At 41.1% G+C, this 285,041-nt stretch overlaps 1 protein-coding gene and 1 long non-coding RNA gene across 4 annotated transcripts; one reads left to right on the plus strand and one right to left on the minus strand.

Moving 5' to 3' along the window:
• Positions 1-1,304: 1,304 nt before the first annotated feature.
• LOC126176920 (uncharacterized) lies at positions 1,305-134,732 on the plus strand. 3 transcript variants are annotated; one of them, XR_007535707.1, is made up of 4 exons: positions 1,305-1,635; positions 124,727-124,836; positions 125,520-125,805; positions 131,968-134,732. It is a non-coding gene; the product is annotated as an uncharacterized LOC126176920 (long non-coding RNA). The 3 variants fall into 3 exon arrangements; XR_007535706.1 differs by lacking the exon at positions 124,727-124,836; XR_007535708.1 differs by lacking the exon at positions 124,727-124,836 and having other exon boundaries at positions 133,344-134,732.
• An 8,782-nt stretch (positions 134,733-143,514) lies between these two features.
• LOC126176895 (eukaryotic translation elongation factor 1 epsilon-1) lies at positions 143,515-181,884 on the minus strand. Its single transcript, XM_049924095.1, has 4 exons — positions 181,704-181,884; positions 179,875-180,084; positions 165,892-165,987; positions 143,515-143,717 (listed from the first exon to the last, which is right to left on the minus strand). The coding sequence occupies exons 1-4, from the start codon at positions 181,797-181,799 to the stop codon at positions 143,586-143,588; spliced, it is 534 nt and encodes a 177-aa protein (XP_049780052.1). The 5' UTR covers positions 181,800-181,884; the 3' UTR covers positions 143,515-143,585.
• Positions 181,885-285,041: the final 103,157 nt, after the last annotated feature.

Here is a 285,041-nt window from a genome sequence, read left to right on the forward strand (position 1 = left end):
AACTATTTGCCTTTTTCCAAAACCATTTCTAGCTATTGCCAGTCTAGATTTTCTATCTCCTGTCCCTTGCCCACCGTCTGTTATTTATTGTCTAAAATAGCAAAACTTATTTACTACTTTTACTGTCTCATTTATGAACCTAATTTCCTCAGCGTCCCTGACTTAATTCGACTACATTCTCATTTTTGTCGACGTTCATTTTATAACCTATTTACAAGACATTATCAATTCCGTTGAACTGATTTTCGGAGTCATTTGCCGTCTCTGATAGAATTACATCGTCATCGTCATCGCCAAACGTTAATATTTTTCTTCTAACTGAATTTCAAATTTCACTTTGGTTACCTATTCATCTTCCTCAATGTACAGCTTGAATAACATGGAAGGTAGCATACAACCGTGTCTCACTTTCGTCTCAACTATTCAACCCCCCCCCCCCGCCCCCCCCGCCCCCCCCCCCTTCGTAGCAGCAGATAACTTTTGCTCTCGGCATTTTATCCCCACTTTTTTTAGAAATTCAAAAAATATGTTCCAGTCAGCATTATAAAACTCAGGAAAGAGAATCGATGAAGGGGAGATGAGAACGTAAAACATGCTTACAAAAATCAAACAACATACTGTCAGTAGTTGTAGGTTACGAACAAAATTTAGCAAATTCTTCTACATGCATGTTGGTGAACAAAGCACATGAACTGAAACATCACGAGTGAGAATACTGAATAACAGCGATGAATACATGACTACTTTGGATATGTTTCATACGTACCACAATCATCTACAGATCGAAAAAAGTACCATATCACAAACAAGAACAGTCGTCAGCACGGTTTGAGGTAATCCCTGTAGGCACTACAAATACAAACCGAGCCGGGTAGTGCAGTGCTTAGCACACTGGACTCGCATTCGGGAGGACGACGGTTCAAACACGCGTCCGGCCATCCTGATTTAGGTTTCCTTGGTTTCCCTAAAACGCTTCAGGCAAATGCTGGGATGGTTCCTATGAAAGGGCACGGCCAATTTCCTTCCCCATTCTTCCCCAAGCCGATGGGACCGGTGACCTCGCTATTTGGTCCCCTTCCACAAATCAACCTGTAAAATTTTGATTAAGAAGATAGAGCACTATTTTGTTTTCTGAGAAAATTTAGAAGAGATGGTATGATTTTCACACCACCATATTTCAAAGAGTTAAACTACCTGGTGCTCTGTTAGCCTCGGATGACTCAATAGAATGACACTGTTTCGACAGAAAATTGCGTCAGCCGTGCGTTTACGCACAGACAGAAGTGGCAGTCACCTCTCACAGTTAGTCCGTCTACCATAAGGATACGACGTGCAAGTGAGTTGTGCATCCAGTGGCAATAACAAAGCTCGGGACGAGTGTTCTAAGCAGTTACGTATTGCGTGTGACGCTTAGCTTGGCAGAAGTTACTGACGCGTACAACTCAAGTTAATGTGTAAACGTCGAGCGGTATAACCTTTAACAGCTGCATCAACTATTTATATTTCCTCAGGTGTTCAGTGAAAATCAGTTGTTTTACAACGGAAAATGAGACGTCGTTACAAGTGTTACACACGCCTCTATGCATAATCGCCGATTAGTTTTCGACGAAGTGGGTCTTTTCCTTCGTGCAAAACGTGAGTACTCAGTGCTACTTAAAAAGTGACCTCGTTCGTGTTGGAACCTTTTAGGGATAACAATATTATGTCCGTATTGTCACTTTCGTATGAATTCAATTTTGACGTAGTCAGATTTTACTCAAGTAAATTTTACTTTCGATGTATTTGTAAGAATAAGATATATTTTCGTGGTTATTTGGAACAGACCAAGAATTACGAGTATCTTTATTTTGGCACAGTATTCTGCTACGACGAATGTTCTCAAACAAGTAGTTACGTTAATGTGGCGAAAATTTTCTCTAGTGTTTTCCTTAGTTCTGGTCGATTTGTTCCACTTCTAGAATTGTATTGCGTAAAATTCCAACTTAAACAACTTGTCTTTATTTCATTGTAGATCTATTTGTACATGCATGTGGCGCTTCTGAATCCTCAACGTCTCCGCTTCCTCCTTTCGTATTAGAGGAAGTCTGAGTTCTTAGTTAATGCATCACTTCTTCAATAATATTGGTACCACTGAGAATTCTTCAAATTTTTCAAAGGTCTCTTCGTCGAACCATTTCTACGAATTACTCTTATTTCATTAAATACCTTCATTTTTCCGTATCTTCTTCGGTAGTAATGAACAATATCACATGATTATTTCATAAAGTCAAAACGTAAAAGATGGGTAAAGTTACTATCTACGACGTCATACACATCTACATCACTACTCTGTAATTCACATCCAAGTGCATGACAGAATGTTCACGGAACCATTTTTAGGCTATTTCTCGATCATTCCACTCTCTAACAGCACGTGGGAAAAATGAACAGCTCAGTCTTCCTGTGCGAGCTCTGAATTCACTTATTTTATTATGACCGTCTCTAATGACCTCGTTGTCGACGGGGCATTAAACACAAATCTTCAGTCCTTCCTTTTTATTACGATAGTCATTTCTCCCTATATAGATGGGAGACGACAAAATATTTTCGGGCGGGAGAAAGTTGGTGACTGAAATTTTGTGTAAAGGTCTCGGTGCAACGGACGAACGGCTTTGTTTTAATGACTGCCATCGCATCTCATCCGTCATATCCGTGACACTCACTCCCCTGTATCGTGATAATACAAAACAAGCTGCCCTTCTTTGAACTTTTTCGACGTCCTCCGTTAATTCTATCTGGTAAGGATCTCATACCGCACAGCAGTACTCTAGCAAAGGACAAGCAGATGTAGTCTTGCCATTCTCTTTAGCGCATTCTTTTGCTTCTTGTAAGTATTCTGCCAATAAAACACAGTCTTTGCTTCGTTTTTCCCACAACATTTTCTATGTGATGGTACCAATTTAAGTTGTTCGTAACTGTAATCCCTTTAAATTTGTGTTATTTATCGTTTCACCGAAATTTAACGGGTGCTTTATAGAACTCGTGTGGAGAACCTCACACTTTTTATCCCTCTTGGCCAATTATCACTTTTCACGCCATACGTATATCTTGTCTGAATCATTATATAATTCACATTGATCTTCTGATGAGTTTACTAGACGGTGAATGACAGCACCATGCGCAAACGATGTAAGATGGCTGCTCAGGTGGTCTCTTAAATCATTTATATAGACCAGGGACAGAAGAGGGGCTACAACGCTTCATTGGGGAACGCCAGATATCACTTCTGTTTTATTCAGTGATTTTCCGTCACTTTCTGTTTGACAGGAAACCACGAATTCAGTCGCATAACTGAGACGAAAACCCCATAGGCATGCAAACTGATTAGAAAATTCCTGTGAGGAACGATGTCAGAAGCGTTCTGGAAATCAAGAAATATGGAATCAACATGAGATCCCCTGTCGATACCGCTCATTACTTTGTGCGAATAAAATGCTAGTTGTGATTCACAAGAATGATCTTTTCTGAATCCGTGTGACTATGTGTCAACAGAACGTTCTCTTTGAAATATTTCATAATGTTCGAACACAGTATATATACCAAAATCTTACTGCAAATTTAAGTAAGTGGTACAGGTCTGCAATTCAGCCTATTAGGTCCGTTTCCTTTTTTGAGTATTGATGTGACCTCTGCAGTTTTCCAGTCCTTAGGTAGGCATCTTTCGCCGAGCGAGTGGTTGTATAAGATTGTTAAATATGGAACTCCTACACTATTAAGGAGACCCAAATTGGTTCGGGTCGGAAGATTTACCTTTATTAAGTGACTGGAAGATTTGCTATTATTAAGTGCCTTAAATTGCTTCGCTACACCGGGGGTATAGCTCTACTTCAAAGTTAGTCATGCTGGCAGTTGTTCTTGACTTGCATTTTAAAACATTTACTACGTCTTCTTTGATGTGGAAATTTCGGAAAACCTTGGTTAGTAACTACGCTTTAGTAGCGCTGTAATCGCAACATTATTAAATATACGTTGCTCGCGAATTCCGAAAATTCTTCTACTTACTTTGCACCGAAGCAACGTTGCTGCGAAATTCATAGATACTTGATGATGATTTGCACCAAGGCAAAGATTGCCAGCTTCCCTTCAACATAAACCAACGCACTGTTACGCGCGAAAAGAGACGAAAGGATCCGTGCAGTTTGATTATGCAAATGGACAATCAACTGCTGTTATCAGTCGCAACTTTCAAGTAACTAGAGGTGTGTGTCCTGGGCTTTTCAATGTGAAGCGAAAACATAATTACATTCACGAGGAAGACTAGCGCCAGATTCACATTTAGTGGTGGTAAGGAAGTGTAATTCAACTTCGTTCGGTCAACATTTTAATACTGTTCGAAGGTCTGGGACCGTTACAAAGGTAAATTAACGAAGAAAATTAAGTTAATGAAAAAATTCAAAGAAGACCTTCGAGCTTCGTCACGTATTCCTTCAGTAAGCGTGATTGTAACCAGGGGTGCTCGACCAACACCAGTGGGAGCCGCTACAAGAAAGACGTGGCGGATTGCACTTACGTAAAAGAGTCACGGAACATATCACTTCCTCCAACTTAAATCCAGCGTAGTCACCCAGACAATTTAAAGTAACCAGGCTCATACAGGTGGTCAATAACCTTTCTTTCTGCATACTGTATTTGAAATGAATTGGAGGAAACGGTACTGGTGATACAGTACGTACCCTTCACCACACACAGCGCTGTGGCTTGACGAGTACGTGTGCAGATGTAGTTATGGAGGCTGTTGCCCCAACTAGTTGTTCTTAGCACCACAGTCTTTTACTAATCATCCTCCTATCGGAGGCCGCGCGGGGTAGCCGGCGGCCTTCGGCGTCTTGTCACGGTTCGTGCGGATTCCCCCGTCGGAGGTTCGAGTCCTCCTTCGGGCATGGATGTGTGTGTTGTCCTTAGCATAAGTTAGTTTAAGTTAGATTAAGTAGTGTGTAAGCTTAGAGACCGATGATCTCAGCAGTTTGACCCCATAAGACCTTACCACAAATTTTCAATCGGATGTGTTACGCTGTGGCTAGTTCCGACCTTTGAACTGACATGCCCAACCAGTTATAAGGAACTAATAGTTTCAAATTGGCTCCGAATCACGGTCCGATTTGTTATTTTTACATCTTCAAATCATTGTCAGAGTCGAAAGACGTGATACATTAGATTAAAAAAATCCGACGTTTGGATGAGGATATAGCCTAGAACGACTGGGCTTTTAGCATGCCACTTACTCTCTTACACATTTACATACCAAGCCACACTGAAGACTATACACTAATTTTAAGTATTCCACATTGGTTGTTATCTTTCCCTCAAATACTCCTCTTTTCTCCCTTGATTCTGACCTTCGAACGCCTATTATTTTAATCTTTCTGTCTTTCAGCGTCTTTAGTTTTAACACTTTGATTCTGAAAGCATTTCTTTCTGCTGATATTTCTTTAATATCATTTATTGCTGGGCTTCTTTGTAACTTCTAGAAGCCAGTTTGTCGTTAGTTTCTTTTCCCCGCAGCAATTTATGGCCACTTTTGTTAGCTTGCAGTCAACCTATCTAACATTCATTTATATGAATTTACACCAAATAATTCAAAAAAATGCTTCGTTTGGTATTGAAACTGTCACAAAAGTTCAAAATTTTTGGCGTCATTACATGAGTCTCCAATTGACCATGAAACAGACAAGATTCTATCTGTCGAACAAATGAGACGTGTCGCTCGGGAGCTGGCAAGGGACTTTTCTTTTTTCTTTTCGTAACTAACGCTTTTGGGGAAACCTGACTGTTAAGTGTGTTAAAAGGAACGGTCGAGTGTGTGACTAATGGAAGTGTGTGCAGTGTAGTGTTGTTGTCTTGTTCATGTTCTTGCTGATAATGAGAAAGCCCGGGGATGATATCAGGTGGTTGCGCATAACCTACTTCTCTATAGTAACGACAAAGGGTCAGCCAAACGTAACGCCTCTACCTGACAAAGGGGTCGCCATCAACAATGTCACATGCCCTCACTCCTCTAGACGCTACGGAGAGGTTTGGAATTTATTCCAGAACACGGGTGCAAAATCTGGTAGTCGGGAATTTTACGCCGCCGCCATGACCACCTCACCGCTCTTGCAGACCGAATACTGCCGATGAAAGCAATTTTAGGATATTCAGCCCATTTATCAATCGTGTGATTATAGCCACAATATGTTTCGGGACAACGTTATTCCATTTTCAGACGCTTAGAACTTTTAATGCCATTAGGCCTCGTCACAGCGTAAAAACAAGCTGCACAGGTGCGTTGTCAACTCAGCCATAACACATGAAACATCACAAACCAGTGCATCCACAGTTCCCGAGGTGCAGTCGCAACTGTGACGAGGCCTAATGACATAAAAAGTTTTAAGCACTTGAAAATGGGATAACGTTGTCTCGAAACAGTTTGTGGCTTGTAACTTCCCAAGAAAAATTGCTATTGAAAATATTTTAAATGTCAATGGACATAGAGCCAAGTGTAACCTCCCCGTAATTATTTTTAAATGATATGAATTCAATAAAAAAATGAAATCCCAGTGACAATGAAAACACAAATAGACCGAAATGTCTATCTTTAGGCCCTGATTAAACTCAAATTCTTACCTCAATAAAACTGCATCTGCTCTTATTTTTCGCCATAGTTTGGAGGAAATGCATCGCAAATATATATATATATATATATATATATATATATATATATATATATATATATATATATATATATATAATTTAAGGGAAACTTTTCTTTAAGGAAATGCAAGGGACATATTATTTCAAAAAAGGATTCTTTGTTAAAAATGGTTGCTTTAAAAACAAAATTATTATTGGGGCGATTCTTGAACAAATTAATTACACTTAAGATCCATTACAATACATTATTAGCTGAGCGCAAAGCTGCTTCATTACCTTATTTAACAATATACCTCGTCCTGAATCTTGACCAGAATGCCATGTCGACGCCCGCCGACTCGTCACACACAACTGCTAACTCGCAACTGTACCTACCGACTCGCTACATACAACTGCACTGTACTGTCGCGCGCTATTACTCTCTCGCAACTGAGCTGACTACATGGTCTCTGGTCAAAGATTGTCATGGCTCACCATCGCTGCGTACGCGTTTCAGGCTATAATCACACAACTGACAACTGAGCTGCAAATCCTCAATATTTGGTGGATGACGGTTGTGTGATGGCTTCACACCAGTTACACTGCCGCTGAAAATCAATTCCGTCTGGAACCGCGCTGCCGCTACGGTCTCAAGTTCGAATCCCGACTCAGGCACGGATGTGTGTGTTGTCCTTAGGTTAGTTAGGTTTAAGTAGTTCTAAGTTCTAGGGGACTGATGACCTCAGATGTTAAGTCACATAGTGCTCAGAGCCATTTGAACCATTTGAAAATCAGTTACACCACTGCGATTCGAACAGGATTGAGAGCCACATTAAAAGGGTGCGTTCGTGGCCTCGACTGTAGCGCGCAATTTCTGCCTGAGAACGACAAGATTACAGCAGGTCGACGTGTAACTACCACTGACACAAATGGGAAGACGTCGTAAATTATATGCAAGAACACAGCTTTGTGCGTAAGAAACCAGCCTGTAGTGCGAATGTGTGCGTCACGACATTGCAAAAACATCACAATCATAAACTTTGAGTGACTGCCTCCACTTATGGAAAGAAGGTGCAAAAAAGTACACGTCGTTGTTCTTGAAATATAACCCAGCGCACGTCGCGTGATACTGACAACTTATTAAATTTATTTATGAGATGGACAGAATCTTCTCCATCATAAATGTTGATGGGAAGAGAAGTTTTGTAGAGTTGTCGGTTATTAACAAGGAGAGCTTTTGCATGAGACAGTGTGGCCATAACAATGTATATTTATACGATGAGACTCTCACCACGCCGGCCGAAGTGGCCGTGCGGTTCTAGGCGCTGCAGTCTGGAACCGCGAGACCGCTACGGTCGCAGGTTCGAATCCTGCCTCGGGCATGCATGTGTGTGACGTCCTTAGGTTAGTTAGGTTTAACTAGTTCTCTAAGTTCTAGGGGACTAATGACCTCAGAAGTTGAGTCCCATAGTGCTCAGAGCCATTTGAACCATTTGAACTCTCACCATCTGTTTTAGTTGCTGGCGAATCTTTCGGGTTGTACGCTCGTGCTCCACGAACTATCGTTCCTAACATTTCGTCCAGAGCTGCGTTGGAGACATTTTTGGAAGACAAAGTTACACTTCTTCCGAAAGTCCAGCCAGGACGACGTATTCCGCCGGACTAAGGTGCAGGGGCAGTGTCGTAACGCTCGTGCGTGAGTAGAGGTGTTCATGACGAAATCGCTAACGCGCACGTGTGCTGTGACGTTCGACTCGGAGCTGCCTGTATCCAACCTTGGTGCTGTTCAGCATGAGAATTTGGCAGGAAGGGTGTAATCACCAGACTTTGTGCCAGTGTCCTGGGTTAAATTCCACACGTCGTTACAGTGACCCGTGACGCGGTTGACAGTGATCCGTCCGTCGGATGGGTACTTTAAGGCTCGTTTCACACTGGGACACGTGTGACGGTCACCGGTGACGATCACTGATAGAGATACATTCGTTTGAATTGGAGCGTTCACACCGGGACACTGCACTGAGTGACCGAGTCACGGTGACCCAGAAGTGACTCACCGTCGCCACATGTGACGGACACCGACACGGTGTTCGCTGCGGTCACCGCCGGACATGCATTAGCTTGTATTGGAGTGTTCACACTGGGACACCGATCACAGACACGGCATTGCACAGTTGCCAACAGACAGGCAGCCGTTGCTGAGCCCAGTGGTTCTCCACGCAGTGCAGCCATGAGTTTAGAGTTCATCAACACACAAGATTTTATAAGTGAAGTGGGAAGTCGTCCCGTTATTTGGGACATGAAAAGCGATGACTACAGTAACAAAGTCATGAAAATGAAAGCGTGGCAAGAAATTATTACGAAGTTTGTGCCTGATTTCGATGAAAAGAGCATAGATGAAAGAAACAAAATTGGTAAGTTCTATATTCTTTTTTCACTTTAATATCGTATTTTTTGGACCACAAGAATAGCGAAATATATTTTCTACCCCTGTACGAGGCTAGGAGGTTAATAACCTACAAGGAGAATGCTATCCCTCACCCCTTTTCTTTTGCATTACCAATAGCAAGTGTACTGTTATGCAGTCTCAATGCGAGAAGAATGGACAAAATGGATGAGCGCAGAAACCATGTACACACCCCTACAGGGCGAATGAAAGTAAAATAAAATAAATACTTTTATTTCAACATTTTCATAACAAAATTAAGGGTACGTCTTTTCGTAGTCTAATAAGGCGCTCCGCCTTATGGTCCGAAAAATACAGTTAAAATATTATTCAAAACAACAATAATTTACGCATATGTTGCTACTGTAATAATGAATTTTATTTATTTACCATAATACTATTGACTTACAAGTTTTTGACACCCGAATGAGAACAGTGCTCGTGCTTGGGTTCTGTTCAATTAGGTACACATAACTGTAATACAAAAAAGTGCATTGTAATTATAATTTTAATTGCAAGTTTTAATCAGTTCAGTGAACGCAACAGTATGGCTTGTTACAGTTAACATGGTAATAATTGAACACTGCACATTTCAAATACAATTCCAATGAACGTTTTGTCTTCATTCTCCTCCTCCTCGTCCTCCTCATTACAAGTACTAACAACAGTTCGTCCTCGCTCGAGTCCATTTCACCAACTAATCAGTTGGCAACAGCAGCAGTGTGGGACACCAGTGGCCCAGGAGTGTTCGCCACAGTCACCGGTGACCGTCACAAGTGTCCCAGTGTGAAACATCTACATCTACATCTATACTCCGCGAGCCACCTTACGGGGTGTGGCGGAGGGTACTTATTGTACCACTATCTGATCCCCCCTTCCCTGTTCCATTCACGAATTGTGCGTGGGAAGAACGACTGCTTGTAAGTCTCCGTATTTGCTCTAATTTCTCGGATCTTTTCGTTGTGATCATTACGCGAGATATATGTGGGCGGTAGTAATATGTTGCCCATCTCTTCCCGGAATGTGCTCTCTCGTAATTTCGATAATAAACCTCTCCGTATTGCGTAACGCCTTTCTTGAAGTGTCCGCCACTGGAGCTTGTTCAGCATCTCCGTAACGCTCTCGCGCTGACTAAATGTCCCCATGACGAATCGCGCTGCTTTTCGCTGGATCATGTCTATCTCTTCTATTAATCCAACCTGGTAAGGGTCCCATACTGATGAGCAATACTCAAGAATCGGACGAACAAGCGTTTTGTAAGCTACTTCTTTCGTCGATGAGTCACATTTTCTTAGAATTCTTCCTATGAATCTCAACCTGGCGCCTGCTTTTCCCACTATTTGTTTTATGTGATCATTCCACTTCAGATCGCTCCGGATAGTAACTCCTAAGTATTTTACGGTCGTTACCGCTTCCAATGATTTACCACCTATGGCATAATCGTACTGGAATGGATTTCTGCCCCTATGTATGCGCATTATATTACATTTATCTACGTTTAGGGAAAGCTGCCAGCTGTCGCACCATGCATTAATCCTCTGCAGGTCTTCCTGGAGTACGTACGAGTCTTCTGATGTTGCTACTTTCTTGTAGACAACCGTGTCATCTGCAAATAGCCTCACGGAGCTACCGATGTTGTCAACTAAGTCATTTATGTATATTGTAAACAATAAAGGTCCTATCACGCTTCCTTGCGGTACTCCCGAAATTACCTCTACATCTGCAGATTTTGAACCGTTAAGAATGACATGTTGAGTTCTTTCTTCTAGGAAATCCTGAATCCAATCACAAACCTGGTCCGATATTCCGTAAGCTCGTATTTTTTTCATTAAACGTAAGTGCGGAACCGTATCAAATGCCTTCCTGAAGTCCAGGAATACGGCATCAATCTGCTCGCCAGTGTCTACGGCACTGTGAATTTCTTGGGCAAATAGGGCGAGCTGAGTTTCACATGATCTCTGTTTGCGGAATCCATGTTGGTTATGATGAAGGAGATTTGTATTATCTAAGAACGTCATAATACGAGAACACAAAACATGTTCCATTATTCTACAACAGATTGACGTAAGCGAAATAGGCCTATAATTATTCGCATCTGATTTATGACCCTTCTTGAAAATGGGAACGACCTGCGCTTTCTTCCAGTCGCTAGGTACTTTACGTTCTTCCAGCGATCTACGATAAATTGCTGATAGAAAGGGGGCAAGTTCTTTAGCATAATCACTGTAGAATCTTAAGGGTATCTCGTCTGGTCCGGATGCTTTTCCGCTACTAAGTGATAGCAGTTGTTTTTCAATTCCGATATCGTTTATTTCAATATTTTCCATTTTGGCGTCCGTGCGACGGCTGAAGTCAGGGACCGTGTTACGATTTTCCGCAGTGAAACAGTTTCGGAACACTGAATTCAGTATTTCTGCCTTTCTTCGGTCGTCCTCTGTTTCGGTGCCATCGTGGTCAACGAGTGACTGAATAGGGGATTTAGATCCGCTTACCGATTTTACATATGACCAAAACTTTTTAGCTCGACGTTCAGCTCGTGCTGTTCGTGAGGGCTGGGAAATGCGCCGCCACCGTTTCCACCCGCTTCCTCCCCTTCACCCCCACCAACACGGTAGCTGCACAACGCTCTATAAGCACTCATCACAACCATCCGCACTAGAAAGATGTGTGGGAGGCAACATAATGGAGGAACGGAATGACAGTGCTCAGGCCGTCAATTCTGGATTGCTGCATCGTTTCCTGAGTATGGGTTTGATTTGGACATGTGTGTGTATTCCTGCTTTAATTAGTACTGTAGGAAGTATGTCCCGATGGGTTTCGAATCTTGAGCGTTCCAGTGATTGGGATCTGAAACTTTCTGTGGGTGAGACTCGCAGTACGGTGATGGAAATATTTTCCCCCTGTTGTAACCACAGGAACAAGCCAAGTCCAATTGCAGTACCTTGAGAATAGCACGTATAGGAAGAAGTTAAAAGTTGTAGCGTGGGACGCCAGGCGTGGCCGAAGGGCCAGCCGAGGCGGCACTCAAACCGCTGGGCAGCTGGGTGCTCGATAAGAAAGCAAACAGCCAGCAGATACAAACGAAGGTCTGTGTAGGGACTCGTGATAAGCAATCAATTAAGAAGAGCAACAGTAAGCATTCCTGGCTAGAGAGAGAGGTCTGGGAGTGGAGAGAGAAAGAAAGAGGGCCCTTGGTGGGGACCGCGCTACGTCATGAGGAGCCAATGAAGGGCTCAGGACGCAGTGCGTGACCATATAGGGAGAGGCGCCTCTACCCCTCCACTCAGCCTCTGAAGAACAATAGCAACAACAATGTTTTAACGATACCAAATAAGGGCAAGTTGCCTTCGACGCTACGTCATGCCAAGCGCTGGCGGGGTCGAAGGGGAAACGCTAACAAAACCCGAGAGCACGCCGCTCTGAGGGTCTTGTCGGGTCTTGTCTGGAGAGGTCGGAGAGTTAGAGAGTGATAGCAGCAGCCGACTTGGGCTGGGGAACGGGCTGTAGGCAGGCAGCCGGAGATAGTCGCTGGAGTGCGTCAGGGCGTAGCCGCGGGACTCTAACGTAGGGTGTTGGGAAACGTTGCAGAACTTCTAGTAGGCAGTCGGAACGGTGGAGTCAGTCACCGTCTCTGTGTTAGACTTGGCCTTCCTGTGAGTGCAATCACCGCGCAGTTAGGGTGAGCTGTATTCATTCAGAATAAACTGCAATTTGTTAAAGTTATCAAGACTTTAATTCTACCCGCTTCCTAGCCTTGTGTCTTTACACCAGGGATTTCTACATCTTAGCCAGATCAAAAAGTCTCCCTCTCACTAGGTCAACCGGCTAAAATCCCATCCACGAACAGTGTCGCTCAATCCCTCGCAATACCCACGCTTGGGACGCGACACCCCTGTACAGATGAGACAGGTTACAACCGTGTCCGAAGCTGGCGCGAGTGAATACTCAAATAAAGCGGGAATGTTTGTTTTTGGAAAGATTTTTATTTACTTGTCCAGACACAGCTCTGGAAGTTCTGGCGTTAGGAACTTGCTTATTAATAATAGTGATGCTGTAACTGTTGGTTGGTAATATTTACTGACAAATGCAACCTAACGCTGGATTGCATATTTACGACTATCCTCTGTGGCCGTTTTTTAGTACAAGTTTAAAAGAGAGAGAGAGAGATTATTAATTGATCACCGATGCGTCGGTTCTCGATTGTGGTCAGGAGACGTACGGATTGATTACGCGAATAATTGACTTTTGACCCGGATTGCCTTCACGCAATCATAATCTTCGATGAAAATACCTAGGGGACCTATTTGAATATAAAAATGGAAATGAAAGCCAATTAGTGGAATTAACAGATCGGAGGTTGAACACATTAGTAGTCTCCCAAATACAATCCAGACACCGCGATAAAGAGCGAACCTGTAACGAAGCTCATATTCAATTTGAACATCGTTTTTGGTTAGTGAAAGAAAAGAATAAGAAGAAAATTACTGCATCGTAAAATATTAATATATTTTGAACAAATTGGCTTTAAACGTCTAAACATTGACAAATACACAATAAATGCATGACTTATATGTGATATTTATTTTGTGGATGGCGCAGTCCAATAATCACTGCTTTCAGAATGAGATTTTCACTCTGCAGCGGAGTGTGCGCTGATGTGAAACTTCCTGGCAGATTAAAACTGGGTGCCGGAACGAGACTTGAACTCGTGACCTCTGCCTTTCACGGGCAAGTGCTCTACCAACTGAGCTACCCTAGCACGACTCACGGCCCGTCCTCTCAGCTTTACTCCTGCCAGTAGAGCACTTGCCCGCGAAAGCAAAGGTCCCGAGTTCGAGTCTCGGTCCGGCACACAGTTTTAATCTGCCAGGGAGTTTCAATCGCTGCTTTGTCAGTCCGTTCCTTCTTAAAATTAAATGTCCTTGCGTGTGCGTAAGTACATTGTATCCCCACCCGAGTTACCGAACTGTTCGTTTGTCGTTTCACATAGTTTTTACACAAAATAAAAATACAACTTGTAGCAAAGCTATGTAGTACGTCTTAACATGTCGGCGACCAAAAGTACAAAGGATAATGAAGTCTCTAGAATATTTCTTAACAACAGACAGATTGTTCTTTCTTCTGTTTCGCTGTTTCTTGCTATCAAGCGCTGCGGCAATGATTTTAAATATCTGCGTCCAGCGGGTCATAGTGTTTGTTTAGAGTATTTAAACGCTGGACGCGCATTTTGATATAGGTGCACATTAAAAAAATATTTCATCTCTTTACTCTCGCGCTGTGATGCTTAGCATCTTTACGAACTACAGCTCATTGGCTGTCCTTTCCTTTAATGACAAATATCTCACATGCAAAGTAGCTGAAATCCAGTAATATTATAACCTCCATGTTTGGGATAACGTTAGCTCTCTCAGCGATGCGCGTTTAATCTCATCTATGCTTGTAACAAGACGGCTCTTTAACGTGTTCTTTATTTTTGTAAACATGGGGTTATGTATCACGAATACTGAGACTGCGACTTCATTTCCGTCTTCGCGACACTAAACGTTTCCACTGGAACGACTAAGCCGTCTCATCGAAGGCAATAATGGAGGAATGCAGAGGCAATGCTCAGGACGACCGTGAGGGATTCCTGCATCGTTTCCTGAGGGTGGGTATGATTTGGACATGTATATGTGTACCTGCTTTGGTTAATGCGGTAGAAAGTATGTGCTGCTGGACTTCGAATCTTGAGCATTCTCATGACTAGCTGTTCTACATCTACATCTATATAGATACTGTGCAAAATCATATTTAAGTGCCTGGCAGAGGGTTCATCGAACCACCTTCACAATTCTCTATTATTCCAAACTTGTATAGCGCGCGGAAAGAACGAACACCTATATCTGTCCGTACGAGCTCTGATTTCACTTATTTCATCGTGGTGATCGTGTCACCCTACATCTACATCTACATCTACATTTATACTCCGCAAGCCACCCAACGGTGTGTGGCGGAGGGCACTTTACGTGCCACTGTCATTACCTCCCTTTCCTGTTCCAGTCGCGTATGGTTCGCGGGAAGAACGACTGTCTGAAAGCCTCTGTGTGCGCTCTAATCTCTCTAATGTTACATTCGTGATCTCCTCGGGAGGTATAAGTAGGGGGAAGCAATATATTCGATACCTCATCCAGAAACGCACCCTCTCGAAACCTGGCGAGCAAGCTACACCGCGATGCAGAGCGCCTCTCTTGCAGAGTCTGCCACTTGAGTTTGTTAAACATCTCCGTAACGCTATCGCGGTTACCAAATAACCCTGTGACGAAACGCGCCGCTCTTCTTTGGATATTCTCTATCTCCTCCCTCAACCCGATCTGGTGCGGATCCCACACTGATGAGCAATACTCAAGTATAGGTCGAACGAGTGTTTTGTAAGCCACCTCCTTTGTTGATGGACTACATTTTCTAAGGACTCTCCCAATGAATCTCAACCTGGTACCCGCCTTACCAACAATTAATTTTATATGATCATTCCACTTCAAATCGTTCCGCACGCATACTCCCAGATATTTTACAGAAGTAACTGCTACCAGTGTTTGTTCCGCTATCGTATAATCATACAATAAAGGACCCTTCTTTCTATGTATTCTCAATACATTACATTTGTCTATGTTAAGGGTCAGTTGCCACTCCCTGCACCAAGTGCCTATCCGCTGCAGATCTTCCTGCATTTCGCTACAATTTTCTAATGCTGCAACTTCTCTGTATACTACAGCATCATCCGCGAAAAGCCGCATGGAACTTCCGACACTATCTACTAGGTCATTTATATATATATATTGTGAAAAGCAATGGTCCCATAACACTCCCCTGTGGCACGCCAGAGGTTACTTTAACGTCTGTAGACGTCTCTCCGTTGAGAACAACATGCTGTGTTCTGTTTGCTAAAAACTCTTCAATCCAGCCACACAGCTGGTCTGATATTCCGTAGGCTCTTACTTTGTTTATCAGGCGACAGTGCGGAACTGTATCGAACGCCTTCCGGAAGTAGGTCGGCGCCAACAAAATGTTTTCGCATTCGGAAGAGAAAGTTGGTGATTGGAATTTCATGAGAAAGTTCCATCGCAACAAAAACGCCTTTCTTTTAATGATGTCCGCCCCAAATTCTATATCATTTCTGTGACACTCTCTCCAATATTTCGCGATTTGAACTTTTTCGATGTACTCCGCCAGTCCTATCTGGTAAGGATCCCACACCGCGCAGCAGTATTCTAAAAGAGGACGGACAAGCGTAGTGTATGCAGTCTCCTTAGTAGGTCTGTTACATTTTCTAAGTGTCCTACCAATAAAACGCAGCATTTGATTAGCCTTCTCACAACATTTTCTACGTGTTCCTTCCAATTTAAGTTGTTCGTAATTTTAATACCTAGGTATTTAGTTGAATTTACGGCTTTTAGATTAGACTGATTTATCGTGTAACGGAAGTTTAACGAGTTCCTTTTAGCACTTATGTAGATGACCTCACACTTTTCATTATTTAGGGTTAACTGCCACTTTCCGCACCGATCAGATAATTTTTCTGAATCGTTTTGCAGTTTGTTTTGATCTTCTGATGACTTCATTAGTCGATAAACGACAGCTTCATCTGCAAACAACCGAAGACAGCTGCTCTGATTGTATCCCAAACCATTTATATAAATAACGAACAGCAGAGGGTCTATCACACTACCTTGGGGAACGCCAGAAATTTCTTCTGTTTTACTCGATGACTTTCCATCAATTACTACGAACTGTGGCCTCTCTCACAGGAAATCACAAATATAGTCACATAACTGAGACGATATTCCATAAGCACACAGTTTCACTACGAGCCGCTTGTGTGGCACAGTATCAAAAGCCTGCCCAAAATCCAGAAATACGGAATCAGTCTGAAATCCCTTGTCAATAGCACTCAACAATTAATGCGAATAAAGAGCTAGTTGAGTTTCACAAGAACGATGTTTCCTAAATCCATGAGGACTGTGTGTCAATATACCGTTTTCTTCGAGATAACTCATAATGTTCGAACACAAAATATGTTCTAAAATTCTGCTGCATATCGACGTTAAAGATATGGGCCTGTAATTTATTGGATTACTCCTACTACCTTTCTTGAATATTGGTGTGACTTGTGCAACTTTCCAGTCTTTGGGTACGGATCTTTCGTCAAGCGAACGGTTGTGTATTATTAATAAGTACCTAATTGGTATACAGTCTGGACCAGAAGACTTGCTTTTATTAAGTGATTTGTTGCTTCGCTACTCCGAGGATATTTACTTCTACGTTACTCATGTCGGCAGCTGTTCTTGATTCGTATTCTGAAATATTTTCTTCGTCGTCTTTTGTGAAGGCACTTGGGAAGGCTGTGTTTAGTAACTCTGCTTTGGCAGCACTGTCTTCGATAGTATCTCCATTACTATCGAGCAGAGAAGGCATTGATTGTTTCTTGCCGCTAACATACTTCACATACGACCAGAGCCTCTTTGGACTTTCTGCCAAGTTTCGAGACAAAATTTCATTGTGGAAACTGTAATAAGCATCTCGCATTGAAGTCTGCGTTAAATTTCGAGCTTCTGTAAATGATCGCCAGTCTTGGGGATTTTGCGTCTTTTTAAATTTGACATGTTTGTTTTGTTGTTTCTGCAACAGTTTTCTGGCCCGTTTTGTGTACCAAAGAGGATCAGCTTCGTCGTTTGTATAAGTCGTTGGTATAAGTTTCTCAATTGCTGCTGATACTATTTCTTTGAATTCAAGCCACATCTGGTCTAAACTTATTAATTTGGAAGGAGTGGAGATTGTCTCTCAGGTAGGCGTCAAGTGAATTTTTATCTGCTTTTTAGAATAGGTATATTTTTCGTTTATTTTTGGAGGATCTGGGGGTTACAATGTTCAATCTCGTTACGACAACCTTGTGTTCACTAATCCCTGTATCCATTTTGATGCTCATTATTAACTCAGGATTATTTGTTGCTAAGAGGTCAAGTGTGTTTTCACAACCGTTTACTACTCGCGTGGGCTCATGAGCTAATGCTCGAAATAATTTTCAGAGAATGCGTTTAGCACAATTTCGGATGATGTTTTATGCGTACCTCCGGAATTAAACATGTATTTTCGCCAAAATATCGAGGGTAAATTAAAGTCACCACCAACTATAATCGTATAAGTCGTGCATGTGTTTGAAATCAAACTCAAGTTTTCTTTGAACCTTTCAGCAACTGTATCATCTGAACTGGGAGGTCGGTAAAAGTATCCAATTATTATTTTATTCCGGTTGCCAACAATGACTTCTGCCCATACTAACTCACTGGAACTACCTACTTCAATTTCGTGTCAAGATAAACTACTACTAACAGCAACAAACACGCCACCTGTTGTTTCATCGCCTGTTATGACACGATATATTAGAGCTGCATCTTCGCTGGCTTCATCTAGCAACTTCTGAGCAATTTGCATTCATCGCTGTTTTTGTTCGAAAATCAACAATTTTGCAAAAATTTTGCTGACACACGTCACATATCCAAAACACCAGAAAAAAATTGTATGGCATGAGCCAATGATATGCCAATATCATCAGTGTCGTCTCTGACTGTGATTCGATGATGGTTCATAACCATTTCTTCCACTTCTTCCACGATTTTATACGTTGATGATGTCGCGGGTGCTTTCGCCATCTTCAACGTCTCCACTGCCTTCTTCGAAACGCTTATACCACTCGTAGTCCCTTATTTTACTCACAGGAGACTCACCAACACCAGTAGTTAACATTTCTAAAACTTTGCTGCATTTTATTCCGTTCTTACAGTAAAATTTAATACAAATTCTGTGATTTATTTTTATACAAAATAAGTAACCGCAGATACTACCAAAACATGTGTATTTTTTGACACCGGACGTCTAAATATCCGGTATGGCTAACCCTGTGTAGATACTTAACTAACTTTCTCACCAATATAACAAAGAAAAAATGCGCGTATCGGACTAACACAACATGCGATATAGCAAATACTCCCATTACCTTTAGACACACCTCGTACGTCACCATTGCGCAAGCAACCTTACGGTGTGTGGCGGAAGGCACTTCTGACCCCTCTATCTTTTCTTCCTTCTTATATAGCGCTCAACAATCTGGCCTGAGAGAATCTTGTAGTGTAGAGACATGAGGCTGATCTTTCGCATAGCCTCACCCTTTCGGCAGTTAGGAGAATACGAGGGTCATTCAGTAAACAACGCATCAAGTTTCTCAGAGGCGTAAATATCAGTAGCGAAACGTCTCTTTAGGTGCTCCATATTTGATATTTCTGCTGCACATGTGCGAAATATCGAACAATTCCGAAAGATGGCTGTGCCGTGGTACAAAATCAAGGAAATCGTTAGAAGGAACGTGCTATAATTGAATTCTTAGTTGCGAAAGAAGAAAACGTTGTGAACATTCACAGATGATCGTGGTAAGGATACAGTTAATTGAACTATTGCTGAGCGATGGATGAAGTTAGGTACAGCACCAGGAAGTGTAGAAACTGAGCTACTTGATCGATCATTTTCGGACGTCCTGTGACAGTCCCCGGTCACAAAATGGTGAATCGTGCCATTATTCGCGCAGATGGGGGCATCACAACTCGACAATCGGCGCTAAGCTGTCGGTGAGCACACAAGGTTCAAAGAAAAACCGCTTCATCTCAAGTGCTGGAGCAGTTTCAGGTCAGTGGAGGGGCCTTTCTGCCACGCGTTGTTACAAATGACGAAACCTGGGCACTTTGAACCAGAAACAAAAAGGTAGTCAGTAGAGCGGTACCGCCCACAATCACCAAAACAGGTGAAAATTAAGGCAGGTCTTTCTGCTGGTAAAGTCATGGTGACAGTCTTTTGAGATAGTGATGGTGCCATTCTCATAGATGTGCTGCCAAAACACTCATTAGTTTAAAGACGTACGTGAAGACTCTGTACAAACTCAAGAGCCACTTCTGACGTGTTCGGTCTGCAAAGAATCCAACAGATATCATGCTCCAAGACGACAATGCGCGTCCACGCATGTATCTCAGAACGTGGGGACACGCTGCCAGAATAGAATGGATATCACTGCCTCATCCACCATTCAGCCCAGACCTGGCGCCCTCAGACTTCCAGCGGTTTCGCCGACTTCAGGTTTCTCCCCGTTGTAATGCACCTCTTTCTCCGGGGGACAAATATTAATTATTATCAATAGTAGCATATTAAGCTACAAATTATCATTTTAAACCTGTATAGTCTCCCTGGTGTGCCTAGTTGACCACAAGTCCCCGTCAAGCTGTTCATTCTAACAACAGAGTACATACAGGATTGAAGACATGGAGAAAGAAAGGTATCGTCACAGTTTGAATTTAGAGTAATATAACTTTCTTACCTTTATTGGTCGTTGTTGCACGCTCGTGGTCCAGTGATGAATCTCGCCATCCGCTGTTTGTTAAATCAATTTGAGGTCTAGGGTGTGTATTCTGCTGCGTAAGAGCTGACACATATTTCAACTTCCAACTTTTATTTTATAAATGCTGATCGTGACGATATTCAATAATTTTGAATGCAACAGCTTTTCCAGTACATCATTTCGTTCCCTCTTTCCTTGACCTTCTCAAAGCAAGAGTATTACAAGACGTCTCAACACCAACTGCCTATTGTCTCTACACCCGCCAACCACCGGCTCCTGTTCACAGAGCTTACAAACTGTGCAGTACTGCCAACCTTGGTTGTATATCGATATTTTACACATCGCACATATACATATATGAAAAACATAGTATGAAAAATGAAAAGTGTTTATAATATAGTTATGTGGCAATATATCTTATGATTGTCCTCATATTAACAGTTTTGTAACAAAATAATAATATGTTTATGTAGTTAAAGTTCACTTGCTCCTTTAAGTTCATTGACGGCACCGCACACCTGGCCAGCCGGTGGTATCGGTAGTTTCAGTAGTCCGTTACATTACACCGTGGAGCACGTGAAGATGATTAGAGTGTTATTAATGCAGTGAAAACGTGGCTATGAGCAAGGACAAGTGCTTTTACCATGAGAGGATAGATACTTTTACATGCCACTGGCATATGGCCATAGAACACGATGGAACTTATGGGGAAGAATGGTACAACTAAAAGAAATGTTGATTGATATTGGCCCCAAACGTCCTGAGAAGAAAACTGTGTGTCATTGTTTACTGAAATGCAGACGGCAGAGCCACGAGCGGGCAGGTCTCTTGCCGGATGCGACATAAGGGCGGACCGCGCAGGAGGTCGCGTGTGCTGCGGGCAGCCTACCGCGGGCCGGCAGGGGCACACAGACCGCCACGCCCTGGCCCCGGGCAGGCGTGTGTGTGTGTGTGTGTGTGTGTGGGCGGACGCCGGCACGCACCGGTTGGCATTGCAAAGTGGCGCGTCACGCGCCAGCCACGCACCGGCCCAAAATAGTCCGCCCACCGACACGCCGGGTTCTAAGTGGCCAGCCCTTTGTTCCGGATTTTGTTACCGTAGCACCAAACAGAGCTTTGTCATTCGCTAGAACCATCGCATTGCACAGAATAAAACACTACTAGTCAACTTAATGGGAAATTGTTGGTGATTTGCATTTTGTTTACGACCTTCCACTAAGGAAGGGATTCTATTTGTGTTTATCTGCTCTGCATAGTAACTAACAGTTCTTGATAAAACTTTACGTAGTTTTCGTGTTAGATTTCTTAGTGTTTTCTTGATCGTTTAGAACAGAAAGCGCCCTAAAACCGTCTTTTGTTTGTTTCGCGGCCGTTAGCCACTAGTCACTTGAATCAGCAGTTGTCTTGTGACAGCCAGAGCGAGAGCACCAGCAGCAGCGAGTACTGTTTGCATAAAGCGTTTTTGTACTTATTTGCTGCGCTTAGCTTTTAAATAGTTTTTCTGGGAAAACCTAGCGTAGTTTTCGCGTCTCGTATTTCAGTGAGTGTTTCTTGATTATCAGAGTAGCTCATCAGAAGATTATCTTGGGAATATGTCACCGTATAGGGTAGGGTAAACATAGTCATGTGTAGGGACTGTGGTTGTTGTGAGCGGACGCAAGGAGAATTGGCCACTCTTCGGGGGCAGGTGGAGGCTTTGTCTGTTAGGCTCATCGAGCTCGAGGCGCAGGCGTCGGCTCGTAGTGGCGTTGGGGCAACTGTGGTGAGACCTATGCATACTTCGGTGGCCTTGGAATCACATGGAATCCCTGATGTCGCTGCGTCTTCCGGCAGTGAGCATCTTACCGGTCAGCCATCACTCCAGGGTGAATGGCGGACAGTGGTGGGCTCGCGCGTGCCTGGCCGAAAGGCGAAGGTGGGATCTGGCCGCGTGGCGGCTGCCTTACCCCTTTCCAACAGGTACGGGGTGCTTCCTAGTGGTGATGACATCGTTTCCGAGCCACCACAGGATGCCTCGCCTGTTGGGCCAGTGGCCGATTCTCCGGCAAGGTCCCGACAGTCACAGAGGGCGGGCCTATTAGTTATAGGGAGCTCCAACGTTAGGCGGGTTATGGAGCCCCTCAGGAAAATAGCGGGTAGGTCGGGGAAGAATGCCAGTGTGCACTCGGTGTGCTTGCCGGGGGGTCTCGTCCGTAATGTGGAGGAGGCCCTTCCGGCAGCTATTGAACGCACTGGGTGTGACCGGCTGCAGATAGTAGCACATGTCGGAACGAATGACGCCTGCCGCTTGGGTTCTGAGGCCATCCTTGGTTCCTTCCGGCGGCTGGCTGATTTGGTGAAGACAACCAGCATCGCACGCGGAGTGCAAGCTGAGCTTAATATCTGCAGCATAGTGCCCAGAGTCGATCGCGGTCCTCTGGTTTGGAGCCGTGTGGAGGGTCTAAACCAGAGGCTCAGACGACTCTGCGACTATAATGGTTGCAAATTCATCGACCTCCGTTATTGGGTGGAGAACTGTAGGGCCCCCCTAGACAGGTCAGGCGTGCACTACACACCGGAAGCAGCTACTAGGGTAGCAGAGTACGTGTGGCGTGCACACGGGGGTTTTTTAGGTTAGAGGGACCCCCCCCTTGGGCGAAACGATAAAATACCTGACGGCTTACCAGAGAGGACATTATCATCGTTGATAAAGAACGTCCATCCTCAGAGACCAAAAACAGGAAAAGTTAACGTAATATTGGTAAACTGCAGGAGTATCCAGGGCAAGGTTCCTGAATTAGTATCTCTTATTGAAGGAAATAGTGCGCATATAGTATTAGGAACGGAAAGTTGGTTAAAACCGGAAGTGAACAGTAACGAAATCCTAGACACAGAATGGAATATATACCGCAAGGATAGGATAAACGCCAATGGTGGAGGAGTATTTATAGCAGTAAAGAATTCAATAATATCCAGTGAAGTTATTAGCGAATGCGAATGTGAAATAATCTGGGTTAAGCTAAGTATCAAAGGTGGGTCAGATATGATAGTCTGATGCATCTATAGACCACCTGCATCAGCAACCGTAGTAGTTGAGCGCCTCAGAGAGAACCTGCAGAACGTCGTGATGAAGTTTCGTGATCATACTATTGTAATAGGGGGAGACTTCAATCTACCAGGTATTGAATGGGATAGTCACACAATCAGAACTGGAGCCAGGGAGAGAAACTCTTGTGACATTATCCTGACTGCCTTGTCCGAGAATTACTTCGAGCAGATAGTTAGAGAACCAACTCGTGAAGCTAACGTTTTAGACCTCATAGCAACAAATAGACCGGATCTTTTCGACTCCGTGAATGTAGAAGAGGGTATCAGTGATCATAAGTCAGTGGTTGCATCAATGACTACAAGTGTAATAAGAAATGCCAAGAAAGGAAGGAAAAAATATTTGCTTAACAAGAGTGATAGGGCACAAATCGCAGAATATCTGAGTGACCACCATCAAACGTTCATTTCTGAGGAAGAGGATGTGGAACAAAAATGGAAAAAATTCAGAAACATCGTCCAGTACGCCTTAGATAAGTTCGTACCGACTAAGGTCCAAAGCGAGGGGAAAGATCCACCGTGGTATAACAATCATGTACGAAAGGTACTACGGAAACAAAGAAAGCTTCATCATAGGTTTAAGAGTAGTCGAATCATAGCTGATAAGGAAAAGCTGAACGAAGCGAAAAAGAGCGTAAAGAGAGCAATGAGACAAGCATTCAACGAATTCGAACATAAAACATTGGCAAACAATCTAAACAAGAACCCTAAAAAGTTTTGGTCATATGTAAAATCGGTAAGCGGATCTAAATCCCCTATTCAGTCACTCGTTGACCACGATGGCACCGAAACAGAGGACGACCGAAGAAAGGCAGAAATACTGAATTCAGTGTTCCGAAACTGTTTCACTGCGGAAAATCGTAACACGGTCCCTGACTTCAGCCGTCGCACGGACGCCAAAATGGAAAATATTGAAATAAACGATATCGGAATTGAAAAACAACTGCTATCACTTAGTAGCGGAAAAGCATCCGGACCAGACGAGATACCCTTAAGATTCTACAGTGATTATGCTAAAGAACTTGCCCCCTTTCTATCAGCAATTTATCGTAGATCGCTGGAAGAACGTAAAGTACCTAGCGACTGGAAGAAAGCGCAGGTCGTTCCCATTTTCAAGAAGGGTCATAAATCAGATGCGAATAATTATAGGCCTATTTCGCTTACGTCAATCTGTTGTAGAATAATGGAACATGTTTTGTGTTCTCGTATTATGACGTTCTTAGATAATACAAATCTCCTTCATCATAACCAACATGGATTCCGCAAACAGAGATCATGTGAAACTCAGCTCGCCCTATTTGCCCAAGAAATTCACAGTGCCGTAGACACTGGCGAGCAGATTGATGCCGTATTCCTGGACTTCAGGAAGGCATTTGATACGGTTCCGCACTTACGTTTAGTGAAAAAAAATACGAGCTTACGGAATATCGGACCAGGTTTGTGATTGGATTCAGGATTTCCTAGAAGAAAGAACACAACATGTCATTCTTAACGGTTCAAAATCTGCAGATGTAGAGGTAATTTCGGGAGTACCGCAAGGAAGCGTGATAGGACCTTTATTGTTTACAATATACATAAATGACTTAGTTGACAACATCGGTAGCTCCGTGAGGCTATTTGCAGATGACACGGTTGTCTACAAGAAAGTAGCAACATCAGAAGACTCGTACGTACCCCAGGAAGACCTGCAGAGGATTAATGCATGGTGCGACAGCTGGCAGCTTTCCCTAAACGTAGATAAATGTAATATAATGCGCATACATAGGGGCAGAAATCCATTCCAGTACGATTATGCCATAGGTGGTAAATCATTGGAAGCGGTAACGACCGTAAAATACTTAGGAGTTACTATCCGGAGCGATCTGAAGTGGAATGATCACATAAAACAAATAGTGGGAAAAGCAGGCGCCAGGTTGAGATTCATAGGAAGAATTCTAAGAAAATGTGACTCATCGACGAAAGAAGTAGCTTACAAAACGCTTGTTCGTCCGATTCTTGAGTATTGCTCATCAGTATGGGACCCTTACCAGGTTGGATTAATAGAAGAGATAGACATGATCCAGCGAAAAGCAGCGCGATTCGTCATGGGGACATTTAGTCAGCGCGAGAGCGTTACGGAGATGCTGAACAAGCTCCAGTGGCGGACACTTCAAGAAAGGCGTTACGCAATACGGAGAGGTTTATTTTCGAAATTACGAGAGAGCACATTCCGGGAAGAGATGGGCAACATATTACTACCGCCCACATATATCTCGCGTAATGATCACAACGAAAAGATCCGAGAAATAAGAACAAATACGGAGACTTACAAGCAGTCGTTCTTCCCACGCACAATTCGTGAATGGAACAGGGAAGGGGGGATCAGATAGTGGTACAATAAGTACCCTCCGCCACACACCGTAAGGTGGCTCGCGGAGTATAGATGTAGATGTAGATTTAGAATGTGAGAAGCTATTCTTGTGAAACAAGGCTTGTTGTCTAACGAATGTTATCGACACTCAGACACAGAAGAACTCAAGGGCATTCCGTGTTGCTATATTTTTGTTCCTAGAAAAGGGTTTCTAATAAAATTGCTAGCCTAAGGACAATCGCCTAAGTTATGGTACTGGTTTCGTGATTTCACGTCAGATAGAAGACAGTATGTAGCAACTGGAGTGAACTCACATAGCAGCTGAGATATATCTGGCGATCCCAGGGAAGTATGACGGGCTACTTGCTTTAACTTGTGAGATAAAGTTACGCAGGGAACATGTAACCATTATAATATCTATGATTTTTTCCTTCACATGGAGCCACAGCCATATAAGACTTACAGAAATGTGATCAAAAGTATCCGGACACGTGGCTGAAAATGACTTACAAGTTTGTGGCGCCCTTCATCAGTAATGCTGGAATTCAGTATGGTGTTGGCCCACCCTTAGCCTTGATGACAGCTTCCACTCTCGCCGGCATACATTCAATCAGGTGCTGGAAGGTTTCTTGGGGAATGGTAGTCCATTCTTTACGGAGTGCTGCACTGAGGAGAGATATCGATGTCGGTCGGTGAGGCCTGGCACGAAGTCGGCGTTCCAAAACATCCCAAAGGTGTTCTATAGGTTTCAGCTCAGGACTCTCTGCAGGCCAGTCCATTACAAGGATGTTATTGTCGTGGAACCACTACGCTACAGGCCGTGCATCATGAACAGGTGCTTGATGGTGTCGAAAGATTCAGTCGCCATCCCTGAATTGCTCTTCGACAGTGGGAAGCAAGAAGCTGCTTAGAACATCAATGTAGGCCTGTGCTGTGACAGTGCCACGCAAAACAACAAGGGGTGCAAGACCCCTCAATGAAAAACACGACTACCTCATAACACCACCGCCTCCGAATTTTATTGTTGGCACTACACACGCTGGCAGATGACGTTCACCGGGCATTCGCCATACCCACACCCTGCCATCGGATCGCTACATTGTTTACAGTGATTCTTCACTCCACACAACGTTTTTCCACTGTTCAATCATCCAATGTTTACGCTTCTTACCGGCGTGATGTGTGGCTTACGAGCAGCCACTCGACCGTGAAAGCCAAGTTTTTCACGTCCCGCCTAACTGTCATAGTACTTGCAGTGGATCCTGGTGCAGTTCGGAATTCTACATCTACATCTACATCCATACTCCGAAAGCCACCTGACGGTGTGTGGCGGAGGGTACCTTCAGTACCTCTATCGGTTCTCCCTTCTATTCCAGTCTCGTATTGTTCGTGGAAAGAAGGATTGTCGGTATGCCTCTGTGTGGGCTCTAATCTCTCTGATTTTATCCTCATGGTCTCTTCGCGAGATATACGTAGGAGGGAGCAATATACTGCTTGACTCTTCGGTGAAGGTATGTTCTCGAAACTTCAATAAAAGCCCGTACCGAGCTACTGACCGTCTCTCCTGCAGAGTCTTCCACTGGAGTTTATCTATCATCTCCGTAACGCTTTCGCGATTACTAAATGATCCTGTAACGAAGCGCGCTGCTCTCCGTTGGATCTTCTCTATCTCTTCTATCAACCCTATCTGGTGCGGATCCCACACTGCTGAGCAGTATTCAAGCAGTGGGCGAACAAGCGTACTGTAACCTACTTCCTTTGTTTTCCGATTGCATTTCCTTAGGATTCTTCCAATGAATCTCAGTCTGGCATCTGCTTTACCGACGATCAACATTATATGATCATTCCATTTTAAATCACTCCTAATGCGTACTCCCAGATAATTTATGGTATTAACTGCTTCCAGTTGCTGACCTGCTATTTTGTAGCTAAATGATAAAGGATCTATCTTTCTGTATATTCGCAGCACATTACACTTGTCTACATTGTGATTCAATTGCCATTCCCTGCACCATGCGTCAATTCGCTGCAGATCCTCCTGCATTTCAGTACAATTTTCCATTGTTACAACCTCTTGGTACACCACAGCATCATCTGCAAAAAGCCTCAGTGAACTTCCGATGTCATCCACCAGGTCATTTATGTATATTGTGAATAGCAACGGTCCTATGACACTCCCCTGCGGCACACCTGAAATCACTCTTACTTCGGAAGACTTCTCTCCATTGAGAATAACATGCTGCGTCCTGTTATCTAGGAACTCCTCAATCCAATCACACAATTGGTCTGATAGTCCATATGCTCTTACTTTATTCATTAAACGACTGTGGGGAACTGTATCGAACGCCTTGCGGAAGTCAAGGAACACGGCATCTACCTGTGAACCCGTGTCTATGGCCCTCAGAGTCTCGTGGACGAATAGCGCGAGCTGGGTTTCACATGACCATCTTTTTCGAAACCCATGCTGATTCCTACAGAGTAGATTTCTAGTCTCCAGAAAAGTCATTATACTCGAACACAATGCGTGTTCCAAAATTCTGCAACTGATCGACGTTAGAGATATAGGTCTATAGTTCTGCACATCTGTTCGACGTCCCTTCTTGAAAACGGGGATGACCTGTGCCCTTTTCCAATCCTTTGGAACGCTACGCTCTCCTAGAGACCTACGGTACACCGCTGCAAGAAGGGGGGCAAGTTCCTTCGATGGTCTGTGTGATGGTCTGGATAGATGTCTACCTATTACACGACTGTCGGCGGTCTTTGTCAGTCAACAGACGAGGTCGACCTGTACGCTTTTATGGTGTACGTGTCCCTTCAGGACTCCACTATCACATCGGAAATCGTGGACCTAGGGATGTTTAGGAGTGTGAAAATCTCGCGTACGGACGTATGAGACAAGTGACACCCGATCACCTGACCACGTTCGAAGTCCGTGAGTTCCGCAGAGCGCCCCATTCTGCTCCCTCACGATGTCTAGTTCTACTGAGGTCACTGATAGGAGTACCTGGCAGTAGGTGGCAGCACAATGCACCTAATATGCAAAACGTATGTTTTTGGGGATGTCCGGATACTTTTGATCACATAGTGTACATGTACAGTACAATTGCAGAAATGATCAACAACTTACGTTATGCTGTAGAGAAGCAACGTCAAATGATAAAAACAGTAGAAGTTAAGTAGATTTAAAGAAGCATGGCACCCAATGGCGTCATCAGAAAAATGAGCTTATATTTATAAAAATTGTACAGTCCGATACTTTAAAACTGTTGACATGATTTAGCTTGAAACGGTTATCTGGTGTATTTCAAAATTACATTGCATTTTTTTCAGATAAAATGCTAAACAATAACGCAACAAAGTCAAGTGAGTTTTAAAAAATTCACGCCCAATAACGTCATGAGAAATTAGGCGTGTCGTAATTTTATAAAAACGTGCAATCCGAAAATCTGTTAACTTGGTTTGGCTTAAAATAGTTAATTCTGACTTGTCTCAGAATTACAATGCATGTTTTTAAAAATAAAAGCTGAAAGCAATTATTTGGATTTAATAAAAGTATAAAATAGTTACAATGGATTAGGTGTCCAATTTGAGAGTAAAGGTATGATATCTAAAGAGTAAAATGACTACCACGGGGAACTATTGAGGGCCCTTGTATAGTTTGGACGCATCAACGATTGCTTACAGCTGCAGGAGGGAATGAATAGGGAGAGGGGGATGAGAGGTATAGACAGGAAGAGAGGGAGCTGGAGGATATGTTAAGAGAGGGAGGAGAAGGAGGAGCTGGACAGATAGAGAGAGAGAGGGTGTAAGACGAGATGGACAGAAAGAGGGGAGAAACGAGGATATAAACTGAGAGGTGGGAGGAGGAGATGGACGGATAAGGAGGAAAGGTGATTATGAGCAGAGAGGGGTAAATAGGAGATGGATGAAGAGATGTGCACATTACACTGATAAGATGAGACATTAGGACCACTGCCCACCATGACATTCGATGACGCCTGGTGGCGTTGCGGGCACATGACGCGATAACAAAAGTATGTAAGCGGTGCAGGCACGGACCTGGTATCACCCTAACGAAGATATTGGTTGCAAATGTGGAAATCCAGTGAGATAAGCGACTTTGACAAAGGGCAGATTACTATTACGCAGAGTCTGTGAACGACTATGTTGAAAACAGCGAAGCTGGTCCAATGTCCAAGTGCTACTGTCGTAAGCTTCCACAGAAAGAGGTAGAAGGACAGTGAAACTACCACTAGGAGCTACATGGTTGGACGTCCACGCCTCCTTATAGAATTTGCGGTGTGGAGGCTTGTCTACTCTGTAAAGTAGGATAGATGGCGATCTGTGGCATGCGCAATGCTGGTGCACGTACAAGTGTTTCGGAGCACACTGTCCATTGTACATTGTTGAAAATGGAGCTCCGAACCCTTATGTGTTCATACACTCCTGGAAATGGAAAAAAGAACGCATTGACACCGGTGTGTCAGACCCACCATACTTGCTCCGGACACTGCGAGAGGGCTGTACAAGCAATGATCACACGCACGGCACAGCGGACACACCAGGAACCGCGGTGTTGGCCGTCGAATGGCGCTAGCTGCGCAGCATTTGTGCACCGCCGCCGTCAGTGTCAGCCAGTTTGCCGTGGCATACGGAGCTCCATCGCAGTCTTTAACACTGGTAGCATGCCGCGACAGCGTGGACGTGAACCGTATGTGCAGTTGACGGACTTTGAGCGAGGGCGTATAGTGGGCATGCGGGAGGCCGGGTGGACGTACCGCCGAATTGCTCAACACGTGGGGCGTGAGGTCTCCACAGTACATCGATGTTGTCGCCAGTGGTCGGCGGAAGGTGCACGTGCCCGTCGACCTGGGACCGGACCGCAGCGACGCACGGATGCACGCCAAGACCGTAGGATCCTACGCAGTGCCGTAGGGGACCGCACCGCCACTTCCCAGCAAATTAGGGACACTGTTGCTCCTGGGGTATCGGCGAGGACCATTCGCAACCGTCTCCATGAAGCTGGGCTACGGTCCCCGCACACCGTTAGGCCGTCTTCCGCTCACGCCCCAACATCGTGCAGCCCGCCTCCAGTGGTGTCGCGACAGGCGTGAATGGAGGGACGAATGGAGACGTGTCGTCTTCAGCGATGAGAGTCGCTTCTGCCTTGGTGCCAATGATGGTCGTATGCGTGTTTGGCGCCGTGCAGGTGAGCGCCACAATCAGGACTGCATACGACCGAGGCACACAGGGCCAACACCCGGCATCATGGTGTGGGGAGCGATCTCCTACACTGGCCGTACACCACTGGTGATCGTCGAGGGGACACTGAATAGTGCACGGTACATCCAAACCGTCATCGAACCCACCGTTCTACCATTCCTAGACCGGCAAGGGAACTTGCTGTTCCAACAGGACAATGCACGTCCGCATGTATCCCGTGCCACCCAACGTGCTCTAGAAGGTGTAAGTCAACTACCCTGGCCAGCAAGATCTCCGGATCTGTCCCCCATTGAGCATGTTTGGGACTGGATGAAGCGTCGTCTCACGCGGTCTGCACGTCCAGCACGAACGCTGGTCCAACTGAGGCGCCAGGTGGAAATGGCATGGCAAGCCGTTCCACAGGACTACATCCAGCATCTCTACGATCGTCTCCATGGGAGAATAGCAGCCTGCATTGCTGCGAAAGATGGATATACACTGTACTAGTGCCGACATTGTGCATGCTCTGTTGCCTGTGTCTATGTGCCTGTGGTTCTGTCAGTGTGATCATGTGATGTATCCGACCCCAGGAATGTGTCAATAAAGTTTCCCCTTCCTGGGACAATGAATTCACGGTGTTCTTATTTCAATTTCCAGGAGTGTATGTTGACCCAACTACATCGTCAAGTACGATTTCAGTAGGCACGAGACCATGGGGATTCGACCGTCGATCAGTGCAAACGTGTCGGCTCTTGAGGTGAACCACATTTTTGCTACAGTAGGTCGATGGTCGTCTCCACAAACGCCGTCATCGAGATGAACGGCGCCTCGAAACATGTAGCGCTCTTGGATGCAGGCTGGCGGAGTAGCATTATGCTATGGAAGACACTCTCCTGCGCTTGCATTGAACCTGTGGTAGTAATCGAAGACACCCTGACAGCTGCGAATCTTCATGATTGATGTCTTCCCCGACGGCGATGTCATCTTTCAGCAGTATAACTGTCCATCTTTCGGAGCCAGGAATGTGCTACAGTGGTCTGAGGAGCAACTCACGATGATGTCTCGGCGACCAAGTGCGCCTGATGTAAATCCTACGGAATCCATCTGGGTCGCTATTGGGAACCATCACCGCGTACGCAAATCAGCGGCCCGGTATTTACACGAATTATATGACCTGTGCGAAGGTATCTAATGCCACATACCTCCATAAAACTACCAACAAACTTTCGGATCCCTGAGATGCAGAATCAATGCTGTATTTCGTTCCAAAGACGGGCAAACAAGCTATTAAGCAAGTGGTCATGATGTTTTCGCTCATTAGTGTGTACGTGACATACACGTATGCAGGCGAAACCGCAGGGAAAAGGCTAGTCTTAAAATACGGAAAGCTCAGAATATGTATGCATACTGGGACCTTCTTCGAGGCCCCTCGAGTGAAGTGGACCAAATTTGGCACACAAACGTCTTGTCCTGAGACGACCAACATAGGGAAGTGGGGGAGGGGGGTCTATAATAGTTAAGGAGATACTGACATGAATCTTTTTAAACCCATGCCATATAAGCTGTCCTGCGCGACAGGTGCGTTGTATAGTATCACCCTGCACTATCCCACCAGCGTCTGGGACGTCTCCAGAAACTTCTTTGGCCTGAAATCTATATGACTCGAGTACTGTTGTAATCGGTGATGAGGCCCACTTCGAACGGGGCCCGATGAATAGTGAAGATGTCTCTGGAGACGCCCCAAAAAGTGGTGGGAGACGAGCCCTCCTGTTATCTGCCTACAGCCTGGCGACGAGGAGTGAAGGTCTTTGGTGCCATTTCTTTCCATGCCCCGTTTTGTTTCCCTTCACGTCGAACCATCTTGGGCTTATACTTCAGCGAGATAATGCTCCCCACACATGGCGAGAGGTTCTGGTGCTTGTCTTCTTGCTTGCCAAACAGTAAATCGGACACCACGGTGGCATGATCTCTTCCCAGTTGAGAAACTTTGGAGCATTATGGGCAACCATCTCCGGATTTTGACGGTCTAACGCGCCAGCCGGACAGAGTTTGGCACGGTATCCCTCAGGAGGGCGTCCAACAACTATACCAATCAATGCCAACTACTGCTTGCAGAAGTGCCGGAGGTGGACCAATGCGTTATTGACTTGCTCAATTTGTAAAGCTCTTTCTCTTAAATAAATCATTCAGTTTTACTGAAATTATAATCGTTTGTTTCTATCTACATGTATATCACATCTACCGATTTCCATCGCATTCGGATTATTCCTTCGAAGTCGATTCTTTTGTCATAGAATGTATATCCCGAATTAATACGAGGGCAGTTCAATAAGTAATGCAACACATTTTTTTTCTGAAACAGGGGTTGTTTTATTCAGCATTGAAATACACCAGGTTATTCCCCAATCTTTTAGCTACACAACACTATTTTTCAACGTAATCTCCATTCAATGCTATGGCCTTACGCCACCTTGAAATGAGGGCCTGTATGCCTGCACGGTACCATTCCACTGGTCGATGTCGGAGCCAACGTCGTACTGCATCAATAACTTCTTCATCATCCGCGTAGTGCCTCCCACGGATTGCGTCCTTCATTGGGCCAAACATATGGAAATCCGACGGTGCGAGATCGGGGCTGTAGGGTGCATGAGGAAGAACAGTCCACTGAAGTTTTGTGAGCTCCTCTCAGGTGCGAAGACTTGTGTGAGGACTTGCGTTGTCATGAAGAAGGAGAAGTTCGTTCAGATTTTTGTGTCTACGAACACGCTGAAGTCGTTTCTTCAATTTCTGAAGAGTAGCACAATACACTTCAGAGTTGATCGTTTGACCATGGGGGAGGACATCGAACAGAATAACCCCTTCAGCGTCCCAGAAGACTGTAACCGTGACTTTACCGGCTGAGGGTATGGCTTTAAACTTTTTCTTGGTAGGGGAGTGGGTGTGGCGCCACTCAATTGATTGCCGTTTTGTTTCAGGTTCGAAGTGATGAACCCATGTTTCATCGCCTGTAACAATCTTTCACAAGAAATTGTCACCCTCAGCCACATGACGAGCAAGCAATTCCGCACAGATGGTTCTCCTTTGCTCTTTATGATGTTCGGTTAGACAACGAGGGACCAAGCGGGAACAAACCTTTGAATATCCCAACTGGTGAACAATTGTGACAGCACTACCAACAGAGATGTCAAGTTGAGCACTGAGTTGTTTGATGGTGATCCGTCGATCATCTCGAACGAGTGTGTTCGCACGCTCCGCCGTTGCAGGAGTCACAGCTGTGCACGGCCGGCCCGCACGCGGGAGATCAGACAGTCTTGCTTGACCTTGCGGCGATGATGACACACGCTTTGCCCAACGACTTACCGTCCTTTTGTCCACTGCCAGATCACCGTAGACATTCTGCAAGCGCCTATGAATATCTGAGATGCCCTGGTTTTCCGCCAAAAGAAACTCGATCACTGCCCGTTGTTTGCAACGCACATCCGTTACAGATGCCATTTTAACAGCTCCGTACAGCGTTGCCACCTGTTGGAAGTCAATGAAACTATACGAGACGAAGCGGGAATGTTTGAAAATATTCCACAAGAAATTTCCGGTTTTTTCAACCAAAATTGGCCGAGAAAAAAAATGTGTTGCATTACTTATTGAACTGCCCTCGTAATTACATCGAGGTGTGGTTTTCGCCACGTTGTAGCGAATAGTATGGCGAATTTCCTGACGTTTTCAAGTAATTTTTATCGTTTGTAATCGCAGAATTACGACAGCGTAGCACTCATGATCTGTCTACGCAAATAAAAGTTCTACAAACTTGAAGTGTCGAAAATAAAATACACGAAGGAAACAGACGAGCAACTGACGAAAGAAATGTCACTAAGAGGCGTCTCGGAAGTACGAGAGGGATAGACCAAACGAGCGTTCTGCGAATAGTACATTCCATCGCATTTCGATCTGTTCACATCCCGTTTGACCTACAGCTTCAAGCAAATGGCTTCAAAAATTAGTTAAAGTTCTCCGAATGTTATCTGTGAAAAGTACAAACTGATGCAGCATACCTATGCAAAATTTTGTTTAAGGAAGAAGCGTCGTCTTCAAATCAAGAGCAATCCAGTTTTCGCAATATGCACTAATCGTCAGTTAAACATCCATGCCGATTCAAAGAAGTGGATAAAAACAACGCTCTTCATGTCGTTGGTCCCAGTTTTATTGACGGGAATCTAAATATACTCAAGTATCTCGAGTTCCTAAGAGATGCTGCTGCCCCAGTTATTGGAAGACATCCCACTTAACGTAAGGCTATCAGTGTTGTACCAACATGAAGGATGTCCCTCCCATTCCGGACATGTAGTGACAGACCCTCTTAAGAGAACATTTAGAGAGTATTGGAACGGTCGTTCAGGAAACTTAAGCTTACCAAACATAATACTTCTGTACTTTTATCTGCAGCGGAAATTAAAACAAGACGCCTGTTAGGAAACACCGACTCCCAAAGGCACATGTGTGCTGCTGTTAACTCCAGATGAAATTCAACATTCAGTATTGTTGCTCCAGAATCTCTTTATAGCGTGTAGCACTGCTCAATTTCAATATTTTAAGCACCTGGTATGACAGCAGTGATAATAAACACCTGAGTTACGTGATTGCTTACATTTGATATAATAGGGAGGACATTTGTTTCCAGATTTCTCAGTCGTCTAACCGGTACGTCCCCGATTTCGTGGTAGTCAAACCGTCAGACAATAAAAAAACGCATCTCAAATTGTAACATAAATTACGTTTGTTAAGAATAAACACTAAAGATACAAACAAAATTTACACATATGTACATACGAACATACACGTCAACATGAGGTATATATGTCTTTAGGAACAAAAGCAATGAACTTAATATAATCTCATATATTTCACAGGCTAACTACAATATCGCATAAATAATCCTGAACTTTTAGCCCATTTCTATGTGCTTTGCCTTTGACTTGGCCGTTTTCGACACAGCCTCATTATTTAATAAATAACCGTGCATTTCGGAACAATCAAAATCATAATTTTCCAAGCATAGAAGAATACTTTCAACAGTGTCGACTGAAAGTTTATTCCACTCGTTCGTCCACTGTACTCCATCACGGAAAATATTCTTTCTACGTTACCGCTGCCGCGTGGTATGGAAAAAAGATTCTTGCAGATTCAATGTAAATCTTTATATTTAGCATGGAAATTGTTTCTAGTTTGGGAAATACAACTATCAATTTTTCAGCACCTATGTTCCTCTTCCAATCTGGAGACCGTAATTCACACGTTAGAATGGTTTTTACTGTGCTAATTTACTTAAATAAAAATGTTTCATTTATAGTAACATTATTTGTTTCCAGTGTTCCATCGAATTTTCTACATCTTTCGATACAGTTATTTTTTCCAAAGTCATCTCCGAAAACACCAAGTATTTCTAAATGGACTTGTCCACGGTTACGAATAGTCAATCATTAATTTATAGAATTTTAATACTTTTTCATGAAATAGGTCAGTCTGTTTCTCGGAAATTACTCCATTTTCTTGCTGTTTACTCAACACTGTATTAACCTGAGAAGGTAAAAAATCAATTTTTAACTTTTTCATTGCTGTGTTCTCCGTCGAGATAATAATATTTAAAACGGCTATAACAGACATTTTCCTTCATTAAATTTTTAATACTTGGAAATGAAAAGTGCTGCATCGGCTCTGAAGAAATCAAAGACAGACTTTACTGAGAGGATTTCTGAAAAAATCAAATAGAATTTTGGGTGCTTTTTTCTGACAAAAAAGTTTTAAAGCATCAAATAACTTCATAGTAAGTTCAGTAGCTGGTAACAACGATATCCATCTCGTTTTAGAATATGGAAGCAGAGTTTTACTTTCTGTTTTAACAAATTCAAGGAAATCTTTTAGCCTTTCTGTCCTGACTGTGTATGTAGCAAAATAATTAAATAACTTTTCAATTATTTGATCAATGTCATACAATAGTTGGTGAGCTGCTATTTGTAATGTATTATGTAATGTGTGAGCAGGGCATCCAATTCCTTTAGTATCTGTTTCAGTTTCTAGTTTCAGGTTATTGTATACGTTGTTAGTTCTATGTCTCTCCCGCCCCCAAAATTGACGTTAGCATTGTCGCCTCCAAATCCAGTGCATTTCTTCACGTCAGTTTTTAAATCTTTTAAAACCTGTACACAAAAACTGACCACCATATCTGACGTCTCTTCTCTTAAGCTTCCTAGTATCAATAATTTTATATTTATCCCTATCTTTGTGAAATATTGAATAAAAAATTGATTTTTTTCCATTTTCGTGGTTACTTGTGTCGGTGCTAATGCTATAAAACGAGAAACTTCAAAAGTTCATTATGAATGACATCAACTCAATGGGGTGCAAGAACTTACTTAATCAAACATGCTGTTTTTGTTCTAGCTGAAGCATACAAAGAGGCAGTTCTTGGTTCATTAGATATTTTTGGTATTAACGTATTAAGACAGTCTTTAGAAGCAAAAGATCGATGTTTTTTGATCACATGCCATCCAAAACATACTTCTGCTGCAGCGGTTTTTTTTATTAACTATCGTGATTTACTAAATAATTTGTGGGAGTTTTGTCTGTACTTGAGGATGATACGTTGAATATATGATTCTGCTTTCCAACGCGATCCTTTATATCTGCAATTTCTCCATGATCCGTACTTAAAAATTTATTACAGAGTTTGCAGAACCCTTCATATTCTGTTCTGTCTTCTTTAATAAAGGGGTGTTTCTCGTTATATTTGTCAAAAAATTTGTACTTTCTCTTTGACAATTTGGACAGGAGTAAAAAATTATAAAATACGATATCTAAAAACTTCGTCATTGATTTTTAAAAACTATATATTTTATGTGCAGTAAGACAACTTTTTAAAGGGTTCGCTTTAGAGGGAGGTGACGGGGAAGGGTCAGTTCAGGGGCAAGCAGTTAACAGCATTTCGTGCGTTATGATGATTATCTGACATTGTCAGCTGTATCGGAGGCAATCTTAGAATCTAAACGTGGTTGTTGTTCTTATTACAGAAGTTCATTCACCCAGATTGCATAAAAATACACAATGATTACTAATTTCAGCAAAACTGAATCGTCATCTTCAGATCATTTGTACAGACAAAATTTTTACATGGCCAATCCGTTTCGTCGATTTAATTTCGCTAAAACTAGTGATCCCTGTGTATCTTTATGCGAACCGGGCGAATAAACTTCTGTAATAAGAACAACACCCGTGTTTATTCTGTGCATTGCTGACAACATAAACTTTGGCCGATCATCCGCTACGGTAGAAATGTCACACGAAAATAAAAAGGTTTCGCGACTGCGCACTGTAAGGACGTACACATTCAAATCTAATATTATTTGTAGTAATAAACATTAAAAAATAACTATGACTCAATAAGTAGAAAACCAATGACGTCTTAAACTACATGCCGTGCTATTAGATAGCAAGTGTTGGGAGCAACGAGAGAAGTCACACTATTTATCGATTTCTACCGACACGAACAGAGTGGAACTAAGGCATGATGAGTTCTATAAAGAGACGTCATACTGTAATTGCTAGAATTAGTAAAATTTACTTACATTGGTAGCAAGATGTAGACAGAAGATGTAGAAATATACAATATGATATCTACTACTTTGTCGTCAAACAAAAATGGTTCAAATGGCTCCAAGAACTATGCGACTTAACTTCAGAGGTCATCAGTCGCCTAGAACTAATTAAACCTAACTAACCTAAGGACATCACACAAATCCATGCCCGAGGCAGGATTCGAACCTGCGACCGTAGCGGTCGCTCGGTTCCAGACTGTAGCACCTAGAACCGCACGGACACTCCGGCCGGCTGTCGTCAAACACATTTTAACCATCTGAATATAATAACAATCAGAATCTCTGTGTGTACATTTTCAGACTGAATGTAGAGTGGATGCTACAAGTTTGACAGTCCAAACACGGGTAAGAATCAAAAAGGCGATAAACCTGAACATTTCAACATGCCGAAAGATGTAACCGGGACAACAGAACTTCAAAACCGGGACAATCCCGATTAATCTGGACGCCTGGCAGTCCTACGGCAGGCTTTAGTAACATCTCTTCTCCTGACAGTGGTTGCGGCACCGTTATCTTGATACTATTTCATCAAGACCAATACAGTTATGTCATTGAGGTTCTCTGAGAAGCATCTTCCAAATTTCACAGAAAAAGTATATAGAGCCATCGCAGAAAACGAAGTCAGCATCGTAATTCGGCGAGTAAAAACGATAAAAATTACTTGCGGACGTCAGGAAATTCGTCGTATTGTCCACCACAAATAGGCAAAAACCGCACCTCGATATATTAATTTTATTAATTTTGTATATATCTGGGGTGGCATACTTTAGCTACCTCACCCTTTATAGAGGGGCTACACAAAGACAATGATCGCGAAAACAACATTATAGATATGAATGGGGAAGTAGACAAAGATGAGGTGCGATAAGTAATGTGTTACTGCGAGAAGAATCTGACAGAGCACCGAAAGACGTAAGTCGAAACAAGACCTCTGTAGTAGACGACATTCCCTCAGAAATACTGATAGCCTTGGGAGGGCCAGCCGTGACAAAACAATTCCACCCGTTGTGCAACAAAACAATTCCACCCGTTGTGCAAGATGTGTGAGACAGGAAGAATACCCTCAGACTTCAAAGAAAACGTAATAAATCCAATTTTAAAGAAAGCAGTTGCTGTCAGGTGCGTGACAGGTACGAATATTATCCAAATTCTGTGTTGGACAAAAATGTGGGAATACATCGAAAATTGCATGCTTGAACATAAATGCAGATTCTAACCAAGTCTGCGTGTTGCGTTGTTGTACGAGGTGCATTCAAGTTCTAAGGCCTCCGATTTTTTTTCTCCGGACTGGAAAGAGATAGAAACATGCGCATTGTTTTAAAATGAGGCCGCGTTCATTGTCAATACGTCCCAGAGATGGCAGCACCGTACAGCAGATGGAATTTTACCGCCAGCGGCGAGAATGAGAACTGTTTTAAATACTTAAAATTGCGACGTTTTCCTTACTTGAACAGCGTACAATCATTCGTCTTCTGATTTGCGTGGTGTGAAACCAATTGAAATTCATCGACAGTTGAAGGAGACATGTGGTCATGGAGTTATGGATGTGTCGAAAGTGCGTTCGTGGGTGCGACTGTTTAATGAAGGCGGAACATCGTGTGACAACAAACCGAAACAACCTCGGGCTCGCACAAGCCGGCCTGACGACACGATCGAGAAAGTGGAGAGAATTGTTTTGGGGGATCGCCGAATGACTGTTGAACAGATCGCCTCCAGAGTTGGCATTTCTGTGGGTTCCACCAAAGTGTCATCCAGGTGGGTGCCACGAATGCTGAAGGACGACCACATGGCTGCCCGTGTGGCATGTTGCCGAGCAATGTTGACGTGCAACGATAGCACGAATGGGACTTTCTTTTCGTCGGTTGTGACAATGGATGAGACGTGGATGCCATTTTTCAATCCAGAAACAAAGCGCCAGTCAGCCCAATGGAAGCACACATATTCACCGCCACCAAAAAAATTTCGGGTAACCGCCAGTGCTGAAAAAATGATGGTGTCCATGTTCTGGGACAGCGAGGGCGTAATCCTTACCCATTGCGTTCCAAAGGGCACTACGGTAACAGGTGCATCCTACGAAAATGTTCTGAAGCACAAATTCCTTCCTGCACTGCAACGAAAACGTCCGGGAAGGGCTGCGCGTGTGCTGTTTCACCAAGACAACGCACCCGCACATCGAGCTAACGTTACGCAACAGTTTCTTCGTGATAACAACTCCGAAGTGATTCCTCATGCTCCCTACTCACCTGACCTGGCTCCTAGTGACTTATGGCTTTTTCCAACAATGAAAGACCCTCTCTGTGGCCGCACATTCACCAGCCATGCTGCTATTGCCTCAGCGATTTTCCAGTGGTCAAAACAGACTCCTAAAGAACCCTTCGTCGCTGCCATGGAATCATGGCGTCAACGTTGTGAAAAATGTGTACGTCTGCAGGGCGATTACGTCGAGAAGTAACGCCAGTTTCATCGATTTCGGGTGAGTAATTAATTAGAAAAAAAATCGGAGGCCTTAGATCTTGAATGCACCTCGTATCTGACCAGGAATGGCACCTGTAGAATGGCTCCAAACGTTGCATGTGTAAGTTGCGATCACAAAAGTGTTCTGTGTAGTTGGGAGTGCATTATGGAGGACCTAAGTGAATCCGAATGTGGTCAGAAATGTTTGATGTTTCAAGAGGCGTCGTATCAAAGTTTTATACAACGTACAGGAAAGGCGGGAAAACAACACAAGTTAACTCACAACGCGGACGAATGTGTGTGTTCAGCGATCGTGACGGGCTGCCATTGAGGAGGATTGTCAGGAAAAATAAGAGGACGACAGCTGCAAATGTCCCTTCAGAACTCAACGTCATATTCCCAAACCCTGTTAGCAGCCAAACAACACAAAGGGAGCGCTATGTGCAGGAATTGCTTGGCGAGCTGGAATTTTAAAACCACTCATCAGTGGTAGAAATTCCTCTAACAGGAAAACGTGGTGCCGAAGACATAAAACCCGGCCTATGCAGCAATAGAAGAATATAGTTTGGTCGCATGAGTTTCACACTGTTTCCAATTTCTGGCCGTGTTTACGTCCCAAGAGTGAAGGATGGTGAGAGGCTGGTAATGGTTTGGGCATGCATATCGTGCTATTCCAAACCCCACGAATATTCTGCAAGATCGCATTACTGCGAAGGATTACGTGACCATTGTGGCTGATCATGTCCATTGCGTTGTACAGTGTTTGTTCCCCCACGGTGACTCAGTGCTCCAAGTTGACAGAGTCTCTGTTCACACTTCCCACATCAGCCAGGACTGATTTTGTGGGTACGAGGAGAAATTGTCACATTTCCCGTGACTACCAATATTATAGAGCAGGCTCGTCCAAACTGTGCCCCTGGGGCGCTAGCGCCCGCGGTCGCCGGCGGCCAGCGCCCCGGGCGAATTCGTGTGTTGTCGCAGCGACCAAGCCGTGTCACTTAGCTGGCCGTACGGACCGCCCGACCGCCCGCCGCGCCTCTCGACCTTATACCATTATAAGACACAACCAAGGGTCTGAATATTTTTCTAGCCGTGGGAAACGTGTTAGAGTCAATGGGTTTAAAATGGGAACGCCTGACCAGTGTAACAAAGGATGGAGCCCCTGCGCTACGAGGGATACGCACTGGATTCCTGGGTTACGTCAGGTCAAAAGTGGTTGAAGTCGGCTGTTCCTTATTCGCGGCCGTCCATTGACTGATATACCAGGAGGCACTTTGTGCGAAGATTGTCAACATAAAAAATGTTATGACACAGTTCTTCGAACGGTTAATTATCTTCAATCGCATGAAATCACACATCTCCAATTTAAAGAATTTCTGGCTGATATCGAAGCGGAATACGCGGACATCCCCTACCACACCGAAGTAAGTTGGCTGAGCAGAGGAAAGGTGCTTCATCGGTTTTTCTCCTTGAGGGGTGAAATAAATACCTTTTTGAAATGAAAGGGCGTCCAGAAGAATTACTTCGTGATCCTACGTGGGCGGCGAATTTGGCTTTTTTGAGTGACCTTACTGGTCATTTAAATACTTTGAACATTTCACTCCAAGGCGAAAATCACTCTGTAGCTGATTTAGTGCAGACGATTCAAGCATTTAAAAAAAAAACTTATTTTGTGGGGAAAACAGTCGTGCGAGAAGAATTGTGGACACTTTCCTGCATTAGACAGTGTTAAAGAAGATGTGGATTTTTCAGATTATGTTCAAATCATTTGCGAATTACAAGAACAGTTTGAAAACAGATTTTTGGAGATAAGTGAGCTTCAACCGGCCTTATATATATTTGTTCGCCCGTTTTCCCGTCGGGCAGAGGACGTCTCACAAGTGCTTCAACTAGAGCTGATTGACCTCCAGTGCGATATCTGCTTGAAGAACCGCTTTCTTATGAGTAAAACTTTGGATGACTTTTACAGATGTCTTCCACTAGAGAAATTTTTGCACAAACATGCAGCCAAATTTCTCTCAATGTTTGATTCTGCGTATAAGTGGGAGCGCTTTTTCTCTCTTTTATAGCTTGCTCAAACTAAGAACCGTTCATTACTTGCCGATAAAAATTTGACTAGTTCTTTGAGGTTAGCAGTCTCACGGAATATTGTACCAATCCTAGACAAAAATCGTTTCCTCGAAAAAGAAAAACGTGTAAAATGTTAATTGTCATCTTTAACAATGTTGACTGTAAGAATTAAAGAGCTTTATATCCTTAATTCTATTTTTAATAGGTTTTCAAACTTGCTCAGTTAAAATTATTACGTACAAAACAGCAAACTAAGGATCCAATTTCTAAACTATGAAAAGGGATACAAAAAGCTCTAGCCCGAAGTATAACAAAAAATCCTTACTTGTAACTACTAACAGTAAGAATGAGACACTATATCCCTTACATAAAACTATTTCTAAAATAGAATATTTTGTTTACGTTGGATCTGACCGCGGGACAGTCCAGCGCAGGGCAGTGCTGTGCGGTCTCACTCGCTCTGCAGCTATCTCTCTCTCTCTCTCTCTCTCTCTCTCTCTGTGTCGCTCCTAGGCCGACGCTAGCGACACAGGGACACGGACGGGGCGCTGAACTACACTGCCTTCAGCCCGCGGGGCGCGGGCGCGCCCGCCGGGCGCAAGTCTTGGATGAGCCTGTTATACGAGATGCATTCAAGTTCTAAGGCCTCCGATTTTTTTCTCCGGACTGGAAAGAGATAGAAACATGCGCATTGTTTTAAAATGAGGCCGTGTTCATTGTCAATACGTCCCAGAGATGGCAGCGCCGTACGGCAGATGAAATTTTACCGCCAGCGGCGAGAATGAGAACTGTTTTAAATACTTAAAATGGCGACGTTTTCCTTACTTGAACAGCGTACAATCATTCGTTTTCTGAATTTGCGTGGTGTCAAACCAATTGAAATTCATCGACAGTTGAAGGAGACATGTGGTGATGGAGTTATGGATGTGTCGAAAGTGCGTTCGTGGGTGCGACAGTTTAATGAAGGCAGAACATCGTGTGACAACAAACCGAAACAACCTCGGGCTCGGACAAGCCGGTCTGACGACATGATCGAGAAAGTGGACAGAATTGTTTTGGGGGATCGCCGAATGACTGTTGAACAGATCGCCTCCAGAGTTGGCATTTCTGTGGGTTCTGTGCGCACAATCCTGCATGACGACCTGAAAATGCGAAAAGTGTCATCCAGGTGGGTGCCACGACGGACGACCACACGGCTGTCTGTGTGGCATGTTGCTAAGCGATGTTGACGTGCAACGACAGCATGAATGGAACTTGCTTTTCGTCGGTTGTGACAATGGATGAGACGTGGATGCCATTTTTCAATCCAGAAACAAAGCGCCAGTCAGCTCAATGGAAGCACACAGATTCACCGCCACCAAAAACATTTCGGGTAACCACCAGTGCTGAAAAAATGATGGTGTCCATGTTCTGGGACAGCGAGGGCGTAATCCTTACCCATTGCGTTCCAAAGGGCACTACGGTAACAGGTGCATCCTACGAAAATGTTCTGAAGAACAAATTCCTTCCTGCACTGCAACGAAAACGTCCGGGAAGGGCTGCGCATGTGCTGTTTCACCAAGACAACGCACCCGCACATCGAGCTAATGTTACGCAACAGTTTCTTCGTGATAACAACTTCGAAGTGATTCCTCATGCTCCCTACTCACCTGACCTGGCTCCTAGTGACTTTTGGCTTTTTTCAACAATGAAAGACATTCTCCGTGGCCGCACATGCACCACCCGTGCTGCTATTGCCTCGGCGATTTTCCAGTGGTCAAAACAGACTCCTAAAGAAGCCTTCGCCGCTGCCATGGAATCATGGGGTCAGTGTTGTGAAAAATGTGTACGTCTGCAGGGCGATTACGTCGAGAAGTAACGCCAGTTTCATCGATTTCAGGTGAGTAGTTAATTAGAAAAAAATCGGAGGCCTGAGAACTTGAATGCACCTCGTAGAGTCTTTGTGGTCTGGCGATATAGCCACCACCCATACAGTTGTGTACTGGCTCCAGCCCACTAACAACATGTCGCCTGAGCCTTACACGAAAACAATCCGCAGCAGAACGCAGATACGCCAGGTTGTTTACTGCCGAATACCCAGCAGCCACCAAGGTGTCGTGAGCTTCCAGTCTCGCCGCCAAAGGCTTAACCATCGCTGCACACAGCACTGCCGTGGCGGCACTACCTCGCCATTGCCTTTGGCAGACGGATCGACTTTCCAAGATGACGAAACTGCGTGTCTCTTTTTCAGGTTTGCTCCTACCAGCCTCATCCGAGCCATATTCATCTGTCGTGGGCACATTGAAGCCACCTGCCTTCAGCCAACGCTTCCTGGATGCAGCCCTCTACTTCACAAGGACTCATCCCAGGAACCGCCACCCCGACTCTGGGGCATCTCTTCCCTACACCATCTTCGAGACGGCTACACCATGTCTTCCGCCGGGAGTGGGGGGGGGGGGGGATTGAGGTGGGAGAGGGAGGGACGGGTGGATAATGTATCCCCTGGCGACACAGCTACCATCCATACAGTGCTGCTCCATGAGTTGCCATAGCTCAGGCCCACTAGCGACGCTTCCTGTGATCAGATGAAAACAATCCACAACAACACGGACATGCAAGGTTGTTCACAGCTCAACCTCCAACCGCTGAAAAGGAACTGTGTAGACCAGCCTTCCTGCCAGATGCGTAAGAACCGTCACAAACAGCGCAGCCATCGCGGCGGTGCCTTGCTTCCACGAATCAGGGGACTCCGTTGGTATCAGCTGCCGAGAATTCTTCCGGGTTGTATGGCCGCGGTCCATGGAACTCTTCTATCCCTGACGTTTCGTCCAAAGCTACGTTGGACATCTTTGGAGGTGCTCCTGTTTGTGCTGAGTCTTGGCGACTGACGAGTCGGACGTCGAAGAACGACCTAAACACCTTGGAAAGTGGGCGTGGTGTGGATTTCACGTCATAGCAGAGATAAACCTTGTCGAGGATAAAATATAACTATCGATCATAATACGTCAAAGATAAAAACTTCTCATCGATTCTGTAGCGCCACTGTCCATAATCGCTGAGTTTCATAGCTCCTTCTTTTCTATTAAAATTATCCCCATGTTTATACATTTCGATGGCTTCTCTATATAGCCTGGATAATAGTTCGTCATAGTACATGAAACTTCAGTTTCCGAAAATTTCACTACGTGATCACCCGACTGAAGAGCATGTTCCGCCTGGCCGACTTGTCTGTTTTCCCCAGTCGGCAAAGACTTTTATGTTCCTACAACCGTGTATTCACACTTCTCTTTGTAGTTCCGATCTAGGCTCTACCACATGTACACGGAATCTTGTATACACCACTTGCAGACAGAGGGGGACGTTTATCGTTAACGGATCGAAGTGCTTGGCCTATTTTCTTAGTTGGTCTTAAAATCGGTCGAACTTCATATTTCCTTAAAATCTTGCCGATTTGATCCGTTACTTTTTTTTAATGAAGGATAGAGAAACCGTGTTCTTCCATCGCTGTGTCCTTTCGTTGTCCTTAGGCCTCCTGTTATTCGGTCGCAAAACTTCATTTATTTCCTTACTAGAGTACCCATTCTTCTTAAAAGCCTGCTTTAGATGTTTTAACTCGGCGTCCAGGTATTCCGGCGCACAAATCCTTTTGGCTCTGTCCACTAGACTTTTAATTACACCTCTTTTCTGTCGTGGATGCTAACTGGAATCCTTATGCAAGTATCTGTCGGCATGTGTAACCTTCCGAAAGACTTTATGTTTCAAGCTGCCTTCAGTCTGTCTTATAACGAAGACATCCAAGAAGGATATTGCATTGTCTTTCACCATATCCATGGTAAACTTGATTTTAGGATTTATACTATTTAAACCAGTTCTAACCCAGTTCTAAGCAAAGAAGGGAAAGCAGAAAGGTGGAAGGAGTATATAGAGGGTCTATACAAGGGCGATGTACCTGAGGACAATTTTATGGAAATGGAAGAGGATGTAGATGAAGATGAAGTGGGAGATACGATACTGCGTGAAGAGTTTGACAGAGCACTGAAAGACCTGAGTCGAAACAAGGCCCCCGGAGTAGACAACATTCCATTGGAACTACTGACGGCCTTGGGAGAGCCAGTCCTGACAAAACTCTACCATCTGGTGAGCAAGATGTATGAAACAGGCGAAATACCCTCAGACTTCAACAAGAATATAATAATTCCAATCCCAAAGAAAGCAGGTGTTGACAGATGTGAAAATTAGCGAACAATCAGTTTAATAAGCCACAGCTGCAAAATACTAACACGAATTATTTGCAGACGAATGGAAAAACTAGTAGAAGCCGACCTCGGGGAAGATCAGTTTAGATTCCGTAGAAATATTGGAACACGTGAGGCAATACTGACCTTACGACTTACCTTAGAAGAAAGATTAAGGAAAGGCAAACCTACGGTTCTAGCATTTGTAGACTTAGAGAAAGCTTTTGACAATGTTGACTGGAATACTCTCTTTCAAATTCTAAAGGTGGTAGGGGTAAAATACAGGGAGCGAAAGGCTATTTACAATTTGTGCAAAAACCAGATGGCAGTTATAAGAGTCGAGGGACATGAAAGGGGAGCAGTGGTTGGGAAGGGAGTAAGACAGGGTTGTAGCCTCTCCCCGATGTTATTCAATCTGTATATTGAGCAAGCAGTAAAGGAAACAAAAGAAAAATTCGGTGTAGGTATTAAAATCCATGGAGAAGAAATAAAAACTTTGAGGTTCGCCGATGACATTGTAATTCTGTCAGAGACAGCAAAGGACTTGGAAGAGCAGTTGAATGGAATGGACGGTGTCTTGAAGGGAGGATATAAGATGAACATCAACAAAAGCAAAACGAGGATAATGGAATGTGGTCGAATTAAGTCGGGTGATGCTGAGGGAATTAGATTAGGAAATGAGACACTTAAAGTAGTAAAGGGGTTTTGCTATTTGGGGAGCAAAATAACTGATGATGGTCGAAGTAGAGAGGATATAAAATGTAGACTGGTAATGGTAAGGAAAGCGTTTCTAAAGAAGAGAAATTTGTTAATATCGAGTATAGATTTAACACTCTCTGTACCAGGCCTATTTTATGCACCCGTCCCTAGAAACCGGGCAATTTTACCAATATTAAAAAAATTACTGCATCAAATCTACTGTTTGGATTGTGGCAAATTTGGTACCATCTTGAAGCTGCACATTTCTACTTTAATTCTGAGTGAAAGAAACTACTTTACAATGCACAGCTTTAAGGTACAGTTATAGAAATCACTTAGATGTTTTAAGAATTTAGAAAAAGTCATACGAATAAGGGAATACAATTGTGATTTATTTTTAACCAAAATTGTGGCACTACATTACATGTTTCTGATAGTATACAGTATTACATATAAATTTCACACAGAATCATATTGTTTTTTAGTGTGGAAAATTTTAAAGCAAGGTTCCAGGCAGAGTGCAACGCCACACTGTTCACATTCGTATCGTGTCTCTTTGCGAGAAGCCTTGCCACTCTGTTTCTTGCTCCTGGAACTGCACACGTGACACACACGAGCAGCATACTTCTTAGTAGTTGCAGGTATGTGCTGCAAAAAATGTCTCTTTGTTAGCCGACCTACAGTTCCTTCATTTCTTGGAATGAATTCAAGTGTGTCGTCTTCAACAAGCTGAACTGCAAGCACTGTTATAAAGTCTGTTATTGTAATGTTCTTCCTGTGCACTGCATTGTACAGCCAAAATGCATTTGATACTCCCATAAGCAGCAAATGGAAATATAATTTTCGCCACCATTTCACAGTTCTGTGCTGGAACGGATTGTACTGCAGGCGTTGGTCTCCAATATCCACTCCAATTTTATTGAGGTTGTAATCAAGTACCTGAAGTGGTTTCAATACTACAGACCCATTTCTCTTAGTATGCGTACCAAATGTTGCTTGATGCCTTGTAGACAATGTATACACATCTCTCTTATCTTTCCACTTCATTGCCAATACATTATCTTTACGCCGAAAAGACATTTCGCCCTTTTTCAGCTTAGCAGATACTAAATCTTTAGGCAATCCTTTCCTGGATTTGTTCACAGTACCAACAGCTCCAGTGCCTTTCTCTGCCAGTTGCTGAAATAGCTCTGGACTGGAATAAAATCGATCTAAATACACAGTGTGGCCTTTGTTCAGCAAGCTGCTGTCAGACAACAATCGCAAAATAACCGCAGACGAAGAATTGTCAACAATATGCTTACCAGCATAAACTTCAAAATTTACAACATAGCCACTACTGGCTTCAGCAACAGCATATACTTTCAGTCCATACTTATGAGGCTTATTTTGCATGTAAACACGGAAACTCACACGACCTCGAAATGGGCAAATTCCTTCATCAATTGTCACTTTTTCTGAGGGACGATATGCCTGGATACATCGCTCCTTCAAATTATTATAATATGGCAAAACTTTGTAAAGTGGATGAAATCCATCTTCGCCTGGTTTTTTCTGATTTGAATTGTCAACAAGATGCAAGCATGACAGTATCTGAGTGAAACGCAAACGGCTCATGACATGGGGACAAAAGTTACAACTAAGAACAGGATTAGTGCTCCAATGGTCCGCAATTTTGGGCTTTTTCGAAACACACATGTGGAAAATAATACCCAAGAAACGCCTCATCTCACTTATAGTCACTGGCTTCCACGAACTCAAAACTGAATGGGGCTTCAGATTATTTCCTCTTCTTTTCTTCTGTATTGTCTGTGATGCATACAAATTTGTCTGTCTCTTGAGTTCATTTACGTCACTGTCAGTAAGGAACACTTTACTGCAATCCAGTACAGAACTCGACTCATCAATATCCACTAGTATCTGCCTGGGTGTCGTGTTGACAGGCAGAGGTCGGTAGGTGTCAACTGCAGTCCACTCACTGTCTTTCGGATACGGCACAGCTGCTGGATTTGAAGCAACACCTTCAACATCATTCTCGTCTTCATCTGAAGACAAACTGTCATCAATCTCGTCTTCTAAAAAGAATATCACATTATGTGTAACTACATACATCGTTTACACATGTTCAACAGATATGTGCGTACTGCACAATTACGTGGAAAATTCGGAAATACGTACCTTCAAACACACCATTGCATTCAGAATCGTCTGAATCACTCTCTACATTATCCAGAGTGTCGCTATGATTGATCAAATCCGCAATTTCTGCGTCTGATAAACCGCGCCGAAACATGATGACAAACAACTGAATGATATACAGACTGAGAACGCAAAGATAAGTTTTAACATGAATTACAGCGCTGCCGTGACATCTATGGACGCATTTTGTTAATAAACATCTGAAAAACGTATAGCGCTGGCCAAACCCGTAGAAATAACGTTGCAGTGTTTTGAATGAAATTAAATGTAGCGGCCCGTAAATTTTACGGGCTTGGTGATTTTCGCGCGATCCCAGGCCCGTAAATTTTACGGGCTTGGCGCTTAGAGTGTTAAGTGTCAGGAAGTCATTTCTGAAAGTATTTGTATGGAAGTGAAACATGGACGGTAAATAGTTTGGACAAGAAGAGAATAGAAGCTTTCGAAATGTGGTGCTACAGAAGAATGCTGAAGATTACATGGGTAGATCACATAACTAATGAGGAAATATTGAATAGGATTGGGGAGAAGAGAAGTTTGTGGCACAACTTGACCAGAAGAAGGGATCGGTTGGTAGGACATGTTCTGAGGCATCAAGGGATCACCAATTTAGTATTGGAGGGCAGCGTGGAGGGTAAAAATCGTAGGGGGAGACCAAGAGATGAATATACTAAGCAGATTCAGAAGGATGTAGGTTGCAGTAGGTACTGGGAGATGAAGAAGCTTGCACAGGATAGAGTAGCATGGAGATCTGCATCAAACCAGTCTCGGGACTGAAGACCACAACAACAACAACACTATTTAAATAACAAAAGAATTCCACTAAAGCTTTTTTGCCATCTGACCAAACCACAAATGTATCATCCACTATCGATACCATCGACATGGTTTCTTTTTCGTTTTTCAGAGCTAATTGTTCGAATTTTTCCGTTGGTATCCTTCCACCAGACGAGTATTCAGGTCCCATCCGCCTGCTCTGCAGTGACTTCGCCCTTCAAACTTTACACCAACCGCGCCTAATCGGAGTTCTTTCGCCGAGCGGACTCTATGCTGGCCATGCCTAGTAGTCCATCAATCGGGAGTTCTCCCGCCGAGTACTCGCTATGCTCCATGCCCCACGCTGGCCACGCCTAGTGGTCCATCAGTCGGAAATCCGCTGAAACTCAACGCCTTTCGGGACTTTGTCTCCGATTCATCTGCAAGCTCACCACCACATGTGCCACTATCACCAGGAACTTCGTCCACATATGAACATTCCAGTGCAATGGCAGTGATTATCTGCTAGGAAATTCCAGTGTAACGTAGTGATTATCTCATACTACATTCCATTGCTTCAGTGATTTATTATCAGGCTGAACCGAGACTCACGTTGCAAGCAACTTTCATTGTATTTAGTTTATTAAGTTCAATAAAGTTCCATTATTACTGGCTATCTGGGAAGGTTAATCGTAATGTGTGGTTTCCCTCAGTCACGGATGCTACAATACGGAATGCAGTCGAATTAAATTAGGTGATGTTGAAGGAATTAGATTATAAGATGAGACACTAAAAGTAAACGTAGAGTTTTGTTATTTCGGCGGTAAAATAACTGATGATAGCGAAAGTGGAGAGGATATAAAATGTAGATTGATAATGGCAAGCAAATCGTTTCTGCAAAAGAGTTATTTATTAACATCTAATATAAATTTAAATGTTAGAGATGCTTTTCTGAAGGTGTACCCATGTACAGGAGAGAAAAGTGAACGATGAGAAGTTCAGACAAGAACAGAATTGAAGTTTTTGAAATGTGGTACTAAAGAAGAATGCTGTAGATTAGATTGGTAGATTGAATAACTAATAAGGAATTAGTGAAAAGAACTGGGAAGAAAAGAAATTTGTGGCGTAACTCGACAAAAAGAAGTGTTCGGTTGATAGGAGACTTTCAGAGATATGAAGGAATTGTCAGATTACTATTGAAGCGAAGTGTGGAAGGTAAAAATTGTAGAGCGAGACCAAGAAACGAATGCAGTGTGCAGGTTCAAATGGACGAGTGTTGCAGTAGTTATTCAGAGATGAAGAGGCATGCACAGGAAGGAGTTGCGTAGAGAGTACTTTTTCCATGAATTTTAGATCTGTTATCTGGAAAGCCTAAACAAGTCGTACATGTGTATAACTACTCCTAGACCTGTTGTTGCTACACTATTCTACATTTCCCACAGTGGTATGTGTGTGCCTCGGCAACACTCGAGTCTACGCATACGGGTGGGGGTGTCCATCTTTTTTTTTACATTCTTTTATTTTATTTCTGTTAATTACGTTTATTCGTGCCTATCATTTTCCATAATGCGACTGGCGCGAAATTTCAGTAGACATCATCTTTCAGATGTAGAAAGACGCCTACCAACTTTCGTTTATGTCGCACAACTCCTTCTTGGTGCAGCGATTTCTTTCTGTCAGTGTATATTAAAATACATACATGCGCTCCAATAGTTTTCGCTACCGTCGAAGCTGCAATCGTAATGACTGAAAATAAAACTAACGATCAAAGGCGAAAATGTTGACTTAAAGAAACTGTGTCATTCGAGAAATGTCACATGCAGCTCGAATTTTTGCCACGAGGTGCTCTTCAGCCTCGACATGGCTTTTCGCATGACGCCACATCAAGGAATCAAGGTGTCATTTCAGGTGAGCGAGCAGTTCGCGAAGACCTCATATTCATTCTGTCTTTCAGGAAACGTCTCCCCAAGTGTTCACAAACAAAATGTGCAGATTTAGTTGGCCATCATCATTTTTTTAACCCGATACATCCGTGGAAGGTCACGCCATCTGTAGGGTATTAGTAGTGGTGCCTATCCCCACTTCTCGTCGTTTACGTTTACATATATTGGTCGGAGTTTCTCACCCTACAATGTTAGTTATTACGCACATAATAGCCTAAATCAATATATGACTTCGTGCAGACAACTATTCGTAGTTTCTCGTCTCACTTTTCATTTTTTAAATTTCGACTCAGTAGTTTCTGGACCAGGGTCTCTTATCTCGGATGGTAAGAAACTTCCTGGCAGATTAAAACTGTGTGCCGGACTGAGACTCGAACTCGCAGGAGAGCTTCTGTGAAGTCTGGAAGATAGGAGACGAGGTACTGCCAGAAGTAAAGCTGTGAGGACGGGGCGTGAGTCGTGCTTGGGTAGCTCAGTTGGTAGAGCACTTGCCCGCGAAAGGCAAAGGTCTCGAGTTCGAGTCTCGGTCCGGCACACAGTTTTAATCTGCCAGGAAGTTTCATATCAGCGCACACTCCGCTGCAGAGCGAAAATCTCATTCGGATTGGTAAGTTAGCTCTCTCCATCATTCGTGGAAGTTTGTAGCAGCATCAAGTAAACACTCTACACATAGAACGCAGAAAAAACTGATAACGTCAAAGTAAGATAGCAGACATCGAATCGAGCAAAATTTGGCATCCCAACCATATACCCTTCTTAATGCCAGCACTTTTCAGATGCTTTTCCGCTCTCGTTGTTTCCTCTTGGTCCTTGTATATTTTGTTTATTACCTACTTTTCCGGTAGCTTTATACCCATGTTCATCAGAATCTCAAACATCTTACAATATTTCAGGTTTTCGATAAGAAAGTAATGAAACATGTAGAAATGTCAACCACTTCAACAGCCGAAGGAAAAAAAGTTGCGCTAATGACCGAGTCGCGAGCGCCACAGTTCAAAAAAACAAGAAAAAGCAGGAAACAAGTTCAAAAATAGGCAGTACGTGGATCCCGCTACGTTACGTGATACTCCTGTTGGGCCATATTAAGGAAACCTGTCCGCACAACCTCTGTTCGCGGCAACACCAGTCAATTAACGGAAGATAACGGCTTTCGCTACATTCGACGCAGGAAACGGCCAGAAAGTAAGAGATGTGAAGGATGCGCAGAGGTTTCAGAACACCAAAAGTTGTCCAGTGAACAAAACAACAATATAAATCACCCAGTTCCACGGATTCTTATCTTCGCGGCAGATTACGAAGGATTACATTCGCTAAACGCACGATATATAAGTAAAATTAAACTCACAATAAAGAAACATAAAATCTGAAGTCGCACAAAGTTTGGTATTGGTCTGCTCCTGTTCCTAATCAACATAAATCACATTCCTGTGTTTAAAAGGTGTATTCAAAAACTATAACGTTTTATGACGATGTAAGAATATAAATGGACAGCCCAGACCCAACCATAGCAGGCACATCCGGGAGAAGAGATGGAAGAAGTTAATACAGATTTATAAATAAAAGTAATCTGCAGGTATCAGAAATAGACTTTAATAATTACATGCAGTGTGTTCCAGTTTCGTCAGGACTGCTTGTGCGAAGCTGCAAGCTGTAATGCTATCTCTTGGCGAGCTGCGGCGTTACGATCATTTTAAGTTTCATCAACAGCCATGTAGAAGGTCAAAATGCTAGCACCGCTGCACCAAGCGTGCTGGCTGTGAACCTAACAGCACGTGTCTGACACCCGTCGGAAAATGGTGGTAGAGTAGCGGGATAACATCCAGTTTTTTGAGTCCTCCATCTTTTGTGGGCGAGAATTCGTCGAATTCGACCTGAATACTGGCAGGCAGGTCCCTGGCTGCTCCACCACGACAATGCCCAGCCCACAAAGTGAAGATCATTCGTGAGTTTTTGGACTGAAAAGGGATCACATCCTGAATCACCAACCCTATTCGCCGGATTTGGCCCCAGCCGATTTTTGGTTGTTCGCTAAATTGCCGTTGACAATGAAAGGACACCGTTACGACACAGTTAAATACGTCCAAGGAAATTGTACTGCAGTACTGAATGCAGTTCCAGAAAAGGAATACATTGACTGTTTCAAAACAGTTTTAAAACATCTAAATAAATTATATAAAACTGCAACCAGTCACCTTTTTTGAATAATTATGTTTTATTCCATGAACAGGTTTTCGAACCTTTTCAGGTTCATCTTCAGATGGTTTCTCGAAGTTACATCATTATTTCTAGCATAATACTGGGTGAAGGCTCTATGACAAAAAGATGGAACACGCTTTAATGTGTCACCATGACTATTGCTTATCTGTCGATATGGGTGTAAATTTAGTATTTTACTTACTGCGACAGTATGGGCGGCCTTTTTCGTTAGTGTCCATCTGTCTGCCTCCATTTTGATGTCCAGTTAGTTGTTACATCACTACGCACACTTTCACACAAACCATATTAATTTATCCTTTGACAGCGAGACTTTGCCAGCATCCAGCATGCGCTTTACAAGTGTTGCTTGTAGTAAAGATCTTGACAAAGAGGTATGCCATAGGCCTACTTTGCACAGAGATGTAATTTGTTCTTTTGTACGTGTATTAAAGTCGGTATAAGGGCAAATATTAATCACACTGGCGATAACATGAGAGCACAAAATGGAATAAATAAATAAATTGCTACAAGAACAAACTTCAGGTGATCTGATGTCTTATTTCTATTTGTATATTGACGTATAATACAGGCAGTTTATACGAGGGTTATTTTTTAAGTAAGGGCCGTTCGCGCGTATAGTCCCGTAGTTCGCGCGGACGCCGCAACAAGCCACCGCGCCACTTGCCGGCATCCTTCCCGTTCACACTGATGGAAGTTGCAGCTCTGTAGCTGACGTGTACGCATCGCTGTACTACTTTATAATGTTTACGATTATTGAATCGCCCGCCGCGTGTGAGATACGATCAGTGATACGTTTCTTGACCGCGAGAAGCCTACCAGCTGCAGAAATTCATCGTCAGTTAACAGAAGTTTATGGCTTGAATGCAATGAGTGAAGGTAAAGTGCGTCAATGGGTTAGAGAGTTTAAAAATGGCCGTCAAAACGTCCATGACGAAGAACTCTCAGGCCGGCCCTCTGTGATCACTGATGATTTGGTGGTTGCAGTCGAAACAAAGATTCGTGAGGACAGAAGATTCACAATTTCCACTCTTTCTTTGGAATCTTCACAAGTTTCAAGATCAGTTTTGTACAAAATTGTGTCTGAAAACCTAAACTTTAAGAAACTGTGTTCTCGGTGGGTACCCAGACTCCTCACAGAGGACCACAAAGGGAAGAGATTTGCCACTTCATTGGACTTTTTGATTCGTTACGAGGAAGAAGGGGATGACATGTTGAGTCAAACTGTCACTGGAGGTGAAACATGGGTACCCATATCACTCCCGAAAGCAAGCGACAATCGATGGAATTGCGACACACAACCTCACCCGTCAAGGTCAAAGCCAAACAGACGCTGTCAAAGCGCAAGATTATGGCAACTGTGTTCTGGGACTGGCGCGGTGTTTTGCTAGTGGACTTTATGCCACGAGGAACCACAATCAACTCAGATGCCTACTGTGCAACTCTAAAGAAGCTCCGCAGAGCAATTCAAAACAAAAGGTGCGGCATGCTGACAAAAGGAGTTTTGCTCCTGCACGATAACGCTAGGCCTCACACCTCTCAAAAGACTCGGAATTTGATTGATTCTTTTGGCTGGGAAGTTTTGGACCATGCACCATACAGCCCCGACCTTGCTCCTAGCGATTTTCACCTTTTCCAGTACCTGAAACACCATCTTGGCGGGCAGCGCTTCAATGACGACGATGAAGTGACAGCGGCCGTGAACTCTTGGCTGTCGGAGCAGGCGGCCGAATTCTTTGAAGAGGGAATTAAAAACTTAGTTGTACGGTATGACAAGTGCTTAAATAAAGAAGGCAACTATGTAGAAAAATAGGCAAAAGTGTGTAGAATCAGAAAATAAAAGTTTTTTTTACAAAATTATTTGTGACTTTTTTTTAAATAAAAACGGCCCTTACTTAAAAAACAACCCTCGTAGCAAAAATTTTTCATGACTGGCATTAACATGAATGTCCAGGCATCAATAATACAGAGTTATTGTATTTGCAATGAGTTGCAGCTGTTTGTATGTCTAGGACCTTTATATTTAAATTTAGATTTTTAAATTACTAACAAAGCTTCAAATGAACTGTTGAGTTATTTCTGTTATTACGTTAACGTGATCTCGGATATTAGTAAGAGTAGATTCTGTATATTTTATCTGTAGTGTTTGTAATGGACTAAAGCTGTTTGTATGACTGTACACTACATATTTAAAAACCAAGTTGACATATTTTTGTTCTTACATTAGAGTGATCTGGAATATTGGTAAAGACAGCTTCTGTTTGTTCTCGCTAGAGGTAATATGTATAAAAGTATTGATTTATGTAAACAGTGGAGGGCTTTACCATTTAGAAATATAGTTCAGTTTTTTTCCTATGGTAGGATGTAAGTAGATGGATGGGGGGGGCGTTAAAGATGGGGGGGATGGGGAGGCGATGTAGGGTTGAGTGGTTACTTGTTTTGAACTAGTAGATCTTCAAAGCTCTGATGGAAAAATTTGTTTCTCAGTTCAATTTGGTCATTGAGTAGGTAGTCAGGTGCTGTATTTGTGTAGATAAATACTTCAATTTCTTCAAGAAGGTCAAGTATCATGCCTTTGTTGGCGTAATGGAATATTTGCAGATTTTGTTCTATGTTGTTTGCAGAATGATTGTGTTGGGCAAGATCTAGGCAAAGCCAGAATTATTCAGATTGTTAAGATGGAGTGCATCTACGTGTTCTTTAAATCTTGTAGTGAAGCTTCTACCAGTTTGTCCAGTGTAGAAGCTTGGACATGAGTTGAAAACGAGCTTGTATATACCTAACTTTTGATACTGTTGTATAGTCGTTTTGATGCTGTGTATGATTTTATTTTGTATTTTGTTGTTGGCGAAGAAGCTTATTTTTATGTTGTAAGTCTTGAAGAGGTTGGCAATTTCATGAGAAATTTTCCCTAAGAAAGGCAGACTTATAAATGTGGTCTTCTTGTTTGTGAGTGGTTGTTCAGCAGTTAGTTGTGAAACGGCCCCTTAGAAAAATTAATGAATGATTGTGCTGATAAACCCCATACATTATTTGATTTTGAAACAGCTGAGCAAAACTGAACGTGCACAGACATTTCTCTCTTTACTTATTCAGATCATCAATAAACTGACACACAATATATTTAGCACACCGCAATCTGACTTTCAATAATCCCTACAAAAGAATGACCCTCACAAACAATAACTTTTACCTTTCATGAATCACTTACCTCTCAAAAATCTTCGTTATCGAACTACTGCAATACAGCGAGCGCCAATACTGCCAGCTAAATAAAAGATTCTAACTACTGAAGTCCCTAACTACTGGTAGGCATAGTTAGCAAATGAAAGATTTTGATAGAGAACAAACAATGTACAGGGCTATTACAAATGATTGAAGCGATTTCATAAATTCACTGTAGCTCCATTCATTGACATATGGTCACGACACACTACAGATACGTAGAAAAACTCATAAAGTTTTGTTCGGCTGAAGCCGCACTTCAGGTTTCTGCCGCCAGAGCGCTCGAGAGCGCAGTGAGACAAAATGGGGACAGGAGCCGAGAAAGCGTATGTCGTGCTTGAAATGCACTCACATCAGTCAGTCATAACAGTGCAACGACACTTCAGGACGAAGTTCAACAAAGATCCACCAACTGCTAACTCCATTCGGCGATGGTATGCGCAGTTTAAAGCTTCTGGATACCTCTGTAAGAGGAAATCAACGGGACGGCCTGCAGTGAGGGAGGAAACGGTTGAACGCGTGCGGGCAAGTTTCACGCGTGTATCTGGACATGCTGGAAAATTGGCTCATGCCACAACTGGAGACCGACAGCGCCGACTTCATCTTCCAACGGGATGGTGTTCCACCGCACTTCCATCATGATGTTCGGCATTTCTTAAACAGGAGATTGGAAAACCGATGGATCGGTCGTGGTGGAGATCATGATCACCAATTCACGTCATGGCCTCCACGCTCTCCCGAATTAACCCCATGCGATTTCTTTCTGTGGGGTTATGTGAAAGATTCAGTGTTTAAACCTCCTCTACCAAGAAACGTGCCAGAACTGCGAGCTCGCATCAACGATGCTTTCGAACTCATTGATGGGGACATGCTGCGCCGAGTGTGGGAGGAACTTGATTATCGGCTTGATGTCTGCCGAATCACTAAAATAGCACATATCGAACATTTGTGAATGCCTAAAAAAACTTTTTGAGTTTTTGTATGTGTGTGCAAAGCATTGTGAAAATATCTAAAATAATAAAGTTATTGTAGAGCTGTGAAATCGCTTCAATTATTTGTAATAACCCTGTATTTACCTTAATAATGTTCAAAAGTCATAATATATATATCAGTCAGTTCATGACATCCAGTCTTACTGTCTCTGATGGACACACGTCCACATCATCCGCTCTCAAAACACCACCATCTCACTCCCCACATCCACCACTGCTGGCGGCTCACCTCCAACTGCGTAACGCTACACGCTGTTCATATCCAACTGCCCAACACTACAATAGTTAATATTTACAACAATGCCAACCAGCCACAGACTGCACACAGCACAGCCAGTGATTTTCATACAGAGCGTTACGTGGCGTTACCAATATAAAAACCTGAACAGCCTACTTACTGTTGATTTAATTTTGCAGTATGGATTAGTTTATCTACTATTGCATGGTTGTACCCACTGCTGGAGGCTATTTATTTAATAATTTCTGTTTCTTTTTCTCTTTCACTTTCGTCCATTGGTATTTTAAGAATGTGATTAACCATTGTTCTGAGGAATGCTTTTTCATGTTGGTCTGGATGGCAAGAGGATTTGTGTATGGTAGCATTGGTGGCTGTTAGCTTTCTGAAAATTTGAAATTTATGCTTTTGATTTTTATTTGAGATTGTTAAATCAAGATAGTTAATGCCTTTTGGTGTTGCATGTTCTGCTGTGAATTGAATTATGTTGTGTATTTTATTAAGTTCTTTGGCTAGATTATCTATTTCTTCTGTTGTTCCATTGAACAGAATGAGAGTGTCATCAACATAGCGTTTGTAGTAAATTAGCTTATGTTTTAGTTGAATTTGGGATCTAAGAAAGTTGTTTTCAAGATTATGTCTGCTAGCAAGCCTGCAAGACTACTAGCCATTGCCAATCCATCTTCCTGAATGTAAAACTTGTTGTTCAACAGGAAGTAGTTGTGTGATAACATAAGCTCCATGATATCTATGAGTTCGTAGATTTCAGCTTTACGCACTGTTCCATGTTTGCGTAAGTTATTTCTTATTAAACTAATTGTTTCCCTGACATGTATGTTTGTATGTAGGTTAACTACGTCAAGAGATGAAAATATAGTTGTGGCTGAGATGGGGATATCTTTTATGCTATCGATGAGTTCGTAACTGTTTTTGACAGAGAAGTTATTTTCAAATGCATATGCCTTGCGGATAATATTAAGTTTCTTGGTGATTTTCTATCTTGGACTATTGATGGAGTTCACAAGTTTTAAAACAATCTCAGTGGTTTATTGTTTCAGGAAGAGACTATTTTGAATAACTATCGTGGTTTTGTGAACATAATCTGTGACTTATTTTTCATAGTCACAGTCCTAACGGAACTGGGACACTCTGTCTACAATAAATAAAACAGTATGAGGGTAATTCGTTAAGATCAATGAGTATAACAGGAAAAAATATAGTCATCAATACAGGCTGATCTCGAACTCCACTGACAAAATTTCGGAGGTTGTTCCGGAACATTTGTTGAGTATTTTTGCTCGTTACCCAATAATTGTATGCTTCTTAATTTCCTCACTCCAGTTTTTCTTTGTTTCTGTGATGAACTGGAAATATCTGCACAACAGCGGAGAGGTCGACGGTATGCGCCGTATTGTATGGAAACAAACTTGTTCCATTTGCTAGTGGTACTATCTGTCGACAACGGAAATGCCCATTTTACTCTTAACCGTCAAAGTTGCATTCAGTTCTGCTCGATTATGTCTCCAGTTTGTTTTTCTGGCAGTCTTAGTTGTACAGTAAGTCACTGTAGACTCTGCCGTGATCATGGTGGTCGACATTTTGAACAATACCAGTAAAAAAAGAGTTCTGCATTTGTTTTATTCTGTATTGTATACTGCCAGAAGAGGTCGAACACATTCTGACAAAAGTATACATGTTTCGTCTGAAGATGTTACATTACTCCATGTTTTGTGTTGTACATTTCGGTGATTGCATATTACAGGCTTTCTAATTAACGTGAAGGTATTTTCATGCAAACGCGGGTAACTGGGGTAATAAATCAAATACATCATAATTACAGTATTACTCTATGACAAGCCAACGAAGACCACGGATCCCTCACACCAAATTACTCAGAAAATACGCTTGAACAACCTCCGAAATTTTGCAGTCGGGTGTTTGGGTTCATTCCGTAGATCAGGGCTGGTCAAACAATTTGCTCGCGAGAGGACTCTGCCTCACATGCCTCAGCTGTCTCGCCTGGCTGCGCATCTGCCCCCACAGCCACACAAGGCCCCGTGAGACAGACAGACAGAGAGAGAGAGAGGGAAGGAGGGGGGGAGGGAGGGAGGGAGGGGTTGAGGGGGAAACCGTGAACGTGCTGCATTTTAATGGCAACGCACTCGCGACTTGGTTTCTATTTCGTATTTCTCAACAACATAAATCACAAACAAAACAAAATGTCAGTATTATTTCATTATGTTTGGCGTGCTGAAGACATACAGGGAGATTCAAAAAGAATACCACAACTTTAGGAATTTAAAACTCTGCAACGACAAAAGGCAGAGCTAAGCACTATCTGTCGGCGAATTAAGGGAGCTATAAAGTTTCATTTAGTTGTACATTTGTTCGCTTGAGGCGCTGTTGACTAGGCGTCAGCGTCAGTTGATGCTAAGATGGCGACCGCTCAACAGAAAGCTTTTTGTGTTATTGAGTACGGCAGAAGTGAATCGACGACAGTTGTTCAGCGTGCATTTCGAACGAAGTATGGTGTTAAACCTCCTGATAGGTGGTGTATTAAACGTTGGTATAAACAGTTTACAGAGAATGGGTGTTTGTGCAAAGGGAAAAGTTCTGGAAGGCCGAGAACGAGTGATGAAAATGTAGCACGCATCCAGCAAGCATTTGTTCGCAGCCCAGGAAAATCGACTCGCAGAGCTAGCAGAGAGCTGCAAATTCCACAATCAATCACAGGATGGAGCGCCACCACATTGGCACTTACCTGTCCGTAACTACCTGAACGTCAACTACCCGAGGCGATGGATCGGCCGCCAGGCATCCCGTGACAGAGCACTTCATCACTGGCCTCCAAGAAGCCCTGATCTTACCCCCTGCGATTTTTTCTTATGGGGGTATGTTAAGGATATGGTGTTTCGGCCACCTCTCCCAGCCACCATTGATGATTTGAAACGAGAAATAACAGCAGCTATCCAAACTGTTACGCCTGATATGCTACAGAGAGTGTGGAATGAGTTGGAGTATCGGGTTGATATTGCTCGAGTGTCTGGAGGAGGCCATATTGAACATCTCTGAACTTGTTTTTGAGTGAAAAAAAAACTTTTTAAATACTCTTTGTAATGATGTATAACAGAAGGTTATATTATGTTTCTTTCATTAAATACACATTTTTAAAGTTGTGGTATTCTTTTTGAATCACCCTGTATTATATTTTTTTATCTGGTACAAACTTTCAACTTATGGACAAACGCGAAAATGTCACATATTGTCGCGCTCAGATTGCCCTGTAATCTTACTTACATAGTTTCAAAATCGAGAAAAGCCTTCCACAAACGTATGTTAATCGAAATGCCTTATCATGTTTTCAACCTCATTGTGGAGACATAGAAACTCTTCGCAAGGAAAACAACGTATACCTCATGGCTAGTTTTAACGTAAAACAATTTACCTTTTAAATGGGAATTACACTACGTATCAATCAGTTCCATCTGCATATGCGTAGGGGCGCTTTCAAATGAAATGACAAACGGTCTCGAAAACAGCTCGAAAACGGATGAAACATTGGCATCCTTGTAATTATTTCAAGGTCACAGCGAATTCTTCAAACCTCTCGTTTACGCTAACGCCAGTGAGCTTAGGGAAATGGACGGTGTCTTTTGTCACAATTTGTCCCTTCCTCATTGATATTTTTTGCTTAAACGCATCCTCATAAAATCAGAAATAATTTATTTCTCAGCTTGGAACGTCTTACAGAGGGCAGTGTGCAGTCAAGCCCACTTAAAAAGCGACGTCTACAATCCAATAAGGAAGTTCTAATTTTCGTCCCTCCTCTTCTTTTTCCTTCGCAAATTCAGTAATAGCGGGTTTTAAATCGAAAATTTCTTTCCAGGAATGCCCCTTGACTTAACCAACTTACTATGCGCTGATATATAAAGTCTCCATAATCTTCAGTCAATTGCATCGAAAACTGTTGCAACAGTGGAATAGTGTGTGCGACTTCAGAAAATTTACTAGTCGTGCCATCAATTTCATCACATGCTGCAAATCATGTCTGAAAGTTAGCACCAAGTGCTTCTTCTTAAACAAAACAATTTATCGCGTCTTTCAATCGCTGTAATTTTTCCTCTTTCATCGTTAATGAAATCTTCATTTTGTTTTTTCCTGGTGGCAAGTTCACAGTAGCCGTCGATTATGTAACTGTATATCACGTAATAAATAATGAGAATTGTGATCCTTCAGTTCTGCCACTCTCATTCATTTTTGAACACCTGTGACGGTAGATCGCTAGACTCCTTCTTTTTTGTGCAAAAAAATCCACTGGACCTGTGAACTCCTTTTACACCACAAACAAATAGCGCTGACATCACGATCCTGTCAAACTGAAGAAAGTCGTGCCGACCGAACAATGCTGCACCACAATGCTAAATGAAATGTCGTGCTGTACAGAGTAGTTACGAGGAGTACCGAGCGAAACCGAGACAGAACATCGTGCCCGCCTGCAGTTTGGAGCGCCATGGCCGACCCTGCTTTAGATCAAGTAATCAGAGAACTTTGTTTTACATGTTCTACACTTTGAAGAATCTGCCTTTTTGTTAACTTGTAGACCAGAGGCGGCTGCTCATTTTACACTTTCACTCTCGTTGCCTTACGAAATCATCTCTTGGTATATTACAGCTAACTTAAAGAAAGTACGAGGGTAATCCCAAAAGTAAGGTCTCCTATTTTTTATAAGTGCATAGACCTGTTTATTTCTACAGTGGTTTACATCAGTTTGCAGCTTGAACATTTAGCTATTTTTCGACATAATCACCATTTCTGTCGGTGCATTTTTGTAGACGCTGTAGCAGTTTTTGTATGCCATGTCATACCAGTTCGCCGTCATGCTGTTTAGTAAGTTATGAACCTCTTCTTTCACCTCGTCGTCGGAGCTGAACCGCTGGGACCACAACTAACGCTGAAAGGTACAGTGAGACTCCGAAAAAACTCAAACGGGCAATTCAAAACCGGTGAAGAGGAATGTTGAGCAAGCGCGTACACATTCTCCACGACATCGCTCGCCCACACATCGCTCGGCAAACCGTTGCTCTCCTGCAACAGTTTCAGTGGAACATAATCACCCACCCACCCTATAGTCCTGACTTGGCGCCCAGTGACTATCACCTGTTCCCTAGGTTGAAAGAACATTTGGCCGGAAAGTGATTCAGCACTGACGACGAGGTGAAAGAAGAGGTTCATAACTTTCTGAACAGCATGGCGGCAAGCTGGTATGACATGGGCATACAACAACTGCCACAGCGTCTGCAAAAATGCATCGACAGAAATGTTGATTATGTCGAAAAATAGCGATATGTTTAAGCTGTAAACTGATGTAAACAATTGTAGAAATAAACAGGTCTATGTACTTATAAAAAAATAGGAGACCTTATTTTTGGGATTACCCTCGTATTAAGCGGGCAGTAAGAATACTTTGTAAAGCATATGACCACACATATTGCAGAAGCCTCTTAACCACCACATTCAGTACTTAAATTATGTCTTGCTAATAATAAAAATGGATCACTTGATCTGCGAATTTCACGACCAAAGCACAAAACAGAAAAAAAATACATTTGGGCTTTGAACCCTTGTTTGGAATTCAGGGTGTTGCTCTGTATTACAGTGCGAAGACTTTCGCCTATCCCAGCTGACCGAGGATATAAATCAAGAATCTCTACAAATGAAAAGCAAAATTAAAAACATACCTTATTAGCAACTCCTACAAATTAGCCGATTATCTAGATTCTAGATTCCTGTTACCTACGAGACTAGTAACACTGTTCATTTTAAACAAGCGTCTATTCTTAGAAACCACAGATTATTTTCGTTCTATGATATACAGCACATAGTCTTGTAGACCTTAATCTAACAATGGCAGATAAAATGTAAATATTCAAAACACTGTGGGAGCAGCACTTTTGTTCTGTTAATTTTAGTACCTTAAATTTATCAGTAGCACCCAAAAATAGTTTTACAGCATTTTAACGGTAGTTGATAATCATTGGAATTCTGATACTTGCTTCACTTTGTTAAGGTACGTATGCATTGACTCTTTCCACATGGCTGAAGCCGTTTGCTGACATAATTTATCAGAATACGGTAAACGAATGAATTGAGTGAGTGTTCTTGTTTCATTACATACATCTGTATGGTACATATATCCGTAAATTTGAGTCCTTTCAATACCAAATAAAAGGTGTTCATACTACTCTGTATATGTACCCCATCAGCTCAGAAAGTTTCGATACTGGATTAATTACAAATTGAAAAACGTTAAGACGGTGGTCTCAGTGCTTGACGTGTTCTACATAGTCTCCATGCACTTGAGAACGTTCATACAACAGTTCTTCATTTGCATGTTGTTCACCTCACGTGTTGCATTGACTGACTGTTGGTTGTGTCGTCAAAGCGTTGACTCTTCTTGTTAACTTCTGCACTTTCCGATTTGTGGCAGGTTCGTATTGTTAGCGCCGTGTCCCGTCACACTTTACGTAAAGAATAGTTCGAATTTTGTATTTCAATCAAGTCGCAAGCGGGCGTCCACACATCCTTGTTTTTGTTTGGGAATCAATGTGTGCGGTACAATTTTTTCAAATGAAATGCTCAAGACATTCTCCGAAATATTTAGAAGTTTTCTGTCGTTCTGAAGATCCTGGAGAATGTCTTGAGCATTTTATTTAGAGATGTCTCTCCATTGCGATTTGTGACATAGTAACACTGACGCTTTAAGGCCGCACGTCCGCTATTTAACACAGCCTGCTCACAGCTGACTGGTCGAATGGACACTAGAGATGGGGGATCCGATCTTGAACTAATTGATAGAGTTCAATCTTTCAAAGGAGTGAACAATCAGTGATTCAGAAAAAAAGAACGGTAGCTCCAAACGTTTCCCACGGCAGAGAGAGAGAGAGAGAGAGACGGAGCATATCAGCAGCGCCTCTGCTGGTCAGAGCACAGTGCACGCCACACAACACAGCCAGCGCCGGCCTCTGCCCTGCTTCTACCTTGGCTGCCTGCATTGTGCAGTGCCCCATTGGATTTTGTGTTTCACATATGCCGTGCCGTCTCTGTGCGTCGTCTGCCGTGTGCACTGTGCAGTGTCTGGCGCAGCTTAACTTCGCATCGCACTCTGTCGGCGATCGTTTCAGTCGCACATCCTGCCCTCTGGGCAGTTGATGCGAGCAACAGGACAGAGAGCCACCTAGCAGATAACATAGGAACTACTTGCAAAAACCTGCTCGCAAGGGAACGGACGATTTGTCTCGGAGCGGGTGAGTTCACCGCTCCCCCCCACCCTCGGAACTCGCCCGCTCAACGCTCACCCCACCGTCTCGACTCTAGCCAGAGCGTCGAGCAAAGCGACTCAGGTGTCACTCTGGTCTCTGCGGTCTCAGCTCACGCAGTAATACAGCTCGCGGCTCGACCTGCTCGACTCAGCGCCTCTGCATCGGAGTTCGTCCCCACTGGATATTGTTCTTCGTAGTAATACCACTATGTATATTACATTATTATGTTATGTACACATCAATTGTTTTTATTTTATTTTTATTTGTTTAAACTGATTAGATTAGGTTCCTGATGACTCCTCTTACTATAGGATTTTTATTATGGACACTCGAATTTACGCTTTAATTACGAGCGAACCGATAAACGTATCGCAAAATGTGATACATCAATATTTTCCTTGTTTTATTCTGCGTAAGGCTATATGCAGCACTTTCGTTTTACAGTCAAATTTATATTTTTTTTTCTTATTCTGGTACGGATTTTGCGATTTTAGGCGTCTTCGAAAGGAAACGTTCACTTTAAAAATATATGGCTTGCGATGTATTTGTATGAGGTTAATGAAATTTTAATACATTATAGCCAAATATATTGTTAATGTAAATCTCAAGTTACAACATTTTCCGATCACCCAAAAAACCACGATAGTGCAAAATAAATCAATAATCAAAAACTTTGTCATATCGTGGAAATTTCAATAAACAATACAAAATTCTTACTCATTATCTGTGTTACTTCAAAATAGGATCAAATGAGATCAAAATACAGTTATAGTACTGGAATAAACCAAGTTTAAAGGGCAATGTGCCTTCCATTTATTTTCTATTGTAAATGAGTGGTGAGTCATGAAAAAGAGCTAATTCATTTCAGGGAGTGAACAGTTCTGATCCAATCTCTGAAAAGAACAGTTTTGCCCATCTCTAATGGACACCACCTACTTACATTGTTAGTTCAAGCAGCCAGCATAGTTACTGCACTGGTGCCGCTCATAAGCCAGGAATAAAATCAGCCTCGGAACTGCGTGGATCTGTGGTCTATAAAGGATGTACCCCTGGCACAGTGGGAATTGCATCAGAGGCTGTCATAATTCGCGGTGCCAGCTCCTCATCCACTTTAATAGGTGTTCAGCTAAAACTAATTTTTCAGGCATACCCAGACGAAAAAATCAAAGAGCATCAAGTCGAGGGGATGCGCAGACCATGCCACTGGCCCACCACACCCTATCCACTTCTCGCCAAAGGTATTATCCAAATGATATCGCACCGCATGAGACAACTGTGCAGATACACCATCATGTTGGTACCACATGTGCTGTATGTGCTGTGGCACATAGAGTGGTACATGTTCCAATAACTCTGGCAGTGTGTCCCTTAAGAAGTTCTGTTTGCGTTCAGTCATTGGAGGAGCGTATGTGACCAGATTATCGCCCAGCAAACCAGCCCAAATGTTGACGGAGCTCTTGGTGATCATGAGCAAAGGTAGTATGTTGATTTTTTTTTAATGTACGTTTTTAAGTATGCCTCCTCTATAAAAAAAAGTACAAAGTGTGAGACTTAAACTGAATGGCATACTTCTGCAAAAACCACTGGCAGAAGTCAATGCGACATGGAAAATCTTCTGCGTTAAGGGCTTCAACTTTCTGAAGGCAATCGTCTTCATTCCACACACACATCAGACCGTGGAATGGCTTACATCCATTTCTCAAGCAACACTCTCCGACAGGGCCGGCCAGAAATTCTGCACGCGTGCGGTGCTCTTGCACATGTGCAACTTCCGGGTCACAGCGTGCACGCTGCAGCCGTCAGCGTTCATGTAATGCATGTTTCTATGCACAGATGTCGCTCCTCTGTTACACAAAGTGCGTTATCGACACCTCGTATGTACAGGGTGTTTCAAAAATGACCGGTATATTTGAAACGGCAATAAAAACTAAACGAGCAGCGATAGAAATATACCGTTTGTTGCAATATGCTTGGGACAACAGTACATTTTCAGGCAGACAAACTTTCGAAATTACAGTAGTTACAATTTTCAACAACAGATGGCGCTGTGGTCTGGGAAACTCTATAGTACGATATTTTTCACATATCCACCATGCGTAGCTATAATATGGCGTAGTCTCTGAATGAAATTACCCGAAACCTTTGACAACGTGTCTGGCGGAATGGCTTCACATACAGATGAGATGTACTGCTTCAGCTGTTCAATTGTTTCTGGATTCTGGCGGTACACCTGGTCTTTCAAGTGTCCCCACAGAAAGAAGTCACAGGGGTTCATGTCTGGCGAATAGGGAGGCCAATCCACGCCGCCTCCTGTATGTTTCGGATAGCCCAAAGCAATCACACGATCATCGAAATATTCATTCAGGAAATTAAAGACGTCGGCCGTGCGATGTGGCCGGGCACCATCTTGCATAAACCACGAGGTGTTCGCAGTGTCGTGTAAGGCAGTTTGTACCGCCACAAATTCACGAAGAATGTCCAGATAGCGTGATGCAGTAATCGTTTCGGATCTGAAAAATGGGCCAATGATTCCTTTGGAAGAAATGGCGGCCCAGACCAGTACTTTTTGAGGATGCAGGGACGATGGGACTGCAACATGGGGCTTTTCGGTTCCCCATATGCGCCGGTTCTGTTTATTAACGAAGCCGTCCAGGTAAAAATAAGCTTCGTCAGTAAACCAAATGCTGCCCACATGCATATCGCCGTCATCAATCCTGTGCACTATATCGTTAGCGAATGTTTCTCGTGCAGCAATGGTAGCGGCGCTGAGGGGTTGCCGCGTTTGAATTTTGTACGGATAGAGGTATAAACTCTGGCGCATGAGACGATACGTGGACGTTGGCGTCATTTGGACCGCAGCTGCAACACGGCGAACGGAAACCCGAGGCCGCTGTCGGATCACCTGCTGCACTAACTGCGCGTTGCCCTCTGTGGTTGCCGTACGCGGTCGCCCTACCTTTCCAGCACGTTCATCTGTCACGTTCCCAGTCCATTGAAATTTTTCAAACAGATCCTTTATTGTATCGCTTTTCGGTCCTTTGGTTACATTAAACCTCCGTTGAAAACTTCGTCTTGTTGCAACAACACTGTGTTCTAGGGGGTGGAATTCCAACACCAGAAAAATCCTCTGTTCTAAGGAATAAACCATGTTGTCTACAGCAGACTTGCACGTTGTGAACAGCACACGCTTACAGCAGAAAGACGACGTACAGAATGGCGCACCCACAGACTGCGTTGTCTTCTGTATCTTTCACATCACTTGCAGCGCCATCTGTTGTTGAAAATTGTAACTACTGTAATTTCGAAAGTTTGTCCGCCTGAAAATGTACTGTTGTCCCAAGAACATTGCAACAAACGGTGTATTTCTATCGCTGCTCGTTTAGTTTTTATTGCCGTTTCAGATATACCGGTCATTTTTGAAACACCCTGTATATCACAACCTAGGCTGTATCTGTAAGATCTGTTGCTTCATCGAGCGCAACAGAGAAAGCAACAAAGTATTTAGCCTGATTTATTAGCTGCCTGAGCAGATGGCCACCCACAGCACTGATACATCTTGTCACTGTTTGTTTGGATAGACTGATTTCTTGAAACCTGATAATGTTTGTGGGACACACAAGTTCTGCAGCATCAATCAGACACCCTTTCAGAAACTCCCCTTCGGAAATGGGTTTCCCAGATTGTGCAATTCTTAATGCGGTTTTAAAACTTACTCGCTGTGAAGATTTAGTGTGGTTGTCATTCTGGAAAATGGAAAACAGCACACTGTACAGCGTACAGTAAAACAGACATAAATGTAACACAAGAAACTAAGAGTTCAAGAAGTATCAGTTACTTTGACGTACAGTAAAATCGAGTTGATGTGTCTCATCCATTTTCTGAAGGACATTTAATTTTGCTTGCCGTTCTTCACTGTACACTACACGCGTCTTTGTGATATGTATTGTAATGTCTTTCAATTGAAAACTTACGCTGGACGCCTATTATTCGGCGGGACAGAAAACACCAACGGCTACAAAAAACAATTGCAGTTCCCAGTCATTTTTAAACGACTGAGAACATAGATCTCCCGTCCTTTGCTTTGTCACAGTACTTGCCATTTCTCAATACTTCTCTGTTAAGGTTACGGTCACCAGGGGTAAACGATACTGGATATGTTGCGCTCTTGCTTGTACCACAGGGAAGTGGAGACGCCGCCGTTCATTTAGGACACATGTCTAATAACAGATGTCGCTGTCGCACACGTGCGCACATCTGCAGCACTGCCGCACGTCTGCACACTGTGCAGCGTTTGGCCGGCCCTGCTCTACGAGCTTACTGACGACGTGTTTTGTAGCAATGCAACGCTTTCTCTTCAAACTCTGTTGTATGCACTGTGCGTTGACAACCACATCTGTCCGTACTCCATACATGTATCTGAAAATGAATGCTTCGCGTTTCGATGTAGGCCTTAAATATACGTTCGCCATTACATCACCTAGTCAGTGGACAGTTCATCGCAAGAGCACCCGTCTCTCATAGGAGTGCATGAATCTGGCACTCGACAATTCGAAAACCGATAAACTCAACGGTTTAGCAGCGAGAGCATTTCCATCCGCCCCATAACCCCAGTTCATGTCTGCCCTTTCCTCTAACAAAGGCGCTTCATTTCCGGTTTACTCTGCACAGTAGACTTGGCCACTGTTTCTATGTTTCGATACAGTGTATCGATACCTGGAACTGTTTCAGTGTTTCGGAACGGCTATGGTTCACCGTTTCGAAACAGTAGTGTTTCATTCCGCCCCTGTCTCGGATCTCGAGCCAGACACAGAAACTGTATCGTTGTTTCAAAATAAGACTGTTTCAGTCCACCTGCGCCTGGAACGGACTAATTGTATCGAAACAGTGATGTTTCATTCCGCTCTGTGCCGGACGAGATTCGGGCTCGGCACAGGTACTGAAACACAACATACCACTTCATGAAACACTTTCAAGAGTGTCGAAATCTTTAGACAAGCAATAGGATGAAGCTCTAGACATCCGAAAATAAAGCTTCGTTTCTAGCTGACTGTCCTATTCCGAAATGGCGTAACATCTGCTTTATAAACACTAACCAAACAATAAAACAACGCATACTGTTCGCATTCAAAATAATAAATATGTGAAAATCATTCAGTTAAATTACACTTTTTTTATAACATACGCTTCTCTGTTCATGTACAGTAATCATATTAAGAAACGCAGGTAAGACTTCAACATTTTAAATAAAAAAAGGCGTAGAGTGACAGTTATTAGACATGTATATAAATTTGATGTAGGTATAATTGCAAGCAATCTGTTTGACATATCACTGATAGTGTAATTGTGAACGGGAAGCATCGCAAATTCATAGTAACGGTTCGAAACAGCTTGAAACACAATTTTTTTCTGTTATATTTTGTTATTTATTCGAATTATTTGGCGTTATTTGTGAGTCTATAGTCACTGTGTCTATTATCCACAATGATTCCCTTTGTGTGCATGGAAATTAGCAGGATGGGTATATTAGCCATACTAATGGAATGTGGGAATCCCAGTAGCATATCTGTTGTTTCTGCAGTTTGCTTCCACCTCCAGTTCCGTTCGTGGTAGTTCTTCTGTCTTCAGCTAAGGCTTTCCTCAGCCAATTGAAAAGTATGAAAGTCACATGACACAAAAGCAGCGCATTTGCTGCAGGAAATACGAAACTGCCAAGACGCCTAAGTGATACTTTCATACTTTCTGCGATATGATTAGCGCTCTCGCACCTCATTTGTGTTTATATGGACATACTTATACAGTAGACATTCAAGATGATAAAATGTGTATGTCTATTAGATTACAAAACAAACTGTTTCACTGTTTCGAAACACCGTATCGAAACATTACATTGTACTGTTTCATTTGTTTCGAAACATTTACGTGTTTCAGTTTGCCCATCTCTACTGCACAGTACCAAACGCAACAGCGTCCCCGTTGGTCGACACACTGGCGCACGGTGAACCACACTCTCTAGTGGGCACAGCTGCCGCGATCTGTGTGACATCGTACCCAACAAGCAATTGCACTGCGAGTCCAAACGTGTTCGCGTCACAGCAGATACCGAAAGAAACTCCGCGGTGTTGTCCCATCTGGAAAACCTGCTGTCATTTCGATTCGGATGGCGAGTTGTACGAGTTTACGTACCTTCCTGGCGGAGCGTAACAGTATTAAGTGACACCTGGCGCCAAACGCAGACGTGGGTTGCTGTGTGAAAGTTGGTGCATTGTACTAATCAATATGAGTGGGAAGGTGCCAGATGCTGTAATCACATTATGTAGACCGATCACACTACTGCCATCCTTTTACAAACTTTATAATGCATGATTAAACACAGACTGGATTGATGGGCAGAAAAAAGGAATTTTCTCCCAAACGAGTAATCAAGCTGCAGAGAAGGTCTAGGCACCTCTGATGGCCTTATTACTTTAGTTACTGACATCCAAATTTCACAAAGTGACAACAAGTATTTGCCGGCTGTTTATACGGACCATACCAAAGTCTACGACTTTGTCCTGTTCCAACAATTTGCGAAAATTTTAAAGAATATTGGCGTGACAAGCATATTTATCTGCAATCTATATAGTTTTCTGGGCAACAGAGCATTAATTGCACGTCAAGATAAGGGATACAGAGGGCCCCGATACTAGAGCAAAGGTTTGCCCCAAGGTTCGACCTCACCGCCACTATTACTTAACCTTTACACTGTAGATTTACATTCACATCTGCCAGACAGTGTCGAGATGGTACAATACAAAAACGACCTATGCTTTCACATTACAAGTTTTCACATTACTAAGTATGTCTCTCACTATAGAGAAGTTTCAGCATTGGAAGTTTTTAGACATATCACCAGCCAAATTCATGGCTTATGTTCATATGCGACATATACGGCAAGAAACAAGAACGACTTTATTAAGTCCATTTCACATACTAGTCAAACAAGTGGTCATGTAATTCGGCCTCTGTATCGACCAGAAGCTCACATAGTCCGTCCATATGACACACACTCTGCAAAAAAGTGAAAAGCCGTGAAATCCCTGGACTAGCAGGACAGAGCTGGTTATATTTGCGGAAAGGGGCCAAAAAAGTTGCTGTCATTTATACTCAACATATAAATTTTATTAGTTAAAACACACAATAACATAAGCAAGAATTAAGAACTCTCAAGGTTTTAACGAAAGAGCTCCTTTGATTTGATTTAAATTGGCTGAAAGTCACATACAAAAATCCAGGGCCTAGAGCCTAAGCAAGGAATTGAGGTACAGGAGCTCTTCTGAAAGTTTCACTTCTTAAAAAAAAAAAAATTTATTACTTCAATAAAAATAGTCTGAAGGCCGCACATTAAGCAAGAACAGTGTTATGGCTTAAGGCCAAACCAAAGATTTTCAGTGTTAATTCTAAAATGGCTGAAACCCAGCTGAAGGCCACATATCAACCAAACAATTTAATGGCTTAAAGCCTGGGGAGAAGGGCTTTCAATTTAACAGGCTGAGGGCCTTAGCTTAAAACATTTCATGCAAATTTGGCCGAAGGCCTCATAGTGAAGAATAACAATGTTATGACGTAAGGCAGGGGCGGGCAGGAATCCTGCACGTGTGCGGTGCACTTGTACGCGTGCAGTTAACAGGTGTTCTGCGTGCACACAGGGGCAAGCTGGCCACCCGCTTATCTCCCCTCCCCACCCTACCTTCTGTCCTCTCCTTCCTCTGCAATGCGTTTTGTTTCCTAGCTTGCTTTATTGAATGTAGGAATAAGGTTAGTAGTAGTAGTGCTTGAAAGATGTCGTGTTTTGAAAGAGTACCTATTACCTACGATACGTTTTATTTAATTATCACAGGTGGAATGGAACAAAATTTCTACATACAGACAAACGCAAGCAGTTACTTAAATTTTCATCACTGATGTTTGCTCTTAACAGACACTTACTAATTCAGCAAATGGTTTTCCAGCTCTCGCTATATTAAGCTCGTACCGCTGGGCTATTATTGTTGTCGTCCTGAAAAATTGAAAACGGTGCTCCATAAAATGTTAAATCAGTTACATGAGAGACATGACGAAAGGAAGTCGCAGATCTCTCGTGACCACAGCAACTACGACAGATTCATCTAGTATCGTCAGATCGCTCTTCTTAAGCTCAGTCAATTCCCCCATCCGCTCAGAATCCGACAATAAATTGTACTCGTCCTTGTGAAATTTGTTATGATGGCCTTCAATACTAAACTTCCGCTGACCAGCGGGAATACCGCCACATATTAAACATTTTGAATTTTCACGTTTTTGCACAAAGGAAAAATGATTCTCCCATTACTTTTTAAAAGATAGCAAATCTCCACTTCTCCGTTTCTTGTTTCACTCTGCATTCTCCTGTTCATGAAGTACAACGTTGACTACGTAGTGGTCGCTACGCATCAACGTCCGCAGCTTAGCCTGGTACTACACTGCCGCAACCTGCCGGCTGTCGCCACTGCCCCATTCGACGACTGCACGCGAGCAGCACACGTGCAGCGCTGTGCGCTCATGAGCCGCGTGCAACGTTTGCCCGCCCCTGACGTAAGGCAAGACCAAGATTTCAAATTTTTAGTTTAAGAGGGATTAAAACTCGGCTGAAGGCCCGCTCCAATATCCTTCCGTTGGACAGTGCATTTGTGTCCCCGACAGTCGGCAAGAACTGTCTGTCAGCAGCACCTCACTGGCGCTCCGTCCCTGACGCTGCTCCGTGCTCGACTGCACTCCTGGTCCGTCTCCAACTGACTTCCAGACACACAACGACCCGGAAATACTATCGGTCGCTCCAGAGATGGTACGACAGCGCACTTCTCGATAAGCGCTGCTGCTGCCACTCACGGGCAAGCAAGGCAGAAGTTAGTGACGCCAGTAAATTGAATAAGAAAACGAGGCGGCAGTACTGTAAAAGAAGATGACAAAAAATAAATGGCATGAACACGAGGCGCGCACGGCTCAAGGCTATTGATATTACACGTTCAATTACAGGAGTTCGGTGGGGTCAACCCAAAAGGGCACTCTATATAACACTCCAATACGGTTGTAGATGGACTGCCTTCGCCTTTGCTATGGTTCTGCCCTACAAACGCTTGACGGACGCCAGTACAAAGCGAACAGATGCTCTTCAGTCAACGCCTCTTCTTGTTGGAGATAATGAACCTCCAACGAACTCAGTTCATTGGTTCCAAATACTCGTACATACTCAAATACGCACAATGTGGGCAAGCAACTGCCTTCGCGAGAGCAAAGAAGGAAAATTAGAATTTAAAGTCCCGTCCACAGTGCGGTCATTGGAGACAGTGCATAAGCTTGGATTACGAAAGGATGTGGAAATAAAAGGGCCGTGCCCTTTTCAAAGGAACCGTCCCGGCATTTGTATGGAGCAGTTTACGGAAATCACGGAAAACCTACATCTGAATGCCCAGACGGGGATTTGAACTGCCACCCTCCCGAATGTGAGTCCAGTGTGCTGACCACCGCACCGCCTCGCTCGCTTTTATAATATTTCAACACTGTGTCATCGAATTGCAAAATTCTCGCGCCACCATTGTTTCATTATAGAATACAGGCATACGACAACATATTTAGACATGTTAGGTTCTACGTATGGTGCATCCGTGCGAGATGCACCATACGTGGAACCTAACATGTGCCTGCAGCTGTTAAGGGGCTCCGGAACGCCCTATACTTGCAATGTTAAAATAACGCTTATAAATTACATCTTTCCTCACAAAGTATTTGAGGTAGGAAGTTGAACTTTTTACAGATTATTTATTGGAATATGGGCTACAACTTAACACAGGGATTTTACAAAATTTTAGTTCAGTTATTAAAGATGATTTTTTTTCAATTGTAATGAAAATTCACAACATTGTTTTGCAATTTTTTATTTATATATTCAAAAATATACAGTTTTTTGGAAAAAGGCTGTGTTAAATTATGCAGAAGGTACTGTGTAACATTTACTGAAAGTTTGAAACAAATATGTTTGGAAGATCCTTAGAAAACATGTAATTACTATGAGAAAATAAAAGTTTTGGGAATCGAGCGACAAAGATTGGATTAACTTTTTAGTGCATTCCAGGTCCATAGGATGGATTATCTTCATCCTCTGCAAACTCCTCCTCCAGCTTCCTCTTGTTCCTCCTCCTGTTTACTCTTGCTTGTATTTCTAAGACTCTTTACAGCACTGTCTGCAGCCCGAAGGCGTTCCTTGTCTAAAGCAAGCATCGCTCGTACCATGTTAGAACCTATCTTCATTCCCATATTTCTAAATACCTTGCACCTTACAATTTTGCCATCATTGAAAGTCGCAACAGCATCATACACACCAAAGTGAAGTGCTTCTATTCCAACAAATACAGTCTTGGGGATTCTCGACCATATAACACTATTTACACTTTCATTGGGGTTTTGAGTTTTTCCGTGAATACACTTTTTCAACAGTTTAGGTGCTGCTAAGTCTCTGAAAATATGTTAGCCACAACACATACTTTATCTCACATCACTAAAATGTACCTGATGAACACGGACGTTAATAATAACACCATTTGACAGCAGTTTAACAGCGCCACAGTGGGTCACGCCCATGTAGAACACATTTCAAAAAAAATTTAAAAAGTTGTAGTCTTCGGAATTGAATAAATTATATATCTATTAAAAGGTAATAGTCTGCAGATTCAGAAAACGCAAAAAAGTAAAAATTGAACTTTTCATGATTTTGAGCCTTTCTGGAGCCCCTTAAAGGACTTTTGAAGTGGGCAGGAATGTGCACTCTCTCTCTACACAGATGGATAACGTATTTCGTATGGTGTTGGAAGTGCATATTATGATGAGCAGATACGCCATAGCGGCCAATTCCGCCTCCCTCTGGAAGCGTCGGTACTTGCGAAGCTCTCTTAATACAGATGTGGATACGATGATTATTCCGACAGCTCATACGGAATCAAGTTGCCAATAATATCAAAGTTACTTGGTGCACCAGATTTTACACCGTATAGCTGAACTACAGCATGTAACAAGAAAATCACCATGCTGTGGGTGAAGGAGCGCGATGGTATCACGGGCAATGAAATTGTCGACGCTCTCGCTTAGTTTGCCATCCACCGTGGGACAAACACGTACGAATCTCTTCCTTACACGGACCCCCTGCTAGATGTGCGGCGGCAGATCAGAACCTTGTGGAACAATACGTTGGACCTTTTGTACCAACAAAAGGGGAAGATCCGAAAGAGATGTCGCAGTGGTTAGCACACCTGACTCGCATTCGGGAGGATGACGGTTCAAACGCCGTCCATCGGCACAGGTTCTAACCTTAACACATTTCTTTCCCTCAAGAGCTGCATGGAAACAATCATGTTAACTTCTGTACAGTACTTCTGTACTTAACTAGTACTTCTGTAGGCCATTTTTCAGAGGCGGAACAATGAACGTGCCCAAGTATCGCAGACTCCTAACGATCTTCTTCCACGGTTGCTAGAAGACGTTCCTCTGCAGGCTAGGACCAACCTATGGTACCAACAAGATGGCTCTCCAGCCCATAGAGCACTAAGTACTACAGCATTTCTTCACGAACCGTTTCCAAATCGTTGGGTTGGACGCAGATGACCTGTACCTTGGCAGTCCCGTTCCCCGGATTTGAACCCTGTAGACTTTTTTCTTTGGGGACAGTTGAAAGACGCTGTCTAGGAGATATTAACTACACCGCTCAGACATCTGCGCTGAAATGCTAGCACGCGTGCAGCAGTCGTTCTAAAACCAGACTGGAAGCGCGAACTGCCGCTGCCGGTGCTCATTTTGAACACAACCTGTGATGGTCAATTGTCTCGTTACTGGTCAGAATCCACATAACAGGTGTATACACTTGTGTTGGTCTTTAGTAGGTATCGCACAAGTGTCGGCGTGGGAGCTTTTCAAAATACATCTGGTAAACACTCGCACTAGAATAATGCAACAAATGCCACTGACATTCTAATTTACCCCACTTTTAACCTGTTAAGATCAACAAACACTGTTCCATTTCAAAAAGTGTATGTTTGCCCAAAAAATACACTTTCTAAGTATTATTATAATCTTTTTGTTGGCTTAAAATAAGAGCCCCTGACTACCAATATATTCTGTGAAAACAGTACGTCAATAGCACTTTCAGTTTCCGCAGTATCTGCGGTGCAAGTTTTAGGAGCTCCACTCTGTATATTAATGCCTCCACGCGTCATTAGATAATTACATGTTTACAAACAAAGTAATGTCAGTCATGGGTGTGTGCCTCCACGCGTCATTAGATAAAGGGGGCTCTGAGCACTATGGGACTCAACTGCTGTGGTCATAAGTCCCCTAGAACTGAGAACTACTTAAACCTAACTAACCTAAGGACATCACACACATCCATGCCCGAGGCAGAATTCGAACCTGCGACCGTAGCGGTCGTGCGGTTCCAGACTGTAGCGCCTTTAACCGCTCGGCCACTCCGGCCGGCCGTCATTAGATAATTACATGTTTACAAACAAAGTAATGACAGTCATGGGTGTATGTGTGTGCAGATACGTCATTTAATCTGTAGCTCATCATGTGTCAAATGCAGAAAACAATGGAAATCACTGCATAAAAGACATATAACGAGTATCCACATGACACGTGGTCTGTAATTGAAAAAGTGTCATGACGATCTCTCCATTGGCAAAACATTCCGGAATGGTCCCACATTCGGATCTCCGAGAGGGGACTGTCAAAGAGGGGGGTGACCACGAGAAAAAGACTGGATAACCAACGAAAGGTCACGTTCTACGAGTCGAGGCGTGGAATGTCAGAAGTCTGAACGTGTTAGGGAAGCTACAAAATCTCAAAAGGGAAATGCAAAGGCTCAACCTAGATAGAGTAGGGGTCAGTGAAGTGAAATGGAAAGAAGGCATGGATTTCTGGTCAGATGAGTATAGGCTCAACAGCAGCAGAAAATGGTAAACAGGAGTAGGATTCTTTATGAATAGGAAGGTGGGCAAAAAATGTGTTACTTTAAACAGTTCAGTAATAGGGTTGTTCTCATCAGAATCGACAGGAAACCAAAACCAATAACGATAGTTCAAGTAGATATGCCGACGTCGAAAGCTGAAAATGGAGACATAGAGAAAAAATGCTACACCAAGAAGAAATGCAGATGATAAACGGGTATTCATTGGACAAATACATTATACTAGAACTGACATGTGATTACATTTTCATGCAAATTGGGTGCATAGATCCTGAGAAATCAGTACCCAGAACAACCACCTCTGGCCGTAATAACGGCCTTCGTACGCCTGGACATTGAGTCAAACAGAGCTTGGATGGCGTGTACAGGTACAGCTGCCCATGCAGCTTCAACACGATACCATAGTTCATCAAGAGTAGTGACTGGCATATTGTGACGAGCCAGTTACTCGGCCACCACTGACCAGACGTTTTCAATAGGTGAGAGATCTGGAGAATGTGCTGGCCAGGGCAGCAGTCGAACATTTTCTGTATCCAGAAAGGCCCGTACAGGACCTGCAACATGCGGTCGTGCATTATCTTACTGAAATGTAGGGTATCGCAGGGATCGAATGAAGGATAGAGCCACGGGTCGTAACACATCTGAAATGTAACGTCCACTGTTCAAAGTGCTGTCAATGCGAACAAGAGGTGACCGAGACGTGTAACCAATGGCACCCCATACCATCACACCGGGTGATACGCCAGTATGGCGATGACGAATACACGCTTCCAATGTGCGTTCACCGCGATGTCGCCAAACACGGATGCGACCATCATGATGCTGTAAACAGAACCTGGATTCATCCGAAAAAAATGACGTCTTGCCATTCGTGCAGCCAGGTTCGTCGTTGAGTACACCATCGCAGGCGCTCCTGTCTGTGATGCAGCGTCAAGGGTAACCGCAGAAAAATCAAGACACGTTCATAGGATTTGTTGACATGGAAAAAGTGTTCGAAAGTGTCAAGTGGTGCAAGATCTCCAAAAATCTGAGAAAATAGGGGTAAGCTATAGGGAGAGACGGGTAACGTACAACATGTGCAAGACTCAAGAGGGAATAATATGAGTGGCCGATAAAGAATGAAGTGCTCGTATTAAAACGGTTTAAGACAGGGATATATTCCTTCGCCCCTACTGTTCGATCTATACATCGAAGAAGCAATGTCGGAAATAAAAGAAAGGCTCAGGAGTGGAACTAAAATTCAAAAAATGGTTCAAATGGCTCTGAGCACTTTGGGACTCAACATCTGAGGTATCAGTCCCCTAGAACTTTGAACTACTTAAATCTAACTAACCTAAGGACATCACACACATCCATGCCCGAGGCAGGATTCGAACGTGCGACCGTTGCGGTGGCGCGTTTCCAGACTGAAGCGCCTAGAACCGCTCGGCCACACCGGCCGGCAACTAAAATTCAAGGTGAAAGGGTATCAATTAGATTCGCGGATGATATTGCTATCCTCAGTAAAAGTGAGGAAGAATTACAGAACCTGCTGAATGGAATGAGCAATCTAATGAGTACAGCATATGGACTGAGAATAAATCAAAGAAAGATCAAAGTAATGAGAAGTAGCAGTAATGAGAACAGCCAGAAAGTTAACATCAGGATTGATGGTCACGAAGTAGATGAAGGAACTGTGCTACCTGGGCAGCAAAATAAGCAACGATGAACGGAGTAAGGAGGACATCGAAAGCAGACTAGCACTGGGAAAAAGGGCATTCTTGGCCAAGAGGAATCTACCAGTATCAAATATGTGTCTTAACTTGAGGAAGAAATTTCTGAAAATGTACGTTTGGAGTACAGCAATGTATGGTAGTGAAACAAGGGCCGTGGGGAAACCGGAACAGAAGAGGATCGAAGAATTTGAGATGTGCTGCTACAGACGAATGTTGAAAATTAGATGGACTGATATGGTAAGGAATAAGGAGGTTCTGCGCAGGATCGGAGAGGAGGGGAATACATGAAAAACACTGACAAGAAGAAGGGACAGGATGATAGGACATACGTTAAGACATCAGGGAATAATTTCCATGGCACTAGATGGAGTTGTAGAAGGTCAAAACTGTAGACGGAAACAGAGATTGGGATAGATACAACAAATAACTGAGGACGTAGGTTGCAAGTGCTGTTCTGAAATGAAGAGGTTGGCACAGGAAAGCAATTGTGGCGGATGGCACCAAACCATTCAGAAGACTGATGACTAAAACAAAAAGAAAAACAAAATCATGTGTCAGGTGCTGACCGAATGGATTATGTCCGAAGGCCACAATGGCTGAGAGCCTAACGCTAGTTAGCGCTATGATTTTTTGTAAATAATTTTATTTTGTTATCAGTAATTGACCTTGAATCTGATCACCCTGTTTCAGAAGTCTTGTGAGTCACATTAAGACGGTGCTGGAAGGCTACCCAAAACAACGTCGGGACGGCTTCTCTCCAGCATTCTCCTCCAATAGAGCTGGTGAACCATTCCTAAAGATCCCAAAGCCTGAGTTATATTACACTTTAGCAGATCTTGTCAGTGAGAATCTCAAAATATTAGTTATTAATTGCCAGTGTATTCCCTGCAATGTCTCTCAAAGAAAGCAGTCGCCCCCACAGATTACGAACTGAGAGTTGGTTGAAACCCGAAGTGGAAAGTAGGGAACTTTCGGACAATACTTGGAAAGTATACTGGAAAGATGGATTAGACTCTCCAGGAGGAGGACTGTCTATAGCAACAAGCAGAAGCATTGGATCTTGCGAGGTGAAAATGATTCCGACTGCAAACTAATAAGGCCAAAGGTAACTGGAGTTATGTGTTTATGCCGACCGTCAAATACAGATATACACTCCTGGAAATGGAAAAAAGAACACATTGACACCGGTGTGTCAGACCCACCATACTTGCTCCGGACACTGCGAGAGGGCTGTACAAGCAATGATCACACGCACGGCACAGCGGACACACCAGGAACCGCGGTGTTGGCCGTCGAATGGCGCTAGCTGCGCAGCATTTGTGCACCGCCGCCGTCAGTGTCAGCCAGTTTGCCGTGGCATACAGAGCTCCATCGCAGTCTTTAACACTGGTAGCATGCCGCGACAGCGTGGACGTGAACCGTATGTGCAGTTGACGGACTTTGAGCGAGGGCGTACAGTGGGCATGCGGGAGGCCGGGTGGACCTACCGCCGAATTGCTCAACACGTGGGGCGTGAGGTCTCCACAGTACATCGATGTTGTCGCCAGTGGTCGGCGGAAGGTGCACGTGCCCGTCGACCTGGGACCGGACCGCAGCGACGCACGGATGCACGCCAAGACCGTAGGATCCTACGCAGTGCCGTAGGGGACCGCACCGCCACTTGCCAGCAAATTAGGGACACTGTTGCTCCTGGGGTATCGGCGAGGACCATTCGCAACCGTCTCCATGAAGCTGGGCTACGGTCCCGCACACCGTTAGGCCGTCTTCCGCTGACGCCCCAACATCGTGCAGCCCGCCTCCAGTGGTGTCGCGACAGGCGTGAATGGAGGGACGAATGGAGACGTGTCGTCTTCAGCGATGAGAGTCGCTTCTGCCTTGGTGCCAATGATGGTCGTATGCGTGTTTGGCGCCGTGCAGGTGAGCGCCACAACCAGGACTGCATACGACCGAGGCACACAGGGCCAACACCCGGCATCATGGTGTGGGGAGCGATCTCCTACACTGGCCGTACACCACTGGTGATCGTCGAGGGGACACTGAATAGTGCACGGTACATCCAAACCGTCATCGAACCCATCGTTCTACCATTCCTAGACCGGCAAGGGAACTTGCTGTTCCAACAGGACAATGCACGTCCGCATGTATCCCGTGCCACCCAACGTGCTCTAGAAGGTGTAAGTCAACTACCCTGGCCAGCAAGATCTCCGGATCTGTCCCCCATTGAGCATGTTTGGGACTGGATGAAGCGTCGTCTCACGCGGTCTGCACGTCCAGCACGAACGCTGGTCCAACTGAGGCGCCAAGTGGAAATGGCATGGCAAGCCGTTCCACAGGACTACATCCAGCATCTCTACGATCGTCTCCATGGGAGAATAGCAGCCTGCATTGCTGCGAAAGGTGGATATACACTGTACTAGTGCCGACATTGTGCATGCTCTGTTGCCTGTGTCTATGTGCCTGTGGTTCTGTCAGTGTGATCATGTGATGTATCTGACCCCAGGAATGTGTCAATAAAGTTTCCCCTTCCTGGGACAATGAATTCACGGTGTTCTTATTTCAATTTCCAGGAGTGTAGCTACATCTGTATCTTATGTAGATACTCTGAAATCCACCTTATGGCGTGTGATGGAGGGTACCCCGTACCAATATTTATCATTTCCTTTCCTCGTTCACTCGCAAATAGGACGAGAGAAAAACGACTGTCTGTATGCCTCTGTATCAGTCCTCATTTCTCGCATCTTATATTCGTGCTCCTTATGCGCTATGTATGCTGGCCGCAGTAGAATCGTTTGGCAGTCAGCCTTAATTGGGTTCTCTAAATTTTCTCAATAGTGTTTCTCGAAACGAACGTCACATTCCCTCCATGGATTCCCATTTCAGTTCCCGTAGCATCTACGTAACATTTAAGCGCTGTTCAAACCTATCGGTAACAAATCTAGCAGCCTGCTTCTGAATTGATTTGACGTCTTCCTTTAATCCGACCTGGTACGGATCTCAGACGCTCGAGCATTACTCAAGGACAGATCGCACTAGCATCCTACATGCGGTCTCCTTTACCGATGAACCACACTTTCCCAAAATTCCCCCAATAAACCGCAGTCCACCTTTCACCTTCCATACCTTAATCCCCATATGCTCGTTACATTTCGTATCGGTTTGCAAAGTTACATCCAGATATTTAAACGACTTGACTGTGTCAAGCAGGACATTAGGAATACTTTATCCGAACATTATAGGTTTATTGTTCCTACTCATCCGCATTAACTTACATTTGCCCACATTTAGACCCAGCTGCCATTCATCACACCAACTAGAAATTTAGTCAAAGTTATCTTCTACCCTCCTACTTTCACTCAAGTCGACACTTCACTGTACACCACAGCATCTTCAGCAAACAACAGCATGCTAACTCTAGTACACACTAACTCTAGTACAGTATAAAATGTATATTAAGGAAACTTACTTGGTAACGTTTTATCAGATGTCTTTTTCATAGAAGCATAATACCATTGTATGTCCAGAAATGCACACATTGTACGAGATTATTTCGAACACTGATTGACAATTTAGAGTAACTGAATCAGGTCTATGTATTCGTGTGCTAGCAGCAAGGAACATATATAAAAACATATAAGCAATCTTTACATTGTTGTTGTTGTGGTCGGCAACCGGTGTGGCCGTGCGGTTAAAGGCGCTTCAGTCTGGAACCACGTGACCGCTACGGTCGCAGGTTCGAATCCTGCCTCGGCCATGGATGTGTGTGATGTCCTTAGGTTAGTTAGGTTTAATTAGTTCTAAGTTCTAGGCGACTGATGACCTCAGAAGATAAGTCGCATAGTGCTCAGAGCCATTTGAACCATTTTTTTTGTTGTTGTGGTCTTCAGTCCTAAGACTGGTTTGATGCAGCTCTCCATTCTAATCTATCCTGTGCAAGCTCCTTCATCTCCCAGTACCTACTGCAACCTACATGCTTCTGAATCTGCTTAGCGTATTCATCTCTTGGTCTCCCTTTACGATTTTTACCCTCCACACTGACCTCCAATGCTAAATTTGTGATCCCTTGATGCCTCAGGACATGTCCTATCAACCGATCCATTCTTCTAGTCAAGTTGTGCCACAAACTTCTCTTCTCCCCAATCCTATTCAATACCTCCTCATCAGTTACGTGATCTACCCACCTAATCTTCAACATTCTTCTGTAGCACCACATTTCGAAAGCTTCTATTCTCTTCTTCTCCAAACTATTTATTGTCCATGTTTCACTTCCATACATGGCTACACTCCGTACAAATACTTTCACAAACGACTTACTGACACTTAAATCTATACTCGAAGTTAACAAATTTCTCTTCTTCAGAAACGCTTTCCTTGCCATTGCCAGTCTACATTTTATATCCTCTCTACTTCGACCATCATCAGTTATTTTGCTCCCCAAATAGCAAAACTCCTTTACTACTTTGTGTCTCATTTCCTAATCTAATTCCCTCAGCATCACCCGACTTAATTCGACTACATTCCATTATCCTCGTTTTGCTTTTGTTGATGTTCATCTTATATCCTCCTTTCAAGACACTGTCCATTCCATTCAACTGCTCTTCCAAGTCCTTTGCTGTCTCTGACAGAATTACAATGTCATCGGCGAACCTCAAAGTTTTTATTTCTTCTCCATGGATTTTAATACCTACTCCGAATTTTTAGTATTTTGCAGCTGTGACTTATTAAACTGGTAGTTCGGTAATTTTCACATCTGTCAACATCTGCTTTCTTTGGGATTGGAATTATTATATTCTTCTTGAAGTCTGAGGGTATTTCGCCTGTCTCGTACATCTTGCTCACCAGATGGTAGAGTTTTGTCAGGACTGGCTCTCCCAAGGCCGTCAGTACTTCTAATGGAATGATGTCTACTCCCGGGGCCTTGTTTCGACTCAGGTCTTTCAATGCTCTGTCAAACTCTTCACGCAGTATCGTATCTCCCATTTCATCTTCATATACATCCTCTTCCATTTCCATAATATTGTCCTCAAGTACATCGCCCTTGTATAGACACTCTATATACTCCTTCCACCTTTCTGCTTTCCCCTCTTTGCTTAGAACTGGGTTTCCATCTGAGCTCTTGATATTCATACAAGTGGTTCTCTTTTCTCCAAAGGTCTCTTTAATTTTCCTGTAGGCAGTATCTATCTTACCCTAGTGAGATAAGCCTCCACATCCTTACATTTGTCCTCTAGCCATGCCTGCTTAGTCATTTTGCACTTCCTGTCGATCTCATTTTTGAGACGTTTGTATTTCTTTTTGCCTACTTCATTTACTGCATTTTTATATTTTCTCCTTTCATCAATTAAATTTAATATTTCTTCTGTTACCCAAGGATTTCTACTAGCTCTCGTCTTTTTACCTACTTGATCTTCTGCTCCCTTCACTACTTCGTCCCTCAGAGCTACCCATTCGTCTTCTACTGTATTTCTTTCCCCCATTCCTGTCAATTGTTCCCTTATGCTCTCCCTGAAACTCTCTACAACCTCTGGTTGAGTCAGTTTATCCAGGTCCCATCTCCTTAAATTCCCACCTTTTTGCAATTTCTTCAGTTTTAATCTACAGTTCATAACCAATAGATTGTGGTCAGAGTCCACATCTGCCCCTGGAAATGTCCTACAATTTAACGCCTGGTTCCTAAATCTCTGTCTTACCATTATATAATCTATCTGATACCTTTTAGTATCTCCAGGATTCTTCCATGTATACAACCTTCTTTTATGATTCTTGAACCAAGTGTTAGCTATGATTAAGTTATGCTCTGTGCAAAATTCTAACAGACGGCTTCCTCTTTCATTTCTTAGCCCCAATCCATATTCACCTACTATGTTTCCTTCTCTCCTTTTTCCTACTGTCGAATTCCAGTCACCCATGACTATTAAATTTTCGTCTCCCTTCACTACCTGAATAATTTCTTTTATCTCATCATACATTTCTTCAATTTCTTCGTCATCTGCAGAGCTAGTTGGCATATAAACTTGTACTAATGTAGTAGGCATGGGCTTCGTTTCTATCTTGGCCACTATAATACGTTCACTATGCTGTTTGTAGTAGCTTACCCGCACTCCTATTTTTTTATTCATTATTAAACCTACTCCTGCATTACCCCTATTTGATTTTGTATTTATAACCCTGTATTCACCTGACCAGAGTTCTTGTTCCTCCTGCCACCGAACTTCACTAATTCCCACTATATCTAACTTTAACCTATCCATTTCCCTTTTTAAATTTTCTAACCTACCTGCACGATTAAGGGATCTGACATTCCACTCTCCGATCCGTAGAATGCCAGTTTTCTTTCTCCTAATAACGACGTCCCGGAGATCCGAATGGGGGACTATTTTACCTCCGGAATATTTTACCCAAGAGGAAGCCATCATCATTTAACCATACAGTAAAGCTGCATGCCCTCGGGAAAAATTACGGCTGTAGTTTCCCCTTGCTTTCGGCCGTTCGCAGTACCACAACAGCAAAGCCGTTTTGGTTAATGTTACAAGGCCAGATCAGTCAATCATCCAGACTGTTGCCCCGGCAACTACTGAAAAGGCTGCTGCCCCTCTTCAGGAACCACACGTTTGTCTGGCCTCTCAACAGATACCCCTCCGTTGTGGTTGCACCTACGGTACGGCTATCTGTATCGTTGTGGCACGCAAGCCTCCCCACCAACGGCAAGGTCCATGGTTCACGGGGGGGGGGGGGGGGGGGGGGGGGGGGGGGGGGGGATCCTTTACATACCTTGGTTATATTATTATGCATGCTTTATATATGTTCCTTACTGCCAACACAACAGATAGATAGATGTGATTCGGTTTCTGCACCACAATTTCTAGGCGCTTCAGTCCGGAACCGCGCTGCTGCTACGGTCGTAGGTTCGAATCGTGCCTCGGGCATGGATGTGTGTGATGTCCTTAGGTTAGTTAGGTTTAAGTAGCTCTAAGCCTAGGGGACTGATGACCTCAGATGTTAAGTCCCAAGTGCTTAGAGCCATTTGAACCATTTTTGATAATAGTCTGCTATTTCGGTGATGCACTTGGTGGTCCAGTACACCCACCAAGTGTAGCTATCCTCATCTTTGGATATATACAGGATACTGTTGTACATCCTGTAACACTTTGTCAACTTTTCTCCGCCTTTATTCATTTCGTTATGCTTGATCTTCACTATTTTCAAGCGTTCGTCCTTGATCTAATAACGACGCATATTTTTACAAATATTCTCTATCTTCTTTCGTTCTTCTACGTCTTGATAGTAGAACAATCTCAGAACACCTTCAGATTCGTCTTCCACTATTCGCTGATCAGTTTCAGGTAAACGGGACAATGCATCCGCTATGCAGTTGTCTGTACTTTTACATAACATATATCATGATTAAACTGTTGTAAATAAAGGGACCATCTTGTCAGTCTTTCGTGCAGTAAACGACAATTTTTGAGATAAGTGAGTGCCTTATGCTGTTTGTAAATTAGTACTTTTCGCTCCCACAAGTAATCTTTATATTTCCTAAAATGCCATACGATTGCGAGACCTTCCTTCTCAGGAATCTTATAGTTTCGCTCACTTTTCGTCAGCGTCCGACTTGCGAACGCAACTGTCCGGCGTTCCTTGTTCTGTCCTCCTCCTACCTCCTGGAACAGTTGAACACCTAAACCATAATTTGACGGATTCGTTCCCATGTGAAATGGTAACGAGAGGTCAGGACGGTACAATATATCACTCTGTAACAGCTCGCTTTTCAGTCTCTCAAGTGCAGCCCGACACTCGTTAGTCCACACAAGCGGTGTATTCTTGCATAACAAGTTGCTAAAGTTTGAACACGAAACGCTTGCCCCTGTACAAATTTGCAATAAAATCTAGCTAATCCAGTAAATTTTTTAATTGTTTTCTAGTCTTAGGAGGTGGACAATTGACGATTCCTGAAGTAGTAATCACGCGATGAAGAAAATTCAATTCTTGCTTCACAAACTCAGACTTTTTCAGTTTCACAGTCATTCCACCTTTGCGTAACACATTGAAAACCTCGTCTTAAAGGTCGTAATGTACTTGCCACGGTAGAGAGACAGCTTGAAGGTGGTTCATTGAACCCTCTGCCAGGCACTTTATTGTGAATAGCAGAGTAATCACTTAGATGTAGATGTAGACGTCGCATTCGCCAACAACAAATCGTCCACGTACACTATCAGTTTGTAACATGGAGCCACACCTAGAACTTTATCGAGTGCCCAGATAAAGACAGAGACTGATATGTTCAGTCCAAATGGCACTACCTTATACTTGTATCACCTACCTGCATACAAAAAAGCAGTGTATTTCTTAGATTCTTCCTTGACAGTGATCTGCCAGTAGCTTTACATGAGGTCCAGGCTGGTCAAATATATACATTACGAAATCCTTGCAGTATCTCCTCCATACTTTCTGGGCCATCCTTTTGACGTTGAACAGCGTTATTCAGTCTACATTTACATCTACATGGTTACTCTGCAATTCACACTTAAGTGCCTAGCAGAGGGTTCATCGAACCATTTTCTTACTACTTCTCTATCATTCCACTCTCGAATGGCGCGTGGGAAAAAGGAACACCTAAAGCTTTCCGTACAAGCTCTGATTTCTCTTATGTTATTATGATGATCATTTCTCCCTACGTAGGTGGGTGTCAACAAAATATTTTCGCATTCGGAAGAGAAAGTTGGTGATTGAAATTTCGTAAGTAGATCCCTCCGCAAAGAAAACCGCGTTTGTTTCAGTGACTGCCACCCCAACTCGTGTATCATATCAGTGACACTCTCACCCCTACTGCGCGATAACACGAAACGAGCTGCCCTTCTTTGCACTTTTTCAATGTCCTCCGTCAGTTCTACCTCGTAAGGATCCCATATCGCGCAGCAATATTCCAGTAGAGGACGGACAAGTATAATCTAGTCTGTCTCTTTAGTGGTTTTGTCGCATCTTCTAAATGTTCTGCCAACAAACCGCAGTCTTCGTTTCGCCTCCCCACAATATTATCTATGTGGTCTTTCCAATTTAAGTTGTTTGTAATTGTAATCCCTAGGTATTTAGTTGAATTGACAGCCCTTAGATTTGCGCCATTTATCGTATACCCAAAATTTATCGCATTTCTTTTAGTACCCACGTAGATGACCTCGCACTTTTCTTTTTTTAGTGCTAATTGCTACTTTTCGCACCATACAGCAATTCTTTCTAGATCATTTTGTAATTGGAATTGACTATCTGATGATTTTACTAGACGGTAAATTCAGCGTCATCTGCAAACAATCTAAGGGGGCTGCTCCGATTATCCCCTAGATCATGTATGTAAGTCAGGAACAGTAAAGGGCCTATGACACTACCTTGCGGAACGCCAGATATCACTTCTGTTCTACTCAATGATTTACCGTCCATCACTACGAACTGTGACCTCTCTGGGAGGAAATCACGAATCCAGTCACACAACTGAGACGATACTCCATAGCCGACAGGAGTGGCCGAGCGGTTCTTCGCGCTACAGTCTGGAACCGTGCGACCGCTACGGTCGCAGGTTCGAATCCTGCCTCGGGCATGGATGTGTGTGATGTTCTTAGGTTAGTTAGGTTTAAGTAGTTCTAAGTTCTAGGTGACTGATGACCTCAGAAGTTAAGTTCCATAGTGCTCATAGCCATTTGAACCATTTGAACGATACTCCATATGCACGCAATTTGATTAATAGTCGCTTGTGAGGAATGGTGTCAAAAGCCTTCTGGAAATCTAGGAATATGGAATCGATCTGAGATCCCTTGTCGACAGCACTCATTACTTCATGAGAATAAAGAAGAACGATATTTTCTGAATCGTTGTTATATATCAATAAGCCATTTTCTTCAAGGTGATTCATAATGTTCCAGTACAGCATATGCTCCAAAATCCTACTGCAAATTGAGGCCAGTGATATGGGCCTGTAATTCAATGGGTTACTCCTATTTCCTTTCTTGAATATTGGAGTGACCTGTGCTACTTTCCAGTCTTTAGGAACAGACCTTTCGTCAAGTGAGCGGTTGTATATGATTGCCAAGAAAGGCGCTGTTGTGTACTTGCATCTATCACTGTCCTAACACTACCATCTCTCTTTCCTACTACAATCAAGAGATTGTTATAGAGGTACTTTATAACATTCATTTCCAGCATTCCATCTATTTCTTGCTGTACAGCCTCCAGTAAAAAGCCCTGAATTATCCGGAAACGCTTTTTTATTTCTCATAATTATGTTATACTAGTCTCGTTTTCTGTCCAGGTGTAGCATTTGGTACACCTTCTACAATATTTAGATTCCACATACAGTAGTATTCCACATTTCTGCCAAAAACAATCTCACCAGACCAAGTAACAACGTGAGTAGCTTGGCATTGACTACTCAAACCATCACCTTTTTCTTTAAAACTCTCACTAATTTCGGTCTTATCCTTTGAAATGCACAGTCAATTACTGCGTGGTATTTCATTAATCAGTTTAAGCCAGTTATTATCTCGGTGCTCAAATCTGACACGACGATAGATTCATTTTCAAATTGTTTCCATAGAATTTCGAAACAGACAAATATTTGATGGGATACAGATTTGCTACTCTTTCCAGTAGCACCGATTATTTTAACTCCCCTTATGGGCATTACTGCTACTCCTAGTCTTTCTTTTAATAAATGGAAAATTTTTCCAGACATAGCACCAGTATCAATTAAAACGTGCATTTGTACACCGTTGCTTATCGACGGGCAGTATTATTTGTCTAACCTTATCTGTGTCTAGTTCTTCGTTTCCCCATAACAATTCCTCATCCATATCAACGTCATTCCAGGAAAATCCGTCCGGGTCTGGTACCGACAGCGGTTTATCCGGTGGTTTTCTAATTTTCTTTTCTTGGATATTCTTAATTTCTATCTACCTGTTCTGCGTCTGTTGAAGCCGTTTCAACCGCCAACACGGTTGCCTTTTTATCAATTTCTTCGATTAACGAACCTTGTATTACCAACAATTCGCTGACTGTCAAGTCAGGTACATTTTCTTCGGAAAGATGGCTATCATCTTCCAAATTGCTTGGAGCAATGTACTCTGTTTCTGCTTCTAATTCTTCTGCAGAGCTTACGCAAGCCACACCTCTATCTTCTGAGTGTACGACGTCACTCTTAACCTTGTAGATGTCGTAATCTACTTGGCATTCAGTTAGTTGTGCCCGGTCATCTTCAGCAAACTTGTCTTGCCCCTCTTCAGAAATTTGGCCTCGGTTTTCTTTAGGACCAACGTTGGGGTTGGCTACTTCAATTACTACATCATTTGGACAAGCCTGCCTCTTCGGTACAGAGCTTTCTGTTTTTCCACAAACGCTAATTTCGTGCGGTTGAGAAGCATCAAATATTGTCCGCTATCCCCATTAGTACATCTCCCGTACAATCCTCTACAAGTCTCTGGTCCGTCGTATATCCGACCGAACTGACCTAGCCACAGCTCTTCGCGTTCCGTCTTGCCCTGAGCGATAACGGAAGTTTTATCCAATATCGGCTTTTTTAATTCCGCCGGAGAATCACGCTGTATTGGAGCCTGCGGCATTGTTATTGCTTTAACAGCGACTGCCCCTTCCTTAATGACCGGTACTCTATTTTCATCGTTATTATGAAGAGTGACCGCTTTTTCTACTGCCGCTTCAACTTCAATTATTCTAACCTAACTGCGTTACTGCCTCCGTCTTAATGTACATTCTCCCATCGCTAATTTACCTATTCCGACCTGTCATAGCGACGTTAACTAAGCTTTCTTCTGGGCCGCCAAGATCTTCCCACGCCCGGTGGGCCCCAAACCGGAGCGATTAATCGTTTCCCTGATTAAGTACTGCAAGCCCGTTTCTATCAGCCTGTTGCAATTACTGATTCTGTTCCCACCTGCCACCTCTCCGCTGAGAACCACGAAGCATATTCACCTGCCACTGGCCTCTGTCATTTCTGTTACTGTTGTTCCCACTATGATTGTTATGTTATAGTGGTGTGAGTTGTTACTATCATGGTGGTTGTTACCATTATTGCCATGGTTATTGTTATTATGGTTGTTGCTGTTGTGATAATTGTTACTATTACCACGGCTTTTAACATTTTCGCTGCTATTCCGCCAGTTATCTTCATCTTCTACCTTTTCGAAGAATGCAGTAATTCTTCTGTAACTACTGTCTATGTATCTCTTGGAATCAACTGGAACCTTCTTCCGCAACTCCCAGACAATCTCTGATTCAATTCGTCGATTACGCAGATATTTTAATTTGTGGATCCAATTTTCACAAAATTCTTTCATCGAGATGCGAGAGTGTTTTGACGCCACGATATCGCGCCATTCACTCTACTGCTACTGCTCTGACCAATATTCTTTCAAAAATGCATTCTTAAATTCTTGAAAACTCAAGTTCACAACATCGAGGTTTAAGCCCCAGCGCTTAGCCTCGCCCTCTAGCATGTCGAGCATTAATTTTTATCTTATCAATCCATGATTGAGGCAATGCCCTTTCACAATTTTTAATGAAGTCGGCAGCGTGCAATCCACCCCGCCTTTACGCTTCTCCTTCGATAAGATTTCAGTATTATGTGCGTGGTATGACACATAGCGCAGCTTTTCGTCTAATCTCTCGTCTAGTTTGGTTACTTCTGTAGCTACTTGGCAAGTGGCCATCGCTAACGTTTCCGCTTCCCTCTTTTTCTCATCACACATAGTCAACTGTTTCTTCACTCTCCTATCTAAGTCTGATATTAAAGCTTGCAAATTTGTAAGCTTTTCCAAATTTCTAATCTTATCCCTATTGTCTTTTCGCGCTAATTCTACCTTTTGAATTACTATATTTTCAATAATGGGATCAACAGTCTGATCCAGTTTCTGTTCGATCCTCTCTACTTCCGTCTCAAAACGACTGTTTATGTTTCCTACTTTTGACTCTACCTCTGTCATGTCCTGCTTAAGATTACCGATTTCGTTATTCATTACAATTATTCCTTTCTTGATTGCATCTACTTTCGTGTCAACAACTCAAATATTACTGTTAACAATCTTGATTGTTTTGTCCTGATCATCCATTTTACTTACTTGTGAATCAATTTTACTGTTAATTGATTCGGACTAAGTATTTATTAATTCGAACCAATCATTAATTTTACTGTGATTCTTGAGTTTCTCCCGGCGTATTTGATAATCATAATATCCACGGGTGTACTGCCGGTCTACAGTGTCCAACGGGCGCAATATTTCGGCGATCGTACATGTCGCCATCATCAGGTGAACTGACGGACTGAGCTCCGGTGAACGTGCCGGCACGTTCACAGGAGCTCAGTCCGTCAGTTCATCTGATGATGGCGACATGTACGATCGCCGAAATATTGCGCCAGTTGGACACTGTAGACCGGCAGTACACCCGTGGATATTTTGATTATTAATTTTACTGATCATCATCCTCAACAAATCGTTTATATTTCCAGATATTATTGGTTTTGCCTCTTTCTGTTTCTTCTTAATGGTTTCCGCGTATCCGCCGTCACTGGATTCGGTTTTGATTTTTATTCCGAATTCCGTAGCATCTGCAAATGCCAGGAATTGCATTTTTGTCACTTCCTGTTTTTCAGTGGCAGCGTCTGCGATGCTAGCCGCCGATTCTTCAACAATTGGTTCCGCTTCAGCGTTCCTCTTTGTTCTATCTATTGTTCCCCATTAAGTACAACCAATTTATCAGTTTCATTTATGTTCATCATGTTGCCTGTTTTACTGATCAATGCAAATTTAGAAATTTTGTGGCCTTATTTCCACCACTTACTAAGCCGTATATGATCGATTTCATTCGGAGCAAATGGGTTTAATTCGCTACGAATCTGCACTGTGAGAAACTCGTGCTAAGAACAAAACTAAATCGTGTCCTGCCACTAGCATTGCCATGTGTAACCTCCTCTTCCTAAACGGCCTACGGGATTGCGATATAAACGACACTGTTCGCGTATGCCAAATGAAATTTTACAATGAGTAAGGCTATCGTTACCGAAGAGAAATAATACCAGTTACTAGGAAGCAAGTGTACAACATACCCTGCTGAAGGAAGAATCTATTCTAAACCTAATCTAAATACTGTTAATTTTGAAACGGTGGAATATAGTGCAATCGCTCACGAACCACACAACGGAGGGAGGGGGGGCGAGGGGTGTCACATAATATTTAACGCAAAAGATACTGATTAGCAAAAAGAAAAGGATAATTAAACGGTCGCCAGGCCACTAGGTCAATGAATATCCAGACACCTAAGAAAGGTAGCGGCAAAGAAAATTAATCAAATAATCACTGGCGTGGCAACAGAAGTTTATCACGCTCTTCCACAACACAATGTTCACGAGAAAATAAATGAATCAGAAAGCACTGAGTTTGCAGTTATTTATTCTGAAATACTAAATTTTGAAAGTAAAGTTAAATGAAGTTGTTGGTAAAATGAATGACTGACTGTAACTGAAACTTTGTTACGTAGAAGATAACTTTCAGTAGCCTCAGCGTAACGGAATGGGAAATTTGGAAAAACGCAAGCAATTTAATTTTAATTACTGAAAGACTGAATTGAATTTAGTTTAAACAAATCAGCAACTGATGCACTTTTAACATCAGAACAATAAAATACATACCAAGCAACCAGAAGTGACTCGCTAAGGTAAATACAGTATAAATGAAATTTCGCACTCTTGATTTGCGCTTTATCTTTAGTAATTAGTTTTGCCAGTGAAATTTTACGGTACTGTAGGTGAGTGAAGTTAAAACTCAAAATCGCATGTTAGTTACGCCTCTGTTATGCAGTACAAGAATGAACAGTTACTGAGGCAGCAAAATTTAGACTGAAATTGGTCATTAGCAAACAAACAAGGCTGGCAGTACAAGTGTTCGAATGTGTATGAATTCCTAAGGGACCAAAGTGCTAAGGTCATCGATCCCTAGACTTACACGCTACTTAAACTAACTTATGCTAAGAACAACACACACACACACGCCCGAGGGAGGATCTCCCCTCTGAGCACTATGCGACTTAACTTCTGAGGTCATCAGTCGCCTAGAACTTAGAACTAATTAAACCTAACTAACATAAGGACATCACACACATCCATACCCGAGGCAGGATTCGAACCTGCGACCGTAGCGGTCGCTCGGTTCCAGACTGTAGCGCCTAGAACCGCACGGCCACTACAACCGGCTCCCGAGGGAGGACTCGACCCTCCGGCGGGAGGGAGCGCGCAGTCCTTGACATGGCGCCCTAAACCACGCTGCCACTCAGTTCGGCAAGAATGGCAGTAAACAGTTAAACAATTCTTATATTTTTACGACACTTGGTGATTGCATGCAATGGAAAGGGGATCCTGCTTGGTAATATTGTCTGAGGACAATGACCACGAGGTGCCCTACAAGTTTTAACTATTACGGGTTATTACTCAAGATAAGTTAGTTACTCAAGTTTGTGAAAGAAATTATACTGGGTAATCCCTGCAATATTAGTTATACACTCCTGGAAATTGAAATAAGAACACCGTGAATTCATTGTCCCAGGAAGGGGAAACTTTATTGACACATTCCTGCGGTCAGATACATCACATGATCACACTGACAGAACCACAGGCACATAGACACAGGCAACAGAGCATGCACAATGTCGCTACTAGTACAGTGTATATCCACCTTTCGCAGCAATGCAGGCTGCTATTCTCCCATGGAGACGATCGTAGAGATGCTGGATGTAGTCCTGTGGAACGGCTTGCCATGCCATTTCCACCTGGCGCCTCAGTTGGACCAGCGTTCGTGCTGGACGTGCAGACCGCGTGAGACGACGCTTCATCCAGTCCCAAACATGCTCAATGGGGGACAGATCCGGAGATCTTGCTGGCCAGGGTAGTTGACTTACACCTTCTAGAGCACATTGGGTGGCACGGGATACATGCGGACGTGCATTGTCCTGTTGGAACAGCAAGTTCCCTTGCCGGTCTAGGAATGGTAGAACGATGGGTTCGATGACGGTTTGGATGTACCGTGCACTATTCAGTGTCCCCTCGACGATCACCAGTGGTGTACGGCCAGTGTAGGAGATCGCTCCCCACACCATGATGCCGAGTGTTGGCCCTGTGTGCCTCGGTCGTATGCAGTCCTGATTGTGGCGCTCACCTGCACGGCGCCAAACACGCATACGACCATCATTGGCACCAAGGCAGAAGCGACTCTCATCGCTGAAGACGACACGTCTCCATTCGTCCCTCCATTCACGCCTGTCGCGACACCACTGGAGGCGGGCTGCACGATGTTGGGGCGTGAGCGGAAGACGGCCTAACGGTGTGCGGGACCGTAGCCCAGCTTCATGGAGACGGTTGCGAATGGTCCTCGCCGATACCCCAGGAGCAACAGTGTCCCTAATTTGCTGGGAAGTGGCGGTGCGGTCCCCTACGGCACTGCGTAGGATCCTACGGTCTTGGCGTGCATCCGTGCGTCGCTGCAGTCCGGTCCCAGGTCGACGGGCACGTGCACCTTCCGCCGACCACTGGCGACAACATCGATGTACTGTGGAGACCTCACGCCCCACGTGTTGAGCAATTCGGCGGTACGTCCACCCGGCCTCCCGCATGCCCACTATACGCCCTCGCTCAAAGTCCGTCAGCTGCACATACGGTTCACGTCCACGCTGTCGCGGCATGCTACCAGTGTTAAAGACTGCGATGGAGCTCCGTATGCCACGGCAAACTGGCTGACACTGACGACGGCGGTGCACAAATGCTGCGCAGCTAGCGCCATTCGACGGCCAACACCGCGGTTCCTGGGGTGTCCGCTGTGCCGTGCGTGTGATCATTGCTTGTACAGCCCTCTCGCAGTGTCCGGAGCAAGTATGGTGGGTCTGACACACCGGTGTCAATGTGTTCTTTTTTCCATTTCCTGGAGTGTACATACCAAGCAACCAGAAGTGACTCGCTAAGGTAAATACAGTATAAATGAAATTTCGCACTCTTGATTTGCGCTTTATCAAATTGTTCAAATGGCTCTGAGCACTATGGGACTCAACTGCTGTGGTCATAAGTCCCCTAGAACTTAGAACTACTTAAACCTAACTAACCTAAGGACAGCACACAACACCCAGCAATCACGAGGCACAGAAAATCCCTGACCCCGCCGGGAATCGAACCCGGGAACCCGGCCGTGGGAAGCGAGAACGCTACCGCACGACCACGAGATGTGGGCTGCTGTTTATCTTTAGTAATTAGTTTTGCCAGTGAAATTTTACGGTACTGTAGGTGAGTGAAGGTAAAACTCAAAATCGCATGTTAGTTACGCCTCTGTTATGCAGTACAAGTATGAACAGTTACTGAGGCTGCAAAATTTAGACGGAAATTGGTCATTAGCAAACAAACAAGGCTGGCAGTACAAGTGTTCAAATGTGTATGAATTCCTAAGGGACCAAAGTGCTAAGGTCATCGATCCCTAGACTTACACGCTACTTAAATTAACTTATGCTAAGAACAACACACACACACACGCCCGAGGGAGGATCTCCCCTCTGAGCACTATGCGACTTAACTTCTGAGGTCATCAGTCGCCTAGAACTTAGAACTAATTAAACCTAACTAACATAAGGACATCACACACATCCATGCCCGAGGCAGGATTCGAACCTGCGACCGTAGCGGTCGCTCGGTTCCAGACTGTAGCGCCTAGAACCGCACGGCCACTACAACCGGCTCCCGAGGGAGGACTCGACCCTCCGGCGGGAGGGAGCGCGCAGTCCTTGACATGGCGCCCTAAACCGCGCTGCCACTCCGTTCGGCAAGAATGGCAGTAAACAGTTAAACAATTCTCATATTTTTACGACACTTGGTGATTGCATGGAATGGAAACGGGATCCTGCTTGGTAATATTGTCTGAGGACAATGACCACGAGGTCCCCTACAAGTTTTAACTATTGCGGGTTATTACTCAAGAAAAGTTAGTTACTCAAGTTTGTGAAAGAAATTATACTGGGCAATCCCTGCAATATTAGTTATACTTTGTCAGTTAACAGTCTTATGATGTAGCTGTGCCGATGACGAAAAATGTAGGCGACGACAATGCTGAGGTGCTGCTATTGCTGCTGGTTGCGAATCACAAGTCGTTTCCAGAGCAACGGACAATGATGGGACTGGCAGTGGTTAGAACTGCAGCTTCCTCCGCCTGACCACTCAGACCGCATTCTCAATACCTGAAGGTTAACAAAGTCCCGCCTACACTGGCGCGATCATAACTGCACGCCACGTCTGCGGAAGCGCCCAACAAAAACACTTCCACAGTCTTTCGAGACTCAAGCTGCTCTCTCTGCTCTATGTTCGAAGCGCAACTGATACTCTCCATATACGAAGATAAACAACAACACAACTACTGCCCTTCGTCGTTGCTATCGATACGTTTAAACAGAATTCCCTTGACGATTACCCAGCAATTTACAATATTTACATTAAAATTATAATCAGTTAGACATCAGTACAATATTACATATACACTCCTGGAAATGGAAAAAAGAACACATTGACACCGGTGTGTCAGACCCACCATACTTGCTCCGGACACTGCGAGAGGGCTGTACAAGCAATGATCACACGCACGGCACAGCGGACACACCAGGAACCGCGGTGTTGGCCGTCGAATGGCGCTAGCTGCGCAGCATTTGTGCACCGCCGCCGTCAGTGTCAGCCAGTTTGCCGTGGCATACGGAGCTCCATCGCAGTCTTTAACACTGGTAGCATGCCGCGACAGCGTGGACGTGAACCGTATGTGCAGTTGACGGACTTTGAGCGAGGGCGTATAGTGGGCATGCGGGAGGCCGGGTGGACGTACCGCCGAATTGCTCAACACGTGGGGCGTGAGGTCTCCACAGTACATCGATGTTGTCGCCAGTGGTCGGCGGAAGGTGCACGTGCCCGTCGACCTGGGACCGGACCGCAGCGACGCACGGATGCACGCCAAGACCGTAGGATCCTAAGCGCCGTGCGGGTGAGCGCCACAATCAGGACTGCATACGACCGAGGCACACAGGGCCAACACCCGGCATCATGGTGTGGGGAGCGATCTCCTACACTGGCCGTACACCACTGGTGATCGTCGAGGGGACACTGAATAGTGCACGGTACATCCAAACCGTCATCGAATCCATCGTTCTACCATTCCTAGACCGGCAAGGGAACTTGCTGTTCCAACAGGACAATGCACGTCCGCATGTATCCCGTGCCACCCAACGTGCTCTAGAAGGTGTAAGTCAACTACCCTGGCCAGCAAGATCTCCGGATCTGTCCCCCATTGAGCATGTTTGGGACTGGATGAAGCGTCGTCTCACGCGGTCTGCGGCGCCTGGTGGAAATGGCATGGCAAGCCCTTCCACAGGACTACATCCAGCATCTCTACGATCGTCTCCATGGGAGAATAGCAGCCTGCATTGCTGCGAAAGGTGGATATACACTGTACTAGTGCCGACATTGTGCATGCTCTGTTGCCTGTGTCTATGTGCCTGTGGTTCTGTGAGTGTGATCATGTGATGTATCTGACCCCAGGAATGTGTCAATAAAGTTTCCCCTTCCTGGGACAATGAATTCACGGTGTTCTTATTTCAATTTCCAGGGGTGTATTAGTATGAAATATTGTTCCTGTAATGAGGCTTACAGATTCAGAATTAGCACTATATTACAAGTTATCGAGTTATATTAAACGGAGAAAAATTTTGGATGTGCAGAAGATATTTTATCTGCATTTTCGTTGTTACACTGCGAACCGCCGCAATAAGGGGTTTAATAAAAAAAACTATCCGAAAAATTTAAGGTACCAGAATAACAAACAAAACAGATGCCCTAGATTTAGCATTAAAAAAAGGTCCGCCGCTAGCAAAATAATTGAACACAAAGATGCTAAAACAAGTATTAATGTCTTTCTTCTTAGCGTCACGTAGCGATTTAAAAATTGCACACTGCACAAAGCTGGTGTAGATAAGTAAGCGCACCATCATATAAGTTACTTGACCATTAAGTGGGGCTTAAGCCCCAGGGGTATGCACTGGATATACACCACAGTGGTTAGACCTAGGATTTCCTATGGGGCCATAGTGTGGTGGAGGAAGGTAGAACAGCGGGTTGCTGCTAAAGAGCTTGCTAAGGTGCAGAGATTGGCCTGCTTAGCCATAACGGGCGGAATTAACAGCACACCAACCGCTGGAATGGAAGCCATGCTGGATATGCCTCCACTTCACCTTTGGGTTAAGATGGAGGCAGCAGCTGGGGCATACAGATTTAAAACTGGCCAAAACTGGGTCTCATTCGGATATCCTGAATAACACACTAACATAGTGAGTGAGGTAAATATAGGTATGGCTGGGGAAATGCCCGCTGACTATATAATAACTCCGAACTGCTTCGACAAGCCTTACAACATAATAATTGGAAGTTGGGAGCAGTGGGAGAAAACAGTTCGACACCGTACAGGGGGACATCGTTTGGTTCACCGATGGGTCGAAAACAGATCAAGGCGTTGGGGCAGGGTTGTACGGGGTTCAACCAAGACTGGAGAGCAGCATCTCTCTAGGGAAACTGGCTTCCGTATTCCAAGCCGAAATTACTGCAATCAGGGCATGTGTGGAGGAGAATATGAGTAGGTGCTACAATGGTCGTAGCATCTACATCTATTCAGACAGCCAGACAGCCCTGAAATCATTGGCAGCTCCTGCAAAGAGATCTAAGATAACTGCAGATTGCCACAGGGCTCTGGTGGAGCTAGGGGGATGCAATAGGGTGTACCTAGTGTGGGTCTCTGGCCACTCAGGGATCTGTGGCAATGAACAAGCCGATAGATTGGCTAGGATGGAGAGCAACAACTCCATCATTGGACCGGAACCTGTCTTGACAATCACCAAGGCTATGATCAAATTAGAACTACGGAACTGTATTTGGAAACAGCACGTACGATATTGGACCAAGGTCCATAAACAAAAACATGGGAAGGTAATGATGCCGAAGCCATGTTTTATAATAAGCTCTGTAATCCTGGGATTGAACATAAAAGAGATCAAACTCATGACTGGACTGATGACTGGCCATGGAAAATTCAAAAAACACCTACACACAATGGGTATAATGGAAGGGGACCCTAAATGTAGGATCTGTGATGAGGGTGAAGACGCTGCATCACACCTAATCTTTGAATGCATGGCATTGGAGAGTAAAAGATACAGAATTTTCGGGACAACTAGATCTGAAGAAATTGTGTCTAACAAAAAACTGGTAGAGGGACTCCTTGCACTATTTAAGGGCACTAGTTGGCTTTACTAGGTATACAGGGAGCTATACCGCACAATAAACCTAGTTTCGGTGCGGGCAGTGGTGGGTTAGACCTAAGCTGTTTTAGCTCTCCTGCTAAAATCAATCAATAAAATCAAATTACTTGACCATTGAACTGTAAACATACTGAAAAAAAAATCGCAACGCAGAAAGTAATGAACGTAGAGTAATGAAATTTCGAGAACACACTTGTCTGGCTAACATATTTAAGTGATTAAAGTTGCAAGATCAGAGGATAATGTAAGGGCGAGTTATGCCATTGCAGATGTGAAATGCTGGTACATTAATGTCTGGTGCAACCCCTGGATATTGAGTGCAAGCACTCAGACGTGAATTCATTGTGTTGTTCAGGAGCCCGATGTCAGTTCGTAGGATGGAGTTCCATGCCTGTTGCATTTGGTCGACGAATATGGGGACAGTTAACGCTGTCTGTGGATGACATTGGGGTTGTCTTCCGATGATGAGCCACATGTGCAAAATTGTCTTGTCATCGAGCAAGAACAGCGATATTTGGCGAGCGTTATCCAATTGGAAAACGTTCCTTGGAATCCTGCTCATGACTGATACCACAACTGGTCTAATAACCAGACTGACGTACAAATTTGCAATCAGAGTGTCTGGGATAACCGCGAGAGTGCTCCTGCTGTCATATGAACCATAACTCAAGGTATAGATTCAGTGTGTTGAGCATGCAGAAGTTGATTGCAGGCCATAAACTGGTCCCTCTCTAACCAACACACGGCCATCCGACTGACCCCGAGGCAGAACCAGCATTTATCAGGAGACACAACAGATCTCCACCCTGCCGTCCAATGAACTCTCACTTGACACCACTAAATCGCAAATGATGGTGGTTTCGGGTCAATGGAATGCACGCTACAGGTCGCTGCCATGGAGCTGTCCTTGAAGTAACCGATTTTTTACAATTGGTTGTGTCGCTGTGGTGCCAACTACTGCTCGTACAGCTGCTGCAGATACAGTACATGCCCCACAGCAGCACGCAGAACACGATGGTCTTCCCTCTAGGTAGTGACGTGGCTGTCCAGAGCCCGGTATTTTTGCCACCGTACATTCTCGTGCCCACTGCTGCCAGCAGTCATGTACAGTGGGTACAATCCTGCCAACTCTTTCTGTAATAGCGCAGAAGGAACGTCCAGCTCTCGTACCATATTACATGATCTCGTGCAAAATCAGTGAGTTGTTGATAATGGCGTCTGTGTCGCCTTAAGGGGCTCCGGAACGCCCATTACTTGCAATGTTAAAATAACGCTTATAAATTACATCTTTTTCTTCACAAAGTATTTGAGGTAGGAAGTTGAACTTTTTACAGATTATTTATTTGAATATGGGCTACAACTTAACACAGGGATTTTACAAAATTTTAGTTCAGTTATTAAAGATGATTTTTTTCCAATTGTAATGAAAATTCACAACATTTTTTTTTGCAATTTTTTATTTATATATTCAAAAATATACAGTTTTTTTGGAAAAAGGCTGTGTTAAATTATGCAGAAGGTACTGTGTAACATTTACTGAAAGTTTGAAACAAATACGTTTGGAAGATCCTTAGAAAACATGTAATTAGTATGAGAAAATAAAAGTTTTGGGAATCGAGCGACAAAGATTGGATTAACTTTTTAGTGCATTCCAGGTCCATAGGATGGATTATCTTCATCCTCTGCAAACTCCTCCTCCAGCTTCCTCTTGTTCCTCCTCCTGTTTACTCTTGCTTGTATTTCTAGACTCTTTACAGCCCTGTCTGCAGCCCGAAGGCGTTCCTTGTCTAAAGCAAGCATCGCTCGTACCATGTTAGAACCTATCGTCTTTATTGTTTACAGTAATAACACATACCTTTGGCTTTCCAACATTTCTCCTTTTCTTAAAAGCCTTCAGAGGATTTCTAATAACTTTACTTTTACTCATTATTATACTTCAACAAAACAGAGACTCAAGAAACAGAATTAATTACGAATATTTTCGAGATAACGACAGAGTAAATAAACATGAAACAATCGACAATCACACCAGCGACATATATTGAACCATCACAGGTTAGCCACAACACATACTTTATCTCACATCACTAAAATGTACCTGATGAACACGGACGTTAATAATAACACCATTTGACAGCAGTTTAACAGCGCCACAGTGGGTCACGCCCATGTAGAACACATTTCAAAAAAATTTAAAAATAGTTGTAGTCTTCGAAATTGAATAAATTATATATCTATTAAAAGGCAATAGTCTGCAGATTCAGAAAACGCAAAAAAGTAAAAATTGAACTTTTCATGATTTTGAGCCTTTCTGGAGCCCCTTAAATGCATTCTTGAGTGAAATCAACTGACCACGTCCAATCTCAAAAGTAATTAATGCTCATGACCGTTACAGAGGGTATTTAAAACAAACCTGATTTGCATCCTCATAGTGGCACCACTAGGGCTACTATTATGCGACTGTCACGAAATTATAATAGACAACACCTTTCTGATGTACAAACACGCCCACCAACTTTCGTTTATGTTCCAAAACTTCTTCTTGGTGTAGTGATATTTTTTTCCGTCAGTGTATATTCATTCAGTAATATTACAGGCACCGCATCTGGCGCCTTCCTGCTAGCAACCCGTCTGACATCCGCGCAATGCTTGCCACCCTGCACACAGGTGTCATCGTGGAAAAAGTTCGTTCGGCAACTATCACCGAACTGAGTAAGTAAACAAAATGTAAGTATAACACATGACGTACAAACGGGCGTGATACGGTAAGAGAACAACATCCAAGGGACAACCAGTTACAGAAAGCCACAGATGTGCATGGAGGGAATAGTTTCACAGCGATTATTTTCAAAAAGCTTTGTTGCCCACAGTAGCAAAAATGTAGTGAGAAGAACGCAGTGATTCATCACTGCGATATTTCAATAGAGTAAGCGTCACCGTATAATGCGACTGCCATCATCCGAAAGTGATAATTCGAAAAATAGTTCAAATGACTCTGAGCACTATGGGACTTAACATCTAAGGTCATCAGTCCCCTAGAACTTAGAACTACTTAAACCTAACTAACCCTAGGACATCACACACATCCATGCCCGAGGCAGGATTCGAACCTGCGACCGTAGCGATCGCGCGGCTCCAGACTGTAGCGCCTAGAACCGCAAAGTACGTTGTTTGATCCTCTAGGCAACCAGCCGAGCATTGTGTTTTTTCCGAGTGCCAGTGGTACCAAAGTGAGTGATTATTAATATCATGTGCATCAATTATAACAAATCCAACAACATTTAAACAAAAAAATACACATGTCAGTTATTTATACTATGTAAATATCAAACGGCCAAGACTGCACATGAATTTCGGAAGACTCATTCCAGTGGAGCGTCTCATTCGATGTTTCACGTACAGTCCAGTGGTCGTTAAACTTTTTTGCGCGATATCCTATGCAAACATTGTGGGACGACACGGCAGGCTGTCTATGCACCGGTCTTATTATTAATTGGGAACCTACATAGCCGAGCGGTCGAAGGCGCTGCAGTCATGGACTGTGCGGGTGGTCCCGGCGGAGGTTCGAATCCTCCCTCGGGCATGGGTGTGTGTGTTTGTCCTTAGGATAATTTAGGTTAAGTAGTGTGTAAGCTTAGGGACTGACGACCTTAGCAGTTAAGCCCCATAAGATTTCACACACATTTGAACATTTGGGAACCTACATAAATTAGTATGTTAAGTGTCTCCAATAGACTAGCTATACTAACGGTGCGATAAGTTGTCCACCAGCTGCCGCGTACTGATCGTTAAATGTCGGCACCATCCGGAAAGCTTCGTGTTAGCGTTCTCCGCTTCAGATTACTGCCACTCTCATCGACCCCAAACTTGTGGCATAGGAATTGTTGACTAAGTGTTGTTGTGTTGTCTGTGTGAGCGAATAATTAATTGATTAATAACAGTAATTGGACTTGTATCTAAATTAATAATCAATAAAAATGTAGTGTGACTAGGGCCTCCCGTAGGGTAGGCCGTTCGCCTGGTGCAAGTCTTTCGATTTGACGCCATTTCGGCGACTTGCGCGTCGATGGGGATGAAATGATGATGATGATGACAACACAACACCCAGTCCCTGAGCAGAGAAAATTTCCGACCCAGCCGGTAATCGAACCCAGGCCCTGAGGATTGACATTCTGTCGCGCTGACCATTTTTTTTATCTTATTTTGTTCGTTTTCGTTCGTTGTATCTGTTCCGGGCGGACGTCGAAAGACACCCGTTCCAGTCCGTTGCTGATCCATTAACTCAGTTTTTTTGTTACAGAGGGCAGCTAGCCCTCTGACCGAACACGCTGAGCTACCGTGCTAGCAATCCACTCAGCTACCGGGGACGGACCATAATGCAATGTGACAGACCGTCATAAAAGTTTACGAAATGTTTCTAATGTCATTTTTCTTCTAGTCATTGCATTCTATTACAGTGGCATCAATTTAATGTTCCTTGTTACACATAAGTACCGCATTTGAATACTGTCGTAGCTGTGACGGCACCGGGGTAACGTCTGCTACGACTTTCATTCACAACATGACTCAGTGTCTGAATGTCACCACAGACACACGTACTGCAGTGCAAAAGCCCCGCTCGTGCATGTTGTATCTGCACACTTCTACGTCCGGTATCAGCTAAGTTGTATCCCTACCTCCCTCAGATGATAAAAGCCTGGAACTTTAACAGCTGGGCTGTCAATAAATTGATGGTTCTGGGTTTCCTTGACTTGCCACTCCTGTTTCCATTCAGCGTCGTGGTTGAACCCAGTGGAGAGCGTTTGGACTCATCCCTCATAGGCTGGTCTTCTGGAGTTCAGGCGCTTCCTAGGCAGCGAGAGTAAATCTTCGTAAAGAGGAATTGATTCATTCTTAGAAAATTGCTGACGAAGGTTGTGGAGACCCACTTTTAGAGGAAGATGGACAGATGGTCGATAGTATTGGCAGCAAGCATGTAGGTGTAGATCTAAAGGTTCTCACAGTTGTTTTCCCTTGAACTTCACATGAACGCTGCAGAGCCAAACTGGTGTGCAATATTCTGCTGCAGAGTATACCAACGCAACGAGTGCTCCAAGGAGAACTAATGTCTTTGCTACCCATGTACTACTGGCAACTTCCGCAACAGGTTCACCCCTGTATGTATCTTCTTGCACCCAAACCTCCAGATGTCAGACACTCAGATCGGTACCAAACAGTGTATGTTGATAGATTATCCACCAAAACAGAACATGCATAAGGGTTAACTAAAAGTAAAGCCAGAACTATGGAACACAGGAAAAGCGTATCTGTGAGTGATTGTTTTGCACATCTCGGGTGAGTGATTTGGTAGTGTGTGAGGTCGTCATGCCAAAGGTCCCGTGTTCAAGCCCCACCACTGTTTTAAATGTTTACGGTGAAAGTGTTATATGGGAGAACATTATCCTGACGAGTAAAAGGACTTCTCAGAGTTTGAAGCCATGTTCTTTTTGCAGTCTGCTTTCGCTTCATTAGTTAAAAGTAGCGAACCTATAGGTGATATTTGTACAGCTAGGTGTGGGGTTCTGTCAGACACGTGCGACAGAAAACAGACAACACTCGTGGTGAAGCAGCTAGTGCATTTGTAGTTACACAGAATAAACATAAACAGTCGAAACAGTAGAATAAAGAAACAATTGCATCACATGTGTGGAAGTGTTAATAGTCCTATAGAAAACTTTCACACATAACACAGTAAAAAAAGAATTGCCATCTTAAGCATTCGAACTGAGGACCCTTGGTACGACGATATAACGATCTACCAACTTCCCCACGGAAGCTATACCTATTACGGTACTTACCCATAGTTATGCTTTTCCTGTGCTCCGTAGTTCCGGATTTACTTTTGATTAACATTTACGCCCGTTCTGCTGGACGACAGCACGTAGTATTAACTACATCGGAGTCTTGGTTGATACTCTATCGACATATAACATTTTGTACCGATCCGAGTGCCTACGACCTGGAAGTTTGGGTGTTAGCTGTGTTGGAAAGGAGTTTTTGATAACATCACCGTTCTGTCTAATGTGAAACCTAGAAACTATTTTGGTTTGTCGTTATATTTGACTATGCCAATATGATCAAATTGTGGGGCGATCTTTGCTGATGCTATATGATCAGAGACGTGCAAAAGACATACTTCTGTTTCAGAAATACTAGGTATAAGTCGCAATGTCTGGAAATATTCATAAAGTTTAGTTAGGTTGTTTGCAGGTATTGTTCCCATTCAGGAAGATCTACATTCTCATATGAAACTGCAGGGTCGTCTGCATATTGGAATTTCCAATAGGTCTGTTGTGTAGAGATTGAAAAACACCAGAGCAAGAAAAGAGCCTTGAGGCAACCTATCACTGAGTACACGACGTCTACACTTCTTTCTGATTTTGTGTCCTTTAAACCTCCGCTTGCTCAACATTTTTCTTAAGAGGTTACCTATAGTTTTACATGATACTGCTTTCCTAAATTTCAATATTAGGTACTCGCACCACACAGTGCCATAAGATGCAGAGAGGTCAACAAAAACTACCCCAATCTTGTGCGACGAAAATGTGCAAAAGCGTAACAAAGTTGAAGAGTTCTATGGACTTTTTTCCACAGATGAAATATTTGAATACACGAGTGAACAAAAAAATATTTATACTACACAAACGACAATTATTTCCAAACGTTTGAATCAATGTGTACCAACAAGCGAGGATGAAATTAATGAATGTTGTGGATGGGACTGATGAAATTTTCATCCACACATTTATATTGGTTCCAGAATGTAATGTTTTTTCAAACATTCCCCCACAAGGTAGTAAGTAGAGATGGTTAAGAAATGCTGTTGAGAATGCTGCATTTCATATACATTACAAAAGTCGATGCTTTAGACCGTGTCTCAAAATTTCAGTTCATCATAGACAAACTGAGCAAATATTTAAAAAAAATATTATGATCCTGTCGAAATACTGTGTAGCGAAGAGTCTAATACGATTCCAAGGACGAATTACACACATCAAAAAAAGGTTTTGCATCACGCCAGTTCCCAGAACTCCCGAAGACAGACGTTGGCTGTGGATATTGTGTCATAGACACACTCCCTTTGACTGTTAAGAGATGTCACTAAACCCGCCCAAAGAAGTAAACAACCGCCTATTAGGCGGAGGGGGTCTGATAGCGAGATCAGTTCCAGTCACTTATCCAGAAAGGAGGTACACGGCTCGTGTTGTCTGTAGTTCAACCATGCCTTGACGGTCAATACAGTGGTTCGATCGCGTCCGCATTGTTACTTTGTGCCAGGAAGGGCTCTCAACAAGGGAAGTGTCCAGGCGTCGCGGAGTGAATGGTTCAAATGGCTCTGAGCACTATGGGACTTAGCATCAGAGGTCATCAGTCCCCTAGACTTAGAACTACTAACACCTAACTAACCTAAGGACATCACACACATCCATGCCCGAGGCAGGATTTGAACCTGCGACCATAGCAGCAGCGTGGTTCCGGACTGAAGCACCTAGAACCGCTCGGCCACAGCAGCCGGCCGCGGAGTGAACCAAAACGATGTTGTTCGGATGTGGAGAAGATACAGAGAGACAGGAACTGTCGATGATACGCCTTGCTCAGGCCACCCAAGGCCAACTACTGCAGTGGATGACTGCTACCTACGTATCATGGCTCAGAGGAACCCTGACATAAATGCCACCATGTTGTATAAAGCTTTTCGCGCAGCCACAGGACATCGTGTTACGACTCAAACTGTGCGCAGTAGGCTGCATATTGGGCAAATTCACCCCCGTCGTCCATGACGAGGTCCATCTTTGCAACCGCGACACGATGCAGTGCAGTACATATCGGCACAACAACTGTTTTGGGGTGGCATTATGTGGGGCCGATGTACGCTGCTGGTAGTCATGGACCACTCAGGATTGGCACCGCATTCTCTTCACCGATGACTGGCGCATATGCCTTCAACCAGACAATTGTCGGAAGTGTGTATGGAGACAACTCGGTCACGCTGAACATCTTAGACACACCGTCCAGCGAGTACAGCAAGGTGGAGGTTCCCTGCTGTTTTGGGGTGGCATTATGTGGGGCCGATGTACGCCGCTGGTAGTCATGGAAGGCACCGTAATGGCTGTACGATACGTGAATGCCATCCTCCGACCGATAGTGCAACCATATCGGCAGCATATTGGCGAGGCATTAGCCTTCACGGACGACAATTCGCGCCCCCATCCTGCACATCTTATGAATGACTTCCTTCATTGTGGGTTTGGGACGACATGACATGTAAAAATACTTTTGAATTTACTATATTAGTATGGAATCTAGTTTTCAGGTTTGCTTGACTTTATGGTGTCAGTTGTGATGACATTTCACCTGTAGGGACACGCAGAGAGAGAGAGAGAGAGAGAGAGAGAGAGAGAGAGAGAGAGAGAGAGAGAGAGTGTAACCACCTATTGCACCTATTGGTAATTATTTCCTACAATTAGTTAAAAGCAGGAAGCACAATCTATTCCTCATTTGCCTCACTAGTGGTACAGCAGGAGAATTTATTTGTTTTTGCAGATGATGAAAAGACCAAAAGTATTCTATAAATTGTAGGTGGAGGGGGAGAAACTATTGATGTCAGCTGCATAGAAACTTTATGCAGAATCATGGGCGATGAGTAAAAATGCGTGCTGGACCAGGATTCAAAACTGTGATCTCCTGCTCACTAGGCAGTTGCACCATACAGACACTGTTTACTGCAGTTATGTGGACTGTCACAGCACGCCTGGTGGCAAACCCACATTCCCACCTACCTGCATTTCGACAACTGGCATCTCTTCCACACCTAAAGTGTCTCCCGGACAGCCTGGCCACATGGGGATAATGCATCTGCAGTGACAAGAACTCCCTTGTGACCAGTATGCTGGGTGGCCTCAGCAAGGCCTTCACAGACAGGCAGTATCCACCAGACCTAGTTCACAAACAAATCTCCTGTGCCATTTCCCCTTACACCCCCCAATCTTCCCACCATCCCCAAGAACCAGCTACACAGGGGTGCCCCTTTGTCACACAATATTGGAACAACTGAATGACAACCTCCATCAGGGCTTTGATTACCTATCACTGTGTCCTGAAATGAGGGACATACTAACCAAGATTCTTGCTGCCCCTTCTAAAGTGTGTTTGTCATCCACACAACATTCTAGTAAAACCCTATGTCACTTCCAATCCCAAACCCTTGCCACAGGAATCATATCCCTGTGGAAGACAAAAGGTCCAAGACCTGCCCAGTCCACCCACCAGCACTTCTTATTCCAGTCTTGGCAGAGGCTTATCCTACCTCATCAGAGGCTGGGCCACCTGTGATACCAGCCATGTCATATAACAGCTTTGCTGCAATCATTCCACAGCTTTTTACATCAGTATGACTACCAACCAGTTGTCCACAGGACGAACAGCCATCTGAGACCAAGAGGAACATACACCACCCTGTGTCACAACATTCTGCTGAACACAATGTTTGATTTCAGTGGCTGGTTCATTAGCCAAGTCATCTGGATAATCCCCCCCACCTTCAGCTTTTCTGAACTGCACAGACAGAAATTATTCTTACAACACTTTCTCCTGGAATTATCCTGGCCCCAATGTATGGTAGCCTGCTGTTCCCATCCCCTCTGTCCTATCACCTCCTCCCTATTCTCGACTCCCATCCTTTTTATCTGTCATCCACTGCCAATGCACCCACCTCTCTTTCCCCTTCTCCTCTCCTTTCTTTTTTGCGTCCCGTTCCCCTTCCACTCTCCCTGTCTGATTGCCGCATGGTGCTGCACCTGTTGGCAGTCTAGTCCCTGCACACTCCCCTAGTCAGTGCTCTTCTCTCCCCCCACCACCTCCAGATTGCTGCTTCCATTCTATGTGACAGTTGCATTCTGGTCTAAGCTGCTCGAGTTGCTCTTGTGTGTGTGTGTGTGTGTGTGTGTGTGTGTGTGTGTGTGTGTGAGGTGTGACTGCTTGTGTGAATAAATGTGTGTGCATTTCCTTTTCTGACAAAGGCTTTGGTGGAAAGCTAATGTGTCTGCAGCTCAATATATCATCTTTACTGTGAGTAGCAACCTATATTTTCCTTCTATTGTTGATATTCCAACCCAAAATTTGCTCTGTTCATATACCCATATCCAGGTCGCCTCTCTATAGTTTATAATGTAATCTTTTACTCCAGTTTACTTCCCAATCCATTTGTTCATTTTCCTGTATCTGCTAATAATTCCCAATCACAAGAACTCCATTGACGAAGAGGAACCATCAGTTTTTGAATCGTTTATATATTAGAAATGCCCACATATCATTGTAGTAAGTACCGATAATACACATGGTTATGAACTTCCCTTTTCATCCAGAAGCTTAGTTTCAAAACTATTTAAATTTCCAAAAGCCAAAAAGAAAAGCTCATTAATAATTCCATGACTTCATGGTTAATGTGTCTTATTTTCTTGTCAATATGTTGCCTATTCATTTTGTAGTCTTATTATAATTGAATTTCAGACTTATATTCAAACTTGCTCTATTAAGTTTTCCCATTCGTTGCTGAAGCAGTATAATATCATCAGCAAAAAGGTGGTGGTACAGATACAGTTTTTATAACATCAATTCCTTCATTTTACCAATTTAAGGATCTGAAAACTTTCCAAGGCTGCTGAAGACTCCATGACACTGAGTCTCTTTGTCTGAATCCTCTTTCAATTCTGAATTTCTCACTGTTGTCATGAAGTTTAATGGAAGTTGTGGCACTGGTTTTTATTCTTCATTCTACTACCATGGCCTGTATCAGTGTCTTCTTTCTCAAGTATAGTTTTCATCGAAACTCAGTAAAACACATTTTTCTTTCAAATTCTATGAATTTCAGCCAAATTGATAATAAACTGATACTAATTGCTCTCAGCTATAAATTCATTAAAGGCTTCACGATGTTATTTGGTGAAAATGTTGGTAAAACACAATGTTTGCTGTATGTTTTTCAAAAATTTGCAACCAGATTAAAAAGCAGAACGTGGGTTACTAGATTGACATGGGACAATCTAGTGTCATGTTTTACTAAACTATAAGTGACATCAAAATGATGTGACACTTGAAGTGAACATGAAGCAGAAGATGCTAGTTTCACACTTGGCTTACTTGGAAGCGACATCAAAATGTTAGGTACCATAAAAATTGCGGTGAAGTGATATGATGTGGTGAAGTGAGACAAAATGCAACGTTTGTTATAATGTGTCTCTGTATTAGCAACGTAAAGTAAATGTTGGTAATAATGATATTTCTCTGACCATATAGGTCTGTTCTAAAGCCTGTGACAATCAGTTGTTTTTTCCTGCCAATTCTTCTGGTCAGTTGAATTGTTTACTTTGACAGGTTATGTTGTGCTTTTTTAAGATACTGGAAACTTTACTCAACTAACACATATCCTAAAATTGAATAAAGCTGAATTTCTTCTAAAAGGTAAGAAATGTATCTAAGATCATTAACTTGCTATTGTTATTATATAATTAAAACAGGTTTTCTAAAAAATTAAAATTTTTAAAAAAATTTTCTTGCCCATGGTGAAGTGGTACATATATCACTTCATCCCATTGAACCTAAATTCTATGCAATTCAATTTTTACATTTTTTTTTTTTGGCTATAAAAAGATGCCCAGGTTTTACAAGAGGCCCCCCGGGACAAAATCTTTGAATCAGTACAATGCTCTCCAAACACTCAACTCATCTTGGCCAGCCTCCAGATGTGGCCTTTTTTAAGCCTTTGAAAAGTAAGTGGAGGTCACTCCTCCAAATGTGGAGAAATCAGGGTAACCGAGGCTCTCTGACTAAGATACATTTTCCTCCTATGTTGAAGAAACTCATTGAAGAGCTGAGCGAAAGTTGTGGAGGCAACATTAGGAATGATTTCAGAAAAACTGGCATTGTTCCATTAGATCGCCAGGAAATATTGAATCTGCTGCCTAAAAAACGTGTGGATGCAAATCCTGTTGGGATTGAAGAAAACCTGGATGAATCTGTAAAAAGTCTGCTTCGGGAGCTACGCTATGGGAAAGAAAAACCGAGACCAAGAACCAGGTGGACGGAAAAGCTCCACGTTGAACCATGAAGAATGCTGGAAAAGATGAACCAGAATCAGAAGAAGAACTGGAGACGTCTCATGACAGCAATGACAAAGATGAGGCCCAGAAGAAAGTGAGAAAGAAATTGTGAAGTAGTTGAGCCAACCACAGAAGTTGATTACATGTCCCTCACTGTAGGAAACTTTTTGCTTGTAAAACTAAGACCAAATAACAAAAAAATGATAAGTTATATTGTTCACAAGTCTCAGGTGTGTCAGAAACCAGCAGTGGTAGTAATAAGGTTATAGAAGTAAGTTTTTTAAAACAGTGTAGATGCCATAGAGAGACTTTTGTATGGCCAGAAATCAAGGAGTCAAGTATTGTATACCCTCATGAAGTTATCGCATGTATTCCAAAGCCAGCGACTCTTCGGTATGGTCGCCTTCAGTTCCCAAAAATGTTTTCTAATTTTTTTGTGAATAAATAGTTTTTCAAAGACATACTATGTGTTTCAGTTCACCCCCCAGCACTGTTAGAACATGATACAACAGCCATTTCATATACTGTATCATTTCACCCCCTTACCTGGGGTGAAGTGATAAAGGAGTTTCTTTAAAAAAAATAATAGTTAAGGAAAATAAGAAAATTAAAAAGGATTATATGGACAGATACTCCAAACATGGATCTAATCAGCTACTGGTATAAAGAGATTTTTTTAAAAAAATTGTGTGTGTTAATGTATTTTTAATTTGCAAACTGTATCACCTCACCCCACTTTACGGTACTCAATGTGACTACAAATCTTGATAGCAGTTGACCTAGTGTAAGCAACAAGTGATGCAAGGTTATCCTGTGTGAGTGGACCTTAAGAAATCACAACATATACGGAAAAAGAAGTCAATTATTTGTGACAAACAGGAATATAAATGCCATTGTGGCTTGTTTCACTCATAGTAATTTAGTCTGCAGTTTTAGGTTTCTGCCTAACAACAGCCTCACGTATTTTGAATAAACAGCCTAATACACAACTGGATTTTAAAATTGCTACACCAAGAAGAAATGCAGATGATAAATGGGTATTCATTGGACAAATATATTATACTAGAACTGACATGTGATTACATTTCCACGCAGTTTGGGTGCATAGATCCTGAGAAATCAGTACCCAGAACAACCACCTCTGGCAGTAATAACGGCCTTGATACACCCGGGCATTGAGTCAAACAGAGATTGGATGGCGTGTACAGGTACAGCTGCCCATGCAGCTTCAACACAATACCACAGTTCATCAAGAATAGTGACTGGCGTATTGTGACGAACCAGTTGCTCGGCCACCATTGACCAGACATTTTCAATTGGTGAGAGATCTGGAGCATGTGCTTGCCAGGGCAGCAGTCGAACATTTTCTGTATCCAGAAAGGTCTGTACAGGACCTGCAACATGCAGTCGTGCATTACCCTGCTGAAATGTAGGGTTTCACAGGGATCGAATGAAGGGTAGAGCCACGAGTCGTAACACATCTAAAATGTAATGTCCACTGTTCAAAGTGCCGTCAATGCGAACAAGACGTGACCGAGACGTGTAACCAATGGCACCCCATACCATCATGCCGGATGATACGCCAGTATGGCAATGACGAATACACGCTTCCAATGTGCATTCACAACGATGTCACCAAACACGGATGCAACCATCATGATGCTGTAAACAGAACCTGGATTCATCCGAAAAAATTACGTTTTGCCATTCGAGCACCCAGGTTCGTCGTTGAGTACACCATCGCAGGCGCTCGTGTCTGTGATGCAGGTTCAAGGGTAACTGCAGCCATGGTCTCCGAACTGATAGTCCATGCTGCTCCAAATGTCGTCGAACTGTTCATGCAGATGGTTGTTGTCTTGCAAACGTCCCCATCTGTTGACTCAGGGATCGAGACGTGGCTGCACAATCCGTTACAGCTATGCGGATAAAATGCTTGTCATCTCGACTGCTAGTGATACGAGGCCGTTGGGATCCAGCATGGCGTTCCGTATTAACGCCCTGGACCCACCAATTCCATATTCTGCTGACAGTCTTTGGATCTCAATCAACGCGAGCAGCAATGTCGAGATACAATAAACCACAATCAAGATAGGCTACAATCCAACCTTCATCTAAGTCGGAAATGTGATGGTACGCATTTCTGCTCCTAACACGAGGCATCACAACAACGTTTCACCAGGCAACGCCGGTCAACTGCTGTTTGTGTATGAGAAATCGTTTGGAAACTTTCTTCATGTCAGCACGTTGTAGGTGTCGCCAACGGCACCAGCCTTGTGTGAATGCTCTGAAAAGCTAATCATTTGCATATCACAGCATCTTCTTCCTGTCGGATAAATTTCGCGTCCGTAGCACGTCATCTTCGTGGTGTAGCAATTTTAATGGCCAGTAGTGTATTTGTGACAAGCAAGGATACAAATATCATTCCTGCGAGTTACGTGACCAGCAATTTTATTTATCTCCTAAAGGTTTTTACCACTGATGTGCCAATAACTCACTTTTAATTGTAAGAAACCATTCCAAGAGTAACGAGTTTGTGATGAATCTTCAATGATGCACCGTTGCCTTAAAATGGTGATAAATCTTTAATGTGCCATTTTCTTGAAATGGAATACTGTCAAAACATGGTAGCTATAAAATGAAAACAACTAAATGTGGTGAAATCCAATATAACATTTCCAAAGTTCATTTATCAATGGCTATGAAGTTTCATGGTGGGGCAATCTAAGGTCACACTGGGCTTATCCAGAAGTAACATCAAAATGACGTGGCACTCAGTGTGACAATGAAACCCAATAGCAATCAATAAATGAAGAACTATGGGGACTCCTTATTGGATTTATCATATGTTTTGTCTTTGTTTTATAACTAGCATGTTTTGACAATATGCCATTTCAAGGCAACAATGTTTCAAAGATTTATCACTAGCATATCAGCTGATTGGTTAATGTTCTTGATGTCCATTTAGTGTGTGTGCTTGTCTGTATCTTTGGTCTGTGCGAAAGAAGAAAGCAATAGTGCGTATCTTGTAATTTGCCAATAAAAAAAAATAGTTCAAATGGCTCTGAGCACTATGGGACTTAACATCTGAGGTCATTAGTCCCCTAGAACTTAGAACTATTTAAACCTAACTAACCTAAGGACAGCACACACATCCATGCCCGAGGCAGGATTCCAACCTGCGACCGGAGCAGTTACGCAGTTCCAGACTGAAGCACCTACAACCGCTTGGCCACACCGGCTGGCTTTCCAATAAAGTGAATACATTCAAGCTAAAGAACAATGGGTGCAAATTTTAAAAAAAAACTTTAAAATGTCATAAAATGAAGGATTTCCTTATATGCAAGTGCTTAAGGACAGCTGTACTTTTGTCATGTGGGATGTCAAAATTAGAATATTATTTTAAAAAAAAAAAATGATGAGACTTACCAAACAAAAGCGCTGGCAGGTCGATAGACACACAAACAAACACACACAAAATTCAAGCTTTCGCAACAAACGGTTGCTTTGTCAGGAAAGAGGGAAGGAGAGGGAAAGACGAAAGGATGTGGGTTTTAAGGGAGAGGGTAAGGAATGACTCCTTACCCTCTCCCTTAAAACCCACATCCTTTCGTCTTTCCCTCTCCTTCCCTCTTTCCTGACGAAGCAACCGTTTGTTGCAAAAGCTTGAATTTTGTGTGTATGTTTGTGTTTGTGTGTCTATCGACCTGCCAGCACTTTTGTTTGGTAAGTCTCATCATCTTTCTTTTTAGATATATTTTTCCCACGTGGAATGTTTCCCTCTATTATATTCATATCATTAATTAGAATATTATTTACTACACAAGATGTGTGTGATGTGCATGGAAATGAATCACAAGAAAAATGTGACAGAAAAAAAATGAATTTCATTCAAGGCTGTCAATCAGCAGCTGTGAAGCACATGTTAAGAATAGAAACAATCAACTGTCAATTGCAAAATTTTTTATTAAATCAATTTCTTGACTAGTTTCAAAAAGTTAATTTAATAAAAAAAAACTGTGCATCTTGTCAATAAGGTAAAGACCTGTGTGTTTTGTTGTGAAACTTCCATGGGCATACATGATAAACTTAAAGTAACATACAAAATAGATACCTCTCAAAGAACTCAGCAGTTGCTTCAATAATTTCATAGTTTCAAATTTGACAAAACTAGAGAGGTACCTAGTAGTGTCAGAGATCTACAGAATATAGCATATCAATTGAACCATGTTGTGTGAGATTTTCCACTATCCTCATATGCAAGGTACTGTCTGTTTTGCCAGGTGAATTCAAACTTTTATCTCTAGCGTAGGATTCATCATCAAGTGGTGAGAAGACTGTGGAAAGTCAAGCTGCAGTGCTCATAACAGAAGAGAAACGACTGAAAAATAACTATCAAGAGGAGAGTGTTACCTTTGATGTTCATTTTAACAAAAACAAAAGAATCGATCTGATCTGTAACAACTGTGGTGGACATAGACATTTCCCAAGAGAAAACAAGAAGCCTACGAAGAACACTGTTCTAAATGGAAAAAAATATCACAGGGAAGAGTAGTGATACTTAACACACACAAAACTTCCAGAACGAAGAATGAGACCTTTCAAGCCCTGTCCTCTCTGTAAAAGAACAACCACAAAAGAATAAGAATATTGTTTTAAGAAAAAAGACAACACAAAAATAGCATTTCTCCCATTAGAACATATCAAAAAAGATCCAGTCAATGAAGGAAACAAGAAAGAAGACATCACTCAAGAGCACAAGAAAGATGATGTCACTCAAGAGAACAAGAAAGAAGTCATCAGCGAAGAAAGTAAGAATAAACCAGTGTTCTTATTGCATACGAATGCAATGAAGAAAAAAATTCAGAAGAATTTAATGAGAAGGAAGAAATGGTCATGGTTCCTTATAGTGCATGCGCAGGTCGTGTCTGTAATGAAGTAGACAAGTTAAAATATGTGAGAGGTTATGACAATGTTGTTGAAGTTGCCAAACAAGATGGCTCAATGAAGATAGTGGCAAGAGAAAACTCTGTGGGTGAAAACTGTATTATGAAGGACCTTACCTATGTTTCTAAACTGTACAAAAATCTGATTTCCATGAATGTTATTACTGAAAAAAAATTACACAGTTGTGTTAAATAATCTGTTCAAATTTGTAAAGAAAAATATTCATTCTAAAGTAACCTAAACCCATAAATGTATTGTAAGAAATTAACAAGAAATCAGGAGCAAGGTTATCCAGCCATAAGTTGAAGTTCAAGGACCAATAAAATGTGTAATGGTGTTCCTTATAGTTCATGCTTAGCAGAGAAATTGTGTGAAGCTTGTGTGAGAGTTAAGCTAACAAGAAGGCATTTTTCATCATGAGAGAAAGAGCAACAAGACCACTCCAAATATTGATATGTTGGGGGGGAGGGGGGGGAGGGAGAGAGAGGGAGAGAGAGAGATCTCCCACACTTAATGGATATACAGATACATGACAGTATTAGATGATTTCTCTCATTCATTAAGATATAGGTCAGAGATTGAAAGATTCATAAGGAAATGTGTGTTGGAAAGTGAAAATCAGTTCAATCTCAAAGTATTAAAAATAAGATGTGATGGTGGTGACAAGAACACCAGTCATGGGTTTAAGAATTGTTGTGTAGGAAAAGCAATTGTACTAGACACTTGTGGCTTGAGTATACATTCTGGGTGTTCACAAACTTTTAGATTCAGATAAATTAGAAAGTGTGAAATTAATAGTTTTCACTGTATAGCACTTGTGTTTATCAACAAGTTTATACTACAGCCACTGCCAATAATAATAATAATAATAATAATAATAATAATAATAATATGCATAACTTACCTGACAAAAGAAAGAATTTTTTGTGGAATTTTGTTGTTTTGTACATAATTAAGAATAGTTTAGAGCAATAATGAAATAATATGTAAGCTTTCACAACTCCCCATTTCACATTTTTGTGTAAGTGGGAGTTTTCACGCTTTTTCCAGTTTTTTAACAAATGCACAACATCTGAACAGATGTACTAGTTCACAAAGTTACTTCTGGGCTGAAAATCAGATATTCTTATGCTGCACCCACACAACAACTTGTGCTAAATGTACACTTCCTTGTTAAATGTTTACTTACAGTTACATTTACTCAATTTTGTCATTCTCTCAATGAACGGATCTGTTCTCAGAGGCCCTAGTTCCTTTGCTGCTAACTTTTAATGATAATTTACTTTTCTGTTCCCAGAATGAGATTTTCACACTGCAGCACAGTGTACGCTAATATGAACCTTCCTGCCAGATTAAAACTGTGTGCCAGACTGAGACTTGTACTAGGGGCCTTTGCCTTTTGCAGGCAAGTGCTCTTACCAACTGAACTACCTATGCACTTCCCACGCCCTGTCCTCACAACTTTACTTTTCTGTTGGCATTTAAAATACAATCAACATAGTCTATGTTTATACTGCACATGGATGCCAATCCTTGCACCGTAAATAACCAATTCCAGAAACAAAGTGCCATTTGTGGAAATGATTAAACTCAAGTAGTAATGTCTACCAACATGGTCACTTGAATAGAACACAAATGAGGCACTGAGATCCATAAAGTCTAAAGCACACTGCCATCAATCACACATTTAAAGGAGTATCAGAAAAATCAGTGATACAGTTTTTCGTAATTTTCATATATACAATGTGGGCCTACAGCAGAGGTAAATGTGACTCACCAGAAGATCAACATATTTCTGAAGCATGAATAAATGCTATAATTTCACAATGGATGGTGATGTGCTTTAGGCCCTTATGATTCTGAGTGCTTCTAGCGGATTACTGTACGATAAAATGCATGCTTAATATACCACAACTCATTCAGAAACCCACAAGATAGGTTTACTGTCAGTACAACTTTATCATAACTGATGTCCAATCTAATTTTACTACAGTTCATAATGAGTGAATTAACATATATGAGGAGTGTGCTATCATCTAGCAGGATTTATGCTGAGTGAACAGGGTTAAAAGTTTGCTGCAGTGCACTACCACCCGGTGCCACTCATGTGAACTTCTAGTTGAGTGACAAGGGCTAGCTGTGCACATCATGAACTGTGCACGTAGTTTATAAAATCTGTTTGCATTTGGGCTGTAAGGCAATTACATCACGCGAGTTGCACATGTACAAAAGCTCCTTAAAATGTGCACAACTGAAGATGTGTTTGCGATGCTGATGCCAATTTTCACGGAGTCTAGAGGAGCTGCAGTGCAATATATTTAAGTGCTATATCTTTCAGATTGCAGCATCTATGTTATGTTTAACAACATTCAAAGAAAAGTAACTCTGCAAGTTGTCAAAGATTAGGGTGTTTACATGCTCTTTTCCTCTTATACAGCAGCCATCACTGGTCCTAGAATATAGTATTCCAACTCAATGGGGAAGAAGAGCAACTAAATTTAACAATAACGAACAACGCGCGAGCTATGATCTTTGCAGCAACTAAAGGAAGAGCTATGGGGAAAAGACATGCTTAAAGTTACACGTTAATCAATAGAAGCCCAACTACCATCAACGTGTCACACCTGTTGAAAAGTATTTTGGGAGAAGATCAGAACTGTCAAGACTTCAAACTTTTGGAGTTTTTACAAAAAATCTACACTATTTGAAGAAATTTGAAGACAGAAATAAATCACACATTTTTGGCTGGTTATATTCCATATGTCTACAGATTGCCTGATGCAGAAAGAAGAAGTATTGTATCAGTATATCTTGTATGAGTGACAAAAGAAACTTCAAAGGAAACTCCCGTTAGAAACTCCCGTTACTAGTGAAGAATCAAATGACATTGCCTATAAAGTAAATTCAGGTTTCCTAAAAACAGAAGAACCTGTAGTCAGATCAGCGCATATCTAGAAACATAACTGAAGAAATGTACATAGCTGTACATGTGGGTGATGGAATAATTATAGGAAAAGTGTGGAGAAGATGGGAATCATGTTGAAGAAACTTGAGAAGAACTTTGAAACGTCTGTGGTATAAAATCCAGATATATACCGACGGATACAAATAATTAGGACAGATGATGAATATTTCTGGAATAAGAACTGTATGAGAAGAAAATACTGTAAAAGTTCAGTATAACTGACTGCAAGGCTCCCCTAGCTCCAAAGGAGAAGGCAAGCGAAGAAATCACGAGAATTAACACATCAAATTTCCTTATCACGAAGCCACAGGAAGTCTTCTTTATTTACGATGTAAAACTAGGCAAGATCTTGGATTCACAGTCACTTATGGGAGCCACTTCACTCATGATCCAAAAAAAGGAACCTCTTTCTGTAAGTCCACAATGTTAGTGAACGCGCGCGCCCACACACACACACACACACACACACACACACACACACACACACACACACACTGTAATATCCAGTTGCACTGGCCAGAATTCTCCAGATTCTCAAGTCACTGTAGCACAATTCTGGCCAAGCGACATGGACAGTTGTTCTAATAGCCGATGTCATTGCTGTCAGGCATGGTGAGATGCAGGTGCCCGCAATAATATTCATGTAATAGATGGCTGTCATGGTGCCTTTGATTACTACTATAGGCCCCAGACCCCACAGTAGCCCAGCTGAATACCCCCTCCACAGCACAACAATGCCCTGCTTAGTAAACCATTACAATGTTCACACAAAACAGTGTGTTTCTCGTTAGTATACTAGTCCACATGAACTGCTGACTTCATAGATTCCTACCATGTGCATCTTGTCAACAGCATCTTTCATGGAGGTGAATACACCTCTGGCTTTGTTCATGTTTTGAACAGAGTCATACTCAAGTGACCCTTTGTCATTGACAGAACTGCCAGAGCTATGCCCCCTCTTTGCCTGCACCCTTGGTGGGGTCCCGCCATGCCTTCAGTATGCCCTGGCTTTGATAGACTGACCTAATAACCAATTGGTGGAGAATGTTTCCCACATGTTCACCAATTCCCTGCATGTGTGATAATGGAGGTGCTTTTATTCCAACTGCTCCTTGCCACAATTTTTCTTCTTCTTCTTCTTCTTCTTCTTCTTCTTCTTCTTCTTCTTCTTTTTCCTGAAGCATTGCTGCCTGTGCAGGTCATTCACCACCCTTCTTAGAACTGTTCTTTTCTAAAAGCTATTGTCTCTAAACATATAATGTACTTTACACAGTTAGAACTCTAGATTCCTGCATCATTTGTAACATATGGCTTCATGGTTAATACACACAGTGTACAATTGTTCTGCTTGGGAGGGATGTCAGTAAGCTTATTACACTCTTTCACACCAAGAAAGAGTAATACATCCTTTACGCTCTGTTTTGAAGTACATGATAACCTTTAACAACCTAAGTAAATCAGTTCAATGTTCTTTTCAATTTCCACAGGAAGTTGGATGTGACAGTGCAGTTGGATACAGAGGTGGTGGAAGCAGTGCAGTTCCTCTTCAGGTTGCAGTCAAAACTTTTATAAGAAAATGAGATTCATCAGATGTAATGTAAGTTAGTGAAACTAACAGTAACTGTAAAATATTTTCTGGCTTGAAGCAGGAGCTTATGTAAGGCCTGTCTAGTGAGACAGAAAGATGAAAAAATAGTCCAAATACACAGCATTTCTATCACATTGTCAGCTGTGCTATAATCTCTTACAGTTAAAAAAGATTACCTCCATCGCTGAGATTTTTGAGTGACAATAGAGGGGAGGCTGCTGACCGGAAGTGAGCTAGTTTGATTCCTGGTGGTAGAGTGATATTCCAGTCGAAGATATGGCCAGCAATGAAAGAAGAAATGGTAGTGAATGGTTTCTGATCACCCATCTGTGAGGTGAAGTCCTACATTAACTCTCTCAATCTTTTAGGAAAGTAGGGTGTTAATCACTATTGACAAATCTGTCCTTCAAATGGATACCTAGTTGGCCATTCTTTTGGTTTCACTTGCAAGAGGAGTTTCACCCTCATCCTTCCTTCAGAATAAAAAATGCTCTATACCTACTAATCACAATCCTTTCCAGCTGCACATATTCTTTCGGAAGGATAGGCACCAATATGATCAATAAAGAAAACCTTACCAATTAGCATCCTGAGCAACCCTTTGTGGTCTCCCAGCAAGGAATTACTTTAATTTATGATTTTTACAATTAGAGAAGATATGTTAATCTCTAATTATTATTCTCTCTTTACAGGAGAATGCTGTTACATTATGCAAATTATTTGGTAACCAATATATGAAGCTGGACTGATGAGAATCTTTGTATCAGAGAAGAGCTTGAAATGCCACTGGCTGAAAAAATAAATAAATAAATAAGTCTTCACAGATGAAGAATGAATGAAAAACTCTGTTGCTTCTAACATGCTGTAAGACTGTGGCATATCTTTGGTGCAGGGTCAAAGGGGCTCACGTCAAAACTACAAACTTTTTTTTGAGGAAAGCTACAGCAAAGACCACAATCCACTCTAAAATCCAAATAGGTATGTATTTAAACTAACAGCACATTATTACATAGTAAATATTCCCTATTTTATGGCCCAAATTTCCTTGGGCTCGTAAGTTTATTTTTCCCCTCTTTTCATCCCGTAAACGTAGATATGTGCTGCAGCCCATTCCATAATAATTTTATGACCTTAATGACTGTGACATGAAACAACTTTATTTGCAAATTATTACCACATTCAGACAACATTATATGAGGCACACTAAATATTAAACAAGGAAGTACATACTATGTAAATATTTCTATAACAACACATTATGAATTTTATGAACAAGAACAATATTGTGGATTCAGTTATTCCAGAAATCAGCCTGATGTTATAAATAAATCAAACAGGATATGACAAGAATGCTACTCCTAGTCAATTTCAGTTAGATCTGGATCTTGTGCAATTGTATCACGATCTGCAGGAAGACTTTTATAAAAGTTATGAAACACTGGTGGTGTAAGAGGCAGTAGGTCAAGTAAATCCTCCTCCTTTTCACTGGATACAGACATGAGTGATTTGTATTTCCTTTCCACTTCGTCCACTGATGACCTGCCCCTTCTTCTGAAACTCAACGTCTTGAAAGGTTCGTCACCCAAGGAATTCTTGTAGTTGACCATTCCTTCATTGTTAGTATACTGGAGCCATTGAACAGCATGCCATGAGTAATGTTCTCAATCTGTGTTTTTCTTTCTGGAAATCAAACTAGATTTGAGCAGTCCAGCAAAGTCATAAAACTGATCTTGGTTTAATTAAATAACATTTAATTGTAGTTTTTTGCCAGTGCTCCTTGGCAACTGGTACAAATCATGAGGATAGTAAACTGAAACCTTGCATTTTTTTTCCCCTCTGTTTCTCTATCGTGGAATGGTTGATGTCACGTTCCATGTGCTTCTGTCCAGCAACTAGGCATTTATGATTGATGACCTCGATGTGATGGAAGTCTCTCAAGGCCTTAATGAACATTGCTGCAATATGGGAGTTTTTATTTTGAACCCCACATGTGTAGCCAAATGCATGTATAAGCACGAAGCAATTTCATTTCCTACCCCACCAGCTAAAGCTTCATGCCACATAGTTGGTGGATTGTCCTGTACAATTGTCATGTACTGTCAAATTTAATGTCCACAGCTGACATTTGTAGAAAGCTACAGAAGAACCAAGGCATGGTGTAGGAAGGCATTGCTGCAGGTAAAAGCTGAAATGTTTTTTTAGAATCATCTTGCTTACACATATCATTGTCTTTTGCTTTTGATAAATAAGCAAAGTCAGCTGCCTCTTGATATAGTTTTTGTTCGGCCAAGTAATTTTGTAGATCTGCTGCATTACCGGTTTCTTTTGCAACTTCTATTTTCATATGTAAGACTTCACATTTGTGGCATATATCTACTTCGGGTTTTTTGAAGGAGGGTTTCAAGGCATGAAATTCCCTTTCGTAGATAAATCTGGATACAGGTTTTGCTTTGTTCTCTGTGTATAACTGGTACATAATTTGCAAATTCAGATGAGAAGGGAGATATCTCTTGTCACTGCTCCTTCTGGTGTAACGACTGTCATACGAAGGGAAAGACAATAAATGAGCTCTTACTTCATTCAATTCTTCCTCACTCATCTTACATTTCAGAGTATGTTTTCCATGCCCTTTACTGGGGGGTAGTCCAGTAGCGCTTTGTCTTTTATTTTTAATGGCATGTCTAACAAATTTCTCATGCTCATCCAGTGTGCTGAGGGAACAGTGTTTGCATACAGGTTTCCTTTGACCATTGATTTCAAAACATTATTCATGGGTAATATTCCTGTTTCTAGAACATGTTTCCTTTCTGGTTTCCTGGTTGCCACATGTTTAGTTGTGACACGCTTTGCTATAAATGCAACTCTTTTAACATTGATACCGAGACCCCAGTATTCCGAAAAAATAGTTTTGGGAATATCATTTTCCAGTATGAAAAAACATTTATTTTTGCACTATTTAAGAGGTTTCATCTTTCTAGCACGTACTCCCTTCCCACTAACATTAATGTACGACTGTCCAGTATGTAGAAGAACAGCTCGTTCTTTGCGCAGTGCTCTAACCCAACGATATTGAATAGCCATACCTCCACCATTGCCATTGCTTGTAGAAGGCTGCTCAATTCCATATCTTGAAAGAGATGTCTCCACCATAGGGTTCGCAGGAATATTTTGTGCAATGTATTCTTGCTGCTGATCTGAATCATCAAGAGGGACTTTTAGTTTTTTAGTAACATACTTTTTTTCTCATTATTATTTCATCATCTAGGCAGCTCTGACTTTCTGAACCTGGTACATATATCTTGTCTTGATGACAGTCACAATCATAATCCAAAATATCTGACAGTGAAGATGCTAGTTTGTTCATTGATGGTGTGTCAGGGGTTCCCTCCATTATATACCGTATTTTATTGTGTTCGGATAATGGTGAAGACAATATTAAATTGTTATCACTGCTTTCATCTAAAAGTAAACAATAATATATTTTGTAGAAATTAGCAGTGTTTCGTATTCAGTATCCTCAATTATTGTTTCTGTAGTTTTACAAGAAGTGCAATTTGACACAACATGTAAAATGGAAGCTACTATATCAGTTTAAAGATCCACTTACTTGTGTTAATGCCAGTCTGTTTCTGCAGTGAATGAACCATTTCCTTCCCACGGGTAAACACTATCGAATACATTCAATAATCAGTGAATGTTAAATCTTCCCTCTTTCACAATGCAACAACAATGAACATATTTACAGCACAAACTTCCCAAATAATACAGTATTGCCAAAACGGGGAAAGATTACCGAATACCAAATATAAATTAATAATGTTTTAGATTAGATTAGATTTACTTTCATTCCAATTTATCCATAGTGAGGAGGTCCTCCAGGGTGTAGAACATGTCAGAAAAGCAACAATACATGACAAATATTTACAACTCAAACAAATAAGCTAATGTACCATTCCACAGGTCCCAAGTGGAATGACCATTTTTTAATGAATGCTATATGAAAGAATCATTTTACAAATACTAATGCACTGAATTGAAAATAAAAGAAGTATTTTTATTTATTTATAAGGTAATAAATGTGTAATACAACTACTATAATACTTTTGCACTGAAATGGTGCATAAGTTAGACTCTACTTACTTAAACACACACACACACACACACACACACACACACACACACACACACACACTTATTTACAATGAACACATTACTGCATTACTGTACTAAATTGTGCAGAAGTTATCAGTTGGTTCTACTGAGAAATTCTTCAATTGAGTAGGAGGAGTTGGCCACCAATAAATCCTTTAGGCTTCTCTTAAACTGAATTTCATTGGTTGTTAAGCTTTTTATGGCTGCTGGCAAGTTATTGAAAATGTGTGTTCCTGAATAATGCACACCTTTTTGTACAAGACTAAGTGACTTTAGATCCTTGTGAAGATTATTCTTATTTCTAGTATTGATTCCATGAATTGAGCTGTTAGTTTGAAAAAGTGATATTTTTAATGACAAATTTCATTAAGGAATAAATATAGTTCCCTAAACAGGCTTCTGCAGGATGTTCTTGAGTTCACACCACATATAACTCTTACTGCACGTTTTTGTGCCCGGAAAACTTTAGCTTGGCTTGATGAAATACCCCAAAAAAAAATTCCATATGACATTAGGGAATGAAAGTAAGCATAGTATGCGAGCTTTTTCATTTTTATATCCCCTATGTCTGACAATTCACATTGCAAATAGAGATTTGTTAAGACGCTTCAGAAGTTCTGTGGTGTGCTCCTCCCAGTTGAATTTATTATCAAGCTGTAATCCCAAGAATTTAACACTGTCCACTTCTTCTATCTGCTTGTCATCATATGTTAGGCATGTACTCGTGGGACACCCCTTACAATTTTTGAACTGCATGCAGTGTGTTTTTTCAAAGTTTAGTGACAAATAATTGGCTAGGAACCAGTGATTAATGTCCAAAAATATTTTATTAGCTGATCTACACTTGATTTGCTATTTATTGCAATGTTTGTATCATCGGCAAACAAAACAAACTTGGCTTCTGGTAATGTTACTGATGAAAGGTCACTGATATGCACAAGAAAAAGTAAGGGGGCCTAAAATGGAACCTTGTGTGTTACTAAGGGCATACGTCAACACAAAACTTATTCAGCTTATAATACACTGCTGATACTAAGGGCATAAGTCGACATAAGCCCTTAATTCAAAACAAATGTTAGCAAATATGACTTAAGGCACAGTGCCCATTTGATTTAGTAGGCCTTGTTTTGCACCCTGATGTAAGCCCTTTATACCACACTAAAGCTTGGGTTTTCCTTGTCATTGTCATTTAACAAACCATAATTGACCAAAAAGCGACTTACATCCTTATGACCCTGCACTAAAGATATATATCCTGTAAATGCCTGAATTGTTCAACTCATAATTGGCAAGCTGCAACTAAGTTACAAATATGCATGCAGAGCAACAAGGAAATTACACATGGCCAAATGTTATTAGTAAACAGGAATAGATTGGTGGCTCATCAACTGTTTTCAGTCAGTTAATGTGTCATCATTAAGAGTTTCAAATGCAATAACTACATATCACTTTAAACAGCAATGTATCTGAAGCAGGAGATATTTCTACCATGGCAGGAAACAGCTAACTCTAATGTTCATGGGTCTGGTGAATAAATAAATAAAATACATACACCTAACCTCACCAGACGAACAGGAAGATTATGGTTTAACATCTTGTCAATAGCATTATCACTATAGATGGAGAACAAGCTCAGATTGTAAAAAGATGGGGACAGAAACATGTCACATCATTTTCATATGAACCAAAACATTTGTCTCATATAATTTAAAGAAACCATGAGAAATCTAAATCTTTGTTGCTGGATGGTTGAATGAAGTTCCTCTCAAATAAAAGTTCAATGCCCTAACCATTATGTCACTTCACATCATACACATAATGTCACCTTGATCCTGTGAAAGTTTAATAGGCTTGCAACTTTTGATATAAAATGCTACTTGTTGTGGCATGAAGTGGACTAGCTTGTGAAAGTACTGAAAAAGTATTCTTGACACTTGTTGTTTGGGTGGTTGTATCAAGTTGTTCTATAGGATTTTTTTGCCAACAAATATTCCATTACTTGGTGGCTAGGTGTTTAGTAATACTTAGCCCATGACTCAAACCTGATCTTGGAATAATATTGTTTGATTAGTGGTGATTGGAAAGTAATTTAATATGAAGCAAAACTGTGTCAATAATGGAAAGCTTATAAGTGGGGAGCTGTGTGAAGAGGAAACAACATTTAATGATGCAAATGCTGCAGCAATCAATTAGAAGATGTACAATGTAGTGGACAAAATTGAAAAAGCTAATGAAAGGTTGTGTAAAATGATAAAGCAGAAAGATGATTTAGTAAACAGAGACAGAGTGAACAGTACATGTGTAGTACAAAATAGTAATGGTGAGGTGTTTGAATTAAAAGAAAGTAGAAGGTATGTTAGTACAAAGAGACCATGCAAAAATATATTTGATATATGGGATGAGGAATATATGGGACTGGTTAAATTAGAAACTACTGGTTTGTCTAAAGAGGATGTGAATCTTTAAAGTATAGAACACCCAAATACAGGAATCATTATGTGAGGACAGTAATTTACTTATACAAAAAAAAAGAGTCAAGTAAAGAGACAGATAGTTCTGTCATTGAGAAGATTCCACCTAATGTAGGCTTATATGCTGCTGAAAGTAACAAAATGTGGAAGATAACCCATTTAATGTTACTAAAGAAAGAGTATGACAGCAAACATAAGGAGTTAGCAGATGGACATATTGAAAACATCTGTAAGGTAAATGATGAAAGTTTCATGATGTTGATTCTGTCTCATAATGACTGAGTTCTATTTAACTTTACTGGTATTGGAAATCATTATTATTTTGTTAACTGTTTGAGGATACTGGAAATTATAATGTGGGGTAATTTGTGTACAGCATACAAGGCAGTAGGTTTACATGCAAAGTTGCAAAGAAATGTGTTAAAAGGAAAATGGTTTGTGTGTCAATGCTTTATTTTGTTAAAATTTTGAGGGAAAGATGTATCACAAGTACATGCAAATATCATTTCTTTAATAGAAACAGATGATGCAAAAGGCGACGGTGATTTGAATGAACATTAGCATGTGAGCCCTAAGGGGTTCATGAATCCTTTTCAAGATATTTATCTGGCTATCACAAGGTACTGAACTATTTTCTGTTTTTCATTCTTCTGCATTTCATCTTTCCATGTTACCTTCTTCTGTCATTCTGTTCTCTCTCCGTTCAGTAATAAGTGCACAAGTGCTAAACTTTATTCAGAATAATATCACTATAACATGGAAAATTTATTCACATGTATTACTGGAAAGTGAAAAGTAATCTCAAGTTTTCTTAAATGAAGTTGAAATTTACAGTTTCAAAATAGAAAGTACTGATAGTAACAACATTTAATGTGTTTCATATTCATGTTCTTTCTACTTCAATAGAGAGTAATATGTTTGAATACTGACTGTATTTAAGGAATTATTATGCTTTATTAATGAATTTGGTCATATATGGGAAAAATTATGTTTTATTTAAAAGAATGTGGGTATGCCCTAGATTATTTTATGAAAATTAGAATGTTAAGATTGATGAATTGTCATAGTGTAAACCTATTGTCAGCAAATGGACAGTGATTATTATGGAAAATCTATTCATAAAATTAATATTGTTGTGAATAGAAAACATCAAACTGGAACTTCATATACTTTAAAAACCTTATTTACTGTCTCCATTACATTTTGAAATGGATTTTGATCAGAGGAGGCGAACTGTTTATCGGTTTACAGGTACATAGGTAAATGAAAGTGGATGTTTATGAGACCACACCAGTAATAAAACTTTTACGGGCTGTGTGTCTCAAGCTATATATAAAACGCATATTTGCTAAGGCTTTTCGTTGTGCCTATCTACAACTCATTATCTCCACAACATGGGTATTAATGTTTCAAATGCCTTTGATAAGAAGTTGAAAATTGTGTATGTGTGCTGAACAGTTGTGGACTGAATATGAATGTTTTCAGTTCTGCACATCCATATTCATTTCACAACCGTTCATATTCATTAGGCCGAACAGTACTTATTTACAGCAAGGGGTAAGATAACTTTGAGATGTTCCGACAGCGAACCTGATGGATATAAGAAAAATATAAGAGTTACAATCAATAGTTATGTAAATGAAAAAATGTGTTGGTATAATGAAAATTAATGGAAATGGTTGACAATAAACAATATTAACTGAAATCATGTTGTTGCTGACTATTAACAATTCCTGACTTCTCAAAAGTACTAATGTAGGAATAGAATGGGTATGGGGAAGCATTTTTGCTGAATTTGTTCTGTATGTCTTGTGCAAGCAAACATAAATTACATTTTTCTTTTTGATTTTTTTCTCTGTTCCATTATGTATAATAACAACTGAAAAATTTAAGAAGTGACCAGTGAACCAAGGCAATCAGTGAGAGCTAAACAACAGATTCCTTGTTGCCATAGGTTGCAAATGAGGGCATGGCTGTTTTGAAGTGCTCTGAAATATGGTTTTGTAGTGCAAGTGTCTTTTAGATGAAGTAATTGAAGATAACTGGACGAACATGCATATTACTGAAATCAACTTCCTTTACGCAATTTGGACTAGTTTTTGTGCATATGAAAATCAAAATTAAAAAAAGAAATGTGAAGCTAGTAATTGAGAAGTCATGTTGTACGAGTATATAAGTGTTGCAGAAACGTGTACGTGAAGCTTCCAATTCAAATTTCTTTTTATGTAGAGATAAATGTATTTTTTATGTAAAGGTAAATGTAATTTTTCCTTCTTTATTTTATTTGTATATGCTTCCTGTGTATCTAGTAAGCTGCCATTTTTGGAGTTGAGTGTACAGTTTAGTAAGATTTCTGTTTTAAGTGACCTTACGTGTGTGCAAATTTTGCCTGGAGATAATATCTGGCACTGTGTGAAGATGTCCTGTATTTTATCAGATCATCCTTTATTTTAGCTCAAGTGTTCCCTTGTCCAGACAAAATACACACCAGGGCATATACTGTCCTGTTTCTCATTAACTGTCCCTTATATTTTGAAAGGTGCATTTTCAAGAGAGATGTAGCATAACCAAAAGGAGAATAAACGTGATCATACCCAAAGAATAAAGAAAATACTCCTGTTGATTAAACCAAATTAAACCAGGGATGATTTTTGAAATCCTTTTGTTGGTACTACTTAAAGCTTTCACATGGCAAGCAGTTCATCACTTCCACTTTCTTTGTGCATTGCCTATTGCTTCAGCTCACCACATTTAAAAATGTGGTTTTAATGGATTTAAAGAGTCACATCTAACCTTACTTGATGTTGCATATTGCAAACATTTCATATAAATGCCAAAAAGAAAGTACATATTTACTGACTAAAGCGAAGTTCCCATTTCTGAAATTAGAATAGTAAAGCGATAACTTATTTTGCGCACTGTGTAAAAGTACTTCTTGAGTCCACAATGGGAGTCAATATGATGTTCTGCAATACATTAACGTTAAGAAACACAAGTTAGCAGTTTCAAGCATAGCTTTGTCACAAAGTATGATGTCTTTTTGCACAAAACATGAGAATAGTGTCACTGCAAAAGAAGAAGAAAATCGTCTCACTGCTGAGGGAGCTTCAGTAGCTTTCCATGCAATGTAATGAAACATCATGTGGCAAGGGCCTCCCGGCGGGTAGACCTGATCGCCTGGTTCAAGTATTTTGAGGTGACATCACTCTTCAGCGACTTGCACATCGATGAGGATGAAATGGTGATGATGGAGATGACACAAACACTCAGTCCCTGAGTGGAGAAAATTCAAATGAGAATCAACCCCCCCCCCCCCCCCCACGCAACATGACAAGTCAGCGTGCTGTCCACTCAGCTACGGTGGGGCGGACAATGAAACATAGTCATTCCTTCAGGTCAATACTTGTATAGTCAAGGTGAAGTTTGGAACACACTATTCGAAAAGTGTAGCTGAAGAGGAACCAGTTAAATAAAGTATTTTTTTCAAGTGATCAAGAGTGTGACCCTGGTAAAAATAAAGAGGCAGGTGAAACAGAAAGAGGTAATTGCAAATCGAATATTAGATGACTTCCATTCATCCACTAGAGGGCAGCACCAGGTGATGGACAAGAGCTACTGGATGAGAAATATTGAGAGTGGACTGGGTTATCAAACGAAGAAGAAGAAGAAGAAGAAGAAGAAGAAGAAGAAGAAGCAGGAGTCAAGTCGAAGGAAGGAAGGAAGGAGGTTAGAGTTTAACATATTATGGACAGCGCAGCCATTACAGACTAAAGCAGAGTCGAGTGGAGTGATGGTAAGGAGAAGTGAAACTACATGGATGATGAATTAATGCGCTACTTTTTATGAACTGATAAATAGTAAGGTTTTGGTTTGTATAAATTGAGATGAGGAGTGTGACTTAATTCATTTTCACATCACAGAAATTGTTACTAATTTTGTGGATTTTCAGTAATGACAAATTGTAGAAAGTTTAATTGTTATGTGAAGAAGCTATCTCAGTTTTTGGTGTTATAACAGAAAAAGTTCTGAATATATTGCAACTGCATCTACAGAAAAACGTGTGTAATATTAATTTCAATTTTCTGAATATCCTGGTCCTAGCTTTTTCAACACAGGATATTCAATAACAGAATGCAGTATGACATTAATCAACAAGTACTGCAAGTAAAAGAACACTTATCTTATTAGTAACAATAAGAACATTAAGTACTGAGTTTTGGTACATCCTGTGTTTCACTGTTGTGTTAAATGTGAGAATCTTTAATTTCTGTTATGATTGGTCATGTTACTGGTACCAAGAGTACGGGATCCCATTTTGAGATTTGTAGATTGTCAGTTGGCGAGAGAAATACTAACTTTTGAAGTGGCAGAAGTTGGTGTTTGAGTAGGTACATCAAGTAGGTCTATAGAATTTTCTTTTACCATTAAATATCAAAGTACCTAAAATTCTGGCCTACCATTTCATCACCTCTCATTCCAAATTTTATATTTAACAATGGACTTTATGTATCACACTTGTTCCACACAATGGTAAAACTTTTTATGAAGGGCTTTGTGAAACAGGCACTCTGATCATTATTTTTAAAACCCATGGTATTTTCATGAAATGTTAATGACACATGTACAGGTAGATTTTACAGTAAGGATGGTCGCAGTGGTTTTTACATCTTCTTAATTTGATACTTTGTAACATAATATTTACAATGGAGATGGAAGAATGTGGCTGCATGCCCTTTTTACAAGTCTTGGTGTAACATAAGAGTATCAGATCACAGTACTATCGGGCATGTGGTGCATTTAAAGTACACTGATAATTCATACTCGCATGTGATCAACTAGCATTACTGACAGACAACGACCATTCTCCAGACAATGGTACATGAAGCTCAAAGCATTTCAAACACAGATAACCTGCAAACAGAATAGTAACATCTCCAAACTAAATGTGTGCTATCAGATGAAGAGGGTGCTACCAATACATATAAACTACAAGGAAGAAGATAATGATAAGAGTTTCACGACAACAGCCTGTCAGTAACGAATCGGAAAGTTTCCACTAGAATAAGTAAAGTAATTAGGATACACTAAGTTCAAATAATGTTTTCTCCTTCCAGTCAAAACTTCAGAGGTTTTGAGCTCTAGCAAAGATAACATAGCAACCACACAGACCAAGAATTTATAGGATTCCAGATAAATGCAACAAGTCTTACACAGGACAAAAGAACATATACCCTTCACAAGTGTGTTGTAGATCACCAGTGACATACTAGTCTCCAATCCAACAAATCTGCTTAAGAACATTGCATTTCTATGAGTCATTTGATGTCCCACAATGAAACCTACAACTCTGCAGACACCATGGGTCAAGGTATCTGTAGAAATTTGACTGCCACAAAACATCAAACAGGACAGGTTTCACTTGGATACCACAACACAGAATATATCATCTATGTAATCAGCATTTTTCTGCTAATTAATTAAAGAAGAATCATCAATCCAATATCAAAAATCTGTGTTATCACTACGGAGGGCATAGTTACGTAAAAGCTTATTCCAGTCACAGATACACAGTTACTTGTGAATACACCACGAATGCACCAGCGGCGGGTTAAATGGAGGAATTCACTATGCTTTCGCCTGTTTACACCAAAGAAGACAGATTCAAAATGTCAAGGCACCATGGATAACTGGCAGCTTCATCAAAATTGTGTGGAACAGTGAAACCTACCTAGCTGCCCAACAGTTTGCTCCATCGATTCTGAGCCAATGTTACTGCAGTCTCAGCAAAATGACCCATTCCTCAGTAATAATAAATAATATCGACAGGTCTGACCTCAGCAACCAGAGACAATGGTCGTGTGTGTGTGTGTGTGTGTGTGTGTGTGTGTGTGTGTGTGTGAGCTGCATTAGCACGAATGTGAGTGTATGTTGTCTATTTCAGAAGAAAGTCTTATGTCCGAAAGCTTAACATGTTTAGTGGTCTTTTCGTTGTGCAGGTCTGCGACTCAACATCTATGCTATACGGTGAGAAGCAATCTATCTGTTTCATATACTGTCATTCTTCCAGACTGGATTTTCCATTGTTTAATATTGAGAGAAGGCCCCTTCCCTCTACCACCACACATAGAACCCAATTCTCTCAAAAAAATTCCTGACATCTACTGTTAGATTAGATCAGAGCAATTTTTCATTACAACGATCAATTGACACACACACACACACACACACACACACACACACACACACACACACCTGTACCCAACACCCAAAAATTCTGCAAGGCCTGTATCACATACATTACACCTATGGGTCTGTGGGTTCGTCCTAGCACATTCGAACAAGAGACTGATCTCATTTTTGTTGCTTTCTACTAAGCTGTCTTACCGACTAAGCTAGGGCATTCAACGTATGCTTATAGTAGTGGTATATTTTACTTTATCACAGCACAGATCTGCATGACACAGGCAATGTTCATAAAAGATTATAAATCATTTTAAACAATATTGAGACTCCCCAGAAAACATATACTACACTCCACCATTGATAAGCACCCACCGACATTTTGGAAAGTCAGCGTCCTTGCTCTATTTATGAAGTAGGTTAGATTTTAACCCCCTCGGGTGGCATGGATACCACGATGCCTCTGTGCTTGGAGACGAGTGCTCAATGCGGTGCTCACTATTAAAACAGACGCCGAATGAGCTATATCTTTCCCAAAAAGAACATTCTGAATACTGTACACACTGTCTTCAGTTGCTGGAATTACCAGAGAGGTTTTATGAGGTACTCACGTATAACAAAAACATGTAGTTTCAATGATACACCGCACTAAGGATCTCTCCAAAACATGTTGTTCAGAGTATGGTTTATCATGCCATGGTGGCGACTTTGCTGCATAAAGGTTCTGTTATATTATGAATGGATACAATTTGTGTGTGAGTATGCAAGTATTATTTAATTAAGTAAAAGTAGATTTGCAGTTTCACAGTAGCTCACTTTATTCTAAAAACTGAATATTAATGCAATACTGGCAGTAGGTATATTGAGATAATCAGAGTCTAGTGCTGGAAACTTCACTGCTCTTTGAGCACTTGTCCAGTGGATTTGAGAAACGAAGTAATAAGATTTCTGGTAGCCACATTATTTCAGATTCTGTGTAGCTTTTAATTTTAAAAAATCAACTATATTACAGTGCCTTTTAGGGCACTTGCACGAAGCATACTTCCAAAATTCAATGTAGAATAAATTAAAAATTTCATAGTATTTGGGGTCACGAGTGAATAAATTGGCTTTTAAATTAGTATTTAGGGCATGGAAAATAACATCTTATACATCACACAAAAGCTTTGAAACTGTGCTTTTCAGAATGCAGTATAGACCTAATCATTGGAAAGACGTAATCACCAGATGTCAAATATCAAAGTGTCACTTATAGTTTTACTTGAGCCAGATTGGCATCTTTAATGCGAGTATCTGATTTTTTAACACATCTCCAATCACCTCCAGGTAAGCACAAGAAATCTATTTTGCTGAATTTATTTCAAACTGTGCAGACATATTTCACTTAACTGTCAATGACTGCCATTCAGAAGAGGTGTGAAAGACGAACACAAAGTCTGGAATTTGATACTCTGAACACCTAAAGCACTGTAAACACATACTTGCACCAGATTTGAAAACCACTTCATGGAACAAAATAAGCAGCCTACTGGCATAAAAACGCCAGTAAGCAGCAACAATAACTTGTAGACAGCTAATGTCCACCTACCACAACCCAAAAGATCCACTACAATACACTTCGGTCATAAGATGCACCATCCTCGTCACTTCACAAATTGTTTTTCTAGGTTATAATCTACACCTAAAATTTCCTATAAAGATTTTGCCTACTTGTGGTTTCCAACAAACTGCGATTTCAGTCCATAGATTCTGAGCTATATTCCAATTATATTTTTCATCCTCAGGATGACACAAACTACTCCTTTGACCAAACTTATCAGTTTCCCACAGTCATGTTTAATATTGTGTTGGCCATTATGACTGAAAAAAGAAACCGACTTAAATTTCACTGATTGTTGTCCAAAATCTGTACGTTCTGGTGATGAGATCAGCTACATTGTGGCCGCGCAAGTAGTGGTGTTCTAATTTGACAAAACTGGACGATGCCAGTTGGCAGCGGAGTCCACAAATATCGGCGTTACTCTGACCACAGCCTTACGAATTGTAATTGCTGACAGTAGGTTACTTCTCTGCATATTTCATGTTAAACTCTTTGGCATTGGTAGTGGGAAAGCAATTATGACGTTATTTAAGACGATCGATAACCAGTTATGAAGTTATGAGAAAATTCCAAACTGTAATGTATGTCAATACAATGCAAGACGCCAAATTCAATATGTCTGTTTTATTAAATGAGCAGAAACATTTAATTTCCCAACAAATCAAGAAGAAACCAGCATAACTATCATTAATGAAAACCCTGACAATTCTGTTCACAATATTAAAGCCCACTGGCAACGAAGTACTGATATCTTTGAAAAGAATTCAAATGCTGAACATATAAAATTTTTCACCACATCTGGATCTGATTTGTCAAAGCTACAGACTCCGTCGAGTATTACATAATTTACTGTAAAAAAAAAAGTGAAAAGCTAAAAAAATTAATGTACCACCTAAATCAATTGCTCGTGTCCATTCATCACACACAAAACATGCCACAAAACAAACATGGATTTTCAGCTCTCAGTCAGTGCACATGGTAATTACAAATCTGTTCACGATTGGAGGAAGCACACCTTAAACCAAACACAAATTTGTAAAGGGAATACGTGTTACAAACCCAAGAGTGTTCAAGGCACTGCTGCCTCCTATTGTCAAAGAAAAAGGAAATACGCTACCAGGATATTGCGTGGATTTGATGGGCAGTGGAATATGCTATAGTAGAGGTGGGGAGGATTCTAGATTGGGTGTTTGTAGTTCCCTCATACAATGGTAAATAGTCAACTCCCAGGTGAAGGACAAGGTTCAGTTGATCCCATCTAGGACAATACTGGGCAATGAGTGGAGTGGTCATTGCAGCTGGTTCTTGTGAGTGTGAGGATACAGTGCAGCCAAGGGTATTCTCGTCACTGCAGATGAACCATCCATGATTGGTCAGAGTATATGGCACTGACTTTTTGATGTTGTATTTATCGCTGTCAAAATGCTGGTACTGCTGATAGTGGCATGATATGGACAGAAGTATGGATCGAGCTTGTCAAAGAGGTGGAAGTCAGTGTCCAGGAAGGTGACACATTGGGCAGAGGAGAATCAGGAGAAGCAAACAGGTGAGAGGAGACTGAGGCCTTGTTTACACAGGACTGGGCAATGGAAGCTAAATCATGGGCAAATTCTTAAATTATTATTCAGCTCTATCTTTGAGTATGACCACACTAAATTAAATTGCAACAATGAATATCACTGGAATTTTGACAAGCACCACTTGGTTGTTGCCAAATATGCAGAGGCAATATCAGACTGAAGTTTCAGTTACTCAGAAATACTTTATAAATATATATATCCTACCATATTTAAAGAAGAATGACTGGAAAAGTTACCACCATGCTCAATTTTAATTATCCTGAGACTTCAGACTATTGGCACATTTAAGTCCATGTTTTACAAATGTCTCTGACATGCTCAAAAATGATAGTTCCCCTACGTAAAAGACTTTAATTTCTCTGTACAACAATGGAAACAAACATATGCAACGTAAATATAGTAGATATATTAACTGCTGTCAAAACACATCATCTAAAGTCTCTTTGCCCTGACCAACTGGCAACTGTGATAAAGCAAACTTCAATACCGAATAGAGTCATAGCTGTCACTTTTGTTGACACTGTAGTCTCCATAGTCCTCTGGTGCAACTTGTTCATATCCTCCTAGCACCATTTTTGCTACATTATGACTGCAGTGATGGCTGCAACAACTGTTCTTGTATATTACACTCCACGATGTCATGCATTTATGTTCCTATCACTCAAAGGAAACTTTTAACAATTAACAAACTGCTTTATATTTTTATTTGACTGAATAGAGTGAATGTTACACATACACTTTAAACAACATACATGTAAAGGCTTCCCCCACAGTTACCTATGATCTGTAAGATGGACAGCTGCACAAACATTAGTAACTTGCTTTTTGGAAAATTTTTTGTACTAGACAACACAGATACGTATTAATTCCATTGGCAATGGTAACAAAACTACTGATGCATCTCTTAGCATATGTGAGCAGACAATGATGCTACTCACCATATAGCAGAGATGTTGAGTTGCAGATAGGCACAAAAAAAAAGACTCTCACAGTTAAAGTTATGCTTATGGAATATCGACTCAGTTATTTCACTGGATTTGTGATTTCTTGTCACAGTTCATAGTAATTGACGGAAAGTCATCAAGTAAAACAGAAGTGATTTCTGGCATATTCCAAGGTAGTGTTATAGGCACTTTTGATGTTCATTATCTGTATAAACGATTTGGGAGACAATCTGAGCAGCCACCTTGGGTTGTTTGCAGATGATGCTGTTGTTTATCGACTAATAAAGTCATCAGAAGATCAAAACAAATGGCTAAACGATTTAGAAGAGATATCCGAATGGTACGAAGATTGGCAGGTGACCCTAAGTAACTAAAAGTATGAGGTCATCCACACGAGTGCTAAAAGGAATTTGTTAAGCTTCAGTTACATAATACACCAGTCCAATCTAAAGGCCGTAAATTCAATTAAATACCTAGGTATTACAATTACGAACAATTTCAATTGGAAAGAACACAGAAAATGTTGTGGGGAAGGCTAACCAGAGGCTGCGTTTTATTGGGAGGACACTTAGAAAATGTAACAGACCTACTAAGGAGACTGCCTACACTATGTTTTTCCATCCTCTTTTATAATACTGCTGCACGGTGTGCATCCTTATCAGATAGGACTGACAGAGTACATTGCAATAGTTCAAAGAAGGGCAGCATGTTTTGTATTATCACGAAATATGGGAGAGAGTGTTACTAAAATGAAACAGGATTTGGGCTGAATATCATTAAAAGAAAGGTGTTTTTTGGTTGTGACAAAGTCTTCTCATGAAATTCCAATCACAAACTTTCTCCTCCAAACTCGAAAATATTTTGTTGACACTGACCTTCATAGGGAGAAATGATCACCACAATAAAATAACAGAAATCAAAGCTCAAATGGACAGATACAGGTGTTTGTTCCTTCCACGACCTATATGAGATTGGAATAATAGAGAATTGTGAAGGTGGTTTGATGAACCCTCTACCAGGCACTTAAATGTGTTTTGCAGAGTATCCATGTAGACGTAGATGTAGATCTGTACCACATTGTTCAGATCTCAAAGAAAGTACTGACAAAATGCACTTTTCTTTATCTTTTCACCATGTAAATTGGTTGCAAGTTTTCTTAATGATTCAGTAGTCTTGCTTTTTATGCTGTTCACTTTTTCATCTAGTGTAAATTCTGACCTTTTTAACTTCCTACATTAATAATTTTCTGGTCTTTGATGAATACAATCACAATATATGTTATAAAGGAATAATTTAGTGTATACTGTATAGTTTTTGTACCATCATAAAATTCAAGCACAAGTTTTCCTTGACAAAAATGATTTTCTTTACATCTGGTGAATGAGAGGAAACTAGATACTGTAATATAAAATGAGCAATAGAAAAGTCAAGTGAATTGGTGAGATTGAAGAATTATAAAATGGCGGTCAAATTAAAAACAAGAACAATGATCTGTTGAGGTCCTGTTCACAATGAGGTCATTATACATAGATTAAAATTACTTTGTGATTGACATCTCAGTGAGTCAAGTGGTAGGCGCCAAATTTCATCCAATCACAGTTCTTTCTCGAGCATCACGTGCTCACTGTGTTGCCTGTTTGGTACGTACGTGCAGTGCTTTGTGAAGTAAGGCTAGCTGTATGCGGCAACAATGCCCCCAGCACTGCAATCTGTCAATCACAAAGTAATTTTAATCAGAGAACTGAGAGAAATTACAAACATCCATCAGAATAATATATTTACAGCGATACTGTCACAGTCAGATGCACAACACAATGATTGCTCACATTCTTTACACATACAACAGCCTTCTGCTGAACATGATTAATTTGTTGTTTTGCCTCAACTTCGTGTCTTGCTGCAAATGGTTGTACCATCGTGAAAGATGTACATATTGTTCCTTTTCTTGAAATGTCAAACTGGACTGAAACACAAAAACAGAAAGAGGTATATATGACACTGGTTAACATTGGTCCATGTAATTTAATAACACCTACATTACATCTTAGGCGAAGTCTGTGACTGTCACAAATTGAGTTAAAAAGAAAGACACTGCAGTCAGTCACTACTATACATACATTAAATTCAAGAACAGGAAGTCACTTATGGGACAATTTATAGAAACTCCTAACACAGTCAAACTCAGTCAACTGCATTTTTGCACAGGCCCCCAGTAGCACAATGAAAGGTACAATCAGTGCAAGCTGCAGTTAATGTGCCACAACATTTGCGAACATTTAATTTCATCTACAGATGTCAATAATTTGGCACTAAATAAGATAGAAACAAAACACACTTGTGAAGGGATACAAAAAGTTTCAGAAACACATTCCACTTCTCTCTCTCTCTCTCTCTCTCTCTCTCTCTCTCTCTCTCTCTCTCACACACACACACACACACACACACACACACACCACAATAAAAACCCAAGTTGTTTGATCTACACAAATCACAAAGCTTATTTAGGAAATCCATATCATCAATGACAACAAACAAATAACTGACACTTTCATTCACAGTATTGACTGCAGCAACAGACGAATATATAAAAAAATGTTATGCTGTATTTAGCTGCTTATTTTACATTGCACAGAAAGGAAATAATTATAAAATTCCACACGTCAATATACAGGGTGTTTCAAAAATGACCGGTATATTTGAAACGGCAATAAAAACTAAACGAGCAGCGATAGAAATACACCGTTTGTTGCAATATGCTTGGGACAACAGTACATTTTCAGGCAGACAAACTTTCGAAATTACAGTAGTTACAATTTTCAACAACAGATGCCACTGCGGTCTGGGAAACTCTATAGTACGATATTTTCCACATATCCACCATGCGTAGCAATAATATGGCGTAGTCTCTGAATGAAATTACCCGAAACCTTTGACAACGTGTCTGGCGGAATGGCTTCACATGCAGATGAGATGTACTGCTTCAGCTGTTCAATTGTTTCTGGATTCTGGCGGTACACCTGGTCTTTCAAGTGTCCCCACAGAAAGAAGTCACAGGGGTTCATGTCTGGCGAACAGGGAGGCCAATCCACGCCGCCTCCTGTATGTTTCGGATAGCCCAAAGCAATTACACGATCATCGAAATATTCATTCAGGAAATTAAAGACGTCGGCCGTGCGATGTGGCCGGGCACCATCTTGCATAAACCACGAGGTGTTCGCAGTGTCGTCTAAGACAGTTTGTACCGCCACAAATTCACGAAGAATGTCCAGATAGCGTGATGCAGTAATCGTTTCGGATCTGAAAAATGGGCCAATGATTCCTTTGGAAGAAATGGCGGCCCAGACCAGTACTTTTTGAGGATGCAGGGACGATAGGACTGCAACATGGGGCTTTTCGGTTCCCCATATGCGCCAGTTCTGTTTATTGATGAAGCCGTCCAGGTAAAAATAAGCTTCGTCAGTAAACCAAATGCTGCCCACATGCATATCGCCGTCATCAATCCTGTGCACTATATCATTAGCGAATGTCTCTCGTGAAGCAATGGTAGCGGCGCTGAGGGGTTGCCGCGTTTGAATTTTGTACGGATAGAGGTGTAAACTCTGGCGCATGAGACGATACGTGGACGTTGGCGTCATTTGGACCGCAGCTGCAACACGGCGAACGGAAACCCGAGGCCGCTGTTGGATCACCTGCTGCACTAGCTGCGCGTTGCCCTCTGTGGTTGCCGTACGCGGTCGCCCTACCTTTCCAGCACGTTCATCCGTCATGTTCCCAGTCCGTTGAAATTTTTCAAACAGATCCTTTATAGTATCGCTTTTCGGTCCTTTGGTTACATTAAACCTCCGTTGAAAACTTCGTCTTGTTGCAACAACACTGTGTTCTAGGCGGTGGAATTCCAACACCAGAAAAATCCTCTGTTCTAAGGAATAAACCATGTTGTCTACAGCACACTTGCACGTTGTGAACAGCACACGCTTACAGCAGAAAGACGACGTACAGAATGGCGCACCCACAGACTGCGTTGTCTTCTATATCTTTCACATCACTTGCAGCGCCATCTGTTGTTGAAAATTGTAACTACTGTAATTTCGAAAGTTTGTCCGCCTGAAAATGTACTGTTGTCCCAAGCATATTGCAACAAACGGTGTATTTCTATCGCTGCTCATTTAGTTTTTATTGCCGTTTCAAATATACGTCATTTTTGAAACACCCTGTATATACTGAATATACTCATAGCTCATTGCATTTTGTGCTCTCAAAACAACCATTTGTGAAAAGACATGTATATCTGCCAGCTGAATTTCTAAGGCATGCGATAAAAAAACTTTATCTTCCCTTACAACAGTTGAGTCGACCTATCCTCATAGCAGGTGAGTTCCTCTTAACCTTCACCAACCAATCCCTCTTCCTGAAGGAGGAACATACTAGTTCTGATCATTATATGTAGTATTTTTTATTTCAAGTGTTCCTTATTGGTGGTACTTGGAGTTCTGCCACTGAATGAAGGTACTGGCCAGCCATGCTGTCTCCTTTTAATTTAACAGTTTTCTCAACTGAATTACCCTACTGTCCTTATCTAAACCCTTCAGATAAGGACAGCTAGTGTAGCAGTCATACGTTATTGAAACCCATGCAATGTATGGAACGAATGATTAACACTGTAAATACTAGACTTGGGGATCTCATGTAGTACATTCAAAACATGGAGCACATCCACCTACTTCTGTGTCTGCATCTTGCTACACAAAGTTCGGCCAAAATAAACAAATAAATAAGTACTATGGCACATAAAGACTTAATGTCTTCCAGTGTAGTTCTCGTAGAACTACAATCTGTGCAATATTAAAAATACAGGATGAGCTTCTGAAAGGGGAAACTGAGTTACATTGTATAAGCAGGCTATCAATGTACTTTCTAGGAACTGGATATGGAATAAGTTTAACAACAACTGCAGTCAGAACGTCTGTCATACTACAAAACTTCAGAATATTAGCTGAGTACAGCCTAATCCTTGTTAAGAAACTCCAGCAGCACTGTAATTATTCTTGGAAGTGGTAGCAGCTGTCCTACAAACTTGTGTTGTCTTTTTGTACGATACGGCTCCTGTCTCGGACAATGCAGACACACATAGAGAAGCCTGTTTGAGTGTGTATGTTTTCGTTAGCCAGCTAGCTACAAGGAAGGATATTATCCAAAAGGTTAGTGATGTTTTCAATATTTTTTGTATACCCGTCAACTGCTCAAAGCCTCAAACACTCTTGCCACTGCTTGTATTCCACCCTGAACCATTCCGACTGTATAAGACAAGATATTTACAGAAAATCTGAAAGATGCATTCTGTCACCAATTAGCATGTACAGTCAGTCATACCATTCACAGCACCAAAAAATAAATTTACTGTCCCAGCGAAAAACGAATCCATATACCAGTAAAGATAACCACTATGCATATAGCACAGGCCTTCAGCAGCAGAATATGTGAGAAAACAGACCATTACTCCCAAGCTTGCATGTAATTCTATGCAGCTATTGTTACGTGATATGGTCAAAATCAATTCACCAAATGTTTAGGGACTTTAACTGAGCATCTAAGAAAGACCATTCATAAGATCATGAGTATATGTTTATGTGACAGTGATATAATTATTTAAAATACATGTTAGAACTATTTACTGGGACAAAGTCATTCTTTGAAATCAGTAAACATGAAAGAGTACACACCTATTAAGGTACCACGACAGCAACAGTCCCAATAATGGTTAAAGATAATTATTATAACCCCAGCAATGTCCATACATGCCAGGAAACCTCACTGCTCTGAGAACAGACTAAAGACTTTCATCTCTGTAGTGACCCTGAGACTGTGAACAAGAAAAACTTCTTGTCCTGCACATTTATCTAGTTCAACAGCTGATGAGAGAACCCCTGTAGGGACACCTGTGGCACTCTGCAGCTTTGAAACATCAGTGAGGTGTTCTCGGATAACACACTTGGTAGCAAATGTCCCAATAAGGGCAGCATCTACTCTCAGTCCAACAAGTAGTCAATCACCGTGATTATTTAGATTTTGAACCCATCTTTTAAGAAGAAGATTAAACCTAATGAGAAACCTAAATGACAAATGTAGCTTTTCGGTATGTTTTCCTTGATGTTCAGTGCACTGAACATCATGAAAAAAAAAAGAAAACACACTTAAAATCAATGCATAGTTTCTTCTGGAGAAAATTTACAACAAATGTTACACTTCTAGTCCTTTTAACCAACAAGTCATTGTTACTATAGCTGAGTAGTAGGATAAAGTAGAAAACCATCCACAAATAATGACTACAGAACAGCAGTCAGAATAGGGCAAAAGGGGGACAGGGGGCAAATGGGGGAGAGGGGGGCAAATGGGGGAGAGGGGGGCAAATGGGGGAGAGGGGGGCAAATGGGGGAGAGGGGGGCAAATGGGGGAGAGGGGGGCAAATGGGGGAGAGGAATGGGGAAAGAGAGGGGAGAAGAATAATGCTGACAGTTATGACGGTATTCCAGTTATAATTATGCCTGCCCCTTACAAGATTTTCTCTAAAGCACTACTAAACAGAATCAGAAGTTAATATTGATAAACAGATTGCTGAGACCAGGCTAGTTTAAGATTCAGCTTTCCCGTCAAAAACAAATTTCTCAAACTGAAGATCATTATCAGATAAAAGGAAACTAGGAGGTTAGACTATATTGTTGTGTTAGTTGACTTCAAGCATATGATTCTGGTGACCAAGAATCATTATTGGATGTTCTGATGTTTCATTTGATGATACATCCAGAAATTTAGTTAAACAGACACTCTCCAACACAACAGGAAAGTAAAATTCAAGAACAGTATTTCAGAGCCCTTTCAGATAAAGACTGGAGTTGAACAAGGATATGGTTTTTCTCCACCAAATTTTAACTGCATATGAGAAAATGTGAAGCAAGGATGGAGAAAACTGCTGAACAAAAAAGATGGAAATGAAGACTGCACGTTTGTCGACGGTCTGGCTTTCACAATGACTTGGAAATTTTTGCCAAAATCATTTCAGCAATAACGAAGATCAACCACCTTAAAGATACAGCACACACTGTAGAGAACCAACATTTGAAGCTGACTGCCAAATGACTCCACTGGCGCCAACATACATTGTGCATAAGGACCACGGAGATCAGATACGAGAAATTGCGGCTCATACAAAGGCATACAGACAGTCGTTTTTACCTTGCTCAATTTGCAAGTGGAACAGGAAAGGAAATGGCTAGTGGTTGTACAGGGTACCCTCCACCACGCACCATACAGTGGCTTGTGGAGTATCTATGTAGACGTAGATGCACTGCTACAACAAATATTCTTTGAGAAGATGAAATACATCAGTAATTGGTCAGAATGGATTGTAACTAGGCACCTGAAAGTGTACCTTATATTTTTGGCAAAATTAGCATGTTTTTGTAAATGATCAGATATAAAAATTTAAGAGATTTCCACATGTTGGGCCAGAAGATGAAACTGATCTAAGAAACATAGGAGAACACAGACTGAAGGTCAAATAATAATAAAACAGCATAAATAGTTTTTATTCTCTATTATAAAAGCATCCAGAGAGGATGTTTGCTTTTGCACAAACATCAACAGTTTTCCTGAAATGGTCTCTGCTCATTTTCTTCTTCTGACTAATGGCTTAACAAATTACTGCTTCTGTTGAGAAGCAGCAGTATTTTCTCACCAGTGATTGGAGTGCTACTCTGATTTAAGGAGTTTCTGGACATTAATTTTCTTCTCCCACTCAATTATGTAATTACAAAATCTGAAGAACACTGTTTTCGAAAGCACTGAAAAACAAATTTCAATGGTCTCTTGTGGACACTTACAACTGGGTGACCCATACCGCTACAGGTAGAACCAACAACATACTTGGAGGTAGAACCAAAAATAATTGTCTACTTGCACTTTACAGGAACATACTCAGTGTGGTCAAAACATACCGATTGGCTTCGTTCCCTGGATTCTATAGTGCCAACATCTGAAAGTTCTCTATGATGGCACGGGCATGTTCTTAGAGCAGATGCAACAACAGTGGTGAATACTAGTTTTTGTTTGAGAGTAAATGGTAACTGGCCAGCAGGAAAACCTAGACAGTGACGGCTCGATACCCTGCCACAAAGATGTCAAGATATCAGGGCTGCACCCTGAACAGGCACAAGATTGGATAAAATAGCGACAGAGTCAAAACACTGGACCCTGCCAGCATGAGGGACAGACATTGCAGAAGAAGAAAAGAAAATATTGTAGGCACTATAACACGGCAGTCAGCCACGAGTGTGAACAAATGAGTATTTTGAATGCCTACGGGGTGACAAGCGCTGCAGGGTAAAAAGACCCACGTTCCTCTCACAGGGCAGTCAGCCGACATTTGTGTTGCGTTTCTGTGAAAGTAGAACTGACACATGATCATAGGAATCACTGATCCTTTCTAGTGTTGTGGGAGCCTTAATTCAACCCTGTAGTGGACCAGGACTATTCTGTGACAAAACGAGAAGATTAATCGATCTGTTGATGCTATATAGAGGCAAGTAGGAGGGCCGCTTCATTGTGTATGCCCATACTACATGAATCACAGAGGCTGACAGAGCTGCAGCACGAGCGGAGCACCCGAGACCTGGCTTCTACATGGGCAGAGCATGGCACTGGCGAAAGACCACAGCTAATGCACCTGGCAAGGAAGAAGGTGAACGCCAGGATGGCCTGTTAACATGAACAACATGCTAATAAACAGGTTGTGACTTCAGTTACATGATGATAAGGTTTGTTGTGCGATATGCATGAAAACAAATTGTCAAACAAATTATAATTTTTAATTAAGCTGTAAAATGACAGAAAATTCTGCACATGAACACTATTATTTAACCTCAGTGTGTTAACGTTTTACTAGGGACTATGTTGCAATATTTTACATAAATATTATTCGTTATGTTAGTAAAACATTATGAAATCTGCTTTGAGTCTCATTGTGCCACAACGACAAATAGAATACAGACATGTAACTGACTAGCTTCTGTGATTTCCTTTCTCAACACTCCCACAAAATCTGATTTCTCTTGTTCTTCTTTCTGATAAATTTATTATCTGTGTGATGTAAAAGCACGAGAGCCACACTCACTCATGATTTTCCATTCTGTGCGAACAGTGTGTCCCCGTGCAAACACTTCTGACCTGGAAATGTATTGCCGCAAATATTGTCAGACAACTGTGGCTATTGTCGTACATGTGTCTGCAATTTGTGTTGCCTTAATGTTGCCCCACAACATTATCGGGATAAACTGTTGGCAATATGCTATTTTTACAGCCTGTCTAAATGTACCTTTAGATTAGTTGACTGACAAGGTCAGTTGAAATCCAATACATAAGTATACAGCAAGTTGAAATCAATAACAATTAAAAAGAGAATGTTACTGTTCTGAGCGCACATTTTGCACAATGATAATGAGTATCTCTTAACAAATTCTGGCATTTTTTTACAGTCTAAGTAATCTAAGAGATCTATGATAGATGAGCATTGCTGGAGACAAAATAAATGTCAAGGTTGACTTCCAAAGGACATTAAGAAGCTATAGTTATCATGTCAGGGTTATCTTTTAATAGCAGAAATACGATCATATTGAAACATGGTTTTTGGTGAACAGTTCTCTTACTTAAATTAGTCTTGCTTCACATCACTCACTGCATACATGTATAAATTTGCGGAGGAAGATTAGAATGAACAATGATGGGAATATATCTTCAAGATATTCACTCACAGGGCTACTTAACTTTAAAAAAAAAAGACAAAATAGAAAAAAAGTTCCAACACACAAAGCTTCAAATCTTCCCCATACAGTGGTACTAAAATGCTCAGACGTAAATGTACTGCCAAAGAATGAACATAATAATGCAAGTTAGAAACTAATTCTATCCCAATAGCAGAGAGGTTTTCCAACTGTACAGTGTTCACATATTTCTTCAAAAAACACTTGAAGAGTTGATATCTATGACAATGCAATCAAAATTCACTGAAATTTTCCTGGGATAAAACATTTGTATTCTGACCATAATTACATAACTGAAAAACATGTTTTCGGAAATGTCGTCACTTTATCTGTGGCAAAGGTACTGCAGATGATACACAGTAACATTCTACATCTATATCTATATTCTGCAAGTCACTTTACACACATGTGTAAATTTATTCCCTGACTGTCCAGAAAATTGATTACAGAGGAACAGTGTGATACAAGTTATTGTATTATACTGCACCAGGGCAAATATTGCATTCTCTTTTTTTCTCTTTTAAAAGGTAAAACAGTTTTGTTTTATGATTCTAAAACTCTAACGTTCAATCAATCTAAAGAAACAACTTCCTTCTTCTGTTACCAATCTCTATGAACTACACTATAATAAATTTATACGAACAATACAAAAATTTTTGTTGATATATTATTTCAAAGTGATCACACTGAGCAGGAAATTTCAGATCCCTAGCTATTCAAAATAAATAAGCACCACATCAGCCACTCCTACAATTTATCACAAAATTTGGACTCAAGGGTGTAAATTTCACACAACTCTAATGTCTGAAGCAAAGAAATTTTGACTTTGCCAGCATATAGACAGAAGATTATATTCTGTCTAAAGCTACATACATGGATTTTCGTCACTGAGATTGCCACGTAATCCTGACTTATTTAGTTTCATGATCGAAATAAACCTTTCGCACACGTATGTCGATCCAAACACCTATATAACTTTTGCAGCTTCATTGTGGAGACGGGGAAACTCTTCCCGAGGAAAACCTTCGTAAAATTCCTGGACAGTTTTTACGTAAAAAAATTTGTCCTTTAAACGGGAATTACACTGCAGATCGATCAATTCCATTTGCAAATGCACTGGAGTACTTTCAACTGAAACGGAAAAGGGTCTACAAAATAGTTCAAAAACAGATGTCAGACTGGTAGTGTCCTGAAAATGTTTAGAAAATTGTGCCTGTAGTTCCTCCAACACAGAAACGAATTCGTCAGAAGTTGCGTTCTCTCTGACTTTAGAGAGCGTAGGGCAATGGGCGGTATTCATTTTCATGAGTTGTTCCTTCCACAATGTGAGTTTCTTATTAAATGCATCCACTTTTTTCATCAGATCAGAAATAAGCTGCTACTCACCTTGCAAAGTCTTATTGAGAGCATTCAAGTGTGCAGTCAGATCAACTAAAAAGGCGAGGTCTGCAATCCATTTTGGATCTTCTAATTTTGGCTCTGCCTTTCCTGTTTCCTTCAGGAACTCAACAATAGCGAATCTTAAATTGAAAAATCTTTCGAGGCATGATCCTCAACTTAACCAACGTATTTCCCAGTGGTAAATAACATCTCCGTACTCTTCGTTCAGTTCCATGAGAAACTGTTGAAACTGACGGTGTACTAAGCCATGCGACTTCAAGAAATGTACTATGGTGACTACCAACTTCATCACTTGCTCCAACTTTGCATACTTAGCACAAAGAGCTTCTTGGTGTACAAAACAATGAATTCCGTACAAATCTTCTGTCGATCGTCCTAGTTTTTTACGCAACAATGTTACAAGCCCATTTTGAGCACCTCGCATTGCTGGCGCTCCATCAGTGGTGACTGAAACTAACATTTTCCAATTCAGGCCAACGGCTTCAACTGCCTCTTCAACTGTTTTTAGCAAGTCGGTACCCATCGTTGTGTGTTTCATTGGTACTAAATCCAACAGTTCTTCCGTCACGTGCAAATTTGTGTCGACTCCACCAACATAAATCGCTAGTTGTGCTGTGTCCGAAATGTCGGACGACTCGTCCAAAGCAATCGAGAATGCAATAGACTTGCAGGCACTATCAATTAACTGCCTGTAGACATCCGCTGCCATACCAGCTATGCGGCGAGCTATTGTCTGTCTGGAAAGACTGATTTCACTAAACTTCTTTACTTCCAGTGGTGTCAAGAGTTCCGCCGCCTCAACAATACACTCCTTGATGAAATCACCATCACTGAAAGGCTCATTCGCTCTTGCAATTTTGAGCGCTATTTTGTAGCTTGCTTTTAAAGACAGGTCACTATGTTTGGTTGCAGGCTAAAAAAAGGAAACAAAAACTGAGAGAACTCTAAATTCGAATTCTAACGACAAATATGTACAAATACAAAAATCAGAAACACAAATATTTGGAAGTGGTACTCGCGTTCGGTCCGTCTCGCTGCATAACTCTATGTCTTCTTAATTCCGCCAACTTGTTTGATCTATCAACCCAACTAAATCATTGAGTCCTCTGTGTGTGGTGTTATAATGCCGTTCTATTGCAAATTTGCGGTGGCCGGCGAGTATGCGACTGCATAATAGACACCGAGAATTTTCATCCTTCTCTTCGAAAAAATATTGCAATTCCCATTCAGCTCTGAAGGCTCGTGACGTTGTGTCACTACCCTGTCTCTTTGTGAGCATGTGTTCCATTGCAGCAACCACTGTACAGTACTTATAAACTTTCTACGAATCGCTAACAAATAGCGAGGAATAAACATGGCTGCCACTACGAATCAACTAATGCACCGGATGAAAAGATGTCGCATCGCACAGCTAGTCTAATGTCGCGCCGTGCCGAGCAGTGTCGCGAAAGACCGAGGAAAGCCGAGTAGTGGCGAGGTGGACCGAGTCCTGGACGGCACGCGTGCAGCACATCTGTACACGCGTGCAGTTTGGCACACTGTGGCCGTCCCTGCTCTAGACTGGCCTCCTCCTAACTAAAACACGGCCATCACTGGCACTGAGGCGAAACCAGCTTTCATCAGAAAAAACAACAGACTTCCCTCTGCCCTCCAACGAGCTCTTGCTTGACACCACTAAAGTCATAAATGGTGATGGTTTGGGGATAGTGGAACACATGCCACAGGGTGTCTGGCTCGGAGCTGTCCTGGAAGTAATCAATTTGTAACAGATTGTCATTTCACTGGAGTGTCAAATGCTGCTCAAACTGCTGCTGCAGATACAGTACAATGTGTCAGAGCCCTAATACACTGAACACAATGGTCTTCCCTCTCAGCAGTGGCACGGTAGTGACACATGGCCGTCTGAAGCCTGGTCTTCTTCCAACCATACATTCCTGTGACCACTGCTGCCAGCAATCGTGAACAGTCGCTACATTCCTGCCGAGTCTTTCTGCAATATCGCAGAAGGAACATTCAGCCTCTCATAGCTCTATTACACGACCATGTTCAAACCCAGTGATGTGTTGATAACAACATCTTTTTCACCTTAAATGCAGTCTTGACTAACATCAACTCACCATATCCAATATTAAAGCATGTAATTCATACACATCTGAATTGCATCCTCATAGTGGCGCTATTAATGTCTTTCTTATGTGAAATTTGAATAGACATCACCTTTTAGTTGTAGAAATATGCCTACCAACTTTCATTTGTGTATCACAACTGCCCCTTGTTGTTGCAGTTTTTTTCTGTCTGTGTATTTGAGAAGGAACACTGCCTTCTTTCAAAGTAGCTGGTTTTCTGCTAATGCGCATATGTAAATTAATGAGAAAGTACTTGACATAATAATTATCAGTATGAGTAGGTAGTATAGGTCATAATTTGTTGTATACTTTCCAGAAGTAATTGGCAGTGGCCCCTTCTGTCTATTAATTTAACGTGACTTGTTTTATATCCTGAAAGCTCTCCTTCACAATGATATTATAATTAATTAATTAATATCACCATGTGGCTCAGTGTTCATCTAGTGTCGCTGTGATGAGAACTAACTCTATTCATCCCCCCCCCACCTCTCTCTCTCTCTCTCTCTCTCTCTCTCTATCTATCTATCTAGTCATACGTAAGTCCCTCTGTCTGCACCAGGTTGATCTCACCACATTCCTATCCTGTTACCTTGGGACCTTCACCTCCTGACTGTAAGCCACACACACACATATATATATATATATATATATATATATATATATATATATATATATATATATATATATATATATATATATGGTTATAATAGAAGGAAACATTCCACGAAGGAAAAATATATCTAAAACAATGATGATGTGACTTACCAAATGAAAGTGCTGGCAGGTCGACAGACACACAAACGAACACAAACATACACACAAAATTCAAGCTTTCGCAACAAGCTGTTGCCTCATCAGGAAAGAGGGAAGGAGAGGGAAAGACGAAAGGATGTGGGTTTTAAGGGAGAGGGTAAGGAGTCATTCCAGTCCCGGGAGCGGAAAGACTTACCTTATGGGGAAAAAAGGACGGGTATACACTCGCACACACACACATATCCATCCACACATATACAGACACAAGCAGACATATTTAAAGACCATTTATAATAGAAGGAAACATTCCACGAAGGAAAAATATATCTAAAAACAATGATGATGTGACTTACCAAATGAAAGCTTGTGTCTGTGTATATGAGGATGGATATGTGTGTGTGTGCGAGTGTATACCTGTCCTTTTTTCCCTCCTTTTTTCCCCCTAAGGTAAGTCTTTCCGCTCCCGGGATTGGAATGACTCCTTACCCTCTCCCTTAAAACCCAAATCCTTTTGTCTTTCCCTCTCCTTCCCTCTTTCCTGACGAGGCAACCATTGGTTGCGAAAGCTAGATTTTGTGTGTATGTTTGTGTTTGTCTGTGTGTCTATCGACCTGCCAGCGCTTTTGTTTGGTAAGTCTCATCATCTTTCTTTTTAAATATATTTTTCCCACGTGGAACGTTTCCCTCTCTCTCTCTCTATATATATATATATATATATATATATATATATATATATATATATATATATATATATATAATAGAGGGAAACATTCCACGTGCGAAAATATATTTAAAAAGAAAGATGATGAGACTTACCCAACAAAAGCGCTGGCAGGTCGATAGACACACAAATAAACACAAACATACACACAAAACTCTAGCTTTCGCAACCAATGGTTGCCTCGTCAGGAAAGAGGGAAGGAGAAGGAAAGACAAAAGGATTGGGTTTTTGTCTTTCCTTCTCCTTCCCTCTTTCCTGACGAGGCAACCATTGGTTGCGAAAGCTAGAGTTTTGTGTGTATGTTTGTGTTTATTTGTGTGTCTATCGACCTGCCAGCGCTTTTGTTGGGTAAGTCTCATCATCTTTCTTTTTAAATATATATATATATATATATATATATATATATATAAATATAATAGAGGGAAACATTCCACGTGGGAAAATATATTTAAAAAGAAAGATGATGAGACTTACCCAACAAAAGCGCTGGCAGGTCGATAGACACACAAATAAACACAAACATACACACAAAACTCTAGCTTTCGCAACCAATGGTTGCCTCGTCAGGAAAGAGGGAAGGAGAAGGAAAGACAAAAGGATTGGGTTTTAAGGGAGAGGGTAAGGAGTCATTCCAATCCCGGGAGCGGAAAGACTTACCTTAGGGGGAAAAAAGGACAGGTTTACACTCGCACACACACACACATATCCATCCACACATACACAGACACAAGCAGACATTTGTAAAGGCAAAGAGTTTGGGCAGAGATGTCAGTCGGGACGGAAATACAGAGGCAAAGATGATGTTGAAAGACAGGTGAGGTATGAGCGGCGGCAGATTGAAATTAGCGGAGATTGAGGCCTGGCGGATAGCGAGAAGAGAGGATATGCTGAAGGGCAAGTTCCCATCTCCGGAGTTCTGACAGGTTGGTGTTCGTGGGAAGTATCCAGATAACCCGGACAGTGTAACACTGTGCCAAGATGTGCTGGCCGTGCAACAAGGCATGTTTAGCCACAGGGTGATCCTCATTACCAACAAACACTGTCTGCCTGTGTCCATTCATGCGAATGGACAGTTTGTTGCTGGTCATTCCCACATAGAACGCTTCACAGTGTAGGCAGGTCAGTTGGTAAATCACGTGGGTGCTTTCACACGTGGCTCTGCCTTTGATCGTGTACACCTTCCGGGTTACAGGACTGGAATAGGTGGTGGTGGGAGGGTGCATGGGACAGGTTTTACACCGGGGGCGGTTACAGGGGTAGGAGCCAGAGGGTAGGGAAGGTGGTTTAGGGATTTCATAGGGATGAACTAAGAGGTTACGAAGGTTAGGTGGACGGCGGAAAGACACTCTTGGTGGAGTGGGGAGGATTTCATGAAGGATGGATCTCATTTCAGGGCAGGATTTGAGGAAGTCGTATCCCTGCTGGAGAGCCACATTCAGAATCTGATCCAGTCCCGGAAAGTATCCTGTCACAAGTGGGGCACTTTTGGGGTTCTTCTGTGGAAGGTTCCGGGTTTGAGGAGATGAGGAAGTGGCTCTGGTTATTTGCTTCTGTACCAGGTCGGGAGGGTAGTTACGGGATGCAAAAGCTGTTTTCAGGTTGTTGGTGTAATGGTTCAAGGATTCCGGACTGGAGCAGATTCGTTTGCCACGAAGACCTAGGCTGTAGGGAAGGGACCGTTTGATGTGGAATGGGTGGCAGCTGTCATAATGGAGGTACTGTTGCTTGTTGGTGGGTTTGATGTGGACGGACGTGTGAAGCTGGCCATTGGACAGGTGGAGAACACCTTCAACCCATTACATGCAGTCTCCCATCCTTCATCAAAGACACCAACCACTTTCTCGAACGCCTGGAATCCCTACCCAGTCTGTTCTGACTTCCAGCCTTGCCTCTCAATCCTTCTTAAAAAACCTTAATCCTACTCCCAACATCACCACTGCTGAAGCCCAGGCTATCCGTGATCTGAAGGCTGACCAATCCATCGTCATTCTTCCGGCGAACAAGGGTTCCACGACTGTGGTACTTGATCGTCGGAAGTATGTGGCTGAGGGACTGCGTCAGCTTTCAGACAACACTACTTACAAAGTTTGCCATGGTAATCCCATTCCTGATGTCCAGGCGGAGCTTCAAGGAATCCTCAGAACCTTAGGCCCCCTACAAAACCTTTCACCTGACTCCATCAACCTCCTGACCCCACCAACACCCCGCACCCCCACCTTCTACCTTCTTCCCAAAATTCACAAACCCAATCATCCCGGCCGTCCCATTGTAGCTGGTTACCAAGCCACCACAGAACGCATCTCTGCCTACGTAGATCAACACCTTCAACCCATTACATGCAGTCTCCCATCCTTCATCAAAGACACCAACCACTTTCTCGAACGCCTGGAATCCCTACCCAGTCTGTTCTGACTTCCAGCCTTGCCTCTCAATCCTTCTTAAAAAACCTTAATCCTACTCCCAACATCACCACTGCTGAAGCCCAGGCTATCCGTGATCTGAAGGCTGACCAATCCATCGTCATTCTTCCGGCGGACAAGGGTTCCACGACTGTGGTACTTGATCGTCGGAAGTATGTGGCTGAGGGACTGCGTCAGCTTTCAGACAACACTACTTACAAAGTTTGCCATGGTAATCCCATTCCTGATGTCCAGGCAGAGCTTCAAGGAATCCTCAGAACCTAAGGCCCCCTACAAAACCTTTCACCTGACTCCATCAACCTCCTGACCCCACCAACACCCCGCACCCCCACCTTCTACCTTCTTCCCAAAATTCACAAACCCAATCATCCCGGCCGTCCCATTGTAGCTGGTTACCAAGCCACCACAGAACGCATCTCTGCCTACGTAGATCAACACCTTCAACCCATTACATGCAGTCTCCCATCCTTCATCAAAGACACCAACCACTTTCTCGAACGCCTGGAATCCCTACCCAGTCTGTTACCCCCGGAAACCATCCTTGTAACCATTGATGCCACTTCCTTATACACAAATATTCCGCATGTCCAGGGCCTCGCTGCGATGGAGCACTTCCTTTCACGCCGATCACCTGCCGCCCTACCTAAAACCTCTTTCCTCATTACCTTAGCCAGCTTCATCCTGACCCACAACTTCTTCACTTTTGAAGGCCAGACATACCAACAATTAAAGGGAACAGCCATGGGTACCAGGATGGCCCCCTCGTACGCCAACCTATTCATGGGTCGCTTAGAGGAAGCCTTCTTGGTTACCCAGGCCTGCCAACCCGAAGTTTGGTACAGATTTATTGATGACATTTTCATGATCTGGACTCACAGTGAAGAAGAACTCCAGAATTTCCTCTCCAACCTCAACTCCTTTGGTTCCATCAGATTCACCTGGTCCTACTCTAAATCCCATGCCACTTTCCTTGACGTTGACCTCCACCTGTCCAATGGCCAGCTTCACACGTCCGTCCACATCAAACCCACCAACAAGCAACAGTACCTCCATTATGACAGCTGCCACCCATTCCACATCAAACGGTCCCTTCCCTACAGCCTAGGTCTTCGTGGCAAACGAATCTGCTCCAGTCCGGAATCCTTGAACCATTACACCAACAACCTGAAAACAGCTTTTGCATCCCGTAACTACCCTCCCGACCTGGTACAGAAGCAAATAACCAGAGCCACTTCCTCATCTCCTCAAACCCGGAACCTTCCACAGAAGAACCCCAAAAGTGCCCCACTTGTGACAGGATACTTTCCGGGACTGGATCAGATTCTGAATGTGGCTCTCCAGCAGGGATACGACTTCCTCAAATCCTGCCCTGAAATGAGATCCATCCTTCATGAAATCCTCCCCACTCCACCAAGAGTGTCTTTCCGCCGTCCACCTAACCTTCGTAACCTCTTAGTTCATCCCTATGAAATCCCTAAACCACCTTCCCTACCCTCTGGCTCCTACCCCTGTAACCGCCCCCGGTGTAAAACCTGTCCCATGCACCCTCCCACCACCACCTATTCCAGTCCTGTAACCCGGAAGGTGTACACGATCAAAGGCAGAGCCACGTGTGAAAGCACCCACGTGATTTACCAACTGACCTGCCTACACTGTGAAGCGTTCTATGTGGGAATGACCAGCAACAAACTGTCCATTCGCATGAATGGACACAGGCAGACAGTGTTTGTTGGTAATGAGGATCACCCTGTGGCTAAACATGCCTTGTTGCACGGCCAGCACATCTTGGCACAGTGTTACACTGTCCGGGTTATCTGGATACTTCCCACGAACACCAACCTGTCAGAACTCCGGAGATGGGAACTTGCCCTTCAGCATATCCTCTCTTCTCGCTATCCGCCAGGCCTCAATCTCCGCTAATTTCAATCTGCCGCCGCTCATACCTCACCTGTCTTTCAACATCATCTTTGCCTCTGTATTTCCGTCCCGACTGACATCTCTGCCCAAACTCTTTGCCTTTACAAATGTCTGCTTGTGTCTGTGTATGTGTGGATGGATATGTGTGTGTGTGTGTGCGAGTGTAAACCTGTCCTTTTTTCCCCCTAAGGTAAGTCTTTCCGCTCCCGGGATTGGAATGACTCCTTACCCTCTCCCTTAAAACCCAATCCTTTTGTCTTTCCTTCTCCTTCCCTCTTTCCTGACGAGGCAACCATTGGTTGTGAAAGCTAGAGTTTTGTGTGTATGTTTGTGTTTATTTGTGTGTCTATCGACCTGCCAGCGCTTTTGTTGGGTAAGTCTCATCATCTTTCTTTTTAAATATATTTTCCCACGTGGAATGTTTCCCTCTATTATATTCATATCATTAATTTGAATCCAACAATCACGTTTGTTATTGTTATTGTTATTGTCACTGTTACATTTCGTAGTCTTTTCTGTCATCTTATTTCCTCCTTCTGTTTTTGCCAGCAGTTTTACTTTCTATTCACCTTCTCCTTTTTTACCGTAATCCAGTATAAAATTTTATCCCGCCGATATATATAATACGTAACCCACTTCCAAACCATAACCAAAAATTTTTTTTTTTTTTTCCGCTTTCAACACTACCGCTCCTATAAAATCCACCGTTTCCAGTTCACAAACAGTTCCTTTCAGCTATTAAACAACCTTTTCGGCTAGTTTTAATATCTTTTGCTTTATTTCCATTTCCGTTTTTCTCACATCATCGATCATTTTTAGCCGCTTCCCACAGGTTTTAACGACATTATTTCTTCATCAGACAATTGTTAGCTTCATTTCCATAATCTGCCACCACCAAACCACCCTTTTAATACATCCTCACGTAGTTTTTTCGAAATTTTCCCGTATTTCTCCACCCTTTAACGTGTTTTGGCGGCAACACAACCACCTAACCTTTGTGCACATCATTATCTACCTACACAAGTTCACCACAGGATCAACATAGCCCAGCTCTAACCAACCCTTTTTCGCCATTTTTCACAACAGATCTCCATTTGCTTTCTAGTTTTACCTTTATCTCTCCCCATATATTTTTATATTTATTTTCATTTTCATTTCAGCCTCGTGTTCCACTTTCCACCTTCCAGTACCATGTCACCCTCACAACACCTCCACAATGACCCCATTAAGTTTTATTTACATTCCCTCCGCAAACATGCCTTCGCCCTAGCCAGATTACACTCCCATATTTTATTTTCTCAGGCTTGTCTGACATTTGGCATCACCCCCAAAGGCCTCACACTTAAAGTTCCCATCTCTGGCTGCAACCCTTCTTTCCATCAGTCCCTATACCAGTTCCAAACCGAACAATCCATTGCCCTCACCCACCTAATCCTTCACCTACACATCCACTCAGCCAATCAACACACCCATCAACTCCTGTCCCTAATAAAAGTCCTCAATCTTTCCTCTCCCACATCCACACCGGTTGTTCAGAGCATCCTCCTACAGGCCAACCGCAAATTAGAAAAGCATGCCACCCTCCACCTTAAAAAACTATCCAATCTCCTGGTTTCCCACCTCTGGAAAGGCAACTCACTCACCCTTCACAACCTTTCCAGCAAACCTCAACCTCCTCTCATTGCACACAAACCCAGTCTCTCCCATCTACTCAATCTCCCACTTCCAGCTCCACTCCCTCCAAAACCTCAAAACTCCAATCAACACAATCTGGAACCACAACACCCCAATTCAGTAGTTAACCTCTCCTCCAAACCTCTCTCCCAATCCGAAACCTCTGTCCTATCCAAAGGCCTCACCTTCAGCCCCACTCCCAGATTTAACCAAACAGCCCTTGTCAAAGATTTACTGTCCTACACCCGTACTCTCTGCTGGAAATATCACTTTGCCACGAAGAAAAATGATCCTAATCCTACTCCCAATGATCCAACTCCCCAAGATACTATCCAAATTGAACCATGCCTGGAACAGTTCCGTCCTCCGTCACAGCGGGACCCACCTCCTCTTCCTCAAAATCACCCTCTCCTAACCTTCCAGGAATTTCTGACTTCCAGCCTTGCCTCTCAATCCTTCTTAAAAAACCTTAATCCTACTCCCAACATCACCACTGCTGAAGCCCAGGCTATCCGTGATCTGAAGGCTGACCAATCCATCGTCATTCTTCCGGCGGACAAGGGTTCCACGACTGTGGTACTTGATCGTCGGAAGTATGTGGCTGAGGGACTGCGTCAGCTTTCAGACAACACTACTTACAAAGTTTGCCATGGTAATCCCATTCCTGATGTCCAGGCGGAGCTTCAAGGAATCCTCAGAACCTTAGGCCCCCTACAAAACCTTTCACCTGACTCCATCAACCTCCTGACCCCACCAACACCCCGCACCCCCACCTTCTACCTTCTTCCCAAAATTCACAAACCCAATCATCCCGGCCGTCCCATTGTAGCTGGTTACCAAGCCACCACAGAACGCATCTCTGCCTACGTAGATCAACACCTTCAACCCATTACATGCAGTCTCCCATCCTTCATCAAAGACACCAACCACTTTCTCGAACGCCTGGAATCCCTACCCAGTCTGTTACCCCCGGAAACCATCCTTGTAACCATTGATGCCACTTCCTTATACACAAATATTCCGCATGTCCAGGGCCTCGCTGCGATGGAGCACTTCCTTTCACGCCGATCACCTGCCGCCCTACCTAAAACCTCTTTCCTCATTACCTTAGCCAGCTTCATCCTGACCCACAACTTCTTCACTTTTGAAGGCCAGACATACCAACAATTAAAGGGAACAGCCATGGGTACCAGGATGGCCCCCTCGTACGCCAACCTATTCATGGGTCGCTTAGAGGAAGCCTTCTTGGTTACCCAGGCCTGCCAACCCGAAGTTTGGTACAGATTTATTGATGACATTTTCATGATCTGGACTCACAGTGAAGAAGAACTCCAGAATTTCCTCTCCAACCTCAACTCCTTTGGTTCCATCAGATTCACCTGGTCCTACTCTAAATCCCATGCCACTTTCCTTGACGTTGACCTCCACCTGTCCAATGGCCAGCTTCACACGTCCGTCCACATCAAACCCACCAACAAGCAACAGTACCTCCATTATGACAGCTGCCACCCATTCCACATCAAACGGTCCCTTCCCTACAGCCTAGGTCTTCGTGGCAAACGAATCTGCTCCAGTCCGGAATCCTTGAACCATTACACCAACAACCTGAAAACAGCTTTTGCATCCCGTAACTACCCTCCCGACCTGGTACAGAAGCAAATAACCAGAGCCACTTCCTCATCTCCTCAAACCCGGAACCTTCCACAGAAGAACCCCAAAAGTGCCCCACTTGTGACAGGATACTTTCCGGGACTGGATCAGATTCTGAATGTGGCTCTCCAGCAGGGATACGACTTCCTCAAATCCTGCCCTGAAATGAGATCCATCCTTCATGAAATCCTCCCCACTCCACCAAGAGTGTCTTTCCGCCGTCCACCTAACCTTCGTAACCTCTTAGTTCATCCCTATGAAATCCCTAAACCACCTTCCCTACCCTCTGGCTCCTACCCCTGTAACCGCCCCCGGTGTAAAACCTGTCCCATGCACCCTCCCACCACCACCTATTCCAGTCCTGTAACCCGGAAGGTGTACACGATCAAAGGCAGAGCCACGTGTGAAAGCACCCACGTGATTTACCAACTGACCTGCCTACACTGTGAAGCGTTCTATGTGGGAATGACCAGCAACAAACTGTCCATTCGCATGAATGGACACAGGCAGACAGTGTTTGTTGGTAATGAGGATCACCCTGTGGCTAAACATGCCTTGTTGCACGGCCAGCACATCTTGGCACAGTGTTACACTGTCCGGGTTATCTGGATACTTCCCACGAACACCAACCTGTCAGAACTCCGGAGATGGGAACTTGCCCTTCAGCATATCCTCTCTTCTCGCTATCCGCCAGGCCTCAATCTCCGCTAATTTCAATCTGCCGCCGCTCATACCTCACCTGTCTTTCAACATCATCTTTGCCTCTGTATTTCCGTCCCGACTGACATCTCTGCCCAAACTCTTTGCCTTTACAAATGTCTGCTTGTGTCTGTGTATGTGTGGATGGATATGTGTGTGTGTGTGCGAGTGTAAACCTGTCCTTTTTTCCCCCTAAGGTAAGTCTTTCCGCTCCCGGGATTGGAATGACTCCTTACCCTCTCCCTTAAAACCCAATCCTTTTGTCTTTCCTTCTCCTTCCCTCTTTCCTGACGAGGCAACCATTGGTTGCGAAAGCTAGAGTTTTGTGTGTATGTTTGTGTTTATTTGTGTGTCTATCGACCTGCCAGCGCTTTTGTTGGGTAAGTCTCATCATCTTTCTTTTTAAATATATATATATATATATATATATATATATATATATATGTGTGTGTGTGTGTGTGTGTGTGTGTGGGGGGGGGGGGGGGGGGGGGGGTATTATTAATTCCAAAAACAGGCATTGTCCATTGCTTAAATGTTCAGCTACGTTTTCAATCATATTTTAAGTGCATCTTGACTGCTCAACACATCAACTACATGGTAGAGTGGTTAGCTTTACTCTTTGCTTTATTTGAGGTCCATTATTTCATCATACATCTCTCTCAACACATCATTCTGGATAGTGCAACTATTGACTATAAAATATATCCTACAGATAACATTTTATTTTTGCACAGGTAATTGTTCTAACAGCAGATACAAGAATGAAGTATAAAGATTTCAACTGAAGCAAACATAATATCTGTAATAATTATCAAAAACAAAATGATGTCAGTGTTCACTAGCTTCTTCGGTGTTTCAGAACTAGCATGCAAAGTAACACGACCGTCACCAGTGTGCACGAAACATTTAATCCAAGGACTTTATTCTAATGATGAAATTAAAGTAATTTTTGTTTAGTACTCACCATAACATCATACAACAGATGGTAATACATCTTGTCCACTAAAGTTTGATGATATGAGACAAAAAATGTTTTGTCTGCCAAGAAACTATTCAGTTCCTGAAAAAATATTGACATAAATATGTGTGTACAACATGTACCAGTTGACTAACAAATGTACCACACAATGAAAAGCACAAACAAGACATTTTACAATTATTTTTAATTAGATTATATTTGTCTCTCTCATACTTGTTAGGAATCATATTGGTACAATAATTAATGTGTTCCACTCAAAACTGTACTGAGCTCATCCTATTCCCCTGCTGAAACTGCTGACCCCCACCCTTTCATAAAACTACATGGATTCAGAAAAGTTTATAATTTTTTTCATGGGTTATATAAAAACAAAGCAAACTGAACACTATTACTTAAATCAACTGCACTGATGAAAAAATATTTGCATGCAGCAAATGAAATATATCATTGCAGTTACACTAAAAATTGTATAAACTTTCTAAAAATGTTGAAATTAAAACAAAAACTGTATCTTATTTTTTATGGCAGCTACTATACATTGGGTTTAGTATGACATATAATGAAGAAAAGATTTTAATTGCTCCTCATAAATTACTAATAGTGTACAATTAATAATAAGAAATTAAAAAAAGTGTTACAATTAAGAATTGAGAAAATTTATTTATTATAATTTTACTTGGCATTTCCTTGCTTTGACCAAAGCAAATTCATTGATTATGCACGTGAAGTCAAGTTTGACAGCTGTGTCGTATTCTATCAGTAATATAGCTAAATTCTGCAGTCTTCTTTTACCTACAGTCAACCATACGCAGATTTTTTTATCGTTTTTAACTTGTTGAAACCGAATTCACAAAATGCTGCAGATGAAGATGATGACGACGACAATGATAACAAAGACTTAAAGGTAGTCAGCTACGAGAGTATAGTTTCTCTATACAGCTGAAGTCTGTGAAACAGGGTACAAATAAGTTGTCCAATTGCTAATCTTAATCATTTTCTCATACTGAATATCTTTCAAGTTTCATTTTCATGAGTTTGATTACAAGGAGAAGCAGTACACCCAGCAGTGGTGGTGAAGATTGTTAGATCTGGAAGGAAAGGGGGCAATGTGTGTCATGGTGAAGTTACATGCCCCTCAGGGTGGTGAATTATCCTCCCCTCTATGTTTGCCCACCACTAACACCACACACAATATATGAGGAACATGCATAAAATAGTTTGATATGCCAGTCCAATGACTAAAGACTTTAGATTTTACTACAGTATCTACTCACACACACTCTCTCTCTCTCTCTCTCTCTCTCTCTCTCTCTCTCTCTCTCTCTCAAGAAACCAACAGCTGTTGTCTTCAGCAAGCATTAGAGGTAGATATTTTGTTCATATGTGGGTCCACAGTCTCCAAGAATTTTGTGAAAGAAAACACTACCTGTAATACACTCAATAGTTATCCTTTTTTATTAAAGATAACAACACAGCCTACTACCGACAATGATTTCTTTCACAAAATTTGAGACAGAGGTACATCTAATTTCAGTTTACATCATAGGTCAGTTAGGATGGTGCATTTTTTTTGAGTATATGAAGTACCATCAAAGGTGCTCCATACACACACAATGGGGAGGGGGGGGAGTCCTCTTGTTGCAAGACAGTTTGGTGGTTACCAACATGTAAGACGACAGATAATTTGCAAGGTGCCTAGAGTAAAGTTCGCCACTCTTAGTAGCCTATTCGACCATCCAGAGTTTGTTGTGCATGCAGTAGATTGCCTTTCTGTGTCCCAAGCCCTCAAGATACAGTGTCTGAGATGTGACAAAAAATCAGTGCCTAAGGCTCTCAGTTGCAATGTTTCCATTGTGGTTGCAAGCTTAGCAAGTCTGTTGGCAAGTTCACTGCCTAAGATACCTATGTGGCTCAGTGTACAAAGAAAAGAGAGAGAGATTCCTGCTCCATGGCAGTTGTAGAGCAGGTCATGAATGTTGAAGACCAGCACATTTCATGGAGAGCATTGGTCTACTGCTTGTAGTCTGCTCAAGGAATCACTACATACAACGGAGTTCCATTTGAGAGAGTCTCATATGTTGGAGATCTCATAATATGGCCGTCAGTTCTGCAGTAAATGTACTACACACACTCAGAAGACAGTGTTGCTCATAAACTCCTGCATCAACACAGCCATAACAAACATGGTCACTGACCTAAGAGCCATCTGTACATATGATTTCATTAGCTGGATATTCATGGTATACAGATTTCTGCTGTAATTCCCTTGGTGCCACAGGGCATGCCCACCCTTATTACTGGCCTAGGAACATATCACATGGGAGTGAGATGTGGTTTTTCGCATAGAAGCAAGTGGAGGAAGTTGGGAGTTCTCTACAGAAGTCCTCAAACGGTACCTCACCTGGTTTACAGTTTCAGAGGTGGTTCAAAAGCAGCTGGAGTCTGTCATTTCAGAACAAAATGGGAGTATCAAGCGTGTTCCAGTTGCTGGTTGACAGTGACCACATAGTTGATCAAGAAGAGCGAATGTCATACTCTCAGACAAGCGATACGTGCTTCCACGAGGAAGCCCATATGGAAAGCTCCATTTGACAGTCTTTATCACAGAATACAGGGTCCAATAAACATAGTACAGATTGTGCTGCTGAACAATAAGCACATACATCCCTAATCTGAAGGAGATAAAATCAGTATTTTATAAAATCTTAATAAAACCATTTGATCCATTCTCAAAGAGGCGTTGCTAAGAAAATGGCTGTGTGTTCTGCACTCCTCCATCATATAAATGTTAAATATTTCTTTGTGAAATCAAATAACTAACTTGATGCTACATCATGGGTAGAACACTTTCTTTGCAGCATTTCATTAGCTTAGGCCAATTTCATTAACACTTCAAACCACACCTCTAAGAGCCACAAAAACTCATAATCTATTTCTCTGGGAAGGATCACTACACCTGCTGCTGTTTCAGCAGTCCACTTGTCTCTATTAGTCATTTTAGCGCATTTTGAAAAACTGACATTCAAATCTTAACATACAAGATATAAATCACATGCCACTGACTTACACTGACATCATGCGGCTCATGTGTGCTCTCTTTCAATCTTGTTCACCCACTGCTGCTCAATCAGCAGCAGCAGTTTTGCAACTGGGGTCAGCACAGCTGTTCCAAGCTTCATCATCAGCCAGATGGGTAATGATACATCATTTTAACATATATTCTTTTTAATTTTAGTTTTTATCTTTCCCCTGTACTATCTGAAGGTGGCCTACTACTACAGGTAGAAACCAGTCATACTTTTAATAAATGACTGTGCAATCGAGACTGTTTTTTCTTACTTTACTTACCTGACAGATCACCGTTTCCCAATAATATTATCTAAAATTATAAGTGTTTCGCTTCTATTTTTCACGGCATATAGCAAAACATGTAATGAATGAACAGCAGTAATTTTAGTTTGCAATATAGGCACAGTTTTATTGTTTTTACTCCAAGAGCTCATGTTCAAACATGATTCAAGAATCATTTTGCTTCCTCCAACATATTGATCTTACAATGACTACAGCAGTAAAATTGCAAAATCTGAGCAGTCTTGTCAACTTTCCTTTCAGTATCTCATCCATAAATTGAACAGGTAGGAAACAAATCCTGCCATATGCTCTACGATGGCATGCAAAGTGAAAATATATATGTAATTCAAAACTCTTTGACATAAAGCAACAATGTGTGAATGGTATAAGCATAAAATGACCATGTTACCCACACTGACAGATTCAATAGTGTATCTCCCCCTCCTCGCTCAAAGCTTCCTTCCAGCTGTCCATCGAGAATGTGAAACGAGCAAGTTGGAATCTAATCTGTGTGTTACGTTTTCTGCACCAAAGAATAACTAGAATTTTCTGCTCCTTCAATTCTACTTGTTTATCTCACATAGCTGCATAAACTACAGGTAATCTGTACAGGAATATGTAAAATTTTTATGCAAAATCTCCATTACACCGAGCGAGGTGGCGCAGTGGTAGCACACTGGACTCTCATTCGGGAGGACGACGGTTGAATCCCGCGTCCGGCCATCCTGATTTAGGTTTTCCGTGATTTCCCTAAATCGCTCCAGGCAAATGCTGGGATGGTTCCCTTGAAAGGGCACGGCTGACTTCCTTCCCCATCCTTGCCTAATCCAATGAGACCGATGACGTTGCTGTGGGGTCTCTTCCACCAAACAATCCAATCCAATCTCCATTACACTTATATTTCAGTTGTTTATATTTATATTCCTGATTACAGTGATGCAATTGGTTTTACTAGAAGCTCAAGTAAGTAAAATATGCAGCTAACTGAAGTTAAGAGATCATCATATGATGATAAAACATAGTGAACAAATAAGCAGCAAAGGAGGCATTGTTACCAATCATTCAAAAGCAGACATTCCTGACTTTCCGAGAACATATTTGGAATTATCTGAAATTAATTAACTTATGAAATAACTGATATTAAAAGTTCGGACCCTCAAAATATCAATCGCCTATTTTGCTTTAATTACTGCTAGTTGGTGAACTTCAGCAATATAATTTCATTGCTGTATTTTTTCTGAATCAGACAACACCTCTTGCTAATTAAGTCAGTTGTTAATTAAGATTATGAGTAATTTAGAATCATAAATTATTTACTTCAAGATGGATGCCATACTCATAATTGGGAGATTTCAGAAAAATGCATACTAATGTTATATTTATTGCTGTGAATTACTAATCCGAAACATATTTGGAATTACTGAAGAATGGGATCCAATGCATCAGCTTTGACCAATGATGTCAGAAGTTACCAGAGATGATGTATTGCACAGATTTAATAGCAAAGACAAATGTTCAGAAACAAAGGAACGCAGAACAGAGAAAACAATGGAAAACATATCACGTACATCCATATTTCAAACACCATGTTAAATATAGTGCTTCTCTGAGTCCTAATATCTTATAGCTCAATTGAAGCACAGGGTGGTGGTTGTTGTTGTTGTGGTCTTCAGACCTGAGACTGGTTTGATGCAGCTCTCCATGCTACTCTATCCTGTGCAAGCTGCTTCATCTCCCAGTACCTACTGCAGCCTACATCCTTCTGAATCTGCTTAGTGTATTCATCTCTTGGTCTCCCTCTACGATTTTTACCCTCCACGCTGCCCTCCAATACTAAATTGGTGATCCCTCGATGTCTCATAACATGTCCTACCACCCGATCCCTTCTTCTAGTCAAGTTGTGTCACAAGCTCCTCTTCTCCCCAATCCTATTCAATACCTCCTCATTAGTTATGTGATCTACCCATCTAATCTTCAGCATTCTTCTGTAGCACCACATTTCGAAAGCTTCTATTCTCTTCTTGTCTAAACTATTTATCGTCCACGTATCACTTCCATACATGGCTACACTCCATACAAATACTTTCAGAAACGACTTCCTGACACTTAAATCTACACTCGATGTTAACAAATTTTTCTTCTTCAGAAATGCTTTCCTTGCCATTGCCAGTCTACATTTTATATCCTCTCTACTTCGACCATCATCAGTTATTTTGCTCCCCAAATAGCAAAACTCCTTTACTACTTTAAGTGTCTCATTTCCTAATCTAATTCCCTCAGTATCACCCGACTTAATTCGACTACATTCCATTATCCTAGTTTTGCTTTTGTTGATGTTCATCTTATACCCTCCTTTCAAGACACTGTCCATTCCATTCAACTGCCCTTCCAGGTCCTTTGCTGTCTCTGACAGAATTACAAAGTCATTGGCGAACCTCAAAGTTTTTATTTCTTCTCCATAGATTTTAATACCTACTCCGAATTTGTCTTTTGTTTCCTTTACTGCTGGCTCAATATACAGATTGAATAACATTGGGGAGAGGCTACAACCCTGTCTCACTCCCTTCCCAACCACTGCTTCCCTTTCATGTCCCTCGACTCATATAACTGCCATCTGCTTTCTGTACAAATTGTAAATAGCCTTTCGTTCCCTGTATTTTACCCCTGCCACCTTCAGAATTTGAAAGAGAGTATTCCAATCAACATTGTCAAAAGCTTTCTCTAAGTCTACAAAAGCTAGAAACGTAGTTTGCCTTTCCTTAATCTTTCTTCTAAGATAAGTCGTAGGGTCAGTATTGCCTCATGTGTTCCAACATTTCTACGGAATCCAAACTGATCTTCCCCGAGGTCGGCTTCTATCAGTTTTTCCATTCGTCTGTAAAGAAGCACAGGGTATTTGTGCATAAAATAAAGGGAAAAAAGTGACAGAAGTAACATTAGCATGGAATACCTCAGTTGACATGTACGAGTTGTATCCCAAACTTCAGTTTATCTGTGTAGGTTAACTGTGGTATGAGATACAAATTTAATGTACATTGACTTATTTGCCTTTGCTGTCACTAGTATCCTATTCTTCAGTTGACCTATGCAGGTCAGCTGAAATATGCGATACACATTTTAAAGATGTTGCTTTTTTCGCTCCACTACTACTAGCATCCTATTCTTTAGTTGATACTAGCACTAGCGAAGGTGGAAAAACCGAAATGTTCACTCACACACACACACACACACACACACACACACACACACACACACACACACACACACACGCCCAAGGCCAAAAAAGACCGACATATGTAAAACTTGTATCCCATAATGAGATTTTCACTCTGCTGCGGAGTGTGCGCTGATATGAAACTTCCTGGCAGATTAAAACTGTGTGCCCGACCGAGACTCGAACTCGGGACCTTTGACTTTCGCGGGCAAGTGCTCTATCCCATACTTCAGTTGTCCCACATAGGTAAACTACCGAAGATGAATGAATCGATGTATGTAACACTGGCATCCTGTACCTCAGCTGAACTACATGAAGTTGGAAAAAAGTGACACACATAAAATTTGTATCCCATACTTCAGTTGACCTATAGGGTCAACTGCATGGGAGACAATTTTTTTTCACCTGGAAAATTATCACAGTATTACTAACAATAGCAAAAAATCCAACAACAGTAAAATTTGTATCCCACTCCTCAGTTGAGTTATATACGTGAACAGAAGTATGGGATACACATTTTCCTTATGTCAGTCTTTTCACCTTCGATTGTACTGGCATGGACTGAAAAATATTGTAGTAATACTAATGCTATAGAAGGCGAAAAAACTTACCATACACAAACTCCTCTGAAAAAACCAAAGCTGGCCTTGAGAGATGTCAACAAAAATCGCACGCCCACATGCACCCCCCCCCCCCCCACACACACACAAGAAAGACAACATCACAAAAAACAAATATACATACACACATATAAACCCAGAAAAGAAAATAATAAGAAATATAACCACAGAAAAGACATTGCCAAACATAAGAAAATGAACAATGATGCACCAACCACAAAAACTCCAAATCAATATCTTAACCATCCCGACCAAACCCACTCTTTTTCTTAATTATGACTGACCCCCGACACCACATACCAACATGAAATTAGCTAACAAATTTTGGAGGATACATTTGCCCAAAACGTTTAAGGAAAACAAACTGGCAATATGTATTGGGTACACAGCACCTCCAAGAATATTCATCTAAATGGCTCTGTAGTATTGAAATGCATCATTTCCCCCTCCCTACAACAGATTTTATGAATGACCAATAACCTTCTATACTCTTGGTACAAGCCCCAGTAGTTGAACTTCAGAATTCAATGTCATGATTCACAAGAAGATGCTGAAAATCCCTATTCCCCACATCCCTATATGAAGAAAACCCATCTGGAATAACTGAAGAACCCTTGGCAACATGTCCTTCAATTAATTTCACCAATATTTTTCCGTTCCATTAGGAACCACTTTAAAAACTACATTATCAGACTCTGGGCCTGAAATTCTAGCACCCACAATCCATAATCCCACTGTAGGTTCCCCCTTTTACACTTGGTTTTGCCAAAAGCAGACTCATCAATTTCAAGGATGACACTTGCCACCGCCCCCCCCCCCCCCTCCTCCAGCCCAAACCAAAGGGTATGTTATATATTTCCCACACACTTCCCTACACAACAAAACCAGTCTAGAGTGACACGCTCACCCATGCAACATTCAGGTACACACAACCAAACAGAATACCTCAAATACCAACATATGTAATTTTTATTATATCCCTGAAGACCAGCTTCAATTTCTCAAATCATAAATCATGTTCCTCATTGAATTGAACACCATACTCAATCTTTGGTACACCTCCATGTAAATAAATCATATCTATGAGATGCTGACACACTTACCACACACATATTTTTGCCAAACTCATGACATCTATCATAATCAGCAATAAGGACACATACTTGCAAAAGCCAAATGAAGGAGATAAATCCATTTCTACAAACAAAAATCGAAAAAGTAAAAACTGTCCAGAATGAAAAACATATCTTCTAAACTGTCTCACACTCACTAAGAATGGAAATAAGTACCAAACAAATTGGAATGAACAAATGATTTAAACTAATAGAAGCAACAAGAATCTTACACAATGTCTAGCCCTGTCTTTTGAAAACACATTCATTTATTTCAGTTTACAATGATGATGCTTTGCCACAGAAGATAACCAATTTATTACCTATGGCTCAAAAATAAAGACATTAATATCTACGAGTAAAGTATGACACCACTGGTCAAAGCCAATGGGTTGTATCCCATTCTTCAGTTGACCCTTATGAAATGACTGATATTAAAAGTTTGGACCCTCAACATTTCAATCGGCTGTTTCAGTTTAATGACCACAAGTTTCTAAAACATTAGCAATATAATTTTATTGCTGTATTTTTTTCTGAATCAAACAACATCTCTTATCAATTAATTAAGTAGGTAACTAAGATTATGAATAATTTAGAATCATAAATTGTTTATTTCAAGATGGATGTCATACTCGTAATGGAAGGGGGGGGGGATTTCAGAAAAACACATAATAATAATAATAATAATAATAATAATAATGTTACATGTACTTTTGTGAATTATTAAACTGAAACATTTTTTAAAAACCAAACTTTAGTAAAGTCTTAGAATCCATGCAAAATAGTAAAGTGTAGCCTTTACGTTTTCCAAGGACATGCAACTCTACTTTATGATTTCTGTTGATGACATCCTCTTGGATAAAATATTCCAGAGTTAAATAGTTCCAAATTCGCATCTCTGAGCAGGGACATATTGAAGATAGATTATAGTGCTAATTAGTGAAGTGGGGTGCCACTGAGAAGACGACTTCCAGCTGCATGAGTACAAAGTTATCAACAGAAATTCAGATTGGGTAATGGAGAAGTAGGTCTAATACTGAATGACAAAACAGAGATGTGTGTGAGCTATGATGAACAGCATATTGAACACAATATCACAGCCACAACGTAAACAACATTTGTACAGGTTTATACGCCTACTAACTCTGCAAATGATAAGAGAGATTGAAGAATGTATGAGTAGATAAAATTTTGTTGTTGTTGTGGTCTTCAGTCCTGAGACTGGTTTGATGCAGCTCTCCATGCTAATCTATCCTGTGCAAGCTCCTTCATTTCCCAGTACGTACTGCAACCTACATCCTTCTGAATCTGCTTAGTGTATTCATCTCTTCGTCTCCCTCTACGATTTTTACCCTCCACGCTGCCCTCCAATGCTAAATTTGTGATCCCTTGATGCCTCAGAACATGTCCTACCAACCGATCCCTTCTAGTCAAGTTGTGCCACAAACTTCTCTTCTCCCCAATCCTATTCAATACCTCCTCATTAGTTATGTGATCTACCCATCTAATCTTCACCATTCTTCTGTAGCACCACATTTCGAAAGCTTCTATTCTCTTCTTGTCCAAACTACTTATTGTCCATGTTTCACTTCCATACATGGCTACACTCCATACAAATACTTTCAGAAACGACTTCCTGACACTTAAATCTATATTCGATGTTAACAAATTTCTCTTCTTCAGAAACGCTTTCCTTGCCATTGCCAGTCCACATTTTATATCCTCTCTACTTCGACCATCATCAGTTATTTTGCTCACCAAATAGCAAAACTTCTTTACTACTTTCAGTGTCTCATTTCCTAATCTAATTCCCTCAGCATCACCCGACTTAATTCGACTACATTCCATTATCCTTGTTTTGCTTTTGTTGATGTTCATCTTATATCCTCCTTTCAAGACACTGTCCATTCCATTCAACTGCTCTTCCAAGTCCTTTGCTGTCTCTGACAGAATTACAATGTTATTGGCGAACCTCAAAGTTTTTATTTCTTCTCCATGGATTTTAATACCTACTCTGAATTTTTCTTTTGTTTCCTTTACTGCTTGTTAAATATACAGATTGAATAACATCGGGGAGAGGCTACAACCCTGTCTCACTCCCTCCCCAACCACTGCTTCCCTTTCATGCCCCTCGACTGTTATAACTGCCATCTGCTTTCTGTACAAATTGTAAATAGCCTTTCGTTCCCTGTATTTTACCCCTGCCACCTTTAGAATGTTAAAGAGAGTATTCCAGTTGACATTGTCAAAAGCTTTCTCTAAGTCTGCAAATGCTAGAAACGTAGGATTGCCTTTCCTTATTCTTTCTTCTAAGATAAGTCGTAAGGTCAGTATTGCCTCACGTGTTCCAATATTTCTACGGAATCCAAACTGATCTTCCCCGAGGTCGGCTTCTACCAGTTTTTCCATTTGTCCGTAAATAATTCGTGTTAGTATTTTGCAGCTGTGACTTATTAAACTGATAGTTCGGTAATTTTCACATCTGTCGACACCTGCTTTCTTTGTGATTGGAATTATTATATTCTTCTTGAAGTCTGAGGGTATTTCGCCTGCCTCGTACATCTTGTTCACCAGATGGTAGAGTTTTGTCAGGACTGGCTCTCCCAAGGCCGTTAGTAGTTCCAATGGAATGTTGTCTACTCCCGGGGTCTTGTTTCGACTCAGGTCTTTCAGTGCTCTGTCAAACTCTTCACGCAGTATCGTATCTCCCATTTCATCTTCATCTACATCCTCTTCCATAATATTGTCCTCAAGTACATCACCCTTGTACAGACCCTCTATATACTCCTTCCACCTTTCTCTTCTTTGCTTAGAACTGGGTTTCCATCTGAGCTCTTGATATTCATACAACTGGTTCTCTTTTCTCTTAAGGTCTCTTTAATTTTCCGGTAGGCAGCATCTATCTTACCCCTAGTGAGATTTGCCTCTACATCCTTACATTTGTCCATTTTGCACTTGCTGTCGATCTCATTTTTGAGACGTTTAATTTTTGCCAGCTTCATTTACTGCATTTTTATGTTTTCTCCTTTCATCAATTAAATTCAATATTTCTTCTGTTACCCAAAGATTTCCACTATCCCTCGCCTTTTTACCTACTTCATCCTCTGCTGCCTTCACTATTTCATCCCTCAGAGCTACCCATTCGTCTTCTACTGTATTTCTTTCTCCCATTCCTGTAAATTGTTCCCTTATGCTCTCCCTGAAACTCTGTACAACCTCTGGTTTAGTCAGTTTATCCAGGTCCCATCTCCTTAAACTCCCACCTTTTTGCAATTTCTTCAGTTTTAATCTACAGTTCATAACCAATAGATTGTGGTCAGACTCCACATCTGCCCCTGGAAATGTCCTACAATTTAAAACCTGGTTCCTAAATCTCTGTCTTACCATTATATAATCTATCTGATACCTTTTAGTATCCCCAGGATTCTTCCATGTATACAACCTTCTTTTATGATTCTTGAACCAAGTGTTAGCTATGATTAAGTTATGCTCTGTGCAAAATTCTAACAGACGGCTTCCTCTTTCATTTCTTAGCCCAAATCCATATTCACCTACTATGTTTCCTTCTCTTCCATTTCCTACTATAGAATTCCAGTCACCCATGACAATTAAATTTTCATCTCCCTTAACTATCTGAATAATTTCCTTTATCTCATCATACATTTCATCAATCTCTTCGTCATCTGCGGAGATAGTTGGCATATAAACTTGTATTGCTGTAGTAGGCGTGGGCTTCGTATCTATCTTGGCCACAATAATGCATTCACTATGCTGTTTGTAGTAGCTTACCCGCATTCCTATTTTCCTATTCATTATTAAACCTACTCCTGCATTACCCCTATTTGATTTTGTATTTTTAACCCTGTATTCACCTGACCAGAAGTCTTGTTTCTTCTGCCACCGAACTTCACTAATTCCCACTATATCCTACTTTAACCTATCCATTTCCCTTTTTAAATTTTCTAACCAATCTGCGCAATTAAGGGATCTGACATTCCACGCTCCAATCCGTAGAACGCCAGTTTTCTTTCCCCTGATAACAATGTCCTGTTATGGGAGTCGTCAACTTAAGTGGGCGCGAGTAACGAGTGGATGGGCAAAGTATCTATTAGGAACATTACCTATGTAGATTGTGGACAGTTGGGAATGTGGGTCTCACAGGAAGCGTGCAAGGGATAAGACCCTGCAATCGCGCTATTCATCTGTGTCCTCGGTGGCTCAGATGGATACAGCCTCTCCCATGTAAACAGGAGATCCTGGGTTCGAGTCCCAGTCAGGGCATAAATTTTCAGCTGACCCCATCAAGGTACGTCAACAACACCTATCGGCAGCTGAGGGTTTTCAAGTAATTATCATTTACACTTAATTCTATTTAACTGCTCTTTGAAAGCATGTTTACCTTTACCTCCACCACTCAGGTTGCTGAACATAGTGATTTTCTTGGGCACTGAGTATCGCAAATGAAGTTTTGAATATGAAAACTCTCTGGGTCATGATAGTGGTGCAAAAGCTATTTTGATCAGATTATTAGCTGAATGTCTCTGTTCTGGTAACAATACTGTCATATTTGACAGTCAGTCATGAACTTTAAATACCACTATTATCACTACGTAAACTTGATACTTAATTTTCCAGTCCGGTGTGGAGAGCATTCTGTTTCCTGTGTGCTGGTCCACAGTATCCTTTCTTCCAGGAGTGCTAGCCCAGTAAGGCATGCAGAAGAATTTCCGTGATGTTTAGAAAATATGTGAGTGTTACTAGCAGAATTAGTGCTTTAAGGCCAGGTAGCACACCAGTAATTGCACATGGAAGACAATGTTATAGGTCTGACTCCTAGTCTGATTCACAGTTTCTTTCTGTCAGAAGACTATGCAGTTTCTCTAGATAGCACCATCAATGACTACCAGGCTGTTATCTGTTGCAAAACAAAAGCTGCTTACATGTGTACCTCACCCACATTCCTCTTACAAGATCTCATACTGCCTATATTCATTTCAACCATTACTTCCATTTCCTCTATCATATCTGCATAATTTTGACCTTAGAGGTCTGGCTCCCTCCCAAATCACCACATGGAAACTTGTTTTTGACACACATGGGAATTTTCCAATGCTCGAAGTCACAATAAGTACTGTTAAGTCCTGGCATATGCCAAAATCTATAACAGATGATTTGCAATTTATGTATCAATGTCACAACCAGTTGAAACTGTCCCTTTTGCAGTCACAGACCTGTGCACACCTGTTATTTATGGGAAGTTATTAAATTATGTTAATTATATACAACTACTGTATCTGTAAAAGCATGCTTCACATTCAGTTTGACATCTTATACTGTGTACTGGCAACTATGTTAGTGAAAGACAGTTATCACACATAAAAAAACTTGTCTACAATATCCAAGATAGAAGAATGACAAAATGAGCAAAAGAAACAGTTAGGTCCCAGCAGCACTTTGAAAAATTTCTGACCCTATACAGCATTTTGTCAGCTGACAGTCTCTGGAGTAAATTACACTGCTGCATAGTCAAACAGGGAGTACTAGAAATGGGGAGTGTTTAACATGTTCTAAAGTAAAGAAAAAAAGTAGACAAAAGATATACAATAAAAGGAATCAGCACCCCACAACATAACGTTTTGTAGTATCTACTTCTACATTGCAGAAATTTTACCTTTAGTACACGTTGCTGCACGCCAGGGGAATCCATTAAATTAATGTAGCAAACTGCATATTCAACCCACTGTCTCACACAAGCTTCTTCTTCTGCTGTTTTCCCTAGCAGTGAATTATCTGCTTTCTTAGCTAATGACAATGCAATTGTTCCAAATCCTGTAACTAGTTCATTTGGTAGTCTTCCATTGCTCAGATCCGATGCACTAATCTGAAAAGACCAGCATACCATCCATCATATTACAGAAAAATAGGCTGAGTCATAATTTAATTAAGAGCTATACACAGAAATCTAAAAATGTCAATATTGCTGAAGCTTCCTATTATGATACATCGAAATGCACATTAAAAAAAGGAAGAATAAACTAACTAGGATTGATCACAAAAGACCCAGATTTATGAAAATGAAAGTTACAAAAACACACTCAATTTCAGAAGTTTGTGTTTACCATCCAACTCTGTTCTCAGATCCTTGACAGCATAACATAACCGTCTTACATTTCCTTCATTATCTGCTGAAAGCTCAAATATGACACAGCTCAAGGTGAATTTCAGCTGTGATTTATACTTCTGCACTGAGAAATTCAACCAGTAACAGAATTTCACATTTAGTAGGACTATAATCAACATTTTTGCTGCCATTTTAACTCACTGTCAGACAACACTTCCGAGAAACTATCTATTCATGAATCAGTGCACTATACTGCAGAGGCACAAACTGTTTACTGTAGTCAGCCATTTTCTTATCTGTTGGCCCTTACTTTCAACATGAGTTCATTACGCACTACAGTAAACACAATGTGAAATGAGACCTAAAATATATGAACACTTAAATGAGGCCTTTCCAACTTTCTCGTTGTGATATGGGATACATACACTTTGGAGCATCCAAACAGGTCATGGGTTTATTTCTGCACAGTTAAACTGGGCCCTAAACAATTCCATCCGATATTGTACCTAAAATGCATGTAGAGCTTATTGCATTAAACACAGAAGAAATTCTGTTGTGAAGTTCCCTATTGCATAAGAAGGGATACAAATTTTGCTTATGGAAATTATTACAGAGAGAACTAGAAGAAATAGCCTAAATTTCAATACTGGAAACAAATACTGGGTTTCTTGTATTTGACAGTCAGGCGCAGCAGCACAACAAATCGTAAGCAGCAATGAATAAAGTGCGCTTGCAAATGTTTGTGTTATCATGTTCCTCTTAACAACATTTGGAAGGAAACCTATCTATTTTCGACAGTTAGTATTTCTTGTTTTTATCGACGACACAGACTACTTAGGCATATGTCTGTCTACATTTTACAACATTGCAATCCCATCCAAGCTGTCTTCTCAAGTGAAAGAATTCTAAGAGGCAGAATTCATGTATATCCAGACTCCCCAAGTGCGAGGCAGAGGGTACTTCCCACTTTACCACAGACTGGGGTTTCTTCTCGAATGAAGTACGGGAGCAATAACTGCCTCTGCAAATAACCCAGTCATTTCTCTATTGTTCCTGTGAGAGCTTATCAAGCCATATCTCAAAATCTGCAATTTTGTTTTCTGAGAGTACTTCACAGTTAACTGCCAAGTGATTATTATACAACGTAAAAAACACTTCAATTCCATTAGAAACACTGCATGTGGTTTCAACTCGTGTACGCTAAGTACCCTTCAATACACTCTCTAAACTGCAATACAATGGAAAGCAATTAAAAAAAAACTTATCCCTGTTTGGATTCTACAGCACATTCTGCCAGCTCTTAAGTGAACCTGGGCTGATACTAAGCGACAAATGTGAAAAGTCTTGAAAATACACCTGAGAAAATACAGACAGCATACCGTTAAATTTCCTCCAGCATCCGATTTTAAATTAGGCGTCTCCACGCCAAGGCTTCTGCATAGCTGCCGAAGTCGATTTACATCACACAACACCATTTTCGCACCTTCGTGAACTGTCAACAAACAACAACAGTACACATACTCACACAGGTTTCCGGATCAGAGATTATGATTGCGTTCAAGCAACTTTTTCGCCAGTCATAAAATCAGTAATTAGTACGAATTTCAGTTTTTCTGGTACGACTGTGAAAATAGCGTATCATTAAACAAATAAATATCTATACTGAATATGCAAATTGAAAACTTCATCAATAAAAAACAAAAATAAAACTGTGATCCACACTATCTTTTTTGTTTCATGAGCTATCTTCCGCAGTATCTTAAAAATCTGATATTTGTTAATTGTAGTGAGCGCCAGTTTCGATCAACTCACTTAATATAAGGAATTCTGCTGGGAAAATCTATACGTAGTATCGCCAAGGACCCAATGTATCATCTCAACTGCCTAAAGTCAATGTTGTGCATACATCAAAATCATTTTCTAGATTTATTTCTGATTATCTCATCAAACTTAAAGAATATAAGTGTGAGATAATGTAGAAATCCTTATGAAAGCAGTAAGACATTTATATATATGATACACTTCATCTGTAATGGGCGAAGTTTTACTTGTGAACTCCTGTGATAACTTGCATGTGCAGACACAAGATTATTTTACTTTGATTTCTTCTTTAGAGTTTGAAAGATTTGTAATTTCTGCTGTGTGATAAATTAATGTTATAGTAGCTGTTGTAAGGTCGTTGCAAACGACCTTGCAAAGTGATCTGTTGATTTTCTTAGTCTTTTGTTAAACATTTATTCATAATTTCATCAGTGTCATTCCAACCCATCTTATTGTACTTTAATGTTTGTTAGATTTCATTTTTGTCAACACTTGGTCACAACAATCAAGATTTGTTATTTTGTCTATGATAAATTTATTAAAACTATGTTTCATTCTGACGGTATAGTTATTCTGTAAATACAAGCAGTTCCAGTTTCGTGTAATATATTCACATATTTGACAAAACCCTGACATACGGTCAGGATAGTGAGTATTATATCCAAATGTTTTGTTTTTATGTTATACTTTCTGACTTGTTCTACACCCATGAGAATCATCTCATTTTTGGATCTATGGAACGAATACATAATCTAATCTCATTTTAATTATGGCGATGTGGATATAAGAAACATGCTAGCAGAGCAGGACGACATGAAAAAATACTACATGATGTTTCTTTTTATGGGTATAACCAATGTTCTTGATGCATTTCCGTCCTTAAAACTTTGCAGCAAAATTTAAAATTGTGTGAGCCACCTACACAGGAAGTTTGGGTTGCGCTAGAAACAACACAGTGGTTTGTCTCCCCTGCAGAACTACAGCCAAAATTTGTATTTTGTCACATGTACTATCTGAATTCTGAAACTTACCTCTCAGCTAGTGTGTTGCTCCGCTGTCTCTAAGTTCTTCCTGTTATTCGTTTTCTGGTTGTGTGACGTAAATATGACCCGACATTGATGTTGCAATTTTCAGCTTTTGCTTTTCCTCACATTGAAGTCTGTTTCTTCCTAAGCTATTCACCTAAATACTCAGTACTTGTGTTTAAAGAATCTGGTGTAAGTTCAGTTTCACCTACATATTCTGTAAAATTGGCTGTCACAGCTGAGACCAACTCAGCAAGTGTTGGGTTTTGTAATATTTGTCCTCCAACTTGGTTGAAAAGCAAAGGATACTTATTTAATGCTCACAGGTGTAAGTCCTTAAATTCTTCTGTACTGTTCCATGATCTTTATATGTATTACATGTATGATACAAGTGTAAATTTCGAACCTACCCTCGTGTGATGTATGCAGTATATTTGAGCTACTTAGGTTCATTGCATTACAATGACAAATCCTATATCATTATATAGTGTGTATATGTGAACAAGGAAAAAAATCCCAGATTTTCCCCGGATTTCTCAGTGAAAAATATTCTTTTGCCTGGGTGAAAATACATTTTTTCCGTGTCAAGTGACAGTATACTTTCCCATGGAAATTTAAAACATAGCAGTCATTGAATGGTTATTGTTTTGTACACTGGCGTAGAACTTCCCTGCGCTGCAGGGAAAATAAAAAAAAGGAAAGCTCTTGGATGTGCAGAAACATGTATGCTGCATATTTTCGTAGTACGATACACTGCATACTTTCATATTACGAAAGTATAAATTCGAATTCCACAACCACCAAACACAGCACGTTACTTTCCGAAGCATTGAAATTGCGATGCCGTTTTGTAAGCCAATCACAGCTCATGTCATGTGATCACGCCAGCTAATAACGGCAGATATTCAGAGCATAGGACACGTGATGTAATCAGCAGTTGCCAGAGAGCACCAGAAATAGAAGTTACTGCTTGTGTGCTGTTATGATGGTGAAGGAAACCCATATGTTCGTTCGTATAAAGCATTAAGAGATCATACATTATTTCATAAAATAAACAGGATATCAGAGGTTATTCCAATAGCATCAGGATTTCATAAACTGTACTAAAATCCATAATTCGGCTTGAAGTGCACATTTGTATGTCCAGATTTGCAATGAAGTAGGCCACAATCTGACATTAAGTGTGGTTTTCAGGATGTACATTTTCTTGGAATACCATTACTGTACTACCTCATGTTTGGTACTTTATTATGGCATAATGTCATACGTGCCAGAAGATGAAAAGGTGCACTTGAAATTGAGTGAACAGTTGGAACTAGCCTATATCATGGAATCAAAAGCTTCATTTGAAAGAAATTGACTGCCTCAGCGGAAAAGGTTAATAAGAGACAAATTTCTTTAGCAAACCGACAAAAATAACTTCATTATTCTGTAAGGCGATTAATTTTGACCTGGCAAAATCGTGGAAATAAAATCAGAAAACCTAAACTAATAATGTATTTCAGTCTTCCATAATTATGTGAATGTATTTCAATTCACTTGTCAGTTCCCAGCCACAGAAATCCATTTTGTTTTCATTTAAAGCAGGAAATATAAACGAAGAGGAAACAGCAAAAACACTAAATGTATACATGGGTCGCATGAAGACTAACCCCCTCTACATTCACTACAACTCAGACTGCTCTGCGCGAATCTGGCAGGTTGGGTGCGCCAGAAAAAAATTTCCAGTTAGCATGTGGCTTCAAGTAGACAGAAGTGGGAGAAGTAACTGCTCATATGCCATCGAACTGCGAATGCATATGAGCAACTGCTGAGACGAATCTAATGTAAACGTTGTGATGTCAAACTGCTCGGAAGCAGTTTATTGATACAAAGTATTGCATAGTCTTCGTCCTAAGGCATTTGACACATTTTGCTGTTGGCACACACTTGTGTGTGGACGGTATTTTGTTGTTGTAAATGGCGCATTTCCTTTGCAACTTAAGTTTTACTTTGGTTTTTTCCTTCGTTTATGTTTTATTGCTGCAGTGTTATTGTGCATTAGCAGGATACAGTAATATCCGTTGTTAGAATATCAGTTCTTACCAGTCAAATACGAAAATTTAACTAAAAACTAAAACAATGAAAAATTCTGGAAATTCCAAAAACTTCCCCCATTTTCCCTGGATGAAAAAATTCCCATGTTTTTCCCAGATTTCCCGATTGTCCCAGAGCATATACACCCTGTTATAAGATGAGCCCTGGAGGGATAAATAAATGTTGCAACTATATGGAGGGATTTCTGCATACAGAAAAATAATTTAATGTGGACATATGTACCGTACAGCTGAAACTGTAAAGAGAGCACCAGAAAACAGATGTTACTGCTTGTGTGCAGCTACGATGGTGAAGGAAAACCATATGTTCGTTCGTATAAAGCATTAAGAGATCATACATTATTTCATAAAAGAAACAGGATATCAGAGGATATTCCAATAGCATCAGGATTTCATAAACTGTACTAAAATCCATAATTCGGCTTGAATCATTCTATGGAAGTCACCAGCGGACAACACACTGATATTAAAAAAGGTATCATTGTACCCCCGGCCACTTTGACTGCTGTCTGGCAACAGCCTGAAGTAGGGAGAGAAAGGAAGTAGCTGTAGGAAGTGAGGCCACATTACCTGATAATGTAAAGCTCTACAGTAATTTATTTTCCAGTGACAGAATTCATGCTGCTGCACCTGGATTAGAACCACAATTTAGTACTTTATCTTGAGACATATGAGCAAATTTCATTGTTTCTGAATTTACAAACCTGTAACTTTGCACCAAGTTGTCATGCACCTCTACAAATTTGTGGGTGTGTGCCATCTCTTACCAGGGTCATTGAATGTAGCAAATCAGAGACGTTTAAGTTGAAAATGTTTTCCTTTTGTGTTGTTTACGAAAATGACCCATCAATGTGCGATTGTTCATCCCTCTCCCTCAGAATCAAACAAATAATGCCCCCCCCCCCTCACACACAAACACACACACCCGCATCACCATCACCACAAACTTATTTTAACTAGCTATCAACCTTTGCTCTCATAGAAGCTACCATCCACCTACGAATGATTCAAATAAAAATGTTTTTCACTCTAACAGCTTTTTACGCAGAACAAAACTACCTTTAAAGTTTCCACCTTCTGTTGATCCTCTTTTTTCACTAATTGAATTTGTTACATCACCTTATTCTCGAAGATCGGAGCAACTGCTTCTCCTACACTTTTCTCGATTCTGCTAATTTTGGAATAAAAACGAGTATTTATGCTCGCAATTTCCGTCTGAACACCTATCATTTCCTGTTTAAGATTACCGATTTCGGTATTAATCACAACAATATCTTCTTTGATTTTATCAACTTTTGTGTTAACAACTCCAACATTGTTGTTAACAACATTAATAGCTTTGTTCTGATTGTCTAGCTTCTGTTCAATTTTTTCAGACTGAGCTTCTTGCTTGGCAGACTGAGCTTCTTGCTTGGCAGCCTGAGCTTTAATTTCTGCTGACTGGCTCTTGATTTCATTAATCAAAACATTCAATAAATTCGTTAAATTCCCGGAAACTACCGGTTTTACTTCCGTAGCTGGTTCCTCTATATATGTTTCCCGGTATTCGTCATCACGGGGTACAGATTTAATTTTCGCTTCCGATTCCGAAACATTTTCTAAAGTTTGGAATTCCATTTCTGCTCTTTGTTGCGTTTCGGCGGTCGCGTCTTTCATGCCAACCGCCTGCCCCTGAACAATGGGTTCTGCGGTGCGTGTTTCCCACTGTTCGACCGATTGTTCCGTATCCAAGTCTACCAAAGTTTGGTAATTGTTGCCTTCACTCATTTTAATAATTTTCAATATAAATGCCAAATCTCAAATATAATTAGGATTACTCCCACTACTTATTCTCGCTGACGTAACGGCCTGTTCGTAACCAGTACTTTGTTATGATATTTGCACAATGCAAAATTCATGACCAGAACAACCACAAATTTTAAAATTGTCCTGCCACCAGGTCGCCACATGTAACCTCCTCCTCACTTACTGACCTTAATGACAGTGAAAAATTAAACCATGTGTACCTAATGGAAATTTGGGAAAAGCAATCGTCACTGAAGTTAATCTGTTGGTAAAGAGGGAGGAATGGGTTACATCTAAATGAAAGAAAAAATGCAAATGAAACTGGTGGAAATTAATTTTGAAAAGGGGAAAAGTTAATAAAGAAAGTAAATGTGCGGCCGTTACGTTAACAATTAACTAGCCACGGATTGACATTAGTATTGGTGGGAAAAAGAATAGTTTGCGAGAAATAATGAAGCTAAGAGCCGATGCTCGCATACATCGTCATGACGCTAAAGTGCGTTTTGCTAAGTTTGTAACCAGAGACTTACTACTTGTAAAAGCTCATGAGAAATCAAGCAAGATAGACAATGAAATCTCTAAATTTAAGTTTGTTTATAATGGACCATATAAAGTCATTGGTATATCTCACACAAATGATTATTGCTTAGAGTATCCAAGCTCTGGAAAACTATTAGGTATACGGAACATTGTAGACCTGAAATTGTACCAACCAAGGACTGATTAATACCACAGAATGGCTAATTTGTACAGTATGTAAATATAGAGTGTAAGATTTAAGGATTTGCTAGATTGCCATGCTTTGCCTGACCAAGAAGTCATTAAAGAAGTTGCAATTAATGAGTAATTAATTTTGATTAAATGTTTTAAAAGTAACTAATTATTAATCAATTGAAAAATCCAAGTGCTAGTTTAAGTTTGTAACTGAGTCACAGTAGATTACGAATGTAAATACGATTTTGTAACTAGCTGTAAGATTTCATAAAGATATGATTTACTAGTCATTGCCGATGTACTTAGATGCTGTTATAAGTTTCAGGCTAGTACATGCGAGTGATGATGGACAGTGTTGAGTTATCCACTGTGATAGTGTTAATGGGCTCCTTGAGATTACTCGGGAGTGAGTTTTCCCGAAAGAATACAGTGAAACGGACGTTCTGGAAATGCCGTTACACAGGCGAGTGAGATCAAGCGTGCCGCACAGGCGGACGCAACAATACTAGCGAGGCGGAGCCGCTGTCGGCTCTTGCGCCGCTCTCGGCATTCTTTGTCATTGTGGGTACGGAAGGCAGAGTTGTTTCTCTTCCCGGACAGCTGATGTGAAAGAATTCTGCTGTCAATATTTATGTTTTTTTCGATCTGCTGTATATTATTTTCTTGTTTAGCGTTAAGTGGACTCTCATGGCGAGAATATTAATTATGGAAAGGTTATATAAAAATGTGTATTCTATGTAATTAATTATTAATTTGCATATTTTGATCTACCTGTTTTTATGACCATGCACTCTGATTAATTTTGTAAATAGTATTCCATTTCTTGATACTGTTAGGAATTTTGATGATTTTAGAATAGCTAAACCATTTTCTATGTTTTCTATTAATTTTAATATGTTGTCAACCTGTTTTCTTTTGTGTAAGATGACAGAGTGGAATAAGGTTAGGAGTGTCTCCACTCAATTACTATGGTCTAAAAATTGGTTTATGGTTTATTAGCCTAATGCTAAATTTTCTTGATATTTTGAGCATAGGCATTTCCGTTGCTTTTTTACCTTTTTGGGACATTTTCTGTTTAGGTTACACAAACATCCTCAGTCAATGTGGGTCACGTGTAACGCCGGAAATGCATATCCTCCTATTTCCATCTATTGTACTATAAATGTTTTTCCTCATTTTGTCACCTGAAGATATGTCATTTCTGTCTCTTTATATATTCTAACTGTTTTACTGTTTGTATATATATATATATATATATATTTATGCATTAATGTCGATGTATAATTGGTTTGTTTTGGTAATATTATTTGTATTTTTACGCTGGGTCTTGCATAGGGAAAACTATACTATCGAACGAATACATTGATAGGTCGTGTGTAGAACCAAAGTGTTTAGGGTCCTTGGTAGTGTTAACTCTAGCACGTGAAGCGCAGGCAGAGCATGGTCTGGCTGGACTAGTGCTTACTGCTTACTGCAGCTCAGCTTGGTACGTACTAAATTTTACTATTGTTAATTGTTCAGAATCATTTAATGCAAGTTCAAAGTTAAATCTCTTATTTCTAAATTGCGTAGATTCAAGTAGCTTTTGAAATGTTTGTTGAGGCACCCCAAGACTAAGCGTATTTTACTGAATTTCGATGTGCTTCAAAAACAAAGCTCACTATTAATTTCAGTCTTTTTTTCCAGTTTTATTAATTCTTTTGGTAAATTAAGTCAGAGTGTAGCGAAATTTATTACTTCTGACAAACTTTCAGTTTTCACACAACACGTGTCAACCTTCAGTTGCCAAGCTTCTAGTGCTAATTATATGTGTAATAACCTTTCTTTTTCAGTTACTATAGTAATTGTCCATAGGAATGGCGACCGTTATTTCCCCCAAATCTCAAATATCTAATTATCACTAGTTAATTGTTAACGTAACGGCCGCACATTTACTTCCTTTATTAACTTTACCCATTTTCAAAATTAATTTCCACGAGTTTCATTTGCATTTTTCTTTCATTTAGATGTAACCCTTTCCTCCCTCTTTACCGACAGATTAACTTCGGTGATGATTGCTTTTCCCAAATTTCCATTAGGTGCACGCGGTTTAATTTTTCACTGTAATTGAGGTCGATAAGTGAGGGGGAGTTACACGGTGACGATTTGTTGTCGGCCGCGTGGAGCTCAGAGCAGAGAGAGTCTGGCTGGAGTAGTGCGGTTGAGCAGGTGTGTTGTGTGACGCTCCCCGCGAGTTGCCGCGCTTTCGGGGTTTGGCAGCATGTAATTGCGCTCGACATGCTATGATAGCTTCTGACATGGTGTCGCGGGCGGGAAGCATTAGCTGGCGCACATCAAGAGCCCGTTTAGCATGGTGACCATGTCGAGAAGGAGGCGAGCCAACATCCAGCTTCTGCAACAGCGACGGCCGACAATGAGTGACTGTCGCCACCTCCTCGATCGTGACGTGACGTGTAACCTCCCCCTCACTTATCGAACTTAATGACAGTGAAAAATTAAACTGCGTGTACCTAATGGGAATTTGGGAAAACCAATCGTCACCGAAGTTAAAGAGGGAGGAAAGTGTTACATCTAAATGAAAGGAAAAGTGCAAATGAAATTGGTGGAATTTAATTTTGAGAAAAGGGTAAAATTAATAAAGAAAGTAAATGTGGGGTCATTACATTAACAATTAATTGGCGTTAATTAGATATTTGAGATTTGGGGGAACTTACGGTCGCCAGTCCCATGGACAACTACTATAATAACTGAAGATGAAAGATTAATGCACATATATTTAGCTCTAAAAGCATGGCAAATGAACGTTGACACGTGTTGTGTGAAAACTGAATGTTTGTCAGAAGTAATACATTTTGCTACACTCTAACTTAATTTAGCAAAAGAATTAATAAAACCTGAAAATTGAAAGTTAATTTAGTGACTGAAATTAATAGTGAACTTTGTTTCTGAAGCACTACGAAATTCAACAAAATAAGGTTAGTCTTGGGCTACCTCAAAAATCATTTCAAAAGCTACTTGAATCCACACAATTTAGAAATAAGAGATTTAACTTTGCACTTGAATTAAATGATTCTGAACAATTAACAATAGTAATATTTAGTACGTACCAAGCTGAGCTCTAGTCACAGGTAAGCTAGAATATTGTAACAAAACTCGCACTCTTAATTTGTGCTTGTGTAGTCTGAATATTGTAGCCAGCTATGAATACTTTTACTGAACTTTGAAATTAAAGCAGTGAAAGGAAATGATACTACTTTAATGCTGGCGTCTGAATTTCAACGGCACTCGGGGCCATTTCGGAAAAGGAATTGCCCCTGCTTGGTAACGCAATTGGGACAATGAGCAGCAAAGGTTCATGCTAAGTTGCTGTAATTTTGTGATGCAACAATTTTAAAAGCTGAGGTCTGCCATACAGTTCTAAAACCTGATGTGCTTCCATTCTTCCTTGTTGGTTGATTGAAGGTTTGAAGCCATCGATCGAGGAGGCGGCGACAGTCACTCATTGTCGGCCGTCGCTGTTGCAGAAGCTGGATGTCAGAAACTATCATACTAAGTCGAGCGCAATTACATGCTGCCAAACTCCGAAAGCGCGGCAACTCGCGGGAGCGTCACACAACACACCTGCTCCACTGCCTTCCTCCAGCCAGACTCTCTCTGCTCTGCCTGCACTCCATGCAGCAGAGTTAACAATACCAAAGATCCTAAACACTTTGTTTCTACACACGACCTATCAATGTATTCGTTCGATAGCATAGTTTTCCCTAGGCAAGACCCAGTGTAAAAATACAAATAATATTTACAAAACAAACCAATTATATATCGACATAAATGCATATATATATATACAAACAGTGAAACAATTACAATATATAAAGAGACAGAAATGTAATATCTTCAGGTGACAAAATGAGGAAAAACATTTATAGTACAATAGATGGAAATAGGAGGATATGCATTTCCGGCGTTACACGTGCCCCACATTGTCTGAGGATGTTCGTGTAACCTAAACAGACTCAGAAAATGTGCCAAAAAAGAAACAGCGGAAATGCATATGCTCGAAACATGAACAAAATTTAACATTCGTCTTATTAACCATAAATCAATTTTTAGACCATAATAATTGAGTGGAGACAGTCCTAATCTTATTCCACTCTCTCATCTTGCACAAAATAAAACAGGTTGACAACATATTAAAATTCATAGAAAACATAGAAAATGGTTTACTATTCCAAAATCATTAAAATTCGTAACAGTATCAAGAAATGGAATACTATTTACAAAATTAATCAGAGTACATGGTCATAAAAACAGGTAGATCAAAATACGCAAATTAATAATTAATTACATAGAATACACACGTTTATGTATCCTTTTCATAATTAATTTTCTCGCCATGAGAGTCCACTTAACGCTAAACAAGAAAATAATAATCAGCAGATCGAAAGAAACACAAATATTGACAGCAGAATTCTTTCACATCAGGTGTCCAGGAAGAAAAACAACTCCACCTTCTGTACCCGCAAGTACAAAGAATGCCGAGTGCGGCACAAGAGCCGACAGTGGCTCTGCCACGCCAGTATTGTTGCGCCCGCCTGTGTGGCATGCTTGATCTCACTCGCCTGTGTAACGGCGTTTCCGGAACGTCCGTTTCACTGGATTCTTTCGGAAAAACTCACTCCCAAGTAATCTCATGTCCATTAATACTATCATAGTGGATAACTCAACATTGTCCATCATCACACACACGTACTAGCCTGAAACTTAAAACAGCGTCTAAGTGCATCAGCAATGACTAGTAAAACACACATTCATGAAATCTTACAGCTAGTTACAAAATCATATTTATATTCCTTAATCTACTGTGACTCAGCTGAAATTTTAAACTAGCAGCTTGGATTTTACAACTGGTTATTAATCAGTTACTCTTAAATCATTTAATCAAAATTAATTACTAATTAATGACAACTTCTTTAACGACCTCTAGGTCAGGCAAAAGCATCGCAACCTAGCAAATCGTTAAATATTACACTCTATATTTACATACTGCACAATTTAACCATTCTGTGGTATTAATCAATCCTATGTTGGTACAATTTCAAGTCTACAATGTTCCGTATACCTAATAGTTTTCCAGAGCTTGGATACTCTAAGCAATAATCATTTGTGTGAGGTATACCAATGACTTTATACGGTCCATTATAAAGAAACTTAAATTTAGAGATTTCATTGTCTATCTCGCTCGATTTCTCATGAGCTTTTACAAGTACTAAGTCTCCGATTACAAACTTAGCAAAACGTGCTTTAGCGTCATGGCGACGAATGGGACCATCGGCTTTTAACTTCATTACTTCTCGCAAACGATCTTTTTTCACACCAATACTAATGTCAATCCGTGGAGGGAATTTGATTATCTCTTCCACTAAACTTTTACTTCTGTCATCCAACAGGATTTCCTCTGGAGAAAATCCCGTAGATTCATGTCTCAAGGTGTTCATAATTCTCTCAAATACTGCTTCATATTTGCCCCATGCCCTATGGTTGTGATGGCAATAGGTACGGAAAAGTCGGCCTACCTCGCGCATATACCTCTCAGCGTGATTTCCAGCCGGATAATAAGCTGAAATATGGATCACCTTGACCCCATTACTTTCCATGCCTTCATTCCACAACTTAGAAGTAAATTGTGCCCCATTGTCTGATAGAATCGCCTTGGCCTTACCAATATGAATAAAATAATCGTTCACAAGCTTGCTATAGACCACTTTGGCTGTAGCTTTCCTAATCAGGTATAGTTTGATGAACTTGGAAAAAGCTTCTAGCACTACTAAAATGTAGGCAAAGTTTCCTGATGACTTGGGCAAAGGTCTGTACAAGTCCACGCACAGTAATTCAAAGGTGTCGTTAGGACTTATACTTTGCATAGGACCACGACTCGTACAGTTGGTAAACTTCACCTTCTGACATAAATCGCAAGTTTTCATTCTGTCAGTAACGCGTTTTAACATGTTGTTAAAATGCACTACTTCACTCTGCTTTTCTGTGCATTTCTTTGGTCCACAGTGACCATACGCCAAATGGGGTAATAGTCTATTATTTCCGTGACGTATTTGGTGGGCCAGCATACCCGCCAAATATTACTATCTTCACTCTTACGTATGTACAAGATATGATCATATATCTTGTAAAACTTCCTTAATTTCTCTCCTTCTGGACTCCTTTCGTCATATCGGGTTTTCACCATGTTTAAACAACCATCCTCGTTCTGATGACGACGTAGATTCTTACAGATGTTCACAATTAATTTGCGTCCCTCAACTTCTTTAAAATAGTATAATTTGAGCACTCCTTCTGACTCATCTTTCAATACATCTTGAATAGACTCGGGCAACCGCGACAGCGCATCCGCTACGCAATTGTCGGTCTCTTTTACGTAACAGATGTCATAGTTAAATTGCTGTAAATACAGCGACCACCTAGTCAGTCTTTCGTGAATTAGTTTACAATCCTTCAGACAAGTGAGCGCCATATGGTCCGTATGAATAATCATCTTACGGTCCCATAGGTAACCCTTGAACTTCTTGAATCCCCACACGATGACACTCTTTCTCAGAAATCGTGTAGTTTCGCTCACTTTTTGATAAAGTTCGACTCGCGAACGCTATCGTCCGGTGTTCCTTATCCTCTCCTTTACCAACTTCTTGGAACAGATCTACCCCCACCCCGTAATTCGACGAATCCGTTCCCAGATGGAAGGGTAGCGATAAATCAGGATGAAATAGTATGTTAGATCTTAACAACTCGTCTTTTAATCTCTCGAAAGCGGCCTGACACCCGTCAGTCCACACAAACGGAACATTTTTGCGTAAGAGGTTATTCAAATTTTCATCATTAAACACTTGTCTTTTTACAAACTTACGGTAAAATCCTGTGAGCCCTAGAAGACATTTTAACTGTTTCCTAGACATGGGTGGAGGACAATTCCTTATTGCCTCTTGTTTCTCCGGGTCCTTCGTAATACCAGCTGTGGTAATTACATGCCATAAAAATTTCAGTTCCTGCTTCACAAATTCGCACTTCTTTAGCTTTAGAGTCATTCCGCCACGGCGCAATGCTCTAAAAACTTCATCTAACAGGTCACAATGGTCATGTCAAGTGGCATTGGCCAACAATAGGTCGTCAACATACACACTTAATCTTGAACTCAAAGCCGGTCCTAGCACTTTATCTAGGGCCCTGATGAATACGGACACAGATATATTAAGTCCAAACGGCAGTACTCTACACTGATAACACCTACCCGCAAACAAGAAGGCGGTGTATGGCCTAGATTCTTCCTCGAGTTCTATTTGCCAGTAACTAGCCGTCAGATCGAGGCTAGTCGTGAACTTAAGTCATGAAAACGTTGCAAAATCTCCTCCATACTCTCTGGTCTGTCTGTTTCGCGTTGAACGACCCTATTCAACGTGCTTGCGTCAATCAGAATACGCACACTACCATCCCGTTTTGCTACAATGACCAAACCGTTATTGTATGGACTCGTACTTCTTTCAATCACTCCCCATTCGATCATCTTATCTATCTCCCGTTGCACTGCTTCCTTTTTAATTGTCCCCCGTATTCGTCATCAATGGGTTCAGATTTGATTTTCACTTCCGATTCCGAAACATTTTCTGAAGTTTGGAATTCCATTTCTGCTCTTTGTTGCGTTTCGGCGGTCGCGTCTTTCATGCTAGCCGCCTGCCCCTGAACAATGGGTACCGCTGCGCGTGTTTCCCACTGTTCGACCGATTGTTCCGTATCCAAGTCTACCAAATTTTGGTAATTGTTGCCTGTGAGCCCTTGAAGACTTTTTAACTGTTTCCTAGACTTGGGTGGAGAACAATTCCTTATTGCCTCTAGTTTCTCCGGGTCCTTCGTAATACCAGGTCGCCACGTGTAACCTCCCCCTCACTTATCGACCTTAATGACAGTGAAAAATTAAACCGCGTGTACCTAATGGAAATTTGGGAAAAGCAATCGTCACCGAAGTTAATCTGTCGGTAAAGAGGGAGGAAAGGGTTACCTCTAAATGAAAGGAAAAATGCAAATGATACTGGTGGAAATTAATTTTGAAAAGGTGTAAAGTTAATAAAGAAAGTAAATGTGCGGCCGTTACGTTAACAATTAACTAGCGGTAATCAGATACTTGGTGTCCTGGTGACAGGACACTCTTCAGATTTGAGGTTGTTCTGGACACGAATTTTGTATTGTGCGAATCTCGTAACAAAGTACTGGTTACGAACAGGTCGTTACGTCAGCGAGAGCAAGTAGTGGGAGGAATCCTAATTAGATTTGAGATTTGGCATTTATATTGAAAATTATTAAAATGAGTGAAGGCAACAATTACCAAAATTTAGTAGACTTGGACACGGAACAATCGGTCGAACAGTGGGAAACACGCACCGCAGAACCCATTGTTCAGGGGCAGACGGCTAGCATGAACGACGCGACCGCCGAAACGAAACAAAGAGCAGAAATGGAATTCCAAACTTTAGAAAATGTTTCAGAATCGGAAGCGAAAATTAAATCTGTACCCCTTGATGACCAATACGGGGGAACATATATAGAGGAACCAGCTACGGAAGTAAAACCGGTAGTTTCCGGGAATTTAACTGATTTATTGAATGTTTTAATTAATGAAATCAAGAGTCAATCGGCAGAAATTAAAGCCCAGGCTGCCAAACAAGAAGCTCAGTCTGCCAAGCAAAAAGCTCAGTTTAAAAAAATTGAACGGAAGCTAGACAATCAGAACAAAACTATTAATGCTGTTAACAACAATGTTGGAGTTGTTAACACAAAAGTTGATAAAATCAAAGAAGATATTGTTGTAATTAATACCGAAATCGGTAATCTTAAACAGGAAATGATGGGCGGTCAGGCGGAAATTGCGAGTATAAATACTCGTTTTTATTCCGAAATTAGCAGAATCGAGAAAAGTGTAGGAGAAGCAGTTGCTCCGATCATCGAGAATAAGGTGACGCAACAAATTCAATTGAAAAAAGAGGATCAACAGAAGGTGGAAACTTTAAAGGCTTTAGTATCCGAAGTAGATACTAAAGTGAGGAAGCAGGCTAATACCTGCGAAGAGATAAAGAGGGAAGTGGAAACGTTTGCGACAACCACTTAACCAAGTAATTACGAGAGTTTCGGAATTAGAAAAGAAACTTGACGAAAAACAGAGCTATGTGCCAATCTGTGCACATAGTTCGGAATTGTTGACGAAAGAGGAGCGGTTCGACCCCTTGAAAAAAGGAGGTATACACGCGACGGATTTCATTAAAAACTGTGAAAGAGTTTTACCCAGATCATGGACTAATGAGAGAAAAATTAATGCGGTTATTGACGTGTTGACTGGTGATGCCAAGCGTTGGGGCCTAAACCTCAACATTACGAACCTGGCTTTTGACGAGTTTAAAAATCTGTTTCTGGCTGAATACTGGTCAGAGCAAAAACATCAAAGTGTCTGGCGCGAATTTGTCGTATCGAGGCCTTTCGATGCGAATTCGCGTGGCTCGATGAAGGAGTTTTGTGAGGGCTGGATCCGCAAGTTGGATAATTAGCGTGATCGCCGCACGGAATCCGAAATAGTGTGGGAACTCTACAAGAAGCTTCCAGATTATACAAAACGCTACGTAGGAAGCAATTACAGGACAGTGAATGATTTTCTGGAAAGAGTTGAGGACGAGGACAATTGGCGCAATAATCGCGACAGTGGTAGAGGCCGTGGTAACAACAACGGGTACCACAGCAACCACAACAACGATAACTATGGGAATAATGCATACCGCAATCTTGGCAGCAATAACAATAGTGGTTCGGGCCGTAATGACAATCGGTACAATGCAAATAATAACAGGAATGACGGAAACCAGTATCATACTAGCGTGATACAGGCTTCGCAGAATAGTAATAACGCCAGAGGGTGTGATCAGCCACCTCAGCAGCATCCGGGGAGCGTATCTACTGGGACAAGACAGGGAAACCATTAGCCGCGCCGGTGAGGGGCCGACCGGGCGTGGAGAAATTTTGGCGGCCCAATAACAGTAGAAAACCGAGGTGTCGTCGTTATGAAAATTCCGTATGGAATAATCAACGGCGGGAGAGTGTGCCAGTGTTAGGAGAAAGGAGTGCGCCCACAAATAGTAGATCAGCTGTAGACACGGCAGCAGAAAATACATTCACTGTCAGTGAGAACAATTTAAGTAGTGTTCCGGAAATCGATTATAAAGTGGCAGCTGTAACACCCGCAGCGGAAATGGAGATCGAGTTTAAAAATGATTCGCAATTGTTGAGAGAAGATCAGATGTCGGATAACACGTCCGTCATCGAGCGAGGGGATGCAGAGAGGGATGAGGTCTGGTTAAGGCAGTTCGGTCGCTTATACGACGAACTTAGAGATTATAGGGGCCTGTATGAGAGAAGTGTTTATGGGGAGCGCGGGCAGGATTTGCCGCGTCTCGTCCCGCAGGAAGGTAGTTTTTGTGAAGTGATAGAAAGTTCTGGTCCTAACCGGCAGACTTTACCAGAAATAGTTGGTGTCAATGGGGAGCACGAGTAAGATTCGTCGTGTTTCGTCCCGCAGGAGTTAGATGTTGAAGTAGTAACGGAAAGTTCTGGCCCTAACCGGCAGACCTTACCGAAAGTTGTAGTGGTAGAAGTAGCCGACCCATCAGACGCAAAACTCCAGTTTAAACATTGCGAGAGTATTAAGGAGAAAGATTACGAGAATTTTAGTGATAGCCGGACACGATTGGTAGAAAAGCACGTAGATTACAGCGAGTATGAGGTTAGAGCTGACGTTATACCGTCAGACGGTAGCAGTGTGGGTTGCGCAGATCCAGAGGAAGTAATTGCAGATACTACTGGGCACATTACTCCAGGTAGATTGGCAGATGAGATCAATCTGACCAAAGAGGAATCAACAAAGGTGACAATTAGTGAATTGATAGCAAAGCAACACTCACTAACTGACGAGTTACAGGAAAAGGTTTCGGTATTGGAGGCGAAGCTACAGACTAAGCCTCAGGACAAACGTGTTGGAATTAAAACTGTATGTGAACAGAGGCTGAAAAAGCCGCCTGATAAGCCGGATTTAGGATCAAAGCCGGATGGTTTTTTCTGGAATGACCTGGATGTAGACGAGGATTTACTGTGGGAAAATAAAGAAACAGTCGAGGACAAGTGTAGACAGATAGTAGTGTCTGTTAATATGCACGACCTACAACTAAACGTGTTGATTGACACCGGTGCAGAATTGAGCGCTGTATCTGGGAAAATATTTGAGTTACTGAAAGACAGACCTGGCATCGTAGTTATGCCAGTAACAGGAGTGAAAATTATCGGTGCTACTGGGAAGGCCAGTAAACCGGTCACAAAACAGATTTTTGTCAACTTCGAGACATGTGGGGCACGATTTGAACAAGAGTTTGTCGTCGTGCCAGACTTAACTACGGAAGTAATTATCGGGTTCGATTGGCTATTAAAGTACCGTGCAGTGATTAATTGTGAAAGCAAAACTTTGACATGTACGTCACAAGATAAAACAATAGTAGTTAGTTTTGACTAGGCAGGAGATGGTGTGCATAGGCAATACCAGCCTATTCACATTGTTAACTGGCCGGATGCCATTGACGTAGGTATGAATTTTAACTACTGTAACGTGAGGAATCTCGGCATTGACAATAGTGTAGAAAGTGAATTGGAAACTGTTGTAGATGGTGAGTCAAACGTAACACACGAACAAAGACGAGACCTGTATGAAGTAATAATGAGGAATAAGAGTGTGTTTTCAGTCAAACCGGGGCTTGTAGAAGGATACAAATGCAAGTTGCATGAAATTCCGCACGAACCATTTTTCCTGAGACTGTATGCTATACCGCTGTCCAAAAAGGAAGCAGTGCAACGGGAGATAGATAAAATGATCGAATGGGGAGTGATTGAAAGAAGTACGAGTCCATACAGTAACGGTTTGGTCATTGTAGCAAAACGGGATGGTAGTGTGCGTATTCTGATTGACGCACGCACGTTGAATAGGGTCGTTCAACGCGAAACAGATAGACCAGAGAGTATGGAGGAAATTTTGCAACGTTTTCATGACGTTAAGTTCATGACTAGCCTCGATCTGACGGCTAGTTACTGGCAAATAGAACTCGAGGAAGAATCTAGGCCATACACCGCCTTCTTGTTTGCGGGCAGGTGTTATCAGTGTAGAGTACTGCCGTTTGGACTTAATATATCTGTGTCCGTATTCATCAGGGCCCTAGATAAAGTGCTAGGACCGGCTTTGAGTTCAAGATTAAGTGTATATGTTGACGACCTATTGTTGGCCAATGCCACTTGGCATGACCATTGTGACCTGTTAGATGAAGTTTTTAGAGCATTGCGCCGTGGTGGAATGACTCTAAAGCTAAAGAAGTGCGAATTTGTGAAGCAGGAACTGAAATTTATAGGGCATGTAATTACCACTGCTGGTATTACGAAGGACCCGGAGAAACAAGAGGCAATAAGGAATTGTCCTCCACCCATGTCTAGGAAACAGTTAAAATGTCTTCTAGGGCTCACAGGATTTTACCATAAATTTGTAAAAAGACAAGTGTTTAATGATGAAAATTTGAATAACCTCTTACGCAAAAATGTTCCGTTTGTGTGGACTGACGGGTGTCAGGCCGCTTTCGAGAGATTAAAAGACGAGTTGTTAAGATCTAACATACTATTTCATCCTGACTTATCGCTACCCTTCCATCTGGGAACGGATTCGTCGAATTGCTTAGAGTATCCAAGCTCTGGAAAACTATTAGGTATATGGAACATTGTAGACTTAAAATTGTACCAACCAAGAATTGATTAATACCACAGAATGGGTAACTTGTACAGGATGTAATAGAGTGTAAGATTTAAGGATTTTCTAGGTTTCAATGCTTTTGCCTCACCAAGAGGTCATTAAAAAGTTGTAATTAATAAGTAATTAATTTTGATTAAATGATTTAAGAGTAACTGATTATAAATCAATTGAAAAATCCAAGCTGCTAGTTTGAGTTTTGAGCTGAGTCACAGTAGATTAAGGTATGTAAATATGGTTTTGTAACTAGCTGTAAGATTTCATGAATGTGTGTTTCATTAGTCATTGCCGATGTACTTAGACGCTGTTTTAAGTTTCAGGCTAGTACGTGTGTGTGATGATGGACAGTGTTGAGTTATCCACTGTGATAGTGTTAATGGACTCCTTGAGATTACTTGGGAGTGAGTTTTTCCGAAAGAATTCAATGAAACGGACGTTCTGGAAATACCATTACACAGGCGAGTGAGATCAAGCGTGCCGCACAGGCGGGCGCAACAATACTGGCGAGGCGGAGCCGCTGTCGGCTCTTGTGCCGCTGTCGGCTCTTGTGCGGCTGTCGGCTCTTGTGCTGCTGTTGGCATTCTTTGTACTTGCGGGTACCGAAGGCAGAGTTGGTTTTCTTCCCGGACAGCTGGTGTGAAAGAATTCTGCTGTCAATATTTATGTTTTTTTTTTCAGTCTGCTGTGTATTATTTTCTTGTTTCACGTTAAGTGGTCTCTCATAACAAGAATATTAATTATGAAAAGGTTATATAAAATGTGTATTCTATGTAATTAATTATTAATTTGCGTATTTTGATATACCTGTTTTTTATGACCATGTACTCTGATTAATTTTGTAAACAGAATTCCATTTCTTGATACTGTTAGGAATTTTGATGATTTTAGAATAGCTAAACCATTTTCTATGTTTTCTATGAATTTTAATATGTTGTCAACCTGTTTTCTTTTATGTAAGATGACAGAGTGGAATAAGATTAGGAGTGTCTCAACTCAATTATTATGGTCTAAAAATTAATTTATGGTTAATTAGACAAATGTTAAATTTTGTTCATGTTTTGAGCATATGCATTTCCGCTGTTTCTTTTTTGGGACATTTTCTGACTCTGTTTAGGTTACACGAACATCCTCAGACAATGTAGGGCACATGTAACGCCGGAAATGCATATTCTCCTATTTCCATCTATTGTACTATAAATGTTTTTCCTTTTTTTGTTACCTGAAGATATGACGTTTCTGTGTCTTTGTATATTGTAATTGTTTTACTATTTGTATGTATATATATTTATGCATTTATGTCGATGTATATTTGGTTTGTTTTGTAAATACTATTTGTATTTTTACGCTGGGTCTTGCCTAGAGAAAACTATGCTATCGAACGAATACATCGATAGGTCATGTGGAGAACCAAAGTGTTTAGGATCTTTGGTAGTGTTAACTCTGTCGCGTGAAGCGCGGGCAGAGGGGGAGTCTGGCTGGGGTGGTGCAGTGGAGCAGGTGTGTTGCGTAACGCTCCCGCGAGTTGCCGCGCTTTCGGCGTTGGGCAGCATGTAATTGCGCTCGACTTGGTATGATAGTTTCTGACACGGTGTCGGAGACGGGAAGCATTAGCTGGCGCACATCAAGAGCCCGTTTCGCCTGGTGACCGTGTCGAGAAGAAGGCGCGCCAACATCCAGCTTCTGCAACAGCGACGGCCGACAATGAGTGACTGTCGCCACCTCCTCGATCGACGGCTTCAAACCTTCAATCAACCAACAAGGAAGACTGGAAGCACGTAAAGTTTTAGAACTGTATGGCAGACCTCAGCTTTTCAAACTGTTCCATTTTCGTAACTATAATTACAGCAACTTAGCGTGAACATTTGTTGCTCATTGTCCCAATTGCATTACCCAGCAGGGTCCCTTCCTTTTCCGGAATCAACCCGAGTGTCATTGAAATTCAAACGCCAGCATTAAAGTAATATTATTCCACTTCACTGCCTTAATTTCAAAGTTCAGTTAAAGTATTCATAGCTGGCTACAATATTTAGATTACACAAGCACAAATTATGAATGCGAGTTTTGTTACCATATTTTAGCTTATCTGTGACTACAGCTCAGCTTGGTACGTACTAAATTTTACTATTGTTAATTGTTCAGAATCATTAAATTCAAGTTCAAAGTTAAATCTCTTATTTCTAAATTGTGTAGATTCAAGTAGCCTTTGAGATGATTGTTGAGGTAGCCCAAGACTAACCTTATTTTATTGAATTTCGTAGTGCTTCAGAAACAAAGCAGACTATTAATTTCAGTCACTAAATTAACTGTCAATTTTCCAGTTTTATTAATTCTTTTGCTAAATTAAGTCAGAGTTTAGCGAAATTTATTACTTCTGAGAAACTTTCAGTTTTCTCACTACACATGTCAACCTTCAGTTGCCACACTGCTAGTGCTAATTATAGGTGTAATAACCTATCTTTTTCAGTTACTGTAGTAATTGTCCATAGGACTGGCGACCATAATTTTCCCCACATCTCAAATATCTAATTACCGCTAGTTATTTGTTAACGTAACGGCCGCACATACTTTCTTTGTTAACTTTACTCCTTTTCAAAATTAATTTCCACCAGATTCATTTGCATTTTTCCTTTCATTTAGATGTAACCCTTTCCCCCCTCTTTACCAACTGATTAACTTTGGTGACGATTGCTTTTCCCAAATTTCCATTAGGTATGCGCAGTTTAATTTTTCACTGTCATTAAGGTTGGTAACTGTAACCTCCTCCTCACTTACCAACCTTAATGACAGTGAAAAATTAAACTGCGCGTACCTAATGGAAATTTGGGAAAAGCAATCATCACTGAAGTTAATCTCTCGGTAAAGAGGGAGCAAAGGATTACATCTAAATGAAAGGAAAAATGCAAATGAAACTGGTAGAAATTAATTTTGAAAATTGGTAAAGTTAATAAAGAAAGTAAATGTGCAGCCGTTATGTTAACAATTAACTAGCGGTAATTAGATATTTGAGATTTGGGGAAAATTACGGTCGCCAGTCCTATGGACAACTACTATAATAACTGAAAAAGAAAGGTTATTGCACATATAATTAGCACTAAAAGCGTGGCAACTGAAGGTTGACATGTATAGTGTGAAAACAGAATGTTTGTCAGAAGTAATAAAGCTAAAAGCTGATGCTCGCATATGTCGTCATGACGCTAAAGCGCGTTTTGTTAAGTTTGCAATCGGAGACTTAGTACTTGTAAAAGCTCATGAGAAATCGAGTGAGATAGACAATGAAATCTCCAAATTTAACCCACGTGTAACCTCCCCCTCAGTTACCGACCTTAATGACAGTGAAAAATTAAACCGTGTGTACCTAGTGGGAATTTGGGAAAAGCAATTGTCACCGAAGTTAATCTTTCGGGAAAGAGGGAGGAAAGGGTGACATCTAAATGAAAGGAAAAATGCAAATGAAACTGGTGGAAATTAATTTTGAAAGGGGGTAAAGTTAGTCAATCCTAGGTTGGTACAATTTCAAGTCTACAACGTTCCGTATACCTAATAGTTTTCCAGAGCTTGGATACTCTAAGCAATAAGCATTTGTGTGAGGTATACCAATGACTTTATATGGTCCATTATAAACAAACTTAAATTTGGAGATTTCATTGTCTATCTCGCTCGATTTCTCACGAGCTTTTACAAGTACTTAGTCTCCGATTGCAAACTTAGCAAAACGCGCTTTAGCATCATGACGACATATGCGAGCATCGGCTTTTAGCTTCATTACTTCTCGCAAACGATTTTTTTCACACCAATACTCGGTTTGTCTGAAAACACAGTCCTATTCGTCATTATAACTTCATACAGGCCTCATCTTTGTTCGTGTGTTACGTTTGACACACTGTCTACAATACTTTACAATTCACATTCTACACTATTGTCAATGCCTAGATTCCTCACGTTACAGTAGTTAAAATTCATGCCTACATCAGTGGCATCCGGCCAGTTAACAATGTGTATAGGCTGGTATTGCCTATGCACACCATCTCCTGCCTCGTCAAAACTAACTACTATTGTTTTATCTTGTGACGTACATGACAAAGTTTTGCTTTTGCAATTAATAACTCACGGTACTTTAATAGCCAATCTAACCCGATAATTACTTTCGTAGTTAAGTCTGGCACGACGACATACTCTTGTTCAAATCGTGCCCCACATATCTCGAAGTTGACAAAAATCTGTTTTGTGACCGGTTTACTGGCCTTCCCAGTAGCACCAATAATTTTCACTCCTGTTACTGGCATAACTTCGATGCCAGGTCTGTCTTTCAGTAACTCAAATATTTTCCCAGATACAGCACTCAATTCTGCACCGGTGTCAATCAACACGTAGGCCGTGCATATTAACAGACACTACTATCTGTCTACACTTGTCCTCGACTGTTTCTTTATTTTCCCCCAGTAAATCCTCGTCTATATCCAGGCCATTCCAGAAAAAACCATCACTAGTAACCATTTGCGTCCATGAGGGCTCTTTCTCACAAAAATGTACAAACACATGTCTACATTAGCTTTATAATGTACACTAAGTTTTGTTTGTGCTGTCAGAGGATTCATAATGCAACAGCTCATTTCAATATAAATATGTGACCACGAGGATATCAAGCTGAAGTTTCAGTGTTGACAGATTCTCCATGTAAAGTAACAAGGTAGAGTGTGCTTTCTTCAGTCATCTGCAGATAACTAAATTGGATTATGTACAAATGTGGTTTTTTTTATGTATACTCTCCACTAACCTCGCTCTTTCATTTCTCTCGTGTACTTGTATTCTTGCATTTCTTGTTCCAGTTCTCTTGCCTACAGATGAAATCATTTGCTCTGAAAACATTGATGGGAAGACTGAAGTATCCCCACTGGTGAGTGCATTGCTCTAGATAATGAGGCACCTGCATTCAACACCTGCCAGTTCACAATTTTGATCTTCCATTCATGTTTCAAATAAAAATCTAAGCATGGAAAGTCAACAATATTATGAAAGGGTAAATTGCCACTCTCCATAAAGAACATTGAGTTGCACGCATACACAATGAAGAGTGTCTGCATATAAGCTTTCAGCCAATGCCCTTTTCAGAAAAGAGAAAGGCACACACATTCACACGAGCTAGAACACCTCACACACATGACCGCTACCTCCAGCCAGACTGCAAAAGAAATGCGTTGAACCAGAACAACAATCCAGAGTAGGGCAGGGAAGGGGAAGGAACAGTGCGATATGGGTGAGGGACACACTGTGACTAGAGGTGGCAAGATACGGATGACAGATGCAGCACCGGAGGGAGAAGATAGGGAAAATGTGAGAGCAGCAAGCAGAAAGGCAGAGAAGGAAGAAAGACCAGTGGATGCAATAGCAGGGAACAACACAAAATGAGGGTGAGATGACAAGTCAGAGGGGGCTGGAAACAGTTTGATGGACGATGTGGGGTCAGTAGGTTGGTGTAGGTCAGGGATGGGATGATTTCAGAGCTGTTGTAAGTATGTCTCCTATTTGTGTAGTTTAGAAAAGCTGGTGGTGAATGGGATGATCCAGATGGCCTGGGTTGTGAATTAGCTATTGAAATCAAGTAGTGTACATAAGCTGCGTGTTCTGCCAAAAGATGATCCACTTTGTTCTGGGCCACAGTTTGGGGGTGGACATTTATCTTTGCAGACAGTTGGCTGGCAGTCATACCAATATAAAAAGCTGAACGATGACTGCAGCAGAGCTGTTATATGTAACACCTGCTATCAAAGGAGGCCTTATCTCTTTTATGGGGTAAGAGAAGCCTGTGACCAGACTGGAACAGAAAGTGCAGAGCTAGTGGACTGGGCAGATCCTCCACATAGACCTTGCACAGGGGTGGTGTCTGTCTGTGAAGGTCTTTGTGAAACCTTTAGCATACAGGGCAAGGGATTACCATCTCTGCAGATGTGCTGTTCCCAGGTGGCTCACATGTGTAGCAGTCTTCTTGGTGTGTCTGTCTGCAGCTCATTGTGTCATCTTTACAGTGACTTGCAATCAGTCCTTTTCTTGATATTGTGAAATAAAACTCTTGTTTATAGATTTTGGAATTCCCCGAACACTGAAGAAATGAGACAAAACAGAAGCTGCAACACATAATTAAATGTGTTTTGTCCTTGGTTAATAAAAGCTGGAATACATTATTCATGGCCACAGTAAAATAGTATGTCGCCCAGAGAACACATCATAATCATAAAAATACAGAACAGAATGTACTTTGAGAAAACTGTTTAAATGGTTCAAATGGCTCTGAGCACAATGGGACTTAACTTCTGAGGTCATCAGTCCCCTAGAACTTAGAACTACTTAAACCTAACTAACCTAAAGACATCACACACATCCATGCCCGAGGCAGGATTCGAGCCTGCGACCGAAACGGTCGCGCAGTTCCAGACTGTAGCGCCTAGAACCGCTCGGCCACTTCGTCCGGCGAAAATTGTTTACTTCACTGTGTTAAGGATTCACTTGCCTTACGAATTTGTGCGTGTGGGTGTATGATTATTGTAGCATACATAAAAGAGTATTTCATAACAGTATGCTGTAAGGATATACAACAGCTAGATGCAGAAGGTGACACTAGGTGGCTATAAAAACTGTGCAGATTGTGAATGGAATTTTATGCGGAATCAATACTCACAGACAAACACTTAACCTACTGTACCTCATTAATGTAAGGTCCCCCCTCTCATGCAAAGAATCTTTTAGCTTTGTTTCCTGACAGTTGAATAATCACTGAAAATCAAGTTCACTGTAAAGGCTTAGAGTTCCCAAGTCTCGTGTGAAAATACCGCTGATGACAAATGAAGATGGAAATTATTCTAAGAGTTTTCACATATCTCCACAACACTTCCAATTTTACAAATTGTTTGCTGCATGGGGTCTAATATTTCAATTTTGAAAAGTCTACATTACAACTCACCACATGGATGAGATATTGAGGCAGGCACAACAAAAAGACTGCTACATATGTGAGTACTCAGCCAGAAAGACATAGTCTTCACTTGTGGGAGAGTTTTGATTGCATCAATATGTGTATTTTCTACCTTAGAAGAAGACATTTCGGCAACAAGTACACATCTATAGCAGTATTTTTGTTGTATTTTTCAGCAACTCAACAGCTCATCTACATATCATCAGTCTATCCTTTTCTTAATATCATTGTTATTCAGGGTGTATATGCGGACAAGGAAAAAGAATCCCGGATTTTTCCTGGGTCTCCCGGTTGAAAGTACACTTTCTCCCAGGTGAAAATACACTTTTTCCATATTAAGTGACATTATACTTTCCCTCGGAACTGTAAAACTTATCAATCCAATGAATGTTTAAAGTTTTATACACTGGCGTAGAACTTAATGGCACGTTAGGAAATGAACTGCAGGAAAAAAATGCATTTTGGAAAGATCTTTGATGTGCAGCAACGTATATGCTGCATACTTCCTATTACGAAAGTACACTATGTGACCAAAAGTATCTGGACACCCCCAAAAACATGTGTTTTTTATATTAGGTGCATTGTGCTGCTACCTACTGCCAGGTACTCCATATCAGCGATCTCAGTAGTCATTAGATATCGTTAGAGAGCAGAATAGGGCGCTCTGCAGAACTCACGGACTTCGAACATGGGCATGCGATTGGATGTCACTTGTGTCATATGTCTGTGCTCGAGATTTCCACACTCCTAAACATCCCTAGGTCCACTGTTTCCGATGTGGTAGTGAAGTGGAAACGTGAAGGAACACGTACAGCACAAAGTGTACAGGCCGACCTCATCTGTTGACCCAGAGACTGCCGACAGTTGAAGATGGTTGTAATGTGTAATAGGCAGATATGTATCCAGACCTGCACATAGGAATTCCAAACTGCATCAGGATCCACTGCAAGTACTATGACAGGTAGGCAGGAGGTGAGAAAATTTGGATTTCCTGGTCGAGCATCTGCTCATAAGACACACATCACGCTGGTAAATGCCAAACGACTCCTCGCTTGGTGTAAGGAGCGTAAACACTGGACGATTGAACAGTGGAAAAACGTTGTGTGGAGTGAAGAATCGTGTAGCCGAGCGGTTCTACGCGCTCCAGTCTGGAACCACACGACCACTCCGGTCGCAGGTTAGAATCCTGCCTCGGGCATGGATGTGTGTGATGTCCTTAGGTTAGTTATGTTTAAGTAGTTCTCACTTCTAGGGAACTGATGACCTCAGATGTTAAGTCCTAAAGTGCTCAGAGCCATTTGAACCATTTGAGTGAAGAATCACAATACACAATGTGGCGATCCGATGGCAAGGTGTGGGTATGGCGAATGTCTGGTGAACGTCATCTGCCAGCATATGTAGTGCTAACGGTAAAATTCGGAAGCGGTGGTGTTATGGTGTGGTTGTGTTTTTCATGGAGGGGTCTTGCACCCCTTGTTGTTTTGTGCAGCGCTATCACAGCACAGACCTACACTGATGTTTTAAGCACCTTATTGCTACCCACTGTTGAAGAGTAATTCGGGAATGGCGATTGCATATTTCAACATGATCAAGCACCTGTTCATGATGCACGGCCTGTGGCGGAGTGGATACACGACAATAACATCCCTATAATGGACTAGCCTGCACAGAGTCCTGACCTGAATCCTATTGAACACCTTTGGGATGTTTTGGAACGCCAACTTCGTCTCAGGCCTCACCGAGCGACATCGATACCTCGCCTCAGTGCAGCACTTCGTGAAGAATAGGCTGCCATTACGCAAAAAAACTTCCAGCACCTGATTGAACGTATGTCTGCGAGAGAGGAGGCTGTCATCAAGGCTAAGGGTGGGCCAACACCACATTTAATTCCAGCGTTACCAATGGAGGGAGCCACAAACTTGTAAGTCATTTTCAGTCAGGTGTCTGGATACTTCTGATCACATAGTGTATATTGTCGAATGCCACCAAACACAGAACATTAGTTTCTGAAGTATTGAAATCGAGATTGCGATGCACTATTGAAAACTTTTGCATAAAACATTTATCTTTTTTGGGTGTGTTATTCTTAGATACATCACACAAATGTACCAGGAAATTTTAAACAATTACATAAGTGTCTGGTTTTCTCAGCTCGAAATTCTTCTAAGTGGTTGGCCCTCAAGGTGCTAAGCTTTAAATGAGAATCAAACACTCTGTGGTTTAAGAAGTTCAAAGCGCGTTTGCACACATAGCATAATTCATGTTGCATAAAATGAAGTGTACTTTGAAAGTAACGCTTTTCAAACCACCAATCACAATATTTTCCCGCGACCTGTTAGAATTCTTTCCAGCAGTTGTCAGAGGGCGCCAGAAAACGGCGTTACTGTGCGTGCGCAGCTACGATGATATAGGTAGCCCCTATGTTCGTACATATATAGCGTTAAGAGATCTTACATTACGTCATAGACGAAACAAGACATCAGAGGATACTCCAAGAGCATCGAAACTTCGTAAACCATAGTAAAATGCACATTTGTATGTCCAGATTCACAAACAACTAGGCCCCAATCTGATGTTAAACTTTTCAGTGTGGTTTTTGGGATGCAAATTTTCCTGGAGTACCAGTACTGTTATTATTTCATGTTTAGCTCTTTTTTATGGCATAATGCCATTCGTCTCAGAAGGTAAAAATGTCCACTTGAAATTTCGCAAACAGTTGACACTAGCCAATAGCGTTTCAAATAAATTGACTGCCTCTGCATCAAAGATTAATTAAAGCCATTTTTTTAGGAAATCAACAAAAATAACTTCATTGTTCTGCAAGGAAATTAATGCCTGACAGCCAAAAACCTGAAAATAAAATGAAATCAGAAAACTGAAATTAACATACTTTAACCTTCTGCAGTTATGTGAATGTATTTTAATTCACTTTATAGTTTCTGGTCACAGAAATAGGTTTTGTTTTTATTTGGCCTGAGAGTTGTGACCAAAGAGGAAACAGCAAAATCACCAAACATAAACATGGTTGATGTGAGACTACTCCTCACCTCACTACAACTCAGACTGCTCAGTGCATGTGCAAGTTTGGCAGCTTGGGTGCGACAGCATCTTCCTGCTTGTTACTATTACTGATATAGCTAAGAACTGTAGTTCAAACAGCCAGAAGTGGGAGAAGGTACTACTCATATGTGACACTGTAACAACACTAACGTTATCCTACTGTATATGTAATAAATTTTTTTCTTCTGAATTTCAATAAATTAGTATAATCGATGTTCTGATTTCATTTCTTTTTTGTTTCATGCCATTATGTTGAAGAAGCTATAAACAATTTTCGATGTAAATTTTAATATTTATGTCAAATTTCAAGCAATGTTGTAATCGAAGGGAAGTGTACCTAATGTTGAAACTATTGTAAGATGTGAAAGTTGTATTTGTACACCTGGTCCATACATAGGCAATGTATTAGAATATGTGGAATGTAAAACCTTTGGTGAATACCCTGTCTGTAGGGGAGCGGTAAAAGGTGGAGGCAGGCGAGCATGGGAAAATACACATGGGCGCTGCACGGCATAATGGGCTCAGCAGTAGTGTTAGTCGGAGTTGGGCATCGATCTGAGAAACAAGTGCTGGATCGAGGAGGCTCTCCTGGAAAAAGTAGTTTTGTTGAGCCTCGGATGCGCTGTTTCCGACGTCTATACAGCATGACAATATTTCATAGGCACTAAATGGAAAAGCATTGCGACGCCATGAAGAAGTAAAGTGCCGATATTTCATGAGCCATTGCTGTAATTGCACGTGTGCTTTGTGCCTCGCCGTCTCGCCGCCTGCCGACCACCTCATCGATACGAACAGGTTGAAACTTTCAGTACTGTATTCGTGTGGACCAGTGTCACCTTTGCTACATACTGTTCAATAACAACTTAAATTTTACCAGAACTGTCCTATCAATTAATTATCCTCACAACTAACCTCGACAGGGTCCTTTCCACATGTTGTGCAATCCGAGTATCCTAAGATGAAGATTTAAAGTTTATGTTAATAATAATTACCTGCAGACCTATCAATGTTAAAATGATGTTTAAAGATCTTTGTTGTTAATGAATACTGGACGAATAATATAGGTATGACAAAGTTGGAAGATAATGTTGAAATTGGTTTAGTAATGAAGTTTATTTAAATTGAGCCAAAAATAACGGTAGTTAAATGAGCAGGAAATAAGACAAAAAGAGTGGTAAATCATATTTTGAAAATCTTGAATGCTTAATGCTCTCAATAATCAAACTTTCACTACAGTGATCATTATAGTTTCAGGGTCCCCCCTTTTTTTCTTTTCTATTCATTTGAATTCTGAAGTGCACTGAACTGATTTGACCAGCAAAGTTAAAGTCAATATAAAACCTAAATTTATCAGTGTTTTACCCTTCTTAAAATTGACATTGTATGTGTGTTTCAAAAGTGCTATTTCTAGGGTAACCTATGCCCGATTTCAGTCGGATCAATAGACAAAACGCAGTTTGTAGTAATCATTATAGTGTAATGTTGTGTATTTATAGCTTGTCCAAATTAGTACAGAAAGGGAAAATATTAGTTCAGTAGATTTTTCTGGTTCTAAAATTTACCATATAATGCAGTATTACTATGTGTTGTTATGCTTGTACGTACATCCACTTGTACAAGGAAAAAACTCACTTAATGCCTAATTAGGCTGGTGACCATATTATTAACAATTGGTAGCATCTGCTGTGTGCTCCCTGCCGCCGTTGGATAAGCAGCTGCAGCAGCAAGTCGTATACTCCTAGCTCACTCATTTGTTACATAGTTTAATTCTTAATTTCTTTGCGTGTTTTTGGTACTTGCATTGTTTAATTCATAAATTTCGGGCGTATTATAGTATTTGAGAGTTGTAGCATCGCGTTTTAGTACTCGAATAGTGTTAAATCGCGTAGTCTCCTTCCGCCGCCGAGCAGTGTGTCAGCAGTGCACAAGTGGCAGCATTACTGCATTTACTAGGCAATCTTGTATTTTAATAACCGTTTCAATTTTGTGTCGTTTTGTTTGCGCTCTCTGTAGATTAGTTCAGACGTTCTTTGCACAGCAGTTTTTAGCATGGATAGGGACTGCAACTGCTGTGTTCGGATGCAGGCTGAGTTGGCATCCCTTCGCTCCCAGCTTCAGGCAGTGTTGGCTTTGGTCACACAGCTTGAGGCTGTTGCCAATGGGCATCACTGTGGGGGTCCGGATGGGGGTTTGTCGGGGACGGCCAGCTCGTCCCACGCATCCCCCGATCGGACTACGACTGTGGTTGCCCGGGATACTGCCCACATTGAGGCTGATCCCTCACCTGTGGTAGAGTGGGAGGTCGTCTCAAGGTGTGGCAGGGGGCGAAAGACATTCCGGAGGGCTGAACGGAAGGCCTCTCCAATTTGTCTGACGAACCGGTTTCAGGCTCTGTCTCAGGCTGATACTGATCTTCGGCCTGACATGGCTGCTTGTCCTGTTCCAGAGGTTGCCCCTCAGTCTGCAAGATCCGGGCAGTCGCAGAGGGTGGGCTTACTGGTAGTTGGGAGCTACAACGTCAGGCGCGTAATGGGGCCCCTTAGGGATATGGCAGCAAGGGAGGGGAAGAAAACCAAAGTGCACTCCGTGTGCATACCGGGGGGAGTCATTCCAGATGTGGAAAGGGTCCTTCCGGATGCCATGAAGGGTACAGGGTGCACCCATCTGCAGGTGGTCGCTCATGTCGGCACCAATGATGTGTGTCGCTATGGATCGGAGGAAATCCTCTCTGGCTTCCGGCGGTTATCTGATTTGGTGAAGACTGCCAGTCTCGCTAGTGGGATGAAAGCAGAGCTCACCATCTGCAGCATCGTCGACAGGACTGACTGCGGACCTTTGGTACAGAGCCGAGTGGAGGGTCTGAATCAGAGGCTGAGACGGTTCTGCGACCGTGTGGGCTGCAGATTCCTCGACTTGCGCCATAGGGTGGTGGGGTTTCGGGTTCCGCTGGATAGGTCAGGAGTCCACTACACGCAACAAGCGGCTACACGGGTAGCAGGGGTTGTGTGGCGTGGGCTGGGCGGTTTTTTAGGTTAGATGGCCTCGGGCAAGTGCAGAAAGGGCAACAGCCTCAACGGGTGCGGGGCAAAGTCAGGACATGCGGGGACCAAGCAGCAATCGGTATTGTAATTGTAAACTGTCGAAGCTGCGTTGGTAAAGTACCGGAACTTCAAGCGCTGATAGAAAGCACCGAAGCTGAAATCGTTATAGGTACAGAAAGCTGGCTGAAGCCAGAGATAAATTCTGCCGAAATTTTTACAAAGGCACAGACGGTGTTTAGAAAGGATAGATTGCATGCAACCGGTGGTGGAGTGTTCGTCGCTATTAGTAGTAGTTTATCCTGTAGTGAAGTAGAAGTGGATAGTTCCTGTGAATTATTATGGGTGGAGGTTACACTCAACAACCGAGCTAGGTTAATAATTGGCTCCTTTTACCGACCCCCCGACTCAGCAGCATTAATGGCAGAACAACTGAGAGAAAATTTGGAATACATTTCACATAAATTTTCTCAGCATGTTATGGTCTTAGGTGGAGATTTCAATTTACCAGATATAGACTGGGACACTCAGATGTTTAGGACGGGTGGTAGGGACAGAGCATCGAGTGACATTATACTGAGTGCACTATCCGAAAATTACCTCGAGCAATTAAACAGAGAACCGACTCGTGGAGATAACATCTTGGACCTACTGATAACAAACAGACCCGAACTTTTCGACTCTGTAAGTGCAGAACAGGGAATCAGTGATCATAAGGCCGTTGCAGCATCCCTGAATATGGAAGTTAATAGGAATATAAAAAAAGGGAGGAAGGTTTATCTGTTTAGCAAGAGTAATAGAAGGCAGATTTCAGACTACCTGACAGATCAAAACGAAAATTTCTGTTCCGACACTGACAATGTTGAGTGTTTATGGAAAAACGTTCAAGGCAATCGTAAAATGCGTTTTAGACAGGTACGTGCCGAGTAAAACTGTGAGGGACGGGAAAAACCCACCGTGGTACAACAACAAAGTTAGGAAACTACTGCGAAAGCAAAGAGAGCTTCACTCCAAGTTTAAACGCAGCCAAAAGCTCTCAGACAAACAGAAGCTAAACGTTGTCAAAGTTAGCCTAAGGAGGGCTATGCGTGAAGCGTTCAGTGAATTCGAAAGTAAAATACTACGTACCGACTTGACAGAAAATCCTAGGAAGTTCGGGTCTTACGTTAAAGCAGTAAGTGGCTCGAAACATCATGTCCAGACACTCCGGGATGATGATGGCATTGAAACAGAGGATGACAAGCGTAAAGCTGAAATACTAAACACCTTTTTCCAAAGCTGTTTCACAGAGGAAGACCGCATTGCAGTTCCTTCTCTAAATCCTCGCACCAACGAAAAAATGGCTGACATCGAAATAAGTGTCCAAGGAATAGAAAAGCAACTCGAATCACTCAACAGAGGAAAGTCCACTGGACCTGACGGGATACCAATTCGATTCTACACAGAGTATGCGAAAGAACTTGCCCCCCTTCTAACAGCCGTGTACCGCAAGTCTCTAGAGGAACAGAAGGTTCCAAATGATTGGAAAAGAGCACAGGTAGTCCCAGTCTTCAAGAAGGGTCGTCGAGCAGATGCGCAAAACTATAGACCTATATCTCTGACGTCGATCTGTTGTAGAATTTTAGAACATGTGTTTTGCTCGAGTATCATGTCGTTTTTGGAAACTCAGAATCTACTATGTAGGAATCAACATGGATTCCGGAAACAGCGATCGTGTGAAACCCAACTCGCTTTATTTGTTCATGGGACCCAGAAAATATTAGATACAGGCTCCCAGGTAGATGCTATTTTTCTTGACTTCCGGAAGGCGTTCGATACAGTTCCGCACTGTCGCCTGATAAACAAAGTAAGAGCCTACGGAATATCAGACCAGCTGTGTGGCTGGATTGAAGAGTTTTTAGCAAACAGAACACAGCATGTTGTTATCAACGGAGAGACGTCTACAGACATTAAAGTAACCTCTGGCGTGCCACAGGGGAGTGTTATGGGACCATTGCTTTTCACAATATATATAAATGACCTAGTAGATAGTGTTGGAAGTTCCATGCGGCTTTTCGCGGATGATGCTGTAGTATACAGAGAAGTTGCAGCATTAGAAAATTGTAGCGAAATGCAGGAAGATCTGCAGCGGATAGGCACTTGGTGCAGGGACTGGCAACTGACCCTTAACATAGACAAATGTAATGTATTGAGAATACATAGAAAGAAGGATCCTTTATTGTATGATTATATGATAGCGGAACAAACACTGGTAGCAGTTACTTCTGTAAAATATCTGGGAGTATGCGTGCGGAACGATTTGAAGTGGAATGATCATATAAAATTAATTGTTGGTAAGGCGGGTACCAGGTTGAGATTCATTGGGAGAGTCCTTGGAAAATGTAGTCCATCAACAAAGGAGGTGGCTTACAAAACACTCGTTCGACCTATACTTGAGTATTGCTCATCAGTGTGGGATCCGTACCAGATCGGGTTGACGGAGGAGAGAAGATCCAAAGAAGAGCGGCGCGTTTCGTCACAGGGTTATTTGGTAACCGTGATAGCGTTACGGAGATGTTTAACAAACTCAAGTGGCAGACTCTGCAAGAGAGGCGCTCTGCATCGCGGTGTAGCTTGCTCGCCAGGTTTCGAGAGGGTGCGTTTCTGGATGAGGTATCGAATATATTGCTTCCCCCTACTTATACCTCCCGAGGAGATCACGAATGTAAAATTAGAGAGATTAGAGCGCGCACAGAGGCTTTCAGACAGTCGTTCTTCCCGCGAACCATACGCGACTGGAACAGGAAAGGGAGATAATGACAGTGGCACGTAAAGTGCCCTCCGCCACACACCGTTGGGTGGCTTGCGGAGTATAAATGTAGATGCAGATGTAGATGTATGTTTCTTGCCCGTCCTAACGTGTAGTTGCACTTTAGACTTGCTTGACGTATCATTGTTGTTACTGAGTGGGTGTAAGTCTGATTTTGCCTCCATTCAGGTACACAAGGTCAACATATTTACTAAAATCCTTTCTTATAAGGTGAAGCCCGTCAACTTACCATAGAACAGGCTTTAAAGAGTTAACGTACGCCCGAGCGTAGACGTTACAACACTACTGAACATATGCATAAGCCCACTGGCAACTGCTCAAACGAACCTAATGCAAACAATTGTGATGTCAAGCTCACCAGAGGCACTTCATTGTTATGAAATATCGCATAGTCTTCATTCTAAAGCCTCTAACACATTTTGCTGTTGGTAGGCGCTTGTGTGTCCACTGTGTTTAGTTGTTCTAATTGGTGAATTTCCTTTGCAACATAAGTTTTATTTTTTTTCCCTCTCATTTATGTTTTATTACTGCAGTATTATTTTTCAGTGGCCTAAAGTGAAATTCTTTGTTGGAGTATCAGTTTTTACCAGTCATAACAACAAAAATTTAACTGAAAACTAAATCAATGAACATTTCTGAAATTCTAAAAAATTCCCTGGTTTTTCCTGGTTTTCTCTGGATGAAAAAATTCCTGGATTTTTCCCGGTTGCCCTGGGGCATATACGTCCTGTTATTCCATCCTGAATTTTCTGTTGTTTGATATCAATTTCTAAAGTATTTTCACACTGCTGTGCATGTCTGGCTAACCAGAAAGAATCCTTGTGATCAAATCTTAGCCGTTACGTGAAGAATTACACATTAAGATCTATATACAGCAGAGACACAATGAGATAGCCCTGAAAGTTGTCAACATTGGTACACAACTCAGGCAACCACAGGTACCGTGAAGGATATAGGCAGCACACTACAAAAGTCGGATTTTTGTGATGGGTGAGAGCTGAGACCATACATTATGTAATTTTACTGAGAAGCAATGCAGCACCATTTGTAAGGTGTAAATCACTACATAACATTGCTAGGATGACAGTTTCAATAATAAATACTTATCAACCTCAATAAGCGATAGGCTTTCAATGGTACCACTTCATATTTCCAATTGGTAATTACTTATTGTGTAAAATGATAATGTAGATGTATGGTTTGTGGGGTGGTCGACTGCAATGTCATCAGTGCCCAATTATGTAAAATGGACAAAGAATCAACAAGACACAAATGCTGGAAGAATAAACCTTTATTGACAGTGCTATTCTTATAACTGCTATAGACATCTGAATAAAACAAATGTGAGAATAAGTTGTACGTGACCTACTATCGGATATCTGTAGTTCAAAATAATCAATCAACTGGATTTGGTAGGGTGATGCACTAAACAGTTTATCAATGACGAAGTTTAATGGTTAGGAATGAAACACTCTTGATTATCACCGAGGATTAAAAGTGCTTACTAAAATGAAATATTACACACTGAACACTTCAACAACAACAAAAACCATTTTTCCCACTGCATACAAAATTTGAATCCTTCTCAAAAGGCTTTCCTTTGAAACAAAGAAGATAATTCGGTGTGATTACTCTTGAAGAGAGCCAAGTAATTTAATTGGCGAAACACAGATAATAGTGTGGTTGAAACAAATTACAAAACCTATAAATACAATTATCTAAAACTGAAAACCAGTATTTCTTGGTAAAGATCATACAAAACAACAAAGTATAAGGCAAATGCTAAAAATAAAAAGGAATGTGCTATGTACATTAAATTACTCTCTACATTAGGTGTCAAAATATAATAAATTAGGATAGAGATATGACATCACGTGGATATTATATAAATCAGATCAAAAAACTAGGTGCCAAAAATACAGTGAATTGGGAATAGAATCTGCAAATAGCTTTGATTAAAAAACAAGAAACGAGTTATCACATTAACATTCATTCAGTTACACTGAAAACACACACGCTACAAGCACTAAGCTCTCACAGGGATCAGAGTATATGCATAGTTTTAGTCCCACATATATACATATACAGTGAGAAGAACCCCAAAGATGTAAACTACTGCAGAGAAAAAATATATAATACATAGATGATTTTTTTGGATTGTCACAATAGCCTCAATAAATCTGAAGGACAACATTATTCCACCAGGTTGTATTTCAAATTACATTGAGGAATAGTGCAACTCCTGAAGATGTACTTCAATTTAACAGTATCAGCTCTTCAGTCCAAAGAAAATAAAACATGACAGCGATGATAATAATTTAATAGTGCTAAGCTACTTCCAGTGTGGCTACTCAAACTTGGAAAAAAATTCCCTGAGAATTCCAAGTGTGAGACTGATGATTGTATCAACATCCTGCTGATAAAGTAATGGTAAGAGGGGAAGGGGGGCAGAAAACCACAATAATGGCTTTTCTTCTATCTCAGTTACACTACATACAACCATAAGTAGTAGTTTAAACATAGTTTTTAATCATCGAAAATTTATGTGAAATAATATTCATACAACTAATACACTTTGAAATATTAAGTATTTTAAAATTTGCAATTAATAAAATTAAATTTCAATGCTAAACTAAAATGCAGAATTCTATGGAATTTTATAAAATTCCTGAAATTCCCTGAGATTTGCCCAGTAAAATGTAATTCCCTGAGAATTCCAGGTTTTCCAGAAGAATCACCACCCTATACTTCTTAGCAGTTTTGTGTAATGAAAAGCATTTAAAATGAGTGTTTTAAGTGTGAAATTTATGGAAACTATTACAATTATTGCAAGACTCTGAGGCAGCATATTTCCAAAGTGAACCCACAGCAGCTGAACGAAATCATAACTCATGTTACAAATAACGTATCTTCATATTACTACCAGTGCTGAGTATTGACAAGAATTTTACTTATAAAACAAATTAAAACGCCACCAACAAAACACTCATGGCATAACACGACAGGAAACATTGAACTGTGTGATGTACACATTTGAAGCTGACTCTAAAAATTTTTGGATTGATCATAAGCTGAAAGAGGAAATGGAATGCGCTATACAGCCCAAATTCGTCAAACAGCATGCCACTAAATTTGTTGACGATTGCTCGACTTGTAAGTATGTTTGCCTTTGGTCAGGTCAATTTATCTCCAAAGGTGAAGGGAACTGAAAATGTTTTGAAGCAACAAAATCAATGGGTAGTGTTGTGTAGAGATGAAAGTCCTCTATAAGGAACAAAAGTGCATTGTTAATTTTTGGTTGACTCATGTTGGACATGATCTAGACTTAAGTATCTAAATCTGACACCAAAAGAACTGGAGATCGTTGCTGCTCATGCTGTTGGAGGACTCCTGTTTCCCATTGTTCTTGGCAAAATTTGATCAGCAATGCAGAGTTCAAACTTAGATAGGTTATATCTCACAACAATGCAGGAGTTGCATAACTTTGCAGCTTCTTATAATTTGGCTTCTTGGTCAGTCACACATGAATGATGCAATACCATCAAAGCATAGATACATCAAGTTAAGCAATGTTATAATCCATGTGTACTGCTTCAATAAGCCATAGTAACCTGTATATGGGATTAAGAAGCGAAGATTTCATGTTAGTAATAATTAATAATGCACATGATGAATTATTAGCAAAATACGGAAATGATTATATTTGTGTTGATGGGACTCTCAGTCCAAATGGCTATTATTCTGAATATACCAGGATACTAGTACTGGATGATATGAGGCAAAGATTTCCATACACTTTCCTCATTTCTGACGAAAATGACAGGGATGTGTTGACTATATTTTTCAACTATATGAATTCTCCGGTTGGACAGCTTTGCCTCAAGGTATTCATGTCAGATTTGTCAGAGACCTACAGTATTGTTTGGAACAGGATGATAAAAGTTCCTAAAATGAGATTTCTCTGCGCCTGGCAGGTGGATAGAGCGTGGAGGAACAACACCAAGAGTAAAATTCTGCACAAGGACAACAGAAATGAGGCGTACAAGCTTGTTAAGAAATTAATGCAGGTGAGAGAAGTTGCTATGTTTGAAGAATTGCTGCAAAAAGCACTCCAGAAGCTCTGTAGTGATCCAGATACATCCGAATTTGGTCATTATTTCAAGACTTACTATGAAAAAAATGCGAAATGTTGGGCATATTGTCACAGGATGCAAGCTGCACTCAGCGCAAACATTCACCTGGAGACTATGTACAAGGATCTGAAATACATATATTGTAATGCAAAGCAAGTGAAATGACTGGACAAAGGTATATCTGCATTGATGTTTGTAACAGTGAAGCTGTTTGATACGCTTATTGTGATCGTCAAAAGAACAGTAACTAGTAAAGTAAAAGACATTAAATTACACACAAATCTATTTTAGTAGGCGACTTCATTACTAAGGTACGCAGTGGTTGGGAAGTACCTGCTTCAAGATCATCTTAAGTTTATCTTGTGATAGACAATAATGTCTTCTGTAAGTGTAGATTGGTGTGCAATAAATGTGAAGTATCCATTCGTTGGCATTCTTGTACATGCATTAATTACAGTATTAAACATGAGTAACCACATTCACAAAAGGATTGAAGAGCAGAGGTGATAATCCCTTGTAAAATCATGAATTGTCAGATGCACTTGTTACTGATGCTGGAGATATGTGTGTGATTAATGGGAGGGATGCAGTTTTAGACCAAGTAACTGTAAATGCTAACTTCGATACCCAGGGAGCACTATCAAATGAAAAGAAAAAGATTATTTGAAGGTTGCTGGAATGTTACCTAGCCAAAAAAGGTGATATCATCGATGGCAAAAGTAGATGCTGCTTGAACCCATAGCTGTTCTTTCACAAGCCCAGAAAGGAGACACAAGAGAAAAAATGTGCCACAGAAGAGGCTGTTTTCTAAAAACAAAACAGATCATCATGTAACATCCTACAGCAATGTCTGTAGCTTTGTTCCCAGGTTCTTGTTGTGTCAGATTCAAATGACTTAAGTCTAGATTGTGTTCAACATGAGCCAACACAAATTTAAAAAGACACCTTCCTTCCTTCCTTGTGGAGGACTTGCATCCCTGTGGGGAACTTTCCATTATCTTTGTCACCACCTACCACTTTTAGGTGTCTTATCCCTTCACGTTTGGAGATTCACTGACTTAAATGATGACAAACATACATACACGTTGAGCAGTCATCAAAAATCTTAATGCCACTGTGTTTGAGGAAACTGGATTGTGGAACACATTCGATTTCCTCTTTCCACTTTTAAAGTTTCGCCTTCACTAAGAGAATTCCAGATTTCACGCTATTTGATGAGTGGATTGGAAATGATCAATCCAGCACTTTTTAGATTCAGTTCCAAATGTGCACATCACACACTTCAACCTCTTCTGCTGCTGCATTAGGCCATGGATGTTTCGTTGTGGCGTTTTAATCTTCTTTTACAAGTAAAACTCTTGTCGCTTATGTAGCGCTGGCAGAAACTTGAAAGTTTATTATTTGTAACATGAGGTATGATTTCGTTCAGTTGTTGTGGGTGCACTTTGGAAATATGCTGCCTCAGAGTCTTTAGGTAATTATATTCGTTTCCACAAATTTCACACTTAAATGCACTCATTTTAAATACTTTTAACTGCACAACACTGCTAGTACACAAGCAACCATAGGAAAAAAACGTGGATTTCAAAAAGGAGAGGGAAAAGAAAATTCCGTCACTCCAACCAACACACTAAAAAAGGCGACGAACAAGCGCTCACGCTGTAAAGCACGGCAAACAAGCTAACGCTCACTGTATAAATAACAACAAAAAGAGAGCAATAAATAAATGCTGTCGCAGTAAGACTGGCTAAATAACAGGTGCCCCACACAGTGACGATGACCAAAGACCATGCAATATGCGCTCCACTATGTGGACCAAATACTTTACCCTCGACTGTTCCAGTTAGCATGGGATACGTGTGGCGGAGGGTGTATGGGCGGGACTTGTTCCATGTATGGGGCTGTCGCTAACGTTTCCTGTTCAAGCCTACCTCTTTGTTCACGGAAGCACTTAAGTGACGCCACTGCTGTGGCACTGCAGGTGCATGTGTGAAAAAAGTTCCAACCACGTCATAGCGGAGAAGCGAGGCAACTGTTCACGAATTGAAGCATCTAACCAACATCATTTACACGGAATGACTGGCCCAGTCATTTGAAGGATATGAGAGACAACAAAAGAAAATTGTAAAAACAAAATAAAGGCGTGTTGGATTCACAATGCCTACTGAGTGGTTAAATCTGCCTTAAACTTATTCTTAAATGAATGCAGTTTCCTACTTTTCTTATTACGTCCACATCAAAAGACGTGAAGTTAAGGTTGGTTCACATAACGTCATGTCACGGACAGTATAGCTCAGATTATAGGAGTCTTACTGTAACACTTATATTGACTAGAAGTAGGTTTATATTATGTAACTGTGTATCTGCAATTATGGAGTGTGTATTCTTTGCTATTTAAAGTCATTGATTTGTGTCAGGAAATTTAGAGTTGTGTAACGTATATATGAAAAGAGCAAAATGATTTACTAAAATAATAAATTTTTTATATATGTGTATGTTTATAAGAAAGGCAATGTTTATTGGAAGCTGGTTCATTTTTAGGGGACTTGTATTTGTAATATATATAAAAGACATAGAAAGTCCCTCTGCAACGGAAGTGGCATGGCGCGGTGGTTTTGGCGGTTGACCTGGGCGGCCCCTTGGTGTAAACGGTACATAGTAAGTGTCTAGCCATAGCACGGTATACTTCGACAGTGGTAAGAGAGGCAATTGGAAGCTGCTTTGCAAAGGATTTTTGCAACGGATATGGATCTGGCTATTATACTGTATGATATTTTCAGCTAAAAGGAATGGCTGTATTATGTTGAAAATCCGACTCCAAGACGAAATTTTGTAGAGCATTCTAACATCAAGAGCCGTGAGTACAGTTAGCCACCATGTCACTTGCCACCAAAACTTTGCCACTGCTCTACTAACTTCATGCATCCAGCTATGTATATGGCATGGAGCAGTTAAGTTGTGTGTGTGGTTTTAATAATAATCCATATGTTATAAATCTGTGTCTGGAACCATATTTTCTGTTCTGATCATGAACCTATCCAGGGTCCTCACTTAAGTGTTACTAAAATCGAGTATCCTGTTTTGAATGATCAATTCTGGCATTCAAGAGTTTCAAAGTAATTTTTTGTCAAATGTAAAAAGAGTAGTAAAAGTTCAAGTTATAACCACAAAAGTGAAGTTAGATAGGATTTTGCTAAAGTACTCTTACTTTATTGCTAAGTAGAGTTTTGCAGGAATACAGTGCAAGATTGTGTAAATGTTATTGTCTAAAACACCTGCTTCACAGGTGGTAAAAAGACAAATAAGCTAAGCTCATTTTAAAATTAGTGGTGTTTTGATTTCTGTCAAGAATGGTTCCTTTTTCGACGTTAATTGAGCTGTATTGAATTTTTTGTCTTGTAAAGTAAATGATGAACTACTCCAATTGAAGTGAAGGATTAGCTTTGTGTGATTACTGAAATAATCATTGAGTTTGACTAGTGACAATATACTAGTTTATGGGTGCCCAACATATTCTCCACATATTAGAAAGATAATTGGACTATTAATGCAGCTAAGGAAACCTGATATTGGTAGAGGAGTATAAACAGTGTATTTATGATATTATTTATCTTTATTTGTGTTTTTCCATGTCTGTTAAGGTAGAAGCCCCTCATGTCAAGATTTAGTTCAGTTTTGGTTTAAGTAATCATCTTGAGTGTAGTTGTTACTATGAGCTTGGTGCAAATTTCCTTCCCATAATTATTGCTGAGTGCATTATTGATAAATGCTGCTACACACAGCTCAGAGCGTCCTGTGCGCTATTCAAAAGGGAAATATCAAGGAAAGTAACTTTAATAACCAATGTTCAATTTTCTTAAACATATATTTGCAAATTAATTTGCCTAATTGGAATGGCGACCCTTCATTTTTTTATTCGCATATGCTTTTCTGTTTTCTTTCTCTAATATGCGTGATATCGCTGCAAACTGTACACCATCTGAGTCCAATAAATGTCAATTTCGTACAAATGTGGACTCCAGCATCCACGTACATGAACTATCATGCTGTGTACATGCACTTTGTGCATAAAAAACAGTCGATAACCATCTTGAGGAGATCGCAATTTCCACGAAAAGAACACGTGAGGCAGACATGCGAGTTGAGATCAAGTAACTTGAATTGACTGGACGCACTGTGACATGATGGACAGTGTAAATACACCTCCATACGCTGGTGCCTTGAGGTGATGATGCTGTGACATTATGATACCATGACAGACAGTGTGAATTTGGCTTTACAGTTACCTGTTCAAGAATGGAGCGTTTCTTTCTGACATTTTTGAGCGAAAATGTGACAAAGCCAATTTACATTGGACGTTAACGGACCACCAAGTCACCTCACTGACATGTCAGAGTGTATGTCATCACATCAGTTCACTTAGCCTCTAACGAACTTCAGAAAAGGGTTAAGGGACACCATCTGTAGCAGTATACTGTTGGAACTGAGAAAATAACAATGATAAAGTTTATTAACAACTCAGCATAAACGAAGCCTGAAATAAAATTGGAAAAATAAAAAATATACTATGCAGAGAGAATATGGACAGTGTCTACCAGTTAATAAGTCAGATAATAAAGTGGATGAATTCTATTCAATTCTGTTGAGGTATTTTAATACTTGTTCTCGAATTAAAACAAAAATAATTCTCAGTCAGAGAGAAAAAAATGAATTAAATTAAAGCTACCAGCTAGATTAGTCAAGCTTAGAAAAATGTCAATGACCTCTATAGTGTACAAATCATCTGGCCACTCATTTTCAAAGAAAACTGCTAAATCTTAGGAAATATGTTCACAGTGTAACAATAGCACAGTCTACAAATGGAAGTCATGTCTCCTCGAATTTCATTAACAAATACAACAAAACATGTACAAACATAGAAGAAGAAGCAATAAATGTCAGACATGAAAGTCAAACAAAAAAAAGTCCTTGTAACATTCTTCACAAACTGTAGCCCCATAATTTCAGACAGAGATTAATTCAACACCCCAAAACACTACACAACATATAAGGGCTTTGAATTTGGGGGAGTAAACGAAGAATAGATAATCAAGATAACTATACAGCTAAGAAACACTCAGGACGTTGGAATGGCCTTCCCAGCACAATAATGTAAACAGTGTGCGAATATTGTGGTTAATCGAAAAACATATCTCATCAATTGTAGCATCAAAGAAGGTGTGTTTCCTAATGCACTAAATAGAGCATTTTCAAATCAGCGCATAAATAAAGGATCAAAGCAGAAAGTGTCAGACTACAGATCAAACTACAGTTTAGTCCCTTTTTTACAAAACACAGTCTCCTCCTCACAGAAACCCAACACAAATTTTGAAAAGACAACAACACCACAACAGCTGACACAGAATTTTTGCATCTAGTATATAGCTACCTAGATGGAGGAAGCATGCTGTAGGCATATTTTTAGATCTTATAAAAGTTTTTCACCTCATTACCCATCACTTCTCTTGCAGAAATTGGGGGTATACAGTTTCACACACACATCTATTGAATTCCTATCTACTTACCTACAAAATGTAAACAATGCACAAATATAAATTTTCAAAATGGGCTGAGGAAAATCTACATACAATCTATGACTGAAACCGTAATGTGGGGTGTGGTGCAGGGGTCACAGTTCACTTGTACAAGTGTTTACACTAGAGGGAAGAGAAGAGAACATGAGCATTGTTTATGATCACTATGTTATTGTTTTTTGACACAAATACCCAGCACATTATATAATTAAAAGCCACTAAGCAAAATTTTGACATATTACTTTTCATACACTGTTTTTGTTGACATAAGCTAAACAGCATAATAAACAAGAATCTAGGTGCAAGCATTTGTACATAGGCATTAAATTTATGGGTAAAGTGCACTTAACACTAAATTGCTGTTCCAGCTTTCATTAGCATCAATCGAAAACTTATGTAGAGGACAAGGGGTTACTTTTAGAAAATATGGTGCGAAATTGTGATTTAGTGTGTATCAGTGCGCGATGCGCCAGCCTCACGGCAGACAGATAATGAAGGCTGGTCGGCGCGTTATGCAGGTGACACAGTTTTGCAACGAGCGTCGGTATGTGCGTACATGCGGGGCAGCCATCAACAGCCAGAACGCAACATTAGCAGAATTAAGCAGGCGCTGGCCGCTTGTGGCGCAGTTGCCTTAGCCAACTCATCGAGAACATTCTAATAAACACGGCGCCACGTAACCGGTGGATTCAGCAGCAGTCTGCACTATTTAAGGGCATCGGAGGTGGGCGTCAGCATCGGTTCGACCTATTGGGCGTTCAGTCGCTGTTACGTCGTCGTCAACAGTGACGCTGTCCCCGAGGACCGGCCGGCGAAGATCGTTGCCCGCTGCTGCACCGGCGACTTCCGGCGTCGTCACGAGCCACAGCGTCTGCAGGAGGCGAGCTGGGCCGGGCCTTGTGCTGCTAACCTCCTACTGCCTGCGCAGCCACTGACCGAGCACGGCGTCACATTCCCCGGGCTGCGCGCATCAGCATGTATCCACCACGACAGGAGCGGTGGGGCTGAGCTACCGGAAAATGTATTGGAAGAACCAACAATAAAGAGGAAGATTGCTAGAAACAGCCACCTTCTTCTACCCAGCCACGCCCTACAACCCCAACCACGTCACCCACTCCGGTCATCCTATTACAAGTGGTGTCAGTCGGGCAACCTGCGCATCACACCCTACTGTTACAATTAGTGACAGTGGTGGTCTTATTCCTGGATTTGGAGGAAATTGTGGCTGGTAATCGACGGAGATATGTGGCACCTGAGAAGAGCAACAATGGATCAACGTCTCCTGCAACATGACAAGTAAGTACCAATTTTTCGTTTGGTGGTTTGTCTGAACCTGTAGCATAGTCTGTCTTCCCTTCCTGTTCTTCTTTCTGGGCTTACTGTAGTCTTGATTCGATAGCTGGTAGTGATGGAGCAGTCTGTGTCAGCCGAGGTGGCTATTTAGCAGCTACTAGACTGAGTGTCAGAATTAGAGATAGAGCTTGCTCAGTCTAAAGAAGCGAGCAAGGAACGGTTTCCTGTTAATGCAGTTATTCTTGACACTAACGCTGCGTCTTTGGTCACCCCTTTCTCAGGAAAAGCTGGGGAGGATGTTATGATTTTTTTTAGAACCTTAGCATGGCCACTAAATTGGGAAATTGGGGTGCAGAAACACTTTTGGGTGTGGCTAAGTTGAAAGTAACTGGGGATGCCAGAGCATAGATTACATGTCATGAAGAATTAAGGCATGCTCGGACATTTGAAGTATTCAAAAAAGGGTTGCTGGAAAGGTGTCAGAGGAAAAATACGTCTAGATATTATCGGGAACAATTGAATAGAATGTATCAAAGGAATGGGGAATCAATAGAAGCTTTTGTAGATCGAATTCGAAAAATTAATGTTACACCTATGAGCCAACGGATTCCGGTAGGGTTAATGAAGCCATTTGCAGGAAGCTGAGCAGAGTGTACTAGACGCATTTTTGCGGGGAATACAACCCGAAACCTACCGCAAGATTAGGATGGAATTCCCTAAGACTCTCAATGAGGTAGTCGGAATCTCTGTGGCGTTAGAGGATGTTGAAGCAGTAACAAAGATGCGGGACAGGAAAGCAGTGTTTAATGCAGAAATAAAATGTTTCAGATGTGGTCGGATGGGACACATTATACACGACTGCAAGGAAGTGCAGTGCAGGAAATGCAGACGTTGGGGTCATTGGGAGCCTAATTGCAATGGGTCCTGGCAAGGTGGGCCTCACCCCACTCAGTTAAACGGGCCAGGGGTGGTGTGTCTACTGTGTAATACACCCGGTAAGGATTAATGCTAGTGAAGAATCAGTGGCAGACTTTTTTCTGACTGGCTTGGTGAGGGGCAAACTGTGCAAATTTTAATTGTATACCAGGTCTCAGGTATCTGTGGCGAGTAGAAATGTACTCGGTAAAGTAGAATTAAAACCACCACACTGGGCGTTAAGTGGCGTGGGTGGAGGACAGGTGAAGTCAATCGGATCACCGGTGTTAAACTTCCAAGTGGAAATGAGGAACTTCCAGGTGAAGTAGAAGTTCTTCCAGTAGTTGGCAGCAGCTATGATGCCATACTCGGATTGGATTTCCTGGTTGCGCAACACACAAAAGTTAACCTGCAACAGTGTACAGTAGAACTGGATGGGATACAATTTCACCTAGGTTCTGTGGCCAAAAAACCATTACTGTCGCAAGGAACCGCCCAGACGTCGGGTGGGCCACCTAAACTGCGAACAAGGTCCCGTAGGGTTAACTCGCAGGATACTATACCGATGGGTACAGGGAAAATAATCTGGGCAGATGTTGGAGCTAGCGTGCCGGTAAATTCGTTGTGTGTCGTTGAACCTTGATCTGAGAATGAGCCGCTGGATAAAATGAAGTGTTTTACGCCCCTTAGCGTGTCCTACGTGCGGGAGATAGAAGAAAAAGGTTGTGCCTGTCAGTATTGATAATTTTGGCCTTGAAGAGGTGCAGTTAGTATGGGGTACCGTAATAGCGAATCTGGAGATAAAAGGTGAAGATGAACTGGATAAGGATTTCGCAGCAGATTACACAATGGCGAGAGAGTCTGCCAGCTGGTCCGCACTGAGGGGTAAAGTAGCACAGTTAGAAGGGCAAGACAGAGAAGTCATGGGGAACCTTTTGACGGAATATAAAGAGTTATTTAATTTTCATGTTCCACAGCCCACCACACCGTTAGTTTTGCATTACATCCCCACTGGGAATGAAACACCGGTGTATAAACGTCCATATCGTGTTCCTGTCATGGAGGAATTTATTAATCAACAGCATAGGGATGGGATAATAGAAACCAGTAGTAGTCCATGGTCCGCTTGTGTCGTATAGTGGGTAAAAAATCACCTGACTGGAGCAAGGCATATCGTTTTTGTTGTGATTATCGTCTCCTGAATCAAAAAACTGTATCTAATGCATACCCAATGCCTCATATCACTGAAACTATGGGTAATTTGAGTCACTGTCGGTACTTCGCGACCTTGGATCTTCGAAGCGGGTACCACCAGTTGGAGGTCGCTCCAGAATACCGACCGAAGACATCTTTTTCAACACCTACAGGTCATTTTCAGTATCGGCGAATGCCTTTCGGACTCAAAAATGCTCCGGCAACCTTCCAACAGTTACTAGGTAGCGTGTTACGAGGGCTGAAACCTAAGCAGTGTTTGGTATATTTGGACGACGTAATTGTTTTCTCAAAGGACGTGCAAGAACATGTGCGCCGTTTGTGCAAAGTTTTCGATCGTCTGAAAGCAGTGCGGTTAACTTTTCATATGGAAAAATATCATTTTTTGTTGCAAGAAGTCCGTTATTTAGGTCATATTATAGGACAGGAGGGCGTACGCACAGATCCAAAACTTGTAGAGGAGGTAATGAATTTTCCTACACCTACAAAAGTAAAAGAGTTGCAGTCTTATTTAGGTCTCGCCAATTTTTACAGGAGGTATATTCCAAAATTTGCGGAAATTGCAAGGCCCTTCACACAGTTGTTGAAGAAGGGAGCAAAATTTCACTGGTCAGCAGAATGTGAAGAAGCTTTTCAAAAGTTAAAAAATTTGTTAACATTTGGTCCGGTTTTGGCTTTTCCAGATTTTAGTAAACAGTTTATATTTCCTTGTGACTTTAGCAATTTTGCTTTTGGTATTGTATTATCTCAGGAAACAGATGGGCAGGAACACCTGATAGCATATGATTCCAGACAGGTAAACAGTGCAGAAAAAAGTTACTCATCAACCGAGAAGGAGTTATTGGCATTAATTTTCGTAGTAACCTATTTTTGGTGTTATTTGTATGGATGACCTTTCAAGATGATTACTGACCATGCAGCACTTAAGTGGTTGTTAGGGCTTAAAGACCCAATGAGTAGATTAACTATGTGGGTTTTGCGTCTTAGTCAGTACGATTTTGAAGTGATTCATCGACCAGGTAAATCGCTCGGAAACTCGGATGGTCTGAGTCGTAAAGTATGCGCCATGGAATGCTCAGGAATAAATGAGAATGAATGGGAGGAGGCACAAACCGCCGACACAGATTGTCAACGATTTACCTCGCAGTGACAGTTCGTCATGGAAGATGGGATATTGTACCGTAAAACTAGGAATAGTCCATGCATAGTCATACCAGAAAAATTGCAAAGCGAAATTTTAAGGCAAGCACATGATTCAATGTTTTCTGGTCATTCGAAGAGCAACGGAAAGGAGGGTAGCACAGAGCTATTGGTGGTCAATGCATAGGCAAGATGTCGATCAGTATGTAAAGAATTGCATTCCGTGTGCTCAACGGGCGGAACTGAGTCATCAGAAAATTGTATTGCAACGACTACCGGAAGCGGATAGACCTTTTCAATCACTTGGCTTAGACCCCTTGGGACCGTTTGTGCAAACACCAGCGGGTAATAGCCATGTTTTAACAATAATAGATCATTTTTCGCACTATGTGTCTATGACAGCTATTCCGGACCAGCGAACCAAAACAGTAGCTCACGCCATGTCACATAAATGGATAATGTAATTTGGAACACCTGAAACTATAATTACGGATAAAGGGACAAACTTTATGTCCGATTTGATGAAACAGTTACGCAAGTTGTTGCATGTAAAGAAATTGAGAATGAGCGCGTTACACCCACAGGCTAATGGTTGGACTGAGAGAGTTCATCTTACAATAGCTAAGATGTTAAGTTATTATGTAAATTCGCTACACAACAATTGGGATACCCTATTGGCGTTTGTAACTGCGGCATATAACTCAAAAGTGCATGAAAGTACAGGATTGTCTCCATATGAAGTACTGTTTGGTCGAAAGATGCCACCTCCGTTTGAATTGCTCAAGACCCCACCAGGAAACAATATTTCGGCTGTTAAGGATTTATCCACAAAGTTGAAAACAATCTGGCCGCAGGTGAAAAAAATGAACACTAAAGCGTTAGAGAGACAGGACAAAGTTCACAATAGAAAGGTGACTTTACCCAAATATCATGTAGGACAATGGGTGATGATGACTAATCCATATGTGTCAAAAGGCAAAACGAAAAGATTTGTTTCCCATTATCAAGGTCGTTTCCAGGTGATCGAGATGACATCGCTGGTGAATGTAAAATTACAGCTTCCAACTCGCCCTACTATTATGCATGTGAGCCGAATTAGGCCTTTCAAGGGGAATTTTCAGCAACTTCCTTCATTGTATGCAGTATCTTCTAGTGGAGAAAAAGATGAATCTAAGAAAAAGAATAAGAAATGAGTAGATTGCGGAAGCGATCAGACATGCTATTATGCTCTTAGGCAACGCGTAAAAAGGAAGAGCTAATGTGAGTTGTTTTTCTTTTGTTTCTCAGGAGGTGTGACGTTCTGGTAAGACCAGCAGTTCCAGCGTCATGGGTTGCGTTGAAGAGGGAAGGTGAGCACTATCTCTCAACATAGTTATTCTGTTGTGCTGCTGCATCTTCGCTGAAGGCTTGAAGGTGCGTCCCATATCAAGTGGTGTTTTGTTCTCACGACAAGAGGACGTAATTACACTCCTGGAAATGGAAAAAAGAACACATTGACACCGGTGTGTCAGACCCACCATACTTGCTCCGGACACTGCGAGAGGGCTGTACAAGCAATGATCACACGCACGGCACAGCGGACACACCAGGAACCGCGGTGTTGGCCGTCGAATGGCGCTAGCTGCGCAGCATTTGTGCACCGCCGCCGTCAGTGTCAGCCAGTTTGCCGTGGCATACGGAGCTCCATCGCAGTCTTTAACACTGGTAGCATGCCGCGACAGCGTGGACGTGAACCGTATGTGCAGTTGACGGACTTTGAGCGAGGGCGTATAGTGGGCATGCGGGAGGCCGGGTGGACGTATCGCCGAATTGCTCAACACGTTGGGCGTGATGTCTCCACAGTACATCGATGTTGTCGCCAGTGGTCGGCGGAAGGTGCACGTGCCCGTCGACCTGGGACCGGACCGCAACGACGCACGGATGCACGCCAAGACCGTAGGATCCTACGCAGTGCCGTAGGGGACCGCACCGCCACTTCCCAGCAAATTAGGGACACTGTTGCTCCTGGGGTATCGGCGAGGACCATTCGCAGCCGTCTCCATGAAGCTGGGCTACGGTCCTGCACACCGTTAGGCCGTCTTCCGCTCACGCCCCAACATCGTGCAGCCCGCCTCCAGTGGTGTCGCGACAGGCATGAATGGAGGGACGAATGGAGACGTGTCGTCTTCAGCGATGAGAGTCGCTTCTGCCTTGGTGCCAATGATGGTCGTATGCGTGTTTGGCGCCGTGCAGGTGAGCGCCACAATCAGGACTGCATACGACCGAGGCACACAGGGCCAACACCCGGCATCATGGTGTGGGGAGCGATCTCCTACACTGGCCGTACACCACTGGTGATCGTCGAGGGGACACTGAATAGTGCACGGTACATCAAACCGTCATCGAACCCATCGTTCTACCATTCCTAGACCGGCAAGGGAACTTGCTGTTCCAACAGGACAATGCACGTCCGCATGTATCCCGTGCCACCCAACGTGCTCTAGAAGGTGTAAGTCAACTACCCTGGCCAGCAAGATCTCCGGATCTGTCCCCCATTGAGCATGTTTGGGACTGGATGAAGCGTCGTCTCACGCGGTCTGCACGTCCAGCACGAACGCTGGTCCAACTGAGGCGCCAGTTGGAAATGGCATGGCAAGCCGTTCCACAGGACTACATCCAGCATCTCTACGATCGTCTCCTTGGGAGAATAGCAGCCTGCATTGCTGCGAAAGGTGGATATACACTGTACTAGTGCCGACGTTGTGCATGCTCTGTTGCCTGTGTCTATGTGCCTGTGGTTCTGTCATTGTGATCATGTGATGTATCTGACCCCAGGAATGTGTCAATAAAGTTTCCCCTTCCTGGGACAATGAATTCACGGTGTTCTTATTTCAATTTCCAGGAGTGTATGTCCGGACATCAATGGACCTTAAGGGTGCATTGTAATATTTGGGCGGTTGACGACGAAATCTGTAAATTTGAGGATACATTTAATGAACTTCATTCCATGGTGGCTAATCGGTCAAGGTATAATGACACACAGGGGAATATCAGCTACTATGATCAGCCTTTGCATGCTTACAAGCTCAGTTGCGGCAAACTGCAGGGTTAATCCCCGACGACCGTAGGAAAAGAGGATGGTTAGACGCTGGTGGCCCTATCCTAAAAACTGCTTTTGGGACCTCTGACATGGAAGATATTAAAAGTATTAATGAAACGCTACGGCAGGTACAGGATAATGTGAATAGCAACCAGGGAATGCTAGATCTTCACCCAACTCAATTAGAGAGTTTGGAGGAAGATGTAATTAATAATACGCCGCAATTGCGAGCTTTGGCCGCGACCTAGATGTCCCACATTAAGGCCACAGCCGACACAACCAATCACGACTTAGGTATAATCAAGTACCAGTTGGATAACATCGATTCACAGCTGAAAATCGCTAAGCTGCTCCGTTTTCTTGCTGGTAATATTACAGAAGCACGCATAGAAGCCACGAACTACAAGAGGCTTTGTTGCACACAATGCGAGGCCACCTAACCCCGGTACTGTTTCCTTTGGAACAACTTCGGGAAGGATTATGGAGAGTTCAATCGGAATTGCCCGCATCCCTGGAGCTACTGACGACATTAACAGACGAACACTTATCTCTGTACTACAAAATGGCCACTGTTACCAGTACGCTGATGGGTACCCTGCTGAGAATTCATATCATAATACCATTAACATGTAAGGATTGTAAATTTGAATGTTACGCCTTGCATACTTATCCAGTGAAGTGGGAAATTTTGCAGAAATTCGTACAATTAACCGTACGGGAAACACTGTTAGTGGCACATAACAGACAAGCTCATGCGTTCCTCACTGTACAAGACTTGCTTCATTGTCGAACAGATCCCGTTACCATCTGCCCTGCGAAATTGTTACACACTGTTCCCAAATCAAGTGAGTATTCTCTATTCCGCTCTCAAGAACCAGTCACAGAGTGCCCTAAGGAAATTATAGCAGGCACAGTGCAGTTGTTTCAGCAAGTGGGTCCACATTAGGTATTTTCAGTAATGGAAAACACACTATTTATTCGCGTTTGTTACGAGCAGTGTAAGCAAGGGAGTACGCAAACAATAGAATTACAGGGGCAGGGACTGTTAATTAACGGCACACAGTGTGACATTTCAGGGCCAACTTTCCGTTTACCAGGCATGATTACTGAAGCTACAATCATGAACAAAGCACCCACATTGATCTATGTACCCGACCAACTGGTGCAATTCCTCACAAAAGAAAATCTCACTCTTTTTGAATAGCACATTAGACCCGACTTTGCTCCCCTCTTTGGACTGGATGCTAGCAGCTCAGGATGGACATATAACTATGGAACATCATTTTCGAGTGCATGAGTACCGTAATGAGCATAAGCAACGCTTACTAGTTATTGGATCATCGACCACCGCCACCTGTATTTTTATCTTTGTTGTAGGATTAGTGTACTATTGGCTCAAGAGGAAGGTAGCCCAAATCCCGCCCCTTCCAACCTTTCACCTAAGCGTCCAGACAAAATCACTGAACAGTTGGGAAGCACTGCAGCAGAACACTGAGTAATGTTTATGAACAAAGATTAAACTGGGGATAGAAGTGAATGAACACAGTGTAAATAGTGAATCAATCGCATTTTGTGGTGTTTGTGAAGTGAACTGTAGTTGCTTTGACTTTTTGTTTGAATTCTGGGACGAATTCTTTTCGTACGAGGGAGAAATTGTAGAGGACAAAGGGTTATTTTTAGGAAATATGGTGCGAAATTGTGATTTAGTGTGTTTCAGTGCGCGGTGCGCCAGCCTCACGGCAGACGGCGGACGAAGGCTGGCTGGCGCGTTATGCAGGTGACACAGTTTTGCAACAAGTGTCGGTATGTGTGTACATGCGCGGCAGCCATCAACAGCCAGAACGCAACATTAGCAGAATTACGCAGCCGCAGGCCGCATGTGGCGCGGTTGCGTTAGCCAACTCATCGAGAACATTCTAATAAACACGGCGCTGCGTAAGCGGCGGATTCGGCAGCGGTCTGCACTATTTAAGGGCATCGGAGGTGAGCGTCGGCATCGGTTCGACCTATTGGGCGTTCAGTCGCTGTTACGTCGTCGTCATCAGTGACACTGTCCCCGAGGATCGGCCGGAGGAAGGCGTTGCCCGCTGCTGCACCGGCGACTCGCGGGGTCGTCACGAGCTGCAGCATCTGCAGGGGGCTGGCTAGGCCGGGCCTCGTGCTGCGTCGCGTTCCCCGGGCTGCGCGCATCAGCATGTTTCCAACAAGACACGAGCGGTGGGGCTGAGCTACCGGAAAACGTATTGGAAGAACCAACAATAAAGAGGAAGATTGCTAAAAAACAGCCACCTTCTTCTACCCAGCCACGCCCTACAACCCCGACCACGTCACCCGCTCCAGTCATCCTATTACACTTAGAACATGTATCAGTTGACACTTTTCCTTACTATTTAAAATTAGAACACCAGCATTTACACAATGATTACTAGCAACTGGATTTGTTTACATCATTTCAATGGCTGCTTTAGCTCAATTTCTGTAGTATGATGTAGCACGTCATGAATTTTACATATTAAGAAGATAACATTGGTAAAATGGGAATTGAAATATACATACATGTTACATAGGCTGCTTGATAAAATGTGTCATATAGTTTGTCTGCGACTGAATGCTGAAAACTAGTGCCTCGAATTTTTTATTCAGTCCTCAATATTTGTTGAGATGTTACATCTCATGTATATTACCCAGTCAACTTTCCCTCTCTGCTGACACGAGTTGTAGCTTTCTGCCACTACAGGACTCTGAATTGTAGTACATAACATGATGGTGTGAATTGTGACTATGTCAGTGCATGAGAAATAGCGTAACTGAACTGCAGAACATATGCTTTCAACTGAAACCTGTTAATGGTGATGTTATATCGACATCAGTAATGTGCAACATTGCGTTGTTCATGCTTGTAGTGAAGAATACAGTGGCATTAATTTCAACATGTGTGACAGTGCTCAGAGTGGATGATGACAAATAGCAACCAACGAGACTCACCAGAGAAAATCGGTGCATAACACAGGCACAGCTCTCAGGTAAGTGTAGCGTATCACAGGAGTGTGTACAAGTCATATTTTCAGAACTGCAGTAGAGAAGACTGTGTGCACCATGAGAACCTGGAGTGCTCACCCCTGACAGGAAACTAAGGAGATTGGACACTTGTCAACAATTTGTTTTTCGTTTTGATCGTACGTGTGATGGGTTTCTTAACGACATTGGTGAAAGCTTAGTTCACCATTTTGACACTAAAAATAGGGAGACATCAATGGAGTTCCTTCACAAAGGATCACAGACGTCAGAAAAGTTCGAGATCATATCGTCAGCAGGCAAAGCCACGCTCATAGTGTTCTGGGATGTTGAAAGTGTGGCATTTAGAATTCATGCCTAAAGGCATCACCGTAAACTCTGCAACATATTTCAAGGCCCCCAGAAAACTCATAGCAGGAATCCGAAGAATTTAGCCTCACATGGAGCACCCACTCCCTCAACATGACAATGCCAGAACACACATGAGTGCTGTGACATCTGCAACAATCGGACATCTAGGGTTCACTGTCATCAATCGGCCTCCATATAGTCCCGACTTGGCTCCATCCGACTTTCATCTGTTTCCTGAACTTATAAAACACCTTCGAGAAATCCACTTCAGTGGTGACGAAGTGGTGCAAGTACAGGTGAAGTTGTGACACCATCAACAAAGTCAAACGTTCTATAGCGTCAACAAACTGCTCTCTCATTGGGAAAAAGTCTTCATCGCCAGGGTGACTATATTGAGAAATAAATACATAGACATGTAGAATAAAGATGTATAATTTTAATAAAATTTGTTTTATATAAAATGTTTAAGAGTTTCCACATAAAAAAATTAGAGGCATTACTTTTCAGTAGGCCCTTGTATCACAATAAATCTTTTGTGGTATGTCAACCACGTAATTAGAGCTAGCATGAAGATAAGAATGATCAGATCTTTCTTGAGATTTTAATCATCATGATAGATAAATATTCGTAATTGTCTGCTTTCAAAAAAATTAAAATGATTTTCGTTTTTACTACAAAGCTTGTGCTTATTGCTGCCTTATATAAGCATCTCATCTTTCTCAGATCTCGCCTTTAAGTGCTTCGGCAATTTCCCATCAGCAGTGTTACATTTTCACCAATTTAACAACGACAGAAGTAGAAAAGATTGCAGAAGAAAGACGAAAGCCTTCTTTATTGCTAGGGATGTGAAATTCCTGAAAACCAGCAGAACACAAGCAAAGACTGCCTACCAAGAGATTTCTCAGCTCACACACCTAGACTTTTTTTTCAGAATCTGGACTCTGACTAAGCAACACAATCCATAATTCTTCATGTAATAAAAATAAATATTGATGTTTTGAAACTGGTCTGATATGGTTCACCACTATTATTTTCAAAATTTAATGCAGAAAGCCACCTCCTTCTCACTGGGCAGAGGTACTGTGAGGACACACATGCTTTGGAGATCATGTTTCTTGGAAATGAGGAAGAGAAGAAGGGTGATTCACTTGTCAGAACATGCCTGCTTTCACACAATATAAAAACTCTCATGGACAGGCTATGATTCAGCAAGAGTTCATTGACACATAAGAAAATTTGGGAATCCCCTCTCTTCAGATTGGAAGGAGGTTAGGGCATAAGATCTGGAAGACTCACTAACAAGTTTGTAGTTGATGCTGCACTATCAGAGATATCACCATTATCATCACAGTGCCAGTTGACATCGTTTTAGCTCCTGCAGAACCAAAATGTTTGAGTGTCACAAATGTTTATTTTATGATTAACAATCAGAAAATTCATAAATGATTTTTACTTTATATTTTAATGTCTGTCTTGCAGCTGACATCATACTGATTACTCATGCATGTTACTTCAGTGTTGCAGATTCAGAAAGCAGTTGGAATGAGATTGGAGACATTCCCCATAAATTCTACAGTTGCGGTGACTCTCTACAAAAAACAATGTAAGTCAGAGATCTATCTTCTGCTTATGTAATCTATCATTCAGGCATTTTTGTACATGTTTCATATTCCTAAAGGCAACTTGGAGATGGCTTTCCTTCAATGTTACAGAATCTGTGAACAGCTGTGAAGAGTCCAGTACATCCCTCCCACCTCATGACTGAGCAACAGAAAATCTAGAAGTAGTATGTAAGGGTATATTGGTGCAGGAAGTCGTAAATACCAAATGGTTATATACAAAATCATAGAATATAGCAATTATCAGAGGGAAAGAAACAATTTTTCATAAGCAACAGTTTTGTCAAAACACTATTTATTATTCTGAAACTTACTCTTTTCCATAAAATAGGTACATATGTATACGCTTTTTCCTTATACTTGCACCATATCATTTCTCGGTTTAAGCACCAGACAACAGCATCAAATTGTATGCATGATAGTCATGAGAGCCAAGTACTATGGCTGTACCTTATTGTCTCCTGTCAACATATTTTTCAAATATGGCAAAATTTTGGAAAACAACACAAATAAAAATAGGTGAAAGCTTGCAGGTCATAAAATTATAATCATATAACCAGTACCACAAACTGATTTACTTCGCAAATATTACAAACTAGTATGGCTATAGCCAACTCATTAATTGTGTTTTACTAATACAAACCCTTATAAATGTATACATGGATATGTGCTAATTAAACTCGTTTTGCTCATGTGATTCAGTGTCCTCTGATTTTTTATACAGTAAATAGATAAAAAATAAAATGAGGTTAACCATTAAATCACCCCACTAGACATAACACATCAGTCACTAAATGTTTCAATTCCACAGCATTTATGTTATCAGTCACATTCTGCCTTTAGTTAAAATCCATCAACTGAAAGGAAACAGTAGATGAACTGGCAAAAAGAAAGCTCATAATATGAAATATATCCTTTTTTGGCACTTGAGCTCATGTAACAATAGTAAGTACATTCAGTGCACCTTCAGGAAACTTTAACCTCTTCATAAAAGATCTGGAAGCTCTGTTGTCCCATTCACAGAAAAATAAGGAAATAGTGGTTGCTGGTGATTTTAATGTGGATTTATTGAAAAGTTTGTCAATGAACAATTATTGCAATCAGTAACACTGTCATTCAATTTAATTTCTACTGTGAAATTTGCAACTAGGATATGTAAATGCTCTGAGACTGCTATTGACAATATCTTTGTAGATAAATCTAGGGAAAAAAGTCGTATCGCAAAACCAATACTAAATGACTTACCTGATCTTGACATGTAGCATCTTATGTTAAATGTTGAAACTCGTCAGGATACAAAATCTGTTAAATCTGAGTACAAGAGGGTAATATCGGTCAGAAATACGCAAATTTAGGAGACTGCTCAAAGTCATGAACTAGACAGATGTTTACAATACTTCTGACTCAAATGGAAAATACAAAGCATTCATTAATAAAGTTACTTCCACACTTGAAAATCGTTTTCCTCTAAAGGTAATTCAAATAAAACAGTAGCCTATAAATAAACTATGGATTATGCAAGGAATAATATCACATGGGACAAAAAGGAAACTCTATCTACTATCTAGGAACAGCTACGATATTAGCATCTAATGCATTAGAAAGATTACAAATAACTTCAGTAAAATGGCAATGACACTCAGTTCTCCCAAAGAAGTAACAGCCATCGAGTGTTCATGTGAGTTAGGTTATTTTTTAAGTCATTTGTGCAATCAATCTATTATCAGCAGAACATTTCCAGACTGGCTAAATTATGTCGAATTTAAGCCACTTTACAAGCTAGGGGTAAAGAGATACCAACAAACTATCGACCAATTTCACTTTTGCTGACTTTTTCAAAAATATTTGAAAAAGTAGCATTCAAGCATCTTTTTGAGCATCTGACTGAAAATGAGATATTGTCCAAGTCACAGTTTGGTTTCCATCTTCCGATATAGAGATGGCTGTTTACACATACAGTGAGAATGTACGAGGGCAGTTCAATAAGTAATGCAACACATTTTTTTTCTCGGCCAATTTTGGTTGAAAAAACCGGAAATTTCTTGTGGAATATTTTCAAACATTCCCGCTTCGTCTCGTATAGTTTCATTGACTTCCGACAGGTGGCAGCGCTGTACGGAACTGTTAAAATGGCGTCTGTAACGGATGTGCATTGCAAACAACGGGCAGTGATCGAGTTTCTTTTGGCGGAAAACCAGGGCATCTCAGATATTCATATGCGCTTGCAGAATGTCTACGGTGATCTGGCAGTGGACAAAAGCACGGTGAGTCGTTGGGCAAAGCGAGTGTCATCATCGCCGCAAGGTCAAGCAAGACTGTCTGATCTCCCGCGTGCGGGCCGGCCGTGCACAGCTGTGACTCCTGCAATGGCGGAGCGTGCGAACACACTCGTTCGAGATGATCGACGGATCACCATCAAACAACTCAGTGCTCAACTTGACATCTCTGTTGGTAGTGCTGTCACAATTGTTCACCAGTTGGGATATTCAAAGGTTTGTTCCCGCTGGGTCCCTCGTTGTCTAACCGAACACCATAAAGAACAAAGGAGAACCATCTGTCTGCTTGCTCGTCATGCGGCTGAGGGTGACAATTTCTTGTCAAAGATTGTTACAGGCGATGAAACATGGGTTCATCACTTCGAACCTGAAACAAAACGGCAATCAATGGAGTGGCGCCACACCCACTCCCCTACCAAGAAAAAGTTTAAAGCCATACCCTCAGCCGGTAAAGTCATGGTTACAGTCTTCTGGGACGCTGAAGGGGTTATTCTGTTCGATGTCCTTCCCCATGGTCAAACGATCAACTCTGAAGTGTATTGTGCTACTCTTCAGAAATTGAAGAAACGACTTCAGCGTGTTCGTAGGCACAAAAATCTGAACGAACTTCTCCTTCTTCATGACAACGCATGACCTCACACAAGTCTTCGCACCCGAGAGGAGCTCACAAAACTTCAGTGGACTGTTCTTCCTCATGCACCCTACAGCCCCGATCTCGCACCGTCGGATTTCCATATGTTTGGCCCAATGAAGGACGCAATCCGTGGGAGGCACTACGCGGATGATGAAGAAGTTATTGATGCAGTACGACATTGGCTCCGACATCGACCAGTGGAATGGTACCGTGCAGGCATACAGGCCCTCATTTCAAGGTGGCATAAGGCCGTAGCGTTGAATGGAGATTACGTAGAAAAATAGTGTTGTGTAGCTAAAAGATTGGGGAATAACCTGGTGTATTTCAATGCTGAATAAAACAACCCCTGTTTCAGAAAAAAAATGTGTTGCATTACTTATTGAACTGCCCTCGTACATAATTCATTAGATAACAAATTAGATGTTACTGGCATTTTCTGTGACCTATCGAAAACCTTTAACTGTATGAATCACAACATTCTCTTATTTAAATCAGAATATTATGATGTCACTGGCAGAGCTGCAGAATGGTTCTAGTCTTACCTAACTAAAAGGAAATAAAGGATCTCGTTGTGGAATATCTATGGAGTAGGCAATCAGTCTTCATCTGATTGGATATTAATTATGTGTGATGTTTCTCAAAGTTCCGTCTTGGGTCCATTGCTTTTTCTACATTAATGACCTTTCATCTGTTTCATTGCCAGATGCTAAGTTTGTTTGTAGATGATACAAACATTGCAATAAATAACAAGTTAAGTACAGACTTAGAAATGGCTGTTAATCAATTTGTCACCATTATTAAATGGTTTAAAGCTGATTCACTGTCATGAAACTTTAGACCTACTATATGCAACTGAGAAACTGTAAGAGATTTTCTTCCAGCATGTGTATAATATTTGAAGATATGCAGATAGAAGAGATTGACAGTGGGCTTACAACTCGATAATAAAGTCAGTTGGGTAGGGAGTACCACAGAATTACTGAAGCGTATAAAGAAGTCTATATTTACAATGCAAATGCTGTCAGATGTAGGAGATATAAAGGTAAAGAACTTGCATACTTTGTTTGCTATAATTCTATTATGTCATATGGGATCATATTCTGGGGTAACTTGTCAAAATGAACAAAAGTTTTTAGAGTGCAAAACCATGTAATAAGACTCATTTGTCTTGTAAATTCAAGAACATCATGTAGGAACCTGTTCAAGGAACTGGGTATTCTAACCACTATTTCTAAGTGCATTTATTCCTTAATGAAATTTGTTGCAAATAACATGTCTTTGTTTACCAACAATAGCTCAATACATAATTCTAGTACCAGGAAGAAGAGTCATCTACATAAAGATCTAAGATCACTTACCTTGGTCGAAAAAGGAGTCCAGCAGTCAAGAGCACACATTTTCAATAAATTGCCAGCAACCAATAAAAACAGATTTCAGATAAAGCACCATTAAAACAGAGTTTGAAAGACTTTTTGGTTGGAAACTCCCTCTACTCTATAAATGAATAACTTAACAGGGACTGTTAGACTAGTTTAATTAACAATGACTGTTAAATTTCAGTTTTGACAGTACTTGGTCACAACAGTCAAGATTAGGTATTTTGTGTATGATAAATTTGTAAAAAGTGCATAACTATGTTTCATTCTGACAGTCTGTCAGTTCTGTAAATATTAACAGTTCCAGTTTACTGTAATGTATTCATATATCTCGACAATCTCCTGAAAATGGTCAGGAAAATGAGTAATACAGTACATTCAAATGTTTGACGTTTTTTGTGTTATGCTTTCTGACATGTTCACGCCCACGAGAATCATCTCATGAACGAAAACTGAATCTAATCGAATCACATAAACACTTATATTTGATATTAACAGAATATTCCGTCGGTTCTTGGTAGAACAACATTATAATAATAAATGAAAAGCACCAGTTTGCTTTTGTTCTACAATATTATTTTTATTGCTAACCGGTTTTCGGTTTACAAGGCCACCTTCAGGCATTTACTGAGTATTATCACCAAAGAAGTTAAATGTTAGCAGACAACATTGGAAGAGAAGTAACACATCTAGAGTGAACTAGAAACATACGGTGAGAAACATCTTTGCAATGAAATAGTAAAAACTGAACAGTACATAAATAACAATGGAGTTGACAGGAAAACCTTTAGCACAAAATAAGAATAGCATGCCTACATAACAGTTTCTATTGATAAACAAAACTATTGAAATAAGATAAAATTAGTACTAGGCAAGGCTGCATCAAGAGGTATGAAACATGGAGAGTAATACACAACCAATTAAAAAAGAAGAGACAGTTGTCAATGTAAATACAGAATACATGAGGAACTTAAGCCATATCAATACAATAAACAGAAATTAATAAATGCAGGAAAATTGAGGTGTTTGAGGGAACCTACAGTTTGAGAGTGTGGTGGTACTGCATTTTAACATTAACATTATAATCAAAGCAGTGGCTGTATACCAGTTTACTTTAAATAAATGAGCAAAGTAAAATATGAACAGTATTTGATGAGACAACTACAAGGGGAGTTAAACATGGACAGTAATACAAGTACATGTTAAAAGCAAACCCTTAACTATTGAAACTACAGCATATGTGGAATACAAAGACAACTGCAACAAATAAAACAACTTAATGACTACAGGAAAATGGGAATATGTAGGAAGAGAGAGTGTGGGAAGTAATGAACAACAAAGATGATTATATGAAGTTTAGGAGAGGGGAAGTGTTGAGTTGTGTCTGGTCATTTAGGATGAGATCTGGACTGTGAGCAAGATGTTTGTTAATTTCCAGGGCTTCCAGCAGGTTGAGTTTATGGCCTTTGTTTGCTAAGTGAAGTACATGGGACACTGGCTGGTAGTTGTGACCCTCACTCAGTACATGCTCAGCAAATGTAGAGTCTGAATTCTGCAACCTCCAGCTGCGTTCATGTTCAGCTAGCCTAGTTGATATGTCTCTGCCTGACTGACCAATGTAAAATTTGTCACAATCAGAACATGTGATTTTGTATACCCCACTGTTGGCTAATAACTGGATCTTATCTTTGCTATTAAAAACACACTGGGCTGTAGTGTTCCTGACATAGTAGGAAACCCTATACTTGCAGGATTTCAGTGCTTTTGCTATAGTCTGTGATACCTGACCTAGAAATGGTATAGTACACCATTTCTTGCAGACAGTGGATGGGGAAGCAGGTGTGGCATAGAGGAGGGGTATAATTTTCCGTTTTTGTTTCCTGTGCAAGATGTGGTCAATAAGAACTGGATTGTAGCCATTGGCTGAGGCAATAAATTTTATTGTATCTAACTCTGCTTTAAAATCATCTCTGGACATGGGGATGGATATGAGACGGTGTACCATTGAGTGGAAAGCTGCATGTTTGTGAGCTATGGGGTGTTGTGAGCAAGAAGGTATTACTGTGTCTGTAGTAGTTGTTTTTCTGTAAATTTTGAAACAATGTGTGTATGTACTGATGTCAATGGTGAGATCTAAGAAGTTTATGGATTTGTTGCCAATTTCCATAGTGAACTGGATATTTTTATGTTGACCATTTAGATTTTTCAAGAATGTGTTGAGTTGTCTTGTAGTACCAGTCCACATACACAGGACATCATCTACATATCTAAACCAGTATTTGATGTTTGCACTCAAAGGTTCTGTTTTTAGAAAATTTTGTTCAAAATGGTCCATAAATATTTCAGCCAACAGTGGACTAATAGGGGAACCCATAGCTAAGCCATCTAATTGTTTATAAAGAATGCCTTGGAACTGGAAATAGTTCTGTGCATGGCAGGTCAGTGTGGCCAGTCTCAAGTCATTCAATTCCACAGGATTGACATTAGACTTGTCCATCAGCTCTGTCAGAATGTCAATACATTCTGCTACTGGTATGTTAGAAAACAAGCTGCTGACATCAAAGGATACTAATTTATCACTGTGTGAGACAGATATACCTTTTAACTTGTTTACTAGGTCCACAGAGTTTGAAATACCATGCTTTGGTTTAAATTTAGTCTTGCTCTTAATTAGGACATCAAGTTTACTGGCTAGTTTGTAAGATGGAACAGTGAATGATAATACAATTGGACGAATAGGAATATCTTGTTTATGCAGTTTAGAAAGGCCGTACATTCTAGGAGGCACTGGGTTCATATTAGTTAACAGTTTTACTTCAAATTCAGAGAATATGCTTTTGCATGAAATGATTGCATATTTAACATCCTCTTTGAACAATTTAGTAGGGTCTTTAGGAAGGACTTGGAAGCCTGTGGTATTCAGAAAATCATTAACTTTATCCACATAATCACATTTGTTCAAAAGCACAATACTGTTGCCTTTATCAGATTTTGTAGCAACGACACCTTGGTGTTGTAGTTTCTGTTTTAAGGACTTGAGGGTGTGAAAGTCAATAGACTATGTCAGGAACACTTTAATAGCAAAGATAAGATCCAGTTATTAGCCAACAGTGGGGTATACAAAATCACCTGTTCTGATTGTGACAAATTTTACATTGGTCAGTCAGGCAGAGACATATCAACTAGGCTAGCTGAACATGAACGCAGCTGGAGGTTGCAGAATTCAGACTCTACATTTGCTGAGCATGTACTGAGTGAGGGTCACAACTACCAGCCAGTGTCCCATGTACTTCACTTAGCAAACAAAGGCCATAAACTCAACCTGCTGGAAGCCCTGGAAATTAACAAACATCTTGCTCACAGTCCAGATCTCATCCTAAATGACCAGATACAACTCAACACTTCCCCTCTCCTAAACATATAATCATCTTTGTTATTCATTACTTCCCACACTCTCTCTTCCTACATATTCCCATTTTCCTGTAGTCATTAAGTTGTTTTATTTGTTGCAGTTGTCTTTGTATTCCACATATGCTTTAGTTTCAATAGTTAAGGGTTTGCTTTTAACTTGTACTTGTATTACTGTCCATTTTTAACTCCCCTTGTAGTTGTTTCATTAAATACTGTTCATATTTTACTTTGCTCATTTATTTAAAGTAAACGGGTATACAGCCACTGCTTTGATTATAATGTTAATGTTAAAATGCAGTACCACCACACTCTCAAACTGTAGATTCCCTCAAACACCTCAATTTTCCCGCATTTATTAATTTCTGTTTATTGTATTGATATGGCTAAGTTCCTCGTGTATTCTGTATTTACATTGACAACTGTCTCTTCTTTTTTAATTGGTTGTGTATTACTCTCCATGTTTCATACCTCTTGATGCAGTCTTGCCTAGTACTAATTTTATCTTATTTCAATAGTTTTCAAAAAAATGGCTCTGAGCACTATGGGACTTAACATCTATGGTCATCAGTCCCCTAGAACTTAGAACTACTTAAACCTAACTAACCTAAGGACAGCACACAACACCCAGCCATCACGAGGCAGAGAAAATCCCTGACCCCGCCGGGAATCGAACCCGGGAACCCGGGCGTGGGAAGCGAGAACGCTGCCGCACGACTACGAGATGCGGGCTTCAATAGTTTTGTTTATCAATAGAAACTGTTATGTAGGCATGCTATTCTTATTTTGTGCTAAAGGTTTTCCTGTCAACTCCATTGTTATTTATGTACTGTTCAGTTTTTACTATTTCATTGCAAAGATGTTTCTCACCATATGTTTCTAGTTCACTCTAGATGTGTTACTTCTCTTCCAATGTTGTCTGCTAACATTTAACTTCTTTAGTAATAATACTCAGTAAATGCCTGAAGATGGCCTTGTAAGCCGAAAACCGGTTAGCAATAAAAATAATATTGTAGAACAAAAGCAAACTGGTGCTTTTCATTTATTACTTATATTTGAGGCTGTGTTGATATTCCCCTAGCTGTCTGTCGTGGTAAAGTGCGAGTGTGCCAAGCACAGCTGTATGTTAGTGACCTCAGTCTGTTAGTGGGATGTCACCACTAAGTAGTCACTGCTTCTCAATGCTGACTACTGCTGGCAGCTTGGAGGGACCCCATACATATATGGAGTTGTGCCCAGAGACCCCCCCCCCCCCAAGCATGGGAGTAGTAGTGGGGATGAACTAGACTGCCGTGCACCTACACTAGCATAGCGTCTGGGCATGTAGTTGCATTTAGCTCCACACTCTTTATAAATAGTGAATCAAAACAATTTGGGCCTATGTGTCTTGGTAACAAACCCGATTTCAGACTGTAATTTGGAGGAGGGAAGGGGGGGAGCGTGTCCTTAGTCACCTCATTTCTCTTCACATACAAAGTCCTTTTTCCCTAGCAGTGCTACTTGTCTAGCTCCAAAAAAGGGTATGAAATTTGTCTATCCCTTCTGCCATTTTATTTACTTCCTTTGCATCTGACGCGATTCTTACTTCGCCAATTATATTTAGTTATATTAGCTGGCAGACTCTGTGATACCCAGTTCAAGCATCTTCTGTATTTCTTTCACTGTTGCAGTTTTTTGGCTTGTGGTGTCAGGTACAGTTTTGTAAAGTGATGTTGATGTGGCTGTATTTTACTTTAGATGGTGGTCCTTTGATTACATCGACTTCCCAGAACATACTTTCTTATACTCAGTCAGCAGAGTGGCTACAGGTAGCTTCTATTGCCTCGATTTTCTGGTTGATTTACCTTTCTTCCATTGTGTGTTCTTCTATTTTGCGGTGCTGGTTAAATGTGAAATATTTTACGTAATCCATTTGTGCTACCTTCCATAGTCTTCTTCTATTAAACACAGTATATCCCCATAAGAGCATCAGTAGATTCTATAGTCTTCTCTTCAAAAGTAACTGTTTGCTCTCTCACATCTTTCCGAATTCTTACTTCGTTTGCTCCAAAGTTAACCTCTACTCAACTTCCTGTCATCCAGCCTGCTCCTAATATACAATTCAGAAATATGTTTGGTGCAATTGGGACTAGGATTTTGTTTCTGTTTGTGAGAAAACGTACTAATTTGCTTCCAACTCACAACAACTTTTCATACAGGTTTTTCGAACCAGAAGAAATATCACTTTCTGAATCTAAAAGATTTTGCACTTCCTAATTCTTGATTTTTATGTGCATATTATCAGCGACCTTTTCACCTTTCCCCTTACCACATTTTCTGATGTTAATTCCAGTTTCTCTTCTTTCAGCTTTTCAGTGAGTATGTTAATACCTGAGCTAACCCTGCGTTTCCAGTTCCATATTAGGTCTCTCCTGGAACTTCACCTAGTTTCCCATTTCCTGCATACTGGCTCCTCCTTTCAATGGTTCTTCGTGCATTCAATATGCTTCTTCATCCCAGCTACTGTGTCATCAGCTGCACCCAGAAGTGCCACGCCATACTTTCCTTCCTCTTTTGTACCAGCTGCATTCCCGTCACTACACTAATCATAGTCTTGCTGCTGGTTGCTCATTTCTGCCTACCATTGACACCCATAGTGATTGTTGTTCACCTACTGTGTGCTCTACTGGGCACATATATTCAAATAAGTCAGTTGGGCTACCTCCACTAACCTCTTCTCAGTTGCCATTGATCAAGCATTAGACACTAGCTCCTTCCAGTGTGTTCACCTTGAGGTCCAGAGACCAACCGACCTAGTTCAGGACACCACCACCAGAGAGCGCTGCTGGCTCTCCCACCTTTCAAATGGTTCAAATGGCTCTGAGCTCTATGGGACTTAACAGCTGTGGTCATCAGTCCCCTAGAACTTAGAACTACTTAAACCTAACTAACCTAAGGACAGCACACACATTCATGCCCGAGGCAGGATTCGAACCTGCGACCATTGCAGTCGCACAGTTCCGGACTGCGCGCCTAGAACCGCGAGACCACCGCGGCCGGCTCCTACCTTTCCCTCCCCTCCCTCACCCCTCCTGTCATGTAATCCAAGATGTCGGCCCAGTGAAAAAAATGCTGGGAAATTTGCTCAGTCGATGTCGAGCTGCTGGACTAGGGGAATTTCACAACAGTTGGCTAATATAGCGTACACAAGGCATTATTTAAACAATTTGTTTAAGAAAATTGTTTATTTATTTCTGTAGTCGCAGTAAGCCTCAAAACTAACGTTTGTGTTTAAACAGTTGAGACAATGTTAAACAATGGTGGTACTTTTTTTTTATTCCAGTAGTAAAAGGAACCAAGTAATTACACTGTCACTGATTGTGCTAAAAATATCTAAAAAAAACTTTCTCACATGGGCTTCATGCATCAGAGTCGCAGTCGCTGAAAGAAGCTATGCACTGGGCTGCACTACACAGGCCGCTGGCCACTGGCAACCGCAGGGGCTGTGCTAGGCACTTCCTGTCACGCTGGAATATGTAGACCTTCTTTCTTTCTTTGTGGCACATGGATGGATACCCCTTATTGTTGAACACAAACTGCTTCAGTAGTCATTAAATATAGTTTTTAAGCAATGTGCAGAATATTGTCACATACATATCTTGTAGATGTCACAAAACTCTGCAAATTCTGCTGCTTCAGAAGATGTACCACAGGAAATTTTTATTAAACAATTGGTTTTGCAAATTGAATATGTATCACAAAACTGCTAATCGGATCACACTTCCACACAAAGCACTGTGAGAGCTGTAGTTGGAACTGCGACATCTCCAAATTCTAGAATTACATGAATATTTACTTTCTGAGCCATATCAGTATTAGAAATGATTTGTCAATCGAGAATTAACTTACCGATATCAGCTGGAACATCCGATTTTACACACTAAAACGGTGATATTTGGAAGTCGAAATAAATATTTCTGTAACTCTAAATAAGACGCCCACCGCATTTCGAGCTTTAACTACTTGTTTGAAGGCACTCCCAAACAGACAAAAATTTCTGAGTTCTGTAGCTCCTGTGTTGTTCGCTACTTTTCTGAATCGCGTAGTGGGGCTTAGTTTATATTTGCTGCTGGAGTCAGGGACGTTAGTTTCCTCACTTCTCGAAGCACATACTAATGTCTAAGCACAGATGGGAAAACGAGAACAATTACGTATCTAAAAGTTCATGACACATTTCGAATCACACAACAGATCGTGAAAAAAAAAAAACACAAGCAGAATAAGAAGCACTGCCTTACGGACGAGAAAGATGTCTGGAATATTCGGTGAATTTTCAGTGTCCTACAACTACTGGTCTGGGGATGATCTAAAGCCGCAATAGTGGATGGGGGACAGCATTCCACCTGTCTAAACCAGAAGAGACTGGTCTGCTCGGACTCGGCCCTGAATACTCGAACAAAGAAGACTTCACATGACTCTCAGACACCACGAAACTTTCCGTAGATACCTTGCCGAATCAATCTGTAGAGGCTCCTACGCCCCGTATAAAATGTCTTGTGACTCACTTCAAGGAACTTCCTGTGAGTGGAGAACTCCAATTGGTTATCACAATTTACCAGTCAAATTGCTGCTGCCGGTGTGGGAGCACTGTCCGCCACTTTCTGCAGACGGACAAGTGACTAGAATTTCAGTGGCAAATTATTTTGTACAGCAGTCATATTACACTGACAGTTAAACACTGTAAAAATGGGCTGCAGATCACGAAATATGGAAACTATCGCCAAAGACACTTCCCCAATTACACTGGTCTAGTACTGTCGAGGAAACCGATCTTCAACCAGGCTATATCACCACAAACGATTGTACCAACATACCAACCGATGCAGTAAACAAAGTTTGTACCCTGCACCAAACAAAATCATCACTTCTGCATCCTGCACGTAGTTATTGACCAGCAGACACTAGTACATATACCATGCACCATATATAGTAGCAACACTAGATATTTCCTTCAAGGTCGGCCTGTCATTCACTGAGGCCAACAATCACAAGGCAACTGCCCCCGGACATGCTGGCCTGATGCGCTTTCAGAGTGCCCTCCACGGACAGCAGTCATTCGAACTGGTGTACAAAGACTAGGTTGGTTCCCACGGCACAAAGGCGTCTGCTGATGGTATTGTTTTTAATCTGGCCTGATTGCTCCAATGGTTTCTGCGATTATCTCTAGGCTCTGGGTTACAAGAACATATGTATTTTCACATGGTTTGGCAGAATATCATACTATATACGCAATAGTTCTCGATATCAACCATATAGCGGTATGCTACCGGTCACTTGCACAGTATGATTCTGAAGACAAAGAGTGCAGATTATATGTCTAGCAACCCGAAACTTTAGCGAAGTCATTATGTCAGACTTGCAGCAAACCACTGAGTAACTATAGATTTATATTGTCTGCTAAGATCTTTACGTGAAAACTCGAAATACAGAGGAAATTGGTAGTTCCATTCGTATTTTTTAACGAATACCTATGTCAATGATATAACAGATTGCAAATCATCCTTGTACTTTACAAAGTGAACTAAGGCTTTAGTACATAGAATCGCATATGTTTCTCTCGTCTAGAGAACCAGCAAATGTCTCTTCAATCTATTTATCACCATCTAGATGCAAACAATGCATATCACAGTCGTTGTTCTATCAACCAAATAAAGACCGGAAATGTGTAGAATGGCAGTACAAGCAGTCAGCCCGTCAGTTTACATGGGAATAATTGTCCAGCACAAACACTGGCCATATTGAGTCTTCTCATATTTCCACGGAGAATACTCGCAACACACGCGATCACGAAGGCTGCCCAGCACATGCTGTGTATTAGTTCGCTATTCACCAACCTAGAATGCGACATGATTAGGTCAGCTGCATTCTTGTACCCCACATCTCCTGTTTAGGCGACTCAGCGATGGCTCCCGCTGTAAGCCGGAAACGTCCACATACTTATCACTGTAATTACAATTAAATATTACGATTGCAGCTCCAATGCGACGACATTCGAGAACGAGCGAATTATCGGAGATACCTCCTTCTGATGGCTGTTGTTCTGGAAATATCAGTATCAATGTCCTCCTTACTACAGGGCAAAATTTTCCACGTAAAAACTCTCACCTCCCTTATGGTTATTGATGCGCTCAAATCGCTGTCTCCCATATAAAAAACGTACCTCCTTTATGTCAGAACAAGTCAATTACTTTACCTATGTCAGACCAATGACCACAATAACTTTACACCCCAAAACATACGTTATAAGTCTGCTGATCACAGCGAATATACCACATATCCCCCACCAAGTACTTCTCCAATAACTGAATGCTGGTGACACAAAACAATAGCTAGCGAAAATCCGCGATGGATGGATATGCCTCGTTTGTTTTCCTTGTGCGTGGTACCAGTGTCTTAGGAAAAGAGACGTAATCACCTTATAAGCGACCAGCTATCGAAAAATTCGATATAATCAACAATGCTAATGTCACCCTCCATAAAAAGCAGTCTTGATTCTACAGGCGCACATGAGTATCGCTAACGATTTCCACGTTAAAAATTAGACAAGCTTTATAAATCGAGTTATGGTGTTGCTTCCAAATGAAGTGGTCTTCCACCCAAATACCGCCACATTGCATATAGACGGTGATCGCTGGGTTGTGTACCGACAGACCGAAAGCGCAGGTCCACGTCGCTGGCGATGTAGGCTCGTAATATAATCACGATTCTCACCGAATTTAGAAAATGACCCGGCTAAGGAACGTGGTATTAAGCCGATGTTTGCAACTCCCTCATGTCTCCGCTAGATCTTTCTCACCCTAAAAAATGGTATTTGTAATGCATTCTATATTGATGCCATTGCAGGCAGTATAACAGAGCTTCTGCTATTTATCTACTGGGTTATACGTGAGGGAGGATGATGATAGATTGAGAATGATCACATGCAGCAAATGGTGTGCTGCCACGAATCACTTTAAAAAATGCAAAGCTAGATTGAGGTTGTAAGAAATGTACAAAATCCTATGGCTTTCGGATCTATAGTGTTACACTTTCTGGTAGGTATGCTGTTTGTCATTTGGGATCCTGTCTCTCCATTCAACCACATACTTGCGTTGGAACCTATGGAGACATCTTTTAATGATTACAGCCACTAGTGAATCATATTCATGGCCCTCTCATTTCTCGAAACGAGTCATCTTTTTCAAACCTATTTGCTAAGAACCCCATACAGCGAAACTCCAACGTGCTTTTAGACAGTCCCTCTGCATCTTGTAACTGCTTTCAGTTCCTGCTCCACCCTCTGTGCAGCTTTCTTCATGTGAACATTTCAATTTAAGTCACAACTGAGCAGAAGTCTGAGAGCACTACACCTACCACATTCTGCAACCAATGGAGAAACAGGGTGAGCTGAGTTAATACGACAGGACTGTGTTTTGACCACTTGGTGGAAATGGGAGCATGTTGCGTAGCTCTGACAACTGTGTACAGTGTGTACGGCCAGCGCCAAATGGAGATTTCTCCTGCAACACGAGGTAGTAGAAAAGACAGTGCAAGCAGATACGGTGGTGTTTCTTGTTGGGAAAATTACGAAGACTCCACATCATATTGCAACAGGATGAAGAACAAGGATTTTGCTACTGCATTACAGTGCATCTCTGAACTACATACCGGTACTGCAGTCCAAAGGAGATCTGCATGTTTCAGGGTGCATTCATGTCTGTTACCCAAACATTCTCTGTATCATCGTTATTTTGTACGATCCAACAGAGAAAAACTATGAACTATAAAAACTCCGCTAACATCACCTAATAGAGAACTCGATAAGATTTTACCACATCTCTCTCTTCCGATATGTTGGGAAACAAATACTGTCTGCATGTTGACATTGGACATATGTGGTTATCCCATTAAAAATACATTTATTGGTCCACTGAAACAGGTGGCCAGTGATTGAAGTCACTTGCATACGCCAGCATAAAGTATCAATGCGTGAACTGTAGGAAAAGAGGTTCACTGTGTTGTTATTTGATACATTGTTTTCTGAACTGTAACACATCCAAGCAGTATATAACTACAGCTTTGTACATCACCATACATTTTGTTTTTCCACCACGACTTCGAGGTCTGTGCCAGGTGCTAATCAACATTAACACGTTTCATTCCATTGGCTCCCACAGAAAACTGGACATCACACAATGTAAACTATGCTGCTGCTCCCACAATACGCAGGATGATTAAAATAAAAAACAGAGGTGGTGTTTCTTATTAACAAAAAATGCGGAAGACCTCGCAATATATGGAATCTGAAAGAGTTTGCAACGAGTTTCCAAACAGCTGCCTGAAGATGACGACTTCTACATTTAATCTCATCTTTCACAGTGAAAGGATAGCAGATGTCTCGGTGTTCTGTTTCGATTGATTCCTCATGTTGCAATCACATACGCAGTTAGTGTTTCAGAGCTGGCCATCCCCAGAAGTTGTTGCTACCACCAAGACTCTCTCTCCACCTCAAACAAATGATGTCAGTCAATCATTATGTGGCAATCAACAGTCTACCAGTGGACGGATAGGATGGAAAAGACACCATCGGTATGGGACAATGTACTGTTATAAGCACCACAGTTGATAGTGTGATCAGTTTTAGCAATCTTACCAGTTTTCCTGTAATTTCAACACCAACCAATGACACAACAGCATGCCTCCCAGTTCCTTTATCATCGCTAAACCACGCCTCCACTACTTTGTGCGTACCATATACCATGCTATGTACCAACCCTATATCAGGCAGCTGGCTGCAGAATTTCATAATTATGAGACCTCGTTAACTTTGTGTTCCTTGTGGAAGTGTCAACAAGAGCGACACGAAACGACAGCATTTCATCACGTTAGCAAGTCAGGCAGAAAGTAGGACATCACCACTTTGCGCAAACTGGGTAACTAGCATCAGCAGAAGCTTAGTAAAGCAATACAGCTGAGAAGTTTCACGTCACCTTGTTTCGTGAAGTAAGAAGCTGCGTCGCTAACGCAAGAAGGCATACTGAATATTGTTACAGACCAGCCTCTTGGTATAACAAATGTGTTAAGCAAACAGGGCGCGCTATGAATCGCTGATACATTCGTATTAGGAAAGCCTATGCGGTCATTAAAAGTGATGTAGGGTCAACACCAGCCGATATTTCACACTATAAATATACCAGAATTTGAGTACAAAAGAGAGTTGGTCAGAAGGATCGATGGAATACAGGACGCATGTACTCGATTCCCTGACATAGTGTTAATGCTGGGATAAGTCTTTTGTAGATTTCCTGCTCGTGCTCAACACCACTAACAGCTGCCGGAGAGATGTCTTCCTCTTCGTAAGCACCAGTCATGAGTTCGGCGCTCCTGACAGCTTCCAACGCAGTAGGGAAGGTTTGGGCCAGGACACCAGCATTCCAGACACTTCAGCGGAGCCACGGGGCCTACCTGCATGGCGGACCAGAATCAGTGTTCTTCTCGACCACATGCCAACCGTCATTGATGAGCCACAGTTGCGAGAGAGGATCGAGGACTTCCCAGGCCAGCATGTGTAAGCCACATATACATGCATCACCTTCTTCGAGTGTGGAGGATGGAGATGCAGCATCCACTTCCTGAGTAGCTGCCGGCCACTCACGGCGCACCCGGACAAGCAGTGGCAGATGACCGCCACAGCATCACTAAAGGAGAGATGTATTTTCAGAAATAAATGGTGAAATGCCACTCTTCTTTAACTGCACCCAATGGCGTACACAGGTTACAACCACGTCCTCTTCCCTGAGGAACCAGCCAGTGGCGATCTGGGCGAGTGCCTCCTGACATACCATCCATCTGCCATGCCTCCCAATAGTAGCCACCTACAACTAGATTGAGAATGTAGATATATGACTGTGCAGTATGTCCATTCATTGTTAATTCTCAAACATTTATACCAAAGTATACCAGACAGCGTCCTAACCAATTTCTATATTTCTAGTGCTTTGACCAAAGTGTGTAATATCGATTAAAATTGCAACCTTTCAATTCACTGATGGGAGTCACAGAGCATTCTCACATTCTTAAGATAAAGTTGGAGATTGAAAGATCTCCCCACTGTCTTTGAGCAACCCTCCTCCCTGCAACACTGTCACCGATTTAGCTTGCAGCTGACCAGAAGTAGGAAGGTTCTATATGTGCTTCATTCCGTGTCTCATGAAGGAACAGAGTGAGCTGAGTCTGTAACTACTGTTCAGCAAAGACTGTTCCGCACCAATCTTACTCACGGCAGCCATCCAAGTGCACAAGATCTCTACAGACGTCGAGGAATTTAGCACCCCTATTGGTAATCAGTAGATACGAGAGTGTTGTGATAATATAACAGACAATTAAGAAGAAATGTGTGGTTTATGCGTGATGGAGCTCCAGATGGATGGTGTTTGAAGCGTTTTACATAAATCAGCTGCACTATCTATTCTAAAGCATTGTTCTAGTGTCTATGGTTGGTACCAAGAAGGTTTTGGTAAGAGAGAAATGATTGTAGTACATAAACACATGTTCTCCTAAGGCTACATGATTCTGCACTTAAACACGCTGTGATGTTAATGCCAGGTGGTTTCCAAAATATTAATCATGGGGAGTGCAACGCTCTTAATACTCTAATGCTGGACATATATGTCCAACATCTGACGTATATCCACCTTGCAAGCTTTCTATCCCACTCACTATGGTTACAGACTTTAAGATGATAAAACTACCTCCATCTACTCCAAAGAAAGAAGCATAGATCTTTACGGTACATGCACAATATAGCTTTCTGTAAGTGTACAGCGCCAACTGTTCACATCCAATCACAGTTCATAAATTATACTACGCTCGCATCAGCCTTACAAAATGATCGTCACCAACAGAGAGTGCCTCTTATGAGGAAACAGACAAGTGCGTAGCGGCAGTATTTGGTGTCTAAAATTACATGTCATGCTGCCACTAACTCCATAAATAGGGCTTCTAACAAGCAGATGTATACACACGTATTGCAGTACCTCACAATCACCTGCCACTAACTTAGTATCACCGTAGTTATGAAAGTGAAGACTCTATTTACGTCCAAGATGCGGCAGGGGAATGGACTATGTTGCATAAATCTTCGTTTGTCTAGAGGAGGGTGCCAAAACAGGTTGTCCATCGACAGACATGTTTCATCACACATGAGTTGGAAATCCTCTGATGATTGTGGTATGGAGAGATTTGTTGTGAACGATCATAGGTAAATAGTGTTCTAAGTCACGGTCTTTTACGTAACTCCACATATAAAAGTCACAACATGTGAGGTCTGGACACCTGGGAGGCCACCGGCTATGAAGTTGATCTTCTGTTCCTCCTCTTCCAATCCAACGTCTTGAAATGGTGTCATTCAGGTAACGCCAGACATGCTCAGAGAAATTCTCTTGGGCTTAGATCCCCTTTTTCTTCTCCCTATGCCTGACACTCTTAAAAGTCTGTGACATCGCATTGTTGAAGCTGTGAATACGATAACAAGAGACCAGCTCATGTATGCTTCATGTGTGGCAGGTAATGAGCCACAATTTTACTATTTCTCAGGTAACACTTGATGCTCACATTGTATGCATAAAAATTTGAACTTTCCTCTTTCCATTAACTTTGGAGTTGTTTTTCTAACTTTTCTAGTTTGGAAGCAATAAATGTGAGAAATCTGTTCCTTCTTTTTGAGTAGCCTTGTAATACTGACAGACATTAGTTGTTTCATATGTGACTGTAACATATGATGTTTCGGGTAATTTATATCACAAGCCAGAAGCGATGCAAAGCAATACAGTAGATAAAAAGTATGGGTCCTAGCTCACATGGCTCAGAGTCCTAGCTCATGCCAGGACTGACACAAATTACGCAGGACCCATATTTCTTATCTACTATAGTCACACTTCTAAATCAAAATTTACATATCTTCATTTAGAAAGGTCTGTTTTAGTATAATTTACTTAGAAAAATTTATAAAAATGAATATTTCTTCTTATCACTTTCACTTATTACAAAACAATTATTTTTTTTCACAAAAGATGAGTGTAAGAAAATAAATTCAATATGTTCTGAAAAAAAGATGAAGGTAAGAAAACACCAAAAAAAATCATTTTATAAGTTTTATTCTTTACCTAAAAATTTTTCTAGTTCTATCGTCTTGAGCAACCATAAGATTTTTATGAACTGTTGTCTGTAAACATTTCTTGAGAGAAGCTTATTTACAATTCTATCTCATTCGCAAATAACTTTAATTTTCAGCTAATATTTTTTATGTTCTTCAAAAATCCAACAATATCCATCTTTGCGATATTTATCTTTATAAAATTCATTAATATTCTTTTTCTCTTGACAGGCACTGCACTGCTTTAGCTGTTTGGTGTTGTCTATTTAAAGATCATAAATTTAATAGGAAAAAATAAAATTTTTAATAAATTTTCACAGAGTGAATTCCAGATCATGAGATCTGTTATTTCTATTTTTAAGTTTCTTCATTCCTTTATATTTCAGTTTCATCTGTTCTTTTTCAGCTAATTGAAAATCCCAGTCAGTAATTAAAACATAATGTATATCTGGTAAAATGATCTTAAACTCATTATTAAGTTCCATACTAATTTTTTCTACTTACCTAGTATTTAAATATTCACATCCAGTAATATTATATAAAACATTTTTCTCTAACTCACTTAGTTTTTTAATCTCTTTCGAGATACTTGCATTGTTGAGCTTCTTGATTAGAGTCTCCATGTACATAGAAAAATTGTATTAGATTTTTTTATTATTTGTAATGTCCATATGGTAATCTACCTATTTTATTTCCCAAAACATATCTTTTCCCATCATGAGAACTCAACTCTTTCATGTTTATTTCAGCTGTATAGACTTCATGTTTTTCACTTTGTATTATATACATTGACAATACATTTCTTAACTCCTTTACATTTTTCTCTGTTTTATCACCAACAAATTCTTGCATTTTTTCCACTGCATTCATCTTTAAATTTTCCTAAACCTCTCTTTTTTACTTTGGTAATACAATAAATATTATATAGTCCATATCTTGATAACACAACACAATATGTTCTCCATATTTCTTATGTTTTCCATCGTTTTTCCAAACACTGAATTATTCATTAATTTATAGAAATCTTTTTCAAAATCATTTTTGGCTTTAGTTCTCATTTCTGTATTCAAATCTACATACTTCTTCAACCTATCCAATTGATTGAATTTTAAGACTCAATGTATTTTTGTCATTTTCATTCCAAGAGAAAGATACTTTTTAAGATTTCTATAGTGATCTGCATAATTATGTTTATCATTCAGAGTAGTCAACAATTTCCTTACTTTAGTTCCTGGTATAATTTTATTTTCAGGAGCTTATGGCAAGTCTTTAAGTAAATTGTGTAATTTTTTTGGATATTTTAAATCTACTTCAGAAATGCATCCAATTTTAGCAGTGTCTTTTATTTTACCTATTTCTACACAATCAAAATTATTTGGTTCATCCCATTCAAATCCACCATATCGTAAATATTAACTCATAGGATAACCATATAAATTATTTGCATCCAAATATGCTAGATAATTTTATATCTTTTTGCTATCAAAATCCTTCATGTATTTATTGTTTGCTTTAATATATCTTTTAGAACACTGTGATATTCCTCCTTTTATTCCCTTTTCACTCATTAAAATAGTATCATAATCATCTAATAAATCATCTGGTTGTTTAGTGATTCTCAACATTGCATCTCAAGATAAACCAGATGCAGTAAAATACCTAGTTGGATCAATATCATGTTTTTATACAAGTTTTACCGAAATTTTCAAACACATCAGCCAATGACAAAAAATCAATTTTAAGATACAGATCATGATATTCACCAACATTTTTGATTAAATTTTTCCCAAACTAATTTTGCATGTTTATAATCTTCATTACTTATTTCAAAGTTTACAATTTTCATTACTTATTTCAAAGTCTTTGAGCTTATTGTAAAATTCTTCCTTTGTTGGTAATTGTGTCTCTTCAATTTTTTTTTCAAGAATCCATCTAATCAGATGGATATACACCTTTGCCGAGCACTAGATTGAATAACTCTCCTGAGAAAAACTTTTTAATACTTTTCATTTCATCCTTTTCCAAATTTTTTGTAAGTTTGTCAAGTGATAAAACCATAAATTTAAATGTGTCAATAAATCACATTTTCAAACTTTCTAGACTCTTACCGAAACTAATATATCTATTTTCATCATTTGCTATTAAATCTATTTCTTTTTTATCGTAACCAAATTGTAACATTCCCTATGCAGGCATACCACTTTGTGTGTGTGTGTGTGTGTGTGTGTGTGTGTGTGTGTGTGGTTTGAGGTTTTTGGGTGCTAAACAGCGTGGTCATCAGCGCCCGAACGCATAGAAACAGGAACACATGCAGTGAAGGGACAAAGACGGACACCGAACAAGGAGAACGGCTAAAAGACACAGACCTGACGCAGTTCCAAATCCTCACATACAGAGGCAAAACAAGAGGAGAAGAAACGCACTAAAAGAGGAAAAGAAACACAATGAAAAGAGTACAGGTGGTGGTGGTTAGAGTTTAATGTCCCATCGACAACGAGGTCATTAGAGACGGAGCGCAAGCTCGGGTTAGGGAAGGATTGGGAAGGAAATCGGCCGTGCCCTTTCAAAGGAACCATCCCGGCATTTGTCTGAAACGATTTAGGGAAATCACGGAAAACCTAAATCAGGATGGCCGGAGACGGGATTGAACCGTCGTCCTCCCGAATGCGAGTCCAGTGTGCTAACCACTGCGCCACCTCGCTCGGTAAAAGAGTACAGAAATCGAAGTGAAACAAGTAGGTAATCATGACTGGCGGACCTCTTACCTAAAGCCTGGGTGAGCAAGTAACCCAGCAGCACATTAAAATCCTCTCCCTTAAATCCGAGGCAACAAATTGGACAGGACACAAAGCCGTAAGACCTTAACCACAGTCGTTGCGTCGTCTTGCAAAATAGAGAGCAAATCCGGTGGCAAGGAAACCACCGCCCTCTTGTCAGAGAATAAACGACAGTCAAGTAAAATGTGGCGGACCGTAATCTGGACGCCACAAGCACTGCAGATTGGGGGGTCCTCCCGCCGGAGTAAAAAACCGTGCGTTAAGGGACTGTGCCCGATGCGGAGGTGAGTGAGGAGAACCTCATCCCGCCTGCATGACTGGTAGGACGTACGCCATGGCCGCGTGGTGGCCTTGACCAGACGCAGCTTATTTTCACCGACTGCCGGCCACTCCTCTTCCCATTGACGCATAACACGAAAACGCAAAAGGGAGGTAACAGCATGGACGGGGACGGCACATTCAACAACGTGAGGGAGGGAACATGCATCTTTGGCAGCCACATCCGCCAGTTCGTTTCCCCTAATACCCACGTGCCCCGGCACCCAGCAGAAATAAACCTCCTTCCCCTGCCGTTGCAGGTGGAGTAGGGCATCGTGGATGTTCTGGACGACCGTATCCGCTGGGTACAAGTGTTGCATGGTCTGAAGGGCACTCAGGGAGTCAGAACAGATGAGAAACTTATGACTGGGAACACATCTCATCTGCTCCAATGCCCGCAAGATCGCAAACAATTCGGCATCAAAGATGGTAAACGCTGCAGGAAGCCGTAACTTGACGACTCGATCAGGGAAAACAACAGCATAACCAACAGAGTCCCCCTGTTTAGAGCCATCTGTAAATACTGGTACATGGTTGTAACATACCCTCTGCAGAATGACAAACCCTAACTTATGGCATACTGGACCCCTTGGACTGTCTGGTATGGTAAGAGGTAGATTTAGAGGAGTGCATGGCAGATCCCCTTAGTGGCTTACCTTTGTGGTGGCAGTGTAGTCAGCTTCCGTATTTTCTCGACATGTAATCTTACCTGCCCTTACCTGCAGTTTGCATGCTCTTACATTATACAGCACCCTGTGGATTCTGGACTTAGCAAATATGTAGAACTAAGGTTTTGGAGAGAAACTGCAGTGCTACTAAGTAATGTAATGCAGCTCTGATAAAAGCATTAAATTCTAGAGACATGCTAGCCTCAAAAACCTTTGATACAGATAAGTTGCAAAATCGGAGTTTGCACACCAGAATCCAGCCAGATAGCAGTCAGACGGATATGCCCCTCTAAGTGGGTTTAAGACCACTATCGGATACCGACTGCATTTGGTTGTTGTCTCACTCAGGCTAATCCCAAATGTGATCATATTAATATAATTCACTCAGCTGCCACATGGGTCTTTTAGTGCACAAGGCCAGGATCTTGTATTACCAGATGCCATGGAACTTAGCCTTTACTTACACTTGATAGTCAACATAAAAATAAGCATGACCATAACCAAGTGGTAATATGATCATTGACAGAAAACAAACCAGAATTGAAACAGCAGGAACGAGCACAGCACCTGATATGGTGTTCAATAACTGTCGTGTTGTTGCATGTACTAAGCTTTGTTCAATTAACTATTTGCTTCTATGCCTCAATAATTGTCACATATTAAGATGAATAGAATTGGGGAGAAGAGGAGCTTGTGGCACAACTTGACTGGAAGAAGGGATCGGTTGGTAGGACATGTTCTGAGACATCGAGGGATCACCAATTTAGTATTGGAGGGCAGCGTGGAGGGTAAAAATCGTAGAGGGAGAGCAAGAGATGAATACACTAAGCAGATTCAGAAGGATGTAGGCTGCAGTAGGTACTGGGAGATGAAGAAGCTTGCAGAGGATAGAGTAGCATGAAGAGTTGCATCAAACCAGTCTCAGGACTGAAGACCACAACAACTACACAAGATAAAAATTAATTCACAGTTAAAATAAATTCACCACCTATGCGAATGTTACTTTGTCACAGTCTTATTTTCAGATTTAGCCAAAAACCAAAACTTAGATGGTAATCTTGTGGGAACACAACTGTCGGCCATCCATACTGCTCTTTGGTCTAACCACTAGTCCTCAACAATGGCATGCTGTGCGCACCTTTGCCCCCACTAAGCCGCTTGTGACATCAGCCACCATCTCTTCCCTTAAAACAGACATAGTTTACCTTATACTTTACCTGTTGCTTTCTGCACATATACACTTTTGATTTACACTCTTCTGCAAATTTTATTCTGGCCCTCTGCTCCAATTTAAAGTTTTTTCTAACGAACTACTTTTTTACCCTTTGGCAGCCTCTGGTCGGACCAGTCCACCTTCTCCATCCCCAAAGACTATCTGCCTGAGTATGCTGTGTCGCATTTCTAAGCTACCACTGGCTTTTCTGTGTTCTTCCAGCTTCACGTTCTTGCAAATCACCGTGCTGGCCTGCTGCGCCCGACTTGCATCATAACTCATCGGCATGCTACCTCCGCTGTGGCCGGCCATCTGTCTGTCATCTCACTGCATTCTAATCAGTGCTTGCTTAATTAAAAGGCTCGAACTTTAGTGTTACTGTCCGTACAACAACCGAGTTTCTTTCTGAGGCCACCTCATACTCTGAACTGTTACATGAAGTTCTTAAAATTATTGCTTATCTGAAGTGTAGTCATTGCATACAAAGCACATTGCCATATTTCAAAGCTCTTTTACAAACAATTGGGGAATCATATCCTAATAAGTTATTTAAATAAGCTGGTGCAAAACTAGGATATTCTGAGTGTAAATTACATTTATTACATAATGTATTGATAAATTTTGCAGTTCAGTTATCATCATGACGAACCTTTTCATTTTTATGTGAATAATGACATTTACACAATATACATTTTTTTCAATTTTGCATATCATGATTGTTCTTCATGAGTTAGTGGTCTCAATACAATTTCAGAATAAATTCTTTCAATTTCTTCAATCTCTCTTTTAATACATTCAACAAATGTGTTACGACAATTTGGCACTCTATAAAGAACAGATTTTTTGTCATGTCCATTTATGTATTTAATATAATAACAGAAACCATTTTTGTCATGTTTTTGATATTTCATTGTATATAAATTTTCTGCATTACCATGACAATTGTCCATCTTTAATAAAAATTGAAAATCAGCATAAATAACAAATGGAAGTTCTTGTGTATGTTAATAATTTTTAAAATGAACATATGAACCTTCCTTTGACACTTTTACTTTCAATGGTTTGTTAGCTAAACAGCTTGATGTGTGATTATGTAATTTTCCTTTACTAGTGAAATTGAGCAAACATGAATAACAAATAAATCTTGCCTTTTTTCTTTAGTAATTTGACTTGAAACATGCTTTGATAAATTTTATATATAACAATAACTGAATTACTTTCATCCTTGAAATAAAGCAGATTTACATGCTTCTCTCTCTTACATTTCGTAATTTTCAGTGGATACACTTGATATTTTTCATCAGATGAATAAACGTCACTAGATACATTAATCCAACTTTCAGTTTTTGGAATATCATCAACTACTATAGGAAATTCAAATTTTTCAAATTTCTGATCAGGGACAAGACCAATTCTTCACAACTCTTTCTGTATTTTTATCTACAGGATATAATGTAGATTTTATAGCCCACAGAAAACATTTTTGATCTTTATTTTTTTATATAAATATGTGCTTTTTTGCTTCTAATTTTATCTGGTAATTGAGTGTAAGATGATCCTCAAAATGGAAATATCTGTTAGTTCCTAGTTGTAAACCAACAATTCTATTTAATGAGAATCCTCATCCACATGCTTGAAAATCACCCATTCAGGATAAAATATTTTGTTTACCAATCTTAAATTTTTTAACTATCTCTCTGTCATTTGTGATCCTATAGGTGTGCTTCTGGAACTGAAATTCCATAATATTTCTATTTGTCTGCATTTGTTACTCACAAAAGGTCTTAAAGTTATCTTCAGTCCATGATGTTTTCTTAGATTGTCTATAAAATGTCTATGAAATTGTCCAAAAAATCGGTAGAAAATGGAAATATTTCTTCCAATGGTGTAGTTTCATTATTTTGAAAAATTTCTTCATCACTTCCAATTTTATAATAAGGTAGTTGTTTCCAAACACTTCCACCTCACATTAGATGATGGCTATTAATAAATTTAATTCGATCAGCTTTATTTAATTTACTATAACCTCGTAAATTTTTTCTTGTACAATATTCACGATGTTGAACAACCATGAATTTCTCTATTTGGTCTTCTTATTTATAAGAAGTAAAATTTACTAGGTTTGTAAAAAAATAACTTTCAAAATTTCGACTAATAAGGATCCTTATTTTATAGATATTTAAATATAAACTATGAGATAACTCCTTTTTTCTTTTTTCACATATTCTAAATTAGACTTTTAGTTCTAGTATTATGCTTATCTTGATGTGAAGGATTTATGAAGAAACAACTGAAATCTTTAATCTCTTGACAAGCTTTACATTTCTTTGTAGATGTATTGGTTTCTTGTTCTTCATCACTGTTCATCTATAATAATATTTTCTAATGTTCTTCATTCAGAATTCCTTGTAAACGATTTTTATAATGATATTTAGAAATTTTTTTCCACATACACAAGGAATTCGTTTACTGTTGTACTTTTTTCCACGATATTCGTTTACACATTATCTACACATCATTCTGTAGACATCATTTGCACATTTCTGTGAAGTTAAATTATCAGCTGACTTAACAGTATTACAATATTCATAAAATTTGGGTTTGACACAAGATTGCTCTGGTTGTTTTTGAACCTCCTTCATTTATACGGAAAAAATGTTATTAGGAAAATAAAAAATATAATAATATTTTTTCTCTTGAATGGAGTCAATCTCTGCCATCGTTAGATTATTTATTCCATTCAGAAGATCATGTAATTCTTCTTCACTTTCACTCATGATAGCAATGTCATCAGTGAATCGTGTCATTGATATCATTTCACCTTGAATTTTAATCCCACTCCTGAACTTTTATTTTGTTTCTATCATTGCATCTTTGATGTACAGATTGAACAGAGAAAGACTGAGATATTTATGGGTCAATTAATGAGCAAAATATTGGGGAAGTTGATGTTAATTTGGCACCTGGTATTGTAAAAGCAATGAAAAGGGAGCCATGTTTTGAAGTTGATAAGAAAACTGTAAGTACTTCGATTCAGGAAATAACAGGGAACAGATACCTGGTCCAAATGTTAAATTAGTACCATTTACTGTTATTGAAGTGAAAATAGAACCTGCATTGGAGGCTGGTGAACAGAGAGATAGAACTGCAACAATGTTCCAAAACATTGTGAAACTGTTTAGTAGCATTAGGAGTATGAATGGAGTGAGATGAGAAATAAATGGATTACGTAATGAAATGGAAGGACTGGACACTGATATAAGCAAAATAAATGAACTTGGGTCTGATGTTGATCGTAAAATAACTGGACTGGGCACAGATATAAGTAATATGAACACAAAAATAAATGAACTTGGGTCTGATGTGGATAGTAAAATAAGTGGATTAGTTTCTGAAATTAATCAGTGTTTTATAAAACAGTCAGAACAGTTTGCTTATAAATTCAAAAACTTTAAAGAGGAAATTCAGAAGGAAATAAATCACAGAATTGCAAGCTTAAGTGATTCTGTACAAAATGAGATATCACAGCTTAATCAAGGTGTAAAAGGGCAAATTTGTCATGCAAAACAAGAATGCAAGAATGAAACTGTAACAATAAAAGGTGAACTAACTACCCATATTAGGCAGGATGCTGAATGTAATAAACAGCTAAGTGAAGAGTTAAGTGCTGACTTGACTGAAGTACAGGCCCAAGTAGGTCATGTTGAAAAACAGTGTAATGAGGGGCATAAAATTCTGGATAGTAAAATTAAGGAGGGAAGTGACAAAGGTAAACTGTTTGGAGGGCAAGTTTGTACAAGAATAACTCATGTAGAAATTAACTTGTCAAAATTTAGCACAGCAGTAAATGGTAACCTACAAGAGCATGACATTAGAGCAATAAATGTAGAACAGAGAATTATTAACAGTAGTGGTCATGTAATAATAAATAGTCTTGCAGAATCATCTGAAATTTCCTATGCTTATACTTCCTCAAGGATGTGTTGCCTAGGTCATGGAGTGACAAACAGAAAAAAGGCTTTGTGGTATCTAATCTTATGGGAGAAGCTCGTGCTTGGGGAAATTTAGCTGTGGACAACTATGACAACACTGAAAGTTTTAAACAAGATTTCTGAGAGGAGTACTGGGGAAAAAGAAAATAGATCGAAGTATTAAACTGCTTTTGGTCAGGTGAAACGTGTTACCCAAAGAAAGATACTGTTAAGAGATTTGTACAAAAGTGGGTAACTATTTCGTCTTACATTACAACTAGTTTAGAAACGGAACAAATTATAATGGGGTTAGAAAGCAAGTTGCCTTCGTACTGGCGAAATAAAATAATTTCTGTAACGAGAGAGGACATTAAGAAGTTCATTGGTTACCTGGAAAGGACAGAGAATCTTTTGAAAGAAGAGGAAAATAATATAAATTACAGGCCACCTACTAGGCAAAATGAAATGCAAGTAAACACAATAGGTGTGCAGAGAGCTAACTATCACAGAGAAGAGTTACTCCACAAGCCACCTGACAGTGTGTGGAGGAGGGTACCCTGAGTACCTCTATCGGTTCTTCCTTCTATTCCAGTCTCGTATTGTTCGTGGAAAGAAGAATTGTCGGTATGCTTCTGTGTGGGCTCTAATCTCTCTGATTTTATCCTCATGGTCTCTTCGCGAGATATACGTAGGTGGGAGCAATATACTGCTTGACTCTTCGGTAAAGGTATGTTCTCGAAATTTTAACAAAAGCCCGTACCGAGCTACTGAGCGTCTCTCCTGCAGAGTCTTCCACTGGAGTTTATCTATCATCTCCGTAATGCTTTCACGATTACTAAATAATCCTGTAACGAAGTGCGCTGCTCTCCGTTTGATCCTCTCTATCTCTTCTATCAACCCTATCTAGTACGGATCCCACACTGCTGAGCAGTATTCAAGCAGTGGGCGAACAAGCGTACTGTAACCTACTTCCTTTGTTTTCGGATTGCATTTCCTTAGGATTCTTCCAATGAATCTCAGTCTGGCATCTGCTTTACCGACGATCAACTTTATATGATCATTCCATTTTAAATCACTCCTAATAGCTACTCCCAGATAATTTATGGAATTAACTGCTTCCAGTTGCTGACCCGCTATTTTGTAGCTAAATGATAAGGGATCTATCTTTCTATGTATTCGCAGCACAGTAGACTTTTCTACATTGAGATTGAATTGCCATTCCCTGCACCATGCGTCAATTCGCTGCAGATCCTCCTGCATTTCAGTACAATTATCCATTGTTACAACCTCTCGATACACCACAGCATCATCTGCAAAAAGCCTCAGTGAACTTCCAATGTCATCCACAAGGTCATTTATGTATATTGTGAATAGCAACGGTCCTATGACACTCCCCTGCAACGCACCTGAAATCACTCTTACTTCAGAAGACTTCTCTCCATTGAGAATGACGTGCTGCGTTCTGTTATCTAGGAACTCTTCAATCCAATCACACAATTGGTCTGATAGTCCATATGCTCTTACTTTGTTCATTAAACGACTGTGGAGAACTGTATCGAACGCCTTGCGGAAGTAAAGAAACACGGCATCTACCTGTGAACCCGTGTCTACGGCCCTCTGAGTCTCGTGGACGAATAGCGCGAGCTGGGTTTCACACGATCGTCTTTTTCGAAACCCATGCTGATTCCTACAGAGTAGATTTCTAGTCTCCAGGAAATTCATTATACTCGAACATAATACGTGTTCCAAAATTCTACAACTGATCGACGTTAGAGATATACGTCTATAGTTCTGCACATCTGTTCGACGTCCCTTCTTGATAACGGGGATGACCTGTGCCCTTTTCCAATCCTTTGGAACGCTACGCTCTTCTAGAGACCTACGGTACACCGCTGCAAGAAGGGGAGCAAGTTCCTTCGCGTACTCTGTGTAAAATCGAACTGGTATCCCATCAGGTCCAGCGGCCTTTCCTCTTTTGAGCGATTTTAATTGTTTCTCTATCCCTCTGTCGTCTATGTCGATATCTACCATTTTGTCATCTGTGCGACAATCTTGAGAAGGAACTACAGTGCAGTCTTCCTGTGTGAAACAGCTTTGGAAAAAGACATTTAGTATTTCGGCCTTTAGTCTGTCATCCTCTGTTTCAGTACCCTTTTGGTCACAGAGTGTCTGGACATTTTGTTTTGATCCACCTACCGCTTTGACATAAGACCAAAATTTCTTAGGATTTTCTGCCAAGTCAGTACATAGAACTTTACTTTCGAATTCATTGAACGCCTCTCGCATAGCCCTCCTCACACTACATTTCGCTTCACGGAATTTTTGTTTGTCTGCAAGGCTTTGGCTATGTTTATGTTTGCTGTGAAGTTCCCTTTGCTTCCGCAGCAGTTTTCTAACTCGGTTGTTGTACCACGGTGGCTCTTTTCCATCTCTTACGATCTTGCTTGGCACATACTCATCTAACGCATATTGTATGATGGTTTTGAACTTTGTCCACTGATCCTCAACACTATCTGTACTTGAGACAAAACTTTTGTGTTGAGCCGTCAGGTACTCTGTAATCTGCTTTTTGTCACATTTGCTAAACAGAAAAATATTCCTACTTTTTTTAATATTTCTATTTACGGCTGAAATCATCACTGCAGTAACCGCTTTATGATCGCTGATTCCCTGTTCTGCGTTAACTGTTTCAAATAGTTCCGGTCTGTTTGTCACCAGAAGGTCTAATATGTTATCGCCACGATCGGTTCTCTGTTTAACTGCTCAAGGTAGTTTTCAGATAAAGCACTTAAAACAATTTCACTGGATTCTTTGTCCCTGCCACCTGTTATGAACGTTTGAGTCTCCCAGTCTATATCCAGCAAATTAAAATCTCCACCCAGAACTATAACATGGTGGGGAAATCTACTCGAAAAATTTTCCAATTTATCCTTCAGGTGTTCAGCCACAACAGCTGCTGAACCAAGGGGCCTATAGAGACATCCAATTACCATGTTTGAGCCTGCTTTAACAGTGACCTTCACCCAAATTATTTCACATTTCGGATCTCCGTCAATTTCCTTCGATACTATTGCACTTCTTATTGCTATAAACACGCCTCCCCTTTCACTGTGCAGCCTGTCTCTGCGGTATACATTCCAATCTGAGTTTAGGATTTCATTACTGTTTACGTCTGGTTTCAGCCAACTTTCTGTCCCTAGTACTATATGGGCGTTGTGACCGTTTATTAATGAGAGCAGTTTTGGGATCTTTCTATAGACGCTCCTGCAGTTTACTATTAGCACATCAATATTGTTATTCCCTGTTGCATTTTGCCTACTCCTACCTTGCTGCGTCTCAGGAGGTGTCTTGTCGGGCCTAGGGAGGGAATTCTCTAACCTAAAAAACGCCCATGTGCACTCCACATGTACTCCGCTACACTTGTAGCCGCTTCTAGCGTGTAGTGCACGCCTGACCTATTCAGGGGGACCCTACATTTCTCCACCCGATAGCGGAGGTCAAGAAATTTGCACCCCAGATCTCCGCAGAATCGTCTGAGCCTCTGGTTTAAGCCTTCCACTCGGCTCCAAACCAGAGGACCGCGATCGGTTCTGGGAACGATACTACAAATAGTTAGCTCTGATTCCACCCCGCTAGCGAGGCTTTCCGCCTTCACCAATTCCGCCAAACGCCTGTATGAACCGAGGATGACCTCTGAACACAAACGGCAGGAGTCATTGGTGTTGACATGAGCAACAATTTGCAGTCGGGTGCACCCAGTGCTCTCTATCGCCGCCGGCAGGGCCTCCTCCACATCTCGGATGAGAACCCCCGGCAAGCAGACAGAGTGAACACTGGCCTTCTTCCCCGACCTTTCCGCTATTTCCCTAAGGGGCTCCATCACCCGCCTAACGTTGGAGCTCCCAATAACTAATAAACCCCTCCCCCCATGTGCCTGCTCAGACCTTGCTGAAGGAGCGGCCACATGTCCACTCACAGGCAGAGCGGGCGATGCCACATGGCCAGCCTCCGCATTTACCCTCCGCCTCGTGCGCCGCGAACGCCGCTGAACCCGGCACTCCCCTTGGGGAGAGGGTGGCCCAACCGCTCCTGGTACCCGCGAAGATGTCTCGACAGCAGGGACAGTGGGTGAAGCATGTAACACCTGGGGTGTACCATGCGACGCACCAGACTCCCCACTGCCGCTACACTCCGAGGCAGCAGCCTGAAGACGGCTGACTGCGGCCATCAACACACTCAGCTGTTCGCGAACAGTGGCCAGCTCCTCCTGCATCCGTACACAGCAGTCACACATCCTATCCATCCTAAGAAATCAATTTACTGTAGAGAGTTAATCAACTTTTAACTGGACTGCAAATTCACTAAAGGCAGCTGATTGTAGACGAAACTGTGGTTGCTAGCCACTTCTTGTAGAAAACAATGAAAATAGCACTACCTGTCTCTGGACTGTATTGAAAACAAACACTAGCACTACTGGCACTATGGTTGACTAAAGGGACTCTCTCTGACTGTATTTAAAACAAACAAACACTCGACAAAGCTTCCTAAAAGTAAAAACACACGGAAGAAGAAGCGACAAGTAAGAAAAATACAGTTAATACTTAAATTAAGGTAGCTCGCTGCACAGCAGACGTGAAGCGGACGGCAGTTACGACGACACTGACCGCAAGTGAGCACTAGCCTTCTTCTTGCTGGATATACAAATTACGGCAGGAACAGGAATGACATTTATCATAATTGGCAGTCAGCTGAGAAAGTAGAGCAGCATTGGAGACAGCCGAATGAATGGAACTCTAAAGCTAATGACAGAATAGGCGATAAGTAAAACTAATAATAGTACGTAAGGGTGCTAGTGTTTCCAGACTGCCAAAATGTAAGTTAAATCCCCTAGCAAAGCCCTTTGTGAGCCAGCAACTAACACAACAATATAGTAGTGGTACAGGTACTATAAATCTACCTGGATAAATGAAGAAAGTGAAAATATTTACTTTTCAGGGAAACATGGTTGGATTTTGTGAAAGATTAGATGAAAATCGTGAATCTAGGGACCAGGTTAGCAAGGAACAAGAGTTATATGATGAGATTGTGGAGAAAAATCTTAGTTTAACTGAGCACTGTTATATTAAAGAGGATCCAGAAGAGAATGTGGAGGAAAGCGCAGTATATGGGGGAAATTGTAGCAGTGGAGGAAGATATACTGGTAGATGAAGTTTTAGTTAGAATAGAAGAGATTCTGTCTGATAGTGATGGAGCAGTTTCAGATCTCAAAGGACGTGTAAATAGAGAGACAGCTCATTAGATAGTGATGCAGCTACAGAAGTAGACGAAGCTGGGGATTGTTTTGAAAATTCCAACGACATAGAAGGAAGTGTTGCAGAATCTCAGAGGATCAGCGAAGGTGAATTTTTGGTGAAATGTTTTGACTTGTCGCTAGTAGACAGAGTAATCAATGCTGCCACAATTAAGGAGGAAGAAGACCCAATAAATATGTGTATTATTTCCACAGAGGGTATGGGACTCGACAGACATGAGGTAATGCGAGATTTATTGGAACAACCAGATCCTGAAACTGTTGAAGAAACATCAGAACAACCGATTATAGAGATTGTAGTTTTTGATGAAAAAGTTCCTTGTTTACCTGATAGTGATTGTGACATATGTGCACTGTCAGAAAAACTATATAGATGCTATTCCAAATAGGAAAGACATAGTTATTATGCCCATCTCCAGAATAATCACCGTAGTAGCCACAGGTAAACGTAAGAAAGCAATAACTTATGAGGTCATATTACCTTTAAAGATCCATGTTGAGCAACTGTACCAAAATTTCCTGATAATTTTCGTGTTAAGTTTGAAGATGGATAGGGCTGATTTTCTGAAAAAATACGAAAGGAAGGTCGATTTTCTGAATAACAAATCTGTCATTACAGTAGATTGCCGTTCACAGGAAGAAAGCGGTATGTGGAAGGTGAGCAATTCGATATACCTATACTCTGATGCAGCCAAAAATGGATATCGTGGTCTACAATAAATATGGGGAAAGGAAGGAAAATAACATACAGAAAGACAATGGGGACCATAGTAACTAATTGGCCTCAAGGAACGAGCATTCTTTACCACGTCAGGTGTTTTACGAACACCAGGCATCCCAAGTTTTTGGCAATACTATTTCTTTTTCGTTTTCGTATTGTCAACCTACCTCTTCTTCATTCAGAACTTTTGCTGTCGTCTGTTCCTTCTTCACTATCTTGTTTTTATAGTGTAAATAGTGTTTTGTAGGAGATAAGAATTATTGACTAACCATTTTTGAATAAATTTCAGTACTAAAAAAAGTGTACTAACATACTAAATAACAGATAAGGAATGAGTGAGGAAAGTATGAGAAAGTTTGTAGAATAATATAATGTGAAATGTAAGTGTGATGAAATGTGTTTCCTACCTGTTTATGTAAAAGTTTCAAAACAGAGGCAGTACTGTTATGATCATCAATAGACAAAGCCAAAAGATTTCGAACAGAGGTAATGGTGAACAGAATGTGTGTTTCATGACAACTGCAAACTGAGGCACTTGTTGTAAATGTTCAGTAACTTTTCATTCATTGTGTATTTGTATGCATTATGTAAAGCCTATAAAACAGCAGGTGTTAGCCTCTATATCTAAAGATTATCTAAAAGTTATGAAATGTGTTTACTAGTATTTCAGAGTAAAGCTGGAAAAATTTATGAGCAGAAGCCAAGAACGTGCGTAGTAAAGGAAGATTGTTTTTCAGCAGGAACTTTCTTGAATGAATTTTAGTATAAAGTGCCTTTTACAGAGTGCTGTTTTGGAATTTGAATTGGGTAACGATAGCGACAGTCACAGTGCCATTTACTTTTGATTAGTAAAGGTTAGTTCACTTTTTACTGAAAAAAATTTTCTTTCTGAAGAAGAATTTATTCTGAATAATACTTTAGTGAAATAATGTTGTTATTGGATATGTAAAGTCATGGAAATTCAGAATACTGTCTTTATAAATTACAAGAAACGAATAATGTCCATAATTGGAAGAAACATGCATAATATTCTTCTTTGCAGGAAGCAGATTAATGCTTCTTGGTCTTAGCTGTACTGTCTTGCAGGTATGCCCACTATGGAAACTGGATATGAGATTGACTTGTACCTGACAGATGAGTGGACATTGATGTTTATAAAGTACCCAAGTGTGGAACTGATGCAAGAATAAATGTGAAAAGAAGTTCCCATGTTGTTTCATCGAAAACTAGGTGCTGAAAGTATATCTTTTTTTTTGGATAGACACTCACCACAGTGAAAAAAAATTGTGCAGGATAGGAAATAGTTCTTACTCTCTTACTATTGTCAAACGCTTTTTGTGAGAAGTTTGTGAAAATCTGCACCTTGTTAAAAGAGAGACGACCTCCGTAGTACCCCTACAAACTGTAGATTGCATAATGTTCTAAAAGTTTTTTTTTTCGGAACGCTCACTATAGAGCACTTTGGGAACAGCTTATGTTTGTAATAGATTCACCCCAAAGTGTCTTATGTGTAAAGATGATTTCAGGGAAATACTTTAGTAGGTTTTTCCATTACGAAGCTTCTTTTTACGCTGGAATCATAAAGTAAAGTCTTATTGGAGCCTGAAAAAATATTTTCAGTAATAATAAATTTCATCAAATAGACATTTATTTTGTGCAAAAGAATCAAAAATTAGAATTTTGTAGAAAATATATTTTTGTAACAATTTTTGTAAATAATTTTAATTTATAACTATCAAGTACAAGCTATAAAAAGTTCTGTAATTTACTGCACGAAGCGTTAAGCAAGTACAATGGCTTGCTAAACCCAGTAGCTGGCGTCAGCTGTGCGAGCATGAGAACCATAATGCACCCTTCTCCCAGCTCCATGGCAAGCTACTTTTCATATTTAGTGTACCAAATTCTATGGATAACAGAACCATACTGCTAAAATTTCAAATCAATAACTTCAGTATTTTCGGAGATATGAATTTTTACCTAAACACATAATAACCATGCTGGCAATGTGAAACTGAGTAGGGACTGGAATGTATTCATCTACAGTATCAATTGAAACTACAACCAAGAGGGTGGGTTCATATAATCTAATTTTCTGGAATTTTCTTTAGTATCATTCCCACAGATTTCAGACATAATTTTACAATACATCGGAAAATTATTATTTCGTTGTACTTCCGTTGACTGAATGTTCTGGACAGACTGAAAGAGTGATTGGAGGACATATGTAGAGTTAGAATGTGATATTTTATTAATACTATGTAAATGTAAACATGAGAAAATTGTTGTGTAATAGGCGAAGTTGTGAAATGTAGCCAAGTGAGTTTGGTTCTGTAAAGGGCAGCCAGAAGGTGCGTTGAGTATTAAATTTATTAGTAATTTATGTTGTGAAAAGCAATCTAATTTTGTTTTCATTAAATTTTATCCAGTTTCGGAATTACAAGATTCTGTACAAGAAGACTACAGAATGACTGACTGTGTTAATTCGCAAATAGTTATTGGTCAGTGACTGTTCGGGATGTCTGAAATATTGAGTCAGGCTAAATATCTTTTGGCTGATTTTGGATGTGAAGTTGTTACAGAGCCAGTCAGTAATGTTACACAATTAATATTGGGATATTAAATAATGACTTGGTAGCTATTTTCTGTGTTTTAAAGATGATAAACCAGCTTACAGTAAATTTTAGACATTTTTCAAAAAGAGTCATGCAAGAATCCTAAACGCCCAACATTCATCTAACTTTCAAATGCTACCCATGTACTGGAGTTATGTGGCCTTTTCATGGTAGGTATTTAGTTGACTTTTCTTCCATGCTGCTTTTATCAGCTAAAACAGTATATACCATCGCAGAGTGAAGGGTCAGATAACCTGAAAGATAGTGAGAGAGTACCCCACCATGCCGCAACACTTCATTCAATCAATGTGTGACCTTTCCCAAAGTCATAATTTTTGTTAGCTGTTCCTAGTCACAGCTCCAGATTTATGGTTTTCCGTCGAATTGTGGCTTTTACACGTTTCACAGTGCAGCCATCTGCAATAAGAAGAAACATTAACACACTTGTAATCTGAATTAACAGTCCACAGTATGCATCAAACAACCTGTAGTGCACACAATATTCACTGTACACTCGCATCACTCGTGTGGCAATCTGCACACCGTACATACATGATTAAAAGTTCCTAAACATCAATGCACAATGAGGAACTTCATTGCCATATTTCTGTTCAGATTTACAGTCCATGATATGCACTAAACTGTCCATGCTTTCTACAATACAAACCGTACACTTACATCATTCACACAGTTTGGCCATCTGCACACTGTAGTTTTATAAGATTAATGTGTCAAGTAGCAATTCTAACTAATAAACGGTGTGACACATATTCTGCCATACACACCAAAATCACAAGACTTATCACTGTTCAGACAATTATTTTACGTCAGTAGCATAATGACAATGGCCTTCTTGTTTTAGCTCCTGACTCTTCGTTGACGCTTTTCCGTGTCAAAATATCGATATGTTTCTCCACTGATCAACACGTATCGCTCAGCACTACACTCAGTAGCACCCCATAAGCTTGGGTCTCCCAAAGCCAGATTTCGTAAAATGATTTCCCAATGCGACTTCTGGATGGTCACGTAAACACTTCAAAATCCGCTTCTAGTTGCCAGTTTTCCAATTCCGCATTCGATTTTCGCTCCTATGTTAACGTATAACCGTTTTTCAAACATGCGTGGGTTGTCAGATTATGTCTTGTTCTCAAATTATTCGGCTAACATGAATGGAGTGACTTATTGTGCAGTGAAGGAGAAGCAGAAATATTAGACTGAGCATGAAGCTGTCTACCTCTAACAATCAAGCGACAAGAAATAGCGACTGTGGTGACTAAATCGGAAACTGGACAGTTGTTCTCCAGACGCCATATTTAAGTATGCTACGAAATCAGCTTCAGGCTCTAACATGTAAACACGACAGCGAAAAAAAGCTTCCATAATTCTTTTGGAAGATGTGTGGCATGTAAACGTGGTGTATGACGATTTACATTTTCATTCAGAATCACAATTTCATATTATTCTGTTCACACAAATGCATTTAAACAACATGCTAATAAACATGAGAACACACAGCATCAAAATAAATGAAAATAACATCTACATTCATAACAACAGCAAGAAAGAAACAGAAACATAGTTGAACAAAGAAATTTACAAAACTCGTCCTGAAATAACTCTTTCAGTGTATCATGCAAATAAAGCAGAAAAGAGAACAAGGAAAAAGATAGCATAGGAAAAGGAAAAAATCGATATCATTATGTAGTGTTATCTTCATAAGGTTCATTGAAGAGGCTCATAATCCATATAAGGTACCCTGGAATCTGGTAAGTGAGCACAGGAAGAACCCTACCTCCACGTTAAATTCCTGTGGTCCTGATATCTTCAATTAGTACTTTGTTAGGATAGTGAAAAGTAATGGAAATCAAAGCCTGACTCAGGTTTAGATCCTGCAGCCCATATAAAAATTGTAAACTGTTGCACTATTAAAAACTGGTAAGACGTACATCCTAAGTATATTGTAAAAATACTGAATCTGTATAAGAATCCAAAGAGTGCAGATATCTGCAGCATGTCCTCTACAATCCTCAAGAAAATTATTCCAGAGTTTGTGCAACCACTAGCCAAAGTAATCAACAAATGTTTCTCCGTCAGCGTGTTTGCACAATTCCTGAAACTGACGTGAATAGCACCAATCTAAAAAGTAGGGGACCCATATAGAGTGTTCAGTTTTAGACCAATTTCTGTTTTAGCTAAAGCTATGGATTTTGTAATGAAATAACAGGTACTCAGTTACTCTGAAGACAGTAGCCTCTTCTAGAATACAGAATGGTTTTTGCAAAAGAAAGGCAATGGTTGCAGCTGCACTGGACTTAATTACGAGGGAGAATCGGAATGTAATGCACAACAAATTGCTTCTCCCCTGGTATTGTAGCTGGAATGTTGAAATTTCACGACGATATAGTTTGAAGTGTGCGCTGCAGACAGTATTTTGTTTTCATTTGCAGCTCTAGCGAGAAAAGCCTGAACTACGAATCAAACATGGCACACATGCTACTGTCGTCAACTTGAGAGAAGCAGTGACGTGTAGTTCAATATTTATGGTCCAACCAAGTGAAATTCGCAGACATGCATGACGTGTATGGGGACGAATGTATGGACAGTAGTACGTCTCCAGGAAGTGTGCATTCTTCCAAGAGACCCATGTGAATCTTAGTGATTTGCCATACTCTGGGCAGGTGGTAACAGTTGTGATCCCACAGTATGTTGGAGTCATTGTGGCAGCAATTTTGAAGGACCAGTGTGTGCAACTGCGAACTTTATCCAAGTAGTTCAACATTTCCTATGGTGCGGTTTACGATATTGTTCATAACACGTTGAAATTCCTTATAGTTAGTGCTCACTGTGTGCCTAAGAACCTGACAGACAACCACAAGGGGCAGGGAATGATGAATAACTTGGATCACTTACTGCATCATACTGCAGAAGGGCATGATTTTCGAAAAAGGAGTTGTCACTGGTGATGAGTCGTGGGCACACCCAAAACCAAGCAGGCCTCTGTGGAATGGAAACATACTGGTTCCATAGTGCAAAAAAAAAATTCAAAGTACCCAATCTTCCAGGAGAGCACTTGTGTCAGTGCCTTGGGATAAGCATGGTGTGTTATTGGTGGACAATACTCAACACATGACCCCTGCAAATGCTACAGCCTACTTTAAAACTTTGGTTAGGTTGTGTCGTTCCCTTCCTGCCAAAAATCACAATATTGATGCTGATCATGTCGAACTTCTTCACGAGAATGCTCATCCCCATGTTGCTGCTCCTGTTCGTGAGAAAATCGCCCAGTTTGGGCGACGCTTTGCGACAGATACAGAAGTGAAATCAGCAGTTCGCAGATGGCTAAACTCTAACGAGACTCCTACGAACAGGGCATTTTGAAACTGGTACAACGATGAGAGAAATGTGTTGAGAACATTGGTGGTTATGTGGAAAAGTAGGTAAGCCATGCAAGTTCACTTGTGTGTTTTTTTGTTTTATTTTGTATCCTATTAAATATTTTCATAATAAAATTATTGTGTGTTACTTTCCAGTCTTTTCTTCTACAAAGATAAGGCAGGGGTGTGGACAGAGAAAGTGTGGCACTGAAACCTTGTGTCCTCAGGACGTCATTTGACTGCCTCTTGCACAAGATACTACTCAGTAAGATAATGTGTTATGTTATTGGAGGTGTTATTCTGGTAACCCACCAGTCTTATCTTGAAAACCGAAAGTTGGTAGTGTCATTCCAAGGAGCAATCCGCCAAGAACAAAAATTGGAGCACGCTACTTCAGGGATCTGTCATAAGACCTCTCCTATTCTTTATTTATGTCAGTGATATAGGTTGTAGCATCCACAGCTTACAGGTTGCTGATGACATCACCCTTTTTACCAAAGGAAGAGCTGCTGCACAATCTCTACTAGCAACAGACAAGTTCTCTGAAACCATTAAAGAGTGGTTCATCAAAAACAAAATAAAAGTGAATGAAGAAAAAATACATTATCTGACATGCAGCCTCAGCAAAGTTCGATGCCAGGGTAATATAGAGGCTATCAAACTGCTGGGATTCATGATCGACAGCAAACTATCAGTCAACGAGATCACATTATACTCGTGCCCCAAGCTATCCTTGTGAGGAGACCAAAGGGTGTATTAATTGACCAGTTCCTTATAACAGTGTATTATGCAATATTTCATAGCCATATTAATTATGGACTACTGTAATGGAGACACTCTGCAGGTTGCAAGAATCTGTTAATGCTACAAAGAAAAACTGTCAGGATCATCATCTCAAGCAAAAGACTGGAGTCCTGTGAGTCTATACTGAACCAGTTTGGAATAATGACAGTTTTCAGCTAGTATGTGATTTCATGCCTTATCACTGTAAAAGAAAAGCAAGGGGCTTTCAGCACAAGGCAAGAAATATATAATTATACCAAGCTGAAAACTGTCTGCAAGACGACATAGTTTTCCAATGGTTGTTTCGACTGCCTCAAGAAGTGCAAGTCTGGTACCAGGATTGTCCAAAAGGGCTTGAAACAGCAGCCATTATACCCTACTGGAGATTTTGTCAATAGTGACTAATGTGACTGGACAAAATAAAAATAGTGTTTTCATTTGTTGTATGTCATGTGATTAGGGCCTCCCATCGAGTAGACTGTTCACGGGTGCAAGTCTTTCAATTTAACGCCACTTCAGCGATTAGTGCATCGATGGGATGAAATGATGATGATTAGGACAACACAACACCCAGTCCCTGAGTGGAGAAAATCTCAAACCCAGTTGGGAATCTTATATATGTATATATATATACAGGGTGTCCCAGCTATCTTGCCACCCAAAATATCTCTGGAACAATAACAGCTATTGGAAAACGACTTTCACCAGTATCAATGTAGGGCTGGGGCCCATGAATGTACATATTTGGAAACATTCTAAAACGAAAGCATATGTGTTTTTTACACAAACTTATGTTTTTTTAAATGGATCTCCTATATTTTTTCTTCAGCAATCCATAGCATGACAAAGCACATACACAATGGCGTTGATTGCATTGCAATATTCCCATTACATCCCGAGATGTTGAGACGTGAAGTTGATGCTTGAAACACCCGACATGCGCTGCTAGAACACGTCCTGAGGCTCAGGTGTGAACCCCATGCTGCCCGTAATCGTGGTGTGATTGTCATGCGTAATCACACTTCCATACTTATCAAGAGGTCCGAAACGAATAATATGGTCTGCTGCCATCACTAGATTACTCTGATGCACGACTACACTGGCAAGCGGTGTACTGCACGCCAAAGCAACAACAAATGGGATGCTCGTAGGGTGGTGGAGTACAGGACTTCGCATTGGTCGCAAATCATAAACAAGGCGAAGTGGTAACTGTGGAGGTAGTGGGAACTATGTTGGACACTTGACTAGGTAGAGCCAGGCCCTGCACGACAGGCACAATGGGTCATATAACGCATTAGATAAACCTTATTTTGGGTGTGCAGGATGAATAAGACAACCTGACGGGTGTACACCGATCGGTACTGGTTCATATTGTGTACGTAGATACGTAAAACGTGCAAGAGGGAAACCATTGTGTGCTTATGAGAGTTGATGGCAGCAGACCGTATTATTCGTTTCGGACCTCTTGATAAGTATGGAGGTGTGATTACACATGTCAATCACATCGCGATTACGGGCAGCATGGGGTTCACACCTGAGCCTCAGGACGTGTTCTAGCAGCGCATGTCGGGTGTTTCAAGCGTCAACTTCGCGTCTCAATATCTCGTGATGTAATGGGAATATTGTGATGCAATCAACGCCATTGTGTATGTGCTTTGTCATGCTATGGATTGCTGAAGAAAAAATATAGGAGATCCATTTAAAAAAACATAAGTTTATGTAAAAAAACACATATGCTTTCGTTTTAGAATGTTTCCAAATATGTACATTCGTGGGCCCCAGCCCTACATTGATACCGGTGAAAGTCGTTTTCCAGTAGCTGTTATTGTTCCAGAGATATTTTGGTGGACAAGATAGCTGGGACACCCTGTATATTTTGCATGCAGTTTGTGTTATAGAATGAGGACACAAACTGCATGCAACAAAGATATATATATCCTGATATATATATATATATATATATATATATATATATATATATATATATATATATATATATATATATAAAAGGATGTATATTTATATATAAGGATATATATATATATATATATATATATATATATATATATATATCCTTAGATATATATATCCTTGTGTCCTCATTCTATAACACAGACTGCATGCAGTTAATAACTGGGTTCTTTATTCATAGACAAGGAGGTATGTAACTTAAGTTTTCATGTGCTGTAGTACAAGATCTCTTCTGTATAGGTCCACGTAGCCTCAATGCTGTTGAAGTAGAAATCCTCTATGTTCATTATAAGGTTGCTGTGTGTTGCCTGTCTCTGTGCTAGAGTCTAGGCCTGCAGCTCCGTCTGGGCGACATGCTGGAACTCTCACAGCCTACAGACTCGAACTAACTGACTTAACAGGCTCGAAATAACTGACTAAACTAGCCCTCCAGTCCGCAGCGGCGATCCTAAGCGCTGGCGGCTGAGAGGGCGTTGGCGGCATGTTTCCAGCAAGTCTTGTCGTTGGTCTCTATTGATACTCTCGTATCCTCTACGCCGCAAGGTGTGCTGGCGCCAACATACAACAACACAATATGATAAACTGTAAACAACTTACATGTAGAATGAGATTTTCACTCTGCAGCGGAGTGTGCGCTGGTATGAAACTTCCTGACAGATTAAAACTTACATGCAATACGGTAAACAATGGAACCTTGATGCATTCTGATCAGTCGTAACTCGTAAGTGGTGCAGATCCAGTAACAGTCTAGTAGCTAGTTAGTTGGTTACATGTACCATAGATCATTTGAACAATTCATTTATAGAAATTACGTGGAATGAGTCAGTTTACAAGATATGTATACATGATTATTATTAATGTTAACGAAAGTATCATTCTTTACTCCTGCTCATCAGCTACACTTAAAACCTTTTTTTACAGGTCACTAGTTTCAAGAGATTCATTCATAGAATAGAAGGAGTTTTCGAGCAGAAATGATTTAAGTTTACATTTAAAATTTGCTTTGCTACCTGTCAGACATTTTATGTTACTGGTACTGAGCAAGTGACCAGAGACTTCTGTTGATATTTATTGGAATCCTTTCTGAGCCACTGATAGCTTTAATGATGAGTAGTAAAGGTCTTTTTTCCCTGTAGGGTTCTAGTTATGGATCTCACAGCTCTTCTGGGATCGTGATGTATTAATTATGACGAACTTCACTAGCGAATATATGTATTATGAAAGCACAGTTAAAATGTCTAGTCGCTTGCAGAAGCACCTACATCATGTCCGAAGATGAACACCACATTTTATTCTTACTGCTTGTTTGTATGCCACCAATACATTCTTTATAAGTGTTCAGTTAGCACAAAAAAGTATTCCACTAGTTGTTATTGAGCGAAAATATACATGTGTCGAGATATTAATTCATTTGTGTCCAAGATTAGCAATTATACAAAGAGTAAAAGTAGCTGAACTTAATTGTTTGAGAAGTTCACATTTTCATCAATATGTTATAATAAACCAAGATTTTACACAACTTCTTCAGATTATGGGAACTTATGATACGCTTTATTTTCTGCTATGCTTGCACATATTTTTGGATATGAAGTATCTGACTGATGTTTTTTTAATATTTATATAATTTAGTAGCACTTTGAAAAAGCTCTGCCTTACTCAAAGTTAGCTGAGTACATCCCATAATTCTGCACTCTACTGGGCTATTCTGTGAAAATTAATCTTTCTTTAATGTCACTAAAAATATAAATTACTACTCTGGTTTTATTTCAGTTTTATAAAATTCATTAGAGATGCCATTTATATTTGATAAACTGACCAACTTACATTATGTTGCGTTTATGACGTGGCACAACATCTGTATTTTAAAAAAATGTTTAATCTACTCTTTTACTTTCGCAAATATCTCATATTTCCATAAATTTTCAAAACTTTTTCGTTTATAAAAAGGTATAGACTAATTTGGATATGTGTTAAATCTTAAAAGCAGAAACTTGTTCCCCACTAATTTGGTTCCTCAAATGTTCTGAATGCTTCCAGAACAATATTTAATAGATATATCCACTGTAATTGGCGCTAAAGGTTTTACTTGTAGTTCTGTAGTCATAATAGCACTTCTAAAAATTTAATTTACAGTTTCTTCTGTTGTTTTATCTCTGATGGGATTTTTTTATGACACTAGTATCAATTTTGCTTGTTAAATGTTAAGTTCACACTTACTCCCTTCGTGTTTTGTCCTCAGTCACTAAAATTTTCTACCTTTCCAACATTGTTTGAATTTCACAACACAACTTTTTGCATTCTGTTTGTTATGTATGATACAGGCCATCATTGTGTAAAGCCATCATTTCCACGAAACTTCAGCTTTTCTACGAGAATAACATGATCTACATGATCAAACGCCTTGGAAAGATCGCAAAATACCAACTGGCGATAGTTAATCACTTAAAGTTTGTACTATTTGATGAGTGAATGTATAACAAGCATTCTCAGTCTAGCAACGCTTCGGGAATCCAAGCTATGATATGCTAAGTAAATTGTTTCTACTTAAGTATGAGGCTACTCTTGAGTACATAATTTTTTTAATATTTTGGAAAGGGATGCCAGTAAGGA

This window comes from Schistocerca cancellata, chromosome 3, assembly GCF_023864275.1.
Source record: "Schistocerca cancellata isolate TAMUIC-IGC-003103 chromosome 3, iqSchCanc2.1, whole genome shotgun sequence".
Taxonomy (NCBI): domain Eukaryota; kingdom Metazoa; phylum Arthropoda; class Insecta; order Orthoptera; family Acrididae; genus Schistocerca; species Schistocerca cancellata.

Bases quoted from the DNA above. Each gene is read 5' to 3' on its own strand.
- LOC126176895 (XM_049924095.1), bottom strand. From the start codon at position 181,799: ATGGTGTTGTGTGATGTAAATCGACTTCGGCAGCTATGCAGAAGCCTT. The intron at 165,988-179,874 runs GTAAAATTTCTG...ATATTTTTTCAG, and splicing joins TGCAGCAACGTGTACTAAAG to GAACTGAATAGTTTCTTGGC. The intron at 143,718-165,891 runs GTGAGTACTAAA...TTTGTGTTTCAG, and splicing joins ATCTGTTGTATGATGTTATG to TCCAGTTTGACATTTCAAGA.